The following is a 288,358-nucleotide window of genomic DNA, read 5'->3' on the forward strand; positions in this document are numbered from 1 at the left end:
AAGGGAATTTTACTCATCGTTCTAATCCTGTTTGATTATTTGTTACCCACTGAGATCCAAAAGCCTGCAAATTAGGTCGTGATTGTTTCTAATAGTGTGATTTAGAAAATGTTCCTGTGTATTAAGAATCGAGTCTATTTAATGTTCTCTTTCTCTTGTTGTCACAGCACATAAGTATTCTATGTGCAAAATGTCTTTGTTTTCAGTTTCATTTTTAATGGAAATGCCTTTAGCTGCGTAGCCTGCTAGACACGCCTTTCACATGAAGCTCAGTGGAGCTTTCGTTTGATGTATAGAGTTGTGAGAGTGCCTGTAAATACGTTGACTGATGCAGTCTCACTTTGATGCCAAGAAACTGCTTTTGTACATTTTACAAAAATACATTTTAAAAAGATTCCTGAATTGTGCTGAGTTAGTTATCTCTGGGCATTGAGGGCTCACCACAACTGGCCTCAGTAAGAAGGGAATAAATCAACTGGAGTTCCCGCTCCTAATCTCTATCCAGTGACTCCTGCTGGAAGCTGCAAATTTGTGGATGCCTGATGAGGGCAGAATTAGCCTCTGCTTTTAAGCTCTCCTCAGTTGAATAGTATTTTGACCTCCACTCTAGGCACAAACATGAAGAACGATGACTTGGATGAAGTACTGAGCATAGCCAACCATAACCCCAGTATGAATCTTGCCTTCCGTTGGAAAGAGAAGATTGAAGAAGAGCGATACATGATATATAAATTAGAGCACAGAAAGATGCCATCTGACCTAGTATGTCAGTGCCAGCTCTTTGCTAGAGCAATCCAAAACTAATCCCACTGCCCTGCTCTCTCCAGATAGCCCTGCATTATCTACTATTTCAACTGTTTAATTACTCTTCCTTTAAAAGATGCAGTCATCTCTACCTCAACTATTCTCTGCGGCAATTCTATGCTCCAACAATTTCTGCCTAAACAAGCTTCTTGCAACCTCTCAGTCCTTGCTTTGTTAATGATAGGTTTAAAGTGAAGACCCCTCTGACTCCCCAACCAAAAGAAATAGTCAACCCCTATTCACCCATCAAGATCCTTCATAATTTTCAAAATCTCTATTGAATCTCCTGTTAGCTTTCTTTGCCTCAGTGGATATAATCCCAGTATCTCAAGTCTCACCTCATAACTAAAGTTTATCATCCCTGACATCATCCTAGTGAACTAGGATGGCTCTTTATGGTTTTCTCGTCCTTTCTATAATGGAGTGCCCAAAACTGTGCACAGTACTCGAACTGAAGCCTAATGATTGCCTCATACAAATTTACCACACTATCTTTGTTCATGTACTCTTATTGGTGAGATTTTCCAATGCCTGACATTACTAGTGCGGCCTCATACTAAGCCCGCATGGATCAGAAATTCCTGGGCATGCTGTTCCCATTTACCGTCCATTGACATTAATATATGGAAAATCATGGGAAGTGAGCTCATGGTTTTCCAATCCGTGCTGGGATCGCAGGTGGCACAGGATCCCAGAAAATGTATCCCCTGCCAATATTTATTTGTATAGACCAAAGTGCGACTAGCTTGTTTTTTGTGGCTTCACTGCAATGTTGCTGAAAGGATGGTTGGAAATGAAATTGAAATAGTGATGTGCTCGAATAGCCATTATTGACAGCAAAATTATTGATATTGCTATTTTCTCATGAATAATCGCAGAATTAAAATATATAGATTTTTTTTTAAATGATGATGTAAGATGGGTAGCAGTCCTGCTACCTTGTCAGTGCCCCCATTCATTCCTAGCTATCTGCAGCCTGATGCCTTTTGCCAGGCAATACATGAGACTGGTACAAGCACTCTGCAACCTCGCTGCCCTGGCTGCTCTTCAAATGTATCTGGATGCAGGCAGGACCAGCTTGGGGTTCCATTATTGTAACTATTAAAAATCTATATATGCGTAACATTTTATCTCAAAGTACTCTATTCAAAAATAAGTAAGACTGGCTCCCGAATGACTCGGTGGTTTGATTTACCACATGGAGTGGTGGTGAGCCATTCACAACAGGAATCTGGCTCAATGCTTGGTTCATGTTCACTTAGCCAGTCCCAGCCAGGGTAACAGTAGGAGGCCACAACACTTGGCTTCAGCAGCACCAGGAAAGGAGGAGAAAGTTGGCCAGGGCTCTCCCTCCTGACCGCTTTCCAAAGATCCCCTGCTAGAAAGTGTCTGTGTCTTGATGTCAAGTGAGGGTAGGCCTGAGTTTATAGCCGTGAAGCCCAGTGAAAGTAATTGAGCAAAACTCCCACATTATTCAAACCTGACTGATACCCATTTCTCAGATGATATTCCCATGATCCCAGCAGCACAGTAACCAACACTTTACGTCCAGTATTTGCTCATTTATTCCTATAGTGATTTCTATAACCTTTTGTCTTGCTCTTAACCTGACTCTAACCTCCATGCATCTTTTTAATAGAGTCAATTAGCATAGTATTATTACCACTACTTTTGACTGGCAAGGGCTCGATGGGCGAATGGCCTCTTTTTGTGCTGTAACCATTCTATGATAGGATTGAATTCCAATACTGACTACTCTATGGGATTTTGTTCTGCTAATTCCAAGTCTTGCTTAAGGCTTAAGTAGCTTTTTTCTGTATCTATGCAACGTACAAATGTAAATTAGGACTAATTAACATGACTTGTTACATCTCATAAAGTGTATCAAAATAAATATAAATCAATGAATGAAAAATCATGGGCAACGTGCCTGCAATTTTCTAATCTACGCTTGAAGAGGGCAGGTACCACACTATGGATGAGAACTCAGAGTGTTTACCCTATGGATTCAAAAGTTACATAAGCACTAACGTGTCAGGCATTTTATGCTCCAACTTCTCTCTCTGTAACCTATTTATTGATAACACTTGGAGATTTAATTATTTCATTATGTGTTGCTGACATGTAAACCTTTCCACCATCTACAAGGCACAAGTCAGGAGTGTGATGGAATACTCTCCACTTGCCTGGATGAATGCAGCTCCAACAACACTCAAGAAGCTCGACACCTTTCAGGACAAAGCAGCCCACTTGATTGGCACCCCATCCACCACCCTAAACATTCACTCCCTTCACCATCAAATTGCCCACCTTGAGTGGGTGCGAGCAAAATAGTGTTGGCGCCTGCTACTGCGTGGCATGGCTGGCAGTGCTGAGTGAAGAAATATTTTTAAAATTCAGTACCTATTCCAAGCACGTGGCCCAAATTTCAGCCAAGATTTTATAAGATGGATTGACCAAAAAAAAACGAACGGTTATAAAATCTGTTTTGTGTGGATCCCCTGTCTTGTTCAGTTAGTTACAGCAGTGTTCAGACCTGAGGAAGGTCCATTCTTGGTTTAGATAACCTGGCTTCAGAAATTTAAGGAAGACATGCATTTATATAGCACCTTTCATGACCTCAAGTCATCCCAAAGTGCTTTACAGCCAATGAAGTACTTTTGAAATGCAGTCACTGTTGTGATTTAGGAAACGTGGCAGCCAATTTGTACAGAACAAGGTCCCACAAACGACAATGTGATAATGACCAGATAATCTGGTTTAATGATGTTGGTTGAGGGATGACTAGGATACGGGGGGAACTCCCCTGCTCTTCTTCCAAATAGTGCCATGGGATCTTTTATGTCCACCTGAGAGGGCAGGTTTAACGTCTCATCCAAAAGAAGGCACCTCCGGCAGCGCAGTGCTCTCTCGGTAATGCGCTGAAGTGTCAGCCTAGATTTAGTGCTGAAGTCTCTAGAGTGGTTCTTGACCCACAGCCTTCTGACTCAGAGGCAAGAGTGCCACCAATGAGCAACAGCTGGCAACTTAAGATAAACTTAAGATTAGGAAAAACAATACAAAATTCACAGACCTGGTGTCTCTCACATTTGCTTTTCCTCCTTTTCCGGTGTCTCATGAAATGACATGTAGAATTTAATTTAATTACATTTTCTCTTTTCTACCATGAAATTCAATCAGGCTGCAGTCACCCCTTGCCCCTGGAGGTTGTACACAAGCGCTAATGCTGTTCATAACTGCCTTTAGTGGGTACATTTATCTTACTCAAGATTGAAAATTAGTTTTCAAGTTAGTTGGAGTGAATAATTAATAAGTTCCAGTCACAGAAACAAGTAAAAAGCCCATATATTGGGGCTGAAAGAGTTCTGTTCGATCCATTTGTCTCTCACAGTATCTATTAATCGCTAATAACCTGCATATTAACTATACAATTTTTTGGAATGTGGAAATGCTGCAAGCCATACCTTATGTGTTTATTTGGATGTAGTTTGGTCACTTCTGCCACATTTAAGTTAGTATGGTTTAGTGTCTGAACTAACTAATCCTATTGTAGCAACGAGGGTAGAACAGCAGTAGCAGCAGTAATATATTTACTTCCTTTTTGGACAGTCTGCCTGAAAGCTTATTGACCACAAGGAAATATTCCTGAGATGTTGGGACAGAGCCAAGAGACAGGAAGGCGACACATTAGGATGAGTCACAGGGACAGAGCATGGAGATCTTGGATGGAGCCAGGTAAACTTTGATACAGCTGGAAAATGGTATTGAGACAGAGCCAACAGATTTTCAACAGGATCACTGAGTAGATGGAAGATTATAGTCAGGACTGAGAGACAGCGTGGGGACCAGAAAGATCATGGATAATTTATCAAGTTTGCAAAGAAAATAACATGGTGCTTATATATATTAAATAATGATGTCAGTTCATTTTGTTTAATAATATACTCACTACAGATATTATATGTAACTATAACTACATATACCAACAAATTTCCTATGGTGTTGTTTCTAGTGAGTGGATTTGCTGATTGATAAGGACATGAACATAATATCACACAACTCATTATTCGGTTGCTAATGTGGATCTATGTTTAATAGGTCTGTCCTTGTAAGGCCACAAAGCCTAATTGATGTAAATGGGTATACCTTGAGGTCAGTTGGAGGACAATAGCTTATCTGGGTTTTTTTAAGATGATGCTTGTTCACTGTTCATTGTGATTTATTGCTGTTTTGAATATGAAATTTGACCCAATAATGTGCAAGTGTGATACAGAAATTTACATGTGTGACAAAGTGTGACATCTGCAGTGTGAAAGACATGTGGTATATGCAAGACTTTCATATATAGAAATATAAATGTAGCAACCACCGAGTGGTTTATTCCTGTGAGTTCATGCAGTTCCATCTTAGAGACTCTGGGGTAATCATTGCAGTGCTGCCAGTAGCCAACTGAGGGCAGCATTACCCTCTCGGCCTCCATCAGTATTCCATCAAAAATAATCTTGTGGGAAGATTTCTTTTGTGCATTACGTGTAATGAAACCATAAACCCTTTATCGACAGGTTTACGATTTCATTACACACAGCGCACAGAGAAATTACCCTTTTATTTTTTACGTATAGCACAAAAAGAAAATATGTCTTTGAATTCCCACACAGAATACCAAAGTATCCTTAATGCATATGGGACCAGATTCTTCACTGTACAGAATGATGTGCATGAAACTGGCCTCTTTGCTATAAAGAGTCACGTAGGGATGCGTCCACCAGCTTTGCTGTATGCAAGCATGTGGCAGGGAGGTTATGCTACACCACCAGCAGGTAACCTGCGGAAAATCCAACCCACAACAACTAGCTCCCAATTCTGTAGAAGCCTGGCTAGCCCTCCACCTAGTGGATCAACCGGGATTGCAGCATTTTCACTAAACTAGCAATGCCACTTTCATTCAATAAAGGAAAGGATTTTAAGGACATATAGCGCCTTTCATAATGTCAGAACATCCCAAAGCACTTTACAGCCAATGAAGTACATTTGAAGCGTAGTCACTGTTGTAATGTAAAGAAATGCGGCAGCAGGGTCCCACAAACAGTAATGAGATAATGAATTATAGAATCACAGAAGAAGGCCATTCGGCCCATCGTGTCCATGCCGGCCGATGAAGAGCTATCCAGCTTAATTCCACTTTCCAGCACTTGGTCTTTGCTGTAGGTTACGGCACTTCAAATGCACATCCAGGTACTTTTTAAATGAGTTAAGGGTTTCTGCCTATGCTACCTTTTCAGGCAGTGAGTTCCAGACCCCACCACCCTCTGGGTGAAAAAATTTCTCCTCAGCTCCCCTCTAATCCTTTTACCAATTACTTTAAATCTACGTCCCCTGGTCACTGACCCCTCTGCTAAGGGAAATAGGTCATACGAACATACGAATTAAGAGCAGGAGTAGGCCATTCGGCTCCTAGAGCCTGCTCTACCATTTAGTCATGGCTGATCTGATTGTGACCTCAACCCTACTTTCCCGACTACTTACTATAACCTTTGACTCCCTTGTTAATCAGGAATCTATCTAACTCAGCCTTAAAAATATTCAATGACCCTGCCTCCACCCCTCTCTGGGGAAGGGAGTTCCACAGACTCACTGAGAGAAAAAAATTCTCCTCACCTCCGTCTTAAATGGGAGACCCCTTATTTTTAAACTGTGTCCCCTAGTTCTAGTCTCTCCCAAAAGGGGAAACATCCTCTCAGCATCTACCCCTTCAAGTCCCCTCAGGATCGTCTATGTTTCAATAAGATCACCTCTCATTTTTCTAAGCACCAATGTATACAGGTCCAACTTGTCCAACCTTTCCTCATAAGATAACCCCCTCATCCCAGGAATCAGTCGAGTGAACCTTCACTGAACTGCCTCTAAAGCAATTATGTCCTTTCTCAAATAAGGAGACCAAAACTGCATACAGTATTCCAGATGTGGTCTCACCAATGCCCTGTACAGCTGTAGCAAAACATCTCTACATTTATATTCCATTCCCCTTGCAATAAATGACAACATTCCATTTGCCTTCCTAATCACTTGCTGTACCTCCCTATCCGGTCTATCTAGTCTCGTCATCATTTTATATACCTCAATTATATCTCCCCTCAGCCTTCTTTGTTCCAAAGAAAACAACCCCAGCCTATCCAATCTTTTCTCATAGCTAAAATTCTCCAGTCCTGGCAACATCCTCATAAATCTCCTTTGTACCCTCGCTCGTGCAATCACATCTTTCCTTTAATGTGGTGACCAGAACTGTACGCAGTACTCAAGCTGTGGCCTAACTAGTGTTTTATACAGTTCCAGCATTAACTCCCTGCTCATACATTCTATGCCTCGGCTAATAAAGGACAGTATCCCGTATGCCTTTTTAACCACCTTATCCACCTGTCCTGCCACCTTCAGGGATCTGTGGACATGCACTCCAAGGTCCCTCACTTCCTCTACACCTCTCAGTATCCTCCCATTTATTGTGTACTCCCTTGCCTTGTTTACCCTCCCACCAAATGCATTCCCTCACACTTCTCTGGATTGAATTCCATTTGCCATTTTTCTGCCCACCTGACCAGTCCATTGATATATTCCTGCAGTCTACAGCTTTCCTCCTCACTATCAACCACACGGCCAATTTTTGTATCATCTGCAAAGTTTTTGATCAAGCCCCCCACATGCACATCCAAATCATTAATATATACCACAAAAAGCAAGGAACCTAGTACTGTGCCTTGCAGAATCCAACTGGAAACAGCCTTCCAGTCGCAAAAACACCCATCAACCATTATCCTTTGCTTCCTGCCACTGAGCCAATTTTGGATCCAACTAGCCATTTTCCCTTGGATCCCATGGGCTTTTACTTTTTTGACCAGTCTGCCATGTAGCACCTTGACAAAAGCCTTGCTAAAATCCATGTACACTAGGTCAAACATGTTACCCTCATCGACCCTCCTTGTCACCTCCTCAAAAAATTCAATCAAGTTAGTCAGACACAACCTTCCCTTAACAAATCCATGCTGACTGTCCTTGATTAACCCATTATAGAACATAAGTACAAGATGACTGTTAAAAATAAAGTGAGAGGAACAATTACTATAAACAAAATAAATTGCCAGTACAAAAATGTACATAGCATCCAAAACGAAATGGAGGAACAGGAGGCAATAATTAATTGTGAGGAGCCAGATGTGATACAGATAACTAAAACATGGTTATGTAAGGAACAGGACTGGCAATTAAATATTGCAAGATATAACGTATTTAGAAAGGATAGGGAAGGAAGAATGGGGGTGTGAGGTAGCTGTACTAATTAGAGACAACAAAATAACAATAGAAAAAAGGGACATAAGTAACATTAAGATAGAAACGGAATCCATATGGATTGAGACAAAGGATAAGAAGGGATCGATCACATTAATAAGGGTATTCTACAGGCCCCCTAATAGTGGAAGGGAAGTGGAGGATGAAATATGTAGCCAATTCTATGAAATGAGTAAAAAGCTTTGAATAATAATCATGGGAGATTTCAACTACCCCCAAATAAACGGGCAAGAAGAAGTAGGGAAAGGGGAAAAAGGGAATGGAGTTTTTGCAGTGTGTACAGGGCTCATTTCTTACCCAGTAAGAAGCCTAACAAGAGAGGACTCACTGATGTATCTAGTAATGGGAAATGAACCAGAGCAGATAAGAGAAGTAAGTGTAGGGGAACATCTAGGCAATAGCGATCATAACATAATAAGGTTTAAAACAATGATTGAGAAAGATGTAAGTAAGACAAAGACCAAAGTAATAGATTGGAAAAAAATTAATTTTGAGGCGATGAGAATGGAACTAGGGAAGGTAAACTGGAAAAAAACATTTACAGACAAAGAAATAGAATTAGAGTCGGAAATATTTAAAACAGTGATCAATAGAGTTCAGGAGAAATATATTCCTCTAAAAAGCAAGAACAAACTAACCAATAATGAAACACCATTGGTAAATAAAGAGATAAGGGTAAAATTGAAACCAAAGAAAAAGGCATATTCTAAGTACATAGACAGTAAAAGAAAGGATGACAAAAGGAAATATGAAGAGGTTAGGAAAGAAGTCAAAAAAACAATTAGGAAAGCAAAGAGGAACTATGAGATTAAATTGTCAAGGAGTATAGAAAGAAATAGTAAAGTATTCTACAGACATATAAATAACTAAAGAAAAATCAGAATAGGGATAGGGCCACTAAGGGATGCACAAGATAAACTCACAGGTAATGACAGCGAAATGGCAGAAATATTGAATAATTGCTTTGCCTCAGTATTTACCAGGGAGACTAACAAGGTGGGCATGACATTAGAAGAAGAGATCAAAAGAGCCATGAAAACATTTATGGGGAGATAGTTGATAAACTAATCAAACTTAGGGAGGATAAAACCCATGGATTGCATCCACGAATATTAAAAGAAGTTAGGGAGGAGATAGCAGAGGCAATATTACATATATATGAGAATTCATTAGAAAAGGGAATAGTGCCAGAGGACTGGCGTACAGCTAATGTTATTCCTATATTTTAAAAAAGACATAAAACAAGTCCAGGGAACCAAAAACCATTTAGCTTAACATGGTGGTAAGAAAGATAATGGAATCTTTACTCAAAGATGTAATAGAAAAATATCTAGAGAATGAAAATATAATAAAGAATAGTCAGCACCGATTTCAGAAGTTAAAGTCATGCTTGACCAACCTTATTGAATTCTTTGAAGAAGTAACAAAAAGGGTAGACAAAGGTAATGCAGTAGAAGTAATATATTTGGATTTTCAAAAGGCCTTCGATAAGGTACCATATTGTAGACTCATGACTAAGGTCAGAGCATGTGGAGTCAAGGGACCTGTAGCAGAATGGATAGCAAGTTGGCTCCAAAACAGAAAACAGAGTAGGGGTTAAGAGTGCGTACTCAGACTGGCAAAAAGTGGGAAGTGGTGTTCCACAGGGATCGGTGCTGGGAACACTGTTGTTCATAATTTACATTAATGATTTAGATTCGGGAATCGGAAGTTTAATTTCAAAATTTGCAGATGACACCAAATTGGGTGTGTAGTTAATAAAAGGGAAGAATGCGTCAAAATGCAAGAGGACATTAATAAACTTGCAGAATGGACGTGTAATTGGCAAATAAATTTCAATATAGATAAGTGTGAGGTGGTGCATTTTGGTAGAAAGAATAAGGAGGCCACATACTGCTTAGATAATGAGTCTAAATGGGGTAGAGGAACAAAGGGATCTAGGAGTACAGATACACAAATCACTAAAAGTGGCGATGCTGGTTATTAAGGCCATAAAAATGGCAAATCAGGCACAGTGGTTCATTTCTAGAGGGATAGTGTTGAAAAGTAGGGAAGTTATATTAAACTTGTATAGAATCTTGGTTAGACCACACTTGGAGTACCGTGCCCAATTCTGGGTTCCATATTATGGAAAGGATATAGAGGCATTGAAGAGGGTGCAAAAAAGATTCATAAGGATGATACCAGAACTGAGAGGCTATACTTATCAGGAAAGGCTGAACATGCTGGGCTCTTCTCTCTAGAAAAGAGAAGGCTGAGGGGTGATCAGATTGAGGTCTTTAAGATAATGAAAGGGTTTGATAGGGTAGACATAGAGAAAATATTTCCACTTGCGGGGGAGGCCAGAACTAGAGGTCAGAAATATAAAATAATCGCTAATAAATCCAATAGGGAATTCAGGAGAAACATCTTTACCCAAAGGGTGGTAAGAATGAGGAACTCGCTACCACAAGGAGTAGTTGAGGCAAATAGCATAGATGCATTTAAGGGGAAACTAGATAAGCACATGAGGGAGAAAGGAATAGAAGGGTATGCTGGTGGGGTTAGATGAAGTAGGGAGGGAGGAGGCTCATGTGGAGCTTTTCTTATCTAAACCAGTTGGGTTTTTACAAAAATCTGACAGCTTTCTGGTCACTTTTACTGATACCCTCAATATACAATAATGAAACCTTCATGTCACTCCTTATATTATGTGCTCTCAGCTCCTCATAAACCGCGGTCAGGGGAGAGTGAGAGTGACATTTCCAGCAGTGGAGGTGGGATTCTGAATATCTGGGCTGCTAATTCTAGTTAAGCTCTCAAGTCAATTTACTGGCTACATTGGGCATCATTCAGTTCAAAGATATCCTTTCATAGTCAAGCAGATGTCTTTGGCCATGAAAGGATTCCTATCTGGCAGAACAGGAAGAAAAGTCTTGAATGCCACCATGGCTGATGTGCTCTTCCAGCCAGGAGTATCTAATCCGTGAAGTAACAAATCTGGTGCCATTGTATATTGTCATACATTCATAGATTAGCAGTAAAGTAAGTGATTAACTTTTTATTGTAAAATGCAATTTATTTAATTTCTTATTTTGAAAGCTCATTCAATAAAACGCTGTTCTTCATTCCTGCATTCACTTACTTTCATTAATGCTGTTAGCCACTCACCATTACATTACAACATGCCCTGAACTCAGCTGTTTCAGATTCCGGAGTGTTCTAGCAGATTTAATGTTCTTTTATTCTTTAGATTCATAACTTCTTTTTTATACCTTTCCTTCTATCAACTAATTCAGAAGAAAGTCTGTGCATAATATGGTTCTGTTAACATCATAGTTGACACTATTTTTTTATGACAATGCTATTGTATCATTTCATCAAAATCGGCAGTTTTAAATATATCAAAGGTAGCAAAATCTTCTTGCCCTTGGTTGAAGGAATGGGTGACATCCCCTCTCCCGTCCCACCCACTTTGAGACCATTTGTTTGTTGCAAAAGGTGACAGACCTGAGTGAGATTTATTAATATATTTTGAATTGTGTACTTGCACTCATTAGGAACTCAGTTGAAACTGCACGCATTTATTTCACAAAGGGCTCTTGTAGTCAGGGGAAAGGGGAGGCTTTCATCTCATCAGTCTGGGCTAGAGTCAATCCCACATCCCAGAGGTGAAAGGAAAGTATATGAACTGACTGCTGCTCTTTAAAAGTGAAACAAATAATAATATGAACTAGATCAAAAGGGGAATACAACATCCACTTACTGCATCCACTTGGCTGTTATTAAATAAAGAGATGTGTTATTGACTGTCACAGGAAATTATGGGAACAACATCTACAAGGATGGTGAGTATGCATAAGTGCTACTTTTTTGGCTTTTAGTGGGCTCTATTTTAGCACCCGCGATCGGGTGCGTTAGTGGCGGGGGGGGGGGGCTACGAAAATCGGGGATTCCCGGGGTGGGTCGGGAGCCCGGCTCCAACCCGCCCACTTCTGGGTTTCCCCACTGACGCGCTCCCATGTGCGCGCAGCCCCCGCATGTGGAACTCCCACCGGCAATTAAAGTCGGCGGGGTGCCACTTAAAGTACTTGAGCAGGTACTTCAGGTTGTTTACATACCTGATTGACCTGTTATTTTAGCAGGGATGGGATTTTGCAATTGACTGGGACTGTTTCCCGTACTGGGGGAAACACTCCCAGTTCAAATGGACGTGTTGCAGCCATCAGCCTGTGGCAGCTGCAAAGGTCCATTTGACAGTTTGTGGGAGGTGACCCTCACTCATTGCAGGAGGCCACTCTGTCACTTTGGACAAAGTTTGGCCTCCACCACCCTCCTCCTAACAATAAAATCCACAAACTTGCACACTTACTCCGGTGTCCAGATACATTTACCCACCTTGCAGACCCCCCCAAACTTCCGGATGGGGGCCGCCGTATCTGCAGTCATGACCTCCTCGGAGGGCGAACAGCATCACCAGCCTCGCCGGCCACACCGTCCACCTCTGACACGTGGAGCTCCACAAAACAGTGCTGTGACACATCCACCTGCACAGCAGGAGGGAGGGCAACTGCAGAGAGAGATGCATCGCAGAGGGCACTACCCTCGCCACAGGGTCTACAGACCGAGGCGCAGCTTCCTGGATCTCTGAGCAGCAGTGCACATGGAGGCTCAGAGTCACTCGACGTGTAGTCATGGACATCTGCAGCCTCCTTCATGCCGAGCTGCTCCCGGCTGGCCCGAGCACCATCTTCTTACCTGTCGCTGTCAAAGTCAGCACTGCCCTCAACAACTTCTCCTCCGCATCCTTCCAGGGTGCCACCGGGGACATTGCCGACGTCTCTCAGTCGTCTGCACAAAAGAGCCCTGCAAACACACCTACACCCACTCTTCAGTGACCCAATGGGTGGCATCAAGTGTGCATGTTCATGGTGAACCCCATGAAAGGGACCTATTCCACAAGCCAGTCAAGAATGGGCAAGCCGTGCCAGTAGTGGTGATAATAATCAGATTTATTGTGCATGTGAATTAAACAAATAGAAATAAAAAACATGACAAATCGTCAGACACCCTTGTGCATTCCCTTTGTGCTCACAAAACCTTCGCCTTACGTTTACGGGAACCCCTACCTGGTGCTGCCCCTGTGGCTTCAGCTGAGGTAGTGGCAGATTGCTCTTGTCCATGCCCTGACCGATGAGATGCTTTGGGCCGACGCCCTCTGGGTTTGGATGCCCGTGAAGGTCCCTCCAAAGACTGCTCCACCTGCACCTGTGCAGGGGCAGACTCGGCCACCTGGAGAGGGGGCAGCATTGCGGGTACTGGTTGAGTGGGGGGCAACGGGTGAGACGTGGGAGTGCTTTGAGTGGCGTCCCCACTTCCATGTCCCCTTTCACCATCATCCCTCTCCTAGCCCAGGCCCACATCACTCCTTCCACTCTGCTGGATGGCAGTTTGGAGGACTTGTGTGAGGCCTTGGAAGGCCACTTGTAAAGTATCTGTCAGCCTGTTCAAGGCGGCAGGATGTTGCTCACCCTCAATCCGAATGGCCGTTGTCAGGGCCTGAATGGACTCATTGTTGAGCCGTGCGTGACGCTCGATGGAGGCTAGCCTTTCCTCCATCACAGACATTCCCGCACCTACCCACGACACTATCTCAGAGACGCCTTCACGTCCCTGCGACACTATCTCGAAGATACCCTCCTGTACCTGTGCCACCATTCCCCTCATGCAGGAGTTGGACTCCTCCATCCTCTGCGCGATTGTGGAGAGTGGGCATGGTACCTGTTCCAGTACCTCGGCAATGTGCTGCTGCCCCTCGATGACTCTCCTTTTCACGGCTGGCCCCCAGGGTTCAGCATCTGGGTCCGGCTGAGCAGAGCCTGGAGAAGAGTGCTCCCACCGACGCGGACTCTCCACGGCTCCCCCTGCCACCAGGGTCTGCTCGTGCTCACATGTGCGTGGTGACTCACCATGTGCAAGCCCAACTAAGTGAGGATGGGGACCCACCAAGGTGTGTGTAACTGCGCTGGTGGATGCATGGCTCGGATGTGACGATGGACCCTCAGAGAGCAACAGGTCCTCTGAGGATTCGCCCTCCACAGTGACGGCGCTCACGGATGGCCCTGCAAGAGAACAGAAAGCAATATTAGGCATGTGGACAGAAGTTGAGGTGCTGCAGATGCCAAGTGATGTTAAGATCATTCGCTATCGTGAGTGCTGAGTGTTAGCTTTCTGTCACCGGCCGCTTGTGCAATCCCAGCCTCGGCATCCACCACGGACAGGCACTCCAGCGTGCGGCTGATCTCCAATGCCTGCTGCTCTGTGTCCGTTAGGACCACCTGGTGTGGCGGGCCCCCTCCGGTCCGTGCCCTCTCCCGGGCCTTCTGACATCTCTTCTCCTATCAATGCAAAACACAGAGGCGTGATTGAGTGATGGTTGCATGGTGAGCCACTGCATGCATTGGTGTGGGTGGGATTGAGCGTGAGGGAGATGCATGGGAGGGTGCGTGTGCAATAAAGCCATGATATTGTATGAGGATTGGGTTGCGTGGTAGTGTTCGACTGGGGACAGGGGCGGTGAGTACGTGCAGACAAGATGAGGATGATAGTTGAGTGGATGTGAGGAGTGATGCGAGGGCGTTGTGGTGTCAGTGCAGAAGGGGTTGTGTGGTGGTGGAGGTGATGTGGAAGACGGAGTGTGGGAGAATGCGTAAGTATACTCACTTTGCCTGACCTGGTTAGGTCATTAAATCTCTTCTGGCACTGGACCCAGGTTCGTGGCACATTGCCACAGCTGGTGACCTCCTCGGCCACCTCCAGCCAGGCCTTCTTCGTGGTGGAGAGAGGGCACTTCCTCCCATCCGACGGGAAGAGGATTTCCCACCTCTCCCTCACCCCGACCAACAGCAGCTGTAGTGAGGAGTCTGAGAATCTTGGGGCAGCCTTCCCTCTGACCTGCTCCATTCTGTGGAATTGGTTGTTTGCTGCAGGAGGAGCCTTGGTGGACTGCCCCTTTAAATAGAGCTGCTCCAGCTGACAGAGATTACTGCGCAAGCGCAGTCCGCCCGCCGCGCAGCTGAGCAGCGGGAAACCCGGAAGCAAAGGTAAGTGGATCCAATTAGCCTGCGATTGCGCGCGAGGCATACTGATTTCACCGGGTGCGTTACCCACGCGCCCAATTGACCCCCCCGCCGTGAACCTGCCGTCATGGTAATATCGGGCCAAATGTTTTTGTTGTTGTTTTTCAATCAGTTATGGCTCATGTATAAGAGGCAGGAAAAGTAGCTGAAGTAACTTACATACGTTCAGTCTGTAGGATGTATAATGTGATGTAAATCACATTATACATCCTACAGACTGGACGACTTCATTGTTCGCCGTTGACCTGTTCAATGAATCAAGGTGTATAGCAATGCATCAGTAGGCACGATTCAGTGAATCGTGAAGAAAGCAGGGAAATAATGGCACAGATCTGTGAATTACAATGGTTATCAAGGCATCAGTGAGGACGGTTTTGTGAATTAGAGAGGCTAGCAGTGTACAAAAGAACTTTCTTGATCAGTGTGTTTCTAGCCCAACAAGAAAGGAAGCAGTGCTAGATCTATCCTGGGGCAGGTGAAACATGTTTCAGTGGGGGAGCATTTGGAGAACAGTGATCATAACATCATTAGGTTTAGAATAGTTGTGGTAAAGGACAAGGAACAATCAAACGTAAAAATACTTAACTGGAGGAGGGCTAATTTCAATGAGTTAAAAAGGGATCTTGCCCTGGTGGATTGGAATCAAAAATTGGTAAGCAAAACAATAATTGAACAATGGGAGGTCTTCAAGGAGGAGATGGTTTGAACACAGAGTAGACACTTTCCCATGAGGAGAAAAGGAAGGACATTCAAAGCTAGAGCTCCCTGGATGACTAAAGATATAGAGATTAAAATGAAGCATAGAAAGGAGGTTTATGATAAATATAAGGTTCATAATACAATAGAGAACCAAGCTAAATACAGAAAGGGAATAAGAGGGGCAAAGAGAGAGTGTGAGAATAGATTAGAGGCTAACATAAAAGGGAATACAAAAGTCTTTTATAAACATATAAATAGTAAAAGGGTAGTCAAAGGAAGGGTAGGGCTGATTAGGGACATAAAATTAGACATTCTTGTGGAGGCACAGGGTATGGCTGAGGTACTAAATGAATACTTTGTATCGGTCTTCACTAGAGAAGAGGATACTGCCATTGTAGCAGTAAAGGAGGTAATTAAAAATTGGCAGTACTCAAAGTAGAAAAGTCACCCAGTCCAAATGGGATGCATCCTAGGTTACTGAGGGAAGTAAGGGTGTAAATTGCAGAAGCTCTGGCCACACTCTTCCAATCGTCCTTAGATACGGGGTGGTGCCAGAGGACTGGAGGATTGCAAATGTTACACCCCTGTTCAAAAAAGGGGAGAGGTATAAACCCGGCAATTACAGGCTATTCAGACTAACATCGATGGTGGGGAAATCATTAGAGACAATGGGCCCGATTTTACCAGGGGTGCGGGTTGGCAGCGGGTGGTCGGGCGGGCTCGAGGAAAACGCGCCGGCCAAATTGAGTGCGTTGCGCACGCGATCGCGGGATGATTGATGTGATTAGCCGGCAGTTACGGGTTCCGCGCTTCTCAGCTGCGTGCCGGCGGCCTGCGCATGCGCATTGACGTCTGAGCGATGGTTGCGCTCTATTTAAAGGGGCAGTCCACCAAAGCCCCTCCAGCCACAAACTACACTCCATCAAGGATGGAGGAGCACAGGGGTAAGGCTGCTCCCCGTTTCACGGACCACGCCCTCCAGGTGCTGCTGGACGGGGTCCGCATGAGGAGGGAGACGCTGTTCCCCACGGATGGAAGGAGGTGCCCTGCCAGCGCCACCAAGAGGGCATGGGAGGAGGTGGCCGCGGAGGTCACAAGCAGGGGAAACACCACCCGCACTTGGATTCAGTGCCGCAAGAGATTCAATGACCTCACCAGGTCCGGAAAAGTGAGTACACTAACGCATTCTGCATCACTCCGTCTTCCACATCACCTCAAACACCTCACAACCCCATCTCCACTGACAGTACTGCGCTCCCGCACCAATCCTCACAGCCACCCAACTATCATCCTCACAGTGCCTGCACGTACCCACCGTCCCTGTCCCCACTCGACCACTACCACACACCCCAATGCCCATACAATGGGATGGCCATGTGGCACACGCATCCTCCCATCCATCTGGCACACGTTCAACCCACTCACACCAATGCTTGAAGCGTCTCACATTGTAATCATCACTCAATAACGTTTTTGTGTTTTGCCCTCACAGGAGAAGAGGGCCAGGAACGCACGCGATAGGGCATGCACCGGAGGGGGCCCGCCACACGAGATGGCCCTGACAGACGCCGAGGTCGAGGCACTGGAGATCAGCCGCACGCTGCATTGCCTGTCGATGGCGGATGGCGAGTCTGGTTCTGGCGAAACGGCCGGTAAGGGAAAGCTGGCACTCATCACTCATGATCGTGAATGATCGTAGCATCACATGGCATATGCCGCACCGCCACATTTGGTCACATGCCTGATATTTCCCTCTGTTCTCTTCCAGGACCGTCTGCGATCGACGTCTCGGTTGAGGGCGATTCCTCAGAGGACATGCCCGTCTCTGAGGGTGCATCGTCACACATGAGCCTTGCATCCACCAGCGCAGATACACACACCTCGGTGGGTCCCCCCCCTCAGCTAGTTGGGATTGCACATGGTGAGTCACCGCGCACACATGAGCATGAGCAGACCCTGGTGGCAGGGTCAGCCGCGGAGGGTCCGCGTCGGTGGGAGCACTCTTCTCCAGGCTTTGCTCAGCCGGACCCAGATGCTGAACCCAGGGGGCCACCTGTCAAAAGGAGAGTCGTCGAGGGGCACCAGAACATTGCTGAGGTACTGGGAGAGGTGCCACGCGCACTCTCCACAATCGCACGGAGGATGGAGGAGTCCAACTCCTGCATGAGGGGAATGGTGGCACAGGTGCAGGAGGGTATCGCCGAGATAGTGTCGCAGGGACGTGAAGGCATCTCTGAGATAGTGTCGCGGGTAGGTGTGGGAACGTCTGCGGTGGAGGACAGGCTAGCCTCCCTCGAGCGTCACGCACAGCTCACCAATGAGTCCATCCAGGCCCTCACAACGGCTGTTCGGATTCAGGGTGAACAACATTCTGCCGCCATCAACAGGTTGACAGATACATTGGAGGTGGCCTTGCAAGGTCTCACCCACGTCATCCAAACTGCCGTCCAGCAGGGTGGAAGGGGTGATGTGGGCCTTGGCCATGAGAGGGAAGATGGTGAACGGGGAAATGGAAGTGTGGACGCTACTCAAGGCGCCCCCAAGTCTCACCCGTTGCCCCCCTCTCAACCAGTGCCCGCAATAGTCCATCCTCTCCAGGTGGCCGAGTCTGCCCCTGCACAGGTGCAGGAGGAGCAGTCTGTGGAGGTGCCCTCACGGGCACCGAAACCTAGGGGGCGTCGGCCCAAAGCATCTACCCGGTCAGGGCACGAACAGGAGCAACCTGCCACCACCTCTGCTGGAGCCACAGGGGTAGCACCACGTAGGGGGTCCCGAAAACGAACGCCTAAAGTTCCGTGAGCACACAGGGATTGCAACAGGGTGTTTGTCGTTTTTTTTTAATTTTCTACTCTTTGAATGTCACCACAAAATAAACTCACTTTTTCTCACCAATGCTGCCACCTCTTGTCCATAATTCTGCGGCTTGTGCAATATGTCCCTTCCCTGCGCCTCATCATGACGACGACCACCCCGTCCCACCCATTGAGCATAATCCAGTGGGTGCAGGTGTACAGGCACCACTCTTCTGTGGAGGGAGCCTGTATGGACCCTCGTCTGTGCACGTTATGACATGTGAACGCCTCACACAGTGTGATGTTAGGAGAACCGTTGGCATATGAGTGCCTCCCTGGCCTGACGAGCACGCAGGTGAGCCGGTGTTCGGCGCATGGGTCGTTCCTCCTCCTCTCCCTCTTCCTCCTCCTCCTCTTCCTCCTCCACCTCCTCCTCATTGTCGTCCTCAATGTGGGTGGCGGGTGTGCATGGGGCCTCCTCCAGCGGCACCCCTCTCTGTAGTGCCATGTTATGCAGGGCACAGCAGACAACTATAATTCGTCCCACTCGGAGTGGCGTGTATTGGAGCGCTCCCCCGGAACGATCAAGGCACCTGAAGCGCATCTTGAGCAGCCCTATAGCCTGCTCAATTGTAGACCTGGTAGCAATGTGGCTGTCATTATACCGACGCTGTGGCTCGGTAATGGGGTTCCTCAGAGGTGTCATAAGCCACGTGTGCAGGGGATATCCCTTGTCGCCGAGGAGCCAGCCGTTGCCGGCGTTGGGTGCGTGGAAGAGGGGCGGGACGGTGGACTCCCTGAGGACGAAGGCATCGTGGCAGCTGCCAGGGTATCTGGCGCACACGTGTAGGAATCTCTGGCGGTGGTCACAAATGAGCTGGGCGTTCATGGAGTGATACCCTTTCCTGTTGATGAACAGCCCTGGCTCATGTGGAGGTGCCCGTATTGCTATGTGGGTGCAATCGATTACACCCTGCACCCGTGGGAAGCCAGCCACAGCATGGAATCCAACCGCCCTCTCCGTCTGGCTGCGCTCATCCATGGCGAAGTTGATGTAGGTCGAGGCCCTGCGGAACAACCCATCGGTGACCTGCCTTATGCACTTGTGTGCAGACGACTGACAGACCCCGGTGATGTCCCCCGTGGCACCCTGGAAGGATCCGGAGGCGAAGAAGTTGAGGGCAGTGGTGACTTTGACGGCGACGGGTAAGAAGATGCTGCTTGGTCCATCCGGGAGCAGCTCGTCATTGAGGAGGCTGCAGATGTCGGCGACTACCTGGCGAGTGACTCTGAGCCTCCGTATGCACTGCTGCTCAGAGAGGTCCATGAAGCTGAGCCTCGGTCTGTAGACCCTGTGCGGAGGGTAGTGCCTCCTGCGACGCATCTCTCTCTGCGGATGCCCTCCATCCTGCTGTGCAGGTGGATGTGCCGCAGCACCGTGTTGTGGGGATGCATGTCTCTGAGGCGGACGGCGTGGACTGCGAGGCTGCTGAGGCTGGTCATCCTGTTCGTCCTCCGAGGATGTCAACGCAGCACCCATCTGGCAGGTTTAGGTTTGCGGGGTTGTGCACGCTAGAAAAGTGTGTCCTCGCACAGGGGTTGGACTTCCACGCCGGTGAATCTTCTTGCTTGGAGGAGGGTGGTGGAGGGCAGGCGTTGACCAATGTTACGGAGTGTCCTCCTGCGTTGGTGAAGGCTCTCCCCCCCCCCACCTGTGGAATGCACCTTGGCAGCTGCCACAGGCTGCTGGCTGCAACACGTCCGTTGAGAGTGTGAGTGTTTCCCCCAGTATGGGAAACAGTCTCATTTCACTGTAAAATCCGACACCTGTTAAATAAACAGCTCAATCAGGTCATTTAATGACCTGAAATACCAAGATAAATACACTCAAGTGGAACCCCGCTGGCTTTAATTGCCTGCGGGATTCCCACCAGCGGGGCCAACGCACGCACCCCCGCACGTCAGCGCGCAACCCGGAAGTGGGCGGGATCGAGGCGCGATCCGGTCCCGCTCCTTGAAACCGGGATTTTAGAGGCCCCCCCGCCGAGAACGCACCCGGAACCGGGTGCTAAAATCGGGCCCAATAATCCAGGATAAAATTAATTTGCACTTGGAAAAGTATGGGCTAATAAATGAAAGTCAGCATTGACTAACTTGACTGAGATCTTTGATGAAGTAATGGAGAGGGTTGGTAGTGCAGTTGATGTTGTGTATATGGACTTTCAAAAGGCATTTGATAAATTACCACATAATTGACTTGGAAGCAAAATTGAAGCCCATGGGATTAAAGGGACAGTGGCAGCGTGGATACAAAATTGGCTAGGGGATAGAAAACAGACAGTAGTGGTGAACAGTTGTTTTTCAGACTGGAGGGAAGTATACAGTGGTGTTCCCCAGGGGTCGGTATTAGGACCATTACTCTTTTTGATATATATTAATGACCTGGACTTGGGTATAGAGGGCATAATTTCAAAGTTTGCAGATGACACAAAACTCGGGAATCTAGTAAACAATTTGGAGGATATTAACAGACTTCAGGAGGACAAAGATAGACTGGTGAAATGGGCAGACACATAGCAGATGAAATTTAATGCAGAGAAGTGTGAAGTAACTGTCGACTCCAAGAAGATATCAATGGGTTGGTGGAGTGGGCGGAAAAGTGGCAAATGGAGTTCAACCCGGAGAAGTGTGAGGTAATGCACTTAGGGAGGGCAAACAGTAAAAGGGAATACGCAGTAAATGGGAATATATTGAGAGGGGTAGAGGAGGTGAGAGACCTTGGAGTGCATGTGCACAGGTCCCTGAAGGTGGCAGTACAGGTAGATAAGGTTGTGAAGAAGGCATACGGAATGCTCTTCTTTATTAGTCAAGGTATAGAATACAAAAGTCGGGATGTAATGATGGAACTATATAAAACACTAGTAAGGCCACAGCTGGAGTATTGTGCGCAGTTCTGGTCACCACATTACAGGAAGGACGTAATTGCTCTGGAGAGAGTGCAGAGAAAATTTACAAGAATGTTGCCAAGGCCTGAAAATTGCAGCTACGAGGAGAGATTGGATAGGCTGGGTTTGTTTTCCTTGGAGCAGAGGAGGCTGAGAGGAGACTTGATTGAGGTGTACAAAATTATGAGCGGCCAAGATAGAGTAGACAGGAAGTACCTGTTTCCCCTAGCGGAGAGTTCAAGAACTAGAGGACATCATTTAAGCTGATTGGCGGAAGGATTAGAGGGGACATGAGGAAAACTTTTTTTACGCAGAGGGTGGTGGGTGTATGGAATTCGCTGCCCGAATTGTTGGTAGAGGCAGGGACCCTCAACTCTTTTAAAAAGTACCTGGACCTGCAGCTAAAGTGCTGTAAGCTGCAGGGCTACGGACCGGGTGCTGGAAGGTGGGATTAGAATGGGCACCTGGTTGTTCTTCGAGCCGGCGCGGACACGATGGACCGAATGGCCCCCTTCTGTGCTGTATCTTTTCTATGGTTCTATGGTTTTATGTGATACATTTTGGTGGGAAGAATGAGGAGAGGCAATATAAACTAAATGGTACAATTTTATAAGGGATATAGAAACAGAGAGACCTGGGGGTACATGTACACAAATCTCTACAAGTTGAGAAGGCTGTTAAAAAAGCATATGGGATCCTGGGCTTTATTAATAGAGGCATAGAATACAAAAGCAAGGAAATTATGCTAAATGTTTATAAAACACTGCTTATGCCTCAGCTGGAGTATTGTGTTCAATTCTGGGCACCACACTTTAGGAAAGATGTCAAAGCCTTAGAGAGGGTGCAGAAGAGATTTAATAGAAAGGTACCAGGGATGAGGGTCTTCAATTATGTGGAGAGACTGGACAAGCTGGGGTTGATCTCCTTTAGAGCAGAGAAGGTTAAGAGGAGATTTAATAGAAGTGCTCTAAATTATGGATGAGTAAACAAGGAGAAACTGTTTCCAGTGGCAGAATGCTCGGTAACCAGAGGACACAGATTTAAGGTGATCCGCAGAAAAGCCAGAGGCGGCATGAGGAAACATTTTTTACGCAGAGAGTTGTTATGATCTGGAATGCACTGCCTGAAAGGCTGGTGGAAGCAGATTCAATTATAACTTTCAAATGGGAATTCGATAAATACTTGAAGGGAAAAAATTTCCAGGGCTATGGGGAAAGAGCAGGGCAATGCGACTAATTTCAAAGAGCCGGCACAGACACGATGGACCAAATGGCCTCCTCCTGTGCTGTAACATACTATGATACTATGATACAAGCAATAATTGCTGTCTTTATAACAGGAGGAGAGAAAATTAGGAAAATGTTAGTGTTTTGCTGAAAAAAAGTCCACTCATTGATGCTAGACTGCAAGGTTCTTGAACATTCTATGGAGGACTAAATTCTGAGGTTCAAGACATAAGAGTTTTATTTTCCCATACCCGCGAGTATTAAGTCACATATAATTTATAGCCACAGATCATTACTGAAATTGCTCGGTGAAAGTTTGGGTATTTGTGCATTGATGTCTCCAGTGTAGTTCTCTGAAGTATTGGCCATATTTGCATCTTACTTCTTTTATTCAGAGAAGAGCAGCTACTTTGAAAATGAAAAAAGGAAAAGGTTGTATGCTCGGCAATAGAGGTGTCAAAGAAGTTGATTCAAGGGATCTCCAAATGGAAGTGATAACAAGAACAGCAATGAGATTAGTAAAAGACTGAAGGACAGCACATTTGGAGAGTGAGACTGGTGATAAAACCAACAAATAGAGACAACAGGAGAGCGAATGGGAGAATGAACAATGAAGCCGGTATGTTTCGTAAGGAATTACAGGAGCATGCAAAATAGAGGCATCAGTTCTGCAAAGAGCTAGTGGGAGAGTTTACGTGAATGACATCTTTTTACACAGAGCACTTCAGACCTCAGACTGTCAGACAGGAGGCTTCAATATTAACTCATCAACGTCGGGAACTAAGTGGGGGCTTGGCAGTTATTACTGATGATGGGTAGATTTCAAATAAAAAGCAAAATACTGTGGATGCTAGAAATCTGAAATAAAAAAAGAAAATGCTGGAAAAGCTCAGCAAATGAGGCAGCATCTGTGGAGAAAGAAACAGAGTTAATGGGCCTGATTTTAGCAGGCCTGCGGGTTTCCGACGGGTTGGGTTTCGGGTGCGTGGCCTCCGCGCCCGGTGAAATTAGTGGGTTGCCCGCGCGATCGTAGCAGGCAATGCACTAATTGGAATCACTTACCTGCTCCTCCGGGGTCCGCGCTGCTGGTCTGCGCGTCGGGCGGGCTGCGCATGCGCAGTACGATCTGTCAGCTGGAGGCTCTCTACTTAAAGGGGCAGTCCTTCACTGACAGATGCTGCAACCAATGGAACAAATTACAGCTTGGAGCAGCCCAGGGGGAAGGCTGCTCCCAGTTTAATGATGCCTCACCCCAGGTATCATCAGATGGGGTGAGGAGGAGGGGGAGGACAGAGATCTTCCACCCGGCGGGCGGGAGGAAGCGGCCTGCCTCTGCCACCAAGAAGGCCTGGCTCGAGGTGGCAGAGGGGGTCACATGCACCACCAACATATCGCCCACCTGCATACAGTGCAGGAGGCGCTCCAATGACCTCAGTAGGTCAGCCACAATGAGAACACGTAGTCTTTCCCCTACACTCCGTCTGCCACAACACTGCCCCCACCCCACATCTCCTTCGGCACCGCCAACACTACTCTGTCACATCACCCCTCATACCCACTCAAACCCCATCCTCATCTTACCTGCACCTACTCACCTCGCCAGTACTCACCCGCCACTAACACGCAACCCAATCCTCATACAATCTCATGGCTCTATCCCATACTCACCCTCTCGTGCATCTCTCTCACGGCCAGCCTCACTCAACCTGCCACCACCTGTGCTGCAGCCACAGGGCATGCATCGCATATGTGCAGTAGGCAGCGTACGGCAAAAGTGTCGTGAGCATGAAGGGGATCCACAAGGGTGTCTGAGGGTTTGCCATGGGTGTTACCTATATTGAATTTCAGAGCAACAAACATCACACATTATATTGGCACCACCACTGCCATGTCTCCGCGAATCCTGTCTGTTGTGTCCAATAATGCCCGCTCCTGGGTATCACTATGAGGACCCACCACTGATGCCACCCATTGTGTTACTGCAGAGTAGGTGCAGGTGTATTTGCAGGGCTCTTCCGCGCAGACGACTGAGAGACATCGGCGGTGTACCCGGCTGCACCCTGGAAGGATGCGGAGGAGAAGTTGTGGAGGGCAGTGGTGACTTTGGCAGCGACAGGTAAGCAGATGGTGCTGGGGCCAGCCAGGAGCAGCTCAGCATGAAAGAGCCTGCAGATCTCCACGACTACATGTCGAGTGAATCTGCGCCTCCGTGTGCACTGCTGCTCGGAGAGGTCCGGGGAGCTGCGCCTCGGTCTGTGGACCCTGTGGCGAGGGTAGTGCCCTCTGCGACGCGTCTCTCTCTGCGGTAGCCCTCCCTCCTGCTGTACAGGTGGATGTGTCACAGCACTCTGTTGTGGAGCTCCACGTGTCAGAGGTGGACGGCGTGGACTGCGAGGCTGCTGGGGCTGGTCATGCTGTTCGTCCTCCGAGGATGTCAACGCACCACCCATCTGGCAGGTGTTGGTCTGAGGGGTTGTGCAGGGTAGGTAGGTGGTTCCTCGCACTGGGGCTGCGGTTTCACGTCGGTCTGTCCTCTGGCTTGGCGGGGGGTGGTGGAGGGCAGGGGTTGCCCTACGTGACGCGGTGGCCTCCTGCGTGGGTGAGGGCTCTCCCACCCGCTTTGGAGTGCACCTTGGCAGCTGCCACAGGCTGCTGGCTGGAACACGACCAGTTGAAGGGAGACTGTTTCCCCCAGTGTGTGAAACACACTGCCTTGAACCTAAAATCCCACACTTCCTGTTTTGACAGCTGCTTCAGCTCATTTAATGACCTCAACAAGCAAGGTAAATACACTCAAGTGGAACCCCGCTGGCTTTAATTGCCTGCGGGATTCCCACCAGCGGGGCCTGCGCACGCAGCCCCGCACATCAGCGCGGCACCCGGAAGTGGCCAGGATCTCGGCGCGATCCGGTCACGTGACTGGATATCGGGATTTTCGGGGCCCCCCCGCTGGAAACCCACAGGAAACCTGACGGTAAAATCGAGCCCAATGTTTCAGGTCGATGACCTTTCATCAGAACTGGAAGATGTTAAAGAGTTAAAGTTTTTAAGCAAGTACAGAGTCAAGGCAAGGGAGTGGGAGGAGGGGAGGGGAGGGGAGGGGAGGAAAGAACAAAGGGAAGGTTTGTGATAGGGTAGAGGGCAAGAGTGATTAAATGACAGAAAGGATGATGGTGCAAGGCAAGGAGGTTGGTATTGGGACAGGTTAAGAAACAAAAGATCAGTCTAGAGTAGCTGTAAATGACAACAGCAGAACCATAACCTGCAGCTGCAGTCCAATAAATAAAAAAAATGGGAGCAGTGGTTATGGTCTGAAGTTATTGAAATCAATGTTGAGTCTGGAAGGTTGTAAAGTGCCTAAACGAAAGATTAGGTGCTGTTCCTCGAGCTTACATTGAGCTTCATTGGAACAGTGTAAGAAGCCGAGAACAGAGAGGTCAGAGTAGGAGTGGGAAGGGGAATTAAAATGACAAGCGACCGGCAGGTCAGGGTCACGCTTGTGGACAGAGTGGAGGTGTTCAGCAAAGCGATCACCCAAACTGCGTTTGGTCTCCCCAATGAGGAGGGGACTGCATTATGAACAGTGAATGCAGTATACTAAACTGAAAGAAGTACCACCAAACACATCTTCCCCTCCCTTCCCCTTTTCAACATTCTGAAGGGACCGTTCCCTCTGTGACTCCCTGGTCCACTCTTCTATCACCCCCAACACCCGCTTTCCTCCCCACGGCACCTTCCCGTGCGAGTGCAGGAGATGCAACACCTGCCCCTTCGCCTCCTCCCTTCCCACCGTCCAGCGCCCCAAACACTCCTTCCAGGTGAAACAGCGATTTTCTTGTATTTCTTTCAATGTAGTATACTGTATTCACTGCACACAATGCGGTCTCCTCTACATTGGAGAGACCAAACGCAGATTGGGTGATCACTTTGCTGTACATCTCCGCTCTGTCTGCAAGTGTGACCCAGACCTGCCGCTCATTTGCCATTTTAATTCCCCATCCCACTCCCACTCTGACCTCTCTGTCCTCGGCCTCTTACACTGTTGCAGTGAAGCTCAACGTAAGCTCGAGGAACAGCGCCTCATCTTTCGTTTAGGCTTTTTACAACCTTCCAGACTCAACACTGATTTCAATAACTTCAGATCATAACCACTGCTCCAATTTTTTTTCAATTTTTAAAAAATTTATTTGTCATTTTGTCATTTAATCACTCTTGCCCTCTACCCTATCACAGACCTTGCCTTTTGTTATTTCCGTCCTTCCTCTCCCCCCTCCTTTCCCTGGCTCTGTACTTGCTTAAAAACTTTAACTCTTTTAACATCTTCCAGTTCTGACAAAACGTCTTCGAGCTGAAACTTTAACTCTGTTTCTTTCTCCACAGATGCTGCCCCATTTGAAATAAAAGTTGGCACCTTGACTAAATCTATCAGGATAGATTCATTGCTCAAGTGTTTACACACAGGGTACAACAAATCTTCATTGTTCGATTGTAATAAAAGGGTAGGATACTTGAATTAATAGTGATGTATATCCAGAGTCAATTTCAGTGATCATCCATGTCAGTTTGCATGAACAAGAATGGATATGTTCTAGAACACTGGGTAATGCCGGGGTCACCAGCAAGGGGTTTCGGCCAATTGTTACCATTCCTGGAAGGCCTATATTCACCATTCCTGGAAGGCCTATATTCACCATTCCTGGAAGGCCTATATTCACCATTCCTGGAAGGCCTATATTCACCATTCCTGGAAGGCCTATATTCACCATTCCTGGAAGGCCTATATTCAGCTAGCATTGATGATGATTTTGAAATTCTCTCCATCCAATAATATAATAGTCCTTGCAAGCCATGTAATGATTTAAATAATCATTAACAGAAAGCTCTGTGCTGCATAGCAACAGTTGCCACGTAACAATAATCATCGCACTCCAAAAGTGAATCACTTTGAGGTGTTTTTGAGCAATGTGTTAAGGCCCTAAATAATTGCAGTCTCTCTCTTTCCTTCTTTCCACTGTTCATCTACCTTCTGAGTTTTCAATGGGATGTAAAATCAATATGGATAATTACTTCCTAAATTAAACTACATTGATTCATCTTTTGGAGCTGGACGAAGACAAATGATGATAGACTTATCCAGCCCTTTCAAATCTTAGTGAATTCCTATTAGTCCTTACAGGTACTTTCAGAGAGGCATTTTCACATCTTAAATGATATGTGAGGATGTATACAAACACCCAGCACACTGTAGGTTATTGCTTTTAGACGTTGTTTATCGTGTGTCATGCAGCATTATTAATTTATATCTGTGTAATTATATATCACATGGCTAATCCTGGGATGTTTTACTATGTTAAAGGTGCCATGTAAATGCAAATTGTTGTTGCTGTGGGTGATAGCTTCAGCAGCAGAGAATTGTGGGAATTTGCAGCCCAACAAACAATCAAATGTGATCATGTTCTGAGTAAAGTTCCCTCCACTCTGAGCTGGATTTGAATTAAGCTCACCCTGAAGTGGAAGTATTTAAACACACTGCATCACTCAGTCCACAGTGGTACCTGCATTGTCCTCTGCAAAACCTGCCATTCCTCTTTAACGCCCACCGCATTTAAATGGAGTCAGGTGGGTTGGGCTAACCTCTTCGCTCCATTATTCCTAACTTCCACTCCAAACCAACCCCAAGTTATTACTACCATTCTGTGTGATGGTACGAGCTGAGGACTGGTATCCCTCAGATGGATACTGTATTGAGGCAGTCATTTTATTGCTACATATGAAGGTTGGTTCTACTTTGCCTGGATATTTATTGGAGTTGTTTGGTGCTCCGAAGATTCTGTCAGGACTTTGACTGCCCTGTTTAGTCAGCTCTGCAGAAAACACAGCTTTCCCCACAGACTGGGGACATGAAATTACCCATAGGAAATCCTCTATTCCTAATTATGAAGAGGAAGGGGTGAGGAGATGGAAGAGGCTAGATTGGAGGCTCTTAGAGCGAGGCATCAAAGATGGCATAGCTTCCATACATGCAGATGCCCACTCACCAAGATTTACAGACCAAGAAGGTCACTGCCTCAGAAGGCTGTACTTTCCCCAAAGGCTATAGGGGAGCTATGTCAACTGTTGGTGAAAGACCTGCAGCCCATTTCCACCAGGAGAACAGCATTGTCTGTATAAGTCAACATCACCACGTCCTTGAATTTGTTTGCAACTGGATCCTTCAAGGCAGCATCTGGTGGTCTTTGCCACGTGACTCAGGCAGCAGTTCACCATTGCATCAAGATGGTTACTAATTCTCTATTCAGGAGGGCCACACAATTCAAATCCTTTCCAATTCCCAACTGTAGTCGAACCCTGTTCTTTCCGTAGCAGGCCACCACCCCCCACCCCCCACCAGAACCAACACCGCTCACATATTTTGCTTCCTCCGGGGCAAGGCAGGTGCCCAATAATGCATCCCTAGTGGCATGGATGCCTTCCAGGGGCTTTTAAATTAGGTGCACGCCCCTGACTCCACATACTCCGGCGGGGTCAGTGGCGGAGGTCACCAATGAACATGCTGGGATTGCTCGTCCATGGGTTTTCAGGTCTACTGTAATGATTTCTCTTCCCTTTATCTCCGTAAATGTGTTTCTTGGAGGAGATAACTAGGACATTTCCTTTGCAGAAGTGAGGTGTGGAGAACAGCTTGGCGGTCAGAAATATTTGCTTTGCATTAACTGAGGTTTCTCCCACACAATGTGGAAGAGAAAGTAAATACTCACTATCCAAAGCTTTCCTGTTCGACCCACTGGCCGAGAGATAAGGCAGCAATATAGAGCTTTGTTAGGCAGAGATGGCAACAGAACAATAAATGCTAGGTCAGATTTTAAAAGAAAACTGTCTTCATGAAACATGTTTGGCAAACTTTATTCTTTTGTTTACAAATGCACAGCACAATGGTTTAAATCAAGTTAAGACACATCGGGGGTAATTTTAACTTTTGGCAATAGTGTAAAACGAGTGATATTGGATCGGCCGCCAATTATAAACCTCACACGGATTTCCTTTCAATTGAAGTCAAAGGAGGGGAAGATCGGGCGGGATGTAAAACAAGGGGTCGATCTGATGTTGCCCGCTTTACACTATTGCCAAAAGTTAAAATAACCTCCCATCTATGCTTAATACCATCACAACAAAGATTCCTAAACAAAATACATTTCTATGAAGACGATGCTTATTTAATATTAAACCTAAGTCTAATGCCAAGCTCATCATATTCACTTTTATTACAATTGTCTATTTAGGTGGATCGCCCGGCTGGACTGATAACACATTCAAGGCTTCATACACTGCTATCTTGGTTATAGTTTAATGCTAATCAAAAGTAGTTCATGCTCTTTCATTACAGTCCAGCATCTGCAGGCTGTCCCACCATAGCCTGGCATGACTGCAGTTGGTTGTGTCCGCACATCTTCCCGATGGCTTAAGGGCATCTGTGGATCTTTTTGATAGTTGTAGACCTGTCTATACTTTGTGGCATTTTCCAGTAATATTGCGCTGTTTTCTTTTTTGAAAATTGTAATTTCAGCAAAACATATCAAGCAAAATATACTGCTCTGTTGAAAAGTGGTTAGTTTATTCACACTGTTTCTTTTAAATGCAGTGGTCAATCATTCATACTGTTGATTACCACACTCCTAATCCCCTTCCATTGTGACCAGTTTCCATACCGGGGATGAGCTAGTGTTTTCATAGGTTGGGAACTAGAGCAGTAGGAACACAGATCTTTCACTGGGCTAATCCTCCTAATCATCTTGTATGTGCTCTGAACAAACACAGCTAATATTTGTTAATGGGAGGTGGTGCAGAAATTCAGTCTTTCTGTTATGTAAAGCATTTCAGCATTGAATTAAATGTTAAGGGCTCTGATGAAAGGTCATTGACCTGAAATGTCGGGGTCAATTTTCGGATGGCCGAGCGGGTGCGTTTGTGGCGGAGGGGTTCCTAAAATTGGGGAATCCAGCAGCAGGTCCGGAGCCCGGCTCCATCCCACCCACTTCCGGGTTCCCCAATGACGCAAATCGGTGTGCGCGCAGCCCCCGCATGCGGCACTCCCGCCGGAGTTTAGATAGTTAGGGAGGTACTTGAGGTCGTTGACAGACCTCATTGGGAAGAGATTTTAGCAGGCATGTGATTTTGGACTCTCCTCAGCGTGTTTCCCATGCTGTGGGAAACACTCCCTTCTGTTGCAGACGTGTTTCAGTCAACAGCCATTGGGAGATGCAGAGGATTCCTTGACAGTTGGGGGGAATACCTCATTCATTGCAGCAGGGCACTGTCACCTCAAACAAAGTTTTGCCTGCCACACCGTTGTCTCCACACTCAAAATTATTGCATCATACCCTAAACTCTGCTGTCCAAACACGTTTACCTATTTTGCGGACCCCCTCACACTCACACCGTCACACCCAGGGGGTGGGGGGATGTTCCATAGCTGCATTCATCACTCCATTGGAGGATGAACAACATCACCAGCCTCGCCAGGCACGCCATCCACCTCCACCACATGAAGTTACACAACACAGTGCTGCGCCACAGGCACCTGCACAAAGTAGTCGTGCAACTACACATACACCCACTGTAGGGTGACCCAATGGGTGGCATTAAGGGTGTTCATGGAGAACCTCATGAAAGGGCATTATTGCACAAGCCAGTCAAGAATGGCCAAGACGTGGCAGTAGTGGTGACAATACAATTAATATGTAATGTGAGGAATCTTACAACACCAGGTTATAGTCCAACAAATTTATTTTAAAATCACAAGCTTTCGGAGATTATCTCCTTCGTCAGATGAATGAATGAAAAGGTTCTCAAATCGCATATCTTATACTATGTTGGGACAGCATCACACCAATCAAAAGGTGTCGTTGTTATTCAAACAGGCCAGTCACGGAGAACAGCACGTCCCAGTACACTAGATATACATTGTGTCTATTACACAGGCAGGCAGAAAGAAACTCAAAATGGCAGAGAGAGAGAGAGAGAGAATTTTAAAAAACATATAATTTTTTTCCCCCTTTTGCTGGTGGGGTTACGTGTAGCGTGACATGAACCCAAGATCCCGGTTGAGGCCGTCCTCATGGGTGGCTATCAACTTCTGCTCGACGATTTTGCGTTGTCGTGTGTCTCGAAGGCCGCCTTGGAGTACGCTTACCCGAAGATCGGTGGCTGAATGTCCTTGACTGCTAAAGTGTTCCTCGACTGGGAGGGAACCCTCCTGTTTGGCGATTGTTGCGCGGTGTCCGTTAATCCGTTGTCGCAGCGTCTGCATGGTCTCGCCAATGTACCAAGCTCCGGGGCATCCTTTCCTGCAACGTATGAGGTAAACAACATTGGCCGAGTCACAGGAGTATGAACCATGTACCTGGTGGGTGGTGTCCTCTCGTGTGATGGTGGTATCCGTGTCGATGATCTGGCATGTCTTGCAGAGGTTGCCGTGGCAGGGTTGTGTGGTGTCGTGGACGCTGTTCTCCTGAAAACTGGGTAACTTGCTGCGAACGATGGTCTGTTTGAGGTTGGGTGGCTGTTTAAAGGCGAGCAGTGGAGGCGTGGGGATGGCCTTAGCGAGGTGTTCGTCGTCATCGATGACATGTTGAAGGCTGCGGAGAACATGGTGTAGTTTCTCCGCTCCAGGGAAGTACTGGACGACGAAGGGTACTCTGTTGGTTGCGTCCCGTGTTTGTCTTCTGAGGAGGTCTATGCGATTCTTCGCTGTGGCCCGTCGGAACTGTCGATCGACAAGTCGAGCGTCATATCCCGTTCTTACGAGGGCGTCTTTCAGCGTCTGTAGGTGTCCATCGCGTTCCTCCTCGTCTGAGCAGATCCTGTGTATTCGTAGGGCCTGTCCATAGGGGATGGCCTCTTTGACGTGGTTGGGGTGGAAGCTGGAAAAGTGGAGCATCGTGAGGTTGTCCGTGGGCTTGCGGTAGAGTGAGGTGCTGAGGTGCCCGTCTTTGATGGAGATTTGTGTGTCCAAGAAAGAAACCGATTCTGAGGAGTAGTCCATGGTGAGTTTGATGGTGGGATGGAACTTGTTGATGTTATCGTGTAGTCTCTTCAGTGATTCTTCGCCGTGGGTCCATAGGAAGAAAATGTCGTCGATGTATCTGGTGTATAGCGTTGGTTGGAGGTCCTGTGCAGTGAAGAAGTCGTGCTCGAACTTGTGCATGAAAATGTTGGCGTATTGGGGTGCGAATTTGGTCCCCATGGCTGTTCCGTGTGTTTGGGTAAAGAACTGGTTATCGAAGGTGAAGACATTGTGATCCAGGATGAAGCGGATGAGTTGTAGGATGGCGTCTGGAGATTGGCTGTTGTTGGTGTTGAGTATTGATGCTGTCGTAGCGATGCCGTCATCGTGGGGGATACTGGTGTATAGTGCCGAGACGTCCATCGTGGTGAGAAATGTTCCTGGTTCAACTGGTCCGTGGGTACTGAGTTTTTGTAGGAAGTCTGTAGTGTGGCGACAGAAGCTGGGGGTTCCCTGTACGATGGGTTTCAGGATGCCCTCGACGTATCCAGAGAGGTTCTCACACAGGGTTCCATTGCCTGATACGATAGGACGTCTGGGTGTGTTGGCTTTGTGTATCTTTGGGAGGCAGTAGAAGTCTCCCACGCGGGGAGTACGTGGGATGAGAGTGCGTAGGATGCTTTGAAGGTCTGGATCGAAGGTCTTGATCAGTTTGTTCAGCTGGTGGGTGTGTTCTTTGGTCGGATCTGCGGGTAACCGTCTGTAGTGTTCCTGGTTGTCCAGTTGTCGGTATGCTTCTTTCCAGCATTTTCTGTTTTTATTTCAGATTTCCAGTATCCATAGTATTTTGCTTCTGATTTAAATGCATAGTTATCTAGCAATGCATTAAAAGTGTCCCCTATAAAGGAATTTCCCAATTAACCATGATCAACTGCACTGGATTGGATGGCCAGGTTGAATAGAAGGTGACAGCTAGTTCACATCACAACAGGTTCACACATAAAAACATCAAACTGTAGCAACTGCATATTGGTTTTCGAAATTTCTTCAACAAAGAGATATCTATCAGGTACTGGCATTGTGAGAGATTTATGCAAATTAGCTAACGTAATCAGCAAGATTTCTCGATCAGAAGACTGTTAAAAAAGCATAAGTGATTTATTAATAGAGTACATAAGCAAGAAAGTTATGCTAAACCTTTATAAAACACTGCTTAGGCCTCAGTTTGAGTATTGTGTTCAATTCTGGGCAGCACACTTTAGGAAGGATGTCAAGGCCTTAGAGAGGAGATTTACTAGAATGGTACCAGGGATGAGGGACTTCAGTTATGTGGAGAGATTGGAGAAGCTGGGGTTGTTTTCCTCACAGCATAGAAGGTTAAGGGGAGATCTGATAGAGGTGTTCAAAATCATGAACGGTTTCGATAGGGTAAATAAGGAGAAACTGTTTCCAGTGGCAGAAGGGTCGTTAACCAGAGGACACAGATTTAAGGTGATCGGCAGAAGAGCCAGAGATGACATGAGGAAACATTTTTTTATGCAGCGAATTGTAATGATCTTGAATGCACTGCCTGAAAGGCTGATGGAAGCAGATTCAGTAGTAATTTTCAAAAGGCAATTAGATAAATACTTGAAGGGAAAAAATTCACAGGGCTATTAGGAAAGAGTAGGGGAATGGGTACAATTGGATAGCTCTTTCAAAGAACCGGCATAGGCATGATGGACTGAATGGCCTCCTGTGCTGTACCTACTATGATGCTATGATTCTATAATATTGTATTATCAACTGGAGACATGCGTGTAATGTTGGGTGAATTTTGTATTTCGTTTTCAATGGACCAACATTTCAAGGCTGTAAAAGAATTTACATTCCAACAGGGGTATTACAATTGACAGGATTCAAATGGAGATTTGATTCATACTCAGCTCCTGATTCAAGTGTCATAATGTCAAGATGTTCATAGCTAGCGATGAATGCATAATACAGTGAGCATGCAGACTTTTAGTAGTGCTAGTGTGTTGCACTCCCATTTAAATGTCTTGCTCCATTCAGGATAACAATTTTAGTTGCATATCCTTTTGGAAGAATTATAACAAAGTTGAATTTTCAAGTGCTTTCTAACAAAGCCGTGCACAAAATTGTTTCAATACAATAATGGAATCAGTCCCAAGTGAACACAGATCTTGGAATTGTCCTTCGTTTAAGGTAGATGATGCTTCAAAAATAGCAGAGTGAAACCTTGTCTCAAATATCTGATAGTTTCTAACATCCAATGCATGTGCTACATGTTGGAGACCTCAGAGGAACGTGTTATCCTAACAAGAGAGCTTGATGATTTCCATTATTATTTGTTTATATTCCCTTCGGAAATTGTGGTTTAAAACACCATATACTATAGCATTCAGACAGCTGTTGAAATATGCCATAAAATAGCTGGCAATGAAGAGCCACTCTGGTATCATGCTAGCCAAGTGTGGAATAACTGCTACTGCCAGACCAATGAAGTTCAGTGGTGCCCAACAAACAGCGAAGAGCACAAACACTGCAAACGTGGACAGAAAGTTCCTGAAGTCATGAGGATTTATTTTGGATCCATTGTCGGGCTTAACCCGCCTCCTGACCTGGATGACAAGGATCCAGATACGTAGGTAGCAATATGAGACGATGCTGATCGGCAGAATGAAATGAACAACCACTACGATGACTGTGTAGAAAGAACTGACTGACTGAACAAAGGTGCAGGAATATATACGAGGATCGTACTGAAGGGATTCCATGAAGAGATTGGGAACGATTGCTATACAGGTCAATACCCAGACCAGTACCACATAGCATGATGTGCTCTTGTTGCTGAAGATCTTGTCATATTTGAGACCATGACAGATGTAACAATATCTGTTGATTGCAATGCTGGTGATGTTAAAAATGGAGCCAATCACACTCAGCCCCATGAGGAACCCACTAATTTGACAGTGGTTGTACCCAAGAAACCATCCATTGCGGAATATTGCTATTAGTACAAGAGGATAAGGATAGATTGCTACGACAAGGTCAGCGATGGCGAGGCTCACCACAAAGGCATTACCTATAAAAGAGCACAGCTGGTTAGTTCAGCAGTAAACATCATTGCTTTTAATTTATTAAACATACAGCAGGTGGAGGAGGGAGATGCTAAAACAATTCATCAATCATTTAGCTGATCAAATCAGAGCAAATATGTAGGCAAATTTCTGAGAAGTGCAAAAACAATAGGGCAGTAATAGTAGAGGATTTCAACTACCCTAATATTAACTGGGATAGAATCAGTGCAAAAGGTATAGAGGGTGCAGAATTCTTAAATTGCATTTAGGAGAACTTTTTTAGCCTGTATGTAGCAAGCCCAACAGTGGTGGAGGGGGGCGGGGGGGGCAGTTCTGGATTTAGTTTTAGGGAATGAAGCTGGGCAGGTAGAAGGAGTATCAGTGGGAGAGCATTTGCTGGTAGTGATCATAATTCAGTTAGTTTTAGTATAGTTATGGAAAAGGACAAAGATAGAACAGGAGTAAAAGTTCTAAATTGGGGAAAGTCCAATTTTACTAAGCTGAGAGGTGATTTAGCAAAAGTGGACTGGAAACAACTACTTGAAGGTAAATCAATGTCAGAGCAGTGGGATGCATTCCAAAGGGGAGATTCAAGGGGTTCAGAGTAAACATGTTCCCATGAAGAAAAAGGGTGGGACTGCCAAATTTAGAGCCCCTGGATGTCAAGGAGCATATGGGTAAGTTAAGGCAAAAAAGGGAAGCTTATGTCAGACACCGAGAGCTCAACACTGCAGGAAGCTAGAGGAGTATAGAAAGTGCAGGGGTGAAATTAAAAAGGAAATTAGGAAAGCAAAGAGAGGGCATGAAAAAATACTGGCAAGTAAAATTAAGGAAAACACAAAAATGTTTTATAAATACATAAAGAGCAAGAGGATAACTGAGGAAAGAGTAGGGCCTATTAGAGACCCAAAAGGTAACCTATGTGTGGAGGTGGAAGATGTGGGTATGGTTCTTAATGAATACTTTGCGTCTGTCTTCACAAAAGAGGGGGACACTGCAGAGATTGTAGTTAAGAAGGAGGAATGTGAAATATTGGATGGGATAACCGTGGTGAGAGAGGAAGTATTAAGGGGATTAGCATCTTTTAAAGTAGATAAATTGCCAGGCCCGGATGAAATGTATCCCAAGCTGTTAAGAGAAGCATGGGAGGAAATAGTGGAGGCTCTGACCATCATTTTCCAATCCTCACTGGCTACAGGTGTGGTGCCTGAAGATTAAACAATGTTGTACCATTGTTTAAAAAGGGAGAAGGAGATAGACCGAGTAATTATAGGCCAGTCAGTCTAACCTCGGTGGTGGGCAAATTATTGGGATCGATTCTGAGGGACAGCATAAATCGTCATTTAGAAAGGCTTAGGTTAATCAAGGACAGTCAGCATGGATTTGTTAAGGGAAGGTCGTGTCTGACTAACTTGATTGAATTTTTTGAGCCGGTAACAAGGTGGGCCGATGAGGATAACGCGTTTGATATAGTGTACATGGATTTTAACAAGGCTTTTGACAAGGTCCCACGTGGCAGACTGGTCAAAAAAGTAAAAGCCCATGGGATCCAAGGGAAAGTGGTGAGTTGGATCCAAAATTGGCTCAGTGACAGGAAGCAAAGGGTAATGGTTGACAGGTGTTTTTGCGACTGGAAGGCTGTTTCCAGAGGGATCCCGTTAGGCTCAGTACTAGATACCTTGTTTTTTGTGGTATATATTAATGATTTGGACTTGAATGTGGGGGGACTTGATCAAGAAGTTTGCAGATGATACAAAAATTGTCTGTGTGGTTGATAGTGAGGAGGAAAGCTGTAGACTGCAGGAAGATATCAATGGACTGATCAGATGGGCAGAAAAGTGGCAAATGGAATTCAATCCAGAGAAGTGTGAGGTAATGCATTTGGGGAGGGCAAACAAAGCAAGGGAGTACACAATAAATGGGAGGATTCTGAGAGGTGCAAAGGAACAAAGGGACCTTGGAGTGCATGTCCACAGATCCCTGAAAGTAGCAGGACAGGTAGATAAGGTGGTTAAAAAGGCATACGGAAAACTTTCCTTTATTAGCCGAGGCGTAGAATATAAAAGCAGGGAGGTTATGCTGGAACTGTATAAAACATTGGTTCGGCCACAGCTAGAGTACTGCGTACTGTTCTGGTCACCACATTACAGGAAAGATGTGACTGCACTAGAGAGGGTACAGAGGAGATTTACGAGGATGTTGCCAGGGTTGGAGAATTTTAGCTATGAAAAGATTGGATAGGGTGGGGTTGTTTTCTTTGGAACAAAGGAGGCTGAGGGGAGATTTAATTGAGGTGTATAAAATTATGACAGTACCAGATAGAGTGGATAGGGAGGACTTATTTCCCTTAGCAGAGGGGTCAGTGACCAAGGGGCATAGATTTAAAGTAATTGGTAGAGGATTAGAGGAGAGCTGAGGAGAAATTTTGTGGGGTCTGGAACTCACTGCCTGAAAGGGTGGTAGAGGCAGAAACCCTCAACTCATTTGAAAAGCACTTGGATGTGCACTTGAAGTGCCGTAACCTACAGGGCTACGAATCAAGTGCTGGAAAGTGGGATTAAGCTGGATAGCTCTTTTTCGGCCGGCACAGACACGATGGGCCGAATTGCCTCCTCCTGTGCCGTAACTTTCTATGATTGTATGATTTAGTCATTCTAAATCCCAATCCCAATTAGTCTTCATTTGGCTGCAGCATTACTTGGGAAACAGCTGGCCTTTGACCCCAATGTCACTATTTTCCTCTTGTAAATCTTGTAAATACCAGAGAGTCGTGAGTCCCTGTAGAACCACTCTGAGCATGAGGGGATGGGAGAAAAAAGTGTTAGTAAGCTATGCACAGGAAAATGTTAGTCACCGGGCAGAGGCATAGTGGGTGGTGTTATCTAGATTCATGTTCCATGGTTGGAAGCAGTAATGGTAGCTTTATAACTGGAATTGCTGTAGCCAGCCTATCCCTCCCAACCTTCTTTACTTTTTTCTCTCGGTTTATTTTTTGCCTTTTTAAGACAATTCAACATTGCTGTTTTAACCACAACTAGTTCAAAATCATGACTCTGAGCTGCATAATGGTTCCTTACACATTGGCCCAGAAATTGCTTAAAAAAAGAATGGAGAGCTCAACAGCCCTCACCGTTGTTAGTGGTGAAATTGAGGAGCAAATTCCAGCATTCGCACATGCACAGTGAAACGTGGAAATCTGGAACTTGCTACTCCTGGTTCGCTTTAAAGGGATAGCGCTGGCTGGAATCAACAGACTGGCGCCAACTTGCTCTTCTGCCCAGCTGAAAGTAACTAATATCGCCACAAAACAGGGATGCTTAAAAATACCAGGCCAAAACTAAGTTTTAACACCGTGGTAAGTTTTAATGACTGCCAAACAACTAAAAATTAACTGTTAAAAAACATGGAATCTCATTACTCCTTATTCTAATGATATTAAAAAATTAAAAACAATTTTTTTTTCTGAACCCTTCCATCTCTTTTGTTTAATTTGATTATTTCTTACCCTCTCTTTTCTCGCTGTCTATACTTATTTTTACAAATGATTTTAATGTTGTACCTTTCACTTCCTGGATTTTAGGTTCCAAGCCTGCAGAAACTCTTCGCAGTGTGTCAAAAATGCTGCAATCTGATTGGTCAAGGGGAGAGATTTATCCTATCACTTCTCCCCTGGGTCCTAGCTTTGCTGGAGCGAACACTGGACTCTTCTCCACTTCCTATTAGAGGAAGTGCACCCAGTAAAGACTGCGGTGAGTTAGTGGCTCTATGGAGTGGCAAGCACTGTTGATTCGCTGCTGGGAGCAATTTCTGGGCCAGTGAGTTAGAAGCAGGGACACTGATTTTCAAAGATTAAATAAATTACATCTTTATTACATGGGATTCAAGATCTGCGGACACTTCCTCTAATGGGAAGTGGAGAAGGGTCCAGCATTGTCTCCAGTGAAGTTATAACCCATGGGATTCAAGATCTTTTCTGGTGTTTTGGAGGTTACATTTTGTGTTCCAGATGTTTAGATTAGGTCCTTTAGTTTATTGTCTCTGAATAAATTAAATTACCTTTTTATTACATGGAACTTTTACTGGTGTTTAGGGAATCAATATTAACAATTCTATCAGTTTTTCCAGGAAAACCTTGGTTATCAATTCTCAAACATTTGAATTCCACCAGACTTCAAGGCATTTAGAAAGGGCTCTTCTTCACCTCCATTTGCTTTGTTTACAAAGCAGACCTAACTGTGCCCGTCTACCAGTGCCAATGTACATAACACCATTTTGGGCATACCTAGCTCAAATTTGAACTATTGGTCTTAAAGCCCAATCTGTACACTGTTCTGAAAAATCTGCTCAGCCAGCACAATTTGTGGCATCCAGTCCATTCTTTGTGAGGCGTTTAATGAACCGTGCTTTGCTTGTGGTGACTAGACACCCAGTCACCATACCGATCGAGTGAATAGCGATATATCTAGCTGGATGGCCAAGTGAATAGAATAGAAATGTGCCTGGAAGTCACTGCCTAATGGAGGACCAAATATTACAGATCCCAGGTTTGATTCCCTGTCTGTGTTGAGTTAACTGATCTCAACAAAGGCAGCTTAGCTTAGCTCCCATGGGCTAGATGGGGAAAACATTAGTCAGGATTCCTACTCCTGATTGTTATTGTTGTTTGTGGGACCTTGCTGTATACAAATTGGTTGCCACATTTGCCTACATTACAACAGTGACTACACTTCAAAAGTATTTAATTGGCTGTAAAATGCTTTGGGACATTCTGAAGATGTGAAAGACACTATATAAATGTAAGTTCCTTCTTCTTTCTTTCTTAGAAATGCTGGCTGCAAAGATGCCACAGGGGACAGAGCTAATGTTTAGAGGGCCACTTTGACAAAGACAAGAGTGATCAATTGGATTGGACAAAACTGATAATTTAAAAAAAATTGTTTCATATTTTTCATCTTCAGCTGGCATCTATGGCCATGCTACGTGTGGCTGAGTAGTGCAGCAATTTTCCTTTTCCCCACTTGCAGCCTGAATCTTATCAGAATTTGTATAATCCTGATTAATCTAACATAGCCCCTAAGAACTTTACAATGGCCTTCAAGAATTTACACTAGTTGTTCAGTGTAACTCATTGGAGCTTCCCACAGACCGCCTTGAATCAGTGATCATGTTCTGCTTGAGTCTCACTAAGCGCCAGAATATCATCCATTTAGCATACAATGCCTTCCAACCCTTTGACGATTATGATAGACTTCTCAATAGATATTCCAACGCTGGGAAAATCCCAACTTGTACTCTTCTGAAGTAGAATCATCCATATGTTGCTATTAATTTTATCGGTATGGCTCACTCTTTCAAATGTGGTCTTTTTGATTTTGGCATCCAGTTTATGGAACACTTCTGTTTTTCTCAGTACATGTTTTCTATGGCATACACTTGCATTTCGGTAAGTCAAATCCACATAAACTCATATAATTTCCTCTTTGGTTTCAGAGCTAGCGAGATATCAACATGTCAGTCTGTGTGTGTTTCCATCTAATAAATCATTTACAATTGTTCTATCCTACCAATTTCTTTTCACCTTCTGTAATAGTGGAATGGATATATTGTTCGGGAAATAGGTGGAGAAAGGCTTCAAGTCTGGTTTTAGATTGATCTGCTGCTCTCCTGAGAGCTTGCTCAGTCTTTTGATGATTTTTTACATTGAAGACTGTACAATATGCTTTGTCATTTCTGAACATCAACTCTGAACATTTGTACAGAGGCTTGATTCTCTGAGTGGCATAATAGCAACTGGTAGAGATCTCCCAACAAAGCTTTCTTGTTCTACAACTTGCATTTCTTTAGACAGGTATATCATGAACGTACCATGAACATCCAAGGAATTCAGTGCTGCTCTGTATAGGATTTTAGTCGGTTTCTGTAGTAAGGGTTAAGAACATAAGAAATAGGAGTAGGAGTAGGCCATTTGGCCCCTTGAACCTGCTCTGCCATTCGTTAAGATCATGGCTGATCTTCTACCTCGACTCCACTTTCCCGCCCTATCCCCATACACCTTGATTCCCTTAGTGTCCAAATATTCATCGATCTCAGTCTTGAATATACTCAGTGACTGAGCATCCACAGCCCTTTGGAGTACAGAATTCCAAAGATTCACAACCCTCTGAGTGAAGGAATTTTTCCTCATCTCGGTCCTAAATGGCTGACCCCTTATCAAGAGACAATAACCCCTAGATCTAGACTTACAACCAGGGAAACAGCCTCAGAGCATCTACCCTATCAAGCCCTCTAAGAATTCTTCTAAACTCCAGAGAATATAGGCCCATTCTATTCAATCTCTCCTCATAGGATAACCCTCTCATCCCAGGAATCAACCTAGTGAACCTTTGTTGCACCCCCACGAAGGCAAATATATCCTTCCTTAGATAAGGAGACCAAAACTGTACACAGTACACCAGGTGTGGTTTCACCAGAGCCCTATATAATTGCAGCAAGATCTCCTTACTCTTATCCTCCAACACCCTTGCAATAAAGGCTAACATGCCATTTGCCTTCCTAATTGCTTGCAGTACTTGCATGTTAACTCTCTGTGATTCGTGTACAAGGCCACCCAAATCCCTCTGACTACCAATATTTCTTAGTCTTTCACCTTTAAAAATATGGATAATTTTACATTTCCCCACATTATATTCCATCTGCCACCTTCTTGCCCACCCACCTAGCCTGTCTATACCCCTTTGCAACCTCTTTGCAACCTCCTCACAGCTTACTTTCCCACCTAGCTTTGTATCATCAGCAAACTTGGATACATTAAACTTGGTCCCCTCATCTAAATCATTGATATATATTGTAAACAGCTGAGGCCCAAGCACTGATCCTTGCGGCACCCCACTAGTTACAACCTGCCAACTCTAAAATGACCCTTTTATTCCTACTCTCTGTTTTCTGTCCATTAATCAATCCTCAATCCATGCTAATAGATTACCTCCATTCCCATGAGCCCTAATCGCAACAACCTCTTGTGTGGTACCTTATAGAATGACTTTTAAAAATCCAAATATACTACATCCACTGGGTCCCTCTTATCTACCCTTCTGGTTACAACCTCAAAAAACTCTAATAGATTTGTCAAACACGATTTCCCTTTCATAAAACCGTGCTGAATCTGCCTAATCATATTCTGATTTTCTAAGTGCCCTGTTACTAAGTCCTTAATAATAGATTCTAGTATTTTTCCTGCTACTGATGTCAAGCAAACTGGCCTACAGTTCCCAGTTTTCTCTCTCCCTCCTTTCTCAAATAGCTGGGTTACATTTGCTATCTTCCAATCCACGGGGACCGTTCTAGAATCTAGGGAATTCTGGAAGATCAAAACCAATTCATCCACTTTCTCTGCATCTACCTCTTTTAAAACCCTAGGATGTAGGCCGTCAAATCCAAGGGATTTGTTGGCTTTTAGTCCCATTAATTTCTCCAGTCCTTTCTCTTTGCTAATATTAATTACTTTAAATTCCTCAATCTCATTAGACCCTTGGTTCCCCACTATTTCTGGTATACTTTTTGTGTCTTCTACTGAGAAACAGATACAAAATATTTGTTTAACTTCTCTGCCATTTCCTTATTCACCATTATAATTTCTCCTCCCTCTGCCTCTAAGGGACCAACATTTACTTTTGCTAATCTCTTCTTTTTTATATACTTGTAGAAGCTCTTACAATCTTTTTTTAATATTTCTTGCTAGTTTACTCTCATATTCAATTTTCTCCCTCTTTATTAATTTCTTGGTCTTCCTTTGCTGATTTCTAACCCCCCTCCCCCGCACACCCAATCCTCAGGCTTACTACTCTTTTTGATATCAAAATACAAACCTTAACTTCTCTAATTAGCCACAGTTGGATCACTTTATCTGTGGAATTTTTATTCCTCAAGGGAATGTATATTCATTGAGAATTATGAATTATTTCTTTGAATGTTCACCATTGCTTATCTACTATCACGTCTTTTAAACTAAATTCGCAATCCACCTTAGCCAACTAACTACTCATACCTATAAATTGGCTTTGTTTAAAGTTTTGGACTTAACTACATCACTCTCAAACTCAATATATAATTCTATCATATTATGATCACTCTTCCCCAGAGGATCCTTAACTATGAGATTACTAATTAATCCTGTCTCATTACACAACACTAGATGTAAAATAACCTGTTCCCTAGTTGGTTCCTTGATATATTGTTCTAGAAAACTGTCTCAAATGCATTTCATGAACTTGTCTTCTAAACTAGTTTTGCCAATTTGGTTTGCGCAGTCTATATGAAGATTAAAGTTATCCATGATTATTACATTAACCTTGTTACATGCTCCTCTAATTTTCTGATTTATACTCTATCCAACACTATAACTACTGATAGGTGGCCTATAAACTACTCCCAACAGCGTTTTCTACCTCTTGTTATTTCTTAGCTCCACCCATACTGATTCTAGGTCCTGATTTTCTGAGCTAAGATCCTTTCTCGTTACTGTCTTTATCTCATTCTTTATTATCAGGGTGACCCCTCCCCCTCTCCTTTTCCATTTTGCCTATCTTTCTTAAATGTCAAGTACCCTGGAATATTTAGTTCCCATCCTTGGCCACCCTGCAACCACGTCGCAGTAATGGCTACTAGATTAAACCCATTTATCTCTATTTGAGCCACTAAGTCATTTTTTAAAATTCGTTCATGGGATGTGGGTGTCGCTGGCGAGGCCAGCATTTATTTCCCATCCCTAATTGCCCCTGAGAAGGTAGTGGTGAGCTGCCTTCTAGAACCGTTGCAGTCCGTGTGGTGAAGGTTCTCCCACAGTGCCGTTAGGTAGGGAGTTCCAGGATTTTGACCCAGCAAAGATAAAGGATTGGCGATATATTTCCAAGTCGGGATGGTGTGTGACTTGGAGGGGAATGTGCAGGTGGTGTTGTTCCCATGTACCTGCTGCTCTTGTCCTTCTAGGTGGTAGAGGTCGCGGGTTTGGGAGGTGCTGTCGAAGAAGCCTTGGTGAGTTGCTGCAGTGCATCCTGTGGATGGTACACACTGCAGCCACTGTGCACCGGTGGTGGAGGGAATGAATGTTTAGGGTGGTGGATGGGGTGCTAATCAAGTGGGCTGCTTTGTTCTGGACAGTGTCGAGCTTCTTGAGTGTTGTTGGAGCTGCAGTCATCCAGGCAAGTGGAGAGTATTCCATCACACTCCTGACTTGTGCCTTGTAGATGGTGGAAAGGCTTTGGGTAGTCAGGAGGTGAGTCACTCGCCGCAGAATACCCAGCCTCTGACCTGCTCTTGTGGCTGGTCCAGTTAAGTTTCTGATCAATGGTGACCCCCAGGTTGTTGATGGTGGGGGATTCGGCAATGGTAATGCCGTTGAATGTCAAGGGGAGGTGGTTAGATTCTCTCTTGTTGGAGGTGGTCATTGCCTGGCAGTTGTCCAGGTCTTGCTGCATGCGGGCACGGACTGCTTCTTTATCTGAGAGGTTGCGAATGGAACTGAACACTGTCCAATCATCAGCGAACATCCTCATTTCTGACCTTATGATGGAAGGAAGGTCATTGATGAAGCAGCTGAAGATGGTTGGGCCTAGGACACTGCCCTGAGCAACTCCTGTAGCAATGTCCTGGGGCTGAGATGATTGGCCTCCAACAACCACTACCATCTTCCTTTGTGCTAGGTATGACTCCAGCCACTGGAGAGTTTTCCCCCTGATTGCCACTGACTTCAGTTTTACTGGGGCTCCTTGGTTTCACACTCGGTCAAATGCTGCCTTGAAGTCAAGGGCAGTTATTCTCACCTCGCCTCTGGAATTCAGCTCTTTTGTCCATGTTTGGACCAAGGCTGTAATGAGGTCTGGAGCTGAGTGGTCCTGACGGAACCCAAACTGAGCATCGGTGAGCAGGTTATTGGTGAGTAAGTGCTGCTTGATAGCACTGTCGACGACACCTTCCATCACTTTGCTGATGATTGAGAGTAGACTGATGGGGCAGTAATTGGCCAGATTGGATTTGTCCTGCTTTTTGTGGACAGGACATACCTGGACAATTTTTCACATCTATCATGTTACGAATGCTACGTGCATTCTGATATAGCACCTTTAATTTTAACTTTTTTATGTGACCTTAGTCACTAATGCTCTATCACCTTTGTTAAACTCTGTCCCTTCTTGACACACTCTGCTTGTTTTTACCCAAAAGGTAACTTTTGTCTTTAGACTTATAAATTTACCTTTACCTGAACCTTTCCCCCTCTTATTAGATTAAAGCTTTATCTACCACTCTAGTTATTCGATTCGCCAGGACGCTGGTCCCAGCTCGGTTTAAGTGGAGCCCATCCAAACGTAACAGCTCCCTCTTTCCCCAGTACTGATGCTGGTGCCCCCTGAATTGAATTCCCTGTTTCCCATGCCACTCTTTCAGCCACGTATTTAACTCCCTGATCTGTTTGTCCCTTTGCCAATTTGCATGTGGCTTAGGTAGTAATCCAGAGATTATTACCTTTGAGGCTCTGCTTTTTAATTTAGACCCTAGCTCCTCAAGCTCCCTCAGCAGAACCACTTTCCTAGTTCTACCTATGTCATTGGTTCCTACATGGACCATGACAACTGGATCCTCTCCCTCTTGCTTCAAGTTCTTCTCCAGCCACGAGGAGATGTCCTTAACCCTGGCACTGGACAGGCAACACAGCCTTCATGATTCCCGGTTGCGGCTGCAGAGGACAGTATCTATCCACCTGACTATACTATCCCCTAACACTACCACATTCCTTTTCACTCCCCCCACTTGAATGGCCTCCTGTACCTCCAGGTAACTCTCCCCCTCCCTTATGCATTGCAATGTCTGCACCTCGGACTCCAGTTCAACAACTCTGAGCCGAAGTTCCTCGAGTTGCAGACACTTACTGCAGATGTGGTTGCCTGGGATCACACTGCTCTTCACACACTCCCACATGCTGCAGTTACGGCACACCACCTGCACTGCCATCTCTATTTAACCTTGTTTTATTTATTTTATTAAAGTTTTTATGTAATTAATTCACTTGGTTTATTTTTAGTTACTTTTTAAACTAATTAATTTATCTAGTTTGTTATTAATTTAATAAAGTATTATTAAGTTATAGGTTCCTAGTTCAAACCACTCCCCTCGCTTTGAATGCAAAAAAATGTATTACTCACCAACCAGTCACCAACCTGCTGTCCTTTGAAGTCACTCTTTTAAATTTCTGCCTGTGTTCTCGATCGTTGATTCCTCCTGCAGCCCGTTTTTTGCTCCACTCAGTCTAAGCCTATAGATCTTTGGTTTTTAAATCACTTAGCACCTCCTTCCTCCTCTGCACCTAATCCCCACACTCACCAAATTCCCAGTTGAATGTCTTCACTCTGTTAGCGTTTCACTCCATTAGAGGTTCAATCTCTGTCTTTCTGTGCTCTGTAGTGCAGTCACTAGCTTTTTCAGGTACTGAGATTCTTGAAATTTATCAGGACATTATTAAGTCTCACTCTTCAGGAATTTCTATCTTCTTGTTGTATTTCACCCAGGATTACACATTCTTGCTCATTCTCTTAATGGCACCAGCAGCTTTCTAATGTCAACATGATGCCTGGAAATATATCATGGCTGATTTTCCATTGCTTTGCACCCTGGATATGCCTACTTCTCATGTACAAAGTAAAGGACAAAGGGGTGGAGACCTGTTACAGCAACGAAATGCAAATGGATGCCATAGGAAACATGAGAAAAGCAGAAGTGTTCCACGAACTGGATGCCAAAATCAAAAAAACACATTTGAAAGAGTCAGCCATACCAATAAAATTAATAGCAACATTTGGACACTTCTACTTCAGGAGAGTATAAATTGGGATTTTCCAAGCATTGGAATATCTTTAGAGCAGCCTATCAAAACCGTCCCCTTTGCATTTCATGTGCAGTTCCCATGTATCCTGCAGGTGTGGGTGGAAAATTCTGGCCTGAAATTGGTGGGAGCATTTAAATCAAATATATCAGAATGACTCTCGGCATTTTGCCTGGTGGAGGCCCAAACACTAGGGAACCCACTAAAAATTGGGCCTTAGAGGTTGTACCCAGTCCTCTCAAGTTGGAGGATCTGAGAAAGAGCTGCCAGCGACTTCTTCCCAGCTCCAAATGGGTAACTTCCTGCTATTCAAGGCTAGTGAGGAGATCTACAGGCCTGCAGGTCATCTGGCTACATTTTTGAAAACCCTGATGCCAGCGGTCATTAGGTTCCTCTGTCAACCTGGGGTGCGTCCCTATATACAGGGGTTTTCCAATGCCCAGGAGAAGGCCAGGCCAGGCCATGCTAATTAGTTCATCCCAGAAATTCGTCCGTCTTCAGCTTCACTCTGATCGGGGACAGTTAAGTGGCACACCACCCAACCAATGCAGTGGGGAGAGGGGAATAGAAAAATTGCCTGGTCATCTTCTAACATGTGTTGCACTCTATGGCTTAGGTTTTCTGATTGTAATGTCGACGATCACATAAGAACATAAGAAATAGAAGCAGGAATAGGCCATACGGCCCCTCGAGCCTGCTCTGCCATTCAATCAGATCATGGCTGATCTTCAACCTCAACTCCACTTTCCTGCCCGATCCCCATGTCCCTTGAATCCCCTAGAGTCCAAAATCTATCTATCTCAGCCTTGAATATACTCAACGACCCAGCATCCAGCCCTCTGGGGTAGAGAATTCCAAAGATTCACAACCCTCTGCGTGAAGAAATTCCTCCTTATCTCAGTCTTAAATGTCTGACCCCTTATCCTGTGACTATGCCCTCTAGTTCTAGACTCTCTAGCCAGGGGAAACAACCTCTTAGCATCTACCCTGCCAAGGCCCCTCAGAATCTTATATGTTTCAATGAGATCACCTCTCATTCTTCTAAACTCCAGAGAGTGTAGGCCCATTCTACTCAACCTCGCCTCATAGGACAAACCTCTCATCCCAGGAATTAATCTAGCAGGGACACTGCTTGGCTTGTTCATTTCCCTCTCAAATTACTTCACTGGAATTTTCTTCAATGTTTTTATTTACTTGGACACAATTATGAATAATCAAGTGCCATCTGGGCCCAGAGACAGCAGGGCATGGCACCAAGCCAGAGGAGAAGCATGCATGACTTCATTCATTCTGACCTCCAAACCTTCCTGCATGGCATTGAAGGCAGGACAAACAGAGTCCTGTGTGTGGGTGCTACCAAGTCACCCAGAATCATCACTCGTCCCATCTGGGGGTGTAACACAATTCGACGAGACAACAAATACTGTGGCAGTCGGTAACTTTAATGATTAAATATAATCAGCTACAAACAGTAACAAGGCATTTAAGTATACAAAAGAACAATATTACCCCAATTCTTTTTAGAGAGCAGATGACCATCTATACGAAGCAATCTAGGCATCGGGCTGCTCTGGCTCCCTCCCCTCAGAGGATCCCTGTTATACCCCCATCACCATGTGGCACCCGTGCGACCATCATCCAGCTATTGGTCAACTCGTTTGTCCACCCAGGCTCTGCAACTCCTAGTTTGACCCCACCCCGGTTTCCTTCTGTCAGGTCAGGGCAGGTCTGCACTTAGTTTGACCCCTCCCTGGTTTCCTTCTGCCAGGCAGTTCAGGTCAGGGCATGTCTTGATCCCAGACTACAGAGGGAGGTGGCACTAGGACTAACTGCCAACTCCCTCACCCCTAGGACTGCAGAACAGTACAACAAGAAGAGGATGATGATAACCAAGACGCCCATGAATCACAGCTGCATGATGCTGTCCCTCAGCACAACAGTACATGCCCAGACCTCCAGCCGAACCCCTCAGAGCACCATGCCAGTGGAATGTGAGAGGTGAGACCAGGCTGCCCAGAAGCACCCTCCAGAGATGAAGCCAGCTGCTGTGGGACGTGAGCCATCTTAGTCCCAGGACCCTCCTGTGCAGCATGAGGAACCAGCCACTTCCCGGTATCCTGGCCCTCTGGTGGCACCTGGAAGAAGCATGGGGATAGGTGCCCATAGGGGATGCCCTACCTGCTCCTGAGTACCCCTGATGTTGGGATGGGGAGGGAAGGGGAGGTGTGCTGATGCTCTGACCCTCTCAGAAGCAGTCAAAAGCAAGTAAGTGTATGTGTAGGCAGAACACAAAAAAATTCAATATATCTGTACAGACCCCACGTCCCAGTTACATGGAGAGATTAGAGAAGCTGGGGTTGTTCTCCTTACAGCAGAGAAGGTTAAGGGGCGATTTAATAGAGGTGTTCAAAATCATGAAGGGTTTTGATAGAGTAAATAAGCAGCAACTGTTTCCAGTGGCAGAAGGGTCGGTAACCAGAGGACACAGATTTAAGGTGCTTGGCAAAAGAGCCAGAGGCGAGATGAGGAGAATTTTTTTATGCAGTGATTTGTAATGATCTGGAATGCACTGCCTGAAAGGGTGGTCAAATGTAAGGAGTCGCACAACACCAGGTTATAGTCCAACAGCTTTATTTGAAATCACAAGCTTTCGGAGCTTTGCTCCTTCGTTAGGTGACTCACCTGACGAAGGAGGAAAGCTCCGAAAGCTTGTGATTTCAAATAAAGCTGTTGGACTATAACCTGGTGTTGTGCGACTCCTTGCATTTGTCCACCCCAGTCCATCACCGGCATCTCCACATCATGAAAGGGTGGTGGAAGCAGATTCAATAATAACTTTCAAAAGCGAATTGAATAAATACTTGAATGGGAAAAATGTTCAGGTCTATGGGGAAAGGGCAAGGGAATGGGACTAATTGGATAGCTGTTTTACAGAGCCGGTACAGGCACGGTGGGTCGTATGGCCTTCTTCTGTGCTGTATCGTTGTGTGATTCTATGATTTCCTACTTCAGAAATCTTCAATAAAAGATCTGTAGACTCTTCGCTGTCAGGAACCCCTCACTTCCGCCTTTAATGGCTGATCCTGACAGCTGCTGTACCTAATAAAAGCAGCATGACTTACCACGAGTGCACTAGCTGGGTAAATCTAAGCAGATGAATTTCCTCTGTGCTTCTCCTGCTCCACCGCTGTAACTGCGGCAGAAGGGGGATTCAGCCAAATTTATGGCGGCGGAGCGGGGGAAGACCCGAGGAAATTCGCCCCGCCCCCCCCTCCAGGAAACTCTCCTCCACAGCACTACTGGCTGATAGGTGGCTGCATGTAAATGAGGCCAGTGGTGACTGGCGGGAGCATCGCTGCGCGGCTCTACCAGCACGAGGAAACTTGGGAAGCCGTTTAAAGGCTGGAAACATTTTCTATGCTGTTCCAGCGCCTCTAATGTGCAGGAAAAGGCAAGGAAATTCACCCACCATCCCCCACCTTGTGTTGTGAAATAGAAAAGTATGTGGACGTGTGAACTTTTCCTGAACAATTTTCAGCTTTGCTGTTCAAAAAGGTTTCCAAACCAAATCAGCGTAAGGTAATACCATCTGATGGTGTTATTGTATTGCGGTCCACACATATTATTGGTCTCTCTTGTGAAAGAAAAGCTGGAACACATGTGTATTAGTACAACATGCACTATCATAAAAGGTGGTGGAAGCAGATTCAATAGTAATTTTCAAAAGAGAATTAGATATATACACTTACTGTTAGGGAGGAAAAAGCAGAGGCAATATTACATATATATAAAAATTCACTAGAAAAGGGAGTAGTGCCAGAGGACTGGCGGACAACTAATATTATTCCTATATTTAAAAAGGGAGATAGAACAAGTCCAGGGAACTATAGACCAGTTAGCTTAATGTTGGTTGGTAGGAAAAATAATGAAATCTTCACTCAAAGATGTAGTAGAAAGACATCTAGAGACCAAAAATATAATAAATAATAGTCAGCACGGATTTCAGAAGGGAAAGTCATGCTTGACCAACCTTACTGAATTCTTTGAAGAAGTAACAGAAAGAGTAGACAAGGATAATGTAGTAGATATAATATATTTGGATTTTCAAAAGGCCTTCAATAAGGTATTACATTGTAGACTAATGGCTAAGATCAGAGCATGTGGAGTCAGGAGACAGGTAGCAGAATGGATAGAAAGTTGGCTACAAAACAGAAAACAGAGAGTAGGGGTTAAGGGTAGCTACTCAGACTGGGAAAAGGTAGGAGTTGGTGTTCCACAGGGATCGGTTCTGGGATCATTGTTGTTCACAATTTACATTAACGATTTGGATTCAGGAATCGGAAGTACAATTCCAAAATTTGCGGAAGACACCAAATTGGGTGGTGTAGTTAACACAAAGGAAGAATGCGTCAAAATGCAAGAGTCCAGTAATAAACATGCAGAATGGGCATGCAATTGGCAAATGAATTTCAATATAGATAAGTGTGAGGTGGTGCATTTTGATAGGAAGAATAAGGAGGCAACACACTGCTTTGATAATAAGAGTCTAAATGGGATAGAGGAGCAAAGGAATCTAGGGGTACAGACACACAAATCACTAAAAATAGCGACATAGTTTAATAAGGTCATAAAAAAGCAAGCACTAGCGTTCATTTCTAGAGGGATAGATTTGAAAAGCAAAGAAGTTATGTTAAACCTGCATAGGACCTTGGTTAGACCACACTTGGAGTATTATAGAAAGGATATGGAGGCATCGGAGAGGGTGCAAAAAGATCCACAAGGATGATACCAGAACTGAGAGGATATCCTTATCAGGAAAGGCTGAACAGGCTGGGGCTCTTTTCTTTAGTGACCTGATAGAGGTCTTTAAGATAATGATAGGGTTTGATAGGGCAGACGTAGAGAAAATGTTTTCACTTGACCCAAAGAGTAGTAAGAATGTGGAACACACGAGTAGTTGAGGCAAATAGCATAGCTGCATTTCAGGGGAAGTTAGATAAGCACAAGAGGGAGAAAGGAATAGAAGGGTATCCTGATAGGGTTAGATGAAGTAGAGAGGGAGGAAGCTCATGTGGAGCATAAATACTGGCATAGACAAGTTGGGCCGAGTGGCCTGCTTCTGTGCTGTAGTTTCAAAGTAACTCAATGTATACTTGAAACGGAGAAATTTGCAGGGCTATGGGCAAAGAGCAGGGGAGTGGGCCTATTTGGATAGCTGTTTCAAGAGCCGACACAGACATGATGGGCCAAGTGGCCTCCTTCTGTGCTGTATGATTCGTTAATTCTATGAAGTAAACCAGGAGGAAAGATTGGGGTTTGCTTCTGCTCTACAGTGTTCAAGTGGTTTGCAGTGGGACAGGAATCTTAAAATAAATCTTAAAGTGCACGTATATGGACAGTGTTTGAGAGCAGCATCAAGCACAATTGTAAATTCCCCCATGATGGAATAGCCTACTGATCTGCACTACCTCAGCTCACATATGAAGAATTAGCAAAGTAGTGGAGCCCCTGGAAAGGAAGCTCAGCAAGTCACTGTCTTCAGAGGTGGAGGGGAGAGAAATTGTAAGAAAAAAGAAATTCTATTAAAAAGGGATGGATTTGTTGGGCTTAACGGCCTTGTCTTTTTGCTAAAAAAACCCGCCTCGAATTTCCATAGGTTCTTGCCATAACCTCGACGGAAGATAAATAACCATTTCTCCAGGGATTTCCACCAATCATCCGCTGAAGTTACGTCAGGAGATCGAGGATCCTCTGCGAAGATTCTACCTGTGGCTTACATAAAGAAACACGCAACATACTTGTTTGATTCACAGCTGAACATGGTGACTTCAATGATGCAAACCACTCTTACATTCATTTGCTGGTTAGCACTCATTTTGCCACTTTGCTAGCACACTTAGTAACAAAGGCAAATAGCATAGTTGCATTTCAGGGGAAGCTAGATAAGCACAAGAGGGAGAAGGAATAGCACGTTCCCCTCCAAGTCACACACCATCCCGACTTGGAAATATATCGCCGTTCCTTCATCATTGCTGGGTCAAAATCCTGGAACTCCCTACCTAACAGCACTGTTGTGGAGATGCCGGTGATGGACTGGGGTTGACAATTGTAAACAATTTTACAACACCAAGTTATAGTCCAACAATTTTATTTTTAATCCCACAAGCTTTCGGAGGCTTCCCCCTTCCTCAGGTGGTGTGGACACCACCTGAGGAAGGGGGAAGCCTCTGAAAGCTTGTGGGATTAAAAATAAAATTGTTGGACTATAACTTGGTGTTGTAAAATTGTTTACAACTAACAGCACTGTGGGAGAACCTTCACCACACGGACTGCAGCGGTTCAAGAAGGCGGCTCACCACCATCTCCTTCTCAAGGGCAATTAGGGATGGACAATAAATGCTGGCCTTGCCAGTGACGCCCACATCCCATGAACAAATAAAAAAACACTTCGGAGATATGCAGTAGGCACTTATCTGATATAAAGTAGCTGGTATCCAAGAGGAATTCCCATCGGACAGCCTGTATGTACACAACATTATGACACAGATATTATTGAGCTGAATGGACATGGGTTCGTTCCCAAGTTACAGTTTAGATTTGGGAGGAAAACCATCATTTTTTCCTTCAAACAGGTAACAGCTTTTATCTAAACAAATCAAATATTGTCTCTGTGAAAGGCACAGATCAATGAGATTAGAAATAGGTTTCTGGAGTCAGGTGTCAGACAAACTGCGATCAGAAATCTTTCCACAAAGCTCTAAACATCAGAAATATAAATGATGTTCTCTCAGCTTCTCTGAACAATAGTAACAAATCAAATTACTCGACCAGTGTCAGCAGAGTGTTGTACTTTATTGATAGATCCTGTGAGCAAACAAAAAAAAAGCATCAGGCTTCAATCCTGTATTCTGGAAGATTTTGTAGAGCTGCAATTTCAATCTGTGTGGTGTTGTAATTATCACAAATATGATATTTGTAGCAATATCTGAGAAATTTGCCATAATTTTTTTTTATGACTTGAATCACACTGTGCTGTAGAACACCAGGGTTCGGAGATTTCTGGGCTTGGAGAGGGCGGAAGCAATATTGCTGCCAGGGAAGGGTTAGGAATTTGAGGTAGAGCCCAGTTACCCTTGGATTCTGCCTTGTTTGCATCCGGCTCTTTAAATAAGAATGGGGGCGGGGGGGGTGGCCCAAATCACCAACCACACCTTCCCTACCACACCGTCCAAACCTCACCATTCCAACATCCCACGCCCATTGTCCCAACACTATAGTCCCAACACCCCACCCCATCGTCCCAACACCTCACCCCATCGTCCCAACATCCCACCCCATCGTCCCAACACCCCACACCCATTGTCCCAATCCCATCGTCCCAACACCCCAACCCATCGTCCCAACACCCCACCCCCATTGTCCCAACACCCCATCCCCATCGTTCCAACACCTCACCCCCATCGTTCCACTCCCATCATCCCAACACCCCATCGCCATCGTTTCAACACCCCACGCCATCGCCCCAACATCCCACCCTGATCGTCCCACTCCCATCATCCCAACACCCCAATCCATTCATCCCAACACCCCACCTCCATCGTCCCACTTCCGTCGTCCAAACATCCCACCCCCATCGTCCCACCCCTATCGTTCCAACACCCCAGCCTCATCATCCAAAACCCATCGTCCCAACTCCCCACCTACATCAACCCAACACCCCACCCCATCATCCAAAACCCATCGTCCCAACACCACACCCCCATTGTCCCAACCCCATCGCCCCATCACCCCAACAACCCAACCCCATCATCCTAACACCCTACGCCATCGCCCCAACATCCCACCCCGTTGCCCCAACAATCCACCCTATCACTCCAACAACTCAACCCCATCGCCCCAGCATCCCACCCCATTGTCTCAACACCCCACCCCATTGCCTCAACATCCCACCCCATCGCCCCAACACGCCCCACCCCATCTCCCAACAGCCCACTCCATCATCCCAATGCCACACCCTCATCGTCCCAATACACCACCCCCATTGCCCCAACACCTCACCCCCATCATCCCAACATCCCACCCCCATCATCCCAACATCCCACCCCTAATATCCCAACATGCACCCCATCGTCCCAACGCCCCACCCCACCGACCCAATACCCACCCTATCATCCCAATGCCCCACCCCATCATCCCAACGCCCCACCCTATCTCAGGCTTCACTGACTTTAAAATGCCTCAGCAAAACTTACACCTACTGCTGGAATTCCAGGAAAGGCCGCAGAGGCTTGAGGGAGTTGGTTGGTCGATCACAGAGGGAATCGATTACATGTTTTAAAAATTGTGCATGCCTCCCTTTTGAGTTGAAGACCATTCCTCCCTTTCATCTGGCCCCTTGATAAGTCTCGGTGGTCCCTCGACCCGACCGGCATTGGGAAACTGCCTTCTGCCAGAGAGATCGGAGAAGGTGTTGCTGAAGCACCCCAGTCATGTAAATGACCCGAGCCTGGGTTTTGGGGTGGCCGCTCCGCCTTGGGGCTGGGGCTAGGGTAGAGAAGGGTTCCACTCCACTCTGCACACACAAGTTCGGCAGAGTGGGTTCCCAGGAACTTTGGAGACTAGGAATGAAACATCCCCTCATGTATCATTCAAACTCTCATATGAGGTAAGCCTGAAAGTTGAATAGTTAGCCTGTAAGAGTGGGACACCCAAAAAGCAGCTGTAAGTGACTTTACTTGATTACCAAAATCCATTAAAAACCTACCATTATACAAGAGGGTTCAAGTGGTATCATTGAGATTTTTCCATATTCTGAGCTTTAAAATGAGATCCACTCTGAATAATACTAGTGCCAGTTAAAAAGCTACTTAAGAGCCCCACAATCTGGAGTGGCTGTATAATAAAATCAGAAAATGTTGGAAATACACAGCAGGTTTATTAGCATGTGAAAAGGGAAAAGATAGGTTAAGGTTTCAGGTCTGATGCATTAATACCAGACCCACTTGCGAGTTTATAGCCAGTTCCACAAATCAAAACTACTATATAACACAAGCTAGTTTTCTGCATTTTCTTCTCCAAATGACTGAGGATTACTCAATAATGTTATTATAATGTTACTGTGATGAAATAAACTCTGGTCTGGTTTGATTGAGATGTTTGTTTTGTGTTTAGTAACCTTGCATTGAAAAATTGTATATCAAAGCAATAATTACAAACTTTGTTAATTTTGTTACAGGGGACTTGTACTCTAGCCATGACCTGCGCTGCCACCTATTGTTTACGCTGAGCATTTCCTGGCAATTCATTCACAACTAGTAAAGCGTGGCTAGTTTGTAAATCATATATATGTGCAATGCTGTAGACTAGTTAATCTCTATGCAAAACTTTATAAGTTTTGCCGTTCCTTCATTGTCGCTGCGTCAAAATCCTGGAACTCCCTACCTAACAGTGCTGTGTGAGTCCCTTCACCACATGGACTGCACCGGTTCAAGAAGTCCCACCACCTTCTCAAGGGCAACTAGAGATGGGCAATAATTACTGGCCTTGTTAGTGATGCCCACGTCCCAAGAATGAATGAGAAGAAAGTGGTAGAGCAGCCATTGACTTGTGTAGTATTTCAGATGAAGGCAGCAATGGCCAGATAAATGGTGCCTCACCTTTTGCAAAGAATGTCTCTCCCATATCAAGCCCACCTTGCATGTGCGCCAGCATCCATTTTCATGAATTTGTGTACTCCACTCATCTCCAGCCATTACCTGAACTTGTGTGTTCAGTGGATTTAACAAAAGATGGCACATATTCATTCAGAGAGAGATGCCTTTTTAGTAAATGACTCTCCCACAGACAAAAGCATCTGACTGGACACTCATTTCATCAAGTGCTGCTTAGGTCATATCTGATCTCACAAATGTAGAAAGCTTTAATAAACATGGCCTTATTGAACAAATAAATCCACTTGGTGCTATTTGATGCTGAATGTTATTAAAGTAAATCCAATGAATCGTCCTTGATTCTGAATAAACAAATAGTTAATTGGGTACTGCAAGTGTAGGTAATAAGCCTGAGAAGGAAAACTAACGATACTCCCAAGGGGGAATAATTTATTCATGACTAATAGATAACAGGTTAACCATTTCCTCCTCCGTGTTCCTGTGACAGAATGGTCAAGCAGCAGTTGTGCTGCATTGTGAGCCTAAATGTTAACTAATGAGATTCCCAACAAAATTGAAACTCTTGACTCTTGCAGCTATGTAGTGAGAAAAGAAGAGATTAATAAATGTCTCCTGCTCAGCCTACTGTAAGTAGGAAAAATGGCAAAGTATCAAACTACACTGAGACAGAATAAATTGAGGAGTAGACTGGGAAAACATCGCTTGTAAAAGCCTGCCCCACTCTCGTGATGCCTGGAGCACCATGACTAGACACTTCCTACCCACCAGCAGCCATGTAATCTACTGGGAGAGGCAAAACAACAAAAAATCCCAGGGCCAATAGTGGGAGGGGGATCTGGAAAATTCCACCTCAGAGGAGATATTTAAATTTTGTGTAGTTTTCCTTCCCTCATGGAGGCCCACCATTTCAGGACTACGGGTTGAACAGGCAGCTACTTAGCTGACAAGGTGGTGGTGCTCCCCAGGGGTCAGTACTAGGACCATGCATTTTTGATATATATTAATGACTTGGACTTGGGTGTACAGGGCACAATTTCAAAATTTGCAGATGATACAAAACTTGGAAGTGTAGTAAAGAGTGAGGAGGATAGTCATAGACGTCAAGAGGACATAGACAGGCTGCTGGAATGGGCGGACACATGGCAGATGAAATTTAACACAGAGAAGTGCGAGGTGATACATTTTGGCAGGAAGAACGAGGAGAGGCAATATAAATTAAATGGTATAATTCTAAAGGGGGTGCAAGAACAGAGAGACCTGGGGGTACATGTGTACAAATCTTTGAAGGTGACAGGGCAAGTTGAAGAAGTAGTTTAAAAAGCGTACGGGATCCTGGGCTTTATAAATAGAGGCTTAGAGTACAAAAGCAAGGAAGTTATGTTGAACCTTTATAAAACACTGGTTCGGTCACAGCTGGAGTATTGTGTTCAATTCTGGGCACCGCACTTTAGGAAGGATGTCAAGGCCTTAGAGAGGGTGCAGAAAAGAATTACTAGAATGGTTCCAGGGATGAGGGACTTCAGTTACGAGGATAGACTGGAGAAGCTGGGGTTGTTCTCCTTAGGGCAGAGAAGGTTGTGAGGAGATTTGATAGAAATGTTCAAAATCATGAAGGGTTTAGTTAAAGTAAATAGAGAGAAACTGTTCCTATTGGCAGAAGGGTCAAGAACCAGAGGACACAGATTTATGGTGATTGGCAAAAGAACCAAAGGCGATATGAGGAAAAATTTTTAACACAGCAAGTGGTTATGATCTGGAATGCGCTGTCTGAAAGGGTGGTGAAAGCAGATTCAATCATGGCTTTCAAAAAGGAATTGGATAAATACGTAGGGCTACGGATAAAGAGCGGGGCAATGGGACTTTTTTTTATTCGTTCATGGGATGTGGGCGCCGCTGGCGAGGCCGGCATTTATTGCCCATCCCTAATTGCCCTTGAGAAGGTGGTGGTGAGCCACCTTCTTGAACCGCTGCAGTCCGTTTGGTGACGGTTCTCCCACTGTGCTGTTAGGAAGGGAGTTCCAGGATTTTGACCCAGTAAAGAGCAGGTACGGGCTCACTGGGCCAAATGGCTGTGCTGATTAAGCGGAGGCTTTAAAAATCATTTTCCAAACTTCACTGGATACAGGTGTAGTGCCGGAGGATTGGAGGACTGCTAATATTGTACCGTTGTTTAAAAAGGGAGCGAAGGATAGACCGAGTAATTACAGGCCAGTCAGCCTAACCTCGATGGTGGGCAAATTATTGGAATCAATTCTGAGGGACAGGATAAACTCACTTAGAAAGGCATGGACTAATCAAAGACAGTCAGCACGGATTTGTTAAGGGGAGGTCGTGTCTGACTAACTTGGTTGAATTTTTCGAGGAGGTGACAAGGAGGATCGATGAGAGTGCAATTGATGTAGTCTACATGGATTTTAGTAAGGCGTTTGACAAGGTCACACATGGCAGATTGGTCAAAAAAGTAAAGGCCCATGGGATCCAAGGGAATGTGGCAAATTGGATTCAAAATTGGCTCAGTGGCAGGAAGCAAAGGGTAATGGTCGATGGGTATTTTTGCGACTGGAAGGCTGTTTCCAGTGGGGTGCTGCAGGGCTCGGTCCTTTGCTTTTTATGGTATACATTAACGATTTGGACTTAAACGTAGGGGGCATGATTAAGAAATTTGCGGATGACACAAAGATAGACCGTGTAGTTGATAGTGAGGAGGAAAGCTGTAGACTGCAGGAAGATATCAATGGACTGGTCAGATGGGCAGAAAAGTGGCAAATAGAGTTCAATCTGGAGAAGTGTGAGGTAATGCATTTGGGGACAGCAAACAAGGCAAGGGAATACACAATTAATGGGAGGATACTGAGAGGTGTAGAGGTAGTGAGGGACCTTGGAGTCCATGTCCACAGATCCCTGAAGGTAGCAGGACAGGTAGATAAGGTGGTTAAGAAGCCATATGGAATGCTTTCCTTTATTAGCCGAGGCATAGAATATAAAAACAAGGATGTTATGCTGGAACTGTATAAAACACTAGTTAGGCCACAGCTTGAGTACTGCACACAGTTCTGGTCACCACATTACAGGAAGGATGTAATTGCACCAGAGGGAGTGCAGAGATTTACGAGGATGTTGCCAGGACTGGAGAATTTTAGCTATGATGACAGATTGGATAGGTTGGGGTTGTTTTCCTTGGAACAGAGGAGGCTGAGAGGTGATTTGATTGAGTTGTACAAAATTATGAGGAGCCTAGTTAGAGTGGATAGGAAGGACCTATTTCCCTTAATGGAGGGGTTAATAAGCAGGGGACATAGATTTAAAGTGATTGGTAGAAGGATCAGAGTGGAAATGAGGAAATATTTTTTCACCCGGAGGGTGGTGGGGGTCTGGAACTCACTGCCTGTGAAGGTGGTAGAGGTAGAAACCCTCAACTCATTTAAAAAATACCTGGATGTGCACCTGAAGACCCGTGACCTGCAGGGCTGCAGACCAAATCTGGGCAAGTGTGATTAGGCTGGGTGGCTCGTTTCTGAGCCGGCGCGGTCATGATGGGCCAAATGGCCTCCTTCTGTGCCGTAAATTTTCTATGATTCTAACATAAGAACATAAGAACATAAGGAATAGGAGCAGGAGTAGGCCATACGCCCCCTTGAGCCTGCTCTGCCATTCAATCAGATCATGGCTGATCTTCGGCCTCAACTCCACTTTTCCGCCTGATCCCCATATCCCTTCATTCCCCTAGAGTCCAAAAATCTAACCATCTCAGACTTGAATATATTCAGTGACTCAGCTTCCACAACCCTCTAGGGTAGAGAATTCCAAAGATTTACAACTCTCTGCGTGAAGAAATTCCTCCTCATCTCAGTCTTGAATGGCCGACCCCTTATCCTGCAACTATGCCCCCTAGTTCTAGACTTTCTAGCCAGGGGAAACAATCTCTCAGCATCTACCCTGTCAAGCCTCCTAATAATCTTATATGTTTCAATGAGATCACCTCTCATTCTTCCAAACTTCAGAGAGAATAGGCCCATTCTATTCATCCTGTAGAGACCAAATCTATATGCAGTACTCCAGGTAAGGTCTCACTAAAGCCCTATACAACTGTAGCAAGACTTCTTTACTCTTGTACTCCAACCCCCTTGCAATAAAGGCCAACAAGCCATTTGCTTTCCTAATTGCCTGCTGTACCTGCATACTAACTTTTTATGTTTCTTGTACGAGGACACCCAAGTCTCTCTGAACAACAACATTTAATAGTTTCTCACCATTTAAAAAATATTCTGTTTTTCTATTCTTTCTACCAAAGTCAATAACCTCACATTTCCCCACATTATACTCCATCTGCCATTAAATTTAAAACAGAGCTGAAATTTGAGGCACGTGGCCTCATTAAAATATTTAAATTATGGACCTGCCTCTGGAGAACTGGTTAGTCACCCGTCCCCCCTCCGTTAAAACGGGCATGTTGGAAGCAGGTTGGGGTCAGGATTCCTGCTTTTTAATTTTTAACCCCCCGCGGGTCTCTCCCCCACCCCATCCTGGGGGTTAAAATTCCCCACATCATTCTCTGTAACATCATGACGATGACAACAACAACAACAACTACTTGCATCTATATAGCGCCTTTAATGTAGTAAACCATCCCAAGGCGCTTCATAGGAGTGTTATCAAACAAAATTTGACACCGAGCCACAAAAAGAAATATTGGGACAGGTGACCAAAAGCTTGGTCAAAGAGGTAGGTTTTAAGGAGTGTCTTAAAGGAGGAGAGAGAGGTAGAGAGGCGGAGAGGTTTAGGGAGAGAATTCCAGAGCTTGGGGCCTAGGCAGCTGAAGGCACGATGCCAAAGGTGGAGCGATGAGATTCGGGGATACGCAAGAGGCCAGAATTGGAGGAGCGCAAAGATCATGAAGGGCTGTAGGGCTGGAGGAGGTTACAGAAACAGGGAAGCGTGAGGCCATGGAGGGATTTGAAATTAAGGATGAGAATTTTTAAATTTTTAAATTTTGCAACTCGTAATAGAGCAAGATTCATGCCAGGTATACTACACACTCAATAGTTACTGTCCAAAATTGGCAGTGCAGTATAACTGCAGCCTATGTGATAACTCAGACAGCCTGAGGCACAAAACTCACAGACTTTCTGACTGAAACTCAATGAACCTGTAGCTAAAGTGTATTTTCTGTCTCAAGGTCTGAGAGAGGAAGTATAATTAGTTATAAGAAAGTATCTTCACCTGGAGCAGGAACATAATTAAACTAAACAATCCAAAGGACATATTAGGCATTCATCACTAGCATTATCACTCTTTAAGAATTGGTCTAGGCGTTGCAGATCATTCCTGGGTATCAACCTTATCTTTAAATGTAATCAGTGGAAGTAATCACAACAAACCTTGGCAGGCTATTAGTATCATTTGGCTATTAGCTCCTTTTATTATGAAACCACATCTAAACAGTGGAAAAAGCTCACATGGTTCAGATGAAATGACTATAAAAACATTCATATTTTCCCATTTATTTTCCTTTCTCATAATCTTTGATTTGCTAACTGTATGACTCAAGCCCTTAAAAGGAAAGATGATACATCAAAATCTTTAGCATAAATTATGTTTCTGTTTTCATACAGATCAATATAATGCATTCTATTACTAGTTTGAAATAACATTGGACTCAAAAATTGTTAAATAATACTTACACATCTCACATTAAAAATGGAACAAGCCCATTGTTAACAGCAGTCCAACACCCCAATACACCAAAAAGCTCCTTGTCTATTTTCCCTTCTCCATTTTGTACGTTATTTCACCTGACTCTCCCTCCCTCTCAAGAATCTCTGTCAAGGAATTAAGGACAAACATGGACTACCTCATACCTAAGGAAGGCTATAGGGAGCCAGGTAGGTTACAATCCAAGATCTAACAATAACCATTATTAAATTTGAAGCTTTAGAGAACAGCATAACAGAATATAAAATAGATTTTTGTTTTAAAGGCATCTATTTCCCTGTCATAACATCATGCTTTGCATATAATAGGGCCCTGGTTTGTTCACCACTTAAATATCATGTACATCAATGACTTTTAAAAGTTAAAAATAAAAAAAACAAAAATGTTTAAAAATCAAATATTCGAAATAAAATGAAGACTATTAATCCTGAATTCTGATATGGATAATCATTCAAGTTAGTGCATTCCTTGCTGACTTGAGTCGATTCAAATTATTTGCTAAAGCTTTCATTCGCCAGAAGGAACGGATTTTACTGCTGGTGATGAGGAGAGCGGTGAATAAACTAATACAAATTTTACCTTCACATTTAAGTGTTACTAGAGCACAAAGACTTTATAATAAATATGGAAACTTTTAGGGAGGGTGAAGTGTTTAAGAGAAGTCCTATCTGTGCTATTAGTGGAGGAATGCTTCCTCTCTGTTCAGTTATTAGTTTTTATTTTAAAGTTGTATGATGCTAAATTTGGCCGTGTAGCGCCCACTGTTTCGGCGCTACGCAACCTCACGAATAACCAAGATGGCGTCTTGGAAGCGGACCCGTGCTTCTAGCGTGAAGTGCGCTGGATGCCAGCTTGGTAAAGGGTTTAGTGCATGTGCAGATAACGAACGCCGGTATCACGTAAAGTAAAGAGAATATGCGTTTGATCTGTGTGCAACGCTGATTTAAAGTGCTGGACACCATTTTGACACATAATGTTCCACTCAATGCACTGTCTTAACCACAACCATCCCAACATGTCTTAAAGTGCATGAAGGGCCCCCGACAACGCTATTTAAAGGGACCATTTAGGATTTACAGGTTAGTTGCTGGATTATTCCTCCTGGCTGCTGATGCATTTGGACCTGTTTTTGGAGGTCTCCTATACTTGAATACGAGGACGAGGGGACATAGCATAACATTTAGAGCCAGGATGTTCAAGAGTGAAGTTAGGAAACAAAGGGTGGGAGAAGTTTGGAACTCTCTTCTGCAAATGGCAGGTGATGCTAGCTCAATTGTGAATTTTAAGTCTGAGGTTGACAGATTTCTGTGAACTAAGGGCATTAAGGGATATGGGGCTAAGGCAGGTGTATGGAGTTAGGTCACAGATCAACCATGATCTCACTGAATGGCAGAACAGGCTCAAGGGGCTAAATGCCACTGCCACTTGCTGCCTTCTGTTATGAACCACTGTCTCCTGCAAGAAAGCGAGAAGTGTATCTGGGTGATGTGCCTGTCATGGCAATAACTGCCAGTGTGTGTGACCTGTGTGTTGCTGGCTTGCAACAGTGGTAATGTGTGAGGGTGAGAGGAAGCATCTGATTGGAAGAGTTGAGTATTGGTTGAAAGAGTTTGTTGGTAGGTGGGTGATGGGGGATGTAGTGTGTGGAGCAGTGGATGCAGCTAGTGGTGCAGTTGGTAGGAGACGCCACTTGACAGTTGGCCTCACTCACCTTGACCGCTCATGTCAATGTATTGAACTTCTTCCTGCACTGCATCTATGTTCGTGGTGCTCCTGGCATTAACTGCGTCCCCTATTGCCTCCCACTTCCTTTTGAGCATATGTCAGGAGGGCCTCTTGCCCCCCTGCGGATACAGGCTGCCCATCCTTCTGTCCACCTCTTGCACCAAGGCCTATAGTGCATCAGCAGAGAACCTTAGTGCACGCTCTCTTGCAGGCCTGGTACCAAATCGGACTGGCAGATTGGTGAGATCTGGCATGCAGATTGGAGGATGTGGGATTTAGTGGTGTGCAACCTTTATTCAATGTTTTAACATAAGTCAACAGTTTGTAAATGTATTTTACGTGTGTGATGTCTGATCTCCGTTCAGACTCCGTGCAGACCCGTATCTTATTTTTAGCAAATAAAAGGTACCGGCTACCTTTTTTTTAATTCGTTCATGGGATGTGGGAGTTGCTGGTAAGGCCAGAATTTATTGCCCATCCCTAATTGCCCATGAGAGATGCAGGCTGCCTATAAGATCTTCGGGCTCCCTCTGCTGGTGGAAAGTGTGAACGTCATGGAATCCTCTGGTCAAGGCCTAGTTTTTTCGCATGCACGAGGTACGTTCTCTGGTAGCACGAATGTCCCGTGCTACCTGCGACAGGTCGACCGGGCGTGGATTAATCGCGCAATGAAATGCCTGCGCCCATTTTCGAAGGTTAACCAATTTATCCCCCACTGTGAGCTCATATCGCGGACACTCATTTCAGACTATCGTTTTTAAAGCTAACCTCTAATGTGACATTCCCTTGGCTATTACAAGATTGTCAAATCATTTGTGCCGATCCTTCCTTAACACAAGCAACTAGTAAGCACTGCCACCCCAACTTCGGGTGTAAAAACTGCCAAGAGCTGTAGCCAATGTGACATCCTATATGTAAAAGATCGTAATCCTTCTCACAAATGAACAATGTGCCCAGTCTCTTGGCTACATTGACAAAATCTACTGAAATTGACCAGAAATTGCAATTACATCATCTCCGTACCCAATTCAGTAAAATTTGATATCATTAAGAAAGACTTGCATTGATATAGTGCCTTTCACAACTTCAGGACATGCCAAAGCGCTTTACAACCAATGAAATACTTTTGAAGTGTAGTCACTGTTGTTATGTAGGGGAAGGCTGCAGCCAATTTGCACTTATCACTAATTATAATATTGTGAGATAACCACTTTAACTGTTTTTTTAACTTGTGCTTGGTTTCATCAAAGGAAAGTGGATCATCGAATATTTACAATGTGTCAGCACTCGAGTCTAACACTAGGCTGAGTTAAAGGTGGGAGGGGATTAGACGGAGGGGAGTAGGTGGGATTGAAGGGAGGGAGGGGTCAGCTTGGTGATCCAGGATCTAACTACATCTCAAACTCTTGTCTTTCAACTCGGAGCTGTGTTAACGGACACAAGTCTAGTCTGGGCGGTGCCGATAGACTCCTACAGTCAGGTCTTTAGGCTGGTCAGTCTGTGACCTGATTTGGTTAAAGTCCACTCCCTCCCTCTCCTCATAAAGTTAACGCGAAAGAACTTGCCTGCTTTCCGCAGTTTCTTATTTCTGAACACTGACACGACGACCAGTAAGTTGCCGAGTATATCGACCACGATGGTGAAGATGAGGACACTAGCCAGAGTGCTGATCACCCAAGGGCGCCTGTCAAGGAGCCTCTCTCCGTCTCCAATGGAGAGATTCTTCGGCAAGATCCTGTTCCCATTCATCGCACGTCACATCATATTAGGGAATCACTGACAGAAATATCGATCTGTAAGATGAATGGCGAGGGTTGGAGATTGATCCCAGACACTCCGGCAACACACGGAACTTGTGCTGTGTAGAGGCTTTGAGCAGGAAAGGCAGTTTAGAAGGTATTCTTTCATGCAGCTTCAGTCCGTTGAAAGTCCTTCCACCTGCGCCTCTACACTTCACTCAGGTCCTCTCCGGTTAGTTGACCATGTCTCTCTTCCGCTGTCCCCTTTCTGGTCAGGCGGTGCATTTGCCTCGCTCCTCTCCTCTCCTCCCTCGCTACTCTTTGCCATGTTTGGGCAGAATCGCATGATTCAGATTCAACTCTTGAACTGCGATTATGATCAAAAAAAGCTAATAATCAGACTGAGCTGGGAACATGAGCAGGCGTTTAACCATCTCTGTGCTACTAGGCAGAGAAACAGCATCCAGGAATGGTGTGGAGAATACAGGGTGGGCTGCTCTACAGGGTCCAACAGCTACACTCGTATATATCTACACACTCACATATATGCACACATATAAATGCACACATAGATTTACACACATTTATGCACACATATATATGTATACACATGTATACACATACACATTTATATATACACATATATATATTTATACACATATATATATCATAGTATCATAATAACATATTATGGTACAGCATAGAAGGAGGACATTCAACCCATCGTGCCTGTGCCGGCTCTTTGAAAGAGCAATCCAATTAGTCCCACTCCCCTGTTCTTTCCCCATAGCCCTGTACATTTTTATTCTTCAAGTATTTATCCAATTCCCTTTTGAAAGTTATTATTGAATCCGTTTCCATCACACTTTATAGCAGTGCATTCCAGACCAATATAACTCACTGCATAAAAACATGTTTCCTCATGTTGCCTTTGGTTCTTTTACCAATCACCTTAAATCTGTGTCCTCTGGTTACCGACCCTTCTGCCACTGGAAACAGTTTCTCCTTATTCACTCTATCAAAACCGTTCATGATTTTGAACACCTCTATCAAACCTCCTCTTAACCTTCTCTGTTCCAAGGAGAACAACCCCAGCTTTTCCAATCTCTCCATATAACTGAAGTCTCTCATCCACGGTACCATTCTAGTAAATCTCTTCTGCACCCTCTGAAAAGCCCTAACATCCTTCCTAAAGTGTGGTGCCCAGAATTGAACACAATACTCCAGGTGAAGCCTAACCAGTATTTTATAAAGGTTTAGCATAAATTCTTTGCTTTTGTACTCTATGCCTCTATTAATAAAGCCAATGATCCCACATGCTTTTTAAATAGCCTTCTCAACTTGTCCTGCCACTTTCAATCAAGTTAATCAAACACAATTTTCCTTTAACACACACATATATACACACATATACACACATGTATACAACACATACATATATACACGTATGTACAGGTATATATACACGTATATAGATAACCTACTACATTTGCAACCGCGAGATGTTAAATTTAACCTATATGTAGATATATTATGCATATTATATATTTACACATAATATATCTATATAGTTTAAATGTAACATCTAGCTATTGAGAATGTAATGAGCTTTATATTGGTAAATCAAAAATTAAATTAAATTTAATTCAAATTCTTAAACTCAAATTCAGCGTGAATGACAAATATCTGCGAATTGAACCACAGAGTATAACACTTTATTAGATAACATTTTGTTATTTACCTGCAGGCGTGTTTGCTGATTTTTTTTATTAAAAAGTTATTGGGCCTAATTCCCAGGTCCTGAAATTTCACAGAAACGGAATAACAGCTCCTTTAAAATAACAGCGAGAGAAATTTCATACCAACACGTTAAGCATCGGTCCTGGTGTCCTATGCTGTAGTTTCAGGACCCCTGACTGGAAGTTTCACAGCGTCCTGTGTGTTTCATTTTAGTACGTGCATTCAGATGAATGCTGATTCAACCGTGAGACTGAGCGTCCATCACCTGCAGCTGAGAAACTAATGGTATCTGGGCTGTTTAGTAATCTCTCCATGACTTTAATTAACTTTTAAACCATAGAATTCCCACTTAAAGTTATGAAAATTCCTTGTATCCAATCTTTTAATATGCGTCCTATGTGTGAGAAGAAACGGGCTAATTTACAGTATGAAAGTCACTGAGAAATTGCTAACTATACAAAGTTCCTTTGTAGCAGGGAGTTAACGTTTCTTTACTCTAACTAGAAATGTTTGTTTATAATCGTTGATTTGACTGCATTTCTGCTCACGGATGTGCCAGATTGGTCAAGACGTTTTATAAAATAATGCCTCAGAGGAACAGTCATCAGATCAGTTGAAAGGGTTCACATTGGGCTGCACTTTTTTTTTTATTCGTTCACGGGATGTGGGCGTCGCTGGCAAGGCCGGCATTTATTGCCCATCCCTAATTGCCCTCGAGAAGGTGGTGGTGAGCCGCCTTCTTGAACCGCTGCAGTCCGTGTGGTGACGGTTCTCCCACAGTGCTGTTAGGTAGGGAGTTCCAGGATTTTGACCCAGCGACAATGAAGGAACGGCGATATATTTCCAAGTCGGGATGGTGTGTGACTTGGAGGGGAACGTGCAGGTGGTGTTGTTCCCATGCGCCTGCTGCCCTTGTCCTTCTAGGTGGTAGAGGTCGCGGGTTTGGGAGGTGCTGTCGAAGAAGCCTTGGCGAGTTGCTGCAGTGCATCCTGTGGACACGTGTGTCTGGACCTGCGAACAGCAAAGTTGGTTCAATGGAATTGTACTGCAGGCTGGCCGTGAACGTGAACCGGTATTCTCACCACCACTGGAGACCCATGCACATCTGTACTTACACACCACCTGCATATCACTCCGCTCTGAGAGTACGGCGGGAATGTCCAGACACACAAAACATTTTGGAAAAAAAAAATCTCTGCTTCAGTTTATACAGGGTCCAATAGTTCGAACAGGTCCACCCACCTCCGCCAGCGGTTAATTGAAGCGTATTCCAAGTGTTAAGTCAAAGTGATGTGAGAACCTCGCTGAGAGATTTCACATCGCTGCACTCGAGTTATATCAGGAAAGGACTCCCGACTTCTACTATTAATTCTGCAGTGTTGAAAAGCAAATTGGATCCAATCGAAATTCCATTATAATCATAGTGGCAGGCTAATAGAGATGTGAATTTTAATGATTATATCCCCCAACACGACTTTTTTTTAGCCATTAAGTCCTGCCTAATCCTTTATATTCTTGGCACACCACACCATTCCTGAGTGTGGCCCCTTTCCATGGGCACAGAACTGCTTAAATGTCTACTACTGGACTCAAAAAGGTTAAATACTTTTGGAATTATTATTTGTATTGCCTTCATGTTTTATAGCTGACATAACTGTCCCTAATAGGATAACAAATAAGTAATGGCCCAGAATTTTTGATATATACCAACGACCTGGACATGGGCATAGTTCAAAGTTTGCAGATGACATGAAACTTGGAAATGTAGTAAACAATGTGGAGGATGGTAACAGACTTCAGGAGGACATGGACAGACTGGCGAAATGGGCAGATACATGGCAGATGAAATTTAATGCAGATTAGTGTGAAGAGATACATTTTGGCAGGAAGAATGAGGAGAGGCAATATAGAATCATAGAATGGTTACAACATGGAAGGAGGCCTTTTGGCCCATCGAGTCCGTGCCGGCTCTCTGCAAGAGCAATCCAGCTAGTCCCACTCCCCCGCCCTTTCCCCGTAGCCCTGCAAAATTTTTCTCTTCAAGTACTTATCCAATTCCCTTGTGAAAGCCATAATTGAATCTGCCTCCACCACCCCCTCAGGCAGTGCATTCCAGATCATAACCACTCGCGTGTAAAAAAGTGTTTCCTCATGTCGCCTTTGGTTCTTTTGCCAATTACCTTAAATCCATGTCATTTGGTTCTTGACCCTTCCGCCAATGGGAACAGTTTCTCTCTATCTACTCTGTCGAGACCTTTCATGATTTTGAATACCTCTATCAAATCTCCTCTCAACCGTCTCTGTTCCAAGGAGAAGAACCCCAGCTTCTCCAGTCTATCCACGTAACTGAAGTCCCTCATCCCTGGAATCATTCTAGTTAATCTTTTCTGCACCCTATTTAAGGCCTTCACATCCTTCCCATAGTGTGGTGCCCAGATTTGGACACAATACTCCAACTGTGGCCGAACCAGTGTTTTATCAAGGTTCATCATTACCTCCTTGCTTTTGTACTCTATGCCTCTATTTATAAAGCCCAGGATCCCGTATGCTTTCTTAACCACTTTCTCAACTTGAACTGCCACCTTCAATGATTTATGCATATATAACCCCAGATCTCTGTTTCTGCACCCCTATTTTATTCATTCATGGGATGTGGGCGTTGCTTGCAAGGCCAGCATTTATTGCTCATCCTTAATTGCCCTTGAGAAGTGGTGGTGAGCCGCCTTCTTGAACCGCTGCAGTCCGTGTGGTAAAGGTACTCCCAGAGTGCTGTTAGGTAGGGAGTTCCAGGATTTTGACAGTGACGATGAAGGAACGGCGATATATAGACAAGTCAGGATAGTGTGTGACTTGGAAAGTAATGTGCAGGTGGTGGTGTTCCCATGTGCCTGCTGCTCTTGTCCTTCTAGGTGGTAGAAGTCGCGGGTTTGGGAGGTGCTGTCGAAGAAGTCTTGGCGAGTTGCTGCAGCGCATCTTGTAGATGGTACATACTGCAGGAATGGTGCGCCGGTGGTGGAGGGAGTGAATGTTTAGGGCGGTGGATGGGGTACCAATCAAGCGGGCTGCTTTGTCCTGGATGGTGTCGAGCTTCTTGAGTGTTGTTGGAGCTGCATTCATCCAGGCAAGTGGAGAGTATTCCATTGCACTCCTGACTTGTGCCTTGTAGATGGTGGAAAGGCTTTGGGGAGTCAGGAGGTGAGTCACTCGCCGCAGAATATCCAGCCTCTGACCTGCTCTTGTAGCCACAGTATTTATGTGGCTGGTCCAGTTAAGTTTCTGGTCAATGGTGACCCCCAGGATGTTGATGGTGGGGGATTTGGTGATGGAAATGCCATGGAATGTCAAGGGGAGGTGGTTAGACTCTCTCTTGTTGGAGATCGTCATTGCCTGGAACTTCTCTGGCGCGAATGTTTTAGAATTGTACCCTTTAGTTTATATTGCCTCTCCTCATTCTTCCTACCAAAATGTATCACTTCACTCTTTTCTGCATTAAATTTCATCTGCCACGTGTTCGCCCATTCCACCAGTCTGTTTATGTCCTCTTGAAGTCTATCACTATCCTCCTCACTGTTCCAAGTTTTGTGTCATCTGCAAATTTTGAAATTGTGCTCTGTAAACCCAAGTCCAAGTTGTTAATATATATCAAGAAAAGCAATGGTCCTAGTACTGACCCCTGGGGAACACCACTGTATACCTCCCTCCAGTCCGAAAAATAACCACTACTCTCTGTTTCCTGTCACTTAGCCAATTTTGTATCCATGCTGCCACTGTCCCGTTTATTCCATGGGCTTCAACTTTGATGACTAGCCTATTATGCGCCTTTTGGAAGTCCATATACACCACGTCAACTGCATTGCCCTCATTGACCCTCTCTGTTACCTCATCAAAAAACTCAATTAAGTTAGTTAAACACAATTTGCCTTCAACAAATCTGTGCTGCCTTTTCTTAATTATGATGTGGAGATGCCGGTGATGGACTGGGGTTGACAATTGTAAACAATTTTACAACACCAAGTTATAGTCCAGCAATTTTATTTTAAATTCACAAGCTTTCGGAGGCTTCCCCCTTCGTCAGGTGAACGATGTGAAATGAAGTTTCACATCGTTCACCTGACGAAGGGGGAAGCCTCCGAAAGCTTGTGAATTTAAAATAAAATTGCTGGACTATAACTTGGTGTTGTAAAATTGTTTACAATTTTCTTAATTAATCCACACTTGTCCAAGTGACTGTTAATTTTGTCCTGGATTATCATTTCTCAAAGTTTCCCCACTACCGAGGTTAAACTGAATGGCCTGTAGTTACTGGGTTTATCCTTACACACTTTTTTAAACAAAGGTGTAACATTTGCAATTTTCCAGTCCTCTGGCACCACCCCCGTATCTAAGGATGATTTGAAGATTATGGCCAGTACCTCCTCAATTTCCACCCTTACTTCCCTCAGCAACCTAGGATGCATCCCATCCGGACCAGGTGGCTTATGTACTTTAAGAACAGCTACCCTTTCTAGTTCCTCCTCTTTGTCAATTTTTAGCCTATCCAGTATCTCAACTACCTCCTCTTTTACTGTGACTTTGGCAGTATCTTCTACCTTGGTAAAGACAGATGTAAAGTACTCATTTAATACTTCAGCCATGCCCTCTGCCTCCAAGCGTAGATCTCCTTTTTTGGGCCCTAATCGGGCCCACCCCTCCTCTTACTACCCGTTTACTGTTTACATTCCTTTGGAAAACTTTTGGATTCTCTTTTATATTAGCTGCCAATCTATTCTCATACTCTCTCTTTGCCCCTCTTATTTCCTTTCTCACTTGCCCTCTGAACTTTCTATATTCAGTCTGGTTCTCACTTGTATGATCAACCTGACATCTGTCATATGCCCCTTTTTTCTGCTTCATCGTACTCTCTATATCTTTTGTCATCCATGGAGCTCTGACTTTAGTTGCCCTATCTTTCTCCCCCATGGGAATGTACCTAGACTGTACTCCAACCATCTCCTCTTTAAAGGCCGCCCATTGTTCAATTACAGATTTGCCTGCTAATCTTTGATTCCAATTTACCCCGGCCAGCTCTGTTCTCATCCCACTGAAATTGGCCCTCCTCCAATTGAGTATTTTTACTTTAGAGTGGTCCTTGTCACTTTTCCATAGCTAATCTAAACCTTATGATACTATGATCGCTGTTCCTTAAATGTTCCCCCACTGACACTTGCTCCACTTGGCCCACCTCATTCCCCAGAATCAGATCCAGCAATGCCTCTTTCCTTGTTGGGCCGGAAACTTACTGGTCAAGAAAGTTCTACTGAACACACTTCAAAAATTCCTCCCCCTCTTTGCCCCTTACACTATTACTATCCCAGTGTATTAGGATAGTTGAAATCCCCCATTATCACTACTCTATGGCTCTTGCACATCTCTGTAATTTCCCTGCAAATTTGCTCCTCTATCTCTTTCCCACTAGTTGGTGGCTTATAGAATACCCCCAGTAGTGTAATGCCACCTCTATTGTTTCTTAACTCTAACCAAATAGATTCTGTCCTTGACCCCTCCAGGACATCCTCTCTCTCCGGCACTGCAATATTCTCCTTAATCAATACTGCCACCCCTCCCTCCTTTCTTTCCTTCACTATCTTTCCGAACACCTTGTATCCAGGAATATTTAATACCCGATCCTGCCCTTTTTTGAGCCAGGTTTCTGTTATTGCCACAACATCATATTCCCATGTGGCTATTTGCGCCTGCAGCTCACCAACCTTATTTACCATGTTTCGTGCGTTTACACACATGCACTCTAAACCTATCTTAGACCTTCTTGTATTCTCTCTCAATCTGATCCCACCTAATACCATCTATTTCTTACTCTAGTGCTATCTGTCTCTCCCAATCCTTTGTGCACCTTGTTTCTCCTTTCCAATGCTACATCCTGTGCCCATCCCCCTGCCAAATTAGTTTAAACTCCACCCCTCCCCCACAGCACTAGCGAACCTCCCAGCAAGGACACTGGTCCCAGCTCTGTTGAGGTGCAGTCCGTTCGGCCTGTACAGGTCCCACCTCCGCCAGAACTGGTCCCAACGCTCCAGCAATCTAAAGCCCTCCCTCCTGCACCATCTCTCCAGCCACGCGTTCATCAGCGTTATCCTCCTATTTCTATACTCACTAGTGCGTGGCACCAGGAGTAATCCAGAGATTACTACCTTTGAGGTCCTGCTTATTAATCTCTTTCCTAGCTCCCTAAAATCTTCCTGCAGAACCTCATCCCTCTTTCTACCTATATTATTGGTACCGATATGGACCACGACATCTGGCTGTTCACCCTCCCCCTTCAGAATATTCTGCAACCGCTCAGTGACATCCTTGACCCCGGCACCAGGGAGGCAACATACCATTCTGGACGCATGTCTGCAGTCGCAGAAACACCTGTCTGTTCCCTAACTATTGAATCCCCTATCACTATTGCTCTCCTGACCTTTCTCCTCCCCTCCTGTACAGCTGAACCACCCATGGTGCTGTGGACTTGGCTCTGGCTGCACTCCCCAGAGGAACCCTCTCCCTCACCAGTTAGAGAGTGAGATGCACTCAGGGGTCTCCTGCACTACCTGCCTGGTCCTCCTTGTCTGTCTGGCGGTCACTGCCTCTCTGCCTGCACTCTCTTATGCTGCAGGGTGACCACCTCCAGAAACGTGCTTTCCACGTAGCTCTCAGCCTTGCGGATGCACTGCAACGACGCCAGCCACTGCTCAAGCTCCGAAACCCGGAGTTCTGATCTGGAATGCACTGCCTGAAAGGGTGGGGGAAGCAGATTCATTAGTAACTTTCAAAAGGGAATTGGATAAATACTTGAAGGGAAAAAATTTTACAGGGCTATGGGGAAAGAGCAGGGGAATGGGACTAAATGGATAGCTCTTTCAAAGAGCTGACACAGACACACTGGGCTGAATGGCCTCCTCCTGTGCTGTACTTACTATGATATTATGAATTTACTGTCAAAATAACGGTGAGACCAATGGCGCTCACCGTTATTTATGCGCAAATCATGCAACAACTTCAGACGATGCGCAGAAATCCAAAAGTTGTTATGCGCGGACTGCCATTAGCTTTGCGAAAATGGCATCTTGCTATCTGCCTCATCATTGAAATGCATTGAATGGCATGAAGTTGCTGTATTTGCATGGAAGATACAAACTAAACTTGCTACAGAAAGTTAAGTCCAGTCATTTTAAGTCTAAGTACCTTTTTAAATAGAATTACATAGAATGTGCATCACAGAAACAGGCCATCCGGCCCAACAGGTCTATGCCAGAGTTTGTGCATCACATGAATCTCCTCACTCTCTACTTTATCAAACCCTATCAGCATGTCCTTCTGTCCCATTCTCCCTCATGCGTTTATCAAGCTTCCTTAAATGCATCTATGCAAGTTTCCTCAACTACTCCTTGTGGTAGCGAGTTCCACATTCTAACCTTCTCTGGGTAAAGAAATTTCTCCTAAATTCCCTATTGGATTTATTAGACACTATCTTTTATTTATGGCCCCTAGTTCTGGTCTCTCCCGCAAGTGGAAACATCTTGTTTATGTCTACCCCATCAAACTCTTGCATAATCTTAAAGACCTGTATCAAGTCACCCCTTAGTGTTCTCTTTTCTAGAGAAAAGAGCTCCAGCCTTTTCAATCTCTCAGTTCTAGTATCATCCTAGTAAATCATTTGCACCTTCTCCGGTGCCTCTATATCCTTTTTATTATATGGAAACTCGAACAATTCACAATACTCCAAGTGTGGTCTAACCAAGGTTCTACACAAGTTTAACATATTGTCTCTCCTTTTCAATTCTATCCCTCTGGAAATGAACCCCGGTGACTGATTTGCCTTTTTTATGGCCTTATTAACCTGTGTCGCTACTTTAGTGATTTTGTATCTGTAGCCCCAGATTCCTCTGCTCCTCTACCCCATTTAGACTCTTATTTTCCAAGGTTTCCATGGCCTCCTTATTCTTCCCACCAAAATGTTACACCTTACTCTTATCTATATTGAAATTCATTTGCCAATTATATGCCCATTCTGCAAGTTTATCAATGTCTTCCTGTATTTTGTAGCCGTCCTCTTCAGTATTAACTATACCCCCCAATTTGGTGTCCTCTGCAAATTTTGAAATTGTACTTCCGATTCCGGCATCCGAATCGTTTATGTAAATGGCGAACAGTGTTCCCAGCACCGATCCTTGTGAAGTATTTTGGGACATTTTACTACATTATGGGTGCTATATAATTTGAAATTGGTGTTGCTATTGCACCTTTAGGGCATTCAAAGGTGAGGCATCAAAGTAGCAGAGGGCAGCTGCGTGTTATTTTTAGCTCGAAGCTCTTCCCCCTTTAAATCCTATGAACTGTAATAACATTTTCACAAAATTATTCAAAAGATCCGTAAATATATATATCTCCATTTGCTGAGTATCTCTTTAAGTCACTATTGGTTTAATCTTTTAATATATTGCAACATTGAATGAACATTATGACATGTAATTGAGATTTTCTATTACACGAAAGAAAATACATAGCAAATTGTTAAGATCTGGAATTCACTGCTTGAAAGCAGATTCAATAGTAACTTTCAAAAGGGAATTGGATACATACTTGAAAACTAAAGATTTGCAGGGCTATGGGGAACGGGCAGGGGGGTGGGACTAATTGGATAGCTCTTTCAAAGAGCCAGCACAGGCATGATTGACCGAATGGCCTGCTGGCCTGCTGTGCTGTAAGATTCTATGAAAATAATGCTTGCGTTGAATTTCCTTATTGTTGAGTTCTCCGGTTTGTAATTATTTATTAAAATACCAGTTATTCTTAGCACCTACCACATAACAACGACATCAGGAAAACAGAGTGTCGTGAAATTAAATAATTCTCGTCACTCAAGTTGACAGCTTTGAGGTTGAAGACTAAGTGTTTTCTGATGGATTTGAAGAAATGTTGAAATGCAGTGGCTGAAATCCAGCCTGGAGCTGGCTCCATTGAATAAATGTACTGTAAATCTGTTCAAAAGGAGCTGGCAAGATAGTAGGCAGTAAATTCAGAATTGTAAACACACTTTTCAAATGCTGCTATTGCCTGTTCCTCCTTTCCCCCTCCCCATGACTGCTGGAGGTCAATTATAAACACTTTTTATTACTTCAGAATTGATAGATTTTTAATCCAGATTCAACAGAGCAAACAGAACATCGCTTCCCCAAGAGTTATCTCAAGTCATCCTCTCCCCTTCACAGAGACAACCTGCCCTTCCTATCACAGACGCACTCTCTATCCCCTTCTTCAGATCACAAAGACACTCTTCCCTTCCAACTCGCTAGTTTACAGAAACAGGCTCCCCCTCCAACTTCCTAGTTCACAGCAGATTTCCACTCCCACTCACAATCACAGTTCAAAGATGTGGAGATGCCGGTGATGGACTGGGGTTGACAATTGTAAACAATTTTACAACACCAAGTTATAGTCCAGCAATTTTATTTTAAATTCACAAGCTTTCGGAGGCTTCCTCCTTCGTCCCATCCAAAATAGGAAGAAGCTTCATAAGAATAGAAAGATGAGGAGAAAATTATATCATCTGGATACCAATATAATTTTGCCCGGTTTGCAATGTGATTGCACTTGTTCCTCATCGTACTCATATAATCCAAAGATACAAGGATGACCGATTGAATGCCAAAGCATTTCAAGGAAGTAGCTATTATTATCAGGTGTGTTTTCAACTGTTCCTTGGTTCTTCTGAATATATTTTTGGTATTGTTCTCCATTTTATGTGTGAATGCCGATAACCTTGATTCCCAACTCTCCAGCCTCCTCCCGACAGCACTGCATGCGGTTGCGACTCTGTGGGTGTGTTGGGAAATTTGAATCGCTGATCTTCTGGTCTGCTGGAGGCAGCGCTCGGGGGAGGAAACCCCCCATTCCAGGAATCTCCCGTTCATACTGGGAGGGTTGGAAATCCTGCTGAGTTATCCTACCCAAAATAGCCACCTGATAGCACGTCAACACTTCACAATCACTTCCCAACCCAGGATCCTGTTTCCCTGCGCTTGGAGCTTGCGGAATTTATTGGTGGAGTGCTCGCAGTGACAAGATTCAGAAATGGAATCGCTAATCCTAAAACAAATCATTGAAAGGGCTCTTACAGCCTCACAGTCCTGAAGTCACACTATGAACTTCTAGAGACTGCATGAGTGCACAATTCACGACTTGAGATAACAGGCTAGAAATTACAATTGCCAATATTTGCGGTCAAACGTCTAACACACCTGATAGTCCTTTGTCCGTTATTGGAACTTTAAAATAAATAGACCAACGTTTGCATTAAAAAAGGTGACTGAAGAATATTATACAAATATATTAAGTATTGATTTGCTAATATTGGCAACAGTAATTTAATAAAATCATAGAATTTTACAGCCCATCACACCTGTGTCGGCTCTCTGAAAGATCTATTCACTCAGTCCCATTCTACTGCTGGTTCCCTATAATTTTTCTTTTTCAAATATTTCTCCCCTTCCCTTTTAAAAACTATTATGGGTCTACTGTTAGACTTGGCTCATTGGCAACCCTCTTACCCCTGACTCAGAACCTTGTGGTTAAAGTCCCACTCCAGAAACTTGAGCCCATAATCTAGGCTGACACGTCAGTGCAGTATTGAGGGAGTGTTACACTATCGAAGGTGCCGTCTCCCAGATGAGATGTTGAAGTAAAGCTGTGACACTTTACAAAGAAGAACAGGAGAGTTTTCCTGGTGTCCTGGCCAATATTTGTCCTTCAAAAAATACCACCAAAACAGATTATCTGGTCATTTATCTCATTGCTGTTTATAAGACCTTGCTGTACCCAATTGTCTACTGTGTTTCCTTATATTACAACAGTGACTACACTTCAAAAGTATTTTATAGGCTGGGAAGCGCATAGGATGTCCTGAAGTCATGAAAGGCGCTATAGAAAGGCAAGTTCTTTTTTTCTTTCTTTGCTTGCTTCCACCACCGTTTCTGGTAGGGCAGAGCAATACCAATTACATAGGTATGAGGGATGAGTTGTCAAAGGTAGATTGGGAAATTAAATTAAAGGGTTTGACAGTTGAAAAGCAATGGCAAACATTTGAAGAAATATTTCAATATTCTCAACAAATATACATTCCATTGAGAAATAAAACTTCTATAGGAAAAGTGATCCACCGTGGCTATCTAAAGAAGTTAAAGATAGTATTAGATTAAAAGAAGAGGTCTATAATGTTGCCAAGAAGATAATAAGCCTGGGGTTTGGGAGAGTTTTAGAAACCAACAAAGGACAACAAAAAATTGATAAAAAGGGAGAAAATAGAATATGAAAGTAAACTAGCAAGAAATATAAAAATAGATTGTAATGTAAGAATTAACCCAATAACAGATATAATTTAGTATAATTATAATCAATAGTAGAAGTAGAATGAAATGTACTATGAATCTATGTATCTATAAATATAAACTGTACTGTGTATTAATATAGTATGAACCATGTAACGTGTATTTAATAAGAAAGTGCTGGTGGGCCGAGAAGGGTGCATGATGGTTATTATAGTCAAGTTTGCAATTAAAACTAACAGACCTTGGGGCAAATCACAGGTGCTGAGGGAGGATGTGCTGTAATGGTATAAAGTCCAAAAGGCCTGTAGATAAAGGAACTGAAGGTAAAATAAATCAGGGAATCACCCAGACTCAGGCCTCTCCATCTCGAGCCCCCGCAAGCTAGTGAATAGAAGTTTGTTTATACAAACGGTGTCCTGTGAAGGCTGGCAATGCAAACTCTAAGATAAGGTACCGTTAAGTCTGTAACAACAAGGCACGGATGGTACCAGCAGTTGCTTGGAATGTAACTTCTAAAGGGTGAAAGACATGATTAATGGTAAGGCTGAGAGATGTGGATGTGATCGTAAACTGCCACATAGACTGAAAAAGGGTATAAGAAGAAACCTCAAAAGCTGAGGAAGGCGCACAAGATTCTGGCAAGGAAGAAGAGAACTCTTCAGTCAACAGAACACAGCAAGAGAGAGAGAGACCGTGCCGCAGTCACTTGGAGGGATACTTCCAAGGTTTCAAGGAGCAGACTGTGACTATTTCTCTTTGTTAAGTATCACTTTCTTTGTACTAATTGTGATGTGCTTAATAAATCTGTTTTGCCTTTAACCATAATACCAGTACTGCGGTGGTCTTGTTGTTGTCACAAACCAGTCCTTGGATTGGATTAAATTATTATCCTGAAAGTAGGGCTTTAAATCCTACAATTGGCGACCATGAAGGGACTATTTCTGACAACAGCCAAAACCTGGTATTACTGGATATAAGGTAACGGACACGAGGGTTATCGCTTGATCACCAGTCAATCCTTGTGGAGGGTTAGTAATAATTAACTGATAGTGGCTCTCTAAAGTACACCAAGATACCAAGCGGTGATCTTTGGAAGGAGTATAGTACTCGGATAGAGAAGAAGTGTAGCGGGACCGATGTACAGGTCTTATTGTTAGAATGCCGAGGGAAAGGCCCGGAAGTTATGTTGAGGGACGCCGTGGCGTTCATTAAACAGAGAGTTACTGATAAAAAATGGAGGCGGGATAGGGCGATCCGCTTGATCACCTATGCAGCCTCATATTGTGCAGAACGAGATCGAGACATTAAAACGGCAGCAGAAAGAACTTGCCGAGAAAGATAGTCAGATTGATGATCAGTCAGAGCGGCATAAAATGGTACAGGATGATCAATTAGAATGGCATAAAAAAGAACTTGCTGAGAAAGATAGCCAGATTGACAGTTTAAAATACGAAGTTGCATCGGCAGCTGCAATCATGCAACATCAAAGTGTTAATGCTGTACACGCTGGATCAGCATTACATCATTTAGAGGAAACACAATGCCAGCTAGAAACTGTAATGAAAGATAATACTCGCTTCACTAAAAACTTAGAGGATGCAAGAGGTGTTTGCGAGAAGCCCTTCACTACCCCTATAAAGAGGCAGACCACCGAGCATGCCAGGACAGAATCCAACAGCTAGAAAGCAAAATAGGAGTAGAACAAGCTGTGGTAGCGGCTGTTATAGCGGGAGACCACGGGCAGAATTACCAATGGGATAGTAGGCACGGTCAGTCCCTGTATTCCCCGCTCCCATTAATGGAACCTCCTCCACCGTACGTAAAACCAGTGTCGGTCACTTAGACCGAGGGGAAAATGGGAAGTAAAGCTGTGGAAGTCGGAGTGAACAGCCCACCTCCTGATATGCACGGGAATCCAGTTAATATAGTGACTCGGTCTCGGGTGTATCTGGACCCTGACTGTGCTCCCCCCGCAGGGAATCAGGGACAGGGTCACTGTTATTACCATCAGGGGTACCTCTCTGGACGGGTACAATCGAACAATCTCAGCCCTTGGACTTTACAGGGTTAAAAGCCCGTGTTCAACAGTTGGGACCAGTGACCATGCAGACTTGCCCAATCGAATAAAACAAAGAGTGATTGGTTTACGGACCAACCACCCTACGCTGGAAAATGCAGATATGAAACAAATCCCGATAACCGCTCTTTCCAGCGAGGTTCGGGCATCCTTACCGTTTATCGTCTTCAGGGAAGACCACACCCTAGAAGATACTATAGGCAGTATACAAGCTGCTTTAGGGGTGAACTCTATGGATTTGCCAGTTAAAATGTCCCAGACTAAGCAGAATCTCAGCGGGGTGCCCTGTGCTTTTGCGGACCAACTATATGCCATATATACCATGGTACAGGGAACCCCAAATGCGAATGACCAAGATGGGAAAAATGAGGTTGTGTTTAAAAAGATATTCCTGAGTAACATTCGTCCATCGCTTTGATCAGCTCTGGGACATACTATTACCCACCGGTCGCCATGGGACACCATATTCCAACAAACCACTTCGGCTTGGGAGTATGCATAAACCCAGGGTCAGATCATTTGAGTATGAGATTGGAAATAAAGTTATGTTACAGAAATTCTCCCTGAAACAGAACTCTTTTGATCTTAAATGGACAGGGCCTCACCGTATTGTGGATAAGCTGAACCCAGCCATCTATCTTTTGAATGTTCCGTAAGGGGTAAAGGGGGAACCAAAACTGAAGTGGTTTCACATGAACCAGATAAAAATGTCAAGAATTAAAAGATATTATGCTTGGTCTGCTTACAGGTGGGAAATGTGGACTCTGACGCTGATACTGATACTCCAAGGCGTACATCAAGTAGAGAATCAAGAATCGGATTGTGCAGCTGTTTTAGGCGATAAATGTATCCAACTTTTGTATTTTGGAACAGAACCACAGGTCGTTGGTGGGCATCGACACACTAAGACATATAAGAAGACAAATATTTGGAATTTTACATTGGGAATTAAGGACAATAGGGACGAAGATGCGGTAACAGATTTCCAGGTGGGATGCGGTGCTACATTAGAACAGGTGGAAGAGTGGGAACTACAGGAGGGGTATGGGCTATGCATAAGGTGCCCATTACGAGAACGACAAGGTCCCAATCTATGGAAATTCCTGAAAAAGAATGGCAAATTATGGGAACAGGTGCAAGAAGCTCTAAAGGGCCCCATAATCGTAGACAGTGAGGAATCTATTCAAATATGTTGGCCCAGATGGTGGAAAAAGCACAGGGGACAATATTCATGTGTAGGGACCCACATCAGCCCCAACCTAAGGGAAGACAGACCAGTGGCACATATGTTTAAAGCTTGGGGCAAATATGAGTACTCTAAACCAGATGGAAGTGGGGTCCAGCAGATAGATTTTGAAGATGAGGTCCAGGGATGTTTTCACGACAATGGTCAGTTTCAGAGCATCAAGTTTGTCCTCTATAAGAAAGACAATGACTCAGACCAGGGACAGGGCTCAGCAGAACATTGTCCCCACTTATAACCGAGACCTAGAAATGGCCTTGTGGTAATCCCCACGCCGAAAGTCGTGTATCATCAAATCATACCAGAGATAGTCCCTGTTACATTAAACTTGACAGACTTGGTCCTGCCTAGTTGGTGCCCTCACAAAACGGCTCAGCTGGCACAGAGAATGATATAACAAGTCTTTAGTGAATATTGGGAAAAGACCATCCTCTCCGTTAGCATTGAAAAAGCCCAAGATGCATTTCACCGGAAAGCTGACAATGACTCTGTCAACCCGGAGTTAAGCCAGAGCCAGAGCCGGCATAAAAGTGGTTTGGTGAATGATGGCCTCACAGGCTTTAATACGACCACCTCAGTAATTAATTCTGTGGACTCAGCGGCTTTACAAATCCAGCTGAGAGATGCGAGGGAAAGACTAAAAGACACCTTGAGCAGGGAAATTTCATTCTACTTCTACTATTGATTATAATTATTTGAAATTACATCTGTTATTTGGTTAATTCTTACAGTAAGAGCTTCTACAAGTATGTAAAAAGGAAGAGAGTAGCAAAAGTAAACATTAAGAGTAGCAAACGTAAAAGTAAAGGTTGGTCCCTTAGAGGCTGAGACAGGAGAAATTATAATGGGGAATCAGGAAATGGCAGATGCATTAAACAAATATTTTGTATCTGTCTTCACAGTGGAAGACACAAAAAGCATACCAGAAATAGTGGGGAACCAAGGGGTAAATGAGAGTAAGGAAGTTAAAACAATTAATATTACTACAGAAAAAGTACTGGACAAATTAATGGGACGAAAAGCCGACAAATCCCCTGGACCTGATGGCCTACATTCTTGGGTTCTAATAGAGTTGGCTGCAGAGATAGTGGATGCATTAGTTATAACCTTCCAAATTCTTTAGATTCTGGAATGGTCCCAGTGGACTGGAAGGTAGCAAATGTTACCCCGCTATTCAAGAAGGGAGGGAAAGAGAAAACAGGGAACTAAAGGCTAGTTAGCCTGATATCAGTCGTCGGGAAAATGCTGGAATCCATTATTAAGGAAGTGGTAACAGGGTAACTTAGAAAATCATAATATGATTAGGCAGAGTCAACATGGTTTTATGAAAGGGAAATCGTGTTTGACAAACTTATTAGAATTTTTTGAGGATGCAACCAGCAGTGTAGATAAAGGGGAACTAGTGGATGTAGTATATTGGATTTTCAAAAGACATTTGATAAGGTGCCACATAAAAGGTTGTTACACAAGGTAAGGGCTCATGGGGTTGGGGGTAATATATTAGCATGGATAGAGGATTGGTCAACGGACAGAAAACAGAGAGTAGGGATAAACGGTTCATTCTCAGGTTGGCAGGCTGTAACCAGTGGAGTGCCGCAAGGATCGGTGTTTGGGCCTCAGCTATTTACAATCTATATTAATGAGTTAGATGAAGGGACCGAGTGTAATGTATCCAAGTTTGCTGACGATACAACGCTAGGTGGGAAAGCAAGCTGTGAGGAGGACACGAAAAGTCTGCAAAGGGATTTAGCCAGATTAAGTGAGTGGGCAAGAAGATGGCAGATGGAGTATAATTTGGGAAATGTGAGGTTATTCACTTTCGTAGGAAGAATAAAAAAACAGAATATTTTTTAAATGGTGAGAAACTATAAAATATTTGTGTTCAGAGAGACTTGGGTGTCCTTCTACAAGAAACACAAAAAGTTAATATGCAGGAAGAGCAGGCAATTAGGAAATCAAATGGCATGTTGGCCTTTATTGCAAGGGGGTTAGAGTACAAGAGTAAGGAGCTTTTACTACATTTGTACAGGGCTTTAGTGAGACCTCACCTGGAGTACTGTATACAGTTTTAGTCTCCTTATCTAAGGAAGAATATACTTGCCTTGGAGGTGATGCAATGAAGGTTCACTGGATTAATTCCTGGGATGAGAGGGTTGTCCTATGAAGAGAGGTCGAGTAGAATGGACCTATACTCTCTGGAGTTTAGAAGAATGAGAGGTGGTCTCATTGAAACATATAAGATTCTGAGGGGGCTTTACAGGGTAGATACTGAGAGATTGTTTCCCCTGTCTAGAGAGTCTACAACACCAAGTTATAGTCCAGCAATTTTATTTTAAATTCACAAGCTTTCGGAGGCTTCCTCCTTCGTCAGGTGAACGATGTGAAAATGAAAACCTCGAAATGAAATCGCATTTATAATTCACAGAACAATGCTTGGTGAGTACAGACAGTTTTTTCAACTGCCCGTTGCCAAGGCAATCAGTGTGCAGACAGACAGGTGTTACCTGCCAGGTCTCACAGAATATACAAATCACCAAAAAAAAAACAACAAACAAAAAAAACAGAGATAGAGAGGTAGAAACATAGAAAAGACAGCAACTGACCCGTTATATTAAAAACAGATAACATTTGTTCGCTGGTGGGGTAACGTGTAGCGTGACATGAACCCAAGATCCCGGTTGAGGCCGTCCTCATGGGTGCGGAACTTGGCTATCAACTTCTGCTCGACGATTTTGCGTTGTCGTGTGTCTCGAAGGCCGCCTTGGAGTACGCTTACCCGAAGGTCGGTGGATGAATGTCCATGACTGCTGAAGTGTTCCCCGACTGGGAGGGAACCCTCCTGTTTGGCGATTGTTGCGCGGTGTCCGTTCATCCGTTGTCGCAGCGTCTGCATGGTCTCGCCAATGTACCATGCTCTGGGGCATCCTTTCCTGCAACGTATGAGGTAGACAATGTTGGCCGAGTCACAGGAGTATGAACCATGCACCTGGTGGGTGGTGTCCTCTCGTGTGATGGTGGTATCTGTGTCGATGATCTGGCATGTCTTGCAGAGGTTACCGTGGCAGGGTTGTGTGGTGTCGTGGACGCTGTTCTCTTGAAAGCTAGGTAATTTGCTGCGAACGATGGTCTGTTTGAGGTTGGGTGGCTGTTTAAAGGCGAGTAGTGGAGGTGTGGGGATGGCCATAGCGAGGTGTTTGTCCTCATTGATGACATGTTGAAGGCTGCGGAGAACATGGCGTAGTTTCTCCGCTCCGGGGAAGTACTGGACGACGAAGGGTACTCTGTTGGTTGCGTCCCGTGTTTGTCTCCTGAGGAGGTCTATGCGATTTTTTGCTGTGGCCCGTCGGAACTGTCGATCGATGAGTCGAGCGTCATATCCCGTTCTTACTAGGGCGTCTTTCAGCGTCTGTAGGTGTCCATCGCGTTCCTCCTCGTCTGAGCAGACCCTGTGTATTCGCAGGGCCTGTCCATAGGGGATGGCCTCTTTGACGTGGTTAGGGTGGAAGCTGGAAAAGTGGAGCATCGTGAGGTTGTCCGTGGGCTTGCGGTAGAGTGAGGTGCTGAGGTGCCCGTCTTTGATGGAGATTCGTGTGTCCAAGAAAGAAACTGATTCTGAGGAGTAGTCCATGGTGAGCTTGATGGTGGGATGGAACTTGTTGATGTTATCGTGTAGTCTCTTTAGTGATTCCTTGCCGTGGGTCCATAGAAAGAAAATGTCGTCGATGTATCTGGTGTATAGTGTTGGTTGGAGGTCTTGTGCAGTGAAGAAGTCCTGCTCGAACTTGTGCATGAAAATGTTGGCGTATTGGGGTGCGAATTTGGTCCCCATGGCTATTCCGTGTGTTTGGGTAAAGAACTGGTTATCGAAGGTGAAGACATTGTGATCCAGGATGAAGCGGATGAGATGTAGGATGGCGTCCGGAGATTGGCTGTTGTTGGTGTTGAGTATTGATGCTGTCGCAGCGATGCCGTCATCGTGGGGGATACTGGTGTATAGTGCCGAGACGTCCATCGTGGTGAGAAGTGTTCCTGGTTCAACTGGTCCGTGGGTACTGAGTTTTTGTAGAAAGTCTGTAGTGTCGCGACAGAAGCTGGGGGTTCCCTGCACGATGGGTTTCAGGATGCCCTCGATGTATCCAGAGAGGTTCTCACACAGGGTTCCGTTGCCTGATACAATAGGACGTCCGGGTGTGTTGGCTTTGTGTATCTTTGGGAGGCAGTAGAAGTCTCCCACGCGGGGAGTACGTGGGATGAGAGTCTAGAACTAGGGAGCATAGTCGTTGGATAAGGGATCGGCCATTCAAGAGAGATGAGGAGGAATTTCTTTATGGAGAGGGTTGTGAATCTTTGGAATTCTTTACCCCAGAGGGCTGTGGATGCTGAGTCATTGAATATAGTCAAGGCTGAGATAGATAAATTTTTGGACTCTAAGGGAATCAAAGGATATGGGGATCAGGCGGGAAAGTGGAGTTGAGGTTGAAGATCAGCCATGATCTGATTGAATGGTGGAGCAGGCTCGAGGGGCCGTATAGTCTACTCCTGCTTCTATTTCTTATGTTCTTATGTTCTTATTCATGTCTTAACAACTCTCCATGGAAAAAGTCTCTGTTCCTTCATTCTAGCCCAATAATGATAATCATATACCGACTAGGTTTGAGACAAAACCAGAAAAACACTGGAAACACTCAGCAGGAGCGGCAGCCTCTCTGGATAAAGGAAAAAAGTTACCGTTTCAGGTATATAACCCTTCGTCATAGAAAATCTGTATTTCCCCAGGAAAATCTGGGACCTTGGAGAAAACAGTAGTTGCAAATCTTGTTAAAAGCAAATGTTTTCAGACATTTGGAGTGATACTAATTTCAAGACAAGGAAGGGAAGGGGGAGAGAGATGAAGCGTTGAAATAGATCATAGATTCCTAAGCAAAGGACAATTGTGACTAAGTAAATATAATGCCGGAGTGCCCTCGGCTGGATCAGTATTGGTACTGCAGCTATATACCATATTTTGATACTTCAGATACATAGGGCTCTATTTTCGCACCCGCAATCGGATGCGTTCGTGGCGGGGGGGAGCTGCGAAAATCCGGGATTCCCGGGGCGGGTCCGGAGCCCGGCTCCAACCCCCCGCATGTGGGACTCCCGCCGGCAATTAAAGCCAGCGGGGTGCCACTTAAACTACTTGAACAGGTACTTCAGGTTGTTTACAGACCTGATTGACCTGATATTTTAGGAGGGATCGGATTTTGCAATTAACTGAGACTGTTTCCCGTACTGGGGGAAACACTCCCAGTTGAAATGGACGTGTTGCAGCCATCAGCCTGTGGCAGCTGCAAAGGTCCATTTGACAGGTATGGGGGGGGGGGGGGGGGAGACCCTCACTCATTGCAGGAGGCCACTCTGTCACTTTGGTCAAAGTTTGGCCTCCACCACCCTCCTCCTAACAATCAAATGCATAAACTTGCACACTCACCCCGGTGTCCAGACACATTGACCAATCTTGCGGACCCCCTCAAATGTACGTCTTCCGGACGGGGGCCGCCGTAGCTGCAGTCATGACCTCCCCGGAGGGCGAACAGCATCACCAGCCTCGCCGGCCACGCCGTCCACCTCTGACACGTGGAGCTCCACAACACAGTGCTGTGACACATCCACCTGTACAGTAGGAGGGAGGGCAACCGCAGAGAGAGGTGCTTCGCAGAGGGCACTACCCTCGCCACAGGCTCCACAGACCGAGGCTTAGCTTCCTCGACCTCTCTGAGCAGCAGTGCACACGGAGGCTCAGAGTCACTCGACATGTAGCCGTGGACATCTGCAGCCTCCTTCATGCAGAGCTGCTCCCGGCTGGCCCGAGTACCATCTTCTTACCTGTCGCTGTCAAAGTCACCACTGCCCTCAACAACTTCTCCTCCGCATCCTTCCAGGGTGCCACCGGGGACATCGCCGACGTCTCTCAGTCGTCTGCACAAAAGAGCCCTGCAAATACACCTACACCCACTCTGCAGTGACACATTTGGGTGGCATCAGTTGTGGGTCCTCATAGTGATCCTCAGGAAAGGGCATTATTGCACAAACCAGACAAGATTCGCAAAGACGTGGCAGTTGTGGTGACAATATAATATGTGATGTGAGTTGATCAGAAATCAAATATAGGTAAAAACCATGACAAACCCTCAAACACCCTTCATGCTCACAACACGTTTGCCTTACGCTTCCGACTGCACATATGTGATGCATGCCCTGTGGCTGCAGCACAGGTAGTGGCAGGTTGGGTGAGGCTGACCGTGAAAGAGATGCATGAGAGGGTGAGTATGAGATAGAGCCATGAGATTGTATGAGGATTGGGTTGAGTGGTAGTGGTGGGATGAGTACTAGCGAGGTGAGTAAGTGCAGGTAAGATGAGGATGAGCTTTGATTGGGTGTGAGGGGTGATGTGACAGAGTAGTGTTGGCAGTGCAGAAGGAGATGTGGGGTGGGGTGGTGATGTGGCAGACGGAGTGTAGGGGAATGAGTAAGTGTACTCACTTCGGCTGACCTACTTAGGTGATTGAAGCACCTCCTGCACTGTATGCAGGTGCGCGATATGTTGGTGGTGCAGGTGACCTCCTCTGCCACCGCGAGCCAGGCCTTCTTGGTGGCAGAGGCGGGCCGCTTCCTCCCGCCCACCAGGGGGAAGATCTCTGTCCTCCCCCTCCTCCTCACCCCATTCAATGATACTTGGAGTGAGGCATCATTAAACCTGGGAGCAGCCTTCCCCCTGGGCTGCTCCATGCTGTAATTTTTCCTATTTTCTGCAACATCAGTCAGTGGAGGGCTGCCCCTTTAAATAGGGCTCCTCCAGCTGACAGACCATGCTGCACATGCACAGTCCGCCCGCCGCGCAGCTTTCCAGCGGGAAACCCGGAAGCAAAGGTAAGTGGCTTCAATTATCCTGTGATTGCGTGTGGAGCACCCCAATTTCACCGGGCGAGTTACCCACGCACCCAGTCGACCCCCCGCTGAGAACCCGCCGCCCTGCTAATATCGAGCCCATAGCATCAGAGAATAAAACCAAGATACAATTAGTTGGAGACAAACACCAAGTCACACACGCACACATAGGGGGTGATTTTAACCCCCAAGAACGGGTGGGTTGGGGGTGGGTGGGAGTTAAAAATAGTTATTTTTTGGGTCGTGACCGCAACCCGGCTTTATTTCCAGGTTTAACGTGGGCGTGTAAAAGTACAGGCTTCCCACTGGGAATGCAAAGTCCGAACATTTTGTGGTTCTGACCAAAAAAAAACTATTTTCAACTCCCACCTGCCCCCGACCCACTTGTTCTTTGGGGTTAAAATCACCCCCATAGAACCATAGAAAAGATACAGCACAAAATGGGGCCATTCTGCCCATCGTGTCCGTGCCGGCTCGAAAAACAACCGGGTGCCCATTCTAATCCCACCTTCCAGCACCCGGTCCATAGCCCTGCAGCTTACAGCACTTTAGCTTCAGGTCCAGGTACTTTTTAAAAGAGTTGAGGGTCCCTGCCTCTACCACCAATTCGGGCAGAGAATTCCATACACCCACCACCCTCTGGGTAAAAAAGTTTTTCCTCATGTCCCCTCTAATCCTTCCGCCAATCAGCTTAAATCTATGTCCTCTAGTTCTTGAACTCTTCGCTAGGGGAAGCAGGTACTTCCTGTCTACTCTATCTAGGCCCCACATAATTTTGTACACCTCAATCAAATCTCCCCTCAGCCTCCTCTGCTCCAAGGAAAACAACCCCAGCCTATTCAACGTCTCCTCGTAGCTGCAATTTTCCATCCCTGGCAACATTCTTGTAAATCTTCTCTGCACTCTCTCCAGAGCAATTACATCCTTCCTGTAATGTGGTGACCAGAACTGCACACAATACTCTAGCTGTTGCCTTACCAGCGTTTTATACAATTCCATCATTACATCCCTGTTTTTGCATTCTATACCTCAGCTAATAACGGAGAGCATTCCGTATGCCTTCTTCACAACCTTATCTACCTGTACTGCCACCTTCAGGGACCTGTGCACATGCACTCCAAGGTCTCTCACTTCCTCTACCCCTCTCAATATATTCCCATTTACTGCGTATTCCCTTTTACTGTTTGCCCTCCCTAAGTGCGTTACCTCACACTTCTCCAGATTGAACTCCATTTGCCGCTTTTCCGCTCACTCCACCAACCCATTGATATATTCTTGGAGGCAACTTCTATCCTCTTCACTATCGACTACACGGCCAATTTTTGTGTTGTCTGCAAATTTGCTAATCATACCCCCTACATTCAAGTCCAAATCATTAATATATACCACAAACAGCAAGGGACCCAACACTGAGTCCTGTGGCACACCACTGAAAACGGATTTCCATTTGCAAAGACATCCATCGACTTTTACTCTTTGTTTCCTGTTACTGAGCCAATTTTGGATCCAATTCTCCACATTTCCCTGTATCCCATGGGCTTTTACCTTTCTTACTAAAATCCATGTAGACAACATCCACTGCACTACCCTCATCAATCCTCCTTGTCACTTCCTCAAAGAATTCAATCAGATTTGTAAGGCATGACCTTCCCTGAACAAATCCATGCTGACTATCCCTGATTAAACCATGCCTTTCCAGGTGACAGTTTATCCTGTCTCTCAGTATTGATTCTAATAGTTTGCCCACCACCGAGTTAAGACTGACCGGCCTATATTTGTTCGGCCTTTCCCTCATACTCTTTTTAAATAATGGTACTACGTTTGCAGTCTTCCAGTCCTCCGGTACCTCCCCTGTATCTAGTGAGGATTGGAAAATGATCCTCAGAGCATCCAGTATTTCGTCCCTGGCTTCCTTCAATAGGTGACTTATCAACTTTCAAGGATTCCGGTCCCTCTAGTACTTCCTCTCTCGTTATATTTACCCTATCCAATATTTCACACCTCTCCTCTTTAACTATTACGTCCGGATCATCCCTTTCCTTCGTGAATACGGAGACAAAATATTCATTTAAAACCCTACCCACATCCTCTGCTTCTATACACAAGTTACCCTTATCATCCCTGATAGGTCCCACCTTTTCCTTAGCTACCCTCTTGTTCTTAATATACCGATAAAACATCTTTGGGTTTTCTTTAATCTTACTAGCTAATATTTTTTATGCCCTCTCTTTGCTTTCCTTATTTCCTTTTTTACATCATCCCTGTACTTTCTATACTCCTCTAGGCTTTCTGCTGTATTTAGTTTTCTGTGACAGTCATAAGCTTTCTTTTTCTGCTTTATCTTGCCCCTTATACTTCTAGGCAACCAGGGGGCTCCAAATTTGGCAGTGCCACCCTTTTTCTTTGAGGGGACGTGTCTGCATTGTACCCGTAGAATTTCACTTTTTAGTGCCTCTCACTGGCTTGCCACTGCTTTCTCCTCAAGTAGTTGTGTCCAGTCCACTTCTGCCAAATCACCTCTTAGTTCTGTATAATTTTCCTTCCCCCAATTTACAATGTTTACTCCTGATTTAACTGTCCTTTTCCATAATAATGCTAAAACTAACTAATTTGTGGTCACTATCCCCAATATGGTCACCCACTGTCACTTCACCCACTTGCCCATCTTCATTTCCCAGTTCTAAATCTAGAATTGCATCCCCTCTTGTTGGGCTTGTCACGTACTGGCTAAAAAAGTTCTCCTGGACACCGATCAAGAATTTTGCGCCCTCTGTTTGAATTCCAGTTGATGTTAGGGTAGTTGAAGTCCCCTACTATTATTGCCCTCTTATTTTTGCACTCAGAAATTTGCCTACATATTTGCTCTCCGATCTCCCTTTTGCTATTCGGGGGTCTATAGCACACTCCTAGTGTGACTGCCCCTTTTTTATTTCTTAGCTCAACCCATATGGACTCGATTGATGATCCATTTAGCATATCATCCCTTCTCACAACTGTAATTGATTCTTTAACCAATAATGCTACCCCCCCTCCTTTTTTATCACCCACTCTATCCTGCCTGAAAACTCTATATCCAGGGATATTGAGCTGCCAATTATCCTCCTCTTCAAGCCAGGTTTCGGTTATAGCAATGATATCATGCTGCCATATGTCTATCTCTGCCCTTAGCTCATCTGCTTTGTTTGTAATACTCGTTGCATTGAAATATTAAACCTTTAATCCCGTCAAATTCCTGTGCTGAACACTATTTAACCTTTGCTTCTTTTACCTTTCTGAGTCACTAACTACGTCACTAACTGCTTTTCTACTTCTCGTTTCCTGGTCTCAATTTGCCTTCAATTTCAAGAGCTTTAATTTTAGCTAACGTTCTCTTATGTGGAACCTTATCAAATACCTTCTGGAAGTCCATATAGACTATATCCATAGACTTTCCCCTGTCTGCTACTTTAGTTACTCCCTCAAAAAATGTAATTAGGTTTGTTAGACATGACGTACTCTTTACAAATCCATCTTGGCTCTCTCTAATCATCTCAAATTTCTCTAAGTGCTCAGTCACCCTTTCCTTAATTATAGATTCCAATGACTTCCCCACAACAGTTGTTAGACTAACAGATCTATAAGTTCCTGGTTTCTTTCTCTCACCTTTCTTAAATAATGGAGTTACACTTGCAATTTTCCAATCTAAAGGGACAATTCCTGAATTGAGAGAGCTTTGGAAGATTATGGCTAAAGCATCTTCAATTTCCTCACCTACTTTCTTTAAAACCCTGGGGTGGAAACATCAGGTCCTGGGGATTTGTCAGTCTTTAGCGCCATTATTTTTTCTAATACTGTTTTCTTGCTTACGTCAACTTTTGTGAGCTCCAGTCCTTAATTCATCATTAGTTTCCCTCGAATGTCAACTGTGAAGACTGACACAAAGTAATTATTCAGCAAGTCTGTCATTTCCTTATTTTCATCTGCAATATTACGCACATCTGTTTTTAAAGAACGTGAGAACATAAGAAATGTTCAAACATAAGAAAGGCCCCACATTACCCTTGACTACCCTTTTTCCTCTGATATATTTGTAAAAAGCATGCTTCAGAGCCACACTTTAAGAACATGTAGCCTATCTCTTTCTAAATTTACAATAACGTGATAAATTGTGATGGAAATGGTATCTATAGTTTGCAGTTAGGATTTTTAGCTGTTCTTGTTAGGAGGGCTTATTTAGCTGAAACAACTGAGGGTAACATTGAGAACTGTGGTAAGATCCAAGTCAAGTGCCCTTTGTGTAATTCATTTGAATGGGTAGGGTACAGTACTAATGAGGTGTTCTGTGAGAGGGATTTTGTTCCCAGCATACTTCAATGCTATCTACCTCTTCTGCTGTTACATTACATCAGAGGAGCAGTGTTTTTATTGTACACCAGTGTCCTCTGTCAGCGGTTAGGGTTTCTATTTGTTGATCTGACAGTTTTCATTTGAAGCCTGGTATAGATTTGAAGAAGTAACTAACAGCGCACTCTCTGTGCCTGAATGATTGAACATCTGAAATGCTGTGGAGTGCTCATCTGGTTTGTGATCTGTGACAATTATCTGGCTGTTCTCGATTAGCTTCTAATAATAATGTTCTAAATGGGACTAGAAATGTATAGACTATGCAGACAGACTTTTTAACCTGCTCTGGTAAAGAAAAGATTTATTTAGTTGACGGATTGCTATGCGAACATGGAAATGGAGTGAGAGCAAAGCTAAATGCTTGTGTACTTAATTTGAACAGGTACAGCACTAGCGAATGTGTGGGATTCAGGTCCTGGCACATTTCAGTGCAAAAAGGGTACAACTGTGTCCAGAAATTCCTTGTAATAAGTTCCAACACAGTAGCCACAGATATAAACAGCCACATGTGCAGTGTAACCAGCTGCAGACACACTGGTATTAACTGTACATGCATTGTCAAAGGCATATCACCACATATATATGTGCTTAAGATATACTGACAGACATGCTAGCAAAGCTGTAATTATCTGATCATGGCTGAGCCCCAGGTCATTAGTTCTCAGAACCAGCAAGCTGAATGCTGGCAGATACAAGACTGCTCTTTTTGTACTTTTAATAGTTGCATGTTTATTTACGTTTAGCTACCCACAATCCTCCTAAGTTAGGAAACTGATTCCTGCCTCAGACAAAACTAGAACCAGTTATACAAGCAAATGGAACGATGGACCATATAATGAAAACAAGTCAGAGGAAGTCATGCTTAAAACTGTACAATATTCTGATCAGATCACATTTTGGTTGCTCTGTCCTGTTCTGGTCACCAAGGGAAACATTGAAGCCCCGGAGGTGACGCAGATGACAGAGGACTGAGTCGTGAGGCAAAACTGGAAAACTTGGCGTTTTTCCCCTTATGCATCTCTGAAGTGTCTTGGCGGATGATAGTGATCATCATCTCAACAGGTATACAAGATAGTAAAGATTAGAGAAAGCTTGACCTGGAATATTACTTCAAATTAAATCATGACAGGACAATGGGCCAATGGTTGAAACTAGTGAAAGGCAAATTTAGGGCTAATGTCAAGAAATTCTTCAAAGAGTGATCAATGTGGAATGTATTTCCAAGTAAGAAGATAATGGAGGAAAAACCCTGTGATCATTTAAGAAACATTAAATGCTGTGATGGGGGACTGTAGGTTCTTTCTGAGTGACCGAAGGCCTTCCTCAACTGAATCTATCTTGTGATCTTTTGACATGGAACAGCTTCCAATACCATTTGCAAGCATATTAAGCTATTGTATAGGATATGGAGTACCTTTCAGTACCTTCCACGGTCTGTCTGAGCTCTAATAGAAGGATGTGCAAATAGCCCACAGCTTATCTGAGCAATTGCAGAGACAGAACACTGCCACCAGTACCACCTGAAGCCTGCTTCAGTTATTGGACAGATACATGCACTGTCCCAGTACCACCTGCAGTTTGCCTGAGTTATTGGACAGATACATGCACTGTCCCAGTACCACCTGCAGCCTACCTGAGTTATTGGACAGATACATGCACTGTCCCAGTACCACCTGCAGCCTACCTGAGTTATTAGACAGATACATGCACTGTCCCAGTACCACCTGCAGCCTACCTGAGTTATTGGACAGATACATGCACTGTCCCAGTACCACCTGCAGCCTACCTGAGTTATTGGACCAGTACATGAACTACCCACAATGGCACCTGAAGCCAGTCTGAGCTAAAAACAAGGGTTGTGAACTGATTCCACTACCACTTGCAAGCTGACTGAATCATTGTACGTAGATGTGACGTTGACCAAAGCCACCTGGCACTAACCTGAGCTATTTCACAGAATATGAGTGATCTTACAGGAAAGAGGGCACTGCCCATTGCTTTTCAACCTATTTCGTTCAAAGGTAAATTAGAACACTATAAATCATTCCCTATTTCACTTTTGTTATGTAGTGAATGAAATTACATCTCCGCTGGAAATATAACAGCTATCTCCAGCCATGCAAATCATAGTCAAATCAGTTGGGTTCTGTTAAAGCTGATCCTCCTGTGAATTTAAACTGACTTCAAGACAGATGAATACCACCAAACACACAATATTACTGAACATCAAGACATCTCAGCAAGGCCAGGATGCTGATCACAAGTGACACTGGGGCAGGAACTCATCAGGATTTGAAGGGACACAAGCTAACTCGAGGGGCCCCTTCCAAATGACTATAGAAGATAAATGTAGACTTTGAGACCTAAAGAAGATCCTGGGGCTACACTGAAACTTAAACATGACCCAGAAGATTGACTTTAGTGTAAGGACCCGTGATTTGTAATATATGTCATGGAATAACATGAAAACAATAATCAATCAACTTTTCAATACTTGCTGATGTTGGGTTTAAGAATGAGACTGCTTGTAATTATTTGCTGCAACTCCTCATCTACAGATACTTGGTAGAGTTCTCATGATATGCAGTTAACTTGGATTTTTATTATGTTTAATTCATTTCTTTGTCAAATCATGAGTCATTTTCACGTTAAAAGTTGTTTATTAAATGGTATTTTTGAGAGCACGTGCCTCCTGTTAGGCCCCATTATTGTCTCTCTATTCATTTTTTCTCTTTATGCTGGTTCTCATGCATCATGTAGCTTTTGTGTCATTGAAGCCAGGGTAGGATCCTTGCTCCGAGACCATAACCAATGCTGTCCTAGGTTGATTACCAGGAGGAGCAGCGTACTCCCAGGCCACAGCCATTGCTGCTCTTGACCAGCTGCCAGGATGCAAACAAAAGTGTTCTAATGTGGGCTGCCCCCTCTTCAAATGGAAGATGACTGATGTCCACTTGCTGCTTGAGCTGTCCTACTGATATGTCACTGGCCCATTACTAGCCTGACCTCTCCTCAGTATCCACCTTCAGCACAGTGGGAACACAAGAGTTTAAGATCAAACCTGTGTTGCCCCATTTCATGGTGCCTTGTGTTGTTGCTCTAAAGCACAGCCCCACAGCGCTGCCAACATACACAGATATGTTCCTATTTCCTGATTATGTCGTTGTTACAGAATTATAGTCATTACAGAATAGAAATCTTTATTTGGCTGGATTTTAAATATACTGCAGTACAAGCATACTTTCAAACTAATCTCATTCTTAATCTTCGAGCTAAATTTTGAGATAAGGCTGTCTTTATTTTGCATTGAAATTCCTCGTGCCAGTTATCATTTTGTCTGAGAGCTGTTTCTGAAAATTAAACAGGAAGTGCTCTTGATAACAAGAATATCGCAAGACTCTTCGTTGTGCCTTCTTCTCAGCAACTGCTTTACATTACTTCTGACCATCACCCTCTCCTATCTCTTGCAATCCCATTATCCCTTCTTATGCTTCCCCCTTTCTCTCTTATCCTCCCAGTGCCATCACATTACTGCCTTGCCCTTTCTCTTCCCGTTTAGCTGCGGCTTCACTTCCCACCCCTCCTCTCCCTTGAACCTGACCTTTCTCCCCTCCCAACTTGCCAATGACCTGTTTCGTAGGTCTCATATTCACTTCCCTCCCCTCTTCCTTCATCTTCTCTCCCCACCCCCTCTACGCTTTCCATCATCCCCCCCATCCCCACCATCTTATTTATCCAAGGACTAGCTCTCTTGTCTCCTCACTGTCCTCCTGTGAAGGATAATAATTTACTGGGTTGGAGTTAACTCAACCTATTAAAAATAAATTGAATAAATGCAAGATATTGAAGATCTGTAATCAAAATAAAACCACATTTTATTGAATTTAATACAAAATTAAAAGAGAAACACTTTCTGTACAAACTCATACAGAGGAACAATATATTAAACACTGGCTGCACAAATAAAATACACTGTCATCACATTTTACTCAAATGGGGAAGAAAGCACAACAATAAGTCTACAATTCTAACAGGAATATGATTATGCTACAACTTCGATCTCCAATGGCAAAATCACTTTACAGTGTCATTCTATCATTACAGTGTTCACTCAGGAGATTAGCAACTTGCCACATTCTGGAAAGTTTGATCATTCTACAGCACGACCCTAGATAAGGCTCTCTGATGTAGCACAATTTGTGTATGAATCTTCACTAACACAGAATCCATTTGAAGTCTCCCCTCCATAAAACATATGACCCTAAAAGACACAGCCACCAAGTTGTTTAACTGTGGCCTTCAAGCCCATTAGCCAAGCTTATATGTCACTCTTAGGGCAGCAAGTCATAGCAATCTCAAATGGAGGCTGCTTTATATTCAATGCCATTCAACCCCAAGTTAGCCCAATGGTTTGACAGTAATTGGTTCCAAACCAGCGTGGTGCACAGATATGAGTGCTTGAGAAAGAGTGTACCACTATTACTGACTGTTTGATTGTGGAGGTGTATAATATAAACAAGTCCTGGCTCAATGTGTAATAAAACTGAAAATGTTAGTAATAGAACAGGAAACTCCAGACAATATTAAATGAGTATTTCTGTTCAATCTGGATTCTAGTCAGAGTTTTATTTTGAAAGGTAAAAATGAAATTCTCACCAATAATTCTTCCAGTATTTAGATAATGAGACCTTACTCTTTTCTCACTGTTCAAGACAGGCCAAGAAGCTCATCAAAGAGGTTAGTCCTTGGTCCATACTCCTCCAAGGTAGCATAAAGGTATTGATCCAGTAGTAAGGCTCTTAGTATGACTCATCCCTATGCAATGCTTTGTTAGAGAGGAGGGCTCAGTCACCAAGAATCTAGGAATGTGTAGGCGCAGCTCCCTCTCCTAGCACAGTTCCAAGATGGTCATCAGGCAAAGTGAAAGTATTGCTTTTGTTTTGGTTGTGTATTGGAAAGTATGGTCTGTTTAAAAAAATTGATTAGATTTTTGATGATGAATGACTATTTGCCTTTCATTTTAGTGCAATATGACCTGTGACAGGTGTGTTTGCTGTGGCAGTCCTGTTCTTGACATTTCCCTGAACGGATGTCAGATTCAGAGCCTCAAACTGGCACCAATTCACACCAGCTCCTGCATTACCCCAAACTACTGCTCTGTTCATTTGAATATAATTCTTTGCTTTAATAAGGACATCTGCCAGATGTTAGAAAATGTCCTTCGTGATGTTAACATTTGCATAATAGATACCCAGAAGCCATTTCTGGATGTTTATAGAAACGGATTTCGGATACAAATGGGTTTGCGTCATCAAATCTCTATTGTTTATAATTGGAAAGCTTATTATTAAAGGAATATTTAGGACTTGCCTGTATTTATCAAGCATTGATTAATTAGTATATCCTTTTGTGAATCTTGTGCTTATCAAAGTAAAGAATGTTGGGGAATGGAATATTTTCTCTTTCAGGCAACAAGTATGAGTAAGATTCATTCCCTGGTCAGGAATAGGACAGGTAGATGCAGAGCAAAACTTACTTGACTCTGACGATGAAGGTGGCGTGAGTTCCCATGTAAAATATCAAATGAGTCTATAAACAGCTGCAATGTTATAAACCCCCTCCCGCCCCCCACAACATGCTGAATTCAAACTGTGTCAGTGAAACATAACAAATATTAAATGGTTTTCATGGTATTTTCAGACGTGCATAACCATTAACACCATACCTGGTGCAAATATCCATTAGCAAAGAGACAAAGTACGAAATATTGTCCACAGTCTCTCATTAATTCAATACTTTTATGGTTGGGGAGAGATTATATTTGTATTACTAAAAAGACTAGATTTCCACAATTTCAATAACATTACAATCATAAAAGTTACAATATTTTGTTTGTTTTCCCAGTGTCTTGCCAGTCCAATGCATTTTTTCTGCATGTATCAACAGCCACATAATGTCACCTCTACTGCAGCCTTACTAATATCATTCTGTTGCTGCAATATTCGTGTAGTGGCAGGGCTGTCAATCTGGGGCACTGTCAATCAGCCCTGTTATCCAGAGGGTGCCAAATCGATAATTCCACTTGTATCCGCAATGAAATTGTTACAGTGGTCTTAGAATGGGCACCAAGTGGGTGTCAGTGGCTTTGAACTGTCATAGTGCATGATAGAGACATGAAAAAGTCTTCCCATTAAAACATTACCTCTTCACAGCTGCCATAGTCACTCTCCATCAGATCAGAATCCTCGTAGCATGTAGGCATGACTTGATGGGGCACCACAGCTTGCGAGTGTACAGGCCCGCACTCTGCATAGGACGGCTGGGCGACACTTAAACGAACGTGAACCTTCTTGTAGCCGGGCTGCATGGGAATGCCTGGAACCTGGGCTTTGAGCAGCTCGGCCGGGTAGTAGCTGATGGCAGTGTATTCATTCTGGCAACGAGCTGGCAGTAATGCCATCGGATCGCTGTCGGGAAAGTCTTCCAGGACCTGATCGTTATACTGCGGAGGCAGGGGTGCCCGCTTGCTTCGTGTGGGATAATAATCCAGTGGGAACGGGAAGCCATCGTATATATCAAAGTGCTCGTTGCCCATCGGACGTGGGAGATTCTCTTCCATTCCTTCATAGCGTGGATATTCCTGTATTGTTGATGACTGGGACTGGGGAGGCCAGGTTGGAGGATCACCATGATACACTGAAATTTAAAAAAAAAGTTTAAAGAATTTTGTTGTACTATATTCAAACTACATTCAAGAGGCATCTTCGAAAAGAATTAAGACAGTTCTAAGTTTTTTATTTTGCTATATATTTTCTCCCTTCTGTTCAATTTAGACCCAGCAACCACCACCACCCCCCCGCCTTCGAACTGGGGGTTGGTGCTTGGGATGAGAATCCTTCCACCAGACTCCTGGGCCACTCCAGGTCGGTCCGCTTTGCCAGGTTTTCATGCTCCCTCTCCAACATGGCTAACCTGCTTTAACTATTCACACATTCTCTGGATCTGGTACATATCTTTTATTTCTCTAATTTTGCTCATCATGCCTACTTTTGTCTTTCGCTATTATCACTTCTGCGAGTTAACCATCTCCTGTTCTCTGCCTAATCACTTTACAGCTCATTCTTTCTCTTTCCTTGTGTGTGAATTCCTCCCCCTTTCCCTCACTCCTATTTTTTCTTATAAGCTGTTCATCTGAATATCTTCTGGTTCTGCTGAAGAGTTATGTCTGAATTGTTAACTTGTCACTTCTCTCCACAGATGCTGTGTCGGACTTGTCGAGTGTTTCCAGCATTTTCTGCTTTTATTATCTAAAACATGCACATTGTTGTTAACTGATAGGACCATACTGCCCTCTGCAGGTTGATAACTGACAGACCTATCCATACTGCCTTCTACAGGGTGCCACCTGACAAGCTCAAACTATCCACCTTGATGCTACCAGCTAACAGCCCCATACTGCCCGACACAAGTCATGAACTTCAGATCCACTGTCCTATACATACTGCCAGTTGACTGGCTCATCCTGTCCTCTGAAGAATCTCAGCAAGATTTTCTTTCTCTCTATTTTCCTGTTTTCCTTCTTCAATTTTGAGGATTTCTTTTCATTTTCATATTTGCTTTTGATTTATATCTATCTGATTTATTTTCTGCTTTATGTCTTTTGTTTAATATTTTCTATTTGCTTCTTTGCTTCCTTTATTTTCTCCCTTTTTTATACCAATGCTTCTACATTCAAAACAATCTATAAAGGAGGCTCCAATTCACCAACAGGACCCGACCTGCAAGAAAGCTAACACCAAGCCCTGAGGAGCTATAGGGAGTGTAATAATGGTGGAGCAACAACTGTCAAAAAAATACAGGCTGTTGTAAGTGCCCAATGGCTCAATAAATTTATCAAGTAGCTGTGTCATACAAATCAACAAGGCCCCAGGGTTAGATTCCTGGTCTGTCCAAACTTAAGATGATATCAGCTTGGATGGAACATAGGAACAGGAGTAGGCCTTTGAGCCTGTTCCATCATTCAATTAGATCATGGCTGATCTGTATCTTAACTCCATCTACCTGCCTGGGTTTCGTAACCCTTAATACCCTTGCCTAACAAAATTTTCAATTGACCTAGCCTCAAAAGTTTTTTGGGGAAGAGAGTTCCAGATTTCCACTTGCCTTTGTTTGAGGAAGTGCTTTCTGACATCACCCGTGAACAGCCTAGCTCTAATTTTAAGGTTATCCCCCTTGTTCTGGACTCCCCCACCAGAGGATATATTTTCTCTATATGCCCTATCAACTCCAATGGCAATGGGGTTGCTAGGATTGGCCTTATTATCACTGGTTTACAGTGAGGAAAAATTGGTCAGGGCTCCTGTTCCCGATTGCTTTCTCATGACCCCTGGCAATTGCTGGGTCAGGACAAGATCAGGCTTGATGTAATTCCTTGTTTTTGTTCCAGTCAAACAGCCTACTAACATTTACTGCCAAGGCTCATACATGAATAATGGTTTTTGCTTATGGTACCAGAGGCTCACTGGCACCTGTAAAATAGTGAAAAATAAAAGGAGGATTCCAGCAGTGCTATATCACAGAGGGGTGTGTAGGGAGATGAGGGAATTGAGGGATGTACACATACACGTTTTGTGCATGCACATAAGCTTTGTTTGTTGAATCCCAACATTTGGAAAAACAAACAACTTCTGGAACTCTCCCCCAAAAAACTGTTGCGGATATGGTCAATTGAAAATGTACAATCTTCACAATTACTAGATGGCCATCTATTAAATGTTTAAAGGCATAACGACAAAGATTAAAAGGGAAGAAACACAACACACCTTCAGTAAAGGCCTCCTGAACCAGATTCATTTTTTTCCAAACAAAATTCCCCCAATTTGCCTCACCCAATAGAACAGGTGCACACAACCAGAGTTCTAGGGGGTCATTTTCAACTTTGCTCCCTAGGCGGTAACCTGGCAGAGTGGATTGTCCACCCGTTTCAGAACGAAAATTGGGCGGGTTCCACAACGGGTTTACCTCCCAGGTGGCAGGGTTGAAAATTATCCCCATAATCTTTTAGTTCATTATTGGTCTCAAAAGGTATTAGATACTATTTGTGAATAGATACTCTTCGACTGGTGTTTAAATGCAGGGAGCAGTGGCATGGGACCTGACTGTGATTGAATCCAGTTTTAGGAATCCCTGCTGCAGGTCAGGACAGGTTCGATCTTCAAGGCTCTCAGGTAGAGCAAGCATTAGAGGCCTCCCAGGAATGTCATTCTAAGAACACAATACAGAAATCAGAATTTAAAGGGGAACTGTCTTCCTGAAAAAGGTATTTGGCAAATGTATTTTATTTGAGCAGAACCAAAAGAGTTGTGCACCATTTTGATCCTGACGGTATATAGATTGATGCATTTTATCCGGCCTTGTCTTTGCAAATAAACAAAGAAAAATGGTGTCCCTTTAATGTTTCTTTTTTAAAATGTTTGTTTTTGGCATGTAGGCGATGCTGGCAAGGCCACATTTATTGCCCACCCCTAGCTATCCTGAGAAAGTGGTGCTGTGTCACCTTCTTGAAGTGCTGCAGTCCTTGGAGTAATGGTGCTCCGACAATGGTGTTAGGTAGGGAATTCCAGGATATTGACCTGATGACGATGAAGGAATGGTCGTATATGCCCATTCTATGCCCATTGGGACACTGAGACCAATTTCAGAGCCCTACTGCAGCCCAAGCAGTTAACTCAGCATATGCTTGGCACCAAATCTGGGAAATTTCCTGATCTGCACGGCTCAGCTCCTCGCTGGATAAACTCACTGACCTATCAGGTGACCCTGGGAAGACCATCTCTAAAATACATTTGAGATAATTATGCTAATATCATGTTTACGCTTTGATTAAATAGAAAGATCCCAAAGGTAGTAAACATTGACTGTTCTCACCCTCGTACTCACACTCCCAGGTTGTTTTTGGTATAGATTCGTTATCTGAGTTAGAGGAGGGAGGAGGTGGAAGGTTAGGTGCCACACTGCACACGACTGTTGCCCTGCATTTGCTGTTCACCGGGTTGAACGTGTTGAGGTCTGGATATCCCTGTGATCCGAATCCTTGGTAAGAATCTCGGTCTAAGTCGTACGTGGACCCCTTGAGAATGTTGAGTGGGATGAGCGCAGATGAATGTGAATCACAGCAACTATTCTTTATGGTTTCACCCTTTGACAGCTCGTTACTGCCCAGAACGGTTAGGGAGGATTGCTTCTTGTTTTTGCACTTAAACTTACGGAAGATGACGAACAGTGCAACTAAAATGCAGACCACCAGCACCGCTACTGCTATTTCGATAATTTCATAGTGGCTGATGACTATCGGAGAGCTCTGCAAGAGTCCCTTCGACCATGTCTCACATAATATACCAGTGTATCCAGGCACACAGCTGCAGTTAAAGGAACCATGGAAGTTCTCACAGCTACCATTGTTCCGGCAAGGCTGCTTCAGACATTCATTGAAATCCTCTTCGCACCTGGGAAATCAAAAACAAACTGCCGTTAGAAGCAGTAATGGGGGGGCCCTCCCCTCCCAATGGTTCAGAGTCAGAATCACCCATGTCCGTGCTGTTGAAAGTATGCCTGTATGGGTGTCATGTGAGGACAGGATGATCACGGCTATGATGTCTTCCTCAGTTCAATAGAAACATTAACAGCAAAACCCATTAGAGAACAGCACCAAAGCCACTTCTGAATGGGGTCATTTCCAAATAATCCTGATTTATAAGACATGTGAATAGGCGACAAAGGCAATCATATTTCACAGTGACAAAGGGCAACGCAAAGACCTTCAATTGATTTTCTTGAGTTATGAAGGTACTTATTAAAGGAAAGGAACATCTAGGAGCAGTGTTTTCTGTTTAGAGAATTCCTCCATCTTTACAAAGAGGGAACTGTGTGACCATGCATTTCAATGGTGGCTGCATTTTAATGGTGGTTGACATTTCAGGCTGGCATGAGAGCTGATCTGGAGCCACTCAAACCTGAAAGTAAACACTACTGGATGGGTAATGCTACACACTCAGCTCTTTACAATGTGGAGATCTTTACAATGTTGGGCAGCTTCTGATTGGCACCCAGACCAGTTGCTCCAAGGATACACAGGTCCCTTCCCATAACTGGTGTCATTGGAGTACCTCTGGAGGGAAGGAGATTGAAAATAACGGATCTCCATGAGGCAAATATTACAACATTATATACGAGTGTGTTTTATTATATAACATTTTTAATATATTATAGATATTTTCATATGGATATGGGGAACAAGTTTGAACAGAAGGTGCCAAACCTAGTCTTTTTATTTTTAAATTTGTATCTTCAATTGAAAAATTACTTCAAGTTTCACCATAATTGAAAGGATGAAACTATCAGGAAAAATTGAGCAGGCTGGGACTCTTTTCTCTGGAAAAGAGAAGACTAAGAAGAGACCTGATAGAGGTCTATAAAATTATGAAGTTGTTCGATAGGACGGACATGTAGAAACTGCTTCCACTTGTGGGTGAGTCCAGAACAAGGGGACATAATTGTAAGGTAGTCACCAACAGATCAAATAAAGAATCTAGGAGGAATTTCTTTACACAGAGAGTGCTGAGGATGTGGAGCTCACTGCCACATTGAATGGTTGAAGCAGATAGCAATGATACAGTTAAGTGGAAGCTTAATGCATACATGAGGGAGAAGGGAATAGAGGGATACAGGGGCATGGTGGAAAGAGGTAATTAGAGTGGGAGGAAACCTGTGTGGAGTATGAACATAGTGTGGCATAGACCAGTTGGACCAAATGGCCTGTTTCTGTGCTGTAGGTTCTATGGGCTCGATTTTGAAATGGTGGCGGGTTGGCGGGGGGGGGGGGGGGGGGGAGGAGAGGGGGGAGTGGCTGTGAAGGTGCGCGTGGCAAACCCACCATGAACAAAACTTACCGTTTCTGATGCAATCAGACGATGATTGATAATGATTAACGTCCTCTCCGGGTTTCGCGCCAGGAGCTGCAACGCGAGGTGGGGGGTGGGCGCGAGAGAGAGCGAGATGCATCCGGCTCTGGAATGGAAGATCGCGGGGGGGGGGGGGGGGGAATGGAAGATCTGGCACTGGACTGGAAGACCGGGGTGGGGGGTGGAGGGGGGAAGATCGGGGGGAGAGGGATAGATTGGGGGGGAAGGGGAAGATCAGGGGGGAGAGGGATAGATCGGGGGCAGAAAGGGGAAGATCGGGGTGAGAAGGGAAGATTGGGAGAAGATCGGTGGCACAGCGGTGGGGGGCGTGAAGAGGGGGACATCGGAGCAGAAGACATCGGACATCGGAGCAGGTTTCAATGGTAGATTCATTTAGTGTTTTCACTTCCTTTCATGGTTTTTTATTTAATTTATTTAGTTTCATTTTGCCTGATCTGGCAAATCAGAAGCAGTGGGTAAGCCGCCCAGGTGAGTTAAAAATCTTTCTAAGTATTTAATCTGTCACAGGTTAAGTGCCTTAAGTACCTCAATGAGGTACATTTGGCTCTTTAACTGTCATCCTGCCGACTTCTGTTTTCGGGTTGCCCGTGCGCACACAGTTTCCCTGGGAAACTTGGAGGTTGGTGGGTTGGAGCCGGCTTCCGAACCTGGACGGGATTTCTGCGATTTTCGGAGCCCCCCTGCCCGCATTGTACCCGCAATTGCCTCCTAAAATCATCCCCTATGTAATTCTAGCAGGCTGTTCAGGTGCACAGGGATCTAGATAGCTTTGGAAGTTGGGTTGAAAAATTCAATGTAAAACAGTTCAAAGTGATGAGACTACCAAAGCAGATTAAACATTGAACTACAAAACTAAATTATGTTAGTCTACAGGATATAGCACATGAAAAGAATTTGGGGGTATGGACTGATCAGATATAACTATTTCACACAGAGGATGATGAATGTTTGGAATGATTGAGGCTGATAGCACCAGTAATTTTAAGTGGGAGTTAGACAGGCATTTGGTATGTTAATCAGTTGAGGGATATACAAAGAGAACTCTGTATTCTGAAATTTGGTGTTATGTTTCAAGCAATAAAGCAACATGTCACCACAGATAGAAATGCAACCTGAACCTAGCCGATGTGTGACTTGTACTTGGGTCCACTACAGTTTATGATCCTTCTCATTGTTAATAAGGAATTGGAAGGAGCAGGTTTAGGGAATTGTGCCCAGGTACTGTTCTTTACCTTGGTCCTGAATATTCCTTTGTGCAGTTGCAGGTGTAGCCACTCCTTTGTGGGATGCAGGACCCACTATATAAACAGGGCTGTGAGAGGCAGGGATGATCGATTAGTTCACAATGCACACCAAGGATGTTCTTTGGACACTTGCAAAAATATCCTGGATTAAAGACATGAAAAGAATAATATTTATCTATTCATACAATAACCTGCCATAGTAGCTGTTTCCCCTTCTTTTTCTGTGCCAATTTTCTCCCATCCTTCCCCTCAAAGGTTTTGACTTCCACTAGGATATGGATCCAAAGGCATCACCCAAGCAACCATTCTCCATAGGTGAGTCTAGAAAATGAATGTCAGCAGTTGATTCAACTGGGACAGGGGTTTATTACTCACTGGATAAACTCGCTTAACTATCAGGTGAGCTTAAGAGTTGACCTTTAACTCTACTGCAGCCAGGGTAAAATGCTCGCCCAAAGGTTTTGCTTGTGTCTTTTTCTGATGTGCTCATTACTCACCTCCAGATGGAATTTCAGTGCACGTGCCCCCATTTTGACATGGTGCATTCGAACATACTTCAATCGGGGGACAACAGGCTTCGATTCCTACAGACGTTTCAACTACAACATACGGCTCACTTGTTTCATCATTTTTTGTGATGTCATCACTCTGGAATCTAATGGAGCCAAGGCAGCCTTTGAACCCCCTGATTACTTGTCTGTGATTATTGAGTCCCAAGTTGTCCTCTTGAACTTTACCACCGAAGAACACAAAACCATTTCTCCGACATGTCTCCGACAGTGCGACAGAGGCTATGTGCATTGTGTCCAGGACCAGCTTTGCAGATATCTCGGTTACCTCAACTACAACTGAATGCCACACCCCATTGTTGACTGGTATGTTGTTCACTGACAAGACCCTACTCTTTCCATCACAGACATAAGTGAACATCAGATCTCCATTGGTAATCTGTAAAACATAATCAGAAGAGAGATTTAAAAAGGTGTTCCTGCCACAGTACACTCTACAAGATTTCTGGAAATAATGGTTCCGTGCATTCCTTTTTTTGTTAAAGTAGTACCTTCTATGCAGCCTCATCACCCTCTTCCCATTCTATCGCCTGATTTCCAGTCTCATCAGTTCCTCTCTGGTTTCAGCAGAGTTGCTCCTTCTACCATCTCCTTTCTCACCATTTTTGCTCTACCCTCTTTCACTCTCTTCAGTATATTGGCATCTTCCTGCCCATCAGTCCTCCCCTCAGGTATCTACAACAGTCGTCCTCCCACTGGTCTTGCATCCTTCATTACCTTCTTCCTCCTTGGTCTTGTTCGTTTCCCTGATCCCAGTGGCCCTTCCTGTTCAATCTTCTCAGTTTCCCTCCAATCTCATTTGATCCGCCTCCCCAGTCACACGCTTAAGCTTCTTGACAGTGTTCATTTTGTCGACAATAACTACACTGATAGGGCCAGGGTTCTCAGGCACCCAATAACACAATTATTGATTATTATGTTTTATGCGGCCAAATGTAACAAGGCTTAATTTTAGAATAAGAAAAGCAGACAGCCTGCCATTTGATGATTTATAACCAACAATGAGTTGGTTAACAATGAGTAACCATCCAATATCCAAGGGTGCCACTCGGCCTGTGAAAGATGCTGTACCACTAAACTAACACAAACTTTACTAGGCCTTGTATCTGGGAAAGACTTCAGTTGCTGCTTTGTGTATATGTGCAGGGATTGTTGCAACAATCGTAAGCATTAAGGCCCAGAGCTTTGCCCTATAGTAATCTAAAAAATATAACAAAAATATTATAAATAATCTGATTGCTATTCTCTATATACTGAACAGGATTCAGTATTTATGGTTACAGAGAGTCAATGGGCTGCTGCTGAAGACCCGTACCTTCAACTGATGGAACCATTGTTCTATGAAATAATGTGTTTGTCTATGCTGTGGTCAGGGTGGTGGCAATACACTCACATAGGTTGCGGTTAGTTGTGCTGTTCACGATGCTGCTTGTGAGGATTTGCTCTTACCTATTGTCCACTTAGCAAAGCCTCAAACCTAAACTTATCAGTTGCTCAATGACCACCTAATGACTATCCTCTTCAGGAGGGTGTGCTAAGTGTGAAAAGCAGAGCCTTGGCCGATTGTAAACTCTCAGGAGTCCAGATGGCTCTAAGATCACACATCCGTTGATGAATGTTGGAATTGAGTTAGACCAGTGTGATAGACTCGGTAATCTGACATGTGAGCCAGGCAGGTCTGCAGTATTCCAGGGCACTGTTGATAAATGACCAGTCAGCCTAGCTCATCAATGGGACCTGGAGGGGTAGACGTCACCAGGGGTTAAGATTCTTCTAATGTGGCTCTAGATAACCATGCAAGCCACTATCGCAACAGGGTAGGGTAGGGTAGGCCTGGCTGAACAAGTAGCAACAAGCCCAACATTGCTCCATGTGTGTAAGCTGCATGGCCTTTAGCTGGTTAAATTTAAGCAGTTTCCCTGCACATACACACATGTGGGGGGTGGGGGGGTCTCTATGCTTTCACTCTTGCCAACTTGCACCTAAGTTCTATAGGATTAGGTAAGATGAGCATCTATTAGACACCGAACTAGCCAAAAGCAAAACTCCTTATTTTGTCACAAAAAAATCTACAATTCAACTTTATTGTTTGTCTGGCCTAATGTTTAAATGGTCATTGAATCCTAAGGAGATTGATTTGGTTGTGCTTTTACCTCTAGACGACTGGAGTCAGTTCCATTGGTGTATATCACTACTGCCTCTGACTGGAGAGTCAGCATTCGGAAATAGATCGCTGTCTTCACTGGATGTTCTTCATCCACATAACGATACTTCATGTAGCTGTCACCAGTGAATCTCAGAGAAGAATCTGAAATATTAAAAACCTCTTGATGCATTTTCAGCTGACACTGTTTTTGGTAGGTAAAATAACGTCATATCCGATAGCCACAACTATAGAATGCTTATGTCACTGGAATAGTAATCCAGAGACCTGGACCAACAATCCAGAGAATGTGACTTCAAATCACACCATGGCAGTTTAAGAATTTGAATTCAGTTAAAAAAAAATCTGGAAATTAACTCTGGTAATAGTAAAAATGACCATGAAGCTGTCAGATTGTCTTAAAAATCCCAACTGGTTCACTGATGCCCTTTAGGGAAGGAAACCTGCCGTCTTTACATGGTCTGGCCTATATGTGACTCCAGGCCCACAGCAACATGGTTGACTCTTAACTGCCCTCTGAAGTTTCCTAACAATCCTTTCAGTTGTATCAATATGGATGGGCAATAAATGCCAGCTTTGCCAGCGACACCCACATCCTGAGAATGAATTGAAAAAAATACCTTGACAACTGCATTTCTTACTAATCTAATATCTTCTCCAATAAACTCCCAGTCAAAAAACTGAAATAAACTGACTCAATTAAATTCAGTACATGTGTTATCAGAAGGGCTTCAGCTTTCCTATTGACTCCAACAATTCAACTTAACTTGGGATTTTGAATCCTTTCACCAAAAGAAGTAAAGTGAGCTGCTGGTTATAGTTATGCCACAAAACAAATTCAGTAATGATAAAAGGAACTCCGTTACTTAGAATGGAGTCTGAGTATTCTGCGGAGAGTATGCCTCTATTTCGAGTCCTTTCCTTTCTTATTTTTAATTTCCAGTTCCCTGTATGGAGCATCAAAGTCTGTTTTGTCAGTAATTCCTGTGCCTGGACCCTTGTACAGGACAATAGAATTGGTGTATTCCAACCTGGAATTACGACGTCTTTTGAAGGGGGTTGTTTTCATGTTGGGGAATTTCGCAGTTCACAGTTTCTGGGCCAGCCTGTACTGTATAACAGTGACACGATGGTGACCTAGATGGAATCCATACTACAATCTTGTTCAGAATAAAAGTTCCCACTGGTTTTATAACCAATATTTACTTTATTATCTACATATGCATAATATGATAATGTTATAATGTACTCGATGATGGTGCTACATATTGCACTGTCTGGGCAGGAGTCTGGGCGCAGGTAGTAATAGATGCTTTCTTGCACCCAAGAAATCTAAAAGCCAATTTATACTGATATACTCTACTGAAGGCAAGCTTGATAATAATTGGATTTCTACATCTTACTATTTGACAACATTTAGTTATCATAGATTAAACCATCAAAATCTGTTTATTTTATGGGTTCATTTATTCTGAAAAAATTATTTGGAATTTCTCAGCTTGTAATTCATCACTAAGTGATGGAGAGCGGCATTGACTGACTAAAGGGAGGTTTCTATTCACTCAGCACTGATCTGTGAATAACTTTCAGGGACTCTGGTACTCAAACTATTGGAATAATGCAAATTGCTTAAGGTTTTGGGACTGAATTTAATTTGGAACTCACTCCCCAAACAACACTCCTTAAAGCTTATTTTTTTAGCCAACAGAAAATTCTATTAAAACTTGCTAACAGACGAGTAAGTTATTCCAAAAATTACAGGCCATTAATATACAGTTTAATTAATAAGAGGTAAAACTCTAATATTCTATGATTCTATGATTCTTTCTGCAGCATAGGACAAATAGAAGCACTAATAAATACTTCTTAATATTTATGTTATTTTACTCTTATTTCTTGCAGCACTGAATGAATATGTTCTTGAAAACTTTTTTACCCAGAGAGTGGTTAGAATGTGGAACTCGCTACCACAAGGAGTAATTGAGGCGAATAGCATAGATGCATTTAAGGGGAAGCTAGATAAGCACGTGAGGGAGAAAGGAATAGAACGTTTTGCTGATAGGGGTAGATGAAGTACGGAGGGAGAAGGCTCGTATGGAGCATAAACACCTAAATGGGCCAATTGGGCCGAATGACGTGTTTCTGTGCTGCACATTCTATGTAATTCTATGTTCAAAAATGTTAGGGTTTATTGACTGCTTTCCATGTCTGGGCAGCTGCTGAAATTAAGGTATTTGCAATGTGACTGCACCACTTTGAACATTACATTGTTGGTTTGTGAATTGCCTGGACAAAATTGGATCCATTAATGTGATAATGACTTTGACTGGCTGATTGAACATCAGTAAATTCATTTATTGGCCCAACAATGTTCCATGGGTGCCTTGACTGAATAGTTATTGGATAGCACAGCCTGATGACTCCAGATAGGTGCAGCTTCTGACCAATGATCACGTCAGCTCATTGAAGCTAACAAAACTATTTAGAGCATCAGCAAAACTCTAACCTGGATTGTTTATTTAGCTTAGGTGAAGTTTCAGGCATTCTAAATCATAAGCAGGTAAACATGGAATGAGAACTCTGTTCTTAACTGTTCGTCAACCGAAAGAGATGAGGAGAATTTTTTTTACACAGCGAGTTGCTAATATCTGGAATGCACTGCCTGAAAGCAGATTCAATAGTAACTTTCGAAAAGGGAATTGGATATAAACTTGAAAAGGAAAAAATTGCATGGCTATGGGGAAAGAGCAGGGGAGTGAGACTAATTGGATAGCCCTTTCAAAGAGCTGCCACGGGAACAGATGGGCTGAATGGCCTCCTTCTGCGCTGTATAATTCGATGATTCTATATTGAAACAATACAACTCTGAACTGGAAAGCAGTTACATACTTTGACTGAAGCTCGAGTTGATCCTGTAAATCTTTTGCTTTAAGCCTGTCTGTCAGTATCTGGATTCCTAGCATGATAACACAAGGGGTGCTGGGTGGGCACATTTTCTGTTGGTTAAAGTGAGCAGGTTGTTTCTTTGTTTTCAAGTGTTTTGATGATTGGCTACCACAAGACTGCCCCAGGATGAACATGAGAAAAAGAGAACCCACAAGACTGTAATTATATATTGGATATCGCTCATTAGACCAATGCAGGGTGAGCATGAGATACAGATAGAGAGCCTGCGAAAATGCCTTGAGCCATCAAGATTTCTCCAGGGTAAGCATGAAACAGTTGGAGCATTCGGGTTGATTATGTGTTGGATAACACCAATTAGATTTGTTACATTGTATTGGAGTGAGTGTAAAATGGGCAAATCTTATTAAACTCCTCCATAGTGAGCATATGGGGAGACCAAAACTAGGGGCCATAAATATAAGATAGTCGCCAATAAATCCAATAGGAAATTCAGGAGAAACTTTTTTACCCAAAGAGTGGTAAGAATGTGGAATCGCTACCACATGGAGTAGCTGAGGTGAATAGCATAGATGCATTTAAGGGGAAGTTAGATAAGCACACGAGGGAAAAAGGAAGAGAAGGTCATATTTATAGGATTAAATGAAGTAGGGAGGGATGAAGCTTGTGGAGCATAAACGCCGGCATAGACCAGTTGGGCCGAATGGCCTGTTTCTATGCTGTAAATTCTATGCAATGTATTGGGAGAAACTTTTGCAGGACGAGCAAGCAGTTTATGCAACAACATGTTACATTTCTATAGCGTTCATTATGTATAAAAAGATATCTCTTACAGGGTGGCGGATAGTGACTAGTGTACGAACTGATAAAGGTGGCAGGATGGAGAGGGTGGGGGAAGAGGGTTGGTGGGGGTAAAACCACAGTTGGAAAGGAGGGTCTTAAGGAGGTTTCCGAAGTCAGGGAGTAAGGTGGCAAGGTAGATGGAGGGATGTCCAGAGATAGGTGCAATGTGGCTGAAGCAGCAGCAACTGATGACGGAGTGGAGGGAGCAAGAAACAAGAAATAAGCCAGTGTTGAAGGACCGGAGGGTGTGTGCAGGAACAGAGAGCTGGAGGAGGTCACGGAGGTAGGGAGAGACAAGACCATGGAGGAATTTGAAGATGAGGACAAGAATCTTAGTTGATTCTACAGATCGCGGGAAAGAGGTGAGATGCAGGTGTTATTATGGAGATGTGCACATCGCTTGTTTAGATATGCTACATAGCACAGATGGGACTGCGATAGATTGAATTGCACTGCACAGTATGTAAAGGCATTACATTAACCTGCCGATAAGATTAAGTATAAATCGCTGATGAAAACTATTTTCAAAGAACAATTGTGTATGCACCTCTTTACTTGTTGAGTGACAATTAAATTCATTTTAATGCCTGTATAAATCATGTTAGCTATATTTTAAGCTGTTTCTTTTTCCTTTTGGGGCTCACATGATGTTCAGTGGGTAAATACACTGCCTGGTATTGAACGGAGTGATTCAGAAGTCCCAGATTCAGTTCTTGGGGCAGGCTGAGTCAGCTCTGGTATGAGTATAAGTCCTGTAATTGGCCTCAGAATCTGGGATATGGATGGGAAAAATCAATAGAATTTCTTGCTACTAATCACCATATTGCTACTAATCACCCTAGCTACAAGGTACGTGTGTACATGGCTATCAGGTGAGGAGAGGATCAGGCTCAACCATGATGCCTCCCCTGGTGGAATATCCTCCTGCCATTCACCGTCTGGGCTCATGCATGAAGAATCGCACTTGAGCGCGGTAACGGAGGGCTACCTGTACCTTAGCACAAGTCACCATCCAAAGCAAGAACGAATGAACAAACTTGCATTTATACAACACCTTTCACAACCTCAAGACATCCCAAGGTGCTTAACAGCCAATTAAGTACTTTTTGAATTGTAATGTTGGCAAGCATGGCAGCCAATTTGCACAAGGTTCCACAAACAGCAAAGATAAATGGCTCGGTAATCTGTTTCCGTGACGTTGGTCAAGGGATTAATATCAGTCTGAACATTGGGAGAAGTCTCTCAGTATTGCACTGAAGTGTCAGCTTAGATTTTATGCTCAAGCCTATGGAGTGGGGCCTGAACCCACAACCTTCTGACTCAGAGGCGAGAGTGCTACCACTGAGCCAAGGCTGGCACGTCCAGAAGAAGATAACACTTTGATTTAATGATCGTACAATGAAATCTTACCATTACATGAGCAGGCCTGATAGTGACGGTACCGGGGAACAATGAAGCTGAGAATAGCGGTGGTGTATGTTAATACAGTTCCCATGTCCAATTGAAATTTTCCTTGGCAGTGCTGTTGGGGACAGTTGTGATCGGAACAGCGGTGAACCACCCTCTCTATCCGAATTTCATCCCACTTCTCCAAGCCCACAGCAGAGGAGGTGAGCTCCTGCTGCAGAACGTCGGGTTTGTAAAAGGAGTCTTCTGATTGCTTTACGACCAGGAGCACATCTAAGTTTGGAGAGCCTTGCGCTGGCTGCATGCTGATGATCTCAATGCATGTCTTGTTAACCTGGAGGAGATTTGCTAGGGATCTCTGAAAGTTCCGCCAATGGTCGCTGATGAACTTCTCTGGCGTAACCTGCACCAACTCCACCAGGACAGCGTGGTCGAGTGTGCTCGGCGTCACACGCGTGACGTGCACTTCTGCATCCACCGTGGTGATGAATTTTCGGTCGGTGACGCTGACGTTGAACAGGTAGTGTCCTGCTTCTAAGGCGCGTTGTGCCAACACTTTGCCATCTGCGCCGCCAACGGAAAACACACCGTCCGTGGTAAACCCCGGGACTGTGCTGTACGTAAGAGTGTCGTGAAGGTCAAGGTCCGTTGCGTGGATTTTTCCAACGAATCCTCCAGGGAACTTGCTATTGGACGTAACAATGAAGACTTGCAGTGGAAGCACAGATGGCGGGTACCGACTTTCCTTGATCACTCGAATGTTTATAAAAGATGAAGATGACAAAGATGGCCAACCGCTGTCTGTGACCTGAAGAAAGCAAAATAAAAATCTCACTGTGTCACTTCTCGCTACCTTTTCTTTGTTGAAGTTATTTCAGACAGGATTTAGTGAGAAAACATACTGGATAACAGTTCTGGATGTGTGCCAATACGAGACAGTGCCCGAGTCTTTGAGATGTTCATGTGCTAAACGAGCAGAAGTATCTAATATCACACCTTTTATCCTCTCCCATTCACAGTGCCTCAGCCTGTAGAAGTTTAGTTATATGGATTATTAGAAGTATCAACCAAAGTCTTCTTATACTTGCTACTGAAACAAGATGTCTGGAGAAGTTCATATCTTCAGTGTATGGGAAATTGTGCGCTCTAATGAGATCATTCTATATGCAAAGAATTAGGGTAGTTGTTAAGTAGGAAGGCACATCAATAGTGACATTGTTTGCTAGTGTTGTAACAGTGCCAGTTTAGGATTTGCCTGAACAGGTAGGAGGTATGCTGCTCACTGCAGCAGGGATAATCTTCAAATGTACCTTGGAGGATCTGATGGTGTAGGTGATTAGTACTGCCAGAAATAGAGATGTATTGATGTTGACCTATGTTTATTCATCACCAGCAGCGTCAGACCATGAGGGTAAATCATACAAACCCACCATTCTTAAATGCTGATATGATGAATTGGCACCAAACCTCATGCACCTATAGTTCCTTTTTACTAAACAGTCAGTGCTGTGGGAGTGGATTATGAGGAGCGCAAGATGTTTTAGAAAATGTACCTGAACCTGCAGAATGTATTGATCCCTCACTTTCTGATGAAGGCGAGTCTGTGTTTTCAGCAGTCCCTGTTGGTCGATTTGAAAGTTGTTCCCCTCGTTGCCGGCTGCAATCGTGAAAAGGAATGGTGGCCCATTGGAGGCAGAGTCCCGGTCTATTACCAACAGTTGCAAGACACTCGAGCCGATTGGCTCATTCTCCTGAGAAGGGAAAAGCTGCTTTTAGTCCCTAAAACTTTGCACAGCGAGGTACTGACTGTGTGGATTATTAATCCACTGTTGTTTTACTAGTGATCACATTATCACTCATTTAAAGGGAACAGATGGAGTGTTTGTAACAAATGTGGCCCAATTTGGCCCACTCTCAATTCACCAGAAAATTAGGAACGCAATCAATTGGGTGTGCTGGCCTCTGCATCTGATTCTCTGACCTGTGCTCCCATTGAGAAAGTCTGATCGTAGTACCTGGTTCATTGTGAGCTCTCCTCAGCTTACAATTGTGTTTCTGAGTTCTCTTCCTGGTTGAGTGCAAATAATTCGCCACATCCATCTTACCAATTCCCTTCCCTTTTGATCTTGCTTCCCTATTTAACTTCCATTAAAAGAATGATACTTCAATTCTATTTTCTTTCCTGTACACATCAGCTGTGAATCTACAGCTGTTAAATTTGGTGCCCAGATCCCTATCGGCAGACCCTCTGTGTGAGAAGTTCAAACTGAAAATCAGTGTTGAAAAATCCAAAATGTCTGTGACAGCTTGGAGCAAAATTTACCTCTGACCTTTTGCTGCTGTCCATGAGAAGAGATGTTAGGCTCTGCCCAAGAGGACTTGAATTCAACCTGGTTGACATCCTTTAGGTGAAGATCAATAATGGTAAAATATGTCTTTATCACTACCTGAACTGATCACCTTAGCTCCATGACAATCTGTGTGACAGCAAGAAAACTCAACTTCCTATGCTAGCCCATCTTTAAAATGTCTGTGGAAAGCTAAATTGTACCTAACATTTGCTGGGTCACATAACACAATTCTTCATGGTTGTATTCTACAATATTACCCCTGTGCTCACTGACCTATATTGGCTCCCGGTCCTGCAATGCCAATTTTAAAATTCACATCGTTTCCAAATCCTTCCATGGCCTCGCCCCTCCCCATCTTTGTAACCTCTTCCAGCCCTATAATCCTCCAAGAACTCTGCATTCCTCCAATTCCGGCCTCTTGCGCATCCCCGATTTTCAACGCTTCACCATTGGCAGTCGTACCTTCAGCTGCCCAGGCCCTAAGCTCTGGAATTCTCTCCCTAAATCTTTCAACCTCTCTAATTCTCTCTCCTTCTTTAAGACACTCCTTAAAACCTACCTCTTTGATCAAACTTTTGGTCACCTGCCCTAATATCTCCTTCTGCGGCTCGGTGTCAAATTTAGTCCGATTACGCTCCTGTGAAGCACCTTGGAATGTTTTACTATGTTAAAGGTGCTATATAAATGCAAGTTGTTATTGTTATTAGTATTCTGTTTGCAATAAAACACTTATGTACAACCTTCTGCAAGATTACTGCTCTGATCCATTCACACCTACCTGAATAACCACGCTGTAGTTGAACTGAAAGAACATAGGCGGATTGTCGTTCACATCTAAAACCTGGAGGCTTACAGCAGTGTCACTGAATAGTGGAGGCACACCATTGTCCATAGCCCGGACTACTAAGGAGTAACTGGGTACCTGGAGAAGAGACACAGTGTGTGTCACGGGACTTACTACAAATATAAAAAGGTAACTTTAAAATACTTATATTGCTTTACTACCATTCTGCACATGTTACAGCAAATATATAGAATTACATAGAATGTACAGCACTGAAACAGGCCATTGGGCCCAACAGGTCCATGCAGGTGTATATGCTCCACATGAGCCTCCTCCCACCCCTCTTCATCTAACCCTATTAGCGTAACCTTCTAGATACTGTTATACAAAAAGAATCCTTTGAGTTTCACTGGGTGAATGCACTCTGCGGTGTGGTAATGTATCATCTAGATATAGAAAGGTCCTAAGTTTTATTTTAGTCTGTTCTGAGTGAGCTGAGATGACAGTTGGGGAGGGGGCAGGCGCTAGAATTGGCCTCAGTGACCCTGGGCTAGGGAGGGGGGAGAAAAATTACCCAGGGTTCCCACTCCTGATCCCTATCTGTTGACTACTGTTGGAAAGTGCTCATGAACAGACAGTGGGCCAGAAGCAAACTGAGCTAGTCCTTGATATTCCCAGCAGTCAAATAGCCTGTCAGCCCTCACTTCCTAGGCTCACATATGAAGCATGTGGCAGAGGCCTGCCAGTAATAAAACCCCAGCATAAGAGTCCTTTGAATTAAACATTAGTAAACTCTCCTTATGAAGAACCTATATATATATTTCTTCCGAAAGTGTGCAAACATCTGCTGCTATAATGACTGCAGAAGCTACAACCTTAAGACCACAATCGTTTCCCATGAAATTAACAAATTCAGGGTGCCTTCAACAAGGACTTGAGCAAAATGTCCTGGTGCATGGGGCTGTCTGCCAAATCAGCCTATTCTGAAGATACTTTTGATCCACATCATATTCTCAGGCAGCTTATAACAGACCCCAATTTTTGGCAACAGTAATTTGTAGCAATTTTCACGATGAAGGTTGCTCATGAACTGCGGAATTCTGGAAATGGCACTCAGCTGTGATTTTGTTGAATCACTGTGAACCTTTCAAATGAAGAAATAGTTACCACACCACAAATGATTGATTATGCAGGCTGCTCATTAAACATGATCTTAGAGACCTGAAATCCAGGAACTTCATTCCACTGTTACTGACGCAGTTGCCCAAAAAGGGGCCTCAATCATTTCTGTCTGGTTATTATTTGAATCCAGGTTCCAGAGGTAGAAGATGAGTTTTCTTATCCACTCTGCTACCCAGTGCCCCACAAGGACAATGATCTCACTCAGTATGTCACTCAATCATCCCTGACAGGACAGTGCCATCTGACCTCCTGGAAAGGACAACAGTTTATCGACTGTACCTTCCAGTCCTTCTGTCACAGACTTTCTATTTACCTCTTCCCTGTCAAGGTGTTGCGATACCAAAATTTCCCCATTCTTTGAGTTTATAGTAAAATGCTGGTTAGGATCTCCGTTCATTATTGAATAATGGATCAGGTTGTTCTGGGGCCCATCTCTGTCGGCAGCTGTCACCTAAAGGAAACACGAGAGAGAGAACACGATCAGGGAGACATCCTGCCTCGTATTATTGAACTAATAAATGATAATGCAGAGCATTCAAATCTATAGTCTTAACAGCAGATTCTGTTTGAGATTCTAATTCTAACTCAGGCCAACTCAACATTCAATTGTAATGTTATTATTTCCGACGAGGGCCAGAGAGATTATTTTCATTCCAGAGTAGAGAGGTAACTTTAACAGATTTTGCAAGTGTCACCACCAGTACAATAGATTGACACTTAACCTCTGTGCAGTGAATAGACACAGAACATAGTTTTATGGGTTCCTAGTCAGATCTTACATTTCCACACTGTTTTAAGCTTGAGGCAGCTGGCGAGGAGGTGGTGTCTAGCTGATTTATCACCAGGATGAATTGTATAGCTATAGCTTATCACTGATATTTCCAACAGCAGTTCCTTTTTCACTTCCCATTCTGATTTCTATTTGGATCATAATGTAAAATTAAAATGTTTTTTTTTACTTACTTTAAGAACCAATTCCCCTAGTGGAGCATCCTCGCTGATTTCAGCACTGTGCACATTGTGGCTGAACTTGGGTGGGTTATCGTTAATGTCTGTGACATTGATGATCACCGTCGTACTGTCACTGAATAATGGTGTCCCTTTCCTGTTGCCTTCAACTGACAGATAATACTCCTGGCAGGATTCATAGTCTAGGCTCCCATTCACATACATGGCTCCTACATACAGGATTGAACATGGCTTTTACAAATGGATTAACTTCAATGGATTTCTTTATTGAAAAACTAAAATCTGTTTCAAGCCTATTCTCCTCTGTCCATCCATGATAAACAAAGAAAGAATTTGCACATAGAGAACCATTTCACATCTGTGGAATTTGCTGCCCCAGGAAGCTGTGGAAGCTACATCATTAGATAAATTTAAAACAGAAATAGACAGTTTCCTAGAAGTAAAGGGAATTAGGGGTTATGGGGAGCGGGCAGGAAATTGGACATGAAGCTGAGTTCGGATCGGTCAATGCCCTGTGGGTGGCGGAGAGGGCCCAGGGGCTATGTGGCCGGGTCCTGCTCCGACTTCTTGTGTTCTTTAGATTTGTGGTTGGGATCAGATCAGCCATGATCTTATTGAATGGCGGAGCAGGCTCGAGGGGCCGATTGGCCTACTCCTGCTCCAATTTCTTATGTTCTTATGTTCTTATCTCTCAGGCCTTCCGAAAACACTTCAGATACAATGAATTATATTGAAGTGCAGACATTAAACTATGTAAGTGAACATGGCAACCATTTTACACATGGTAAAATCTCACAAATAGCAATGAAATAAATGACCAGCTAATCTACTTTTGGAGACCGTGTGAAGGAAGAATATCTCCAGGACAACACAATGCTTTTCTTCAAATAGTGCTACTGGATTAACTTTAATACCTGAACAGGCAGACAGGGTATCAGTTTAACACCTCATCTGAAAGAAAGCACCTCTGACGATGCAGCAATCTCTCTTTACTTCACTGAAGTGTTAGCATAGAATACGTGCACAAGCCCTTCTTAAGTTTTGGATGACGGTATTCTACCCCAGCCAGCCCATGACAGTTTTATCATCCAATTTTACTATCTATAAGGGTTACCCATTGGCCATTTTTAAAATCAGCCATCACTGATGCAACAAGGACTTGCGTGTATTTTTTAATTGTGTGTTGGACACGCTGCATCTCAATAAGGCAAGAAGACCACTTATGGTTGATACAAGTGCTATTAGGGCTAGTTTGAATGCCACTCCAGCTCCTGGCTTCAAAGTATGTTCTGGCTCAAATGGAAATGGTGATAAGTGCTAGGAAAACAAGTTTCTGTCTAGTGTTGGCACTGGGTTCTGATACTGAATGTGAACTAAACTGAGATATTCCTCATGAAGCAGTGAACTGCTTCAGTATGTTTAAGTATCCCTGTGGTACAGTGATAACCACTTTATGCCCATATACCAGCCCATTCACTTGTGTGACACAATGCTCTCCTGTGTACCTGCCTACATTATAACAGTGCAAACTCTTTCTATATACCCAATTCCCCATGAGATAGGCAATCTCTCTCGTCTAGTGCATAACCACATATCCGTGAGCCCTTCATTTTTTGGTGTACCTTGGACATTAACAGGGACAAATAGCAAACCAACAGCAACCACCTGATATATTCCCAGCAAACCCTGTATCATTTAAACAGTTGCTTTCATAACAGAATAATAGGTTCAATTGTGAAGTAATAATATAATTCACAACACTGTTGGCTACATTATGACGATCATCAAATAGATTTTGAAACATGTCATTTTTACCTGTTTTGGAATCGATGCGAAACTTGCCATGCTCATTGCCATTCATGATGGTGTAAAGGATCTGTGCATTATTAGCGGCATCCCGTGTCAGTGCTGACACACTCAGTATCTGCAGCCCATTGCTCACATCCTCTGGGATGGTGGCGACATACTCCCTTTGTATGAAGACGGGGATGAACTCTTCAATGCCTATGACTGAGACTACCACGGTGACAAATGAAGAGAGTCTCTGTGGAAGACCGTGGTCCGTGGCCTGAACCATTAGGTTAAAAGCTTTCTGCTGCTCCTTGTGTAAAGACTTTGCCAGATATATGACGCCAGAGAGCTCGTCGATAGAGAAATGCTCATTTGCCGAGTCCACTAAGGAATATGTGACCTCCGAATTGAGACCTGTTGATGGAGAAAACAAAGTTAGAAAAGAACAAGCACGGCTATCCAGTCACAAAGTTTAAGCCAGGCAGGATATTGGAGAGCTAGGGAATCCCTCCTGTGTTGTGCACTCCATTCTAAACTGTAAAACCCCAGAAAGCAAACTACTTCTATGCAACTTCATACTGCAGGGGCAGGGAGCTCATCGAAAGACTTGAATCACTCTCACACCTTCATCCCATTCAGCAAATCCATCACATGTCTCCATTTAGGTATTGAACCTCACATATATCAACATACTCCAGAGGAGAGCAAACCCCTCCCCATATATACACACCCATCTCAGGGGAAAAGCCACCCATACATCTGCATACCGCGATGAAAGAACATTAAATCCTTTTTATCCTTTTCCTTTGGGGAAAGGGATAATGAACCCTTACCCTGCACAATCAATCATTCACTCACACCTTTCTATCCCATGGAATCTTCCCTGCAAATCCTGCAAAATATCAGATCTGGTAGAACATCCATTCTAAATATTGCAGTAAGATCTTTCTGGGAAATAACATCTTAACACACTCCAGTAACCCCAGAGGCCAAGTAGACATTGAAGAGCACTAGTGGTGGCAAATTGAGCTTGGTATCCAGTGCAATGGAACATATGCTTGGAATGAACCTCGGCTAAACACAAGTTTAGATTCTGCACAATCAACCTGGAATCCAGCATGGCTGAATGTGAAATCAGGGGTTTGGCATAGCTGAATACAAGCTTGGGATTCAGTGCAGCCTAAATGCGATTATGGTAACTCAGCTGAATGTAAAACAATAACAAAAAAAAATGATGGAAACACACAGCAGGTCAGTCAGTGGAGAGAAGATTAACGTTTCAGGTGCATTCCCTTCTTGAAAACAGAAAAATAAGAGGTGGACAGGCATATTAATGCAATCAGCAAAATGGGAGGGGGAAATTACATCTAAAGTATAACTGAGGAATCGTGAGTGGAACGATATAACAGATCATCTCAGATTCCTCTCTCTGTCTATATTGTGTGTGTATGTTATTAATATGCCTACCCATCTCTTATTTTTCTGTTTTCAAGAATGGAGCACACCTGAAACATCGGCTTGTCTGTTCTTTCCGCAGGTGCTGACCGATCTGCTGAGTGTTTCCAGCACTTTCTGTGCCGTTTCAGACTTCCAGCATCTACGGTACTTTGCTTTCTCCAGCTGAATACAATCTCTGTGCCCAGCGTAGCTAAACACTACCTTCAAATACTCTACAGCTGAATATCGTGCTGACTTACAAAACCAAAACCCACCAAGATCAGTCACTTTCTTTCACAATTCAGTCACTTTCTTCAAAGAGTGACTTGTAGTGAGGGGAGATCTGGGGCCCTTTAATTCAACACCAATACAACAGAAGCATCAGATGTACTGCCCAGATCTACAAGAAAAAAACCCACAACATACTATGACTGTTAGCAAAAATACCTACCAGCATCAGGATCCCTGGCATGGACAACCGCCACAGGGGTCTTAATAGTGGTGTTATCAAAGACAGATACTGCATACTGAGATGCGGAGAATTTGGGAGGGTTATCATTCACGTCCTGTAATACAATGCTGACATCTGCCTCACAAAATAGGCCGCTCCCATCAGATGCTTTTGCAACCATATTATACACAGCATGACTCTCACGATCCAAAGTGGCGAATGTCATCAGTTCCCCTGAGGCAGGGAATAGAAAAAGGAGTTAGGACAGTATAATCTGCCATTCAATTCTTTAGCAGCTCCCCTGATGAGTCAAGTGAGTTTATCTACTGAGTAGCTGAGCCATGCAGATCAGGAAGGTCCAAGGGTCAATCCCCTCCCAGTCTGTGTTGAGTTTAACTAACCTCAGCTCAGGCAGTGTTAGGAGTGCTACAATCAGCCTCAGGGCTCATGGGTTAGTTACGGGAAACCCAGGCCGGATTCTCACTCTTAATTGCTATGCAGCTATCCCTGCTGGCAGTGTGCACCTGTGGTTGACAGATAAGAATTGGATTGGGCTCAGTTATGATGCCTCTGTGGTTAAAAAGCCCACTCAAGCTCACTGGCTAGGTTCACACGTGAGTAAGGGCCACTTTGATGAGATGGCAATCAGTGCCTGTGGAGCCATACCCTCAGTCACATTGAAAAGAGGAGTGGAGGGGAGGAAACATGGTGGAGAAAACTGGTAATAAACCAGAAGACAAAAACTCTTTCATTAGTCTAATTACCACACCTCGGTGTCCATCTTTCTTATTAACTAGTTTCTTGCCTGAGGCTTAACTGCAGGAATATGCTTCACTTTACCCTGATTGTGTTCAGAATCTTTTTCTGTTTCAGTTTAACCATTTGACTGAAAGTTTTACTTGCCTTTATCCAAATTTCAGAGACACAGGTGACACAATTGGACAGACACATCTGGACAGAGCCATGCAGCTCCAGTTCAATGCATTCAGACAGATGTTTGTACATTTGGAAAGAGAATTATTAGCCCTTTCATACACAGCCGGGATTATCTACCACATAATGACCACTTTTGGTAGATTTTTCACCAGTTTTGAGAAAAGCGTTCCAGTGGTGTATCCTCGCCGACACCGTGGAACAAATATTTTTGCTGATGGAAAAGTGTTCTTCCATTGGAAATGAAGATGTCCAATCAAAATTCAGCCACAATTTTTGAAAAGTACCACCTTCATGACCAGAACACAGGCAGCAGACAAAAATCATGACAACACACATAGGAAATTGTAATTCTCCAAAGTGATGTTATGTTTCCTTGTAAAACTATTTGCCAAGTTACAAAGTATCTTCCTAGGCACACAAACCCAGAATATCCCATTAGTCAGGATCATTGGTGCATTTGGAACATTGGGAATGATTTTCCACATGTTGGAATTTTTTCCTGAGGTAGAACCACACCTGGAAAGTTCCATGCTCCGCACGGTCATGCACTGGGAACAAATATTACAAATTTGCAATCCAGTGTTGGACATGGGTTGGCAAGGTATTAGAAAAACATCAATTAAAGTTATCACCGGAGGTATTAATCCAACTAAGAGGGCCACGTAGCAATTTCAGCATACTTAAGGAGCCTGCAAACCATCTGCCTGTAACTCCAGCTCAGTGTGTACTGAGGGGATGAAATCTTCAGCAGGTCCAGGAACAGCACAGCTGCACTGAAGTTTGTCCTGTGGCAGTTGCTATTATCCTGTCAGACTGGAAGTGAAATGAACTCCCTTTGTGGAAAGTCTGATTGCCGCCCATTTCAGTTGAGCAACAGACCCAATTAGAATAGTATAGAATCATAGAAAGGTTACAGCACGGAAGGAGGCCATTTGGCCCATCGCGTCCGCACCGGCTCTATGCACGAGCAATCCAGCTAGACCGACTCCCCCATCCCACCACCCCCCCCATCCCCGTAGCCCTGCAAATGTTTTCCTTTCAAGTACTTATCCAGTTCCCTTTTGAAGGCCATGATTGAATCTGCCTCCACCACTCCCTCGGGCAGTGCATTCCAGATCCTAACCATTCACTGTGTAAAAATGTGTTTCCTCATGTCACCTTTGGTTCTTTTGCCAATCACCTTAAATCTATGCCCTCTGGTTCTTGACCCTTCCGCCAATGGGAACAGTTTCTCTCTATCGACTCTGTCCAGACCCTTCATGATTTTGAATACCTCTATCAAATCTCCTCTCAACCGTCTCTGTTCTTAGAAGAACAACCCCAGCTTCTCCAGTCTATCCACGTAACTAAAGTCCCTTAACCCTGGAATCATTCTAGTAAATCTCTTCTGCACCCTCTCTATGGCCTTCACATCTTTCCTAAAGTGCGGTGCCCAGAACTAGACACAATACTCCAGTTGTGGCCGAACCAGTGTTTTATAAAGGTTCATCATGACTTCCATACTTCTGTACTCTATGTCTCTATTTATAAAGCCCAGGATCCCGTATGCTTTTTTAACCGCTTTCTCAATCTGCCCTGCCACCTTCAACGATTTGTGCACATATATCCCCAGATCTCTCTGTTCCTGTACTCCTTTTAGAGTTGTGCCCTCTAGTTTATATTGCCTCTCCTCGTTCTTCCTACCGAAATGTATCACATAGAGTTGAGTAGAACATTATAAAGCGGAATAGAAACAATCAACAATTCAATTATCATTTTATCATGCCAATACCAGAATGGTAGAAAGAGAATTAGATAGTGAATTGCGTCCAGCAATTCCAATGTTCTATCCCTGACTTCACTGTTATGTTGTCCTCTGGAAAATGCTGTTGAAAACTCTGTTAGCAACTTGAGAACCCGTACAAGCTCCAGGCTGTAGAGTTACATATCACTTTTTTGTTTGTTATGGTTAAATACCACTGTGCTATTTAAATATAAACTTCAAACCCAACTGTTTATTTCTTACCTGTCTGGGGGTCAAGCCGAAACTTGTCTGCGCCAGGCCCGAGCAGAGTGTAAGTAATCTGAGCATTGATGCCAACGTCTGAGTCCTTCGCAGAAACCTTCAAAATGAACTGACCCCACGGTGCACCTTCTGAAATGATCTCAGTGTACAGCAGCTGGGAAGAGAAAGACCAACTTTAAAATAAAACAGACAGGTCGAAGGGTTATACTGTCTTTACTCAGTAATCATAATCAGTATGCCAAATACATGCTTCCTCCATTGTTTCCCTTTTCCAGGACACGGTGCGTGTGAAGGCTGAAGGAGGGACATACAACACATTCTGCGCTGGGGAAGAGTGACACCCACCCACCAAGAGCACCGTGTTCTTGCAAGTGTAACTCTCAATGTATTGTCTGGAGATCCAGTGAGACACTGAGGTTGAATGCCCACTTGTTAATACACTTGCTGAAAATTTCCTTGTGCACTTTAAATGGGTTAATGACTGCCTGAAAGTAGCACACAAAGGAATTTTATGTAAAAAAATTAATCAGTGTACTACCAGAGGGAACTAAACCCTTTGGTGTGTTTTCTAGGGTACAAGACAGATATACGCCAGGAGTTTCCTTAACGTTTTCCACAACCATAACTTTGATGGGGATTCAGTTAGACGAGTAAACGGGGTTTCAGCCAAATCTCTGTCAAAGATATATCGGCAGACACGAGAAGCCCCAGGAAATTCCCGTTGAGTGACATTTCTAGGTTCTATAGAGTTAGAGGCCCCGCCCAATAAAAAATGCGATCGCGAGTCAATTGGAGCCACTTAACGTGGCTTCGGGGTTTGCGTCTGAAAGCTGCGCAGCGGGCGGACTGCGCACCCACATCACAGGCTGTCAGCTGGAGGAGCTCTATTTAAAGCGGCAGTCCTCCAATGGCTGCTCCTGGAGCAAACACCCAAACAGCACAATGGAACAGCACAGGGGAAAGGCTGCTCCAAGATTCAATGATGCCTCACACCAGGTGCTACTGGATGGGGTGAGGAGGAGGAGGGATCTCTTTTACCCGGCGGACGGGAGGAAGTGGCCTGCCTCTGCCACCAAGAAAACCTGGCTCGAGATGGCAGAGGAGGCCACCAGCAGCAGCAACACATCCCGCAACTGGATCCAGTGCAGGAAGCGCTTCAATTACCTAACTAGGTCAGCCAAAGTGAGTACACTTACTCATTCTCCACATTCCATCTTCCACATCACCGGCCCCGCCCCCCAATTCATTCTGCACTGCCAACACTACTCTATCACATCACTCCCCACACCCACTTAAGGCTCATCCTCAACTTACCTGCACATCCTCAGCGCTCCCTCACCTCCCCATTAGTCTCTCCACCACTACCACTCAACCCAATCCTCATACAATATCATGGCTCTGTCTCATACTCATCCTTTGATGCATCTCTTTCACGATCAGCCGCACCCAAACCAATGCATTCATCGGTTGGCCACGTCACCATCACTCATTCACCACCTGTGCTTTCTCCCCCCTTATAGGAGAAGAGAGCACAGAATGCATGGGAGAGGACGAGGACCAGAGGGGGGCCGCAACAAATCGTTGTCCTCACAGACGCGGAGCAGGAGGCGCTGGAATTCAGCCAAAGCCTCGAGTGTCTGTCCGTTGGGGACTGGCACCCGACAAACGTCTGGTGACATAACTTTAACATTCAGCACACACAATATGAATTGATGTTAACATGCCTTGCCATCTTCTGTACCTCAGTATGCTCATTGCTACATGACACACCTGAGATGATGCATAATATTGCCTTCTGTTCTCTTACAGTGCTTTCAGCAACCGCTGTAATGGCAGAGGGCGATTCCTCAGAGGACCTGCCGGTCTCTGATGGTGTACTGTCACATTTTAGTGAGCCATCCGCCAGCGCAGATGCTCACAACTCAGTGGGTCCGAGTCCTCAGTTAGTTGGGTTGGCTCCTGGTGAGTTACCACACATATGTGAGCACGAGCAGACACTGGTGGCTGGGGCAACTGCGGAGAGTCCGCGTCGGTGGGAACACTCCTCTCCAGGCTCTGCTCAGCTGGACACAGATGCTGAACCCTGGGGGCCATCCTTTAAAAGGAGAATGATCGAAGGTGCCACGAGCACTCTCCACAATCGCACAGAGGATGGAGGAGTCCAACTCCCACATCAGTGGAATAGTGGCACAGGTATGGGAGGGAATAAGAACATAAGAACATAAGAAATTGGAGCAGGAGTAGGCCAATCGGCCCCTCGAGCCTGCTCCGCCATTCAATAAGATCATGGCTGATCTGATCCCAACCACAAATCTAAAGAACACAAGAAGTCGGAGCAGGACCCGGCCACATAGCCCCTGGGCCCTCTCCGCCACCCACAGGGCATTGACCGATCCGAACTCAGCTTCATGTCCAATTTCCTGCCCGCTCCCCATAACCCCTAATTCCCTTTACTTCTAGGAAACTGTCTATTTCTGTTTTAAATTTATCTAATGATGTAGCTTCCACAGCTTCCTGATAGTGTTACAGGGACGTGAGCAACTCACTGAGATAGTGTCACAGGGACGTGAGGGAATCTGAGATAGTGTCACAGTGACGTGAGCAACTCTCTCAGATACTGTCATGGGTAAGTGCGGGAATGTCTGCGATGGAGAGAAAGCTAACCTCCATTGAGCTTCAAGCACAGCTCACAAATGAGTCCATTCAGGCCCTGACAACAGTCCTTTGGACTCACAGTGAACCACATTCTGCCGCATTAAACAGGCGGGCAGATGCACTAACACTGGCCTTACAAAGCTTCACACATGTCTTCCAAACTGTTGTCCAGCAGAGTGGTAGGAGTGATGTGAGCCTGGCCCAGGGAAGGGATGATGCCGAAAGGGGCCATGGAAGTGGGAAAGCCACTTAAAGTGCTCCCACCTCTCACCCGTTGCCCCCTCTCAACCAGTACCCGCAATGCTGCCTCCTCTACAGGTGGTCGAGTTTGCCCCTGCACAGGTGCAGGTGGAGCAGTCTTTGGAGGGGCCCTCACGGACACCAAAACCCAGAGGGCGTAGGCCCAAAGCATCTGATCGGTCAGGGCATGAACAAGAGCAACCTGGCACTACCTCTGCTGCAGCCACAGGGGAAGCACCACATAGAAGTAGTCGTAAGAGAAAGGCGAAGGTTTTGTAAGCACAAAGGGTATGCACAAGGGTGTTTGACGGTTCGTCATGTTTTTTATTTATATTAGCTTTTGGTTAAACTCGCATTAAATAGTCACCACTACTGTCTTGGCCATTCTTGACTGGCGTCTGAGATAGGACCCTTTCATGAGTTTCACCATGAATGGCGACACTTGATGCTACCCATTGGGTCACTCCAGAGTGGGCGTATGTGTGGTTGCAGGCCTGTTGTGAACAAGGAGGGGTGGGGGGGGGGGGGGCTGCTGGTGTGGGTGCTGCTCTATCCAGGTGGTGTAAGGACTGGACTCTTCACACTGTCTGATGTTAGGAGAACCGTTCACATATCAGTGACTCCCTGGCTTCACGAGCAGCCAGGGGAGCCGCTGCTCTGCCCATGGGTTGCTCCTGCTCCCTCTCCTCCTCTGCCTCCTCCTCCTCCGCCTCTTCCTCCTCAATGTGGGTGGCAGATGTGGATGGTGCCTCCTCAAGCAGCACCCCCATGTCACACTACTATAATGTGTCCCACTCTGTCAGGTGCGTATTTTTTTAAAATTCATTCACGGGATGTGGGCGTCGCTGGCAAGGCCGGCATTTATTGCCCATCCCTAATTGCCCTCGAGAAGGTGGTGGTGAGCCGCCTTCTTGAACCGCTGCAGTCCGTGTGGTGACGGTTCTCCCACAGTGCTGTTAGGAAGGGAGTTCCAGGATTTTGACCCAGCAACAATGAAGGAACGGCGATATATTTCCAAGTCGGGATGGTGTGTGACTTGGAGGGGAACGTGCAGGTGGTGTTGTTCCCATGTGCCTGCTGCTCTTGTCCTTCTAGGTGGTAGAGGTCGCGGGTTTGGGAGGTGCTGTCGAAGAAGCCTTGGCGAGTTGCTGCAGTGCATCCTGTGGATGGTACACACTGCAGCCACGGTGTGCCGGTGGTGAAGGGAGTGAATGTTTAGTGTGGTGGATGGGGTGCCAATCAAGCGGGCTGCTTTATCTTGGATGGTGTCGAGCTTCTTGAGTGTTGTTGGAGCTGCACTCATCCAGGCAAGTGGAGAGTATTCCATCACACTCCTGACTTGTGCCTTGTAGATGGTGGAAAGGCTTTGGGGAGTCAGGAGGTGAGACACTCGCCGCAAAATACCCAGCCTCTGACCTGCTCTCGTAGCCACAGTATTTATATGGCTGGTCCAGTTAAGTTTCTGGTCAATGGTGACCCCCAGGATGTTGATGGTGGGGGATTCGGTGATGGTAATGCCGTTGAATGTCAGGGGGAGGTGGTTAGACTCTCTCTTCTTGGAGATGGTCATTGCCTGGCACTTATCTGGCACGAATGTTACTTGCCACTTATGAGCCCAAGCCTGGATGTTGTCCAGGTCTTGCTGCATGCGGGCACGGGCTGCTTCATTATTTGAGGGGTTGCGAATGGAACTGAACACTGTGCAGTCATCAGCGAACATCCCCATTTCTGACCTTATGATGGAGGGAAGGTCATTGATGAAACAGCTGAAGATGGTTGGGCCAAGGACACTGCCCTGAGGAACTCCTGCAGCAATGTCCTGGGGCTGAGATGATTGGCCTCCAACAACCACTACCATCTTCCTTTCTGCTAGGTGAGCCACTGGAGAGTTTTCCCCCTGATTCCCATTGACTTCAATTTTACTAGGGCTCCTTGGTGCCACACTCGGTCAAATGCTGCCTTGATGTCAAGGGCAGTCATTCTCACCTCACCTCTGGAATTCAGCTCTTTTGTCCATGTTTGGACCAAGGCTGTAATGAGGTCTGGAGCCGAGTGGTCCTGGCGGAACCCAAACTGAGCATCGGTGAGCAGGTTATTGGTGAGTAAGTGCTGCTTGATAGCACTGTCGACGACACCTTCCATCACTTTGCTGATGATTGAGAGTAGACTGATGGGGCGGTAATTGGCCGGATTGGATTTGTCCAGCTTTTTGTGGACAGGACATACCTGGGCAATTTTCCACATTGTCGGGTAGATGCCAGTGTTGTAGCTGTACTGGAACAGCTTGGCTAGAGGCGTAGCTAGTTCTGGAGCACAAGTCTTCAGCACTACAGCTGGGATGTTGTCGGAGCCCATAGCCTTTGCTGTATCCAGTGCACTCAGCCGTTTCTTGATATCACGTGGAGTGAATCGAATTGGCCGAAGACTGGCTTCTGTGATGGTGGGGATATCGGGAGGAGGCTGAGATGGATCATCCACTCGGCACTTCCGGCTGAAGATTGTTGCAAACGCTTCAGCCTTGTCTTTTGCACTCACGTGCTGGACTCCGCCATCATTGAGAATGGGGATGTTTGCAGAGCCTCCTCCTCCCGTTAGTTGTTTAATTGTCCACCACCATTCATGACTGGATGTGGCAGGACTGCAGAGCTTTGATCTGATTCGTTGGTTGTGGAGTCGCTTAGCTCTGTCTATAGCATGTTGGTTCCGCTGTTTAGCATGCATGTAATCCTCAGTTGTAGCTTCACCAGGTTGGCATCTCATTTTTAGGTACGCCTGGTGCTGCTCCTGGCATGCTCTTCTACACTCCTCATTGAACCAGGGTTGATCCCCTGGCTTGTTGGTAATGGTAGAGTGAGGAATATGCCAGGCCATGAGGTTACAGATTGTGTTGGAATACAATTCTGCTGCTGCTGATGGCCCACAGCGCCTCATGGATGCCCAGTTTTGAGCTGCTAGATCTGTTCTGAATCTATCCCATTTAGCACGGTGGTAGTGCCACACAACACGTTGGATGGTGTCCTCAGTGCGAAGACGGGACTTCATCTCCACGAGGACTGTGCGGTGGTCACTCCTACCAATACTATCATGGACAGATGCATTTGCGACAGGTAGATTGGTGAGGACGAGGTCAAGTAAGTTTTTCCCTCATGTTGGTTGGCTCACCACCTGCCGCAGGCCCAGTCTAGCAGCTATGTCCTTCAGGACTCGGCCAGCTCGGTCAGTAGTGGTGCTACTGAGCCACTCCTGGTGATGGACATTGAAGTCCCCCACCCAGAGTACATTCTGTGCCCTTGCTACCCTCAGTGCTTCCTCCAAGTGGTGCTCAACATGGAGGAGGACTCATTCATCAGCTGAGGGAGGACGGTAGGTGGTAATCAGCAGGAGGTTTCCTTGCCCATGTTTGACCTGATGCCATGAGATTTCATGGGGTCCAGAGTCAATGTTGAGGACTCCCAGGGCCACTCCCTCCTGACTGTATATCACTGTACTGCCACCTCTGGTGGGTCTGTCCTGCCGGTGGGACAGGACATACCCAGGGATGGTGATGGAAGAGTCTGGGACGTTGGCTGAAAGATATGATTCTGTAAGTATGGCTATGTCAGGCTGTTGCTTGACTCGTCTGTGGGACAGCTCTCCCAATTTTGGCACAAGTCCCCAGATGTTAGTAAGGAGGACCTTGCAGGGTCGACTGGGCTTGGTGTTTTGCCGTTGTCGTGTCCGGTGCCTCGTGGTCCGATGCCGGGTGGTCCGTCCGGTTTTATTCTTATTATGACTTTTCGTAGCGAGATTTTACAACTGAGTGGCTTGCTAGGCCATTTCAGAGGGCAATTAAGAATCAACCACATTGCTGTGGGTCTGGAGTCACATATAGGCCAGACCGGGTAAGGACGGCAGGTTTCCTTCCCTAAAGGACATTAGTGAACCAGATGGGTTTTTACGACAATCCGGTAGTTTCATGGCCATCATTACTGATACTAGTATTTTAATTCCAGATTTTATTTAATTAATTGATTGAATTTAAATTCGCCAGCTGCCGTCGCGGGATTTGAACTCATGACTCTGGATTTTAGTCCAGGCCTTTGGATTACTAGTCCAGTAACATAACCACTATGCTACCGTATTGAAGCACTCCTATATAGCATGCTCAATTGTAGACCTGGTGGCAATGTGGCTGCCGTTATATCGACGTTGTTGCTCAGTGATGGGGTTCCTTCGAGGTGTCATGAGCCACGTGTGCAGGGGGTATCCCTTGTCCCCGAGGATTCAGCCATTAAGGACGCTCAGTGCATGGAAGAGGGGTGGGATGTTGGATTCCCGGAGGATGAAGGAATCATGGCAGCTGCCAAAGAATCTGGAGCACGCATGAAGGAATCTTTTGCGGTGGTCACAAACGAGCTGAGTGTTGATGGAGCAATACCCCTTTCTGTTGATGAACAGTCCTGGCTTGTGTGGAGGTGCGCCTATTGTTATAGGGGGGCAATCGATTGCATCCTGCACCTGTGAGAAGCCAGCCACAGAGTGGAATCCTACTGCCCTCTTTGTCTGGCTGAGGTCGTCCAAGGGGAAGTTGACGTACTGAAAGGCCCTGCGAAACAAGCCGTTGGTGACTTGCCTTATGCACTTGTGCACAGACGACCGTCAGACCCCGGCAATGTCCCTGGTGACACCCTGGAATGATCCGGAGGCGAAGAAGTTGAGGGCAGTGGTGACTTTGACAGCGACAGGTAAGGAGATGCTGCTCAGCCCAGCTGGGAGCAGCTCGGCATGAAGGAGCCTGCAGATGTCTGCGACTACGTGGCGACTGACTCTGAGCCTCCATATGGACTGATCCTCAGAGAGGTCCAGGAAGCTGAGCCTCGATCTGTAGACCCTGTGGCGCAGGTAGTGCCTCCTGCGACGTCGCTCTCTCTGTTGTCGCCCTCTGTGCTCTTGAGCAGGTGCCTGTGTTGCAGCACTTTATTGTGGAGCTCCACGTGGCGGAGGTGGACGCCGTGCCTGGCAAGACTGGTGATGTTGCTCGTCCTCGGATGTAGTGGTGAATGCAGCCATGGCGCCCCCACCCCAACCTGACGATATGAGTTTGAGGGGGTCCGCAAAGTAGTTAAATATGTTTGAACAGCAGGATTTTGAGTGGAAAGTAAGAATTTTCAGTGAAAACATAAAGATCTTGCAGCCAAAACTTTGTCTGAATTGTCAGAGTGCCCTGCTGCAAGAAGTGGCCTTTTCTCCCCATCTGTCAAATAAGCATTTGAATGTCTCACTGGCTGCTGGCTGAAAGACGTCTGTTGCAACGTGGACTGTTTCCCACAGCACGGGAAACACGCTGAGGATGCTTCAAAATCGCAACTCTGCCAAAATGTGGAGAAAATTAAGTGCTTCAAGTACTTAAATTACCTCAACAACTATGTAACTTATCATCCCGCCGGCTTTAATTGTCGGTGGGACTTCCGCATTCGGGAGGCGCGCGCAGACCCAGATGCGTCAATGGGGAATCTGGAAGTCTGCGGGTTGGAGCCAGGCTCCGAACCCAAATGGGATTTCCCCGATTTTCGGAGCTCCCCCGCCCCCAACGCACCCGCAATTTCCCGGGAAAATTGAGCCCAGAGGGACTGATATCAAGAGGGGAGTGAAAGCTGAGACATTGAACACACAACTTATGACAGCATTAAATAGTTTCTTATCGGGAGTAAAAGGGACTCATGAAAGAACCGGAGCCACACATACATTATAAAAACAAAAATCACTGGAAACGCATAACAAGCCAGGCAGAATCTGAAAGATAGGATGATGTTTCAATTTGATCTTTGAAGGAACCCTCCAAGAGTTCTGCCCAAACTGGTACCATCTTCCATTTGCTGACTAATCTGCAGTGCATTTCTAGGAATGTGTTTTCATTTCAGCATTTGCAGTACTTGTTTCGATGACTGCTGAGGGCTGAAATCATGCTGTGTCATTTTAGTAACAAATGTTTGAACAGATTCATGTGAAACTCATTTTAACAAGACTTTAAACCTATTCTATTTAGCAACCGGAGGAATTCCATACGAATATATTTCCATGCAAATATATTTCCACTAATATTGCTCAGCATGATTTCAACCCTCTTATATTTTCCCTTGATGACGAGACTAAAGCACAACTTCAAAAACCCACTCCCTTGCTTTATCACCAACAGTTCCATTTTCTCACTCTGTCCTTGAAACCACTCCAAGGAAAATTCACAAATAAAAGAGATCATTTCAGCTGTGGCTCTGTGGTAGCACTCTCACCTCTCTATATCAGGAAGTTGTAGGTTCAAGTCTTGCTCTAAAGGCTTGAGCACAAATTATATGCTGACATTCCAATACTGTACTGAAGGAGTGCTGCACTGCCTGGAGGTGCCTTCTTTCAGATGAAATGTTAAACTGAGGCCCTGTCTGCCCTCTCAGGTGGATGTAAAAGATCCCATGGCGCTATTTCAAAGAAGAGCAGGGGGGTTCTCCCAGGTCTCCTGGAGAATATTTATCCCTCAACCAACATCACTATGATTCTGTGAATTAGATAATCTGATCATTATCACATTGGTGTTTGTGGGTCCTTGCTGTGTGTAAATTGGCTGCCACATTTCCTACAGTAACTACATTTAGAAATTGCTTCATTGGCTGTAAAAACGCTTTGTAACGTCCTGAAGTTGTGAAAGGCGCTATATAAATGCAAGTTTTTCTTTTAGTGCTGTATCAGGCAGTTTGGTGCCATGGAGCATGTGTCCATTTGGACAAATCTGTTTATTCGAGCCAATAATCAGAGAGAAAGCATTACCCAATAAATCTTCGTTGGCGAGTGCCTTCCAGTCAGCGTTCTTTTTGTTGTAGGATAATTACCTGTTGGCAGTGTGGACTGTTGTCATTAATATCGTGGACGAGGATCTCGACTGCAGATTCAGCCAGAAACTTGCCATCAGTGGCCGTGATATTTAGAATGTATTTCTCTGTCTCCTCTCGGTCCAGAGCTTCCTTTACGTAAACTTGCCACTGGTTTTGGAAGTTTTCAATAGCAAACTGGCCCAGAAGATCGCCATCTAAGAAAACAAATTGGTAAGTCACAGCTTTTTGTGCCAGACCTCATTGCTTAAACTATGACCCATGACAACATATTTATACAATCTGATTAGTAAATTAACTTGTAACTTTATCTGACAACAAATTCCATTTACGTAGATTATTTAATGTAAAAATGCATCCCAAGGCACTTTGTAGAGTAAACGCATGGAAAACAGCCGTGGAAAGTCAAGAGAAGACATCCTGGTTACAACAAAACAACAACTTGCATTTATATAGCATCTTTAACGTAGTAAAATGTCCCAAGGCGCTTCACAGGGGTGAAATCAGACAAAATTTGACACCAAGCCACAGGAGGTGATATTAGGACAGGTGACCAAAAGCTTGATCAAAGAGGTAGGTTTTAAGGAGTGTCTTAAAGGAGGAGAGAGTGGTAGAGAGGCGGAGAGGTTTAGGAAGGGAATTCCAGAGCTTAGGGCCGAAGCACTGAAGGCACAGCTGCCAATGGTGGAGTGATTAAAATCGGGAATATGCAAGAGGCAAGAATTGGGGGAATGCAGAGATCTCAGAGGGTTGTAGGGCTGGAGGAGGTAACAGAGGCCATGGAGGGATTTGAAAACAAGGATGAGAATTTTAAAATTGAGGCATTCCCTGACTGGGAGCCAATGTAGGTCAGCGAGCACAGGAGTGTTGGGGGAATGGGACTTGGTGCGAGTTAGGATATGGGCAGCAGAGTTTTGGATGAGCTCAAGTTTATGGAGGATGCTTTAGAGAGGGTGCAACAAAGGTTCACTGGATTGATTCCTGGGATGAGGAAAGATTGAATAGAATAGGCATATACTCTCTGGAGCTTAGAAGAATGAGAGGTGATCTTATTAAAACATACAAGATTCTAAGAAGGCTTGACAGGGTAGATGCTGAGAGGCTGTTTTCCCTGGCTGGAGAGTCTAGAACTAGGGAACATAGTCTCAGAATAAGGGGTCGAACATTTATGACTGAGATGAGAAGGAATTTCTTCACTCAGAGGGTTGTGAATCTTTGGAATTCTCTACCCCAGAAGGCTGTAGATGCTCAGTGGTTGAGTATATTCAAGACTGAGATCGATAGATTTTTGACCTCTAAGGGAATCAAGGGATATGGGGATTGGGCGGGAAAGTGGAGTTGAGGTCGAAGATCAGCCATGATCTTATAGGCTCAAGGGGCTATGTGGCCTACTCCTGCCCCTATTTCTTATGTTCTTATGGGAGGCCGGCCAGGAGTGCATTGGAATAGTCAACTCTAGAGGTAACAAAGACATGGATGAGGGATTCAGCAGCAGAGACGGGTGATGTTACGGAGGTGGCAGTAGTTACATTGGTAGATTAGCGCAGTGACAGACATATTGAGCTGAATTTTCTTCCAATTGGGTGGAATAGTACAGGAAAATTGGGTGGGGGGGTGGGGGCCTTCTGCCTCATTGCCGCCCGACATACATTTTCCTCCCCCCGCCAAAGCAGGAAAAGCCACAAGCCACCTCTTCACTGCCGCGGCACATGCAAATGACGGGTAGGGGTTGGTCTGGCAACCTACTTGATTTCCCTGCACCACTGTGGCTATTACTGCCAACCTAACAGGCAGCCAGGAGAGAGGGTAGCGTATCTGTTTTGGGACTCAGCCCACCAGGGTAATCCTGCCTTTAAGTTCTAAAGAGTAACTTTCCAACTTTGAGATTCCAGCAGGGAGATTCGTCTGTCGGTAGCACATATCAGAGGTTAGGATGAACGCTGCACTATGACCATTTAAAAGCGTGTGCAGCACACGCGTGTATTTCAGGTATGCGCTGCCGTGGGGTGAGACTTCCTGCTGGCAGCACAAGATCAGAATGATCCCATACAGATCTAATAGAGAGCGGACGCAAAATGAGGCTCCACAGGTTGAATGTCAAAAATAAGAGAATCAATTAACCCAGAGTGGAGAATATAACCGACGACCAGGTCACCTAGCTAGGAAGTATAATATTTCTGCTCTGTTTCCTTATATCATAATATCATAGCATGTTACAGCACAGAAGGAGGTCATTCAGCCCATCGTGCCCATGCCGGCTCTTTGAAAGAGCTACTCCTCTGCTCTTTCCCCATACCCCGTAAATTTTTTCCCTTCAAGTATTTATCTAATTCCCTTTTGAAAGTTATTATTGAATCCATTTCCACCACCCTCTCAGGCAGTGCATTCCAGATCATAACAACTCTCTGCATAAAAAAATGTTTCCTCATGTCACCTCTGGTTCTTTTGCCAATCAATGTCCTCTGATAACTGACCCTTCTGCCAGTTTCTCCTTATTTACTCTGTCAACACCGTTTATGATTTTGAACACCGCAATCAAATCTCCCCTTAACATTCTCTGTTCTAAGGAGAACAACCCCAGCTTCTCCAGCCTCTCCACATAACTGAAGTCCCTCATCCCTGATACCATTCTAGTAAATCTCTTTTGCACTCTCTCTAAGGACTTGACATCCTTCCTAAAGTGCGGTGCCCAGAATTAAACACAATATCCAGCCTTCACAACTTGTCCTGCCACTATCCAAGATTAGTATACGTACACCCTCAGGTCTCTCTGTTCCTGTACCCCCTTTAAAATTGTACCATTTTGTTTATATTGCCTCTCCTCATTCTTCCTACAAAATGTATCACTTCACACTTTTCTGCGTTAAATTTCATCTGCCATGTGTCTGCCCATTTCACTAATTTGTCTATATCCTCCTGAAGTCTGTCACTATTCTTCACATTGTTTACTATATTTCCAAGTTTCATGTCATCTGCAAATTATACCCTGTATACCCAAGTCCAGGTCATTAATATATATCAAAAAGAGCAGTGGTCCTAATACTGACCCCTGGGGAACACCGCTGTTTACTGCCCTAACAATGTTTCTAACATTGATCGTCTGGTATCTGGTTCAATAACATTAATGGTCTGGGAACAGTTTATCGTCCTGCTCTTTTAGTCAGGGAGTGTTGTCAGTAAGATGTTATATAAAAGGAATTACAACTTGGAAAAAGTTAGGATAAATTTAGTTAATAAATAATAAAATTGACCAATAGTCTCGTCAGGGGTGACTTTCAATGCCTGGACAGTAATTGGCATTGTTGATCACCCACCCATTGTAGAATCTGTCCAATCAATGGGATGGAAATCGGGTAGGTTCTACAATGGGTGGGATTTCTACTCTAACCAGGAAGTGAAGGTGGAAATCACACTTATTTTGATGTCTGGTAAGTATATAATTATACTTCTAATTGTCAGCGCAATGTCTAAATGAATGTTTTTATACCAAAGACCTACCTGTAATGTAGCAGGTGGCATGTCTATTGGATTCGGTAATATCAGCATCCATCATAGTGAGAACAGCAACCACTTCTCCAGGTTTGCTGCCTTCACTGACAGTACCCTTGTAGATGTCCCTTGTGAATTGTGGGGGATTGTCATTTTCATCAGTGACCTCAACTCCTACGATGGCAGTTGAGGACAGTTGCACTCTTCCTCCATGATCAAATGCCACCACGGCAAACTTGTACGTATCTTTTGTCTCGCAATCGAGTTCCTTCAGTGTAATGAGCCACCCACTTTCTCCATCGATGGCGAAAACATCTGCAACATCATCAAATTCACTGGACAGACTATAGGTCACATGTCCGTTGGTTCCTGTATCCTGATCATTGGCAGTCACCTGTATGACTGTGGTTCCTGCTGGCATGTTCTCTGGGATGAAGGCTTTGTAAGGATTTGCCTCAAATATGGGTTGATTATCATTGACGTCCTTTACCTGGATGCTGATGGACACTGAAGAAACAACCTCAAGATCCCCATGGAAACACTGGGCAATTACATCAATTTGGTACCATTTTGTTCTTTCGTGGTCTATGTTCTTCCCAATTTTTAATGCTCCAGTGTTTTTATCAAGGGTAAATACTTCACCCTTGTTACTTTCATCTGTGTTCCCCTTCACCAGACTGTAAATAACTGGTTGGTCAGATTCTGCCTTGATTACACCAATTTCTGACCCAGCTGGGAGATCCTCTGAGGCTGAGAAGGAATATAATGGTTCAGAGAATCGTGGAATTGATAGTTCTGGTGGGATAACTTTGACTAGAACAGGAACACAGGAATCCTGTTGAGGAGAGCCCCCATCTTGTGCTTTCACATAGTAAGTAAACGAATTGTTCTCCAGTCCAATCAGACTCTCCTTGATTGTGATAAATCCAGTAACAGGATTTATCTCTAATATTTCCTCAACCTTGTCTTCACTGGAGGCAACAGAGTAAGTGACATCTGCATTCATCCCTTCATCTGCATCAACTGCCACGATTTGGATTACGGGAGCACCCTTAAGGGTGCTGGCAGGGATATGAATTTTATATTCAGCAGCTTGGAATTGAGGTGCATTGTCATTCTCATCAGTCAATATAATATTCACAGTACAAAAATCCACCTTACCGCCCCCATCTTTTGCCATTACTTTAATGGCAATGACCTTTTCTGTTGAATTCTCACGATCCAATTTCTGTGATGTTAAAATACGACCACGACCGTCTATGCTGAATTTCTCTCTCGCTAACTTATTTATGATTGTATAGTCAACTTTGCCATATGGACCTGAGTCTGGATCTATAGCTAAGAGTTCAATCACATGTGTCCCTACCTCAGCATTTTCAGCAAGTTCAACCTCGTACATGCTTTGATCAAATATGGGCTTGTATTTATTTGTTTTGGAAGTTCTAACTTGGACTGGTATTGATCGCCTGAAAACCCGGTCAGAAACGGACACATTCAAGTGATAATTTGATTCTAATATTTCCTTGCAAGAATTAGACACGGAAATGATTCCAGATTTTGTTCCAATGGTAAAGTGTCTCTGTTCGTTTCCTTCTAAAATGATGTACTCCAGGTTATTAATGTCCATGCTGTCTGGATCTCTTGCCTGCACCCGTATAACAAAATGGCCACAAGTAGCCACTTCACTTATAGTAGTCTCATATTGGTTCTGGCGAAATGTAGGTGGGTTATCATTGAAATCTGAAATGTTCACATTCAGAAGGACATCACTACTTAATGGAGGAATACCGTTATCTACAGCCCTAACTGTAAGGCTGTAATGTTGGGTCTGTTCATGGTCTAGTATGCGTGCTGTTGTGACAAGGCCATTAGTAGTGTCAATATGGAAGTGTTCTGAACTATTAGTAACAGCTGCAAACTGATAGCTGATAACTTTATTCCTTCCAGAATCGGCATCAGTGGCACTGACCTGCACCACAGAGGTACCGATAGCTGAGGCCTCGGATAATGCTGCACCATAGACCTTTTCTGTAAACGCAGGGGGGTTGTCATTGATATCTTCAACTTCAATCTCAACAATAGCTTCTGCATAAGATCCAGTCACTGAATCTGTAGCCCTCACAGTCAGCACATGCTTTGTCTGGCTTTCAAAATCCAAGGAATCAATCACGCTCAGAACCCCAGCCTTGAATTCAATAGAGAATAAGTGCAATGCTCTTGCTGTGGCAATGTTGTAGATCACACGGAATCCTGAAGGGTTGTCGGCATGCACATGAAGAATTGGGGTATAAGGAGAAATGTTTTCGGGTACACTGACCCTGTAGTATGCTTTCTCAAACCTAGGGGTGGCTTTATCTCTTACAGTGATAACTACTTCAGTCTGTGCATAAAGCGGAGGATCCCCGCTATCCTGAGCTATAACAGTTAATATATACTTATCTGATGCATCAGAATCAAAGTGCTCACTGAGTGAAATGTCTCCAAGGTAGGGATCAATCCAGAAGTATCTATAGTGATCTACAAGGCTGTAATGGATGACTGCATTGTCTCCAGTGTCCTTATCATCAGCAGTAACTTGATATATGACATCACCTGGTTCTGCATCATCTTGGACCGTAGTTAGATATGGTAAATGGACAAACACTGGTGCATTGTCATTAATGTCCTCCACAAAGACTTTAACTAATGTATGGGCAACTCTGGGAGGGCTACGCACATCACGAGCCTCAACAACAAATTCATATTCTTCCTGTTCTTCACGGTCACATGCTACTCCAGTTGTTTGAAAAGCACCTGATGTGTAGATTATTCTAAACTTTTCATCTGGATTTAATATATAGTAAAAGATGGGTTCGTTCAGCTGATTTCCAGATGCTTTCACAACACCTAATGTTTCAACCAGTGTAGTGTTTTCTAAAATTGTAAATGGATGTAAGCTCTGGGCAAATGTTAGGCCACTTTCCTTTATACTGGAAACATTTATTTTTACCACTGCAGTGCTTTTGTACGTCCCATCAGATGCTCTAACTGTCAGTTCAAAATGGCCCTTGAGATTGGCGGTGTCCTTGACAGAAATTAAACCAGTAAAAGAGTCAATAGTGAATGTGTCCTTGTTATTCCCTTCCACTATACTGTACCTAATTTTTGAGAAACTATCAGAGTCTGCATCTGCTGCCTTAACCGTGAGAACTTCAGTCCCTTTGTGAGCAGGTATCAGCAAAGTCGTTTCATACAAGTCTTTCTCAAACTTTGGAGGACAGTCATTAATGTCCGTAACCATTATAGTGACACTTGCTACTTCTGCTGCAAATAGACTTGGATGGCCACGATCATGCACCTGCACCGTGAGATGGAAGATAGAGATGATTTCATGGTCAATAACAGCAGCTGTGCTGAGGGTTCCCATATTGGAATCAATGGCGAAGTATTTCAATATATCAGGTTCCATGATTTGATATACCAACATAGCATTGGCATCTTTGTCTCGATCGGTGGCTTGAATTACGAGAGGTGCATTTCTGTCATCCAGCACAATGCTGTTGATAGGAGAATTCTCATTGATTCTCCCAACATATTGAGATTGAACAAAGACAGGTGGGTTGTCATTTTCATCTATAATGTCAATTAACACTATTAGGTTGCTGGATAGACCTACCATGTTGGTAGCTTTAATCTTTAGTTTGTAAGCTGAGATTTTCTCAAAATCCAGCACTTTATGAACAGATATCACACCTGAATACGAGTTGATATGAAATGTGTCATCTATGTTTCCATCTTTAATTTCATAAGTCACTGCTGATTGGCTGGTTGCAGTTACCATGACAACTGAAGATCCCATGTCAGTTGCTTCACTGATTTCTGCGTAATACTCCTTCATCAGAAACTTGGGAGGCGAATTATCAGAAACCGTAACAATAATATCGACACTGACAAGTGTACTGAGCTGAGGGTAACCTTGGTCCTTGGCTTTCACTGTCAAGTCGTAGGTTCCTTTAACTGCTTGGTCTAGCTTCTTAGCCACGGTTATCTTGCCTGAAACGGGGTCAATAGTGAACATATTGCCACTGTTGCCTGAAAAACACATGGGAGGAAAGTTATTTCTTTTCACGTACTGTAAATGTGACTATGGCTGGTGGCTGAGGGTGTGCGATCTTTTCGGGCCACTTACATATAATTATCTGTGAAATGACGATCCATAGCTATGGCATTATTGGGCTGCCTATTTCTGAATTTGCACAATGATTCAATGCCACAGTCATAGTAAGCTTTATATTAAGTGTGTCACTTGCAGCTTCTATATATGTTGATTGGTATGACAGGCAATGAACTGTCAAAGAAAGGAGAGCAGTGGCCCAAAGCTGTATTGTAATGCACAGAAACAGTAACCCACTATTGGCAGTTGACTTGACACCTCTTCAACAACTGTTTTAGTTTTAGTAAAAATGAATATGCTATAAGATACTATATATTGTTAAAAGGAACTATAGAGTGTAATATACCACTTGGTCTTATATAATCCTATTTGTCACTATGATCAGACCCTTGTTGAGCACTGTGTCCAATTCTAGTTACATAGACAAATAAGGAACCAGTTGAGCTTTAAAAGTCATGAGAGTGATCCCTAGTGTCAGAGAACTGAGGAAAGACTGTAGAAACTTGGGCTTTTCAACCTTGAAAGGAGACGATCGAGAGGTGATCTGAAAGAGGTACATAAAGACAGCAAATGGTGTAGAAAAAGTAAACTTGGAACATTACTCCAAATCAAACCATGAAGTAAGACAAGGCAGCACAAATTTAAGCTAGTGGATGGCAAATTTAGGATTGATGTCAGGAGCTTCTTCTTTACACAGAAGACTGATCAACCCATGTAATGGACTTCCTAGGAGGGCATTGAAGGCAAGCACCAATGAAATCAGTTAACAGTTTTAATAATGTAATAAGGGGACTGTAGGATGAATGAGTTAAGATAGGCCAAATTAATTTCCTCATGCCTATTCATCTATGTTTAACAACTGCACGGAATCAGCCTCTTTATTATCCATAAAATATTTCACATTTGATGTTCTTCTTACCTGATTGAATGGAGTACATGATTTCTGCATTAATTCCTGTGTCTTTGTCTAAAGCAGTTACTTGCAGAACTTCAGATCCAAAAGGTGCACTTTCTGGCACACTTCCTTTGTAAGTGGGACTGGTAAACCTGGGTGGATGGTCGTTTGAATCCTCCACGTTAATAATGACTCGGACAAAGTTACGCTTAATGGGAACTTCCTGATCCCGCACCTGTCGAAAAAAATCAGATCATAACGCCATCAGAATTCTACATGTAGAAAGATTTTCATTTCATTTTCATATTGTCAGTTTTTTCAAAAAACAAATTTTCACAGAGAAACTGTGGGCAAAAAGAAACCAGTTAGTCTGTTCTCCAGACGAATGAATCTTGTATCACACCACCTACATAGGTACCCAAGTATTTTGGAAACCTCAATGTATGTACTAACAGACACCAAAACCCATCAGAAATCATCGTACCCTCCTTTCTGCTTGGATTCAACCCAGTTCCACATATAAAACAACAATGTGCCATAACATCCAATTAATCTCTAAATTCTTTTGTAGCTGGCACATTGGAAAATACCATCTAACTATTAAATATTCTGAGTGCAATAAATCACTCAAAGTAATTATTTAAGTCTGATTTACAAATCACATTCTTCTAAAAATGAAACACAGCCAATTTTTATGATGTTGGCAAAATATCTAATAGCTCTGTTGGAAACCTGCCATTGTGACTATCAGAGTCATTATTTACAACCAGAATTATTTTAACTGGTAGGGATGAACAAATAGCAAAACATATGAAACCAGTGATATTAACCCTTAAAGTATAAGTCAGACTCTTTATAGTGTAACCATGTTATTGACACTGATTCAGCAGAGTAGGGTTTATTCACTGGTACTGGCCAGGACACCAGTGTCCTGGCCAATATTCATCCCTCAAGCAACGCCTAAAACAGATTGTGGGATCTTGCTGTGTGCAAATTGGCTACCGCATCTGTAACTGTACAGATCTAATGCCATTCTAGTTACTCCAATTTGAATTGTTCAATTACTCTAATATCATAAGGACAGTGAACAAAATTGGACCAGTATTTTATGAGTGATTTGACTTTTTTTTAAGGACTATGCTGGTGTCAATACCTTGAACTACTACTCAATGGATCTAATTACTTTTACCTTTATACTAGTACTTGGTGCAGATGTAGTGACTGTTAATTTTCTTCTTTCTAATTGGTTATTTTCTGCTTTCTGATTGTGTAATATGATTGGTGAGAAAACCAAAAACAACCAATTACATTCTGTCCCCCAAAATGTTTCCCCTAATTCACCAATCATTTCTATCAAAAAAAACAGACAACCGAACGACGAAACATTTTCTATGAGAAAGCCCCAAATGAGTGACCGACCAATCACATTCTATAAAAAAAGAGAAACAGCTGCCATGACAGTGCCCTGCCTGATTAAACCTCAGCCTTGGCCACTGACTTACATAGAATGCTTAGAAGTTACTTGAGAAAGAAAAGAAGCCACCATGACATTGCGTCGGCCTCATCACAGTGCTCTCTCAGAGTTGGGCACTAACCACCAGCCACCAGCGAAGCAGAGTTAAGAGACCAACCTATACTAATCCGTGAACAACGCCATGGACGTCTTTTGGATGAGATATTAAACCGAGGCTCTGTGTCAGGTGGATGTAAAAGATCCCATGCCACTATTCGAAGAAGAGCAGGGGAGTTCTCCCTGGTGTCCTGGCCAATATTTAGCCCTCAACCAACGCCTAAAACAGATTGTAGGATCTTACTGTGCGCAAATTGGCTACCGCATTTACAACAGTGACTACATTTCAAAAGTACTTCATTGACTGTAAAGCGTTTTGAGACATCCTGAGGCCGCGAGAGGTGCTATATAAATGCAAGTTCTTTCTTTGTTATTAAACCTTAAAATGATACGTGGGTTGAAAACTGCTGACAAGATGTTTTCAAAGTTTGGTCAACTAGCCAAATCTTCCCTGTGACATCTTATTTATCTATATATCTGTAATTATATTTGTAGCCCATTTCTGTACTGATATGAATTAATTTACCATTTTAAAACTTATCTTTTGCCATTTCTCTGCCCAATTGCTGAGTGACTGTGGGTCTCTGAGTGCCACTGATCTCTTGCTTTGCTTTGCTTCATCTCCAAACTTTGCCATTCCAGCAATAAATTATATGAACTGTATGTGGGATTCACTTGGTTATTGTAAATTAATTAGTATTGTTGTGATTGACATTTACTCTCTGCTTACTATTATCTAACTAATTAACATCTACTTACTATTACCTAACCAACTAACATCTGCTTACTATTATCTAACCAACTAACAATCCAATTTGCAATTTCATATTGGATGCTTTCAGCTTCTACTTTGGCCCCAGGTCTCCTGTAAGGGTTCTTATCAAATGCTTTATTGAAGTCAAAATATGTATCTCTCACTTATCTCCTGTGTTACATTTAACAAAAGGGAGATATTTACTGTAAAAACAAAACTCCAGGGTGAGATGTTCTTTTGAAAACAAATGGTGGTGACAAATGTCAAGATGCTTGAGTCAGGAATGGAAATATTAGCCCCAATTTTAACAGATTTCTAACTCGTGTGCCTTAACAGCTGCCATAGGGGTAGAATGACCCCATCGCTCCATTGCATTCAAGCCTACATCTTAGTTTAAAAGGATAGTCAGATATATCAGCACATTGTATCACAGTACCCACTGTGCTCAGTGTAATAATCTGTCATTTTGAAGGCTAGGCATGGTGCAGCCAGAAGGCTATACAACCAGGAAGCTTGGCAAAACAAAATATAGAAATATTACTGTCATGACCTTGATTATCAAGGTAAGGTCATCAGTGCTGTGGAAATGAATGTAATTTATCATTTTGCACATTGACAGCAACCATATGGTGGGTGGCACAGATTTGGAACGGTTCTGGGTTTTCCCATATGCTGCCAGGAAAAATGAAAATTATTTCCAGCTCAATAATGATCTCATCCCCAGCCTCCAAAGAATCAGAGCAAGACTGTGATTCTTTCATTGCCACTTTTATGGAATCAAGTTAAGAGAACTAGTCAAATTAATTACACTTGAAGCACTTAAAAGATCAAAAGACATGATAGGGAAATGCCCCTACAGTTCCTCAACGGTAGTCTAAGAAATAGAAAAGCAATGGCTCCAATACAATGAAAAACACTGGCTGGTGCAGTCTTAGGCTTCCTAGTACATTGTCCAAACAACAACGAAACAACTTGTATTTATATTGCATAGAATGTACACCACAGAAACAGGCCACTCGGCCTAACAGGTCTATGACGGTCTTTATGCTCCACACGAGCCTCCTCCCTCCCTACTTCATCTAAACCTATCAGCATGTCCTTCTATTCCTTTCTCCTTCATGCGTTTATCTAGCTTCCCCTTAAATGCATCTATTCTTGTCGCCTCAACTACTCCTTATGGTAGCGAGTTCCACATTCTAACCACTCTCTGGATAAAGAACTTTCACCTGAATTCCCTATTGGATTTATTACTGGCTATCTTATAATTATGGCCCCTAGTTCTTGTCTCCCCCGCAAGTGGAAACATCTTCTCTATGTCTACCCTGTTAAACCTTTTCATAATCTTAAAGACCTCGATCAGGTCACCCCTCAGTCTTCTCTTTTCTAGAGCCCCAGCCTGCTCAATCTTTCCTGATAGGTACAACCTCTCATTTCTGGTATCATCCTAATAAATCTTTTTTGCACCTTCTCCTTTATCCTTTTTATAATATTGAGACCAGAATGTTCACAGTACTCCAAGTGTGGTCTAACCAAGGTTCTATACAAGTTTAACATAACTTCTCTGCTTTTCAAATAGTGCCTTTAACATAATAAAACGACCCAAGGCCCTTCACAGGAGCGTTATCAAACAAAATTTGACAGTGCCACTGTCTGAATCCTAGACCAATTCTGTGCCCAATGTGCTATAACACTGTCCGATCCAGCCTCAGATGCTCAATTTGGTCCTAAATATAATGAGTTTGGGCAGTTTCATTCCATTTCCCAGTGGGCATGGGCATATAGCAGATACCTGTACAAATTGGAATTAAATTGGCAATCTCACTTAGATACACCACAGGTGGGCTGGCTGTGGAGACCAGAAAAATGTCCTACTGATGCAGAAGGGGTTTGTTTTTCCGAAGTCAGGACTGAGACATATTGTTGGGAGAGAGTAGATAGAGGGAGCTTCATTCTACGTCTAACCATGCTAGACTTGACACGGGAGTGCTTGACGCTGACAATAGAGCCAGGAATTTCCTTGGGGCTACTCCCGCTCCGCCTCCATAACTTTGGCGGAAGTTTGGTAGAAACCCCATTTCCGTGTGTAAATGGAGGTTTTCGCCAAACTTCCACCAGTGAAGCAGGAAAAGCCCCGAGGAAATTGTCAGCATAGGTGATGACAGCACAAAGTCCACACAAAAAAAACTCATTGGATAAGAAGACTGCCTCATCTTTGATGGTATGTGTTTAACCTACCATAATGGTGAGTGTGTGCAGGTGCATCGATTCATAATCTAGCTGGTCCGTAGTCAGTAGCACTCCACTGGTAGGATCCAGATGAAACAGTTTTAGGCTTTCAACATCAACGCTGCTCTGGATGGTATAAATCAGTTTGTTTTTCCTGTCCGTGTCTCGTGCACTGATCTGCAGGATCTCTGTGGAGCGAGGCGTGTCTTCAGGAATCCATACGTCATATTTATTCTCTAAAAATTGTGGTCGATATTCATTGATGTCAATCACTCTGATGTATGCCTAATATATAAAAACAAATGAGATTAGATGGTGCTGCGCTGAGAGTTATTAAGAATTATTATTGGATATTACAGAGACAATGGGCAGGATTTTCCTCTGGAGTTACGCTAGCTCCTGGGCATAAGTCCAGTGGATGAGGACGGGAAATCAGTCAGGGAGCAGCTCTGTCGACTTCATGTGCCCCTCCTCTCTCTCCCCACCCCACGCCCTCCCCACAACTTCCAAGATTTTCGACTGCAAGTGATGGGGGAAACGTAGAATACTACACCCTAATACAGGGGGGGCACACTCAAATTAAGAAACATAACAGGAAAAAATCATAACTGTTACTATTTAGAAGTGCACCAAGGGAATACTGTGGCTAGGTGGACTAGATGGACTGACAGTCTTCTCCTGCCTGGAACTGTTACTATGGGGGGGGGGGGGGGTGGGGCGGTAATTCTAACCTAACTCACTGGGCGGGAAACTCATGGGATCGGGTTGAACGCTGGTTTTATACCCCGCCCAATATTACTTTAAACTGACTTCAATGGAGAGTAAAATCAGGCGAGGCATAAAACCAGCATTGCACTTGATCCTGTCAATTTCCGGATGGACAGGTTAGTTAAAGTTGCCCTCATATGTTACTATTAAACTGTTACTATGTTACACTTCCCATCACATGTGCCCCAGTAATGCTGGGTACTAGGAACACCCACGCATTCCTGTCTTACAGGGCTGCAATGGTGGTGGTGGGAGGTATTTATAATTCAAAGAGCCGCCTTAGCCATAGTGTGTTCCAGTGCCTGGGTTCAGGCATTTGGAAAAAATATATGAAAATAAAAAAATTGTGGAACAGCCATGTTACGCCGCGCCAGCTGTCCAAAACGTGGCATTGGCGTTTTCCGATCCCCGCCAGTAGTCTGCCAACAGTATGTTAAATAGCCTGACCCCAGCCCATCGGACGGGGTCAGGAGCAGAGCAACGGGGCAGGTGGAAGTTCCACCCCACTGAGGATTCCACTGGAGAGAAAAATCCCAGCCAGTGAGCGTACCTGAGTAATGGAATGTCAATAGCAGACCAACTTATTGGACTGAACAAATAAAAAACATACATCTAATTGAAAATGTATGAAGATGTAGTAAGACTAGCTCAATAGGACAGAGGAACCATGAAGCCATCTGTTCAAACCAAAGGGATGTGATGTAATCATCTAGCTCAGTGGAGCAAGTTTCAGCTGTGTATTTTTAAAGCCCATGAAGTGGTCCTGCGTAAACAAAAATCTGTCGAAGAAAATATAATCTGACCAGTGATTCCATCTTGTCAGGGATGAGGTTGTATAACAAATACCAGTAGTACTTTTGCTTCTACATTTTCTCCCTTCCAATTCTGAACCAGGGATTCATGCTGAAGTACAGTCCCTCAAGTGTCATCAGCATTGTGATACATCGCTCAAGTTTCATTCTCTGTGTTTGAACCTAGACAGGGAGCATCAGCAGGTGGGGGAGGGGCATCACTGTCTATCCTATCCTCTCCTCTACTGATAGTCACAAAGGTGCACTTACCAGCAGTGATCACTGAATTATAACCAGGAGGAGGAATCCCTGCCTGATCTTTTCCCCCTCACTAACCTGGGAATAATTGTAGGCAGCCCAACACTTCTCAGGCCAAATGAGCACAGACCAAGGATCAACTATGGAATCCTTTTGGTCTGTGAAGGCCAGGATCACAGTAAATGGACACATTTACCCACTAAACTTTCAGGGGGGTTGGGTGGGAGGGGGGGGGGAAGTTGCCATTACACCGTTTTTAAGTGACACGATGATCTTTGCAGAATTGATTTAAAAAGATTAGGACTAAGACCCTCAGTGACTCAATAGATGAATGTAATGCCTGGTGTAGTGCTGAGTCATACTGACCTGCAAATTGCAAAATCAATCTCAAGCCAGGTGCAAAAGAAACATTTTAGAATGGTCTACAACACAGGTTTGTACAGGGATTACATAAGGTCAAGAAAATTATCTTGTACACTCTCATAATGTAGCTTCCCCCTGACTAAGACTAGAGTAATGTAATCTATATCTGATATTGATCATATCATCACAAATGACAATTAACATGGAAATGTTAATGGGATAAAAGAGAGAGCAAATAGTAAATACGTTGTTCACTTGTATAATGTTTTACAGTATCATCTTTGCGACACATTTTTCATTTATGATTACCAAATTTATTTTAACTTACCTATATGAAAAGTGTAATGTATAGTGCCTTCCTCACACTTCCAAATGATAGATAACACGCTTAGAATCATAGAATCATAGAAAGTTTACAGCACAGAAAGGGCCCATCGAGCCCATGCTGGCCCTATGCAAGAGCAATCCAACTAGTCCCACTCCTCCGCCCTATCCCCATAGCCCTGCAATTTTTTTCCTTTCAAGTACTTATCCAGTTCACTTTTGAAGGCCACGATTGAATCCGCCTCCACCACCCCCTCAGGCAGTGCATTCCAGATCCTAACCACTCACTGTGTAAACAAGTTTCTCCTCATGTCATCTTTGGTTCTTTTGCCAATCACCTTAAATCTATGTTCTCTGGTTCTTGACCCTTCCACCAATGGGAACAATTTCTCTCTATCTACTCTGTCTAGACCCTTCATGATTTTAAATACCTCTATCAAATCTCCTCTCAATCTTCTCTATTCCAAGGAGAACAACCACAGCCTCTCCATTCTACCTCTGTAACTAAAGTCTCTCATCCCTGGAATCATAATAGTAAATCTTTTCTGCACCCTCTCTAAGGTCTTCACATCTTTCCTAAAGTGCGGTGCCCAGAACTGGACACAACACTCCGGTTGTGGCTGAACCAGTGTATTATAAAGGTTCATCATGACTTCCTTGCTTTTGTACTCTATGCCTCTATTTATAAAGCCCAGGATTTTGTATGCTTTCTTAACTGCTTTCTCAACTTGCTCTGCCACCTTCAACGAATTGTGCACATATACCCCCAGATCTCTCTGTTCCTGTACCCCTTTTAGAATTGTGCCCTCTAGTCCTCGTTCTTCCTACCAAAATGTATCACTTCGCATTTTTCTGTGTTAAATTTCATCTGCCACCTGTCTGCCCATTTCACCATCCTGTCTACATCCTCTTGAAGTCTATCACTATCCTCCTTATTGTTCACTACACTTTCAGGTTTTATGTCATCTGAAAATTTGGAAATTGTGCCCTGTACACCCAAGTCCAAGTCATTAGTATACAGCAAGAAAATTGTAAACAATTTTACAACACCAAGTTATAGTCCAACAATTTTATTTTTAATCCCACAAGCTTTCGGGGGCTTTCCCCTTCCTCAGGCAGTGTGGAAAGCCCCCGAAAGCTTGTGGGATTAAAAATAAAATTGTTGGACTATAACTTGGTGTTGTAAAATTGTTTACAATTGTCAACCCCAGTCCATCACCGGCATCTCCACATTACAGCAAGAAAAGCAGTGGTCCTAGTACCGACCCCTGGGAACACCACTGTACACCTCCCTCCAGTCCGAAAAACAACCGTTCACCACTACTCTCTGTTTCCTGTTACTTCGCCAATTTTGTATCCATCCTGCCACTGCCCCTTTTATTTCATGGGCTTCAATTTTACACTCAAGCCTATTATGAGGCAATTTATCAAACGCCTTTTGAAAATCCATATACACATCAACCACATTGCCCTCATCAACCCTCTCTGTTACCTCATCAAAAAACTCTATCAAGTTAGTTAAACACGATTTGCCTTTAACAAATCCATGCTGGCTTTCTCTAATCAATCCACACTTGTCCAAGTGACTGCTAATTCTGTCTCTGATTATCGTTTCTAAAAGTTTCCCCACCACCAAAGTTAAATTGACTGGTCTATAGTTGCTGGGTTTTTCCTTATACCCTTTTTTGAATAAGGGTGTAACATTTGCAATTCTCCAGTCCTCTGGCACCACCCCCATATCTAAGGATGTTTGGAAGATTATGGCCAGTACCTCCGCAATTTCTACCCTTACTTCCCTCAGCAACCTAGGATGCATCCCATCCAGACCAGGTGACTTATCTATTTTAAGTACAGCTAGCATTTCTAGTACCTCCTCTTTATCAATTTTTAGCCCATCCAGTATCTCAACTACATCTTCCTTTACTGAGATTCTGGCAGCATCTTCTTCTTTGGTAAAGACAGATGCAGAGTAGTCATTTAGTCCTCAGCCTCGACTTTAAAGTCTAACACCAATATATTTAAAAAAGGAGAAATAAAGCTTGCTGCTGGTTTTTTAAAACTTGCCCAACCTGACCTCCCCCTAAAAGCAAAAGCCATTTACAAGCAGCTCCCAATCTACAGAAACTTCCCTCAGCATTGAGCTATGAGTTCAACTCAGGATGGGCTTACTTAAGCAGCTCTCCACAGTGGGTACCTGAGCTGGAACAGGCCAAGTTAAACATGGTTGCATCTTAGCAGCGAAACATCGTAGCTGTGTTCCAAGTCCCAATAAATTAGCACTTCAACTATCTCCTATAAGGAGCGAGCACCTACTGCTGGCTGAGACATGGAATGAGTCTGGCAGGTGATGCAATGGCCTCATGCATTACCAGGACACAGAGCCCGCCAGGGATGAACTATGAAATGAATAGTGCACACTGCATGCTGCTGACATTGATATTTATGATGTGGAGGTGCCGGTGATGGACTGGGGTGGACAAATGTAAGGAGTCGTACAACACCAGGTTATAGTCCAACAGCTTTATTTGAAATCACAAGCTTTCGGAGCTTTCCTCCTTCGTCAGGTGAGTGCAGAGTTCCATAAAGGCACAGCATATATAGTCAGAGAACAATGCCTGGTGATTACAGATAATCTTTCCAACTGCCCGTTATCACGCCTCGGCAGAGAGATATTCACAGCAATCAAAGGAGTGGATGGTGTTCAGACAGGGGAACATTACATCCAAGACTACTGAATACACAAACGGTCAGATCACAAAGGCAGAGAGAGGCAGAGAGAGAGACACCCGAAAGGCAGAGAGAGAGAAAGAATGACCAGTTGCATTAAAAACAGATAACTTTTTTTCGCTGGTGGGGTTACATGTAGCGTGACATGAACCCAAGATCCCGGTTGAGGCCGCCCTCATGGGTGCGGAACTTGGCTATCAATTTCTGCTCGACGATTTTGCGTTGTCGTGTGTCTCGAAGGCAACCTTGGAGAATGTTTACCCGAAGATCGGAGGCTGAATGTCCTTGACTGCTGCAGTGTTCCCCGACTGGGAGGGAACCCTCCTGTCTGGCGATTGTTGTGCGGGTAAGCGTTCTCCAAGGCGGCCTTCGAGACACACAACAACGCAAAATCGTCAAGCAGAAATTGATAGCCAAGTTCCGCACCCATGAGGACGGCCTCAACCGGGATCTTGGGTTCATGTCACCCTACATGTAACCCCACCAGTGAAAAAAAGTTATCTGTTTTTAATACAACTGGTCATTCTCTCTCTCTCTCTGCCTTTCGGGTGTCTCTCTCTCTCTCTCTATCTGTCTTTGTGATCTGACCGTTTGTGTATTCAGTAGTCTTGGATGTAATGTTCCCCTGTCGGAACACCATCCACTCCTTTGATTGCTGTGATTATCTCTCTGCTGAGGTGTGATAATGGGCAGTTGGAAAGATTATCTGTAATCACCAGGCATTGTTCTCTGACTTTATATGCTGTGCCTTTATGGAACCCTGCACTCACCTGACGAAGGAGGAAAGTTCCAAAAGCTTGTGATTTCAAATAAAGCTGTTGGACTATAACCTGGTGTTGTACGACTCCTTACATTGATATTTATGTTATTATTATACCTGAGTTGTGACAGCATTTGTTCCATTCGTCATTTGTACTGTCAAGTTGTAATTCGATGTCCGACTGGCATCTAATGGTTTGGCAATGGTGATGGTGCCACTGTTCTTCTCGATCTCAAAATCCTCGTTGTCATTCCCACCTGATAAGAGAGTAAGAAGAGATAAGAGAGTATGCCATTTGCCCGAAAGACATTTGCTCGAAAGACATTTGCCCCGGATTCAATGCCAGACATACAATATATTTATTTGTGTTTTACTTCGAAATCAGCTTTTTTTTTAAAAATGAGAACATAAGAAAGTGTAGAACAAGAAACGGCATTTTGCTTATTGAGTGTGTTCTTTCCAATGGACCAAGGACAATTTGTACTGTAGTGGACACTCTCTAAACAGGTAAATCCACTGTATTTCTGCCTGCTCTGGTGGACGTTAATGGTCTCGTGAATCTATTTGAAGAAAAACATGGCGTTCTCTCAGTGGCTTAACCACTGTTTGCCCCTAAGCCAATGCCACCAAAAAAAATAGATTGACTGGTCATTTATTTCGCTGCAGCTTGTGGGACCTCGTTGATGCAGAATGGCTGCCTCATAGTTTAGTGTTTTGACTTCTACAAGTGTTCTTGTCAGTTTAAATATAATAAAGCATATTCTTATATCTGAGTCCATCTTATACTATATCCCTGTTAGATTATCTAAGGAAAGTGTCTCACAAACTCACGCTAGTTGCATTATCAATTGATTGAATCTAGTCAGTTACTCTGAAATGTAAATGGAATTGTCAGTTGAAAAGCCCATTCTTCCTGAAATGACAGGAATTTACTCTTCTGCTGTTATTCATCCACAAATCAGTGTTGTTCAAGCCCTTGTTTGATCTTAACAGCAGTGCCATAGAAATGACTGCATACTGTGTACACTCCCTCTAAAACAGCACAGCCAGTAACATTGTGTTCAACACTTTTACAAAAATATCATTCTCATTTAGGACATCTTAGACCTGTGAAAAATGGCAAGATAAATTCCTTCCCGCAGACAGCAAACAAACAGGTCACATAATTAGTTAACAACACAATAAAATGACATCCAAATGGAAACTCTAAGCAACAGGGGACTTACTACATCTACAGCCAAGTGAAGGAACGCTCAGTGTGACGAGCAGACGGATTACCCAGTGTGAATGGTGGCCCTGACAGATCCCAGATGGTAACACCATGAATTGAATGACATTGAGAGGGAATAATGATGTACTTTAGGCTCACAGCAAATGCTCTTCTATCTACTGTACTTACATTTGCATTTCTGTACACTGAACAGATATATCATTGCTTAGTTTACAACTTGTACACAATTTATACTTCTGTCTCCTCAGTATGTGAAGCGTTTCCACCAATACAGAGATGCAGTCACTAAACACCGAGCAGACAGAGAGAGGGTGTTGTGCCTCCATTGGCTAATTTGGTAAATGTGCCGCTCAGTTGGAACTGGATCGTAAAGACCAGGAAAGCCCCAGGTTCACTCTCCAGTTCATGCTGAGATGCCTCAACTGGCCTCACGATGCCGGATTAGTAAATAGCAAAATTCATCCAGGGCTCCCGCTCCTGATTGATATTCAGTAACCTCTGTTGAAAAGTTTGCATGAGCGGTTGTTCAGTGAGGACAAGATCAGGCTCGGCTCTGACGCTCTCTTGCAATGTTGGCATTCTTAGCCAATGCCCAGTGTCGTAGACTCACATGCGAAGAATGACAGCTGCATGCCAGCGTGAGTCAGTGCTTAGAATTATACAGTCATACAGCAAAGAAGGAGGCCATTCGGATCATCGTGTCTGTGCAGGCTCTTTGAAAGAGCTATCCAATTAGTCCCTTTTGAAAGGTACTATTGAACCTGCTTCCACCACCCTTTCAGGCATTGTATTCTGGAAAATAACAATTCGCCGCTTAAAAAAACATCTCCTCATTTCCACCCTGGGTTCTTTTTTCAATAATCTTCAATTGCTTCCAAGAGATGATAGGAGAAAATTGCATACAGAAAAGTGAGGAAATCACTTTGCTCACCAAGGCCCTGAAATCCCTGGGGCCGGGGCCAGGGCCAGGGCTGCAGTTTTTGGGCACACAGGCAGCAGGAAAAGGCTGGAATTTGGAATGGATTCTGGATGGTCCGGGGGCTGCCCATTTTCAAACCTATCAGAAATCCCAGGAACTTTCGGTGGTGGGTCCATAATACGCCTGCCCACAAATTTTAAAAGCGGGACTTTTATAACAACATATAAATGAGTGAAATACATCATACAACATATTTTACTAATTTAGCTCAAGCTGAGGGTTTCTGAGCTTGAGGGGCGGATGGAGTCACTGCAGAGCATAAGGGAGGCTGAAGTTTTCCTGGATCGTACGTTCCAGGAGGTGGTCACCCCACAGCCATGGAGGGTTCAGGATAGTAAGTGGGTGGCCATCCAAAAGGGTAAGAAGAGGCAGGCAGTACAGGAATCTTCTGGGTGTGTGACACTCTCAAACAGGTATTCAACACTGAATACCAGTGAGGGTGATGACACCTTGAAGGAATGCAGTCCTGAGCATAACATCATAGGTCAAAGGACTGCATAGGGGGGCACAGTGAAGTGTAGAAATGCAGTAGTCATAGGGGATTCGATAGTCAGGGGGACAGACGGGCGTTTCTGTGATGCCGACATGAGTCCTGCATGGGGTGTTGCTTCCCTGGTACCAGGGTAAAGGACATCATGGAGAGGGTGCAGAACATTCTGTGGGGGAAGGGGAACAGCTAGAAGTCGTGGTCCATGTGGGTACCAATGACATAGGAAAGAAAAAAGATGAAGTCCTGTGGTCAGAGTTTCAGGAGCTAGGGAGGAAGTTAAAAAGCAGGACCTCAAAGGTAGTGATCATTGGATTACTCCCAGTGCCACGCGCTAGTGAGTACAGAAATAGGAAGATAAGGCAGGTTAATGCATGGCCAGAGACATGGTGCAAGAGGGAGGGCTTCCGATTCTTGGGGCATTGGGACCAGTTCTGGAGCAGGAGGGCCCCGTTCAAGATGGACGGGCTGCACCTTAAAAGAGCTGGGACCAATGTCCTCATGAGGAGGTTCACTAGTACTATGGGGGAGATTTTAAACTAATTTGGCAGGGGGAGGGGCACCAGGATGTAGCATTAGAAAGGAGAAACACGGTGCACAAAGGATTGGGAGAGGCAGATAGAACCGCAGTAAGAAATAGTACAGTATTAGGTGGGATCAGACGAAGAGAGAATACGAGAAGGTCTAAGATAGGTTTAGAGTGCATGTGTGTAAGTGCACAAAACATGGTAGATAAGGTTGGTGAGCTGCAGGTGCAAATTGCCACATGGGAATATGATGTAGTGGCAATAACAGAGACCTGGATTAAAAAAGGGCAGGATTGGGTACTAAATATTCCTGGATACAAGGTGTTCAGGAAAGATAGCAAAGAAAAAAAAGGATTGGGGGAAGCGGTGGCAGTATTGATTAAGGAGAATATCGCAGTGCTGGAGAGAGAGGATGTCCTTGAGTGGTCGAGGATAGAATCTATTTGGTTAGGGTTAAGAAACAATAGAGGTGTCATTGTACTACTGGGTGTATTCTATAGGTCACCAACTAGTGGGAAGGATATAGAGGAGCAAATTTGCAGGAAAATTACAGGGAAGTACAAGAACTATAGAGTAGTGATAATGGGGGACTTCAACTATCCTAGTATAGACTGGGACAGTAATAGTGTAAAGGGCAAAGAGTGGGGGGGGGGGGGAATTTCTGAAGCGTGTTTAGAAGAACTTTCTTGATCAGTATGTTTCCAGCCCAACAAGGAAGGAGGCATTGCTGGATCTGTTTCTGGGGAATGAGGTGGTCAAGTGGAGCAAGTGTCAATGGGGGAACATTTAGGGAACAGTGATCATAGTATCATAATGTTAGATTAGTTATGGAAAAGAACAAGGGGTAATCTAGAAAAAAAAACTTAATTGGAGGAGGGCCAATTTCAGTGGATTGAGAATGGATTTGGCCCGGGTAAATTGGAATCAAAGATTGGCAGGCAAAAGTGTAATCGAACAATGGACGGCCTTTAAAGAGGAAATGTTTCAGGTGTATTCCCACGAGGGGGAAAGGTAGGGCAACCAAAGCCAGAGCTCCATGGATGATGAAAGAGATAGAGAATAAGATGAAGCAGAAAAAGACGGCATATGACAGATGTCAGGTTGATAACACAAGTGAGAACCAGGCTGAATATAGAAAGTACAGAGAAGTGAAAAAGGAAATAAGAGGGGCAAAGAAAGAGTATGAGAATAGACTGGCGGCCAACATAAAAAGGAATTCATAAGTCTTCTGTTAGGCATATAAATAGTAAGAGGAGGGGTGGGGCTGATTAGTGACCAAAAAGGAGATCTACACAACGAGGCAGAGGACATGGCTGAGGTACTAAATGAGTACTTTGCACCTATCCTTATCAAGGAAGAAGATGCTGCCAAAGTCACAGAAAAAGAGGAGGTAATTGAGATACTGGATGGACTAAAAATTGTTAAAGAGGAGGTACAAGAAAGGCTAGCTGTACTTAAAGTAGATAAATCACCCGGTCCAGATAGAATGCATCCTAGGTTGCTGAGGGAAGTAAGCGTGGAAATTGCAGAGGTGCTGGCCATAATCTGCCAATCATCCTTAGATACGGGGGTGGTACCAGAGGACTGGAGAATTGCGAATGTTACACCCCTTGTTCAAAAAAGGGTGTAAGGATAAATCCGGCAACTACAGGCCAATCAGTTTAATCTCGGTGGGTGGGAAAGCTTTTAGAAACCCTGACCATTCTACCTTCCCCCCCCACCGCCAACTGTTCTTAAACAGATATTTATCCAGCTCCTTTTTAAAGGAGTTTGTGACTTATCATTAACTGCTTTTGCTAGGGGTTCACTCTATATACCTATTACATTGTGTGTGTGTGTGTGTGTGTGTGTGTGTGTGTGTGTATGTGTGTACTTGCATGTGTGCATGCAGGAGGGAGACAGTTCTGATCGCTCTAATCTCATTCAAAGCTTGTGAATTTTGTACTTGAGCCCTTTAGTTCTGCAATTGTAGTCGTATGGCTCGATGGGCCGAATGGCCTCCTTCAGTGCTGTAACCATTCTATGATTCTATGCCCTTGGCGATGCTGGGTACGAGGGACAGCTGCGTGTCCCGAACGCACAGCATTTCTAGGGCATGGGGGGGAGGGGGCAGAATTTGAAAAAGAAGAGAGCTACAAGAATGGTCATCAAGAGGACCATCAGGGTCTTCAAGGCACACTTTTGCTTCCTGGACAGATTGGGAGTGCCTCTGCAGTAGGCACCAGATCATGCCATGCATATTTGTAGCGTACTGTGCCCTTTACAACTTCACCATATAAAAAGGGCTGGAGTTTGACATTACTAGCAAGGAGCCCTGGATCAGTTGCAGTCAATGTTACACAGAGGAGAGCAGAACGATCATCTGAACTCAGGAGGACTCCTCAGTGACTGCTGCACATTTCATCGCTCAAGTCTTCACTTTTGACACCAGAGCCTTACCACCTTCTCCCCCACTTTTAAATAAAGTGACATTCCCTCAATCCACCACCCATCCTACAACATGACAACACATCAGCCCTCCCTGCTCTTAAAAGAGTATGCCAATAATCATCATAGTGAATAAGGCAGCACCAAAGAAGCATGCTCCTTCTTGTATGACTCTAACCTCCATGGATAACAAAGTGTCATGTCAACTGCGCATTTTGCTATTTAGAATCATAGAATCATAGAATGGTTACAGCACAGAAGGAGGCTGTTCAGCCCATCGAGCCCATGCCAGCTCTTTGCCAGCAAGGCAGTTAGTCCCATTCTCCTGCTCTTGCCCTGTAGCCCTGCAAATTTTTTCCCTTCAAGTATTTATCCAATTCCTTTTTGAAAGCCACGGTTGAATCTGCTTCCACCATCCTTTCAGGCAGCACATTCTAGATCATAACTACTTGCTGTGTAAAAAGGGTTTTCCTCATGTCGCCTTTGGTTCTTTTGCTAATCACCTTAAATCTGTGTCCTCTGATTTCTCGACCCTTCTGCCATTTTATTAATATTATTTTATCAATAAAGTCCAAAGTGAACACATGCCTAACACCATGCTTCGCCTGGGTGACTACATGCACCTTTCTTTCACTTATTCTTGTGCTTCTCCCAGGTGCAATCTAGACCAGTATCGTTAAAGGTGGTTGGCTACTTATGCTCTACAAAAGGGTCATGGGTTTGAGCTGGCCTTTCTCTCATGGCAGCTTCAGGCATGGAGCCCCTACTGGCTGCATCTCTGGAGTTTGTTCCTGGGCAGCATAGGAAGCTCTTAAGCTTCCATGGAGATGGAAACACCAACTGGTCCCTGGTTGTTTCTTAGGTGGGGGGTCTTCCGCAGATTCTAATGAAGACAGCACATGTAACATTGCCTCCCATGTTCCACTGGCGTGGTGCTCGAAGTGGGAAGGCCGAAGGTCTGACATGTGATGCTGTCTTGAGAGATGGCAGTATCAGGTAGGTCAAGTTGAGCCATTGTTATTCCACTGGGCCCTGGATCTGTGACCCCATCGATCAGTGGGATTGAACATAAGAAACAGAAGCAGGAGTAGGTCATGCGGCCCCTTGAGCCTGCTCCGCCATTCAATCAGATCATGTCTGATCTTCGACCTCAACTCCACTGTCCCGCCCAATCTCCATATCCCTTGATTCCCCCAGAGTCCAAAAATCTATCCATCTCAGCCTTGAATATATTCAATGACTCAGCATCCACAGCCCTCTGGGGTAGAGAATTCCAAAGATTCACAACCCTCTGTGTGAAGAAATTCCTCCTCATCTCAGTCTTGAATGGCCGACCCCTTATCCTGCAACTATGCCCCCTAGTTCTAGACTCTCCAGCCAGGGGAAACAATCTCTCAGCCTCTACCCTGTCAAGCCCCCTAATAATCTTATATGTTTCAATGAGATCACCTCTCATTCTTCTAAACTCCAGAGAGAATAGGCCCATTCTACTCAACCTCTCCTCATAGGACAACCCTCTCATCCCCAGGAATTAATCTAGTGAACCTTTGTTGTACCGCCTCCACGTCAAGTACATCTTTCCTTAAATAAGGAGATCAAAACTGTACGCAGTTCTCCAGGTGAGGTCTCACTAAATCCCTGTACAACTGTAGTAAGACTTCCTTACTCTTGTACTCCAACCCCTTTGCAATAAAGGCCAACATGCCATTTGCTTTCCTAATTGCCTGCTGTGCTTCATACCAACGTTTTGTGTTTCTTGTACGAGGAAACCCAAGTCTCTCTGGACACCAACATTTAATAGTTTCTCACCAATTAAAAAATATTCTGTTTTTCTGTTCTGCCTACGAAAGTGAATAACCTCACATTTGCCCACATTATACTCCATCTGCAACCTTCTTGCCCACTCACTTAATCTGTCTATATCCCTTTGCAGGCTCTAATTGCTGGTCTAATGGCAGTTATCAGGTCTTGAAAGCCCTTAGAGGCAGCAACCTGCATTGCAGCCACTATGGTCTGAAAGCAAGTATGCAGGGTGCTGTCTATTCTCACCCTTGTTGCCACTAGTGCTACAGTGCATTTTTCCATGGAGATGGAGACACCAACTGGTCCCTGGCTGTTTCTTAGTGGGGGGTCTTACACAGATTCTAATGAAGATGCCACACAGTCCATTGCCTGCAACAGACAAAGCTTCGTTAATGTTGCCACATGAGACCCGTAGACTCAAGAGTCATAGCTGTCAGTTGCCGCGCATTCTTGGAGACTGTCTCAGAGCCTACACATATGCGGAATGTTCCTCGAACATTCTTCTTTTCGGGAAAGTATCCATCAGTTCTGGGTCCCATGACTCTGAAGCCATAGGCAGCCTTCATCTCAGCCTTCACTGGAAAGGTGGCACATCCTTACCCACCATCAGGAGCTACACCCTTACTAATACTATCTAATTACCCCCCACCCCCCCCCCCCCGCCACCAGGTGAAAATATCTGAGCTGGTGCATGGGAGTGAAGATGCAAATGACTCAGAGCGTGAGCTGAAGGGTGTTGGGGCAGAGGAGCAGGGGGCAGGAGGTCTCTGCAGGAGCTCATGGGTGGGGTTGAGTCATCATGTTCTTCATCATCATCTTCCTCACCATCATCATAGTTCACAAGGGTAAGGGAGGTGGCACTCCGTGCCAGTGCAACCTCCTTCCAGGTAGCATGACTGATGTTTCTGCCAGGTTTGTTGCCATCAACACCCAGCAGTCTGTGTCTCATGATATCAGTTTCCTTGAGGAGGGCTTGCAGGTCAGAGTCTGTGAGATTGTGCCTGTGTGCCATGCCTTGTTCCCCACTCTCCATAAACTTCAGCTCATCCAAAACTCTGCCATCTGTTTTCTAACTTGCACCAAGTCCTGTTCACTCTTCATCACCTGTGCTCGCTGACCTGCATTGGCTCCCAGTCTGGCAATGCCTCGATTTTCAAAAATTCTCATCCTCGTGTTCAAATCCCTCCATGGCCTCACCCCTCCTAACCCTGTAGCCTCCTCCAGCCCTACAACCCTCCTTGATCTCAGCACTCCTCCAATTCTGGCCTCTTGCTCATCCCCGATTTTCTTCGCCCCACCGTTGGCGGCCGTGCCTTCAGCTACCTGGGCCCTAAGCTCTGGAATTCCCTTCCTAAACCTTTCTGCCTCTCGATCTCTCTCTCCTCCTTCAAGACGTTCCTTAAATCCTACCTCTTTGACCAAGCTTTTGGTCACCTGTCCTGATGTCTCCTTATGTAGCTTGGTGTCAAATTTTGTCTGATAACGCTCCTGTGAAGCACCTTGGGACATTTTACTATGTTAATGGCGCTATATAAATGCAAGTTGTTGTTGTTGTATGGCTCCATGTGCCAGGTGCTCCTCTTGTGGGCGAGTATCGGAAAATGATTATTGAGACACGCATTGTAGTTAGCTGAGAATCAAGTAAGTGAGCCAAGCACTGCTCCTTCCTTTTCTGCTGCTCCCCCAGTCTGCTGCTGCAGTGTTCAGTCAGAACTGTCCTTTTAACTTGAATTTTCAAGCAGCCATTTTACATGAGATTTACACCAAACCTCCTCCAATATACATGCAAATAAGCTGACCCAGGAACATAGTAACAGGAGTAGACCATTGAGCTCCTCAAGCCTGTTCTGCCATTCAATTAGGTCATGGCTGATCTGTATCTTAACTCCATTACCCGTCTTGGTTCCGTAACCCTTAATACCCTTGTCTAACAAAAATCTATCAATGTCAGTTTTTAAATTTTCAATTGACCTAGCCTCAACAGCTTTTTGGGGAAGAGAGTTCCAGATTTCCACTACCCTTTGTATGAAGAAGTGCTTCCTGACATCAGCCCTGAACAGCCTAGCTCTAATTTTAAGGTTATGCCCCTTGTTTTGGACTCCCCCACCAGAGGAAATAGTTTCTCTCTCTCTACCATATCAAATCCTTTAATCATCTTAAACACCTCAATTAGATCACCCCTTAATCTTCTATACTCAAGGGAATACAAGCCTCGTCTATGCAACCTGTCTTCACAATTTAATCCTTTTAGCCCCAGTATTCTGGTGAATCTGCACTGCACCCCCTACAAACCCAATACATCCTTCCTGAGGAGTAGTGCACAGAACTGAACATGTTACTATAAATGGGGTCTAACCAGAGCTTTATATAACTGCAACATAACTTCCACCCCTTTGCATTCCAACCCCCTTGAGATAACCCCAGGAAACCCTTGCATAAATAGCTCCTCGGACCACCGGCGGATCCAAATGCTATTCCATTGGTACAAAAGCAGCACAATTTACGGTGTGGGTATGTGCAGCATGCTCGTGTGACCATGAAAATCAGAGAGCGCACTGCACCGTGGGTACTCCCTGACCTTCTACCACTACATTCAGAATGGACTGCTGAGGTGTCAATACTCTCTGAGACAGCACCCACGTCAATCTTATCTACCTTCAGTGTTCATAATCTGTCATCACCTGGACTGGATGTACACAGCTGACACAATGTAAATAAATGAGTTGCATGAGAAACACTCAAATCTCGGCACAACTGTAGCCAAATTTTATTCAGTTCTGAAAGGAAACAAAGGTGATGAAGAACTTCACTACAACTGCAAACAAACAGCACGCAAGGTTGCCTAAACACAACAAAATCTGGGGAGTGGTTCAACCAATCGTAAAATGGAAAATGTTTATCTGCAGGTACAAGGGATCTGAAGGAAGGAACCTTCATGTTCCTACTTGTGGGGTACAGATAACAATGATGGAGCTTGTTTCCTTTGGAGAAACAGATGCTTTTTTTGACAATGTAAGCACAGTGTTAAAGGACATTGCTACACCAAGCCCAAGGCCATTCCTCTGCTCTCGGTTTATCCCTTCCTCGCCTGAAGTTGCTGTGGTTATGGTTCTATCGATGCCGGCTGCCCTGTAGTACCTGTGTGAGCTTAGACAATGAATGGCGTCTGCAGGTTATTCGACCATGGGGCTATCAATGCCAAGTATGATACTGTCCTCACCCAACATCAATGCATACCCTTCTAGCAGGAGTCACTAGAAAATGATCAAAAGCATTCTTACCCCTCCCTAACCAGGGGCACTTAGGCCAGTTTCAGCATCCTTATCACTGCCCTGGCTGATATCACCTAATCCCTCTTTTAAGTACACTCTATTATTTTTTATCATCTGTAGAAACTTCTTTGTCACTCATTAGGGTGATGCTAACATACTCATGCAGTGGATCTAGGGATAATTGATAAGTGTTGACAGAAACTTCCTGCTCAGAATAAGGCACTTGAAAGCTCTGTGTGAGTATTTGGTCTCAGAAGGTTTTTGTGACTACAAGAATTGTCCACCTCAAGATGGGCGGGCAAAGGTTGCACTGCTCCCTGGCCCCACCATAGTCCCAACTGAGCCCCTGTGTGCCAGAGTGAACTATAAGAAAGAAAGAAAGAGTTGCACGAGAAACATTCAAATGTCGGCACAACCGTAACCAAATTTTATTCAGTTCAGAAAGGAAACAAACATGACTGAAGAACTAGGAAAAAGAAAGAACGAAAGAAAGAACCAAAGAAACACCTGACCTCAGGATGTCCCAAAACACTTTACAGTCAATGAAGTACTTTTGAAGTGTCGTCATTGTTGTAATGTAGGGAAGGTGAGAATAGACAACAAAGCCTCCATCCATCAGGCAGTTTAATTTTATGAACCACCCTCCCCCAACCCGAATGATGGGAACTCCTGGGGAGGCAAAAAGAACAATTTCAGGAAAAACTCTGGGAAATTCTTCCCTGACTTCCTGAGGCAATCAAGAATGCTTCAGGAGACCAGATTACCCATTATGTATCACTAGACATATTTAACTAACCCCCATCCTCCAGATGTCCCAGTTTCCTTACGAGCATACTTCAGTGATAAAACACAGGTACATTTACCAAAAGATCCCACTCAAAGAAATATTGAAAACTAGAACAATAGAAAAAGGTCAATGAAAATGCCTTGGAATGCTGCATATACTCACAGTGCTACCTCTGATGGTAATAGCTACTTTAGCAGCAATGCTGTAAGATAAATAAGGCTGTTCAGCTACCTCTGGCAGCTCAAAGAACGTAAATGGTCACTGATGTTGTAAGGCACCACCAGCCACGACTGTTTTCTACCCGTGAACAGGCTGACCGCTCAGCCTGCCCGTACAGGCCCATGAGTGGGGTTTTCATGTTAGTGGCTTTCTACAGACCAACCTCAGCTTTCTGAGGAGATCTCCAGCTAGAAATTGAAAGTTGCAATTGCAACTTTTAAACAGCCACGCACGTACTTCTGTTCCAAGGTGTCAGCCTTGGCTCAGTGGCAGCACTGAGTGTTCAAAATTACGAAGGGTTTTGATAGAGTAAATAGGGAGAAACTGTTTCCACTGGCAGGAGGGTCAGTAACAAGAGCTCACAGATTTAAGGTAACTGGCAAAAGAACCATAGGGGAGAAAAGGAGACATTTTTTTTTACGCAGCAAGTTGTTATGATCCGGAATGCACTGCCTGAAATGGTGGTGGAAGCAGATTCAATAGTAACTTTCAAAAGGGAATTGGATAAATACTTGAAAAGGAAAAATTTGCAGGGCTATGGGGAAAGATCAGGGGAGTGGGACTAAATGGATAGCTCTTTCAAAGATTTGCACGATTTGCAGAAAGGCCTCCCTCTGTACTGTATGATTCCATAATTTCACTCTAGTCTCTGAATCAGAAGGTCAAGGGTTCAAGTCCCACTCCAGAGAGCTGACATTTCAGTGCAGTACTGAGGGTGTGCTGCATTGTTAGAGGTGCTGTCTTTTGGATAAGATGTTAAACCGAGGCCCTGAATGCTGTCTCAGGCAGACATAATAGATTCCATGCCACTATTTTGAAGAAGAGCAGGGGAGTTCTCAGTGTCCTGGCCAACATTTATCCCTCAGCCAACATCACTGGTCATTATCTCATTGCTGAGCGCAAATTGGCTGCCGCATTCCCTACATTACAACAGTGGCTACGCTTCAAAAGTGCTTCATTGGCTGTAAAGCGCTTTGGGATGTCCTGAGGTCATGAAAAGCACTATATAAATACAAGTTTTCTTTTGTTCTATTTGAAGCAGCTCTGTGTGATATAAATTCACTTTAATTGTGGCCTCTGAGTGAAATTACATGATTAGTGCCAATTACTGTCAAATTACAGGCAGATTTAACCTTACAGCTAAAAGAGTGAGGACACTTTCATCACATTGGTCTGGCCTGGGCTTAAACGTAGTTTTCAGAAGGGTGCAAGGAAGAGGAAAATGGGGCCGAGTTCTGGTAGTTCAGCTCTCTCGCTTGCGATGCCCCGGGATTTCCTGGAGCGTCCTCAACCAGCGTAAGTGAGCCTGCTCCTAAGGTCAGCACAGGCTCAGTGTTGCTATGATGAGATGGGATGGGCTATCCTGGTCTTCTGCCTCATTCTTCTGCTCTCTACACTTGGACATCACTCCATTGAAGGGCAGTGCCTGAAGATTGCTGAAGTGAGGGTTTGCCCCCTGGATCCCCACAGAATAGAGGATCTGTGGGAATGCCAGAAGAAGACGAAGAATATGAAGGCATGATTGGTTTTACATCGTCCCCCATCTACCCCCCCCCCCACCCCCACCACTCCCCACCCCACCAAGTTCAATTAGAAGCACTTGGGTCTTTCTGGATGCTGCTCTCCTAAGAGGCCTGCAGCTGCACTCACCTTTGGATACATGGCCTAGCCAGGACACAGGCCAGCACTTGGAGTTCCGGCGGGCTATGCAAATGGCCTAGGGGATGAAAATGTGGCAGCTTCTTCCACACAGGCACTGCATCTGCCGGGTGCCCATAGAGGAAAATAGATGAAAGAACATCTAGACGATAACCCATCTCAGACCCCCATGAAGTGGACAAGATCTTTGTCCCCCACTCTATCAAATTCAAATGCAACCTTGAGATAACAGAACAGATTTCTAACTCACTGCAATATCCCTCTTCCCAGACATTTTGGGAAAATATTCTAATTTCAGCTTGGCTCTGAGACAGAAGGCTGTGAATTCAAATCCACTCCAGCATGTAATCTAGGCTGACATTTCAGAGGAGCACTGAGGGAATGCTGCATTTTCGCAGGTGCCATGTAGTCTATATGGTACTTAATAGATGAGGCATAATACTGAGGCCCTGTCTGCTCTTTCAGGCGGATGGAAGAGAACCAATGGCAGTATTCGAAAAAGACCAGTGTCCTGGTCAACATTCATCTCTCAACCAATACCATCAATCAGATTCTCATTCATTCCTTCACTATCACTGAGGTTTTGCAATGGATTAATTGGTTGCCATGTTTGCCTGCATAACACCAGTGACTACACTTCAGAAGTAAATTCATTGGCTGTCCTGAGAAAACAAACGGGATATAAAGTTCTTTGTTTTCTTTTTAATCTTCTGGGGAGAATAAATTATTTCAATGTTGCATTTTTTAGGATTAAATTTTCTAAATTACAATACTTCAAAACGTGATTTATTGGCTGTGAAGTGCATTGGGATGTCCTGAGGTCATGAAATGTGCCATATATGTTGCAAGGCCACCAAATAATGGCAGAAAGTTATTTTTTTAGCGTTTCCACCAGCTTAATACATGTAAGCAACCTTAGCATGGGAGAAATACAAGACCCAAAGCGTTAACCTATCTTTTTTCTTTTCTGATGCTAACATGTTGTGCGTTTCATTTTCTGCGTTTGACAGGAAGATAAGTAGGTTTAATTATCAACAGTTTTAGAAACAAACCATATGAGGCAGCAAAGAATCCTAAATAACCTAAAGAATGTTTATATTTCTGTTCATATATTATTGCCTTACCGATAATATCAAACCACAACTGGCTCTTAGTGAGTTCTGTACTGGTCACCCCAACCATGTGATTCACAGGGTCCGTCTCCATGACAGCAAAGTTAAAGTGAGCCTCATCAAAAGCCAGAGGTTCCGTGGATGGTGAAGGTTTCTGAATCCATTCAATGTGCAGACGAACTGTCGCTGTTTTCTGGGGACTTCCATTGTCAGAGGCACGGATCTGAAAGTACAGATTACAGAGTTTAATGGCTTGGATTACAAAAGTAATTCCAGTCACGATAGTGTCAGACCATACAATGAATTCCAGCCGAGTATGGAATTTATTGTATGGTCTGACACCATCATGACTGGGAGTAGTTGTCCCTGTCTTACTCCTGCTATAAATCTGCTGTGCGGATACATTTTATGGCAGCAGTATAGCATCTTACGGCACCAGCACCACACTTGCTGGTAGCTGTTTGGAGCTGTACATTCTCTCCAGACACAACCCCAGATGAGAAGGATGTCATTTTACCATTGGCTGTCTTTGCAGTACAAGTAAGCATGATGTGAAAATTTCACAAACCTTTACTGAAATCCTATAACACTGTAACCACACCACCTCCCTGAGCCACCTGTGAAAGATGTAGCAGTTGGATCAAAATGGACCAGTGATTATTTATTTTTACTATTACTAGTAAATTGCCCACGGCATTACCCATGGTTAGTTAATGAATATCACTTTTTCAAGACACAATATGGTGATGGAGTTGGGAGAGGGATTCCATGCTTATTGGTAAAAAGAATCTTAAATGGGCAACAGTGCAACTCATACATGAGACATTGGATCTTCTTCGCTTGTAGAATAAACTGGGGCTGTCTCCAATCTGTATATGACATTTAACCCAACTTCACTTTCACTGAGTTTTTTTTCCCCATTGGTTGTTACTATTCATCAGCTGTACTAAACCCAATTGATTCCTACATAACTTTGATGTTATCACTGATATCTGTATCTGATAAGTATAAGCTGAGCCTGAAGGTATGCATGAGGGAGCTAGACTCTGCAAGCTCTTACATAGCGAGGAAGCACTCTCCAATAATTGCTAGCAAATTTGATAAAATTCATTCCTTTACCTGACACCTGAGGACTTCAACTAAATATGTGTGAAGAGCCTTCTCTATCCAGTAATCACTTACTAGTTGTTTATAGGTCAATTAGAGAAAGGCAGAAAATCCAATACATTATAGTGCAAAGAAAAAAGTTGTAGGTTCTGAAATTATCACTTGAGGTTAAAGGGCTCCAGCATCTCCAGCAGATATGGCATACAGGTAAGCCTTTTGGAGTGCAGCTGGATGGATTGATATACTTCAGAACGAAGGAACTCAAACTGACCCACCCCAGCACAAAGAAGCCCTACTTTGGCCTACCTTGGCATCAACAAGCACACATTGATATGAAGAAAGCCACAATAACACATCAGTACAAATAGGCCTATATTGGGAGCCCTCGCTTAAGGGAATCCATACTTTAGTGATTCCACTTTCCAATTAACCCTGCTCTTCATGGGGAAACATCAAGTTGATAATCCGGTTGAGATCAGAACCTTGCTATGTGGTGAGTACCACTATGAATTGGTAATGTACCATTTCATAGCACAATGCCTTGTTACTTCAATACCTGTGCCACCCCACCAAGTCTGTGACATTTTAATAAATAACACAGCTCAGAGTTATTTTAAAAATCTTTCTTGAAGCAATCATTGTACTTAATCTGAAAATGCAATTGCCTATTATCTGCCAGACTTTAATTATAATTGCAAATACAACTACACAACAACCATATTGGCTCAGAGCCAGTACATCTGTTCTCAACCTCCAGTATAATTAAAATAGACACAATAAGTATAGAGCTATTGGCTGTTCATGCACCTGGAACTCTCCTACAGGAACAGACTCACTATACACCTAGTCTTGTACACTGCCAACTTACTCTCTAGCTTTCAATTCTCTACTCAGCTGCTTCCAACGCAATCCTCTTGTCCTTTTCTAACTTAAGATACTACTGTGATTATTGCTCCTCTGACCTTTCCTCTCTTGTTCCTCCTAGCCTTTAAACACACCACTCTACACATTCTTCCTTCTCCCTGTATCCTCGCTTTTTCCTACACTATGGGTCTTGGCCTTAACCTGGGTTTCTTAAAGATAGAGAAAAATGATAACACACCAAATATTAATCTGTATGCACTACATATTGTGAATCACTGACAACACACTAACAGTACTTTGCTGGGGCTCAAAATGGCACGTTACGAAAATAGACTGGAAAAATCAAACTTGCCATCATCAGAGAAAAGAAGGTTTAGAGTGTTCATGGTGCAGGTTTTTCAAATGATCAAAGGCATAGGGAACATGATTGTAACGTAGAGTGCAGGACTAGAAGATATGAGCACAAAATTGGCAACTTCAAGCAAGATTAGGGATCAGAAGACTATTTCCACACATAGCAGTATCTACTGTGAATAGACTCCCATTCAAAGTAGTGACTGTTGTTTTAATTGCTTTGAAATCATGCTGGACTAATGGTTGGTCCAGATTAGAAATATATGTTCTAGGGTTAAGTACAGGTATAGATGATTAAATACACTGAAACACCGTGGATACAGTAATATTAGAGTGAAAATGTCAAATAGGAAATAAATCAATCAGTGCTGAATAATGTAAATTGTAATATTAGGTTGATATCCCAGCAATTCTTTCAATTGTCTTGGGAGTCAGGTAAGTTTCGTAGAGATTTCTTTTGTGGTTATCTGTTTCCCTCAAAAGATTAAATTGGACAGAATCCTTTACAATACAGCTTATATATATATATTGTTCAGTGTTGATGCTTTTTTAACACCTGAGGTTGCATCTGGGTAGGTGTGTGAGATGCACATGAGTTTATGCACTTAGTTCCAGCTGCAGTCACATCCTGGACTGATGCTGTTGAGTACTGTGTACAGTTCCGGTCTCCATATTACAAAAAGGACATGGAGGCATTGGAGAAGGTGCAAAAAAGATTTACAGGGATGATACCAGAACTATTAGGTTATAATTATCAGGAAAGACTGTACAGGCTGAAGCTCTTTTCTCTAGAAAAGAGATGGCTGAGGAGTGACCTAATACAGGTCTTTAAAATTATGAAGGGGTTCGATAGGGTAGACATAGAGAAAATGTTTCCACTGTAGGGAAATCCAAAACTAAAGACCATAAATATAAGATAGTCACTAATAAATCCTATAGAGAATTTAGGAGAAACATCTTTACCAAGAGAGTAGTTAGAATGTGGAACTCACTAGCACATGGAGTGGTTGAGGCGAATAGCATAGATGCATTTAAGGGGAAGCTAGATAAGTACATGAGGGAGAAAGGAATAGAAGGTTATGCTGATAGGGTTAGATGAAGTAGGGAAGGAAGAGGTTTGTGTGGAGCGTAAACATAGACCAGTTTGGCTGAATGGCCTGTTTCTGCACTGTAAATTCTATGTAACTGCTTCAGTTAATAGGCTCTCAGGTGAGGCAGAGCTGTCAGCTGTCCTCGAGCAAAGCCATAGTTGACAAAGATTCTTTCAGTTGCCTGAGGGCTCAGCAATGTCATTAAAGAATTCTAAAATTCTTAATTAAAAGCCGAGAGTACATTTGCCTTCTACACGTCAATGTGTTTAAACAATTCCAGCACTCCTTTCTTGTTTCTCTGTAATCAGATTTTATTTCTATTTAATGGACTCTGTGTTCTCAAAAGCTGCAAATAAACAGAGTTCTGTTTGTGCCTTTTTTTTAAAAAATGTTAAAGTGGCTACCAGCTTCACAAAAAACATTTGGTACACTTTTTCTGTTTGTTTACAACACAGTGCATCATGGCACCAACTGCACATATTATTGTGACTAAAATATTCTTCTGGTTCTTCTCCTTGCTCAAATTAAGACAGGTTTGCCAAATCGTTTCACGAAGACAATGCCCCTTTAATGCCACATTTTCTTAAATTAAGACAATGCCCCTTTAATGCTAGGTTAAACTTATGTTCAAAGTATGGTATCCTTGAAAAATATTCAGTACTCTTAACTTTACGACAGCTTATCCGGCACTAATTTCAAAGTTTTCTTCTAAGAACTCTCTTCTCTAGAAAAGAGAAGGCTGGGTGGTGACCTAATAGAATAAGGAGAAGGTAACTAAGTCCATGAGGGAGAAAAGAATGGATGGATATGCTGATAAGGTTAGATGAAGCAGGATGGGAGGAGGCTCCTGTGGAGCATAAGCACCGACAATGTATCCCAGGACGTTATGGGAGGTTAGGGAGGAAATTGCAGGTCCCCTAGAAGAGATATTTGAATCATCCACCGCTACAGGTGAGGTGCCTGAAGATTGGAGGGTAGCAAATGTTGTGCCTTTGTTCAAGAAGGGCGGCAGGGAAAAGCCTGGGAACTACAGACCGGTGAGCCTGACATCTGTAGTGGGTAAGTTGTTAGAGGGTATTCTGAGAGACAGGATCTACGGGCATTTGGAGAGGCAGGGACTGATTAGGAACAGTCAGCATGGTTTTGTGAGAGGAAAATCATGTCTCACGAATTTGATTGAGTTTTTTGAAGGGGTAACCAAGAAGATAGATGAGGGCTGTGCAGTAGACGTGGTCTACATGGACTTTAGCAAATCCTTTGACAAGGTACCGCATGGTAGGTTGTTACATAAGGTTAAATCTCACGGGATCCAAGGTGAGGTAGCCAATTGGATACAACATTGGCTTGACGACAGAAGACAGAGGGTGGGTGTAGAGGGTTGTTTTTCAAATTGGAGGCCTGTGACCAGCGGTGTGCCTCAGGGATCGGTGCTGGGTCCGCAGTTATTTGTTATTTATATTAATGATTTGGATGAGAATTTAGGAGGCATGGTTAGTAAGTTTGCAGATGACACCAAGATTGGTGGCATCGTGGACAGTGAAGAAGGTTATCGAGGATTGCAACGGGATCTTGATAAATTGGGCCAGTGGGCCGATGAATGGCAGATGGAGTTTAATTTAGATAAATGTGAGGTGATGCATTTTGGGAGATCGAATCGGGCCAGGACCTACTCCGTTAATGGTAGGGCGTTGGGGAGAGTTATAGAACAAAGAGATCTAGGAGTACAGGTTCATAGCTCCTTGAAAGTGGAGTCACAGGTGGATAGGGTGGTGAAGAAGGCATTCAGCTTGCTTGGTTTCATTGGTCAGAACATTGAATACAGGAGTTGGGATGTCTTGTTGAAGTTGTACAAGACATTAGTAAGGCCACACTTGGAATACTGTGTACAGTTCTGGTCACCCTATTATAGAAAGGATATTATTAAACTAGAAAGAGTGCAGAAAAGATTTACTAGGATGCTGCCGGGACTTGATGGTTTGACATATAGGGAGAGGTTAGATAGACTGGGACTTTTTTCCCTGGAGAGTAGGAGGTTGAGGGGTGATCTTATAGAAGTCTATAAAATAATGAGGGGCATAGATAAGGTAGATAGTCAAAATCTTTTCCCAAAGGTAGGGGAGTCTATAACGAGGGGACATAGATTTAAGGTGAGAGGGGAGAGATACAAAAGGGTCCAGAGGGGCAATTTTTTCACTCAAAGGGTGGTGAGTGTCTGGAACGAGCTGCCAGAGGCGGGTACAATTTTGTCTTTTAAAAAGCATTTGGACAGTTACATGGGTAAGATGGGTATAGAGGGATATGGGCCAAGTGCAGGCAATTGGGACTAGCTTAGTGGTATAAACTGGGCGACATGGACATGTTGGGCCGAAGGGCCTGTTTCCATGTTGTAAACTTCTATGATTCTATGATTCTAGTTAGGCCAAATGGCCTGTTTATGTGCTGTAAATTCTATGTAACTCAGAGGAAACTAATTTGTCTGGTCCAATATCTTTTTCCAGTCTGCTGTGACAGTAAATAGTGCACGCTATCGGTGGTGCATCAATCAGTATTGTGTTGTAAAGCACAGAATATAAGGGAGATATCACTACATAACTGCAGTCATGAAAATAGCACATGTCAGACTGTTTGATCATATTTTATCAAGCCAAGCCAATTTTTTTTAATTAGTTATAATTTGTAATTCAATTTGTCAAATCTTTCTCCAATTGTTCAATCCCTATCATGTTTACCAACAACAAAGTGGCCGAGGATCACACACACCTGCATTGTAAGAGGATAACAAATCAGGCATACCTACAAGCCAAGAGAATGGAGAATCATGTCTATCTCTAGGGTAACCAAACATAGAATCAGTCCATTTGCCAGTTACATAATGTTTAACAAAGCCTAGCTGTCAGAGAATAGAGAATAGAGAATCAGGCTTGTCGCCAGGGCAAGAGAATAAAGCCTAACAGTATTAGGAAAGAAAATCAGACCTGCCTCATTGTAAGAGAATGGATTATCAAGCCTTAGTATTAACAACAACTTGCATTTATATAGCACCTTTAACATAACAAAACATCCTAAGAGCGTTATCAGACAAAATCAGACACCGAGCCATATAAGGAGATATTAGGACAGGTGACGAGAAGCTTGGTCCAAGAGGTAGGATTTAAGGAGGATCTTAATGGAGGAGAGAGAGGTAGAGAGGTTTAGGGATGGAATAACAGAGCTTAGGGCCTAGGCAGCTGAAGGCACGGCTGCCAATGGAGGTTCGAAGGAAATCGGGGATGCTCAAGAAGCCAGAGTTGAAAGAATGCAGAGAATGAGGAGGGTTGTAGGGCTTGAGAAGATTACAGAGATAGGGAGGGGTGAGACCACGGAAGGATTTGAATACAAGGATGAGAATTTTAAAATCGAGGTGTTGCTGGACCTCGAGCCAATGCAGATTGAAGCCCATGGAATAAAGGGGCAGTGGCAGCATGGGTACAAAATTGGCTAAGTAACAGGAAGCAGAGAGTAGTGGTGAACGGTTGTTTTTTGGACTGGAGGGAGGTGTACAGTGGTGTTCCCCAGGGGTCGTTACTAGGACCTCTGCTTTTCTTGCTATATGTTAATGATTTGGACTTCGGTGTACAGGGCACAATTTCCAAATTTGCAGATGACACAAAACTTCGAAGTGTTGTGAACAGTGAGGAGGATAGTGATGTAGTGATGGACTTCAAGAGGATATAGACAGGCTGGTGGAATGAGCGGACACCTGGCAGATGAAATTTAACGCAGAGAAATGCAAAGTGATAACATTTCGGTAGGAAGAATGAGGAGAGGCAATATAAACTAGAGGGCACAATTCTAAAAGGGGTACAGGAACAGGGAGACCTGGGGGTATATGTGCACAAATCGTTGAAAGTGGTTGGGAAAGTGGTTAAAAAAGCATAAGGGATATTGGACTTCATAAATAGAGGCATAGGGTACAAAAGCAAGGAAGTCATGATGAATCTTTATAAAAACACTGGTTCAACCACAGCTGGAGTATTGTGTCCAGTTCTGGGCACCACACTTTAGGAAAGATGTGAAGGCCTTAGAAAGGGTACAGAAAAGATTTATGAGAATAATTCCAGAGATGAGGGACTTCAGTTATGTGGATAGACTGGAGAAGCTGGGGTTGTTCTCCTTGGAACAGAGAAAGTCGAGAGGAGATTTGACAGAGGTATTTAAAATCATGAAGGGTCTTGACAGAATAGACAGCAAGAAACTGTTCCCATTGGTGGAAAGGTCAAGAACCAAAGGACATAGATTTAAGGTGATTGATAAAAGAACCAAAGGTGACATGAGGAAAAACATTTTTATGTAGCGAGTGGTTAGGATCTGGCGGTGGAGGCAGATTCAATCATGGCTTTCAAAAGGGAACTGAATAAGTATTTGAAAGGAAACAATTTGCAGGGCTACAGTGATAGGGCGGGGGAGCGGGACTAGTTGGATTGCTCTTGCATAGAGCCGGCACAGACTCGATGGGCCAAATGGCCTCCTTCCATGCTGTAATCTTTCTATGATTCTATGATTTAGAGTTTTTATCTGACAAGACTGTTTTTTCTTTTCATTTGCTTTATTTAAATTGTTAAACTAATAGAAGCAATAATGTTTCATAGGAACATTAGGAACAAGAGTAGATCATTCAGCTCCTTGATCATGGCTGATCTCTACCTCAACTCCATTTACCTGTCGTAGTTCCATATCCCTTGATACCATTACTCAACAAAAATCTTTAAATCTCAGTCTTGAAATCTACAATTGTCTGAGCATCCACAACCTTTGGGGGAAGAGAGTTCCAGATTTCCACTACCTTTTGTGTGAAAAAGTACTTCCTGATTTCGCTCCTAAATGGCCTAGCTCTATGCCCCCTCATTTCTATTTGAACCTTATCATAAAATTCCGAGCAAACTCATGTGGAAACAACACCCCCACCAAAAATAAATCCTGCCTACTCCACTGCTATCCCACTCCCCAACATTTCATTGTTTCTCAGAAGTTTTGATTCCATCCGTACAGAAGACATAATCCATTCTTTTTAATTAAGAATTTTAATTTTAAACAAGATATATTCCTACTTACTGTTAGAATGTCATAGTCTCCTGCTGTGAATGTCCACATAGATGACACCATGCCAGATTTTGGATTAATATCGAATTTCTCTTCTTCGGAGTTGTCCTCAATGCTGTAGGTGACATCTGCATTAGGACCTACATCTCGGTCAGAAGCAATCACTCTGTAGATGGGTTCAGGCTCTGTGGAGCTGTTGCGTTCAGGCAGCCTGACGTTATACAGGACTTCTGGGAATTTTGGAGCATTGTCATTTTCATCAATAATTTCCACCACCACCTTTGCAGTGGACTGTCTTGGGGGAACGCCATTGTCATTGACAGTCACCTGCAAGGAATCAAGAGGAGCAAATTTTTTTTTCCCCAATACTTTCCCTGCCATTGTTAGACACCATAACCCATCTGCATGTGCTGTCCAGAACTGGTGCTACTTTATGAACTAATCAGCTAGGGAACGTACAGGGAAAATTAATGGTAACATACATTTCAAGTTCAGTTCATCTCTCGTTCATACGCATTAACTCCTGCTTTAAAAAGGCGCACGGGTGGATTTGGTACGAGAGGGTTGGTATGGGAACAGCGTTGGTAGTGAAATAAATCAGATTTTTTTTTGAGTTTGCAATGGGTACTGTATCAGGATGATTCCATGATGAGGAAACTCACAGGTGGGAATGTTGGAAAATCATATGCCGAATGTGCGTAATTTCCTGGCAAGGGACAGTCACATCAAGGAATCATCCCTCATAGGCCTGACCTAAGAGTACAGGCAGTGGTACAATAATATTTCTGAGTGGGAAAGTTTCAAATTGTGAGACTTGCATACTGTCACAGGCTGTGATTCCAATTAGAAGAAAGTAAGCACGCTTAACAAAGAATTCAGCTGAAATCTTTCAAAGGAGGCTCAAATTAACCCTCCTCATGAGCGGAACTTTCTTTTTGTGATAAGCTTTCATGCATTTTAAGCCCAATTTAGAAAAGAAGACCTAGGTTTTTTGACTGCCCCCCCCCCCCCACCCTCCGTTGATTGGGGAAGGCAGAAAGCACTCTGGATGCGGTCTGAGTTCCCATCTCCCCACCGTTACCTGTGGGCTGGTTTTGTCAGGGCAAACTGTGCCTGTCCATATGTGGGCAGGTGCGTGGTAAAGAGAGGTGAATGAAGAAAACATGGCGGAGGCCATTTGCACTCTTTGAATGCTGGATGGAGGGGCTATCTGTTAGTCTTCATGCTCAGTGTTCAGAGATGGGCAGACTGGGCCCTAGAGCAAAAATTGAAGAGGGGTCTCTGCAGGTGCTTGCAGAGTGCTGCCAAACACAAGCTCCATTAATGTTACAAATGTTTACAGAGAAAGAAAAATTGGAACACGCACCTCACTGACCAGCTCTTTTTCCTGCTACAGCAACCCTCTGATGCCTGTCACGGCTAGCCTCCACCCCTCTCCCGCGCCACACTCCAGACTGCGCAACTCACTGGTAGAGGCTGGGGAGCCTAACTCCCACGTGTAAAAGAGCCTAGGGAGTCATCATGGGGGCTGGTAAAAGTTCTTCCCCAGCAGAGATGCACCCCAAATGGTGGGGTAGGTGGGGACATGTGGAAACCTAATCACGATTGTGAAGATTCTGAATCCAGTCTTTGCATCGATGATTACTGGCAGGGTTTGCTATATTTTCCTCATGAAAAAGATAACTTTTTTTTAGAAATTAATATCAAATCCAAAAATGTAACAATGCTCCCTTGTGTGTTAAAAATTGAGGACTGCATTATGGAGATTCATGAGACAGAGGAGACTGACCATTGCCTTGCCTCTGACTGACACGATGCCTCAGCATATTGACAGCCAACCTGATGGCCTGTTCGACTCACCTCTAGGTTGTGTTCATCTTTCTTTTCACGGTCCAGCTTACGCGCTGTCGTGGTGATGAGGCCTAGAATCAAAAAGAAAACAACTCTTCTGTAAGTTACATTCCAAAGACAAATGCAGAAACCATTTTGGTCATGGTGTATAATTACAGGAAACACCATAGAGATGAAACACGTTTAGCCGAGTTAAATTGACTCCACCCTCTCGCATTCGCAAAGTCTGCTTCCCTATCTAATCTATAGGTCCAATGGATGATTGATATTAAACCACTTGTCTGACAACATGTCCTGTGTGCTTTTCAGTGAGACTGAAGGTGCCAAGAAATTTCCATGATACATTTTGGCTCCCATTAGCATCTCTAGCTGAGCGCAAGGAATTTTCCTACCCAACTAAAATGGAGAATAGCTCCGATCCTATCAAATATGTAGCTCCAGTGACAGTCACTGCTTTTTTGTGACAGTATGGATTTTTGTGTCTGTCTAACTATCAAAATATAAAGAATTCATCTCTACTGCAATGGGATTATTCCATGTCATTGCCTTTCTCAAAAGGTTTTACTGTTCCCAATGTTCTGATCTTGGCTACCATGTACCTTGTGCAGAAGCCCTTGTACCTAGAATCGGGCTTCTCCCATAATTTGAATGAAGCCATGCATTAGAAGCACCCATCTCTCTCCTTCCTGGACTGCAATTTCCTGGTAAGCACCCAAAATTAGCACACCCCCCCCCCACCCCCGCCATAATCACATCTCAGTTGCGTTGACCCTCGATCATGCAATTTCTGGGCTAAGAAGTAGAGGTGATATGATTAGTATTGCAACCTTTATTTGAAATAATTTATATCAAATCGCTCTATAAAACAAGAGGGTCAAAGATTAATTGACAGCATAGGTGAACAATATTCTGTCAGTCACTATCTTGATAAAAAAATGGGAGAAAACAAAATGAAACACTCAATGTCTAACGCAACCAGAACACTCTATCTGTACTTCTGGCAACTGGACAGACATCTTTCAATTTGGGAAATCTAATAAAAAGAACTTGCATTTACATAGCGCTTTATCACATTCTCAAGATATCCTAAAGCACTGCAAATACAATGAAGTGCAATGACTGTGGCTATGTAAGCGAATGCTGTAGCCATTTTGCACAGAGCAAGGTTCCACAAACAGCAATGAGATAAATGAACAATTTATCTATAATTTTTGTGGGTGCTGTTTGTTGAGGAAAGATTGTTGAACAGGACATTTTGGGAACTCCCTCCTCTTCTTCAAATACTGCCATGAAATCTTCAACATTCACCTGAACAGTCAGGAGGGGCCTCAGTTTAATATCTAATTTGAAAGACAGCATCTCCAGCAATGCAGCATTACTTCAGTAATGCACTGAAATATCAACCCAGATTACATACTTAGTTCATGGAATGGGGCTTGAACTCACAACCATCTGACTCAGGTGAGACTGCTCCTAACTGAGCCAAACTTACAAACACTACTGCGTGAAGCCTGAAAGAAAGAAAGATTTGCATTTATATAGCACCTTTCATAACCTGTGAATGTCCCAAAGCGCATTACAGCCAATTAAGTCCTTTTGAAGTATAATCACTGTTGTGATATAGGAAATGTGGCAGCCAATTTGCACAGAGCAAGGTCCCACAAACAGCAATGTGATAATGACTAGATAATCTGATTTAGTGGTGTTGATTGAGGGCTAAATATTGGCCAAGTCACAGGGGATAACTCCCCTGCTCTTCTTCAAAATAGTGCTTTGGGATCTTTTATATCCACCTGGGAGGGCAGACAAGGTCTTGGTTTAAATCTCATCTGAGAGATGGCACCTATGACAGTGCAGCACTCCCTCAGCACTGCAGTGGAGTGTCAGTCTGGATTTTGTGCTTAAGTCTCTGGAGTGGGAATTGAACCCACTAACCTTCTGACTCAGAGGCAAGAGTGCTACTCACAGAGTCACGGCTGACACTATGTAGCCTATACATGCTACACATCACAGCTGAACACCCAGTGAAAAACAGGTTACACACAAAAAAGTGTGCAGATGTGTTTGTTGCTACTGTTACTTGATGCCATTCTCAGTCGTGTCTAAACAGGGAGATGGAAATCAAATTGCTGGTTTAATTTACACATGGATTAGTCAGTCCTTGTTTACTACCTCCAGGCAATGTTAACAACACTTATGCAAAAAAAAAGAGAAATGGGTAACCACTGTATCAAATTGGCATGGAATTTGTTTAAAGGGCAATAATATACTGTGGCAGTTTGAGTTGCTTCTGTTTCGAACTTGAAAACTGCTTAGCTTACCACCTCTGTGAGTATATCCTAAAGTTGATCAGATGATCTATTAAAGACCAACAAAATACTGAAAAGGGAAATATTTTATACTGGTCCACTTAGCTGTGTTAATGCAAGGTATAGCGTTAACTGGTAAATGTGCTTTGTCTCTGAAGGAATTGTAGTCAGAATCCTGAAATGCCATTATGGCTAAAGACACTTCCTAGTATGTCACTAACTATACAAATCAGAACGTCCCCAGGCTCGATCCTCAATCTATCCCGATTTAGCTGATTTTAATGGGGTCAACAGTTGGTGATGGTTAAAAAAATAAATCAAATATGGCTCCCACTTCGAATTGTTAGCTAGTGAATCCTGCCGGAAAGTAAAAGGGCTTGATTTGCCTAATCCTACCTGAAGAGGATCGGAGCAGGATCTGCGTTCGCCGCCCCGATCCCATCGTGAAACCTGTTCCATTTCCTCCTCGGGCCTAGTTCTGTATGCAGAGTGGGCATCTGGCGGGATTTCCACCGTCAAAAGGGAGCCCATTGCTGCAGAGGAGGGAAGTGCGATGGTGCTGTGGTGGGACACCCATTGTAGCACTTGAAGAGGCAGAGAAGACCTTCAAGGACCTTGAAGATTTTATAACCTTTTTTTTTAAAACTGAAGGCCTCAGACTGATCGAGACTTTTAACAGATTCAATATCTAGGGCCATTGTGGAGGAAGAGCAGATCACTACTAGGCCCTTCCTCTGCCCAACAGCCTGGGGACTTGCAATCACTATCTCATTTACGTGTGGCAGGTGATGAACAGGCAGCCAGCAGCCTTCTTGGTGGGGTTGGAAGGAGGAAAATTGAAGTCAGGCGTGGCTGAGGCGGTAGGGCTTCCTGCCTAATTTTTCCACTGTTTCCGCTCAAGTTGGAGCAGAATGGTGGAGGAAAATCCAGACCCATGTTTGTGTGTGGATATCAGAGTGAAAACAAGATCAGAGTCTGCACTGATACCTTCCATGGCTGAATAACTTGCCAAGACTCACTGGCTAGTCTCACACATGAAGAATGTCGACTTGATTGAATAAGTCGAGGGTTGTTGGTGCCAATGGAATGATGTGCCACCAAGAGTTGATATGGTTAGGGAAAAGGGGGAAGGGCAAAATGAGGGAAAATTGGCAAGAAGAAAGAATTGTGATCTGTGAATTTGTGCACCCCTATCAAGATCACAAATTCATGTTCAGCTGGGGAGTAAAAGAAATGGTTACAAACTCCATCATTTTCATTTGATATGACCATCAGTCTTGACTGCCAATGCAGCATGACTCACTTGAACACATCTGGCAAAAGGAGCATTGCTACAGAATGAGGCAAAGGACCGCCCTTTCATTCCCTGCTACGTTATGCTCCCTCCCTCATCAAGGAAAGCCAGAGGATTCTCAAACTACACTGCTTAGTAAGGGAAAAAGGACAAAAGGGGAAAGTAGTTTTGGAGTGAGCACACTGAAATTGTCAGTCATCAATGACATTATTGTTCCCAAACATTGTCGTAATCTAATTGACTTCTAAGTTGGATTTATCTTAATAAAATACCTCAAAAATGACCGAATTTCTTTATTTCAAACAATATTACTGACTAACATAATTTCTAAACTTGAAAAAAAGCCGAATTGAAGCTACAATGTCATCGCCTAAATTTACTTTCTTTACTTTGCTACGGTACAGCTTTAAGCCCAAGGGGGTCTGACAACTTACTAGAGATGCGCTATGAAGTATCACAAGATGCATCCAAGCACCACTTGGAAAAAACAATTTTCTTAGTCAAACATTTCATCTAAAAATGGAAATTCTGACAATAAACAGGAAAATGTTTGATTGTGGCCTCTAATAAGGATTATCTGACCTGATGTAAAGGTTAAAAAAAACCATGGACCTCAAGAAATCATAAACCCCAACTAATGGAAAAGGAGAGATAACTGAAGAGGAGGAAGCAATGACTTAGGGGTGACAAAGGGAAAGGGAAGAATTGGAGAAAGAGAGAAGATAGAAATAAAGGGAGAGGAAAGATGTGGAGCCTGATAACATATTCAGATTTGAGCAATTTACTGGAGTTGTGAGTTTCACAAGTTTGGTGCTGACAAGTTTCTCAACATTTTTGATGTTAACAGTGAATAATATGGTGTACAGTGACATAGGACAATTCATTCACTGGGTAATCATTTAGAATGGGAATTTATCAATAGTTTTTAGCAAATTCTCCAAAATGGTAAACAAATGAAACCTTAAAACTTGCTGTCTGGAGAAAAAAATCTGCTTCTGTTTTCATGGTTTCACTAATTAACCAATGTTCCTGCGGCAGACAATTGCCTTGTTGATAGTTGTACTGACTGAGGCACAGAGGCGTTTGGTAATTTTGAAAATTATTGTTATTCAAAAATCTGGTAACAAGTGTCATTAAGCTGACATTAAAATTTGGCAAGAAATGTTTTTATATAAACAGGTTAGATTCACAATTAGCTTTATTGACTGATGCAAATTGTTCCAATGTCAAATTCCAAATTAGACTATTAAAATGATAATTATAGCCCATCTCAAAACAGTAAACCATCCCAATGTCTAAAGACACGATAATATAATTTTAACATTTATGTAGCACTTTAGGATGCCATAAGGTCTCCAAGCGTTTTGCACAATTAACTACGTTTGAAATGCAGTGACTGTTGCTTTATAGGCAAGCAGTGCGAATAATTTGTTGGCTGAATGAAAGCAGTAACTAGAAGTTGCTTGACTTGATTTAGCTGGGGGAGGAGAGTAATGTTGCTCTGGGTAGAGAGATACAAACATAAAAAATGATGGAAAGGAAAAGACCAGCTGGTCCATCAAGTCTGTCCCACACTCATGATGGCTGGAGTATCATGACTGGACACTTCCTCTCCCTATTCCCCCGCCCCCCCCACCCAATGCAGCCATGTAATCTCCGAGATTTATTGTAGATTTATGATAAAAGGTGTATAAGGATAGCTACTGGGGCATGCAGATCAGAAGATCCAGGTTCGATTAACTATCTCTGCTGAATTAGCTGGTCTCAGCCAGGACAGCAGTTGGAACCCTATAATTTGCCTCAGGGGAAAGCAATTTTTCTATTTCTAGTTCTGTTTAAGACTTGTTAATTTTGTGTTTATGTCCCTCTACACCCACAAGCGCAAATAACGTGTTCATAATCATATTATTCATTCTTTTCACCATTTTAAAGTCCTTCAGCATTACAAGATCACAAGATAATTATGGATGAGAAAGGCTATTCAGCCCATCTTGATTAATCCATCCAGAGAGATCCTAACCCATTCCCTCCCTGCCCCCATTACAGCATCCAATTATTCCTTAAATAATTCCAGTATGTTTGCCTCCACTACTCTATCTGGAATTTTGTTCCACAGGGTAATTGCTCATTTTGTGAAGAAAGATTTCGTGACATTTATTCTTAAAGTATCCTTCTCTAGTTTGAATCTGTGTCCTCTTGTTTTACTCCTGCGGTTTGATTTAAAATAATTTTCAGAGTTAACTTTTTCTATGCCTTAAACAATTTTATATACAATCCCCACCACTTAAAACGTTTAGAACGGTCACTTATATCAGCCGAAAAGCGATAACCATTATCCATTTGCACTAATGTCAATTTCAAAGTTGCTGATTATTGCATCTTAAGGGGTCTGTTTATCACGGGCAGAAACTGACTGCAGTTTAAATAAAGCTGAAAGCAGCTGATACCTTTAGGAGTTTAGAAATCGCCCTGACCCAAGGTCACAGCAGAGTCTGCGTAACGGAAGGAATCCGGGAATCGGAGGGAACCTACTAACGGGCACTTAGTGGACCCGGAGAAGGGGAAACATACAACCGATAGGGAGCTAAAAATATGCCTACAGTATTGGCACAGCAGAAACTGAGAAATACTGCACGGCAAACTGCTCAATTAACTAAGCTTGGCGCCTCTCTGCAGACAATAATCAGCCCTTTCACTGATACAGTGGGTGGCTCTGAAAAGAGCCTTTGGTTACTGGATTCTTCTAGGCTGCTTTACTTGCTCCTTGTGCTCTCAGCACATGTTTTATACAGTTCTAGCATAACCTCCCTGCTTTTATATCCTACGCCTCGGCTAATAAAGGAAAGTATCCCGTATGCCTTTTTAACCACCTTTTCTACCTGTCCTGCTACCTTCATGCAACTCCAAGGTCCTTTTGTTCCTTTACACCTCTCAGTATCCTCCCATTTATTGTGTACTCCCTTGCCTTGTTTGCCCTCCCCAAATGCATTACCTCACACTTTTCTGGATTGAAGTCCATTTGTCACTTTTCTGCCCACCTGACCAGTCCATTGATATCTTGCTGTAGTCTACAGCTTTCCTTCTCACTATCAACCACACGGCCAATTTTTGTATCATCTGCAAACTTCTTGATCAAGCCCCCCACATTCAAGTCCAAACCATTGATATATATACCACAAAAAGCAAGGGACCTAGTACTGAGCCTTGCGCGACCCCACTGGAAATAGCCTTCCAATCACAAAATCACCCGTCATTCATTACCCTTTGCTTCCTGCCACTGAGCCAATTTTGGATCCAATTAGCCACTTTCCCTTGGATCTCATGGGCTTTTACTTTTTTGACCCATCTGCCTTGTGGGACCTCGTCAAAAGCCTCCAAATGGCCAGGAAGACCGAAGCCATTGTCTTCAGTCCCCTCTACAAACTCCATTCCTTAGCCACCGACTCCATCCCTCTCCCTGGCCACTGTCTGAGGCTGAACAAGACCGTTCGCAACCTTGGCTTCCTATTTGACCCCAAGATGAGCTTCTGACCTCATGACCTATATTGGCTCCCGGTCCGGGAATACCTCGATTTTAAAATTCTCTTCCTTGTTTTCAAATCCCTCCATGGCCCCTCCCTTTCTCTGTAACGTCCTCCAGCCCTACAACCATCCTAGATCTCTGTGCTCCTCCAAATCTTGCCTCTTGCGTATCCCCGATTTTAATTGCTCCACCATTGGGGGCCATGCCTTCAGCTGCCTATGCCTAAGCTGTGGAATTCCCTCCCTAAACCTCCCCACCACCCTATCTTTCTCTCCTCATTTAAGATGCTCCCTAAAATCTACCTCTTTGAACAAGTTTTTGGTCACCTGTCCTAATGTCTCCTTATGTGTCTTGGTGTCAAATTTTGTTTGATACGCTCTTGTGAAGCACCTTTGGACGTTCTTACTACATTAAAGACGCTATATAAATGCAAGTTGCTGTTGTTTCTCTTGCTTCTTAGCGATTAGAACCGGAGGCAGTATATATGGTGCGGTCTGACAAGAGCACAATAAAGTTTGATCATTACCTCCCTTGACTTACATTCTATTGTTTTGGCTATGTAGTTCAACTTTCTTGATTGCTGCTCTGCACTGGTTGGGCATGTTTAGCTTCAAGACTACTAAGATTCCTAGGTTTCTTTAATTTCATCCATAGCTTTTTCAACACCATTCATAGAGTACGCATGCTGTCTATTTTTCTTCCTACGTGTAACACTTCACATTTGTCGGCATTAAATTTCACCTGCTTTTGTTCTACCCACTTACATATTAAATGGAAATAAAAATCAGGAGAGATGTAAAACAGGCTGCCAACTAGTTATCACCCATTTTATACTATCACACAAAGTCAAAATTATAATCCCCCAAAGCTTAGCTGCTAAGACAGAGTTTTGTTAAACCTATCTCTTTAATATCACTGCACAAGTACTCGCCATGGGGAAGTAGTCTAAATCAATGCGTTAAGGTCAATTGTTGAAGGATGATTTCGAAGATTGAGAACTGCTTGTAAATGATTGGTTCATGGGCTCAGGGAGAGACTGGGTTACACAAAATCAGAAAAAAACAGCAACAAATGACTGACATTCCTTCTCTCTTTTTTATATTCTTGAAGTCTGATGCAAGAATTCTTCCAAGGTGTTGCACACGGGGAATCAAAGACCAAGCGTAATCTTCAGGTGAAGCAAGGCTAGAGGGCCAGGGATAATTGGGCCAAGACACACACACACATAATTCAGTCCCCATTTTAAAGTCACACATTCTATCCTTATTTTTAGATTTCTATTATAAATTCTTATGTCCACATAACTGTCCATGTTACCAGCACTTTCACTGATGGGAGGGTGTAGTTACAATGTGGCAAGTTTACATAGGCAATTTCCATTACGAATAGGGACAATGGGATTTAGAATGGAACAAACTGACAGGCAGTGCACACAGATGTAAATATATGTATTATATATAGCTCAGAGATCATTCTACTTAATAGTAATTTCTTCTGAATAATCAAAAAGTCTATACTGTATTAATAGCGTCCTGACAGACACAACCAAAGAATGCCATAATGTCAAAGAACAGATTGTATGCACCTATTATAAATGACAAAGGATTCTAGGATTTGGTGCATTTTTCAAGTATCAATTGAAGCTGGCTGTTACAACCTGAAGGTACAGAAACTACATGTCATAACTAATAAAAGCATACACCTAAACAAACAAAGAACAACATCAAACAGCCATCCTCTGCTCTACTAATCTTTAAGGATTTGAACTTTTTTTTAGTCTTGGCCAAATCTAATCAGCAATTGGCCAAAGTTCAATTGAAAGGTGTTTTTAAATCACAACTCTGCCTGTCATTCATTTAAAGGCAGTGATGTCGGAAAATTACACATTTATGCTTAATAATAATGTAATGACAAGTTCAAAATTGTTTGTAATTTCTCCGTCTTAACCAACATAAATTTATATTGCAAGTTATGTAAAGTACCTCCTGTATGCTTTTAACCACTATTTTGAACCTGCATTTAAGTGTCAGTTTTCTTGCTTTTGCTTAAGCAGCAATATTCTGCAGTATTCTATTAATGAAACTGTGGACAAGATGACTACAATTCAGTAAAAAATGACCAGGAACCAGAAAAACCCCCACAATGTCAGCACTATCCAATAACAAAAAAATATTTTGTCCTGCTACAGACAGAGTCAGTACTAGAATGACCAGAACTGTTGTAGATAGGCAATAACATCTGCAGAAACCTATCCATTCAGAATCCACCTATAAAGATATTTCTCACCAGTCCATTTGCACAGATAGAGGCTTAATCAGAGCCCATCTATGTACAAATTAATGAATCATACTACATTGGGTCAGAGTAACCCATTAATAATCCTTCAGTGTATTCATATTTTGTCTACAAATCTGTTGTTGATGAAAACTTTAACAAGTTCCCTGTGCGTAAAGATAATGAGGAATTAATGAAGAAGACATATGTTTGGAATAACACTATAGAGAGCACATAATAGCTACATAAGGAAACAAAACATGAAGAAATATTGAACATTTAAAAAGAAATGATTTCAGACAATATTGACATACCAGTCTTTGGGTCAATAGCAAAGAATCCTCGTGGGTTTTCACTAGTGATCCTGTAGGTCAGCTGGTCCTGTGAACTGGAATCAGGGTCATAAGCCTCAATGCGAAGGACAGACATATCCTTTGGGCAGTTTTCAATGATTGAACTATAGTAAACTGGCGCTGTTGTCTGAGGAGTATTATCATTAACATCTGTAATTTTGATGAAGACTTCGGTTGAAGTGACCAGAGGGATGGCACCTAAGTCCGTAGCAAGAACTGTTAGCCAGTAGTGGGGACATCTTTCACGATCAAGGAGCTCTGCAGTTTGTATTATTCCTGTAATCAAAAGGAATCACATTATCTTTACTGACTGATTTTTACTTCCCCTTTTTAACATGTGACTTACCACCCATACAAGTTTCCTTTATCCTGGAGAACAGGCAAGCAACCCAGGTTATATGCAATGTTGAACACAGTTAATATTGCTCCATGGACCATATTGTCAATATCTCACCATAAGGCAAAGAACAAACCATCAGTGTTCCCATGAAATGCAGTAGACTAGTCATATATACAATGAGGAGGTGGATATATAAATCTTACAGAGTTAGTAAATATGCAGGAGCACTGGCAACAGCTCCTCCAGTGACCAAGTGGGTTAAGTGGTGTGGTTCTACCCTGACAAGTCCCACAATTAACTGCTTTCAGTTCTCATGGTGGAGGTGGAGGAGGAGGAGATATAGATATGTCCACACAAGTTAGGTGGGGATAGAATCGGTTTCAGCAATAATACTCCCAGAATTGAATAGCTTTGTGACATCCTTTCAAAGAAATGTCCATTTGGGTGAGGTATTGGAGGGCTACAGTTACGAGCATGATTCATCATCTTCTGGAAACAAGGGAGGACAGCTGAAAAGAATCCTACAAACAGAGGCCTTTAGATTTACTATTTACATGTTAACTAAAACTCAAAATGAATGGCCAAATGTAGTTTGAGGGTATCTCTTTCACTGGGGGTAATTTTGACTTTGGGTGAAATGGGCGATATCGATTCAGCCGCCCGTTATACATCTCTCCCCATTTTAATTTTAATTTCTGCCTTTTGACCCAAAGTCAAAATTCCCCCCACTGTTTCTTAGGACTTAAAACAGTTTTTCTTTCATACAAATTGACATTATTTTTGGTGATATTTTTTATACTCATCGTATCGAGGGATGTCAATCCTGAGGATGGAACGCTTGCACCCATTGTTAGCATAAACCACATGTCAGATCACAGATCAGGTATAGCACGTGGACTAAATGCAGAGTAAAGATTTATCTACTGAGCATTACCAGGACGAAACCTTGATCAAGCACTATCTACCTTACTAGTATGATGTTTCCATTTCCCATACCAGTCATTCTTTTGGTTTCTTAGTGAAATTGTACAAAATTGTACATCATTGTGTGCTGCAGTGAGGATTGGGACTCATACAAAGGTAATGATGGATAACTATAATGGGTGTTTAAAAAAAGTAAGAGGGAGATTGAAAGATAGATAAAATAAATATCTTAGACGTTTACAAAATAGATGTACAAATATTAGAATTAGTTAGAAAATTGGAAGTATTAAATAAGTTCTTGACATCAAATCTTACAGATGAAGCCTGGACAAATCCCTGATCTAACCCAACTTGGAAATCTGTAGCGTGCATATGTGTACATAAACATTGGGTAATGGAGAGACTCAAAGCATTAAAATGGCCATAGAGCAGCTGAACCAGATGAGATGTACTATTCAACCCTGAAGGTACAGTAATGGCAAATATCTGGTTGAAGACAAGATTAGAGGTTGTAAGAATCAGTATAGATAGATGATCAAGAACCCTGTTGAACAATGGTCTGGGCCATGAGTCTCATCAGTTGAAAGGTATTGGTCAGGATTGAATAATGTAAATTGTAATGCTAGATTGGTAATCCAGGGAGTTTAATTATCTTTGGGGGTCAATGGAAATTTCACATGAGATTTATCTTTTTGCCAGTTTTATGTGAGGCTATTTACTTTCCTCAGGAGGTGAAATAAGTTGGGAAAATCCGTGGCAAATGTTACATCATATTTGGAAAAAGCTGGCTGAATGGGTCAAGTTGCTTTTCTGTCTCCTCTATTTTACTAATAATGTGCAACAAGGAAGCCCAAGCTATTGACTTCAATCTGCTGATATTTCCCTTGAAGATTCAATAAGATTAACACATACTCCAACTCAGTAATAATTCTGTAATGCCAATCAGGAATACTGTTCTATGTGGCACTGTACTGTATATTTGTTTCTGAATCACTCAGGATTAATATCGAGACCTCATTATCATAAATTTATCTTCTAACCTTACCTGAAGCGCCATTGCAGTTGGTAGAGGAATCTGAACTGGTTGAGATTAATTCCTGATAAGAACTGCTTTTTTAATCCTCCAATTTGTAATTAGGTTTGACTTTATTTTGTAAAATGACAATAGATTTTAGATGACTCTTAAGTCTTAAAAAAGGCTCAATCCTCAAACATTCAGTAATATTTATTCTCCAAATTATTTTTCAGAGACTATTGTGAAATCAGATCAATATAACACTCATCCAAATTAATGGAAAGTACCACCAGGTAGCCTAAGTGGTTGTCTATTCTTGTTTAGCATTTCTGCTCATGCCCTTACCTGTTTCTTCATTAATGGTGAAGACTCCAAGACCTGTTCCACTCTTGATCAAATATCGAACCTCACCATCCTTCCCTTTGTCATCATCCTGAGCAGTGAGTGTCATCACTGAGGTTCCCACACGCACCCCTTCACTGACAGAGTCTTTGAACACAAAGGAGGAGAAGTGTGGTCGATGCAGGTTTTCATTGACGTCAATCACTTCGATTTCCACATAACAGTTAGAGTTCAGAGAGTAGGGTTTTCCGCTGTCAACAGCATGAGCTGTTAGATTATAAAAATTCTTACTTTCAAAGTCTAATTGCTTATTGATACGGACGGATCCTACGAGTTTGTCAATTCTGAATGTATTTTCACTAGTTGTTATCAGGCTGTAGCTCACTTCACCTCCCCCTCCTAGATCAGGGTCATAGGCCTCAAGCCACACTACAACAGTCCCTACTGGAATATCTTCAGGAACTCTCACCCTGTAGTAGGATGGGACAAACTGAGGTGGATTATCATTGACATCTTCTAAGACTACTGTTAGATCAATGGTTGAGAATAGCTGGGGGTCCAGTTGAGGCTGATCCCTGGCTTCGATTTTCAAAACATACACTGGATGAAGTTCTCGATCTAATTTGCCAGTGACACGCACTACACCTGAAGTTTTGTCAATTGCAAAGGTTTTGGTATCAGTCAAAAGTGAGTATTTTATTTCTCCATTTTCTCCCAGATCGTTATCTTTAGCCTTTACCTGGACTATAGTCCTTCCAAGCTCTGCATTCTCACGCACTATTACTGAATAACTATCTTGCAAGAATACTGGTTTGTTATCGTTTGCATCCAGCACATGCACTGTTAACAGCCTCCATGAGGATTTCTGAGGTTTTCCAAGATCATAAATTGTAATGTTTAAAGTATAAAGATTTGTTGTTTCATGATCTAAGGGTAACACAACTTTCAGCTCTCCAGTCTCCATCTCTGCAACGAAGCAGCTGTCTTCATTCCCATCCGAGATCACATAGACTAGCTTGCCATTGAAACCAGAGTCAGGATCAGTAGCATTAATATACAAGATGGTTGAATAGACTGGGATGTTCTCTCTTATGTCAATGGAGCTTGGGAAATGAATATCAAACTGTGGAGTGTGAGCATTGACAATGTGGATATAAGAGAATGAATCTTCTTCTTGAGATTGATAATGTGGTTTAACAGAATGCAGCAGGGTCTCTGCTAACATTTTAATTGCACCAGTGTCTTCACAATGCATACTGACCATTTTCAGGCTATCTGTAACAGTGAGGTTAACATCTATAGTGGAAGCATAGTTCTCCCCATCTGTGGCTGTGATTTTAAGACAAAAAAATGACATTTCATTGGCAGGACTGTAAGAGAAGGGGTGTTTTAATGTGAGTACACCAGAAATTGGATTGAGATCAAAGAAATCCAGTTCATTACCAGATAAAATATAGTATTTTATCCCTTGCAGTTCATCTGCATCTACTGCTGAGACAGTGGTGATGAGGTGTCCAACAGTGAGATTTCTTGAAACATTACCACGGCAATTGTTCTTCTCAAAAAGTGGCTCGTTGTCATTCAGATTCTTCAAGTAAATTATGACAGGGACTTCCATTTCATAGTCATATGGTGATCCCCAGTCAGAGGCCCAAACTTGTAGATGGTACACTCGCTGCATAAGTTCATAGTCCAGGTCCTCAGATGTCACAATAGTTCCTGTAAAAGGGTCAATGTTGAAAGGAACAGGAGCGACATTGGCAATGCTGTACGTCACATAGCCATTTTCACCTTTGTCTTTGTCAATTGCATTGACTGTTAAGATGCTTGTTCCAATTTGGACATTTTCATCAATGCTCCCCTGGTACGAAGATGCTCTGAACTCTGGAGCATTATTATTGGTGTCTATGAGATCAATACCAACACTGGTTGAGATCTGACCAACACTGGTCTTTACTTTCAATTCAAAATGGGATTGTTCCAAGAAATTCATTGTAGCAGTAGTGGTAATGAGACCAGTTTGAGGATTTATCCTAAATTTTGTACTGGCATGATTATGCTCCAGATAATATGCCTGATTTGGAAGCTTAGGTTTAGCCTTAACCATTACAACAGGACTATTTGGTGGTGCAAACTCACACAATCTAACCTCATAAAGGTCTTCCTCAAACTTTAAGGCTTCAGGCTGCTTTGCTGGTACGTGAATGACTTTTATTGGTGAATAGTTCGTCGGGTTGCTTTTATCTCTGGCTTGTACAGACAAGTTATAGCCAAGGGAATTGCTCTCCCAGATCGCCTCTCTGAAATATATTAGCTTGAACTCCCTACTGCCTTGGTAGAATGGTACCACTCTGAAATGGTGCGAAGGGTCCCCGTCCACAATGTCCACTGCATCTACTCCTTCCTCTGCTGTAATAATAGCATGTATAGCATTGTGATCAGTTCCAGGAGGGATGAAACGTACAGAGAGAATTCCTGGCACTCTCGTACCAGCCTGCTCTACACTGACAGTCAGCTTCGCCACACTGCCAATCCCACTGCCTCCATACAACTTCATCATGCGGTCTACTGCCCAGATTTCTAGGTTATACTGCTTTAGAGTTGTGTAATTCAGGCTCCCTGCCAGTGTGACAACGCCACTACTGGGATGAATGGCAAACACATCGATCCTGTCTTTGAAAGCATAATAAAACTCGGCATTGCTTCCAATGTCGGCATCTGTTGCAGTGACTCTCGCAACACTGGTTCTCAAAGGGGTATCCTCCATTATGGAGACAGTGTACGATAGCGGTGAAAAAAGAGGGCGCAAGTCATTTTTATCGAGGATTTGGATCATCACCTTGGTCCACACTTCGTGTTGGAATGTTTTGTCAGATGCCTGGACTGTCAGCAGATAACGATCCTTTACTTCTCTGTTTAAAACAGCCATGTTGGAACTTCTGGTCTTTATGCGTAGAAAGCAGAAATCGCCTACCAAGTATTCATCAGCTTTGAATACATTCGTATTGTCTCCAGAAACAATTTTGTATTTAATGTTCCCAACCGCCTCTGTGATCTGAATGCCCATTTTTACACTGCTTTCTATGTAGGTCTTGGGGGAGGAATTTTCATAGATAGTAGCATTATAAACATGGTGGGTGAATTGGAAAGGTGAGGTGTGTGGTTTCTCCAGATTCACTTCAGAAATGCCAACCATCACCAAAAGTGCTACAAGTCGTAAGCTTTTTGCTGCCATGGTTCATCGCACTGGTGCCCTTCTTAAAATCTGCAGGAAGACAATTGAAAGTGATTAGCTCTAGAGGACCACAAGCTCCTAACATTACAAAACCAGAAAATCTAGAGATAATGCTCTTGACTCCCATTTAAAGTTCAAGGCTCATCTTTGAACCTAGTTTGAACCTTGATATCTTGGTGTGACTGTCATTGTGGCTACCCGCTGTCTGGCCTTAGCAAATCTGACAAGTTTATATTGGTGTGCTATTAGCTATCGCTGCAGGGAACCATGATGGTAACACTGCTCTAAGCTCAGTGTAACGGTTTCTTACCAGCACACATTAAAAATTGTCCATTCATCGCCCCCAACATTTAACAACCGAATCCTCCTGCCACAGTGTGTTATCATGACATAGGTATCCAGGAGAAGCACAGTAACAAGAGACAAAGCTTGAATCCTATTCTGCAGCGAGTGACTCACCCCCTGACTCCCCAAAGCCTTTCCACCATCTACAAGGCACAAGCCAGGAGTGTGATGGAATACTCTCCACTTGCCTGGATGAGTACAGCTCCAACAACACTCAAGAAGCTCGACACCATCCAGGACAAAGCAGCCCACTTGATTGGCACCCCATCCACCACCCTAAACATTCACTCCCTTCACCACCAGCGCACAGTAGCTGCAGTGTGTACCATCCACAGGATGCACTGCAGCAATTCGCCAAGGTTTCTTGAACAGTACCTCCCAAACCCGCAACCTCTACCACCTAGAAGGACAAGGGCAGCAGGCACATGGAAACAACACCACCTGCACGTTCCCCTCCAAGTCACACACCATCCCGACTTGGAAATATATTGCTGTTCCTTCATCGTTGCTGGGTCAAAATCCTGGAACTCCCTACCAAACAGCACTGTGGGAGAACCTTCACCACACAAACTGCAGCGGTTCAAGAAGGCGGCTCACCACCACCTTCTCAAGGAGAATTAGAGCAGGACAATAAATGCTGGCCTTGCCAGCGATGCCCACATCCCATGAATGAATTTTTAAAAATTGATAAAGTGGGAGAAAATTGAATATGAAAGTAAAGTAGCAAGAAATATAAAAATAGATTGTAAGAGCTTCTACAAGTATGTAAAAAGGAAGAGATTAGCAAAAGTAAACGTGGTTCCCTTAGAGGCAGAGACAGCAGAAAGCATAATGAGGAATTAAGGAAATGGCAGAGACATTAAACAAATATTTTATATCTATGTTCACAGTAGAAGACACAAAAAAACCTGGAAATAGTGGGGAACCAAGGGTCTAATGAGAGTGAGGAACTTAAAGTAATTAAGGTTACTAAATGCTGGCCTTTATATCTAGAGGACTAGAGGACAAGGGGGGAGAAGTTATGCTGCAGCTATACAAAACCCTGGTTAGACCACACCTGGATACTGTGAGCAGTTCTGGGCACTGCACCTTCGGAAGGACATATTGGCTTTGGAGGGAGTGCAGCGTAGGTTTACTAGAATGATACCCGGACTTCAAGGGTTAAGTTACGAGGAGAGATTACACAAATTGGGGTTGTATTCTCTAGAGTTTAGAAGGTTATGGGGTGATCTGGTCAAAGTTTGTAAGATAGTAAGGGGAACAGATGGGATGGATAGAGAGAAACTATTTCCACTGGTTGGGGATTCTAGGCGTAGGGGGCACAGTCTAAAAATTAGAGCCAGACCTTTCAGGAGTGAGATTAGAAAACATTTCTACACACAAAAGGTGGTAGAAGTTTGGAACTCTCTTCCGCAAATGGCAATTGATGCTGGCTCAATTGCTAAATTTAAATCTGAGCTAGATAGCTTTTTGGCAACCAAAGGTATTAAGGGTTATGGGTCAAAGGCAGGTATATGGAGTTAGATCACAGATCAGCCATGATCTTGTCAAATGACGGAGCAGGCAGGAGGGGCTGAATGGCCTACTCTTGTTCCTATGTTCCAATGTTCCTATAAAGAAAAAGTATTGGAGAAATTAATGGGACTAAAAGCTAACAAAGCCTCTGGACCTGTTAGCCTACATCCTCGGGTTTAAAAAGAGGTGGCTACAGAAATAGTGGGTGCATAGGTTTAAATCTTCAAGAATTCCCTACATTCTAAAACAGCCCCCGAAGATTGGAAGGTAGCAAATGTAACCCCGCTATTCAAGAAAGGAGGGAGAGATAAAATAGGGAACTATAGGCCAGTTAGCCTGTCATCAATAATAGGGAAAATGCTAGAATCTATTATTAAGGATGTAGTAAAAGGGCACTTAGAAAATCAGAGTATGATTAGGTAGAGTCACCACGGTTTTATGAAAGGGAAATCATATTTGACAAATCTATTAGAATTTTTTGACGGTGGAACTAGCAGGGTAGATAAGGGCGAACCAGTCGATGTAGTATATTTGGATTTTCAAAAGGCATTTGATAAAGTACCACATAAGAGGTTGTTACACGAGATTAGGGCTCATGGGATTAGGGGTAATATATACACATAGATTGAGGATTGGGTAACGGATAGAAAACAGAGAGTCGGAATAAAAGTCATTTTCGGGTTGGCAGGTTGTAACTAGTGGGGTGCCGCAAGGATCAGTGCTTGGGCCGCAACTGTTTACAATACATATCAATGACTTTGATGAAGGGACGGAGTGTGATGTATCCAAGTTTGTTGACGATACACAGCTAGGTGGGAAAGTAAGGTGTGAGGAGGACGCAAAGAAGCTGCAAAGGGATATAGACAGGTTAAGTGAATGGGCGAGAAGGTGGCAGATGGAGTATAATGTGGGGAAATGTGAAATTATCCACTTTGGTAGGAAGAATAGAAAAGCAGAATATTTTTTAAAAGGTGAGCGACTAAGAAATGTTGGTAATCAGAGGGATTAGGATGTCCTTGTACATGAATCACAAAAAGTTATCATGCAGGTATAGTAAGCAATTAGGAAGGCAAATGGTAAGTTAGCCTTTATTGCAAGGGGGTTGGAGTATAAGAGTAACGAGGTCTTGCTACAATTATATAGGGTTCTGGTGAGACCACGCCTGGAATACTGTGTACAGTTTTGGTCTCCTTACCTAAGGAAGGATATACTTGCCTTAGAGGGGATGCAATGAAGGTTCATTAGATTGATTCCTGGGATGAGAGGGATGTCCTCTGAGGAGAGATTGAGTAGAATGGGCCTATATTCTGCAGAGTTTAGAAGAATGAGAGGTAATCTCATTGAATTATATAAAATTCTCAGAGGGCTTGACAGGGTATAGGCTGAGAGGCTGTTTCCACTGGTTGGACTGTCTAGGACTCGGGGTATAGTTTCAATATAGGGGTTCAGCCATTTAGGCCGGAGATGAGGAAAAATTTCTTTACTTAGATGGTTGTGAATTTTTGGAATTCTCTACCACAAAGGGCTGTGGATGCTCAGTCATTGAGTGTATTCAAGACTGAGATCGATAGATTTTTGGACAATAAGGGAAACAAGGGACAGAGATAGGCGGGAAAGTCGAATTGAGGTAGAAGATCAGCCATGATCTTATTGAATGGTAGAGCAGGCTCGAGGCCCCGTATGGCCTACTCCTGCTTCTATTTCTTAGGTTTTATTCTTACTTTTCCCTCTGGTCCACTCCACACCTTCTGATCCTCTCCTCCCCTATACTTCTTCCTCTAGTTCCCTCTCCTACGCTCTACATGTACTAAGTCTTTCATTCCATCCCCCATGCCTGCTTCTGCTCTCCTTGCACTTTTGAATTTCCTCCCTGCGTAAGCTGTAATCTCCCTATTGGTATATGTCTGTATGGCATCTTCCTCCTGGTCACATTCCAAACAGCAAGAAATTTAGGCAATGCCACTGGGAACTGGGGATGTCCAAGCTTTCACTGTGGTCTGAAACTAGTCGGTTCCCTACAATGGCAATATACTGCTTTTAGAGCATAGGGGGAGTCTGCGATGCCCCTGGCTTCTCACAAGCATTTAGAACACTCTTTTGTTACAATTGCCAAAGCAGGAGTATGCAATCGCATGTACATGGAGACCAACTAGAAAGAGATGAGATTCTGATCAGACAAAAGGGCATAAAGACAATTTTATAAAAAATAAGATTACACGAGGAGAAACAGGAAGGTTAAATCTCAAGATAGTGAAACCTATAGAATCTGCATGTTAATTGAATGGGGCGGTGGGCCTGATGTGCGCAGGGGCTGTCTGGAGGAGTCAGCATAGGATCCCATTGAGTTCAGTCCTGGACCCTCATTATAATGTGGTCGGCTAGCAGCCAGCACGAAACATGCTCCCAAATAGGCAGCTCACCAATCTGGAGGTGAGAAAGCAAGCAGGGTGATCATTTGTGAAGGGGCCTGCAGCAGCACCTTATATGGGAGGTGTACTTAGCGTCAGGAGTACAAAGAAGCAGGACTTCGAAGCAGCAAGTAACATGTGTGAGGAACCTACAGCGCAAGTACATAACATTTCAAAGCCTTCAAGGTGCAAAACCCACAGGCCACTTCAATAAAATGGCCTCCAAAACCTCCATCCAACCTTCCCTGACAGCAGCTGAGGATCCCTTTAAACATTGCTGGAAATGGCTGCCTCCCAACTTGTACCGCGCATGGTTGGTGGAGCGGGAGCAGGAACTGGCGGTAGTCGAAAATGGCGTCAAGGTCTTAACTGCATTGTTTGACCCCGATTCGCATACCTCTATGAGGCTTCCGCCTGTTTCTGATGGGAGTTCTGGCCATGGTGCAGGTCCATTCAGGAAAATCGGGATGGACATCAATGCAGTAGTAAGTTGGCGCAAGTACCCACCACTTAATGGTGGTCTTGTTACCGCTCCCCATTTTTAAGTGTAAATGGGGGCGGTATTGATGGAAAAATTACCCCACCATGTATCAGGACAAAATTACAATATCAACACTGAAGCTTGTAAGGGTTGCAGGATGCCAGTGAAACAATTTTTTTTATTCGTTCATGGGATGTGGGCGTCGCTGGCGAGGCCAGCATTTATTGCCCATCACTAATTGCCCTTGAGAAGGTGGTGGTGAGCCGCCTTCTTGAACCGCTGCAGTCCATGTGGTGTAGGTTCTCCCACAGTGCTGTTCGGAAGGGAGTTCCAGTATTTTGATCCAGAAACAATGAAGGAATGGTGATATATTTCCAAGTTGGGATGTTGTGTGACTTGGAGGGGAACGTGCAGGTGGTGTTGTTCCCATGTGCCTGCTGCCCTTGTCCTTCTAGGTGGTAGAGGTTGCGGGTTTGGGAGGTGCTGTCGAAGAAGCCTTGGCGAGTTGCTGCAGTGCATCCTGTGGATGGTACACACTGCAGCCACAGTCTGCCGGTGGTGAAGGGAGTGAATGTTTAGGGTGGTGGATGGGGTGCCAATCAAGCGGGCTTTGTCCTGGATGGTGTCGAGCTTCTTGAGTGTTGTTGCAGCTGCACTCATCCAGGCAAGTGGAGAGTATTCCATCACACTCCTGACTTGTGCCTTGAAGATGGTGGAAAGGCTTTGGGGAGTCATGAGGTGAGTCACTCGCTGCAGAATACCCAGCCTCTGACCTGCTCTTGTAGCCACAGTATTTAAGTGGCTGGTCCAGTTAAGTTTCTGTTCAATGGTGACTCCCAGGATGTTGATGGTGGGGGATTCGGTGATGGTAATGCCGTTGAATGTCAAGGGGAGGTGGTTAGACTCTCTCTTGTTGGAGATGGTCATTGCCTGGCACTTGTCTGGCGCGAATGTTACTTGCCACTTATCAGACCAAGCCTGGATGTTGTCCAGGTCTTGCTGCATGCGGGCAGGACTGCTTCATTATCTGAGGGGTTGCGAATGGAACTGAACACTGTGCAATCATCAGCAAACATCCCCATTTCTGACCTTATAATGGAGGGAAGGTCATTGATGAAGCAGCTGAAGACGGTTGGGCCGAGGACACTGCCCTGAGCAACTCCTGCAGCAATGTCCTGGGGCTGAGATGATTGGCCTCCAACAACCTCTACCATCTTCCTTTGTGCTAGGTATGACTCCAGCCACTGGAGAGTTTTCCCATTGATTCCCATTGACTTCAATTTTACTAGGGCTCCTTGCTGCCACACTCGGTCAAATGCTGCCTTGATGTCAAGGGCAGTCACTCTCACCTCACCTCTGGAATTCAGCTCTCTTGTCCATGTTTGGACCAAGGCTGTAATGAGGTCTGGAGCCGAGTGGTCCTGGTGGAACCCAAACTGAGCATCGGTAAGCAGGTTATTGGTGAGTAAGTGCCGCTTGATAGCACTGTCGACGACACCTTTCATCACTTTGCTGATCATTGAGAGTAGACTGATGGGGCGGTAATTGGCTGGATTAGATTTGTCCTGCTTTTTGTGGACAGGGCATACCTGGGCAATTTTCCACATTGTCGGGTAGATGCCTGTGTTGGAACTGTACTGGAACAGCTTGGCTAGAGGCGCGGCTAGTTCTGGTGCACAAGTCTTCAGCACTACAGCCGGGATGCTGTCAGGGCCTATAGCCTTTGCTGTATCCAGTGCACTCAGCCGTTTCTTGATACCACGTGGAGTGAATCGAATTGGCTGAAGACTGGCTTCTGTGATGGTGGGGATATCGGGAGGAGGCCGAGATGGATCATCCACTTCGAACAGTGGGGTAAAAATTCGATGTTTGGGCGGTAGTGCAAAAACGGGCAGTATCTTGTACACTCCGTCAGATATTCAGCTCCATTGACGTCAGTGGAATTGAATATCAGGCAGGGCGGATAACTGGCAGCTGGTGAGATATTACCCCCATTTTGCACGACCGCCCTCGGCGAATTTCTACCCATTGGATCTAAGCCATGCTATATATTCCCTTCTTTTAAAAAATTTGGACGCAGATATAAAAACAAGGACAATTCTGGCATTCAAGAGAGCGTTACTTTGAGAATCCTGCAGGTAACAATGATGAGGGCCACAGGTATTCTAACTACAACACACATTCATCTTTAGAAGCAAATACTTTAGCAGGTTCCTGTGATTCAGCTTTGTTGCTACATGTCATAAATTTTATAGCAGGCTGATTTTTACTCTACAGTTCAACTTCAGAGGTCAAGTGTGCAGATAGCAGTTGTTTATAGAAGCTTTACCCTCATGCCCAAGCTAACCTGAACATGTACCAAAAGGAATGGGATACAATAAATAATATTCTATGCACTCTTTAACATAGCTCAGGACACCTGAAACAAAGTTAACCTATCACACGGGATGCAATAGGACGTTCATTATTACCTGACAATTATACAGCAATGATGTGGAGATGCCGGTGATGGACTGGGGTGGACAAATGTAAGGAATCTTACAACACCAGGTTATAGTCCAACAATTTTATTTTAAAATCACAAGCTTTCGGAGATTATCTCCTTCGTCAGGTGACGAAGGAGATGATCTCCGAAAGCTTGTGATTTTAAAATAAAATTGTTGGACTATAACCTGGTGTTGTAAGATTCCTTACAATTATACAGCAATGCAGTGAATCTTGTTTCCAAAACTTCCTTTGACTCGTGCAGATTGCAGATCAATCATCTGATTCAGTGGTGCTCGTCATGCGGCCTAGGTGCTGTTTGAGGCCCACCTCCCCTCATTTATGGCCCTTGCCAGGCAGACCTATGTTTCTCTGGGCCTCCAGGCATGGCTTGCTTAGCTATGCAATGTTACCAGAGCTGGAAATCAGCTTTGTTCCCTCTCCTTTTCTTACCAGCAACAAAAAAAACACTATCAGGAGGCAACCCTACCCCAGTATATGAAAACTCCTATTAAATTAGAACTAATCAACAGAGCTATTTAATAGGATCATTGGTCCAAAAGTTCTCTTGATAGCTCAGCATGTTTATCCAGTGGATGGAAGATTCCAGATTTGACCCTTCATCTGTGTTTGAGTTAGGTGCACTGCAATTGGCCTTAATGCTCCTGTGTTAGGGAGGGGACATTGGCCAGCGTTCCCTCCCCTGATCGTTCTCCAGCGACTCCTGCTGGAAGTGCATGTAGGTGAATACAGGATTGAGTTTGGATGTGATGCCCCCTTCAATGAAGTAACCTGTCAATGCTCATACATGGGTAAGGTACTGGAGCACCACCACCCACTGTGGAACCATACCCCAGCAAGGAGTCAATGGTTCATGGAAAGGGAAGAAGAACTATTGGTCCCGCAGCTGTTGTTTCTTCTTCCCGTAAAAGAATGCCTAGTCTTCACTTGTTAGCAGTCCACTGACCAAAATCAGGAGCTCACCATGTGGGCAATGCCAAGCAATCCTCCATGTCCTATCAATCTGTGGTGCAGATTGCTGCAGCTTTCCAAAGACATTGGCTGGGATTGTGGCCCTCAATAACAGGTTGGTGAACATGGCACTAACTGTTTGTTTGCACATTCCTGTGTCTGCAGACTGATGTTCAGGGGATTGAGGAGGTGAGGAAAGCATAGCACCAATGGCCACTGAAACATGTAGTTATGAATGTTAGAGAATCAGTTCTGTTCCTGGTTTTTTGTTACCCACTGGATGGAACATTGATCCAATAGGCAGACCAAACTAAACAGCATTAAATGCATTCTGATATCAGATATATTCTGATTCCCTGTTCATCCAGTTGATATAACTTCTACACTGACTTCTACTCTAAACAGTCAAAAATTATTAATTTTGTAATTATTATGGTTCCTCTTCTCGCAATTTTCTTCCCTTTTCTCTCTGCTGTGCTGTTAGCTGATCTGACCATGCACTACAAAAGACCCACTACATTTTTTGTTAATCAAATACGTAATCGCAAAGCTTCCCCCAACAGCTTTGGCCAAATGTGCAGCTTGGTGTATCACTGAGCTGCACAGGCCAAAAACATCCCACGTTCCATTCCTGGTCTGCCTTGAGTTTAGCTGATCTCATCCCAAAGCAGCAGCTGAGGGCATTACTACTGGCCTCAGCACCTCTGAGAAAAAGAATCATTAGTGTTCCTGCTCCTGAGGACTACACGTTTCCCCTGGCTGGAGAGTCTAGAACTCGGGGACATAGTCTCAGGATAACGGGTCAGGCATTTTGGACTGAGATGAGGAAGAATTTCTTCACTCAGAGGGTCGTGAATCTCTGGAATTCTCTGCCCCAGAGGGCTGTAGATGCTCAGTCGTTAAGTATATTCAAGACAGAGATCGATAGATTTTTGGACTCTAAGGGAATCAAGGGATATGGGGATCGGGTGGGAAAGTGGAGTTGAGGTCGAAGATCAGTCATGATCTTATCGAATGGCGGAGCAGACTCGAGGGGCCATATGGCCCGTCCTGCTCCTATTTCTTATGTTCTTATGCACACGGCGACTTCTGCTGCGCATGACTGTCAAGCGAGAACAGGACCCTGATTAACTACGATTCCATTGCGGTTGTATAGCCTGTAGAAGCTCACTGCCTGTGCTCAAAGAATGGTCACTTGAGCATAATATTAGAGAGCTGCAATCACACTTAACCAATGTGAAATCACACTTAACCATGACTCCAAAACAGCAATTAGAGTAAAAAAAATCAGGAGTCAATATTCCAACAGGCACTTATATTAAATTCCTCTATGTAATTGTTTATATCAGTCAGTAAGTGACATAGAATTACATAAAATGTACAGCACAGAAATGGGCCATTCAGCCCAACTGGTCCATGCTCCACGTGGACCTTTTATGCTCCACACGAGCCTTCTCCCTCCCTACCCTTCATCGAAACCTATCTGCATATCCTTCTATTCCTTTCTCCCTCATGTGTTTATCTCGCTTCCCCTTAAATGCATCGATGCTATTCACCTCAACTACTCCTTGTGGTGGCGAGTTCCACATTTTAACCAATCCCTGGGTAAAGAAGTTTCTCCTGAATTCCCTATTGGATTTATTAGTGACTGTCCTATGTTGTTAAAATATATTCCAATGTAACCACAACAGTGGCAACATTGCTTGTTTTACTCCATGATGGAATATATTTTGGTAGTTTATCCAAGTACAAAACCAAACACGAACAGTCCTATTTGGCAAAACTACTTGAAAAACCCACCTCCCCTCTGCGTGGTTGTCTGCTGCAGTAGCTCTTCCACCTCTTGGCTTCTTAGCTCATCTTTTATGTCTGCAGGTAGTTGTTAACCTCACGTCTCTCTAGACTCAACTGTCTCTGTAAGGAATGTCTCACTGTTTTTAAAAAAAATCTGCAGTTAAATAGTAGCTTCCTGTTAGCGATCCTTCCCAGTCTGATGAACAAAGGCTTCAGCTCATCATACTGACTGGTCAAATAGCTCCCTTGATGGTTCTGAGAATTTATCCTATGACGGTGTTTTAATGCTAATCTTTTCTTTTGTTCTACTCTTTTTGAGAATGAGCTGCAAGCTCTTCTCTGGCCTGTTTATATTACCTCCACTGTGTAAACCGGTCAGAGACAGGTTCAGTGGATGGGCCTGAGAACATTATGTCATGATGCAATTGAACAGCTAGGGAAATTGAAACTGTGACAGCGTCATGTAACAGCATGCTTAAGCGATCATGATGCTAATATGTGTCATTATGCAAGTATATGGAGTACTGCATTCAGTTCTGGGCACCGCACCTCAGGAAGGATATATTGGCCTTCGAGGGGGTGCAGCGCAGATTTACCAGAATGATACCGAGGATTAAAGGGTTAAATTATGAGGACAGGTTGCATAAACTTAGCTTGTATTCCCTTGAGTTTAGAAGATTGAAGGCTGATCTAATCAAGGTATTTAAAATGTTAAAAGGATTCAATAGGGTAGATAAAGAGAACCTATTTTCTCCGGAACAAGGGGGCATAATCTTAAAATTAGAGCCAGGCCATTCAGGAGTGAAATCAGGAAGCACTTCTTCACACAAAGGGTATCAGAAATCTGGAATTTTCTTCCCCAAAATGCTATGGATGCTGGGTCAACTGAAGCTTTCAAGACTGAGATCAATAGATTTTTTGTAAATAAATACTTCCTAATAAAGAAACTTTAACATTGTCCCAAAGCACCACCTCCAGGACCCTGCTCCATCACAGTCAACACGTTGGAAACCAGCATCTTGGAGGTAGCTTTAATCCCCAAGAATGGGTTGGTTGGGGGCGGATGGGAGGTTAAAATAACAGGTTTTTTGGAGCTTGGATACTTGAGGTACTTAAGTTTTTGTGTATTACAAAAGTTTAGTCTTACCTGTTCTGGTTTCCCATCGCTTCTGATTCACGTTAGGTGGGAAAGACCGGATTCATGAGGTCAGTGCTTTTATTGCACTGCTTGTGGGCCCAAGGAGCAGGAGTGCTTCATCCAGGCCCAATAAGCTCATCTGGCTGACAGGACCCCCGCGATCGGCTGACCTCCCTACCATCCACCCCATGCTGGACTCCCCCATCTTCCAATGCTGGACCCGCCTCCCCCTATGCTGGACCCCCCCCCCCCCACCACCATGCTAAACGCCCCCGATCTTCCGATGCTGGACCCACCCGCTCCGATGGTGGACCCCACCCGGTCTTCAAGGCCCACCTGATGTCATCCATGTTCCCCCAATTCCCTCCGATTTGTTCCAGGGCCCATGATCTCTCTCCCTCCCTCTTCCCTCTCTGATTCGCAGCTCCTTTCCCTTCCGACAGGAACCAGCCTATCAATCGATCAGCCTGGCGCATGGGAAACCAGGAAGCTCAAATACTTACCTTCAGTTGAGATGCGATCACAGATTGCGACGCACTCATTTCGTTTCCAGGTTCCCCACGCAAATATCTAGGGACAGGCTGGTTCCCGGCTCCAAACTAAAATCATGTCACTTGTGTCTCCGTTAGAATTGCCACGTCAGTTTCACTCTATACCAAGGTTTAGCCTTGGATTAGTTGGTAACATTTCTGCCTCTAAGTCAGCAGGTTGTAGGTTCAAGTCCCACTCCAGAGACTTCAGTGCAGTACTGATGGTGTGCTGCACTGTCAGAGGTGCCGTCTTTCAGATGAGATGTTAAATAGAGGCTCCACCTGCCCTCTCAGGTGGACATAAATTATCCCAAGGCACTATTTTGAAGAAGAGCAGGGGAGTTCTCCTGGTATTCTGGCCAATATTTATCCCTCAACCAAGACCTAAAACAGATGATCTGGTCATCATCACATTGTTGTTTGTGGGAGCTTGCTGTGCACAAATTGGCTGCTGTAATTCCTACATTACCACAGTGACTACACTTCAAAAGTACTTAATTGGCTGTAAAGTTCTTTGGGATGTCCAGAGGTCATGAAAGGCGCTAAATATAAAGAATTAGATGCCCTGAATGGTTCAGTAGCTAAATGCACTACCCAGTGTGGTGCTGATCCAGACAGACCTCAAAGTCCTGAAGTTTGATGCTTCGTTTTTGGAGAGTTGTTATTCTCAGCTGGAACAATAGAATCATAGAAGTTTACAACATGGAAACAGGCCCTTCGGCCCAACATGTCCATGTTGCCCAGTTTATACCACTAAGCTAGTCCCAATTGCCTGCACTTGGCCCATATCCCTCTATACCCATCTTACCCATGTAACTGTCCAAATGCTTTTTAAAAGACAAAATTGTACCCGCCTCTACTACTACCTCTGGCAGCTCGTTCCAGACACTCACCACCCTTTGAGTGAAAAAATTGCCCCTCTGGACCCTTTTGTATCTCTCCCCTCTCACCTTAAATCTATGTCCCCTCGTTATAGACTCCCCTACCTTTGGGAAAAGATTTTGACTATCTACCTTATCTATGCCCCTCATTATTTTATAGACTTCTATAAGATCACCCCTCAACCTCCTACTCTCCAGGGAAAAAAGTCTCAGTCTATCCAACCTCTCCCTATATGTCAAACCATCAAGTCCCGGTAGCATCCTAGTAAATCTTTTCTGCACTCTTTCTAGTTTAATAATATCCTTTCTATAATAGGGTGACCAGAACTGTACACAGTATTCCAAGTGTGGCCTTACTAATGTCTTGTACAACTTCAACAAGACATCCCAACTCCTGTATTCAATGTTCTGACCAATGAAACTAAGCATGCTGAATGCCTTCTTCACCACCCTATCCACCTGTGACTCCACTTTCAAGGAGCTATGAACCTGTACTCCTAGATCTCTTTGTTCTATAACTCTCCCCAACGCCCTACCATTAACGGAGTAGGTCCTGGCCCGATTCGATCTCCCAAAATGCATCACCTCACATTTATCTAAATTAAACTCCATCTGCCATTCATCGGCCCACTGGCCCAATTTATCAAGATCCCGTTGCAATCCTAGATAACCTTCTTCACTGTCCACAATGCCACCAATCATGGTGTCATCTGCAAACTTACTAACCATGCCTCCTAAATTCTCATCCAAATCATTAATATAAATAACAAGTAACAGCGGACCCAGCACCGATCCCTGAGGCACACCGCTGGTCACAGGCCTCCAGTTTGAAAAACAACCCTCGACAACCACCCTCTGTCTTCTGTCGTCAATCCAATTTTGTATCCAATTGGCTACCTCACCTTGGATCCCGTGAGATTTAACCTTATGTAACAACCTACCATGCGGAACCTTGTCAAAGGCTTTGCTGAAGTCCATGTAGACCACGTCTACTGCACAGCCCTCATCTATCTTCTTGGTTACCCCTTCAAAAAACTCAATCAAATTCGTGAGACATGATTTTCCTCTCACAAAACCATGCTGACTGTTCCTAATCAGTCCCTGCCTCTCCAAATGCCTGTAGATCCGGTCTCTCGGAATACCCTCTAACAACTTACCCACTATGGATGTCAGGCTTTTCCCTGCCGCCCTTCTTAAACAAAGGTGCAACATTTGCTACCCTCCAATCTTCAGGCACCTCACCTGTAGTAGGAAGCTACAACAGTCTCAAGAGCTCCTGGACTATGGGGAAGTGGGGGGGAGAAATAAGTCAGGAGTCCTGCTCCAGATTGCTATCCAGTGACCCACAATGGAAAGTGTGCACGTGTGAACAATGAGTCTGTGCAAGATCTGCTGTGATGCCTCCCAGGGGACAATAGCCTGTTAACACCACTGGAAGATGGGTGGTGCCTGTGAAACTGTGATCCAGTATGAATCAATGCCTTCAGGAAGGGAAGGAATAAAATATAATAGAAAGAACTTGCATTTTGCCTCATCAGGCCATCTCAAAGCGCTTCATAGCCAATGAAATACATTTGAAGTGTAGTCATTGGTGTAATGTAGGCAAACATGGCAGCCAATTTGTGCACAACAATATCCCATAAACAGCAATAAGATAAATGACCAGTACATTGAAGGTGGAGGATATCACTTTTCCTAGAGCAGATAAGGCATTCCCCATTTTACAACTGCAGAAGTAGCCTGCTTGGACCTACCACTTCTGACAGAACCAGCTGCCGTCAAGGCGAGTATAGGTTGTCACTTTTCTGGACGAATTTAACCTTACCCGCCCAACGGAAACTGAGCGGGTGGGCAGTTAAACTCACCCAGGTTACCTACCCACCCTGGAGATGCCAGGAGTTAATGGTTTCCAATTTCAACCAGCTCAACTGAGCCCAAAGCTGCTGGGGTCATTTTTTACATATGCATGTCGGGTCCTGATGGTGTCATCGGGACCCGACTGCAATTTTTACTCGGCCCATTGAGCAGGAAGTTGTAGCGAGTTTCCCGCCAGGTTAAGACTATGGGGAAGAGGATCGGGGGGCAGATGAGGCCCAAAAAGGTACTTTTTTTTTTAACTTTCCTTGTGGGGCCAGGTTTGTGGCGCTAGGAAGAACAGGATTGCTCCTCCGGGCCCCACAAGGAAAACTTAGGCCTTCTCTGTCACAGATATGTCCCCCCCACACCCCCATCCCGATCGTTAGACTCTTGTGGAATAGGATCTGCAAGCCGATCCTGCCACCTATCTCGTCTCAGCGGGTTGCGCGATTTTCCGCCGCTTCCGGCCAGAATGTGAGGGAAGTCGGCCGGTGAGATTTGAATGTGTCCCAGGAGTTAAAATACCCCAGGGCCTCGTTTCTGGATCAGCGGGTGAGTTTCTAACTCACACTGCTACTCACCCGCCAAAAACTGGCCCGGAGTTAAAATCGGGCCTTTGGATGACAGTTTTAAGCACACAGGACGCAATAAAAAAGTTTACCACTTGAACAAGAAGGATATCAATCCTAGATCAGTTTATAATAGCAGCCAGTGTAAACTCAAGCAACTGTAAAGATCTGATTGGCTGATAGTCATCAAGTGAATCTTTCCCAACCAGGAAACTCAACATGGCTGTTCTACACCAATCTGCTTTTCCTGTTACAAAATGCTGTTACAATATTTAATGCTGGAGATATTTGAAACTAATTTTCCCTTTTTGCTTTTTTGTGGGGAGTGTTTTAAAGTGAAGGTACCTTTCCCCATAGTACGGTTCCCTTTTAATTCAACACTTTCTTTTTGTCTTGTGGCATTTTTATACTGTCAGGGTGTTGGTGGGAGAGTGGTGCACAAATGGAGGCCCATCATCTCTGAGCACCATTCACCACATTTTTCCGAATGCTTGTGGTCTCTAACCGACTCATGGGACAGAAGCCTGGGTTTTCTGTAGCCTCCAATGGCCCTTCTTGAACCCATGAAATGTGGGGTCCTGGATGCTGTCAAAGTTGGCCTCCTCTATATTAACAATATGCCATCATAGGCTGTGGGATATCTGGAGTCCTGGCCACCCTCCCACCTACCACCCTCCATAAACTTGAGCTCATCCAAAACCCTGCTACCCATATCCTAACTCGCACCAAGTCCTATTCACCCATTACCCCTGTGTTCATTGACCTACATTGGCTCCCGGTCTGGCAATGCCTCGATTTTAAAACTCTTCATTCCTGTTGTTGCTGTTGCTATTGGAGTCAAAGGGGTAGATTTTGACTTTGTGTAATAGCATAGAATGGGTGATAGCAAGTCGGCAACCTGTTTTATAGTCAAAATCTACCCCAAAAGGTCTAAATAACATTTTTTTTGCTAGAAAGACAACTTCTGCTGCATCAGCTCAGAACTACACCTGCAGCAAAATGGCTATTGGTTAATTGATGGATTTACTGAACAGGGAATTGAAGAGTAGAAAAAGAGGTGTGATATGAGATTTTAAAAATTAGCCAGGATGTGCAGAGTGTTAACTAATGAGCTACTTGTCACATCTGTTAGCATATGAAAAGGTAGGAAATGATGGTGTGAGTGAATGAGACCAAGCCGTTCACTGAAAGGTGTCTGCCACAGCACGTTGTTTTATGAAATGAAGCTGAACTTCACTGTCCAGAGAAACAACACCTTTGCTTACTCTGGAAGCCGTACTATAATATGAACAAAGATGTGCTTGTGGCCCAACAGTATGGTGACAAACCACCTCAACAGCTCATCTGCTGCTAAAACCCTCATTCATACCTTTGTCACCTCCAGATTCAATTACTCCAGTTCTCTCCTGGTCAGTCTCCATCTGCTATAACCTTCAGCTCATCCAAAGCTCTGCGGCTTGTATCGTTTCCGGACGTCCATCACGCCTGCCCTTGCACCGAACCCCCCAACACCTCAAATTTAAAATTCTCATCTTTAAATCAATCCATGGCCTTGCCCCTCCCTGACCTTCTTCAGCCCTACAACACCACCTCCAGCACCTCCCCCTCCCTGAAACATCCAATCCTCTGACTCCAGCCTCTTAGCATCACCTCACCCCACCATTGGCGCTCATGCTTTCAGCTACCTCAGCCCCACCCTAATTTCCTTTACTCATCAAAGGCCCTCTGTAAGACCCACATCTTTGACCAAATGTTTGACCACCTGTAGTAATCTTTCCTTCTTTGGCTTTGCATTTATTTTCCTTTATGCCTCTGCAGAGCACTTTGAGGTGCAGTTAAAAGCACTATACTTTTAACTTTTAAAAATGTGGTGAATGGTGCTCAGAGATTACAGGCCTCCGTTTGCACACCACTCTCCCACTGGCACCCTGGCAGTTTAAAAGCATTATATAAATGAAAGCTGCTGCTGTTTCTCCCTGTACTGGCAATGTCAAATTTATATAAATGCTGACGGTAGCATTGGATGCCGTGGGCCATCATTTATTCAGCACATAAAGCAGCCCACCCACAATAGCTTGCAAAATGGTTTATTGCTTTGCTGGCTTGTATAGACCTTACATTAACATCGGGGGAGGACAGGATCCAAAAACGTGAAGTGACTACTTCAAAGCAATCAAGATTGCAAAATTGCAACTTCTTAGCAGCTGCACAAACGTGTTCTTATGTATGTGTAGTTATTTCAGTGTTGCTCCTGGTGTCTGAAAACCTTTATGCAATGTAAATGATATGAATTCAAGGACCCTGCAGAATAGCAACAACAACAACTACTTGCATTTATATAACACCTTTAACATAGGAAAACATCCCAAGGTGTTTCACAGGAGTGTAATAAGACAAAATTTATCATCAAGCCAAAGAAGGAGATATTAGGACAGGTGACTAAAAGCTTGGTCAATAAGGTAGATTTTAATGAGGGCCTTAAAGGAGGAAAGGTGGAGAGACGGACAGGTTTAGGGAGGGAACCCCAGAGTTTAGGGTCGAGGCAGCTGAAGGCACGGCCGTCAATGCTGGGGCAAAGGGAATAAGAGATGCAAAAGAGTCCAGAATTGGAGGATTGCAGAGTTCTTGGAGGGTTGTCGGAGGTTGCAGAAGGCCATGGAGGGATTTGAGCATGAGGGTGTGTTGAAGCATTGGTAGATTGGGAACCAGTGAGCATAGGGGTGATGGGTGAGCGGGGCTTGGTACAGGTTAGAATACGGGCAGCAGTGTTTTGAATGAGTCCAAGTTTATGAAAGATGGAAAAAGGGATGCTGGCTAGGAGACCATTGGATTAGTATAATAAATTTATTATGTAACAATAGTATCTGTATCTTAATTGAAAGACAGGTTAAATTTTCAGGTAGAACCCTTCATCAGAACATTGGAATTTTTTTTTGCTCTTATTGTAGATTTCCAGTAAATAGGGATTCTCTTTTGTCGTCTCAGTGGAGGACAAATTGCACTGACGATATAAGCATTCTGTGAATGGTGTCAAAATGGCTGAGGATGAAGCTGAAAGAGGTCCAGGGGTTCTGAACATGACAAATCACTAAGCAGCAGCAATCAACAAAGCAAAGTCAGGAGTGTGATGGAACACTCTCCACTTGCCTGGATGAGTGCAGTTGCAACAACACTCAAGAAGCCCAACATCATCCAGAACAAAGCGGTCCATTTGATCGGCAGCCCATCCACCACCTTAAACATCCACTCCCTCCATCATGGTTGCAGTGTGTCCCATCTATAGGATGCACTGCAGCAACTGGCCAACGCTTCTTCGGCAGCACCTCCCAAACCCACAATCTCCACCACCTAGAAAGACAAGGGCAGCAGGTGCATTGGAACACTATCACCTCCAAATTCCCCTCCAGGTCACATGCACTATCCTGACTTGGAGATACATCGCCATTCCTTCATTGGAGTTGGGTCAAATTCCTGGAACTCCCAATCTAACAACACTGGGAGTACCTTCCCCACATGGACTGCGGCAGTTCAAGAAGAAGGCTCACCACCACCTTCTCAAGGGCAACTAGGGATGGGCAATAAATGCTGGCCTTGTCAGCAACACTCACATCCCGAGAATAAATATATGTAAAAAAAAAACAGAATGCTAAACTATATAACCAGAAAGGTAGAGAAAAATTGAGTACCGTGTCCAGTTCTGATCACTAAGACCTGGAGGAGGTTCAGAGAAGAGCCACAAGGCTGATCCCTGGAGCCAGATCACTGAGTTATGCAGAAAGACTGAAGAAACTTGGGCTTCACGGCAAAAGAGTGGAGCAACTTGGGCTTCATGGCAAAAGGTTTTTAAAAATTATTATAACTAGCAAGTGTGAGGGGAAAATGTTACAGGAAGTAAGTGTTCCACTTATAGGAAGTGCTATCTATTTGCAAAACTCTTAATATCTTCTGGATTTTTAGTTTATTATTAAAGTGAGTTTTTTTTAAATTACGTTATCAAAATGTGATATGAGGTATTTTGACTATACTGGTGAATGACAGATATTAGTTAAAAATGTAAACAATTAGATGTTGAGTTTAGAAATGGCAAATCTGATAACACAGTGGTGACAACGGAGGTAATTTTCACCTCCACTGATTGGGCAGAGTGGATCGGGGTGGAGGGGTGGGGAATGGGATCCATTCCACTGATTTACTGCCAAACAGTGGAGGTGACGATTACCCTCAATATTATTAAATAAAGCGCACCAGGAGAAAGACTGAAGTTGACAAAATGTTGATTGAACCCAACTCAGGACAATCAGGAGTAAAAAAATATATAAAACTAACCTCACTGGAAAAACTCCTTTAACCCTGCAAGTGATTCACATTATTGTATTTTTTTGCCAAAGCAAAACCACATATGAAAAAATTAACAGGGTGGGGTCATATTAGAGAGTTTTAATTCAGGTTTCTCTTGTGCAGTGGCAGGAACACTCATCTCTGAAAACTCCAGCGTGACTCACCGCGTATTGGCCAAGGGACACACATGCTGCCACAGAGATGCTGTGCCTGCTGATGATTTGCTGATCACATCACTGTGCCCTCCTTTGTGTTCAAATCCCCCCATGGCTTCGCTCCTCCCTAGCTCTGTAAGCTCCACCAGCCCTACAGCCCTTCGAGAACTCTGCGTTCCTCCAACTCGGTCCTCTGGTGCACCGCGACCTCCTTCGCCCCACCGTTGGCAGCCGTGCCTTCATCCGTCTAGGCCCCAAGCTCTGGAATTCCTTCCCCAAACTTCTCCGCCTCTCTTTCCTCCTTTAAGACACACCTTAAAACCTACCTCTTTGACCGAGCTTTTGGTCACCAGTCCTAATATCTCCTTACGTGGCTTGGTGCCAATTTTTGTACGATAAGGCTTCTGTGAAGTGTCTTGGGGCATTTTACAATGTTAAAGGCACTAAAGAAATGCAAGTTATTGTTGTTTAGGAACATGAAGAAGTGGCTCACAAGACAAGTTACCATGTCGATATTTCTTCTTTTTGGATGTGCGGAAATCGTTGCTCATGTAACTGATATTGCTTTATTTTTGAAGTAAGTTAACGTAACCATAATCTCCCCCTAATTCTTTCTTGAAATGAGCTTTTGAAATCCATGTGAGCACTTGCACACAAATTTGTTTCAGCTTGCCTGATTAAGATGGATTCATTTTATTTGATGGATTTTGTCTTCATGGGAGTCTCAGAGGTGGACCCACCTCATTGTTTGGCAGTAAAATCTACAAGCTCTGGGGAAAAATATTTTATTTTCATATTTTGATTGGCTCAGTGGTGGGACTCTCACTTCTCAGTCAGAAGGTAGTGGGTTCAAGCCCCATTGCAGGAATTGAGCACATAATCTAGGCTGACACGCCAGTGCAGTGCTGAGGGAGCACTGCACTGTCGGAGGTGCCATCTTTCAGGGGCGACATTAAGCCCCAGGCCCTGTCTGCCTACTCAAATGTATGTAAAAGATCCCATGGCACTATTTGAAGAAAAGTATGGTAATTTTCATGAAATCCTGGCCAGTATTTATCCCTCAACCAACAAGATTTACTAGAATGCTTCCAGGGATGAGGGACTTTAGTTAAGTGGATAGACTGGAGAAGCTGGGGTTGTTCTCCTTGGAACAGAAAAGATTGAGAGGAGATTTGATAGAGGTATTCAAAATCATGAAGGGTCCAGACAGAATAGATAGAGAGAAACTGTTCTCATTGTGGCGAGTGACTCACCTCCTGACTCCCCAAAGCCTTTCCACCATCTACAAGGCACAAGTCAGGAGTGTAATGGAATACTCTCCACTTGCCTGGATGAGTGTAACTCCAACAACACTCAAGAAGCTCGACACCATCCAGGACAAAGCAGCTCGCTTGATTGGTACCCCATCCACCTCCCTAAACATTCACTCCCTTCACCAACGGCGCACTGTGGCTGCAGATTGTACCATCCACAGGATGCACTGCAGCAACTCGCCAAGGCTTCTTCCATAGCACCTCCCAAACTCGTGACCTCTACCACCTAGAAGGACAAAGGCAGCAGGCACATGGGAACAACACCACCTGCACGTTCCCCTCCAAATCACACACCATCCGGCCTTGAAAATATATTGCCGTTCCTTCATCGTCGCCAGGTCAAAATCCTGGAACTCCCTTCCTAACAGCACTGTGGGAGAACCTTCACCACATGGACTGCAGTGGTTCAAGAAGGCGGCTCACCACCACCTTCTCAAGGGCAATTAGGAATGGGCAATAAATGCTGGCCTCGCCAGCAACGCGAACATCCCATGAACGAATAAAAAAAGTCAAAAACCAGAGGACATAGATTTAAGGTGATTGGCATAAGAACCAAAGATGACATGAGGAAAAACTTTTGCGCAGAGTGGTTATGATCTGGAATGCATTGCCCAAGGGGGTGGTGGAGGCAGATTCAATCATGGTTTTCAAAAGGGAACTGGATAAGTACTTGAAAAGAAAAAAATTTGCACGGCTACGGGGATAAAGCAAGGGAGTGGGACTAGCTGGATTGCTCCTGCATAAAGTCGGTCCGGACTCGATGGGCCGAATGGCCTCCTTCCGTGCTTTAACCTTTCTGTGGTTCTATGATGTGTCCATCCTTTGACATTAATGCATCAATCCACAAGCTACTGTGTCTCCTGCTATTGCCTACATCTCCTGTGTTAAAACTTAATAAGGCCTATCACACATATAATTGTATATTTTGCAAAGTTAAACTCCATAGACAGAAAATCCTGGGGTGGGGGGGCGGTTTGTTCTTCATGTCCGAACTCCCTATATGCGTTCCCAGTTTGTAAAGCTCTGCACCAGGACCCCAAATTCATAGCCCTAGTTTAAAATTATTTAATAACTGGCCTTTCCCCATTACAATTATACCAGTGTTTCTGAATCTGAAAGCTCTCATCTGATAACAATTCCCTTTGTTCACTGCTCATTAAACTGAATAATTGCCACATAACACTTAGCTGCCTCACCTGACTTTTCACCAAGCTAGGTGAGACAGCTAAGTGTTAAGCACTAGTTAGTTGTTAAATCATCAGGAGCTGGGCTACTGACTTTAACATCAAATTAAGGACTCAGAGGCTCACCTCAGTAAACTTTTTAAAAGCTGTCACCAAGTTTGAAATAAAAATAACACGTACGTTTATCATTCCACTGAAAAATATATAGTTGCAAAGTATATGGAAAGCACTGAGTGTGCTGGTCATGGTTTAATAATGTACAGTAACCAGCTGATGTTTAAATAAATGAGTGAACGACTTTGTTAAAATAGTGCACACACGAATATTATAGGAGCATATTAACCAGTGCGCTAAAACTAGATTGGTTAAATTTAAGAATACTTAAAGAAATGAGGACAGAATTCATGGAGTGTAGTGGCGAAATGTTATGAAGCTCAGCAAATACAGGAATAGTACCAGAGAACCGGAAGATAGCAAACATGAAAGGAAAGAAAGAATTGCATTTACATAATGCCCTTCGCAATCTCAGAACATTCCAAAGTACTTTACAGTCAATGGAATACTTTTGAAGTGTAGTCACCGTTGTAATGTAGGAATCGCAGCAGCCAATTTGCACACAGCAAGGCTCCACAATCAGCAATGAGATAATGACCAGATAATCTGGTTTTAGTGATGTTGGTTGAGGGATAAATATTGGCCAGGACACCGGGGAGAACTCCCCTGCTCTTCTTTGAATAGTACCATGGGATCCTTTACAGCCACCGGACAGACAGGACCTCAGTTTAACATCTCATCTGAAAGATGGCATCTCCAACAGTGTAGCGCTCCCTCAGTTCTGCACTGAAGTGTCAGCCTAGATTATGTGCTCATGTCTCTGGAGTGGGGCTTCCACCCACGACTTTCTGACTCAGAGGTCATAATACTTCCACTAAGCCACAGCTGACACATATGCTCCCTTCGAGCACGGCTTCCCTGCTGAGACTGTGGGGTTGCGGAATCACCCTTGTAGGGCAGTTTATGGATTCGAAGATGAGGCTTTCAAACAGGATTTTTATTTGGCTAAGTAATAGGAAACAATTTTACAACACCAAGTTATAGTCCAGCAATTTTATTTTAAATTCACAAGCTTTCGGAGGCTTCCTCCTTCGTCAGGTGAACGATGTGAAAAATCGTTCACCTGACAAAGCTACACTGTTGGAGATGCCATTTTTCACATCGTTCACCTGACGAAGGGGGAAGCCTCCGAAAGCTTGTGAATTTAAAATAAAATTGCTGGACTATAACTTGGTGTTGTAAAATTGTTTACAATTGTCAACCCCAGTCCATCACCGGCATCTCCACATCATAAGTAATAGGAAACAGAGAGTAGTTATACGAGGTCATAGTTCAAACTGAACATTTATGGCCTATGGAGGGTAAAATTCAATTTCGACAGGGATGCAAAACGAGCAGTAGTGGATCGGTAGCCCATTATCAGAATCGTTTGAATTTCCTTTCGAATGGAAATCGGGCAGGGTGTATAACGGCCCATCCACTATCACCCCTTTTGTACCCCCATCGAAGTTAAATTTAACCCCCATGGATTCTGGCAAGAACGAATACAAGGATTGTTCAACCTTCACAAGGTATTGTAAGCAAAATATCTAAGTTTGTGGATAATACAAAATGGATTTAAATCACGCTGCTTACTAATGGATTCATGAAATTCCTCTGTCCACTATTTTAACAAAGACCTATTTAAAATAACATGTTGTTACTAGTATAACACCATTTCAACCCCAGAGTTATGCGGGAAAGCTGGATATCCATAGGCGACGGGTATTCTTGACAGGGACATAAAGGTATTTATCAACTGACAGATCAAAGGAAAATGTCACTTAATAATCAGAAACATAAAATAGGGATCTGTGCTAAAAGTAGCAACACAGATAGTAGTGGGTATTAAGAGAATGAGCTGTGCTGAGAGGCTAAAAGAGGCAAATCTATTCTGATTGGAAAGAGAAGACTAAAGTGGTTGATGGTATGAATTATTTTTAATCATGGCAAGATTCCACAGGTTGGACGTTAAAAAGTTGTTTCTACTGAACCATAAGAACAAGAGGGCGTGAAGCTAAGGAGACCTCAAGTTAAATGTAATTTATGGAGTAACTGCTGCATTCTTAAAGCCAATCTACTGGCTTTAAGTGTTGTGGCTAATATTTGACCCTCAACCAACATCACTAAAAAAGAATACCTGGTCATTATCTCATTGCTGTTTGTGGGATCTTGCTGTGCGCAATAAAGCTGCCGGGTTTCCTACAATATAACAGTGTCTACACTTCAAAGGTATTTCATTGGCTGTAAAGCGCTTTGGGGCATCCTGAGGTCATGAAAGGCTCTATATAAATGTAGTTCTTTCTTTTTTTCTTTCTAATGAATACAGGCTTGGTTGAAGCATTGAAAAAAAGCAATATGTAGATTCCTGATTTAACAGGGAGCGGAGGATATGAACTTGGCCCAGAAGCAGAAAAGAGAGGGGTTGGTCTGGGCGGGTGTTGCATGGGGCACTAGATGGCAGGGTAGGGCGAGTGGCTTTTTCTCTTTCCTTATTTGGACTTGGTTCTTATGACAGCCAAGTACATGACCTTCTCACAAAGATCAGGTTACATTGTGGATGAGTCCTTTCAATGAAATGTCACCAGAATTGCTATTCCATTCTGTCTGATTATGGTTACTAATACTGTGAGCTTCTATACAGAGTGTGATGCACTACTATTCTTTTGAAGTTTGGCAGAGAGGCAAAGGGGGTGAAATTAAATTTCGGTGGAGGTGCATAATGGGCGGTAGCAGATCGGCCGCCCATTGTACACGTCACCCAATTTTCTTTTCTATTGATTTGTTTATTATTTACCTGCTCTTTCTCCTTCTTCTCCTAAAGACTGCGCCATGGTTCCAAATGCACACATATGGTTCCAGTTCCTCAACCAAATAGCCATTCTTCAGCCTAGATAGTCAATGTTATTCCACCATAGCAGCTTATTTGACCTGGCAGCAGAACCAAGACAGATGCTGTTCTCACCTGACCTCCACATATATGCACTTTCCAGCAGGGGCAGTACTGGATAGCAATCAACAAAACAACTTGCATTTATATAGTGCCTCTAATAATAATAGTAATAAAACATCCCAAAATCAGTCAAAAGACAGCAATCAGGAGCAGGAACCCCAGCTCAATTCTCATCTCTAGGCAAATGCTGCCTCATCAAAATCATCTCACTGGGCACAGACGAGGGATTGAATCTGGGATCTACATGGCTTAACAGTACCCTGTTGACCTTATGTATGTGACATTGTGCTGGCAGTGACTACACTGCTGCATTTTATTGTCTGAAATAAAATACTGTATATGATTGTTTCTTTTTGCTTGTATATCTGCTTATATATTCCACTGGTCATTTCCCCCCTTCCTTCACTGATAAAAAGTTAAAGAAAGAAAAAGAACTTGCATTTACATAGGGTCTTTCATGACCTCAGAACATCCCAAAGCGCTTTACAGCCAGTGAAGTACTTTTTGAAGTGTAGTCACTGTTATAATATAGGAAACACAGCAGCCAATTTGTGCACAGGAAGGACCCACAATAGCAATTAGATAGTGACCAGGTAATCTGTTTTAGTGACGTTGGTTGAGGAATAAATATTGGCCAGAACACCAGGGAGAACTCCTATGCTTTTCTTCGAAATAATGCCATGGGATCTTTTACGTCCACCTGAGAGGGCAGGCGAGGCCTCGGTTTAACGTCTCATCCAAAAAACGGCATCTCCAACAGTGCAGCACTTCTTCAGCACTGCACTGGAGTGTCAGCCTGGATTTTGTGCTCAAGTCTCTGGAATGGGACTTGAACCCACAACCTTTTGACTCAGAGGCTACCACTGAGCCACGGCTGACGCTTAAGTTAATGAAGTAACAACTGTTAAAAAATATCACTTACGCTTATATCAATGCTGGATAACAGATGCTGTCTACAGGACTCTCTTCACTAACTGCACTGGAATATTTGTACTCAGTTTCTTTGAAAAGTAGTTTCATTTTGCAATTCCAATTTCGGGAGAGCTATGCTATGCCGGCCCGCCAGCTCCGCACTCTCCCATTGATGACCCCATCCCAGCACTGTTCTCCATCAGATACCAGCCAGAGAGTCTTGCAGCAATTCACAAGTCCCACAGAGCTGAGTCTCTGTAGCCATCAGAACATAGTATCCAGTGTTTTTATATTTCTTTTTGCAGCCAATGTTAGAACTTTGTGTGTGCCATTATCAACAATTTTATACCACGAAAATGCCTCTAGTCCAAATACTTAAGCCACAGTAAAAGTAACCATGAAGCTGCCAGATTGTCAGAAAAACTCAACTGGTTCACTAACGTCCTTTAGGGAAGGCCTATATGTGACTCCAGTCCCACACCAATGTGATAGATTCTTAACTGCCCCCTGAAGTGGCCTCGCAAGCCACTCAGTTGTGTTAAACCATTATAGTGGTTCAAGAAGGAGGCCTTGCCAGCGATGCCAACATCTCGAGAATGAAATAATTTTAAAAAAATCAGCATAGGGCGAGCCTATACCTGCCCACTAATCCCTCAATCTCTTCTCACTTATTTGCAACATTTACACCAGCCAAAACTTCTCATCACTTCTTTACTACACATCATCTCCTTTCAATTTCTAGGATTTTTTCCCCCGTTTTCTGCTTTGCTTTTTCCTGGTTGCCGAATCCCATTTAGTGTCTGAAATTACACTTCAAATTGTATCAATGACAAGCACCTTCCATAATTAGTCTATTTTAAGTAAATGTCGATCACCAAACATTAGGTACAGAGACACACGTTAATGCAAAGGCTGCGCAAGAAAGTTAGAAGAATAGTCAGGATCCATAGTGGATGATACACATCGACTTCATATTTCAGAACATTTGCTTCAGCCATCATCTTGAAGAGGTTATTCCCCTCCACTATTTACACAAAAGGCCAGTGCTATACCAATGGAGTATGCCTCAAATCAGAAAAATAAGAGTGTGAATGCAACATAAATCCAATGTGCAAATTTGACTAAAGATAAAAGAAAGAAAAGAAAGACTTGAATTGATATAGTGTCTTTCACAACTTCAGGACATCCCAAAGTGCTTTACAGTCAATGAAGTACTTTTGAAGTGTGGTCACCGTTGTAATGTAGGAAAAGTGGCAGCCAATTTGCACACTGCAAGCTCCCACAAACAGTAATGAAATATATGACCAGAAATGAAATCTGTTTTTGGTTGAGGGATAAATGTTGGCCAGGATAGCAGGAGAACTCCACTGCTCTTCTTCGAATAGTGCCATGGGATCTTTTACGTCCACCTGAGAGGGCAGACGGGGCCTCAGATTAATCTGAAAGATGGCACCTCCGAAAGTGCAGCACTCCCTCAGTACTGAACTGAAATGTCAGCTTAGCATTATGTGCTTAAGTCCCTGGAGTGGAACTTAAACCCACAACCTTCTCACTCAGAGGCAAGAATGGTACCAATGAGCCACACAAAAGCATTGCTGTTTTAAGATGGTCGTGGGAAACCTTACCCATCATTGCATATCAGAAAATCAGGGGCATGGTTCTCCGCCATTTGTGTGTAATTGGAAAATGGCACCCCCCCCTCCACAATCAACAAATTTAAATAATATATAGACCCAGGCAATGAGTGCCATCAGGCTATTCGACTGTAGAGTGGGAAATTACAGTCAAACCCTATCTTCTCCTCACCTGAGGTCCATACATGGGCTTTTCAGCAATGGTCACTGGATAGTGAACAGGAGCAGGAACCTTGGCTGATTGTCCCCTCCCTGGTCCAAGGACTCTAAGGTCAATTGTAGCATCCCAATTGATCCACGCCAGCTGAGATCTGTAAGCACAGCACACCGGGAATCAAACCTGTGACCATCTGGTCCGTCTGGCTTAGTTACATGCTGTCGTTACTTAATAAGTTATCACGTTAATGCGCACTGCCCACGAGGGATCCAGAGTCTCCTATTTTTTGTTACGGACGACCTTTGGATTAATATATGTCTACGTGCTTAATGTGGGGTGATCAACATTAACTTTAAATGGATGCTTCCAGGGGTTACCCAAAGCGTGTGCACTATATGCCTGAAGTACATCCAGACCATTTAACCACATTTCTGCAGTGTACATCCAGAGAATGACATGGTAAATTCCATGATAACTTATTATGTAACGACAGCATGTAACTAAGCCAGACAGGCCAGATGGTCACAGGTTTGATTCCCGGTGTGCTGTGCTTACAGATCTCAGCTGGCGTGGAGCAATTGGGATGCTACAATTGACCTTGGTGTCCCTGGACCAGGGAGGGAACAATCACTCCTGTTCACTATCCAGTGACCATTGCTGAAAAGCCCATGTATGGACATCAGGTGAGGATAGGATAGGGTTTGACTGGAACTTCCCACTCTCCGAATAGCCTGATGGCAACTCATTGCCTGGACCTATATATTATTTAAATTTGTTGACAGAGTGTGGCCAATGCTTGCAAGGCCATATTTATTTCCCATCATTACTTGCCCTGTGAAGGTTATGGATCTTTTCCTTGAACTGCAGCAGTCTTTGCGATGTTCCTATGATGGCATTAGATAGATAATACCAGTAATAATGAAGGAACAGTGATATTTGTTTAAGTCAAGATAGTGCGTGAATTGGAGGCGATGAAGTATTTTTTTTATTCGTTCATGGGATGTGGGCGTTGCTGGCGAGGCCAACATTTATTGCCCATCCCTAATTGCCTTTGAGAAGGTAGTGGTGAGCTGCCTTCTTCAACCGCTGCAGTCCGTGTGGTGAAGATTCTCCCACAGTGCTGTTAGGAAGGGAGTTTCAGGATTTTGACCCAGCGACGATGAAGGAACAGCGATATATTTCCAAGTCGGGATGATGTGTGACTTGGAGGGGAACGTGCAGGTGGTGTTGTTCCCATGTGCCTGCTGCACTTATCCTTCTAGGTGGTGGAAGACACGGGTTTGGGAGGTGCTGTCGAAGAAGCCTTGGCGAGTTGCTGCAGTGCATCCTGAAGATGGTACACACTGCAGCCACGGTACACCGATGATGAAGGGAGTGAATGTTTAGGGAGGTGGATGGAGTGCCAATAAAGCAGGCTGCTTTGTCCTGGATGGTGTCGAGCTTCTTGAATGTTGTTGGAGCTGCACTCATCCAGGCAAGTGGAGAGTATTCTATCACACTCCTGACTTGTCCCTTGTAGATGGTGGAAAGACTTTGGGGAGTCAGGAGGTGAGTCACTCGCCACAGATTACCAAGCCTCTGAAGTGCTCTTGTAGCCAAGTATTTATGTGGCTGGTCCAGTTAAGTTTCTGGTCAATGGTGACCCCCAGGATGTTGATGGTGGGGGATTCAGTGATGGTAATGCCTTTGAATGTCAAGGGGAGGTGGTTAGACTCTCTCTTGTTGGAGATGGTCATTGCCTGGCACTTGACTGGCATGAATGTGACGTGCCACTTATCAGCCCAAGCTTGGATGTTGTCCAGGTTGTGCTGCATGCAGGCACGGACTGCTTCATTATCTGAGGGGTTGCGAATGGAACTGAACACTGTGCAATCATCAGCAAACATCCCCATTTCTGTCCTTATGATGGAGGGAAGGTCATTGATGAAGCAGCTGAAGATGGTTGGGCCTAGGACACTGCCCTGAGCAACTCCTGCAGCAATGTCCTGGGGCTGAGATGATTGGCCTCCAACAACCACTACCATGTTCCTTTGTGCTAGGTATGACTCCAGCCACTAGAAAGTTTTCCCCCTGATTCCCATTGACTTCAATTTTACTAGGGCTCCTTGGTGCCACACTCACTCAAATGCTGCCTTGATGTCAAGGGCAATCATTCTCACCTCACCTCTGGAATTCAGCTCTTTTGTCCATGTTTGGACCAAGGCTCTAATGAGGACAGAAGTCGAGTGGTCCTGGCAGAACCCAAACTGAGCATCGGTGAGCAGGTTATCGGTGAGTAAGTGCCACTTGATAGCACTGTCAACGACACCTTTGCTGATGGGGCGGTAATTGGCCGGATTGGATTTGTCCTGCTTTTTGTGGACAAAATTGTGCAATTTTCCACATTGTTGGTTGTTTTTTTTTTATTTGTTTATGGGCGTCGCTGGCAAGGCCACCATTTATTGCCCATCCCTAATTGCCCTTGAGAAGGTGGTGATGAGCCGCCTTTTTGAATTGCTGCAATCTGTGGGTGAAGAATCTCCCACAGTGCTGTTGGTTGAGAGTTCCAGGATTTTGACCCAGCAGCGATGCAGGAACAATGATATATTTCCAAGTCCGGATGGTGTGTGACTTGGAGGGGAACGTGCAGGTGGTGTTGTTCCCATGTGCCTTATCCTTCTAGGTGGTAGAGGTCGCGGGTTTTGGAGGTGCTTGTTGTAGCTGTACTGGAACAGCTTGGCTAGAGGTGCGACTAGTTCTGGAGCACAAGTCTTCAGCACTACAGCCGGGATGTTGTCGGGTCTCATAGCCTTTGCTGTATCCAGTGCACTCAGCCGTTTCTTGATATCACGTGGAGTGAATCGAATTGGCTGAAGACTGACTTCTGTGATGGTGGGGATATTGGGAGGAGGCCGAGATGGATCATCCACTCGGCACTTCTGGCTGAAGATGGTTGCAAACGCTTCAGCCTTGTCTTTTACACTCACGTGCTGGACTCTGTCATCATTGAGGATGGGGATATTCACGAAGCCTCTTCCTCCCATTAGTTGTTTAATTGTCCAGCACCATTCATGACTGGATGTGGCAGGACTGCAGAGCTTTGATCTGATCCGTTAGTTGTGGAATCGCTTAGCTCTGTCTATAGCATGTTGCTTCCGCTGTTTAGCACGCATCTAGTCCTGAGTTGTAGCTTCACCAGGTTGGCACCTCATTTTCAGGTACACCTGGTGCTGCTCCTGGCATGCTCTTCTACACTCCTCATTGAACCAGGGTTGATCCCCTGGCTTGTTGGTAATGGTAGAGTGAGGAATATGCCGGGCCATGAGGTTACAGATTGTGCGGGAATACAATTCTGCTGCTGCTGATGGCCCACAGCATCTCATGCATGCCCAGTTTTGAGCTGCTAGATCTATTCTGAATCTATCCCATTTAGCACGGTGGTAGTGCCACACAACACATTGGATGGTGTCCTCAGTGTGAAGACGGGACTTTGTCTCCACGGTGCGGTGGTCACTCCTACCAATACTGTCATGGACAGATGCATCTGTGACAGGTAGATTGGTGAGGACGAGGTCAAGTAGGTTTTTCCCTCGTGTTGGTTCGCTCATCACCTGCCGCAGGCCCGGTCTGGCAGCTATGTCCTGCAGGACTCGGCCAGCTCGGTCAGTAGTGGTGCTATCGAGCCACTCTTGGTGATGGACATTGAAGTCCCCCACCCACAACGCATTCAGTGCCCTTGCTACCCTCAGTGCTTCCTCCATGTGCTGCTCAACATGGAGGAGGACTGATTCATCAGCTGAGGGAGGGTGATAGGTGGTAATCAGCAGGAGGTTTCCTTGCCCACGTTTGACCTGATGCCATGAGATTTCATGGGGTCCGGAGTCAATGTTGAGGATTCCCAGGGCCACTCCCTCCTGACTGTATACCACTGTACCGCCAGCTCTGGTGGGTCTGTCCTGCCGGTGAGACAGGACATAACCAGGGATGGTAATGGAAAAGTCTGGGACGTTGGATGAAAGGTATGATTCTGTGAGTATGGCTATCTCAGGCTGTTGCTTGACTAGTCTGTGGGACAGCTCTCCCAATTTTGGCACAAGTTCCCAGATGTTGGTGAGGAGGACTTTGTAGGATCAACTGGGCTTACATACGAACATACGAACATACGAATTAAGAGCAGGAGTAGGCTATTCGGCCCCTCGAGCCTGCTCGGCCATTTGATAAGATCGTGGCTGATCTGATTGCGAACTCAACCCTACTTTCCCGTCTACCTACTGTAACCTTTGACTCCCTTGTTAATCAGGAATCTATCTAACGCAGCCTTAAAAATATTCAATGACCGTGCCTCCACCGCTCTCTGGGGAAGGGAATTCCATGGACTCACGACCCTCTGAGAGAAAAGATTTCTCCTCATCTTCGTCTTAAATGGGAGACCCCTTATTTTTAAACTGTGGCCCCTAGTTCTAGTCTCCCCCACAAGGGGAAACATCCCCTCAGCATCTACCCCTTCTAGTCCCCTCAGGATCTTGGTTTGCCTTTGTTGTGTCCAGTGCCGAGTGGTCCGATACCGGGTGGTCCATCCGGTTTTATTCTTATTGTGACTTTCTGTAGTGAGATTGTACAACTGAGTGGCTTGCTAGGCGACCCTGTGCCTGGTTCATGCCAGCAGGCCAGTGCTATCCAATTTCCCCCCCTATTTTTTTATACAATGAATGTCTATGGACTATTTTTCCATGGGAGGGATCATAAACAAGCCTCATCCTGTCCTCACCTGGTATCCACACATAGGTACTTTGTAGCCAGTCAATGGTAATCAAGACCAAGAACCCGTGCCAATTTTTTTTTCTTTCCTGTCACGTCAATTGTAGAAGCCAAGCAGATGGAGCAACAACTGCCATCCTGGCTGAGATCAGGGAAACATTCATTGTGAAACAAACCTTCTTAATTGGGCAGGTCAGGCACAATAAGGTACAGAATTGGTGCAATAAGATAAAAAGAATGAGTTCCACTGAATGATTCCTAGATGGCTGCTGCAGAAAAGAATCATTAATCATGTGCATTGATATCAAACAGTTAAGTGTTGTGAGCACTGCCCTGAGCTGGAAGACTCATTATCCAACCACATCTACCAAAACCTAACTTTTCAGCACCAGTGATGTCCTGCACATAACAGCTCATGTTTACAAGAACATGATTCAGATCACATTGCTCTGTACGGTTTCTGGAAACATACATTGTACAATACTTTTGACGTACCACTTAAATTGAGTCTCCTGTACATTAGTTAATAGTCAGGGGTAAGCAAAATGTTTGGAATTTTTCTCTCTCCCCTTTAGCTGAGCTCCAAACAAGCAGAATTACTTTTTGCCCCTCTAAAGTTTCCTCCCCTGATTTGACGAAGGTGACCCCCCAAGCTGGGGTACATTTCCATGGACGCGGCTACTCTGGTATCTCCCTCAAGTGGCCGTCCTTAATATATTAGTCCACGCGGTGAGTGTTAGCAAGCTGTTCCACCATGGAGGACATCACAGCTTGATTCTGTCCTCAACCAGTGTCCATGGATGTACATTTTCCAGTAGGAGTCACTTGATAACAATCAGGAAAGGGAACCATGGCCAATTCCCCCCCACCCCACCCCGTTCCTAACCCAGCGACTATGAGAGCAATTGCAGCACCTATTACTGTCACCTCTATTGAGAGCATCTAACTCAGCACAGAGCAGGGCTTGAACCTCAAACCGTTCTGGTCTCTAAGGCTCAGTTCTACATGGAAAAATGCATTTTCCCATTGGCTATTTGGGGAATCAAGCAAGCATTTTCAGCAACGAGATGGATCAATGAACTTGCCATAAAGATAAAGCAGTAAACTTGGCAATGAACTGGAAAAAGAAAATAAGGAAGACTTGTATTTATGTAGCACCTTTCATGACCGCAGCTCGTCCCAAATTGCTTTACAACCAATGAAATACTTTAGAAGTGTAGTCACTGTTGTAATGTAGGAAACACAACAGCCAATTTGCACACAGCAAGTCCCACAAATTAACGTGTGTGAAAACAATGCTATAGCTGTCAAATCAGTCACAGCAGTATTACCCCATTAATGCCCCCTTAAGAATGAGTGCAGTTCCCTATTTTTCTCAATCCTAAACCTTACAGCCCATTTGTTTCCATGTGATATTACCCCCATATTTTAGGTTCACTGGCATGTTAGGAGTATACTCTTCGCCGAGGCAGAGCTGATGCGTACCACCATTCCATCTTCTGGCGAGTATCCTCACTTGTCAGTCATGATTGTCAGTTCAAGTGCCACTCCAGAGGCTTGAGCACAAAATCTAGGCTGACACTTCAGTGCAGTACTGAGGGAGCACTGCACTGTCGGAGGTGCCGCCTTACGGATGAGACATTAAACCAAGGCCCTGTCTACCCTCTCGGATGGACGTAGAAGATCCCATGACACTATTTGAGGAGGAACGGCGGGGGGGGTTCTCCCTGGTGTCCTGACCAATATTTTTATCCCCCAACCCACACCACTAAAACAGATTATCTGATCATTGTCTGATTGCTGTTTGTGGGACTTGCTGTGTGCAAATTGTCTGCTGTAGTTCCTACATTACAACAGTGACTACGCTTCAAAAGTATTTCATTGGTTGTAAAGCGCTTTGGGACGTCCTGAGGTTGTGAAAGGTGCTATATAAATGCAAGTCTTTCTTTTTTTCTTTTTCCAGTTCATTGCCAAGTTTACTGCTCTAGCTTTATGGCAAGTTCATCAATATATCTCGTTGCTGAAAATGCTTGCTTGATTCCCCAAATAGCCAATGGGAAAATGCATTTTTCCATGTAGAACTGAGCCTTAGAGGCCAGAAAGGTTTGAGGTTTCAAGCCCTGCTCTGTGCTGAGTTAGATGCTCTCAATAGAGGTGACTGTAATAGGTGCTGCAATTGCTCTCATAGTCGCTGGGCTAGGAATGGGGTGGGGGGGAATTGCCATGGTTCCCTCTCCTGATTGTTATCAAGTGACTCCTACTGGAAAATGTACATCCATGGACACTGGTTGAGGACAGAATCAAGCTGTGATGTCCTCCATGGTGGAACAGCTTGCTAACACTCACCGCGTGGACTAATATATCTCCTCTCATTTCCTTGCTGTATCACTGATGACTAGCCTTGCTCTCGTTGTGGATAGTGACCAAGCTTTTTGAGAAGGCTAACATTTTTTTTAAATTGAGAGGTGCTTGTGTAGGTTTGATTAGTTGCAGCAATACAGCTCCACCCTCTGTACTTCTTGGTTGCTGGAGACATGTACACACATGCTCGTGCAACCTGCCAGCTAACCCACAGAAAACACACATATCAGGTTTAAAACATAGGGAGAGGCTCATCCAACTGGAGCTGCTGGTCAATTTAAGGAAATTCAGCAACTAACCGGTCTGAGAACAGTATTCTTAAGAAGGGAGTGATTCATTAAATGACACTTTGAATTTGGATTTTGATTTTCTGAACATGCTTTGTTCAGCAAGCATTCATCTGATATGTCTTTTACCGATACCAAAGAAAACCTTAAACAAATGCAGAACATCAGAACAGCAATTCAAGGGAACATTTACAACTGGTTAATTTACAAAATCAGCATTGCTGCATTATGTCATCAACAATTTTGCTGCAATCTATAAAACATGGCAAGAAAGCAACACTTTTAGGAAGAAATATATAAATTTCCCTCAGTACTTTCACAATCTCGCAATTCCCTTCCTCGTTATTCTACCCTTTGCCTTCTCTTTGATGGGGTTCAGTTCCACAGCCACTGGACACCCTGCGGTACCTTGCCAAAGTGACCATTCTTCATGTGTGCACCTAGACAGTCAAAGGGCTGCTCCACCATGAGAGGCGGTACATCACTACTGAGTCTGATTCTGTCCTTATCAGATGTACACACTCGCACATTTCCAGCACAAGTCACTGGATAGAAATCCAGGGCAGAAACCCTGACCATTCCACCTTCCCCACCCCCACCCCAATCTTGTTCTTAAACAGGTATTTATCCAGCTCCTTTTTAAAGGAGTTAATGTGACTTATCATTAACTGCTTTTGCTAGGGGTCCACGCTACATACCTATTACACTGTTTGTGTGTGTGCATGCGTGCAGGATAGGGACAGTTCTGATCCCTCTAATCTCATTCAAAGCTTGTGAGTTTTGAACTTGAGTCCTTTAGTTCTGCAATTGTAGTCTAAGACAAAAAACCTGCTTACATCTGGAAGAGCTAACCATGTCCTGCAGCAATGTTATAGCATGAATCATCTCACCTTTGAGTCCCCTTATCTTCAATGAAAACAAATACAGATCGGTTTAACATCGGTGGTGGGGAAGCTTTTAAAAATGATAATCTGAGACAAAATTAATACTCACTTGGATAAACGTGGATTATTAAAGGGAAGCCAGCACGGATTTTTTTAAAGGCAAATCGTGTTTAACTAACTTGATTGAGTTTTTTGATGAGGTGACAGAGAGGGTTGATGAGGGCAATGCGGTTGATGTGGTGTATATGGACTTTCAAAAGGTGTTTGATAAAGTGCCACATAATAGGTTTGTCATCAAGATTGAAGCCCATGGAATAAAAGGGGCAGTAGCAGCATGGATATGAAATTGGCTAAATGACAGGAAACAGAGAGTAGTGGTGAACAGTTGTTTTTCGGACTGGAGGTAGGTATACAGTGGTGTTGCCCAGGGGTCGGTACTAGGACCAATGCTTTTTTTGATATATATTAATGACTTGGAATTGGGTGTACAGGACACAATTTCCAAATTTACAGATGACACAAAACTTGGAAGTGTAGTAAACAGTGAGGAGGGTAGTCATAGACTTCAAGAGGACATAGACAGGCTGGTGGAATGGGCGGACACATGGCAGGTGAAATTTAATGCAGAGAAGTGCAAAGTGATACATTTTGCAGGAAGAATGAAAAGAGGCAATATAAACTAAATAGTACAATTCTAAAGGGGGTGCAGGAACAGAGAGACCTGGGGGTATATGTGCACAAATCTTTGAAGGTGGCAAGACAGGCTGAGAAAGCATTTAAAAAAGCATACGGGATCCAGGGCTTTAAAAATTGAGGCATAGAGTACAAAAGCAAGGAAGTTATGATGAACCTTTATAAAACATTGGTTCGGCCACAGCTGGAGCATTGTGTCCAATTCTCGGCACCGCACTTTGGAAGGATGTGAAGGCCTCAAGAGGGTGCAGAAAAGATTTACTGGAATGGTTCCAGGGAAGAGGGACTTTAATTACGTGGATAGACTGGAGAAGCTGGGGTTGCTCTCCTTCGAGCAGAGAAAGCTAAGAGAAGATTTGATAATAATGTTCAAAATCATGAAGGGTTTAGGCAAAGTAAATATGGAGAAACTGTTCCCATTGGCCGTGTTATAAATTGGATAGCCAGGTGGTGAAGGATAGAATACTAGAGCCTAGTCTTCACTTGCTTCCAATCCTTTATTCACAGAGATCCACATTACACCCACCGTGCAACCCCTAGATAAGCTCTCATATAAATGGATACAAGAGAGTCCCCAATTGATACCCAATTGAATACAATTAACACTAATTGATATAAATCTTATGGATACAATTAACAGGCAGAAGGGTCGAGAACCAGAGGACACAGATTTAAGGTGATTAGCAAAAGAACCAAAAGCGACATGAGGAATAATTTTTTTACGCAGCAAGTAGATATGATCTGGAATGCGCTGCCTGAAAGGGTGGAGGAAGCAGATTCAATCGTGGCTTTCAAAAAAGAATTGGATAAATTGGATAAATACTTAAAAGGAAAAAAATTGCAGGGCTATGGGGAAAGAGCAGGGGAATGGGACTAACTGCACTGTTCTTACAAAGAGCCAGTATGGGCTCGATGGGCTGAATGGCCTCCTTCTCTGCTGTAACTATTCTATGATTCTATAATTCTATGATGAGCCTTTCTCTCTTTTTTCCCATAAGCCCTCCTTGCCACACTTTTCTGAACTCTTCCCAATGCAGAAATGTCCTTTTAAAAACTACTCACCATTGCCACCATCTCAATGAATGCATTCGCATTGCGCCTTTAATATAGAAAAACATCCCAAAACACTTGACAGAAGAGTAGGGATGAATGGACGCCGGGCCAGAGAAGGAGAGATCGGGAGGGGTCAAAGCGGTGGGTTTTAAGGGTCATAGAAGGAGATTTTAAGAGGAGAGGGAGATAGAGAGGTAGACGGGATTAGGAAGGGGATTCCTGAGCATGGTGTCTAGGGGGGGTTAAATTGGATAACCCCTGAAAACGGGCATGGAGAGCGCGGTACATGATTACCCTGCACCTGTTCGTAGCAATGCATGTTACATTCGTGCTGCCTGCTGATTTAAATGATTGCTGTGTGCAGCCAGCACTACCTGCACTGTTGATTGGCTGCACGCATCAGCAGGGGGCCCCAACGTTGCGAGTGACAGGCGTTTCTTAAAGACAGCCTGCACCTCTTAAAGGGGAGGTGCACTGTGGTTGCAAGAAGTAGTGGGAGTCATTTCAAAACTGAACCTGTCTTGTGATACTTTGAGGCTTGGTTGGCTGTGTAGCGCCTAAAAGACAGGCAGTCAACAACCCAATTTCACCCTCTATGTGTCTGAAGGCATGGCTGCCAATGTTGGGATGAACAGAAGGAGAGATGCACAAGAGGCTGGAGTCAAAAGAATGGACAATAAATTACTGATACAGGATGAATATCATTTGCTTCAACTTATAATCAACTGCTGTGAGGTAAATTTCAGTACTTGATTAGCTTTGTGAATAACAGCTTTATACTGACTGTACACTTTGATGATTGATACCCATTTTTTCCATACACAAATTTCATGATTCCTTTTCCAATATGTATGACTTTATGGTTACCCACATTTAAATTCATTGCCCATCCTTAAACCCAATCTACTTAACTTGTCCAGATCCCTTTGAATACTGTCAGTTTCCTAGTGACTTTTCCCCTTAACTTGTTTTACAACCTGAGACCATTATGTGGCAGCATCCAGAACCTCCAGAAATTGTGGGGCTCTCATGCAGAATGGCGCAAAGCTGCAATCAGGGGACATTATCCTGATCTCTACTTTCAATTTTAGATCAAGAAAGGAGCAAGAACGAATAATATACATGTTACATTATGCAGAATCTAGCAGGCACTCCAGGGCTATGTTTAATCCAACTTATAGGGCAGATAATCTACTGATCATAATTTTACTTCCTGACTTTTTTTCTGAGGTTCAGAGTCAGGACTTGGCAGCAACTATACCTGATTCAGAATGCTATGCTATAATTATAAGTGTCATAGTGGGGGTCTAATCTGTGAGCTTTATATTAAAATATCCCAGAAAGAGCTAAATCTTTTTGAAGCACAAACATGTAATATAGAACAGCAACATATTACTGATATATAGTTTGCGTATGTCACTGTCTTATGTCAATCTCCACTTGTTATCAGTAACAATCTTGAACCCGAGGTATTTTGCAGGTACATAATTTGTGTCATTCCTATTTTCTTGCCATTAACCTGTATCAAGCCATTGCTTTAAAACTAATGCAAAGCTTAATAAATGTTATTCTATTTGAGCATTCAATTTAGATTTCAGGATCTCAGATTCTGGTGGAGATCAGAATTAATGTATATCAATCAAATTTGTGACCTTCTTGAAAGATATTAGTTACAATTTTTGAAATTAACAGAAAAGATTATTTTTTTCTTGCGCTATACCAGTCTGCCCACATCACATTAAGCATTGCTCTAATGGCCACCAGCCTAAAACCCCAACATAAGGCTCCAAAACTTCAACAGTTAGTTCACACCGTCATCTGATTTGGAACTCAGTGTACTTGGATAGAAATTAAGGAGCTTTCAACAGGACTTAGCAGAGTTCATTCACAAGTGTGAAACACACACAATAGGACGAAAGGTTTGAAATCTTGGGCAACACTGGGATATTCTGTTTGTTATGTTTATCCTAGGCACTTGGAGCAAACATTCAAATGATTGCTGGAACACTGTGTAACTAAAAAGTATTATTTGACACCGTGAGATCCTCGACTTGTGAAGTTTCACATTTTTGTTGCTGTTCAGCCTGAGAAGCCCTAATTTTGATGTACCCCACCCCCCCATCACTCCCTCCGCCACTTGCCTATTCTTGGATTTTCCCACACTAGATACCTTTAACTCGTCAACAAAATGGACAACCTGCCTGCAGGTTTCCATATCAAAAAATGGCCACCAGGAAATATCAAGGGCAGCCCATGGGACGCTTCCAATTTCTCCGCCTTCCCCATGATGAAGCGCTTGGCTGTCGCTCGCCATCTCGGCACGATTGTACAGCTGAGATCAGTATTCACCATGTGGAAGATCACCAGCACAAACACAGATCCCGGAGTTTCAATATGTTGCATCACCAACTGCCCCTTCTGTCAGGTCTTACTTTCTTTTATTTGTTCATGGGATGTGGGCGTTGCTGGCAAGGCCAGCATTTATTGCCCATCCCCAATTGCCCTTGAGAAGATAGTGGTGAGCCGCCTTCTTGAACCGCTGCAGTCCGCGTGGACTTATTTCTACCGACAGCTACTTTTTGTGGAAAAAAAACTCTCAGAAAACTGCAGCTTTTTTCAATGGATTTGCAATCTAAGTCATTGTTTTTCTCAAAAAGGAAACTCACTGCAATGGTCTGGTCTTGTTAGTACAGTATTAAGATCACTTTCCCACAGGCTTGACAAAGCTCATTAATTCCCTGGTTGGCTTCATAATATTACCGGAAATTATTCTTGTTTTTATTTTAATGGAACACAATTTTCCCCAAAATATGTTTGCCAAACATTTTGCCACTTGTTTGCCAAATGCTCAATATTATTATGCAAAACGTCATTGCGTCCAAGAAATGTCCTCGCATCATTTGTATATGACATTGTGACAGAAATGTCATATAGCTATTAGAATTCTTCTGACTCCCTGGTAACCTAGGCAACAATCCTTTATATTTGTAAACTTTATTCACTATTTTTGTTCAAACATGCAATCTTAATTTTGGTTTGAGTTTTTTTTTCAATTCAGAAACCTAGGTGAAGGACTAAGGGCTTCTAGTGAAGAACACCAAGGGTCTAAACGGTAGGAAAGAGGAGGGGGTAAATCAACTCCTAGTCATTAGTCCAGGTTAAGCTTTGGCTTTAACAGCCTGTAGATTGTAGAAAGGGAGACTGAGTCAGGTGAAGAGTTTCACTGTTTTGTGCAACTGTATTCTTACAGTCACTCACCAAACATCCGAAGAGCCAAGTTAGTTTCTAACTACTCAGGAGAGACTTGTGAGTCAGTGTGAGGTTTCGGTGCCTTATAATCTCATTGAAATTCATATTTTATACCTGTTAAGCCGGGGCTGCTGCAGTATAGAAACTGACAGGTCACAGATACAGGCTAAATAACGCACTAGCCAGTTTAGTGACTGGCAAGTATTTTAAAGTACATGAGACGAAATCTCTAATTGAAAATAAAACTCGCCCAGTGACTCTTTCCATCTGTCTCCCTCTCTTTCTCTCCCTCTCTCCAAGTGTGGAGAGGGAGGCGTTTCTGAATCGTCCTATCTGACTCGGAACACATGGACTGACTGAGGGACACTCCCCACTTCCCTTGAACTTTAAGGAAATCCATTCCCCTTCACCATATATATTTTCAATTTATTTTTTAAACTCTTTCCTTGCTTTGAGACAGATTGCATTGAACGATCCCTACAAGAAAAGATAGTTTCTTTTGTTTTCATCCAGCTCAATGAACCGAGCTGACTTTTTTTAAAAAGATGAATCCCAAGTTATACAGAACACACTCTCCAATGAATTGCACTTTAATTCTGTCTTGCTCTCCAACTCGCCCTAATGTCCATCACGCGATATCTGTTTCCAAAGCTCACCTACTTACCCATCTCAGCTCAAGACACCACACGACTTTAGATCGCTGCATTTCACAATTCAGTTCAGATCTAAAAATTGAGCAGGAATAAGGTCTGCAACTTTCAGCAACTTTAAAGGTGAAAAGTCACCACCTCTTACCTGGTTCAGAGTTTCTTCTGGGATATTCCTGGGCAGCAGCGCAGAAGTCCGAGAGCCTGGATTCTGTTCTTTCCCCCTATATCCTGGTTCTCGATCTCAGCCCCTCAGCTCCCACCTTTCCAGCAGTCTTCAAACTCATCCTTCTTCACTAGCCGGAAAACCTCGGTCCGTCCGCCCCAGCGATTTTACTTTCCCTCTACCAGTATTCAGTATTCTTGAGGTTTGCCTGAGCGCCGATCCCACTGACTGTCATGGGAAGAGGTGGCTTCAAGATGCAAAACCTGGAGCCTCCAGGAACTTCGCAAATCTGGAGGGGAGCCAGCTCATGTAGACAATCCTTCAAGTATTCGGCCGGTTAAACACTGCAGGCATATTATTTACCAAATTTTAAAAAAACACTTCACCACGAACTTCACCACACCAAGTGTCAAGTTTGTTTTTTAAAGCTATAAATCTCGCTCTGTAAACGACGTATGATGTTTATTACAGACCTGGTTTATACAACCAATTGCTTCCTATTACACTTTTATAGCAAGTGGTCACATGCACTTTTACATTTTTTTATTTTGAATAAGCTATGAATTAAAATTTCACACCTAATGGTTTAGTGGGTAAACCGTCTGCCTACTATGGAACCAAGGTGGGGATACGGAGTTGAGGTACAGATCAGCCATGATCTGATTGAATGGTGGAGCAGTCTTGAGGGGCTGAATGGCCTGCTCCTGTTCCAATGTTCCTAGTATGGTACTGAAACCATAGAGGTCCAGGAAAGTCTCAGGTTCCATTCCCATCTGTACTGGAATGGCTAATGTCATCAGTCCATAGAGTGTCTGTGGGCTGGCAAGGGGGAAGAATCAGCCAAGATTCCCACTCCTGATTGTTATCCAATGATCATGTCAAAACCTGTGCATATATGAAGGCTGTGTGAGGATAGGACTGGATTTGACTGTGATGCCCCTTGCCACTGGCCAAGCTCGTACCCGATAGATGGCCACTTGGGTCAGGTGCCAGAGGAATGCCAGTCTTAGTGGAACCGCAACACAGCGCGTGCCTGCATTGTCAGGAGAAGATAGGAGAAAGTGGAGGGAGGGGGAATTGGAAAACAACATCACGCAAATGAAACATTTCTCTGTCCCCACCCTTCTCTTTCCTTAGTCCCTTTGAAAGTAGCCCATTCCCAGGTCTCATGCAGCAAACCTCCTTGAGGTCCAATGCCTCTAGTCTAAGTCCCTAAACGCTGTCCTCCACTCAATTCTCTCACAGCATGTAGAAACTTGCAAATATGTCCAATGTTTTTACATCATTAATGATCACTATCCAATGAGCTGGGTTACAGAGTGCACAGTGTGTGATGCTAATTAATTATATGAAGAGTTTATATGTGGATCGTGTAATACTAATTAATTACATGGACATGTTTATATAGCGTGGGCCTAAAATACTGACTAATTGTTAGAGTGCAGAATCTGTAATATTGATTAACTACACAGTGATAGTTAGAGGATGTGGATCCTGTAATACTAATTTATTACATATGCTAATGGTAAGAATATGCAAATCATGACACACTGATTAATTCATTTCATGGAGATGGTTAGAGTGTGGGCTCTAGGGTTGCCAGAGGAGATTTACCAGAATGATACCAGGGATGTGGGACTTTAGTTTTATGGAAAGACTAGAGAAGCTGGGAGTGTTCTCCTTAGAGCAGAGAATGTTAAGGGGAGATTTAATAGAGGTGTTCAAAATTACAAGGGATTTTGATAGAGTAAATAAGGAGAAACTGTTTCCACTAACAAGATAGTCAGTAACCAAAGGACACAGATTTAAAATAATTGGCAAAAGAGCCAGAGGGGAGATGAGAAATTTTGTTACGCAGCGAGATTTTATGATCTGGAATGTACTCCCTGAGAGGGTGATGGAAGTAGATTGAATAGTAACTTTCAAAAGGGAATTGAATGTATACTTGAAAAGGAAACATTTTCAGGGCTACGGGGAAAGAGCTGGGGAGTGGAACTTATAGGTTAGCTCTTTCAAACAGCCGGCATATGCATGATGGGCTAAATGGCCGCCTTCTGTGCTGTAAGATTTACTGATACTATGAATGAGGTTTCTGCTGCACCCCAGCAGGAGTCTCATCAGTCACCAAAACCAGCGGCAGACTTTAAAAAAAATTCGTTCATGAGATGTGGGCGTCGCTGACGAGGCTGGCATTTATTGCCCATCCCTAATTGCCCTTGAGAAGGTGGTGGTGAGCCGCCTTCTTGAACCGCTGCAGTCCGTGTGGTGACGGTTCTCCCACAGTGCTGTTAGGAAGGGAGTTCCAGGATTTTGACCCAGCGACAATGAAGGAACGGCGATATATTTCCAAGTCAGGATGGTGTGTGACTTGGAGGGGAACATGCAGGTGGTGTTGTTCCCATGTACCTGCTGCTCTTGTCCTTCTAGGTGGTAGAGGTCGCGGGTTTGGGAGGTGCTGTCGAAGAAGCCTTGGCGAGTTGCTGCAGTGCATCCTGTGGATGGTACACACTGCAGCCACAGTCCGCCGGTGGTGAAGGGAGTGAATGTTTAGGGTGGTGGATGGGGTGCCAATCAAGTGGGCTGCTTTGTCCTGGATGGTGTCGAGCTTCTTGAGTGTTGTTGGAGCTGCACTCATCCAGGCAAGTGGAGAGTATTCCATCATACTCCTGACTTGTTCCTTGTAGGTGGTGGAAAGGCTTTGGGGAGTCAGGAGGTGAGTCTCTCGCCGCAGAATACCCAGCCTCTGACCTGCTCTTGTAGCCACATTATTTATATGGCTGGTCCAGTTAAGTTTCTGGTCAATGGTGACCCCCAGAATGTTGATGGTGGGGGATTCGGCGATGGTAATGCCGTTGAATGTCAAGGGGAGGTGGTTAGATTCTCTCTTGTTGGAGATGGTCATTGCCTGGTACATATCTGGCGCGAATGTTACTTGCCACTTATCAGCCCAAGCCTGGATGTTGTCCAGGTCTTGCTGCATGCGGGCTCGGACTGCTTCATTATCTGAGGGGTTGCGAATGGAACTGAACACTGTGCAATCATCAGTGAACATCCCCATTTCTGACCTTATGACGGATGGAAGGTCATTGATGAAGCAGCTGAAGATGGTTGGGCATAGGACACTGCCCTGAGGAACTCCTGCAGCAATGCCCTGGGGCTGAGATGATTGGCCTCCAACAACCACTACCATCTTCCTTTTGTGCTAGGTATGACTCCAGCCACTGGACAGTTTTCCCCCTGATTCCCATTGACTTCAATTTTACTAGGGCTCCTTGGTGCCACACTCGGTCAAATGCTGCCTTGATGTCAAGGGCAGTCACTCTCACCTCACCTCTGGAATTCAGCTCTTTTGTCCATGTTTGGACCAAGGCTGTAATGAGGTCTGGAGCCGAGTGGTCCTGGTGGAACCCAAACTGAGCATCAGTGAGCAGGTTATTGGTGAGTAAGTGCCGCTTGATAGCACTGTCGACGACACCTTCCATCAATTTGCTGATGATTGAGAGTAGACTGATGGGGCGGTAATGGGCCGGATTGGATTTGTCCTGCTTTTTGTGAACAGGACATACCTGGGCAATTTTCCACATTGTTGGGTAGATGCCAGTGTTGTAGCTGTACTGGAACAGCTTGGCTAGAGGCGCAGCTAGTTCTGGAGCACAAGTCTTCAGCACTACAGCTGGGAGGTTGTCGGGGCCCATAGCCTTTGCTGTATCCAGTGCACTCAGCCGTTTCTTGATATCACGTGGAGTGAATCGAATTGGCTGAAGACTGACTTCTGTGATGGTGGGGATATCGGGAGGAGGCCGAGATGTATCATCCACTCGGCACTTCTGGCTGAAGATGGTTGCAAACGCTTCAGCCTTGTCTTTTGCACTCACGTGCTGGACTCCGCCATCATTGAGGATGGGGATGTTTGCAGAGCCTCCTCCTCCCGTTAGTTGTTTAATTGTCCACCACCATTCACGACTGGATGTGGCAGGACTGCAGAGCTTTGATCTGATCCATTGGTTGTGGAATCGCTTAGCTCTGTCCATAGCATGTTGCTTCCTCTGTTTAGCATGCATATAGTCCTGTGTTGGAGCTTCACCAGGTTGGCACCTCATTTTTAGGTACACCTGGTGCTGCTCCTGGCATGCTCTTCTACACTCCTCATTGAACCAGGGTTGATCCCCTGGCTTGTTGGTAATGGTAGAGTGAGGAATATGCCGGGCCATGAGGTTACAGATAGTGGTGGAATACAATTCTCCTGCTGCTGGCAGGAATGGAGCAGGAAATGGAGTCGTTGCATTTTAATTGCTCCTCCATTCCTTCCCCGCAGATTGGGGAGAGTTAAAATAGCCCTGACAGAGATTGTTAGGGAGTGTGCACCCTGTAATACCAATTAATTACATATGTTGATGGTAAAAGAGCACAGATCGTGCAATACTGATTAATTACATGGAGACAGAAGGCCCAATATTTACGCAGAGGCGGGGAGGGTGCAGGGGAGTGCAGGGGAGCATGGGCGAAAACCAGCGAGGCCGGGGACGTGTCGATCCTGCCCAATTTAACACCAGGACCTCATTATAATATTTTTCTTCCTTTTCCTCATGGCAGCCGGCCAAATTGACAGGCTGGCCGGCTGCCGGGTGGGAAAACCAGCGGCAGGAGGCCACAGCCGGAGATCCTTGGGGATGGTCCCCGGCAGTCGGGAGGGAGGAAGCGAGATGATTGGGGCTTGAGCACTCCTGCTCTCCTGGCCCACAAGGAGTGCTGTAAAAAGCTCTTACCATCTTGAGTCAGCAGCTTCCGCCTCCATGTAGCTGCCGGGTTTCCCAACCGGAACGGCAATTGTTAAATTTAAATCTGGCTCCCAATTCCACTGTGGGAGCCTGATTTAAATGTTAATGAAGTGTCTCCACAGTGGGACACTTGTACCTCATGAAATCTGCTGCCACGTAAACGGCAACGGGCGCGTACACAGCGGGTTGGGGACATGTTCCCCATTTATAAATTTTTACCCCCCGCCCAACCACCCCACCCCAATCCCCCCCCCCCCCCCGATCCTCTCCCGTCCTTCTTGTGGGGGTTAATATCAAGGCCAGAGAGTCTGGGCCCTACAGATTAATTATGTGGAGATGGTTAGAAAGTGTGGACTCTGCAATACTGATTAATGACATGGAGATGGTTGGAGAATGTAGCCCTGTAATACAGATTACATGGCCATGGTTAGACACATCCTAGAATGCCGATTAAGCACATGTAGATGGGCTGTGTAATAGCAGCTGCTTGTCAGACCCAGTTCTTTATTAATCTCCAGAGTATTGTAACTAATTACAAATAACCAAACCTGCTTTGATGTCCTTTTCAACTGACATTATAAACTTCTAATTGGCATAAATGGAACATAGTATAGTAGCACCACCCGAATAGATTACAAGGACTATGTACAGCAGTTAATTATTGCATTATTGTTTTTCTGGTCAACTTTTAAAAGTTAAAAGTGAAAAAAATGGAAAAATGGAAAAAAGTGAAAAATGGACATATAACCTGGACTGGTGTAATCTGCTGTTCAGAAGCTGTTATATTTTTTTGATTAGTAACATTTCAATATCTTCATTCATTTTTTTCTGTGGGTTGTCATTATGAATGCTGTTGGTGACTCAGTAGATAACCACCCTGCGTTGTGTCCACTGAATCATAATGACCAGGAAAATCCCTGGCCTATGTTGAATTAGCCAGGCAAGAGGTGGCAATGCCAGAATTGGTCTCAGCATCCCCAGACTCAGGAGAGGAAAACTTGATCAGGATTCCTGCTCCTTATCACTGTCCACCAACCCCTGTTGGAAACTGTATGATAGGTAATGACAGGATTGAGCTCAGCTGTCACAGCCGATGGTTGGGTAGGTCACTGACACTCACTGTCCAGGTTCATGCATGAAGAAAGATCCCTTGGGTAAGGTAGTAAAGGGCCTATGCCACATGTGGGACCATATTGCAGCTTGCATCATCACTATTAGATGAGATGGGGTAACAAGAGAGAATCAAAGGACAAGTAGAGGAGGGAATAACAGATTTCCCACCATGATGATTCAGATTTTATTCTCACTTCCATTTACTCCTTGTGGAGTACAGGCAGTTGCACAGAGGATACATATCAATCATGATGTGACTTGAACCCTTACAACTTTGACAATTGTAAACAATTTTACAACACCAAGTTATAGTCCAACAAATTTATTTTAAATTTCACAAGCTTTCGGAGGCTTCCTCCTTCCTCAGGTGAATGGTGTGGAACTTTGAGAACTCCATTTACGCGGCAAGATCTATTTCACTTACTTAGCAAGAGCTATTGCCGTTACATGTCAAGAAATGTCTCCATTACATAGCAATGTTTATACAGTGAGAGAAATCTCCTATATGTGGCTATCTTCTCTTGAACTGTCATTATAAGGTTCTAATTGACACAAATGGATCACAGCACAGTGGCAAGACTTGTGAGAGCTGTCACTGTTATACAATAAGAGCAGTTTCCATCACATGGCAAAGCTGAGCTCTAAGTACAAAGTGAGTGATCCTATTTACATATAAAGAATGGAACTTGTTTGTATGTCAAGAGAAGTCCCTATTTATACAATTGATCCAAACTGAGGCTTTGTCTATGCAATATTATCACATGAATGCTTAAAGCTGTCCACTATTTTGATAGGCTAACACCTCCATTAAAATGTTTGTACAATAATATTACACAATGTAATTTCCAGGATTACATATTCAAGTTATCCTGTTCTCCCATGGCGTTGAGAGGTCTTCCCACTTGTAATAATATTTTGGAATGATTTTGTGGACCGGGTTCGTTGATCCATTCTCAATCAATGTTGACAAGCTAATCAACCAACAATGCATCTTCCAGCAAAGGGCCATTAGATAGAAACGAGGAGATGTTAACACTGGATGATTTTTTTTCCTCTTTCTGTATTTAGTTAACAGCTTAACTGCGTGAACATCTATCCAATAGCGATCATAACATGATTGAGTTCAAGGTAGTGTTTGAAAGGGAAAAAAGTGAATCAGCTGCTAAGATTCTAGACTTGGGTAAGGCCGACTTCAATGGGATGAGACAGAGACTGTCCACAGTAAACTGGGCAAATCTGTTAATGGGTAAAATGACTGATGATCGGTGGGAAATGTTTAAAAAAACATTTAACGTGATAAAGAACCGGTTTATACCCCTGAGGGGCAAGAACTCTACTTGCCAAAAAAAAAGCCATGGACAACTAAAGCGGTAAGGGACAGTATAAGACATAAGGAAAGGGCATACAAAAAGGCAAAAAATGGCACAGATCCTGGCGAATGGGAAAGATATAAAGATCAACAAAGGGTCACAAAACAGATGGTAAGAGCTACAAAAAGAGAGTATGAAAAGAAGCTTGCAAGGGATATCAAAACTAATACGAAGAACTTTTATAGTTATATTAGGAAAAAGAGGGTGGTCAGGAGCAGTGTTGGCCCCTTAAAAACTGAAAGTGGGGATATTGTCATTGACAATGGGGAAATGGCGGACATGTTGAATAATTACTTTGCGTCAGTATTTACAGTCGAAAAAGAGGATAGCATGCCGGAAATCCCAAGAAAACTAATATTGAATCGGGGACAGGGACTCGATAAAATTAACATAAATAAAACAACAGTAATGAAGAAAATAATAGCACTAAAGAGTGACAAATCCCCAGGACCAGATGGTTTCCATCCCAGGGTTTTAAAGGAAGTAGGTGAGCACATTGCAGATGCCCTAACTGTAATCTTTCAAAGTTCTCTAGATTCAGGAACCATCCCTCTAGATTGGCAAATTGCACATGTCACTCCGCTTTTTAAGAAAGGAGAGAGAGGGAAACCAGGGAATTATAGACCAGTTAGCCTAACATCTGTTGTGGGGAAAATGCTGGAGTCTATAATTAAGGATAGGGTGACTGAACACCTCGAGAATTTTCAGTTAATCAAAGAGAGCCAGCATGGATTTGTGAAAGGTAGGTCGTGCCTGACAAACCTGATTGAATTTTTTGAAGAGGTGACTAAAGTAGTGGACAGGGGAATTTCAATGGATGTTATTTATATGGACTTCCAGAAGGCATTTGATAAAGTCCCACATAAGAGACTGTTAGCTAAGATAGAAGCCCATGGAATCGAGGGAAAAGTACGGACTTGGTTAGGAAGTTGGCTGAGCGAAAGGCGACAGAGAGTAGGGATAATGGGTAGGTACTCACGTTGGCAGGATGTGGCTAGTGGACTCCCGCAGAGATCTGTCTTGGAGCCTCAATTATTCACAATATTTATTAACGACTTAGATGAAGGCATAGAAAGTCTCATATCTAAGTTTGCCGATGACACAAAGATTGGTGGCATTGTAAGCAGTGTGGATGAAAACATAAAATTACAAAGCGATATTGATAGATTAGGTGAATGGGCAAAACTGTGGCAAATGTAATTCAATGTAGGCAAATGTGAGGTCATCCACTTTGGACCAAAAAAGGGTAGTTTCTAAATGGTACTTTCTAAATGGTAAAAAGTTAAAAACAGTGGATGTCCAAAGGGACTTAGGGGTTCAGGTACATAGATCATTGAAGTGTCATGAACAGGTGCAGAAAATAATCAAGAAGGCTAATGGAATGGGGGTCTTTATATCTAGAGGACTAGAGTACAAGGGGGCAGAAGTTATGCTGCAGCTATACAAAACCCTGGTTAGACCGCATCTGGAGTACTGTGAGCAGTTCTGGGCACCGCACCTTCGGAAGGACATATTGGCCTTGGAGGGAGTGCAGCGTAGGTTTACTAGAATGATACCCGGACTTCAAGAGTTAAGTTACGAGGAGAGATTACACAAATTGGGGTTGTACTCTCTGGAGTTTCGAAGGTTAAGGGGTGATCTGATCGAAGTTTATAAGATATTAAGGGGAACAGATAGGGTGGATAGAGAGAAACTATTTCCGCTGGTTGGGGATTCCAGGAGTAGGGGGCACAGTCTAAAAATTAGAGCCAGATCTTTCAGGAGTGAGATTAGAAAACATTTCTACACACAAAGGGTGGTAGAAGTTTGGAACTCCCTTCCGCAAATGGCAATTGATACTAGCTCAATTGCTAATTTTAAATCTGAGATAGATAGCTTTTTGACAACCAAAGGTATTAAGGGATACGGGCCAAAGGCAGGTATATGGAGTTAGATCACAGATCAGCCATGATCTTATCAAATGGCGGAGCGGGCTCGAGGGGCTGAACGGCCTACTCCTGTTCCTATGTTCCTATGTACCGTAGTCCAGAAGCCAATTGCAGCACCTCTACCACCACAAAGTGGTGTTAATTATTCAGTACAAGGAAACACTACATTGACATAAGTAGTCATGATGTGGAGATGCCGGTGATGGACTGGGGTTGACAATTGTAAACAATTTTACAACACCAAGTTATAGTCCAGCAATTTTATTTTAAATTCACAAGCTTTCGGAGATTTTCTCCTTCCTCAGGCAAATGTTTCAAGAACCCACTCAAGTCCACATACAACTCGGATTACGCTGAGAGACTCTGCCGCCGTACCTCTCGCACACTCCGCAACCATCTCATACACCAACTCTACAGCAGACGCCACAACCTCGAAACCAAGATAGAGTCCATACTCTCAACCTGTACTCAGGACACAGCAGACCAGCTACGTTATACCGCCAAACAGACGAGGCAACGGAACTACGCTGCCTACATGAAAACCAAGAGCAGGAAGCTTGAGAAACTCGGCATCACCACCAGCAACGACCAAGCTTCCCCTGGTACCACGGTTGCAACCACAGGGAAGTCTATTGTCAATTTATCCGACCACACCCTTCAACCAGACGAAATCGAAGTTCTCAGCCGAGGGCTCAATTTCTGCCCCACTACCAAAATGGACCCCACTAGTCTCGCGGCGGACACAGAGGAATTCATCAGGAGAATGAGGCTCCGGGAATTCTACCACAAACCCCAAGATTTCAGCAGCGAACCCAATGAGACAATCGACGATCCGGAACAGCAGACAGAGGGATCCGCGGTACAGCAACCGAAGAGGAAAGAGTCAAACTGGACTCCTCCGGAGGGTCGCTGCCCTCAGCTGGACATGTATGCTCAAGCTGTCAGGAAATGCGTCAATGCCAGATTCATCAGCCGCACTCAGAAGACAGTCCAGAATGTCACCCGAGCACAACGCAACGCCATCAACGCTCTCAAGACCAACCGCAACATCGTCATCAAACCAGCGGACAAAGGAGGAGCCATAGTCATACAGAACAGAACAGACTATTGCAAAGAAGCATACCGACAACTGGACAACCAGGAACACTACAGACGGTTACCCGCAGATCCGACCAAAGAACACACCCACCAGCTCAACAAACTGATCAAGACCTTCGATCCAGACCTTCAAAGCATCCTACGCATTCTCATCCCACGTAATCCCCACGTGGGAGACTTCTACTGCCTCCCAAAGATACACAAAGCCAACACACCCGGACGTCCCATCGTATCAGGCAACGGAACCCTGTGTGAGAACCTCTCTGGATACATCGAGGGCATCCTGAAACCCATCGTACAGGGAACCCCCAGCTTCTGTCGTGACACTACAGACTTCCTACAAAAACTCAGTACCCACGGACCAGTTGAACCAGGAACACTTCTCACCACGATGGACGTCTCGGCACTATACACCAGTATCCCCCACGATGACGGCATCGCTGCGACAGCATCAATACTCAACACCAACAACAGCCAATCTCCGGAAGCCATCCTACAACTCATCCGCTTCATCCTGGATCACAATGTCTTCACCTTCAATAACCAGTTCTTTACCCAAACACACGGAACAGCCATGGGGACCAAATTCGCACCCCAATACGCCAACATTTTCATGCACAAGTTCGAGCAGGACTTCTTCACTGCACAAGACCTCCAACCAACACTATACACCAGATACATCGACGACATTTTCTTTCTATGGACCCACGGCAAGGAATCACTAAAGAGACTACACGATAACATCAACAAGTTCCATCCCACCATCAAGCTCACCATGGACTACTCCTCAGAATCAGTTTCTTTCTTGGACACACGAATCTCCATCAAAGACGGGCACCTCAGCACCTCACTCTACCGCAAGCCCACGGACAACCTCACGATGCTCCACTTTTCCAGCTTCCACCCTAACCACGTCAAAGAGGCCATCCCCTATGGACAGGCCCTGCGAATACACAGGGTCTGCTCAGACGAGGAGGAACGCGATGGACACCTACAGACGCTGAAAGACGCCCTAGTAAGAACGGGATATGACGCTCGACTCATCGATCGACAGTTCCGACGGGCCACAGCAAAAAATCGCATAGACCTCCTCAGGAGACTAACACGGGACGCAACCAACAGAGTACCCTTTGTCGTCCAGTACTTCCCCGGAGCGGAGAAACTACGCCATGTTCTCCGCAGCCTTCAACATGTCATCAATGAGGACAAACACCTCGCTATGGCCATCCCCACACCTCCACTACTCGCCTTTAAACAGCCACCCAACCTCAAACAGACCATCGTTCGCAGCAAACTACCTAGCTTTCAAGAGAACAGCGTCCACGACGCCACACAACCCTGCCACGGTAACCTCTGCAAGACATGCCAGATCATCGACACAGATACCACCATCACACGAGATGACACCACCCACCAGGTGCATGGTTCATATTCCTGTGACTCAGCCAACGTTGTCTACCTCATACGTTGCAGGAAAGGATGCCCCAGAGCATGGTACATTGGCGAGACCATGCAGACGCTGCGACAACGGATGAACGGACACCGCGCAACAATCGCCAAACAGGAGGGTTCCCTCCCAGTCGGGGAACACTTCAGCAGTCATGGACATTCATCCACCGACCTTCGGGTAAGCGTACTCCAAGGCGGCCTTCGAGACACACGACAACGCAAAATCGTCGAGCAGAAATTGATAGCCAAGTTCCGCACCCATGAGGACGGCCTCAACCGGGATCTTGGGTTCATGTCACGCTACACGTTACCCCACCAGCGAACAAATGTTATCTGTTTTTAATATAATGGGTCATTTGCTGGCTCTCTCTGCCTTCCGGATGTTTCTGCCTCTCTCTGTGTTTTTTTTTCTCTGTTTTTTTTCCCTGTTTGTTTTTTTGTTGAATGTGTATTCGGAGGTTCTGCAGGTAACACCTCTCTGTCTGAACACGGTGATTGCCTTGGCAACGGGCAGTTGCAGGGGCAGTCTGTAAACACCATGTATTATTGTTCAATATGTATAAATGCGTAGGCTTCAAGGAGATCTTGAAACATTTGCCTGAGGAAGGAGAAAATCTCCGAAAGCTTGTGAATTTAAAATAAAATTGCTGGACTATAACTTGGTGTTGTAAAATTGTTTACAATTGACATAAGTAGTATGGATCTTGCTGCCAGCAACAGCTGTGGTAATGCTGTACAGTGTTGAGTTCTGATTACTGTGTAGCCATCTTTGATTATGACCGTTGCTGTTCACTGCCTGTAAATAAGCTAGGGTTCCCACTCCTGGCTATCTTGTGATAACTGCTGGAAGGTGCGCATGTGTCAGGAAGAAGAAGAACAACAGCAATATATATTGCTCCTTTAATGTAGAAAATCGTCCCAAGGCACTTCATAGAGGTGTAACTTTTAAAAATGGACACCAAGCCAAAGGAAGAAATGTCAGGAGGGGTGACTTGGTCAAAGAGATGAGTTTTAAGGATGGCCTTAAAGGAGGAGAGGGAGGTGCAGAGGCAAATAGGCTTGAGAAAGAATTCCAGAGTGCGAGGCGGAAGGTATGATATCAATGGTGGAGCAAAGGGAGGGGGGGAGTCACAAAAGGCAAGAGGCAAAGGGACGGAGTGTTTGTGGGGGGCGGGGGGCGGTTTGTCGGGCTGAAGAAGGTTAGATAGAGATGAAGTCATGAATGGATTTAAACACAAGGATGAGAATTTTAAATTTGAGGTGTTGGGGGACCGGGAGCCAATGTAGGTCGTTGAGAATAAAGGTGATAGGCGAGTGGGACATGGTGCGGTACAGGATACAGACAGCAGAGTTTGAACAAGCAGAAGATTATGGAGGGTAGAGGATGGGAGGCTGGCCAGGTGAGCATTAAAATAGTCGAGTATGGAGGTGAAAAGTGCATGGATGATGGTTTCAGTGGCAGATGGGCTAACGTAGGGGAAGAGGAGTTTGGTTTTATGAAGGTGGAAGTAAGCAGTCTTTGTGATCAAGAGAAAGAGAAGGCAGTTAAGAGTGAAACCAAGTGAGTGCAATCTCACCGAGCTCAATAACGGAAGAGAGGCTTTGGAGAAGGATGGTTTAGTCAACCATGTCAAATACTGCAGAGAGGTCAGGGAGGACAAGGAGGGGATAATGTACCATGGTCACAGTCTCAGAGAATGTTGAGTGTGACTTTGACTAGTGCTGGTTCAGTGCTGAAGGAGAGGCATGAACCTGATTGGAGAGATTCAAACAGGGAGTTGCAGGATAGATGGACATGGATTTGGGAGGAGGCAGCACAATCCTCAGCTGTGATCCTCTCCCTGATGGAATAGCCTTCTGGCACTCACTGCCTAGGTTTATATAGGAATAATGGCCACATGGATGAGGTAACAGAGGCCACTGGCACCAGTAGAACTGGGATCTTCAGGAGAACAGGGGGGAAAGTTAGAGAGAAAGAAAATAAAACTGATTTGGCAAAGACATTTTGACAAGCCTATGGGACAATGTGTCACAAAGCTCCTGTGGTAAACAGGGGCTTATACCTTTTCAGACTTAAGCCCCAAGAAAGACAATCTGTCACTTGTTTTAATTTGTGCTGAAGTCAGGTGTTTTTGTTTGGTTACAGGTGAACAGTTCCGTGCTCATGGGTAGTCACACTGAATGCCATCTGTTGGACCATACCACTGCTGCTCCAAATAACAAATTAACAGGGCATTTGCTTTCATGCCATATGTCTTTGAGTTTGCAGGAGGTGTTCTCAGTGTGGGCATTGTTATTTAAAGGAATGTCTTCTAGGCAGATAATGATGTCACCACACATGACTATTGGATCGATCAACCCATTCCGCTAAAAACCCAGCTGTTAACCTCATTTATTTACAATGCTAAGCTGTTCCTTGTATTTCAAACTGTTGCATTTACACAGTAACTCTCTCAGAGCAGTGTCACCAACTCAATCTTTCTCATCAGCCCTGGTTTCTTGCGTCTCTGTTCCTTTTTTCCCTAAGTTTTATATCTTTTTCTCCCTGCTGAAGGCTGGTGACTCAAGCTGGGGTACAATTCCTTGGATGCTGGCAGCTAGTTTGTACCTCAGCCATGTTTTGTGGGACCTTGCTTTGCACAAATTGGCTGCCGTGTTTCCCTACATTACAACAGTGACTATGCTTTTAAAGTACTTCACTGGCTGTGAAGCATTTGGGATGTCATGGAAAGTGCCATATAAAAACAAGTATTTCTTTCTTTCTTTCTTTTCCTCCATGTATGAGGCTAGATTGTGACTTTCAGCAAACTGTAGAGAGTATCATAGCTGAATCCAATTCTGTCTTTACCCAACATCCATACATGTGCATTCTCCAGAATGGATTACTGAATAGTAATCAGGAATGGGAGTTCCATTTATTAGTTTAAATATCTCCTTTTTCAGTGATTTGCAGAAACTGAGGTACAAACTAAACTCTACTGATGGTGGAAGTTGAGATTTTTTTTTGTTTTCTAATTTTTTCCTTCTCTCCTTTTCCTTTCATGCCTGGAGTCAGTGACATGAGCTGAAAACCTGTTTCAAGTATGTTGGCAGTCTTCTGATACCTCACCCAAATGCCCATTCTTCGTGATTGAGCCTAGACAGGAAACGTCAGCAGATTATTCAAGAGACTTATCATGGAATCAAAGGCGAGTCCAATCCTGTTCTCACCCCATGTCTTTATAAAAGCACATTGCAGAAGGTCACTAGATAATGCTCAGGAGCAGAAACCAAGGCCTAATCCCGAGGCACTAAAGCTAATTATAGTGCACCTATGACACCTTGACTGAGATCAGCTAGCCTAGGACATTCTTATTCTGTATTGCTCAGTTCCAAGCTGGGAGGTTTAATTTGTGTTGCGTTAGAACATTGGTTAACACAGTTGTTGACCCATGTTAAAAGTGCATTAACCAGTACACTAAAAATAGCATGCAGAGGAAATTAGGGGTACATTTAAGTCACACTCCCATGAGGAGCTTTGCACACCATTAGCATATATTGGGAGTTGGGTGCAAATGGCAATGGACTTCACAGGATTTTCCGTCCATTAAAATTAGGTAAGTGACATTTTGCATGGATAGGATTTGAAGCTGAGTTCAGGATTAAACAAAATATTAAGGTTGTGCACCTGTGAGTTCAGTCTGAATGAGTAGCCAGGGAAGAAGATGGAATTGCTACCTGATTTTGGTGGAGCTGAACAGGGTAGCCTTGGTTTTGCTGATGTTGAGCTGGAGAAAGTTCTGTAATAGGGGACTTAATGCACACCATGATGGTGGTCAAGTAATTAAAAGTGGAGGTGGAGAGTTGGAGTAGGGTTCTATCAGATACATATGGAAGGACAGTGGGTGAGGAAAAGATTGGGCTCAGAAGTTATGCCCCCATTTTCAGATAATGTATCACACTCACTATTAAGCTCACTCATGAAAAATAGCCTCTTGGTTAAGTACCAAAGGGTTACAGGTATCCTCGGATGCCTTACCTAGGACGGAACAGTGCCTTCAGAAGGGGAAGCGAGGAAACCGGAAGGAAAAAAAAGACAATGCAAGTTTGTGGTCTCACATTTATTCAACAGCTTTGACATTTATCATTTATTTCACTCAGGGACTAAATCGTTAAGTGTTGTAATTCTATGTTCCTCCCTCATCAGGAATTAAGAAATATAAGTAGGCATTTGAAAGAATTTGTTTTTCAAATTTTGTATATGACAAAAACTATTAATATTATATAAAAAGCAACTAATCCTGAATAGGATCAGGAGGATTTAGCCTTTGGGAATATAGTTTGTCATCATCGGCAAAGGAGAGGAAGAAATGTGGATAATTCTGACAGTTCCTTTTAATTTCTTTATGTCTGTATTGTAACTCTATTTTCCCCTCCAGTATGTTCTCCGCTTTACTGAAGCCTAGATGTCATCTCTTAGTGGGGCATTGTTCCACAAGTGCCAGCAATCCGACAGTGCCTTGACCAAGTGTCCATTCTTCATTTGTATAGCCAAGTAATGAGTGGCAATAGGCAATTCAACAGTGGAGGGCATCACAGCTAAGCTATATCCAATGAGGGTCGCTGAATTGCAATTATGAGCCAGAGCCTTGCTGATTTTCCCTTCCTAGCCCAGGGACACTAAGGCCAAGTGTAGTACTCAAACTAAGACACCCCATTTGATCTATTATCAAGACTGGTTACTTTTTCCCTTAGAGAGTAGGAGGTTTAGGGGTGATCTTATAGAAGTCTATAAAATAATGAGGGGCATAGATAAGGTAGATAGTCAAAATCTTTTCCCAAAGGTAGGGGAGTCTATAACGAGGGGCCATAGATTTAAGGTGAGAGGGGAGAGATACAAAAGGGTCCAGAGGGGCAATTTTTTCACTCAAAGGGTGGTGAGTGTCTGGAACGAGCTGCCAGAGGCAGTAGTAGAGGCGGGTACAATTTTGTCTTTTAAAAAGCATTTGGACAGTTACATGGGTAAGATGGGTATAGAGGGATATGGGCCAAGTGCAGGCAATTGGGACTAGCTTAGTGGTATAAACTGTGTGACATGGACATGTTGGGCCGAAGGGCCTGTTTCCATGTTGTAAACTTCTATGATTCTATGATTCTATCTCCGAAACATCACTTGCCCACCCTTATTTCTCCTACACTGTTGACAAAAGCAAAATTCATGCCTTTATCATTTGAAACCCCATTTCTCCAATGCTCTCCTTGCTCTTCTCCCTTCAAAAACTACAACTCATTCAGAATGCCAGAGCCTTCATGCTCACCTATGCTAAGTCTTGACCTCCGGTGGCTCCTCATTCTTCAGGAAATTGATTTCTGGATCTCAGCTTCAAATCCTTCCATCCCTACCTCAGTGATCTTCAGCTATTCGTCCCTGCATGCAGCCGCCACTCTTCAGACCCTACCTCACTCCTTACTCGCTCCACTGCACTATCAGCGACTGTTGCTTTATTTTCTAAGTCCCACACTCTGGAACTCACTCCTTAAACACCTCAGCTTTGCGATCTCCTTCGCTGCTTTAAAGACCATCTAAAAACCCTCTTCTTTGACCATGCTCCATCCCAACCCTTTTTCCCCTCTCCTTTCGGGTCGGTGTTCATTTTGTCCACCACCTTGCAAAGCACTCTGGGGGAGAAATTGAATAGGGCCTGTTCTTGGGCGGGGGTAGCGCAATCCACTATTACCCCTGCCCAATGGTCCCTGTGCAGGCAGGACGAGACTTTCGTCAGGCCTGAGGCCTTACCTGCAATCTGCGTTGGCAATTTGCACTTTCCACCAGCAGGGGGGCTCCGCTCTCTTAAAGGCAGGCTGTCTGTTAGAAATCTCTTAAAGGTAGCTGGTACATGTTATTTGCTGAAAATAACAGTCTGCTGTCTGCATGAAGTCTGAACAGAGATCAGACATCGCACACGTAAAACACAGATGCAAGTCCCGTCCCTATGTTTACACACTGATAAGTTATGTTAAAACATTGAATAAAGGTTGTGCACTACTAAATCCCACATCCTCCAATCTGCACACCAGACCTCACCAATCTGCCGATTTGAGTTGGTACCAGGCCTGCGAGAGTGCGTGCACCAAGGATCCCTGCTGATGCACTAGAGGCCTTGGTGCAAGAGGTGGACAGAAGGAGAGACATCCTATATCCGGAGGGTCGGGGTGGGGGCAAGAGGCCCTCCAGACATATACTCAAAAGGCAGTGGGAGGCAGCGGGGATGAAGTCAATGCCAGGTGCAAAGCATCATGAACATGGAGGCAGTGCAGGAAGAAAATCAATGCTTTGACATGAGCAGTCAAGGTGAGTGAGGTGAACTGTCAAATGGCATCTCCTACCAACTGAACCACTAGCCTCATCCACTACATCCCCCATCACCCACATACCAACAAACTCTTTCCATCAGTACTCAACTCTTCCAATCAGATGCTTCCTGTCCCCCTTACACATTACCACTGTTGTAAGCCGCCCACCCCCAACTCACAAGCCACACACAATGGCAGCTACTCAACCATGACAGGCACATCATCCAGACACACGTCCCGCTTTCTTGCAGGAGAAGGTGGCGCATATCAGGAGACAGCAAATGGCAGTGGCATTTAGCCCCTTGAGCCTATTCTGCCATTCAAGTAGATCATGGTTGATCTGTGACCTCATTCTATATACCTGCCTTTGCCCCATATCCCTTAATACCCTTGGTTCACAGAAATCTATCAATCTCAGATTTAGAATTCCCAATTGAGCTAGCATCAACTGCCATTTGCAGAAGAATGTTCCAAACTTCTCCCACCCTTTACGTGTAGAAGCATTTCTTAACTTCACTCCTGCACGTCCTAGCTCTAAATGTTAGGCTATGTCCCCGCGTCCTAGTATTCAAGTATAGGAGACCTCCAAAAACAGTTACAAATGTCTCGGCAGCCAGAAGCAATAATCCAACCACTAACCTGTAAATCCTGCATGGTCCCTTTAAATAGCGCTGGTGAGGGTTCTCCAGGCACTCTAAGACACGTTCAGATGGTCGGGGCTAAGAGTGTGCATTGAATTGAGCGTTAAGTCCCAAAATGGTGTCTATCACTTTAAATCAGCATTGCACACTGATTGTATCTATTTTCTCCTTACTTTACATGCGTCCGGTGTTATCTGCGCCTGCGCTAACTCCTATACCAAGATGGCATCCAGCGTACGTCACGCTGGAAACGTGCATGCGCAGCCAAGGCGCCATCTTAGCACTTTGGGATGCCGCGTAGTGCCAAAACAACGGGCGCTACACAACCCAATTTAGCGCCCTCTGTGTCATCTTTCTGATTATGAGAAATACCATAGATATTTAAGTTGTTATTGAGACTAGCCAACATAACACAGATCAGAAGCCAAGCCTGGGAACTTCTGGCCTGCATGGCTCAATACATAGAAACAGAAAATGTCAATGCCAAAAAGACCTTGGTGTTAAAAATTTTCAGCCCTTCTGGTGCACTCTCCTGGCTGGTGTACCAGCCTCCACTGTCCAGACTTCAGTTCATCCAAAGCTCTGCCTATCCTGCACCAATAACCTCTGTCCTCGCTGACCGACACTGGAGCCCAGTCTCCCAATACCTCAAATTAAAAATTCATATCCTTGTATTTAAATCCCTTCCTATCTCTGTAATCTCCTCCAACCATATAACACCCCCCTTCCCAGAAACTCCCCATTCCTCTAACTCTGAACTATTTTGCATCCACCTCCCTTTGTCCCACCATTGGCGGCTATGGCCTCAGCCATCGAGGCCCCACGCACTGGAATTCTCTCCCTAATTCCATCCGCCTCTCCACCTCCCTCACCTCTTTAAGACCCTTAAAACCTAGCTGTTTGGCCAAGCTTTCAGTCATCCATTCTAATATCTCCTTCTATGGCGTGTCATCCATTTTGATGCACCTCTGTGAAGTAGTTTGTGACTTTTCCCTACGTTAAAGGTGCTATATAAATGCTAGTTGTAGATGTGACATAACTCATTGACTGGTTCCTTGGTAAAGTGAAGCCTCCACTAGCACTACTCCACTGATATCTGCAGGTATGTGTGCCACTGCCTGTATATTCTGATGTGAGGGTACTGGTGGATGGGTACCAGTGCACCTCTGGTGCCACTTAATCAGCCTGGTACTCCTCTGTTGCTCTTCCTCTTCCAAAAATCAAAGATAAAGGTGAATTCCCGAGAAAAAACAATTGGGGCAATTTCTGTAATGGGTACACATCGGGTGGGTATTGCGTGGAGAAATCACATTGCCTATCTGATGGTACCAGCAAAAGGCCTGAAGCATTTCATGGTCTGGCCTCATTAGAATATTTTTGGTGAGCTGCTAGTGCTGGTCAATAAGCTTTTTAACTCTGCTCTGGTGGTCTCTAATTCTCTATTCACAGCCCAAGTTAAATAAATTGCTGGTATCTACATTACTTTAAAACTTGGATTATGTACCTTTTTATCTTTGTAACTTAAAGCACTGAGTTCCTGAAAGTTTGTTACTATTCTTTTCTAAACTGTCTCCATTGCATCACTATCCTGTTGAAAGTAGGATGTCCAAAACTCTGCACAATATTCCTTGCTGATGATCTACATGAGGTTAGAATCATTTGGTCTGACTTATAGTCAAACATCTTTGAGATCCATCTAAGTGCACAATTCTGCCTATTGTTAACAGCTTTACATTAACTCGGCGAATAGTCATTGATTACCCTCAAATTCTTTTCCTTTTCCACCTTTGTTCATAGAATCATAGAATGATACCGCACAGAAGGAGGCCATTTGGCCCATCATGCCTGTGCTGGCTCTTTGAAAGAGCTATCCAATTAGTCCCATTCCCCTGTCCTTTCCACATAGTCCAGTAAATTTTTCCCCTTCAAATATTTATCCAATTCCCTTTTGAAAATTGTTATTGAATCTACTTCCACCACCCTTTCATATAGTACATTCCAGATCATAACAACTTGCTGTGTAAAAAAAATTCTCCTCATCTCACCTCTGCTTCTTTTGCCATTTACCTAAAATCTGTGTCCTTTGGTTACCGACCCTTCTGCCACTGGAAACAGTTTCTCCTTATTTAATCTATCAAAACCCTTCATGATTTTGAACACATCCATTAATTATCTCCTTAACCTTTTCTGCTCGAAGGAAAACAACCCCAGCTTCTCCAGACTCTCCACGTAACTGAAGTCCCTTATCCCTGATACCATTCCAGTAAACCTCTTCTGCACCCTCTCTAAGAACATCCTTTCTGAAGTGTGGTGCCCAGAATTGGACACAATACTCCAGTTGGGGCCTAACCAGTGATTTATAAAGGTTTAGCATAACTTCCTTGCTTTTGTACTCTATGCCTCTGTTTATAAATCCAAGCATCCTGTATGCTTTTTTAAACAGCCTTTTCAACTTGTCATGACATCATGTTAACGGAAATCCCTTCATCCTGACTCATGTTCAAAATGCATAAGTACGGGAGAAGTAACATTATTTTCTCTTGTGATAGTTCATCATGTACAAAAGTTCCTGAGTTCAAATATCAGACTATCCCTCTTTACAGGTCACATGTATCTGATTTGAATTTTACTGTGTAAATATAGGCAATGTTAATGGCACTTAGAAAGTATAAATAGTGCATCCCTTCATCCTGTACACATTTCATGTTTCGCAATCAAAATCATATATCACGCCACATCAACAATGCTTTGAAGTGTCCCACTAACAGATTATTGAACTTCAAGTAGAATAGTCACTGTCCCACATAATAATAAGTTACCTATAGGATCCCAGAGGGGAGGGAAACTAGTTCAATATCTATAATTTAACCTAAGTTAAAAATAATGAATTGTTTTGTGTTTGTTTTTTTTGTTATTTTGTGACTATGTCATAAATAGTAAACCAAAATGCTAACAGAACATGATGAACATGCTGTCCTGTTCACATCCAAAGCTAAAATTAACAGTCCACAAGCCCAGAAGAAAGAAGGCGTGTGGTGCATACCTTCATTTGAAGATTGATTATTAGTCCTAAGGATGATTAATCTGCTTTTCACCCTAATTAGTTTTCCTCTGCAAGTTACATAACACAGCTAGCCAATACCACATTAATCATTTTTGGAGGTGGGAGGGTCCTGTTGATAAGTGGTGACTTCTGAGGTGATCACAGCACTGCCCCAATTGCATGTCTTGTGGCTGCATAATCAAGGCCACAACAGCAAATAAGATGTCTAAATTACTTAGTGTAGATGTTTTGCAGAACTTCTACAAGCCATATGCAATGCAAATTAGTGCAGGAAATCACTACTACTCTGGTGGAATGTCTTTAAATGCCACAAGTGACTTTGCCCACTCGTGAGTTAGTAATAGATGGCACAACCTGGATGAACCAGAGTATCCACCAATCGTGTGGCAAATCAATTACACATGACAAATCAACATAAACGTGTGTTAGTTATATAAATGCTGGTATGAAGTGCTACAAGGTGCTTTTATATTTGGCATAGTGGGTACTAGTGCTACAGGCTCCCAATGCGTGGGGTTTCGTTCCACCATTGGCGGCTGTGCCTTCAGCCGTCCAAGCCCCACACTCTGGAATTCCCTCTTAAATCCCATTGCCTTTTCACATCTTTCTTCTCCTTCAAGACCCTTCCTTAAACCCAGTTCCTTTGACCAAACTTTTGTTCAATCCTCCTAATACTGTCCTCACCACTTACACAGACCTTGCTTACGGAGGGCAACCATCTATACCGGGCAATTAACGATAACCATGTTCCATCATCATAGAAGTCAATTACCAAGGCGCTCTTACCATAGAACCATAGAAAAGATACAGAACAGAAAGGGGCCATTCAGCCCATTGTGTCCACGTCGGTTCGAAGGACAACCAGGTGCCCATTCTAATCCGACCTTCCAGCACCCGGTCCGTAGCCCTGCAGCTTACAGCACTTTAGGTGCAGGTCCAGGTATTTTTTTAAAAGAGTTAAGGGTCCCTGCCTCTACACCAATTCATGCAGCAAATTCCATACACCCACCACCATCTGAGTAAAAAAGTTCTTCCTCATGTCCCCTCTAATCCTTCCGCCAATCAGCTTAAATCTACGTCCTCTAGTTCTTGAACTCTCCGCTGGGGTTAACAGGTACTTACTGTCTACTCTATCTGGGCCCCTCATAATTTTGTACACCTCAATCAAGTCACCCCTCAGCCTCCCCTGCTCCAAGGAAAACAAACTCAGCCTATCCAATCTCTCCTTATAGCTGCAAATTTCAAGCCCTGGCAACATTCTTGTAAATCTTCTCTGCACTCTCTCCAGAGCAATTACGTCCTTCCTGTAATGTGGTGACCAGAACTGCACACAATACTCCAACTGTGGCCTTACCAGCGTTTTATACAGTTCCATCATTACATCCCTGCTTTTGTATTCTATATCTCAGCTAATAACGGAGACCATTCCGTATGCTTTTTTCACAACCTTATCTACCTGTACTGCCGCCTTCAGGGACCTGTGCACATGCACTCCAAGGTCTCTCACTTCCTCTATCCCTCTCAATATATTCCCGTTTACTGCGTATTCCCTTTTACTGTTTGCCCTCCTTAAGTGCATTACCTCACACTTCTCTGGGTTGAACTCCATTTGCCACTTTTCCGCCCACTCCACCAACCCATTGATATCTTCTTGGAGTCTACAGCTATGTATGAAGTGCGCCGATTACTTCGGGCAATTCATTAAACTCTTCGCACCTTCATTGCTAATGGAGAGCATTTGAATTCCTTTAAAATATCCTGACATTTCAATGGCCAAATGAATTAAACAAAATAAATTATTTACTCATTTCGCACATATCACAACAAAAGAGGTAGAAGCCAGTTGCTACCTACGGACTGTCCTATTGAGTGAATAATGGATGTCAGCAATGGATATTGTTATAATAAGTCTTAACTTCAACTATTTTCCATTGGAAAACCACATTGGAAGCCAACACCTTCCATCTAGGATGATCAATTTCAAAATTCCTGAACTGCTGCTTTGTAAGGGTCTTTCAAAAATTAACACAGAGGTTTCAAGCACCATTTAATAAGGCGGTGATTCGAATACATTAAAATCAACTTAAGTGTCAGCACTGTTTTGTGTACTTTATTTGATTCAGCCTCCAGCATCTGTCACATGCTGTTACCTTTAACACACTTGGAGTTACTTTAACATTGTGACTTTTAATGACACACTCCGAATCCTCTGGAGGGCTCACATAACCTATGAAGGTTTTACCGTCCAATGCTTATGGCAGGCGAATCGCGTTAATACCAATGTGCCTGCTAAAAGCAGTGAGGACTGCATCTCCTTCTTTTGCTTGGCGCCCATTTTTTTTGATTACGCCTCTGTGAAGTCCTTTAGGATGTTTTGCTAGGTTAAAGGTGCTATATGAATGGAGTTTGTTGTTGATTTACACAGCTGGCAACAACCCCGGAATGGATAACCTCGGGGGAAACCCAGTAAAAACTAACAGCCAGTGTTAGGAAATTTGGTCTTAATAAATCACTGTCTCGCAGTTTAACATCTCATCCAAAAGTCAACACCTCTGACAATACAGCATTCCCTCACTACTACCCTAAAATGTCAGCCTAGATTATATGCGCAAATCTTGAAAGGGGTGCTTGAATCCACACTTTCTAATTAAGAGGACAGAGCGCTAACAGTGAGCCAAGCTGACACCTAAAATTTAGAGATCCCCAGGAAAATAACAAAAAGCAGAATAAAACATTAGAAAAAGACAGAACCCAAGAAAAATGGAGGAGAACCCTGCTCTCTTTGGAACATGATGTGGAGATGCCGGTGATGGACTGGGGTTGACAATTGTAAACAATTTTACAACACCAAGTTATAGTCCAACAATTTTTATTTGAAATCTACAAGCTTTCGGAGGCTTCCTCCTTCGTCAGGTAAATGACGAAGGAGGAAGCCTCCGAAGGAGGAAAAATTTACCTGACGAAGGAGGAAGCCTCCGAAAGCTTGTAGATTTCAAATAAAAATTGTTGGACTATAACTTGGTGTTGTAAAATTCTTTGGAACAGTCCTGGAATAGCAGGGATTGCTAGCATACCCACATTCAAACCTGGATCCCTTTAATCTCCTTACTGGACGGTACTTTGGGACTGTACAAAAAAAAGGAGAGAAAGGAACAGCATCAGCCCAGTACACGAGGTCATCGAAAAACAGAAAGAAAACTTAAAGAAAGAGAGCACAGCTGAGCTATTCACAGCAGAGAGAAAATCATAGGAACATAGAAATTGCTAGACGCAAAAAGACCAAGATCCATCTTGGTCTCCACATCAAGATCCATCTAGTTCGCCTTCTACCATCCTGGTAGTTGCATGATACAATGATAATGGAGTTGTTGACTAATCATAGCAATCAATTTCTATCAATTAGTCTACAACAGACTCAGAAATGACACAGGGAAAACGCCAGTGGTGGAGAGCTTTGGGAACCATAGGTCCAATGTCATTTTTTTCCTCCCGAGCACGCTACAATTACTGCATGTCATGTCTCAAATTACTCATATACTGTATCTGAAAGAAATCAGATACCAATATGATACCAAAAAAGGGAGAAAAGAAAATAAACAGGGTATTTGTAGTAGCCAGAATTGATTGAAGGAGCTGGCCCAAGAATGGGCCACTTATAACACTCTTCACTCCTGACCAGGCTTACAGGGGAGCAGGGCCAGATATCATAAGGTGAACGGAACCAGGGGAAAAGAGGAAAGCAAGCAACCAGAACTTGGGCATCGGGCTGGTTTTTGGGCCAAGGAGAAAAGGCCCCATGAGTGGAGCCAGCAGTGGAGCCGAAAGTTTTTAAGTGCTTGGCTGCTGGTCATGTGGTGTGGCCGGAGAATGCTGCGAACTGCCCCTGATTCCCAGAGTTTTTCCACGCTCGGTTCTCATTGCTGAAGCTATGAGTAACAATGGCAGTGGCTGCTTGGATGCTTGTTGCTGTTTATAATCATGGGCAATGTTAAAATGAAGAGGCGGTAGTGTAGTGCAAAAGTCAAGGAGAGGCAGAGTTGGGTGCAGTAGGTGGGACACCAATGGCTTACATTGGCTTCAGGGAAGATCTGTGAGTGAGTAAAGAAAGAAGAGGTCAAGGAGGGAGGCGGTAGGACTTCCTGAGATTAAATATAGAGTTTAATGCCTACTTTCTGGAAGCTTACTAAACAAACAAAATGGCAACCAAGTTCAGAGAAACAGGGTAAAGATTTGATTTCCCAGAACCACCCAGTGGTCAAAGTGTGAAATTACAACGGTTGATATCACTTTTAAATACAAAATGTGGCCGTAGGAATTTATAATGGCAAAAGCTGACACAAAAGTATAATCCAAAAACTTGACAACTGGACTGACTAGATGGACCACTATGCTTTTTTCTAGTCCTGTACATCTCTATCTTCTTAGGCTTTAGGAAAAAAGCTCTGTTACATTCTCATTCGATACTGAAAGGTCCCTGGAAAGTGATTTAATAGTCTTTCTAGTCAATATAGCAGTGCCTGTGGTAGTAGGTGAGTTTACTGATGATAAGGAAAATAGCACTGGCATCAGCTACTCTAGCTCTGATAGAATGTAATTCAGTGTTTCATGACACACCAAATTTGCCTTTTAATTCTGAAGAATTGAACCTAAACCTATAACAGCAATGAGAGTTAGATAATTTGCTGCTGTGTTTTCTACAATTTTCTCCGCCTCCTCATGAAGGTATTCTCTCTTGTTGGGGCTGGCTCTGTATGGTCTTGTACTAATATGTCCTACCCACTAGGCCAATGGGGCAACCAGCTGCTAACTGTAAATTTTCTTAAATGGGGCTTTTTTTTTCTGTACAAAGGTATTTCAAATGCATTTGAATTTTGAATGGATTCAGTGATTGCTGGATTTTGAACCTTGCATCACTGATAAATGGCTTAGAAAATGAGCCATTAATAACTATACAGAGCACTGCCTTTTAATGTTTCTCAGCTAATGGTCAACAGCTGTTTGCTCATTGCACAAAATGCAGCTCCAACCCTCACTTTATTTCTGTAAGCATTAACAATGTTCCAGAATAGCAGCTTTGATCTCCTAAAGTCCTAATGGATAAAAGCACCATTCAGAGTATCACTAAGCCATACAGTCCAGGAAATGTTGATTCCTGATCTTTACTGAGTTAGCTGATCTAACCTGAGCAACATTAGAGAAGATAAAAATGGCCTTCCACTTCTGACTGCTATCTGGTGGCTCCTGCTGGAAAGTGTGTGACCACTGGGTGAGGATAATTTATGCCAGAGTTTGTGGGGGTCATTGGGAGAGCACCTAATTTGCATGGAGCCAGTAGGCCCATGCCCCTATGGACACATCTATGCCACCTGCCTACCTCATGTAGCTGTAGAATCCGTTGCTTCCCACCATCGGGGAAGAGGTGCCTAGGCACCTCCCCCCACTGCCCCTACCAGATCCCATCCACCTCCCCTTCAGCACTTTGTGTAAAGAGGCCGACACAGATGTTTTGACCTTTCTTTGGAGTCATTGAGCTTAAAAGAGGTGGGCAGAGGTTCACGCCCCTTACGAGGCCAAACAGAAACTCCTGGAGTGGGCAGAGATCTGGAACACTCAGGTCCCTGCCTTTCTCTGGCGAGTTCCACTAGATTTCTGCCGCAGTTATGGCAGGAATCCAATGGAACCCTTGAGGAAATTTGGGGCCGATCAGTTCATGAAACTATGACAAAGCAAATTACAAATTTTACAAAACATTGCACAGCAAACAACAATTAAATGATTTTTCTACCAGACAATCTCACAATAATATACTCAGCACAAACAAGACTGGGTCTCAGATTTGCCAAATACTTTCCATTTATCTTCTGTCAAGACAATCATTGTAATGTCTTAAAGAAGTCTAACATGAATATCCAGTCTTGTATGTCAGACAAAACTGCCTTTATGACAAAGCATATCCAGTTCTGCACCAGGTTGTATAACTTTCTCCTATTCCCTAGCCATGATTAAACTCTGCTTGAGGGACAAAACACAGGGGGGCCGATCTTCGGGTGACGGAGCAGGTGCATTGGGGGGGGGGGCGGAGGGGCTCCGAAAATCGCTAAAATGCCGAGCGGGTTCGGAGCCCGGCTCCAACCCGCTGACTTCCAGGTTCCCCAGTGACGCGTCCGGTTGCGCTACGCCTTCCGAATGTGGGAGTCCCACCGGCAATTAAAGCCAACGGGATGATGATTTGCGTAGTTTCTCCGATAGTTGAGGTACTTGAACTAATTGATTGACTAGACATTTTGGCAGGGGTACGATTTTGAAGGATCCTCAGCGTGTTTCCCGTGTTGTGGGAAACACTCCCTGTTGCAACAGACGTCTTTCAGCGGGCATGCCAGTGGGAGATGCAAATACTTATTTGATAGGTGGGGAGAAAACGTCATTTATTGCAGATTGTCACTTCAGACAAAGTTTTGGCTGCAAGACCTTTGTGTTTTCACTCAAAATTCTTACTTTCCACCCAAAACTCTGCTGTGCAAACATATTTAACTACTTTACAGACCCCCTCAAACTCACACCGTCAGGATGAGGGGGCGCCATGGCTGCATTCACCATTTCATCCGAGGATGAGCAACATCACCAGTCTCGCCAGGCACGTCGTCCACCTCCACCACAAGGAGCTCCACAACACAGTGCTGCGCCACAGGCACCTGCACAAGAGCACGGAGGGCAACAACAGAGAGAGCGGTGTCGCAGGTAGCATTACCCTCGCAACAGGGTCTGCAGACCGAGGCTCAGCTTCCTGGACCTCTCTGAGGAGCAGTGCATACGGAGGCTCAGAGTCAGTCACCATGTAGTCGTAGACATCTGCAGCCTCCTTCATGCCGTGCTGCTCCCGGCTGGGCCGAACAGCATCTCCTTACCTGTCTCTGTCAAAGTCACCACTGCCCTCAACTTCTTCGCCTCCGGATCATTCCTGGGTGCCACCGGGGACATCGCCGGGGTCTCTCAGTCGTCTGCACACAGATGCATAAGGCAGGTCACCAACGGCTTGTCTCGCAGGGCCTCGCACAACGTCAACTTCCACATGGATGACATCAGCCAGACCGAGAGGGCAGTGGGATTCCATGCTGTGGCTGGCTTCCCATGGGTGCAGGGTGTAATCGATTGCACCCATATAGCAATACGAGCACCTGCACATGAGCCAGGACTGTTCATCAACAGGAAGGGCTATCACTCCATTAACACTCAGCTCGTTTGTGACCACCGCAAAAGATTCCTTCACGTGTGCGCCAGATACTCTGGCAGCTGCCACGATTCCTTCATCCTCCGGGAATCCAACATCCCGCCCCTCTTCCACGCACCGAACACCCGCAAGGGCTGGCTCCTCGGGGACAAGGGATACATGTGGCTCATGACACCTCTGAGGAACCCCACCACCGAGCAACATCTTCGATATAACGACAGCCATAGGTCTACAATTGAGCATGCTATAGTGCTGCTCAAGATGCGCTTCAGGTGCCTTGATCGTTCTGGGGGAGTGCTTCAATACGCACCAGACAGAGTGGGATGCATCATAGTTGTGTGTTGTGCCCTGCACAACAAGGCACAACTGAGAGGAGTGCCGCTTGAGGAGGCCCCATCCACATCTGCCACCCACATTGAGGAGGAGGAGGAGGAGGAGGAGGAGCAACCCATGGACAGAACAGCGGCTCACCCGGCTGCTCGTGAGGCCAGGGAGTCACTGATATGTGAACGGTTCTCCTAACATCAGACAGTGTGAAGAATCCAGTCCTCACCACCTGGATAGAGCAGCGGCCACACCAGCACCCCCCCCCACTCCCTGCACAAAACAGTCCTGCAACTACACATATGTCCACTGTAGAGTGACCCAATGGGTGGCATCAAATGTGGGCATCCATGGGCCCTCATGTGCCCCAATGTGGGCCTTCGTGAAAGGACCTTATTACAGAAGCCAGTCAAGCATGGCTAAGACATGGCAGTAGTGGTGACAATAATAATATTTAATGTGAGTTTAACAAAAAGGAAACATAAATAAAAAACATGACCAACCTTCAAACACCCTTGTGCATACCCTTCATGCTTACAAAACCTTCGCCTTTCGCTTCCGACTACTTCTACGTGGTGCATCCCCTGTGGCTGCAGCAGAGGTAGCGGCAGGTTGCTCTTGTTCATGCCCTGACCGATTAGATGCTTTGGGCCCATGCCCTCTGGGTTTTGGTGCCCGTGAGGGCCCCTCTAAAGACTGTTCCACCTGCAACAGTGCAGGGGCAGACTCGGCCACCTGGAGAGGAGGCAGCATTGCGGGTACTGGTTGAGAGGGTGAGACGTGGATAGGCTTTGAGTGGCTTCCTCACTTCTATGTCCCCTATCGCCATCATCCCTCCCCTGGACTAGGCCCACACCACTCCTACCACTCTGCTGGACGACAGTTTGGAGGACATATGTAAGGCCAGTGCTAGTGTATCTGCCTGCCTGTTTAAGGCGGCAGTATGTTGTTCACCCCGAGTCTGAAGGGCCGTTGTCAGGGCCTGAATGGACTCATTTATGAGCCGTGCTTGAAGCTCTATGGAGGCTAGCCTTCCCTCCATCGCAATTATCGCGACATTATCTCAGAGATGCCCTCATGTCCCTGTGACAGTATCTCAGAGATTCCCTCCAGTACCCATTCCACTCATGCAGGAGTTGAACCCCTCCATCCTCTGTGCGATTGTGGAGAGTGCGTGTCGTACCTGTTCCAGCATCTCGCAAAATGTGCTGATGCCCCTCGATCATTTTCCTTTTAAAGGATGGCCCCCAGAGTTCATCATCTGTGTCCAACTGAGGAGAGCTTGGAGAAGAGTGCTCCCACCAAGGCGGACTCTCCACAGCTGCCCCTACCACCAGTGTCTGCTTGTGCTCACATGTGTGTGGTAACTCACCATGTGCGACCCCAACTAATTGCGGACTGGGACCTACCGAGGTGTGTGTATCTGCGCTGGTGGATGGCTCACTCAGATGTGACGGTGCGCCCTCAGAGGCTGGCAGTTCCTCTGAGGAATTGCCCTCCGCCATCACAGCGGTCGCTGATGGCGCTGTAAGAGAACAGAAGGCAATATTAAGCATGATCACAGATATGTCATGTTGTGATGAGCATACTGAGGTGCTGAAGGTGGCAATGCATGTTAACATCAATTCATATTGTGTGTGCTGAATATTAAAGTTCTGTCACCAGACGTTTGCTGGGTACCAGTCTTGGCATCCCCGATGGACAGGCACTCGAGGGTGCGGCTCAGCTCCAGTGCCTCCTGCTCCGCGTCTGTGAGGACGACCATGTGTTGTGGCCCCCCTCCAGTCCTCACCCACTCCTGTGGGCTCTCTTCTCTTATAAAGGGAGAAAGTACAGACGCGTGAGTGAGTGATGGTGATGTGGCCAACCGATGAAAGAGATGCATCAGAGGGTGAGTATGAGACAGAGCCATGATATTGTGTGAGGATTGGGTTGAGTGGTAGTGGTGGGGTGACTAATGGGGAGGTGAGGAAGTGCTGAGGAAGTGCAGGTAAGTTGAGGATGAGCTTTGAGTGGGTGCGGGGAGTGATGTGATAGGTTAGTGTTGGCAGTGCAGAATAAGTTGTGGGGTGGGGGCGGTAATATGGAAGATGGAATGTAGGAGAATGAGTAAGTGTACTCACTTTGGCTGACCTAGTTAGGTCATTGAAATGCTTCCTGGATCCAAGTGCGGATGATGTTGCTGCTGCTGGTGACCTCCTCTGCCATCTCGAGCCAGGCCTTCTTGGTAGCAGAAGCAGGCCACTTCCTCCCATCCGCAGTGTAAAATATATCCCTCCTCCTCCTCAGCCCATCCAGCAGCACCTGGAGTGAGGCATCACTAAATCTAGGAGCAGCCTTTCCCCTGTGCTACTCCATTTGCTGTGTGTACGTTTGCTCCAGAAGCAGCCATTGGAGGACTGCCCCTTTAAATAGAGCTCCTCCAGCTGCCAGCTTGTGATGCGGGTGCGCAGTCCACCCGCTGTGCAGCTTTCGGACGGTAAACCTGGAAGCCACGCTAAGTGGCTCCAATTGACCCGCGATCAAGTGGGGAACGGATAGATTTTATTGGGCGGGTTACCCACGCGCCCAATCGCTCCCCCCACCGCTGCCATCCCACCTCCCCGCTAATATCGGGGCCATGCAGTCTGAAAGTTCATTGGGACAAAACCTCACCTGCAACCAGTCTGGCAATCTGGCAAGTTCCGATCATCAAACTGCTGATTGGCCCAGATTAGTTTATTATTTTGGGCAGTTTTCCAGCACATTACCCAATGTTGTGTATGTATTTTCTTTCAAATTAAAAACAAACGAGGCTCTCCTGATGGCTTAGTGGGTAAATGCATTGCCCTATATGTTACTGAGGCATCCTTGTAATGGCCATCCTTGCTCTGTAGTGAGTTAATTCATCTCAGGTGGGACAGCTGTTAGGCATGTTATGATTGACCTCAGCACCCCGGGGATGAGAAAAATCTGCCAGGGTTGCTTCTCCTGCTCATCTGACCATTGCTGGAAAGAGACTGTGTGTAGATGTCAAGTGAAGACTGGATCCTATTGTGATGCTTTCCAAGGGCAATCATTCTCTGGGCTCACAAATGAAGAATATTCACTTAGGCAAAGTACTGGTTTACTGTTGGCACTTGTGGAACCAAACTACATGGCATCAGAACCTTAGCTTAAGTGGAGAAGGGGATCAAATTGGAGGGGGGATAGAACATAGATATTAAGACATTAAAAGAAACTTCCAAATTCATCCTCACTTCTTTCCCTATTTTGCTGCTGATGCTAAACTATATTTGCAAAGGATGAATCCACCCAATCCTATTCTGCATCAGGCACCCTTTGTGTCAATACTAATGTTTTCTGTCATGTATTATATTGACAAAAATAAAGGTAGAATTTCCTGATCCTGCACCAACAACTACTTTTATTTATATAGCGCCTTTAACATAAGAAATAGGAGCAGGAGTCCCCTTGAGCCTGCTCCGCCATTCAACAAGATCATGGCTGATCTTCTGCCTCAACGTCATCCCCCATATCCCTTGATGCCTTTAATATCTAGAAATCTATCGATCACTGTTTTGAAAGTACTCAATGACCGAGCCTCTATAGCCCTCTGGGGTAGAGAATTCCAAAGATTCACCACCCTCTGAATGAAGAAATTTCTCCTCATCTCAGTCCTAAATGGCCTACCCCTTATTCTGAGACTGTGACTCCTGGTTCCAGACTCCCCAACCAGGGGCAACATCCTTCTTGCATCTACCCTGTCGAGCCCTGTAAGAATTTTGTATGTTTCAATGAGATCACCTTTCATTCTTCCAAACTCTAGAGAATACCGGCCTAGTCCACTCAATCTCTCCTCATACGACAATCCCGCCATCCCAGGAATCAGTCTGGTGAACCTTCGTTGCACTCCCTCTATAGCAAGTATATCTTTTCTTAGGTAAGGTAGCCAAAATTGTACACAATACGCCAGGTGCAGGCTCACCAAGGCCCTATATAATTACAGTAATACATCTTTACTCCTGTACTCAAATCCTCATGTAATAAAGGCCAACATACCATTTGCCTTTCTAATTGCTTGCTGCACCTGCATGTTAGCTTTCAGTGACTCATATACAAGGACACCCAAATCCCTTTGAACTTCAACATTTCCCAATCTCTCACCATTTAAAAAATACTCTGCATTTCTGTTTTTCCTACCGAAGTGGATAACTTCACATTTTTCCACATTATATTCCATCTGCCATTTTCTTGCCCAATAAGATCATGACTGATCTTCGACCTCAACTCCACTTTCCCACCCAATCCCCATATCCCTTGATTCCCTAGAGTCCAAAAATCTATTGATCTCAGCCTTGAATACACTCAAGTACTAAGCATCCACAGGCCTCTGGGGTAGAGAATTCCAAAGATTCACAACCCACTGAGTGAAGAAATTCCTCCTCATCTCAGTCCTAAGTGGCCGACCCCTTATCCTGAGACTATGCCCCCCTAGTTCTAGAATCTCCAGCCAAGGGAAACAGTGTCTCAGCATCTACCCCGTCACGCCCTCTCAGAATCTTATATGTTGCAATGGGATCACTTCTCATTCTTCTAAACTCCAAAGACTATAGGCCCATTCTATTCAATCTCTCCACATAAGTCAACCCTCTCATCCTAGGAATCAATCCAGCGAACCTTTGTTGCACCGTTTCTAAGGCAAGTATATCCTTCCTTAGATAAGGGGACCAAAACTGTACTCAGTACTCCAGGTGTGGTCTCACCAAAGCCCTCTACAATTGTAGCAAGACTTCCTTCCACTTGTACTCTAACCGCCTTGCAATAAAGGCCTAATTGCTTGCTGTACCTGCATATTAACTTCCTGCATTGTGTACAAAGACACCCAAATCTCTCTGAACACCAACATTTAATAGTTTTTTTAAAAAATTATTTTTTTCTATTCTTCCTACCAAAGTGAATAACCTCATATTTCCGCACATTATGCTCCATCTGCCACCTTCTTGCCCATTCACTTAATCTGTCTATATCCCTTTACAGACTCTTTGTGTCCTCCTCACAGCTTACTTTTCCACCTAGCTTTGTATCGTCAGCAAACTTGGATACATTACACTCGGTCCCTTCATCTAAATCATTAATATAGACTGTAATTGGCTGAGGCCCAAGCACTGATCCTTGCAGCACCCCACTGGTTACAGCCTGCCATCCTGAAAATGACCCATTTATTCTTACTCTCAATTTTCTGTCTGTTAACCAATCTTAGAATCATAGAATCATAGAAAGGTTACAGCAAGGAAGGAGGGAATTTGGCCCATCGAGTCCACGCAGGCTCTATTCAAGAGTAATCCAGCTAGTCCCACTCCCCCGCCCTATCCCCGCAGCCCTGCAAATATTTTCCTTTTAAGTACTTATCCAGTTCCCTTTTGAAGGCCATGATTGATTCTGTCTCCACCACCCCCCTGGCAGTGCATTCCAGATCCTAATCACTCGCTGTGTAAAAAAGTTTTTCCTCATGTCACTTTTGCCAATCACCTTAAATCTACGTCCTCTGGTTCTTGACCCTTCCACCAATGGGAACAGTTTCTCTCTATCTACTCTGTCTAGACCCTTCATGATTTGGAATACCTCTAGCAAATCTCCTCTCAACCTTCTCTGTTCCAAAGAAAACAACCCCAGCTTCTCCAGTCTATCCACGTAACTAGAGCCCATAATTCCTGGAATCATTCTAGTAAATCTCTTCTGCATCCTCTCTAAGGCCTTCACATCTTTCCTAATGTGTAGTGCCCAGAACTGGACACAATACTCCAGTTGTGGCCGAGCCAGTGTTTCATAGAGGTTCATCATGACTTCTATACTTTTGTACTCTATGCCCAGGGTCCCGTATGTTTTTTTAGCCACTTTCTCAACCTGTCTTGCCACCTTCAATGATTTGTGCACATATACCCCCAGATCTCTGTGTCCCTGCACCCCTTTTAGAGTTGTACCCTCTAATTTATATTGCATTTCCTCGTTCTTCCTACCGAAATGTATCACTTCGCATTTTTCTGCGATAAATTTAATTTGCCACGTGCCCACCTATTCCACCAGCCTGTCTATATCCTTTTGAAGTCTATCACTATCCTCCTCACTGTTCCCTACCCTTGCAAGTGGGACTTAAACCCACAACCTTCTGACTCAGAGGTGAGCATGCTACCAACTAAGCCACGGCTGACACCTAGGTCAGCCTTCTGCTTGTAAGTTTGTGGCAGATAAATAATTTAGCTCCTGAAAAATGGGGAGAACATGAAGCAAGTCTGAAATCTATAGATAAATTCTGGTAGAACGCACAAATGAAAAGCTGCAACTATTCTGATGCTTCACTTTGACGCTAACCAGAAAAAAAGGACAGGCTCAAGTCTTATGCAAACGCAAACAGAAGCTGCAAACTGCTGCATCAGCATTTAGAATTTGAACAACAAAGGGAGAATTATTCTCCAGTGCCCAGGAGGCAAATTTGATTTGTTCACCTTCACCTAGATTTTGTAGTGTGTTCTTGAACCAAACGTGAACACTGGACTCTCAGTCTTTTTTGTTGCCCACTGGCAAACCCATGTTGTACATGACTGGAGTTAATCACCTCAAGGTTTACAATAATAATTGGGTGTGCACAGCTATTTGCCCACAAAGGAGCTCTATTCACCTTTGAACAAGAGCAAATTGTGTGTGTGTATATGCGGGGAGGGGGGGTTAGACCTGTTCAGACTCATTTTGCACCCATGAGCAGATGGTGTATGAATTTTGACTGCAGAATCTGCAGAATCTAACCTTCACTGGCAGAAGATGGCATTCCATCATTACAGTGCAGAGAGGAAAGAGGAGTGGACAGAGAAAATAGGATACAGCCAGGAAAAAAAGAAAGTGAAAAGAAATTATGCCTTTTTTATACTCCTGGCATGCCTTTTGGTGTTGAATCTGTCTTAATTCTGTGTCATTTTCCCTCATGGGCTTAAATGCCTTTATTCCTTCTTAATGAGTTGCTTGGTAGTCCCGTTCAACCAGGCAGGAGTGCCTTTAAGCTTGGTACTTCTGCTTTGCATGGATACACATTGGTCAATTACATTCAGAATCACCTCCTTGAGTGAACTCCATAGTGCCTTCACTTCCCTAGCCATATTCAAACCTGCCAGTACCCACTCTGACAGGACTTCGCAAGCACATAAAGTTGGTCCTCTTAAAATTTGACAATTTTGTTTGGGTTTTTATAACCTTTCCAATCCTTGTAATGTTAAATGTGATCACATTATGATCACTGGTGCTTAAAGTCTCACCCACCTCTGCGTTGGAGATTTGATCGCCCCTATTACTCATAATGCATGTCTTTGTCACCTCCAGATGCAACTATTCCATTGCTCTCCTGGTCGGCCTTCCAATGTCCACCCTCTATACACTTCAACTCATCTAAAACTCTGCTGCCTGTAACCCAACCTGCACCAAGTCCTGCTCACCCTTCACTCCTATGTTCGCTGACCTACATTGGCTCCCGGTCCCCCAACAACTCAAAATTAAAATTCTCATTCTCATGTTCAAATCCTTTCATGACCTCGCCCCTCCCTATCTCAGCCCTACAACCCTTCAAGAACTCTGTGTTCCTCCAACACTGGCCTGTTGTGCATCCCCCATTCCCTTTGCTCCACTACTGGAAGTCCTGCAATTAGCCGTCTAGACCCTAACATCTGGAATTCACTCCCTAAACCGCTCTACCTCTCCATTTCTCTCTTCTCCTTTAAGACGCTCTTTAAAATCGATATCTCTGGCCATGGTTTTAGGCACCCCTCCTAAAATCTCCTTTTTTGGCTCGGTGTTAATTTTGGTCAGAATATGCTTCTGTGAAGTGCCTTGGTACATCTTTTTACATTAATATAATACATAAATGCAAGTTGTAGTTGAATGTCACATAAGCAGTCTGACAACACAGAGCCAGTGAAGAGCTCGAGAGAGAGAGAGAGAGAGAGAGAGTTGGTGCAGGGGTAGAGCTGGATATCACCAGTGTACATGTGGAAGCTGACCCATGTCAGCAGATGATGTTGCCAAGGGGAGCATGTAAATCAGGAAGAGGAAGGACCAGGAGTAGATCCTTGGGAGACTCCGGAGCTAATAGTGGTTGGAAGTGGGAAGGGAAGCCATTGCGTGAGATGCTCTAGCTCGGATAGGTAAGAGTGGAACCAAGCCCACTGTTGGGGCAGTCTCACTGAGCTGGATAATGGAGGAGAGGCGTTGGCAGATGATGGCGTGGTTGACCATGTCAAAGGTGATCAAGGAGGATGAGGAGGGATAATGCACCATAGTCACTGTCACAAAAGATGTCATTTGTGACTTTGGTTAGGGCAATTTCAGTTACCGTGGCAGTGACGGAAACCTGATTGGAATTGTGGTAAAGATGGGCTTGGACTTGGGAGGTGGCAATACATTTAAGGATTTTGTAAAGGACAGTGAAATTGGCGATAGGGCAGTAGTTTTTGAGGACAAAGTGGTCAAGGGTAGGCAAGCATCCAAGGTGGAGATGAGCAGGTGGTTGAGCAAATCGACAGCTACATAAGTATCGGGGCAACTGGAAATTTAAGGCTAGGCAGTTGGCAGCTTGATTTTCTTTCCAGGGACAGATGCAGAAGTAAGTGGGGTTGAAAGGAGGTAGGGAGTTGTGAGTGATGTGTGATATAAGGAAGTGGTCAGAGATGGCCTTGTCTGCGATTGAGACCATGGGAGTAGAGAAACCAGGAGGGAGATGGCATGGTCGAGTGGGGTGGCCTTAAAGAGAGCTTAAATGGAGGGAGAGGTTCAGGGAGGACAGGAGGGCATGAGTTCAGAGGAGAGGGGGTAAGGGGTAAGCTGAGATGGGGATTGAAATCACCAAGGATGAAAAGTTGCTCAGGACAGAGGCTGAAGGAGGAAGGGAGGGAGGTTGCCTTGATGAGAAATGTGGCTGGAGCTTGGGGGGGGGGTGGATGGGGACACTGAGAAACAAGGATTATAAAGGAGAGGTGAAAGGGATGGAACATGGTGAAGTGCTCAAAAGAGGAGAAAGCTGCTGTTGGATCAAGGCAAATTGGGTAGGTTGCATTTCTAATAGCATGAGAACTGTGTTTTTGCTGCTACAATTCTTAAGCACAAAAGTACTTTAATCCAACGTCTGAATTGAATCCCAGCCAATTTTAGTGTATAGGCTGCTTTGCTGAGCTTAGTAGCCTAAAAGGACATGAGATTCAGCAAAAGTAGTATGAAAATCTGACATTCTCTTGGCATAAAAAACTGTGTTAGATTTCAATCACTAAATTGTCCCACCACCTTTTCTCAGGCCTGCTGAAGTCTGAAGTATCATTAGTACATTAATTGTTATGATGTGGAGATGCCGGTGATGGACTGGGGTTGACAATTGTAAACAATTTTACAACACCAAGTTATAGTCCAGCAATTTTATTTTAAATTCACAAGCTTTCGGAGATTTTCTCCTTCCTCAGGTAAATGTTTCAAGATCTCCTTGAAGCCTACGCATTTATACATATTGAATAATACATGGTGTTTACAGACTGCCTCTGCAACTGCCCGTTGCCAAGGCAATCACCGTGTTCAGACAGAGAGGTGTCATCTGCAGAACCCCCGAATACACATTCAACAAAAAAACAAACAGGGAAAAAAAACAGAGAAAAAAAAGAGAAAAAAAAAAACAGAGAGAGAGGCAGAAACATCCGGAAGGCAGAGAGAGCCAGCAAATGACCCATTATATTAAAAACAGATAACATTTGTTCGCTGGTGGGGTAACGTGTAGCGTGACATGAACCCAAGGTCCCGGTTGAGGCCGTCCTCATGGGTGCGGAACTTGGCTATCAATTTCTGCTCGACGATTTTGCGTTGTCGTGTGTCTCGAAGGCCGCCTTGGAGTACGCTTACCCGAAGGTCGGTGGATGAATGTCCATGACTGCTGAAGTGTTCCCCGACTGGGAGGGAACCCTCCTGTTTGGCGATTGTTGCGCGGTGTCCGTTCATCCGTTGTCGCAGCGTCTGCATGGTCTCGCCAATGTACCATGCTCTGGGGCATCCCTTCCTGCAACGTATGAGGTAGACAACGTTGGCCGAGTCACAGGAGTATGAACCATGCACCTGGTGGGTGGTGTCATCTCGTGTGATGGTGGTATCTGTGTCGATGATCTGGCATGTCTTGCAGAGGTTACCGTGGCAGGGTTGTGTGGCGTCGTGGACGCTGTTCTCTTGAAAGCTGGGTAGTTTGCTGCGAACGATGGTCTGTTTGAGGTTGGGTGGCTGTTTAAAGGCGAGTAGTGGAGGTGTGGGGATGGCCATAGCGAGGTGTTTGTCCTCATTGATGACATGTTGAAGGCTGCGGAGAACATGGCGTAGTTTCTCCGCTCCGGGGAAGTACTGGACGACAAAGGGTACTCTGTTGGTTGCGTCCCGTGTTAGTCTCCTGAGGAGGTCTATGCGATTTTTTGCTGTGGCCCGTCGGAACTGTCGATCGATGAGTCGAGCGTCATATCCCGTTCTTACTAGGGCGTCTTTCAGCGTCTGTAGGTGTCCATCGCGTTCCTCCTCGTCTGAGCAGACCCTGTGTATTCGCAGGGCCTGTCCATAGGGGATGGCCTCTTTGACGTGGTTAGGGTGGAAGCTGGAAAAGTGGAGCATCGTGAGGTTGTCCGTGGGCTTGCGGTAGAGTGAGGTGCTGAGGTGCCCGTCTTTGATGGAGATTCGTGTGTCCAAGAAAGAAACTGATTCTGAGGAGTAGTCCATGGTGAGCTTGATGGTGGGATGGAACTTGTTGATGTTATCGTGTAGTCTCTTTAGTGATTCCTTGCCGTGGGTCCATAGAAAGAAAATGTCGTCGATGTATCTGGTGTATAGTGTTGGTTGGAGGTCTTGTGCAGTGAAGAAGTCCTGCTCGAACTTGTGCATGAAAATGTTGGCGTATTGGGGTGCGAATTTGGTCCCCATGGCTGTTCCGTGTGTTTGGGTAAAGAACTGGTTATCGAAGGTGAAGACATTGTGATCCAGGATGAAGCGGATGAGTTGTAGGATGGCTTCCGGAGATTGGCTGTTGTTGGTGTTGAGTATTGATGCTGTCGCAGCGATGCCGTCATCGTGGGGGATACTGGTGTATCCTTCGATCCAGACCTTCAAAGCATCCTACGCATTCTCATCCCACGTAATCCCCGCGTGGGAGACTTCTACTGCCTCCCAAAGATACACAAAGCCAACACACCCGGACGTCCCATCGTATCAGGCAACGGAACCCTGTGTGAGAACCTCTCTGGATACATCGAGGGCATCCTGAAACCCATCGTACAGGGAACCCCCAGCTTCTGTCGCGACACTACAGACTTCCTACAAAAACTCAGTACCCACGGACCAGTTGAACCAGGAACACTTCTCACCACGATGGACGTCTCGGCACTATACACCAGTATCCCCCACGATGACGGCATCGCTGCGACAGCATCAATACTCAACACCAACAACAGCCAATCTCCGGAAGCCATCCTACAACTCATCCGCTTCATCCTGGATCACAATGTCTTCACCTTCGATAACCAGTTCTTTACCCAAACACACGGAACAGCCATGGGGACCAAATTCGCACCCCAATACGCCAACATTTTCATGCACAAGTTCGAGCAGGACTTCTTCACTGCACAAGACCTCCAACCAACACTATACACCAGATACATCGACGACATTTTCTTTCTATGGACCCACGGCAAGGAATCACTAAAGAGACTACACGATAACATCAACAAGTTCCATCCCACCATCAAGCTCACCATGGACTACTCCTCAGAATCAGTTTCTTTCTTGGACACACGAATCTCCATCAAAGACGGGCACCTCAGCACCTCACTCTACCGCAAGCCCACGGACAACCTCACGATGCTCCACTTTTCCAGCTTCCACCCTAACCACGTCAAAGAGGCCATCCCCTATGGACAGGCCCTGCGAATACACAGGGTCTGCTCAGACGAGGAGGAACGCGATGGACACCTACAGACGCTGAAAGACGCCCTAGTAAGAACGGGATATGACGCTCGACTCATCGATCGACAGTTCCGACGGGCCACAGCAAAAAATCGCATAGACCTCCTCAGGAGACTAACACGGGACGCAACCAACAGAGTACCCTTTGTCGTCCAGTACTTCCCCGGAGCGGAGAAACTACGCCATGTTCTCCGCAGCCTTCAACATGTCATCAATGAGGACAAACACCTCGCTATGGCCATCCCCACACCTCCACTACTCGCCTTTAAACAGCCACCCAACCTCAAACAGACCATCGTTCGCAGCAAACTACCCAGCTTTCAAGAGAACAGCGTCCACGACGCCACACAACCCTGCCACGGTAACCTCTGCAAGACATGCCAGATCATCGACACAGATACCACCATCACACGAGATGACACCACCCACCAGGTGCATGGTTCATACTCCTGTGACTCGGCCAACGTTGTCTACCTCATACGTTGCAGGAAGGGATGCCCCAGAGCATGGTACATTGGCGAGACCATGCAGACGCTGCGACAACGGATGAACGGACACCGCGCAACAATCGCCAAACAGGAGGGTTCCCTCCCAGTCGGGGAACACTTCAGCAGTCATGGACATTCATCCACCGACCTTCGGGTAAGCGTACTCCAAGGCGGCCTTCGAGACACACGACAACGCAAAATCGTCGAGCAGAAATTGATAGCCAAGTTCCGCACCCATGAGGACGGCCTCAACCGGGACCTTGGGTTCATGTCACGCTACACGTTACCCCACCAGCGAACAAATGTTATCTGTTTTTAATATAATGGGTCATTTGCTGGCTCTCTCTGCCTTCCGGATGTTTCTGCCTCTCTCTCTGTTTTTTTTTTTCTCTTTTTTTTCTCTGTTTTTTTTCCCTGTTTGTTTTTTTGTTGAATGTGTATTCGGGGGTTCTGCAGATGACACCTCTCTGTCTGAACACGGTGATTGCCTTGGCAACGGGCAGTTGCAGAGGCAGTCTGTAAACACCATGTATTATTCAATATGTATAAATGCGTAGGCTTCAAGGAGATCTTGAAACATTTACCTGAGGAAGGAGAAAATCTCCGAAAGCTTGTGAATTTAAAATAAAATTGCTGGACTATAACTTGGTGTTGTAAAATTGTTTACAAACATTAATTGTTGGCAGGAACTCTTGCCTTTGTCTGTAAGCAGTCCATTGAATGTTATTGAGTACAATGGAAAACTCACTGAGGCCATCTCAGAGAACAGTACTGCAATTATCAGTCCATTATCAAAGATTTCTTTCTCAGCTCAGTCCATTGAATGTCAATGTTTTGGGAGTTATTAAGGTGTGATTTCATGCTGGGACAGCGGAGGCTCACTCCGTGTCCTAAAAAGGCAGGCAAAGGATCAGCTATTTTTTTCTTTTTTTCATCTCCTCTCCAGAAGATTTGGACTCTGGGTGAGGTATGGTTTCACAGGTGCTGGCAATTCTTTAATGGGCCAATTGCCATGTCTAAGTATCAGTAAAGTATTCAACCCTGGAAGGCATCACAACAAAGCTTGATCCTGTCCTCACCTTGTGTGCAATAATTTGCATTTTCCACCTGAAGTCATTGAAAAGCAAACAAGACCAGAAAATGCTGGAAACACCGAGCGTCTCTGACAATCCCATTACTGCTATCATCCCTTTTTTTCTCTTAGTCCCATCTCGGGCCCTTCTCTCCTGCCTCTTCCATTTCCTGTCACCCACTGATGCCACCTTTCATTTTTCCCCTTTTGTACTTTGCCCCTCCAATCCACCACTCTGCTGCCTCCCAGGCTTGAATCCCCATTGAATCAACCCACAGCAACACTACGTATCTCTCTTGGCATTCTCCATAGGCCTCTTCGAGTCACCTTTCGGGGTCTAACTTCGCTAATCTTCTTCTCATCCAGCTCACCCAATCTACTACTGCCCCCTTGGACTCTGCCATTGGATCAATAGTTAACGTGTCTCCATATTTCACTCCAGAATGTCCATTCACTCATGAACTCACTTTTTTGTGAGTGTTATGCCCTCACACTGGATTTACCAGCTCCACTTACATCCATGTGGGCCTTTTATACTGGTCTTTTAATTTGAAGTCTGGGAGCACAGTATCCGTGAGCTGTCTCTCCGCATTAAAAGCTGTTAAATTTATTCTTCATAGATCAGCAGCAAACATGGACACCCAGGCAAAACTGTACATTTCCCGAGGCACAGCATCTGTGGTTTTGGCAGAAAAAAATATAATTTTATTAAGAAGATCATGGCCCAGAAATTCGAGCACGCCCATTCACGGGAGGTGCAGGAAACAATCCCTGCGCCTGAATGGATAGGCCCAAGGCGCACCCGATATTGGGCGTCGGCCTCATTATCATCTAGCTGGTGAGGTGCAGACACCTAATCTGCATCCCCAGGCAGCTCAAAAGGAATGGAAGAGCGTCCCTCAGATAAGTGGTTAAAGGAGGGTAATCTGGTTAGGAGGGTAGTAATGGTCAGGAGGGAGTATAGAAGTTGGTGGCGATCAGGGAGGGCAGAGGCTGAGATTGGTGGTCGGGGGGTTGTGGTTGTGGTGGCAATTGGAGGGGGGTGGGTAGCGGTGGTGATGGGGAATGGGTAGCAGCGGCAATTAGGGAGGGATGCGCGGTAGCTGGCAGCAACACGATGCTTTTAATGTAGGGTCAGAAGGAGCACTCCTACTCCTCCTAGCCCCATAAATAGAATAAAAACTCTTAACTTTTCAGCCTCTTCCGGGGATGATCTTCTCGGGTTAGCTTCGGGCCTGAGTTAAAATTGCAGGCGGGTCCCAATGAGGTCATCAGGACTCGATGTGCGTATGTAAAGAAAGACCCCGCCAGCTTTGGGCGGGTGTCCTTGCCGCCTGCTCAGGAGAGCAGGTGAAAATCATGGACGACGGGATCCTGGCAGCTTCAAGGCGGGTAAGTAGCTGAGGGCATTTTAACTGCCCACCTGCCCGGTTTCCGCCAGGCAGGTAGGGTGTGAAATTGTGCTCACCTTTTCTGTCGAATGTGTAAGAACTCCTACATTTACAGTATATTTGTAACAAATAATCTGTGAACCAGGACTTTTTAATTAATATTTTTAAATTTTCTCTTTCAACTACACAACCCCAAAATGAACTAATATTTAATAATTTATCACTACAAACATTGCGTTTAGTTGCTATTGATTGCATTATAAATGATAGTTACCTTGAAATTGTGCCACATTGGGACAGGCACCCTCCTTAAAACGCAAAGAAGATTTACAACATCTTTCATATACAAGACACATGATTAAAGTGAATTTGTTGCTCTTTAATCAATTTATTTTCCAGCACGGAATTGAGTAAATAAACTGGGGATAAAAATTGCTTCTCTCAGTGTGGGGAGGGGGGGGGGGGGGGAGGTGGGGAACAATGTTGTAAGCCTTTAAAGAGCTTCAGTCATAAAAGAGTACCGTTTTCTTTATATGCAAAATGTGTTAATGATATGATCTGAATCTTGAGGTATTAAGGCATTTATAAACATCTGCAGGGTTCATGAGCAAAATGTACTTGGTATGAATGGTATAGCCTAATGGCTTCCTGCAGTAAAAGAAAGAACTCGCATTCATATAGCACCTTTCATGACCTGAGGATGTCCCAAAACAGTTCACAGCCAACTAAGTCGTTTTGAATGTAGTTGCTGTTGTAATTTAAATAAACACGACAGACAATTTGCACAGAGCAAGGTTGCACAAACAGCAATGAGACAAACAACCTTGATAATCAGTTTTTTTAGTGACATTGGTTGAGGAGATAAATGTTGGTCAGGAAAACTCCCCTGCTTTTCTTCAAATCTTTTACGCCCATCCAAGGGGGCAGACAGAGGCCTCAGTTTAACAATTCATTTGAAAGACGGTACCTCTGACAGTGCAGCACTCCCCTCAGTACTGCACTGAAATATTTATGTACTCATTTCTGAAGTGGTCCTTCTGTCTTGGAGTGATGCCACTGAGACTGAACCAAGACTATGTGCTGTAGATTGCTGTGCTTCTATGGTCTTGAACAGATTGTGGGAACTTCTTTTCCCTCCACCTTCTCCTTTCTAGAAGGTTGCTAGGATATAGTTCTAAGGATAACAGAAGCTATTTTGCCCAAATGCCCCATTTTTCATGTGTGACCTTAGGCAGTGAGTACCGACTGGTGACTCCACCACGGGAGGGCATCATAGCCAAGTCTAACCCTGTATCCGCCAAGGCTAAAACATTTCTTCAGTGCGCTATGTGTTGTGGCGTTGTAAATGCATTGACCTAGAAATTGGCCGGCGCCAACAAGGAACGATCCCGGTGCTGGAACGGGTAGGCCCATGACACACCTGATATTGGGCCTCATTTACATGAGTCTGGCGAGCTGCAGACGCCTGCAGACGTGTCCTCAAGCAGCTCGCCGGCGAAGAACATTTCAATTTCAGGCTGCTGCGTCGCAGGCAGCCGGTCCTCAGCCAGGCTCCACATTCAGGTAAATATTTTTTTTAAACGTACCTTTTTGGTGGCAGCCTCTAGTTGTCCTTTTAAGGACCCCTGGTTAGGCCGCATGTAGACCACATTTTCCTGAACGGAGCCAGCACGACACCAGTTGCGTTCAGGGCAGCTCAGTTTTGCAAAGGGGGCCTCAAAGAGGTATGAGGCCTCCCCCCTCCGACCCCAACACCTATTTGCATATGCAAAGGGCCTAACGCCTGTTCCAGGCGTGGACCCTGGAAACTTCTTTTTCAGCTTTTGCCAAGAAAGCGGATGGCGCACTTTCGGCGCATAACGAGCGTGCGTGCGCCGCCTGCCATTTTGGATGCTTAGGTGCCCGTTTTGTGCCTGGAAAAATGGGCGTGGCACCATCGAATTTCTAGGCCATTCTTTATAAATGGGTTTAGAATTTTATTACATGGGACACCCAGAGGGAAACTCTCTCCCCGCCCCCGCCCCATGTGTATACACATGTTCTTTCCTGCAGGGGTCACTTGACTGGGATCACTTTGATCACTAGGTTGCGGACATCGTAAATTGACCAAAGTACCTTCACCACACGGACTGCAGCGGTCCAAGAAGGCGGCTCACCACCATCTACTAAAGGGGAATTAGGGATGGGCAATAAATGCTGGCCTTGCCAGCGACGGCCACATCCCGTGAATGAATTTTTTTAAAATGCCGTCCCAGACATTCCAATCAAAGGAAGATTTATGAAGGTAAAGACTCTGCCAAGTGCTGAAGGCATAAGCTGCAGCAACATTTTCTTGGGATTCACAAACTATTTTAGGCCCCTAGAACTCATCATTAATAAGTGGCCATTTTCCTCCTTCCCCCTCCCATTAGTCGGGTGGATCATAATCTGAGGTGTGCTCTGCCTGTTGTGACCTGAACCCACTTGTCTATCTGGGTTCAAATTGCTTTAATAGGCTAGACATTCCCCCCTTGCACACACCTGCCTCTCCGGCATGGCTATATGTGCCTGGAAGCTGCTTACTGCAATACTGAGACGCATGCTCCGGAGATAATGCCTGTCAGCTTCAAGTTTTCCTTAGTCCCGTCCAAAAACAGGAGCCAGAGGGCCTGCAACATCAAAGCTCCAGGGCAGAACCTGAAATAAAAAAAACTTGCCTTTTTTAAACCCTCCCTGTCCTCACTACCTGCCTTCCCTCACCCATTAGAAGCTGTGGCTCAGTGATAACACTCTCACCTCTAACTCAGAAGGTTGTAGGTTCAAATCCCACTCTAGAGGTAAATTTTAACGTCAAGCTAGGAAGAGAGTGGTGGGGGCGGATTTCCAGATGGGGGACCCGGAAGTATAGTTTTTTGGCGTAAGAACGTCTTTCAATTTTTTTCAGTAGGTTTCCTGCCCGACAGCAAGCTAGATTGACAGGCTGGCTGTCAGTCGGATGAGAGGGCTGCCAGGGAACGGATGCCAGCAGGTAAGTCTTAGATTGAAGGGTGGTGGTTCGGTCATCGGGGGGGATGGACATGGGGTCGGCGGTCATCAGGGGCAAGTCGGTCATCAGAGGCTCAGTCATGTGGGGGTCAGATATCGGGGCGGGGGGGTTTTGAGCTCCAGGGTGGGTGGGGGCTCTGAGCTCGTGGTGGAGGGTCGGAGATCGTGGGGGTTCAGAGATCATGGGAGGGTCAGAGATCGTGGAGAGTGGTCGGCTGATCATGGGGAACGGGGGGGGGTCAGAGAATCACGGGGGCGGGGGGTCGGACATGGTGGGGGGTTGGGGGGGGGGGGTTGGCCGATCACTTGTGTGGGATCACAGCAAGTAGGCTTGTTGGGCCTGGAGGAAACACTCCTGCTCCTCCTCGCCCACAAGCAGTGCAATAAAGGCACTTACCTGTTGATCTGGGCCTCCTCGCCTCCTCTTATGTGGCGTGAAGCAGAAGGCCTGGGAATCCCAGTCCCCAGGAGTTAAAAATAAAAATGCTGTTAAAATGGAGGCCTGCAGCCTTCTTAAAAGATTTCAGTGACTGACACGCCTCCTGAGAGCAGATTGGTCGCCCGCCCCTCGACCCGCCTCCGTTAAAACCAGACTTGGCTGGGTTGAAGGTGAGTTTGGGTCGGGTTTTACTTTTTTACAATTTTTTAACCTTCCGACCCGCCCCCAACCCACCTGTTCTTGGGGTTAAAATTTACCCCCGGGTAATTGAGCACATAATCTAGGCTGACACTTTAGTGCAGTATTGAGGGAGCACTGCACTGTCGGTGGTGCCGTCTTTGAGATGAGACGTTAAACCAAGGCCCCGCCTGCCCTTTGTGGTGGGTGTAAACAATCCCATGGCAGTATTTCGGAGAAGAGCGGGGAAATTCTCCCCGGTCTCCTGGTCTATATTTATCCCTCAACCAACATCACTAAAAAACAGATTATCTGGTCATTATCACATCGCTGTTTGTGGGACCTTGCTGTGTGCAAATTGGCTGCTGCGTTTCCTACATTACAGTAGTGACTACACTTCAAAAAAGTACTCAAATGGCTGTAAAGCACTTTGGGACGTCCTGAGGTACTCTTTCTTTGTTGTACCAGGCAGGGAGCACAGCCTCGGCCACCTTCTTCTGGGAACACTTCCTCATGGGCACCAATATAGTGTTGAGATCGGAAAATGAGGCGGGCGGTACCGTCACATTCCTCCCACCACATCTGCATAGGAATTCCATGCTTGTGCCTGCTGTAGGGGCAAGCCCTTCATCCCTCTCCCTGGAGCGCCAGGAAATGCCTAGACAATGCAAAGGGGCAGGGGAACTGATGTCATGGGTCTCTGCACCTTTCTCCTTTGCTTCGCCCATAAAATAAGCGTTTCCCCTGGCGCAAAGTAGAGAAAAACTGGGCTTATTATGTTTGATGCAAAATATAACCAGGAAGCTCAGCACTAAGATAAGTATTTAGGGGTTGAATGTTCCCGTTGGTTATATCAGCGTAATCTGGGCTGAATCGGACAAACCAGCGCAAAAGATCGGGGAATTTTAAACATTGTTGTTATGCTTGTTATGCCCAAAGCCACTTACCTTTTGTGTTTTCCACAATATTTTCCGCTGGTTCAAGATTCAATTCGCCCGGATCAGACCCCGCCCACAAAACTGGCCACGCCCCCAGGTCGAAATTGCGAGATTCCGCTGGCTCGGGATGGCTCTTCAAATTGCGCTCATTATCTTAGGTGCACAGACACTAGTAGGCATGTTTTAAAAGATTTTCATATCAAAAACGATTTTAATTTACTAAGAAACGGACTAGTGTACATCAATGAAACTATTAAATGGTTCAGTATAGTTTATTGTCATTTTCAGTGATTTTAAATCAGGTTACTCACAAGCGGAGGATTGGACACTCTTATTAAAAATGCTTATTTTTGGTAATTAAACCCTTTTCAAGCTCTATTAATAAAACTGCACCAGGTTACCACTCTTAAATACATCAAGGAATATTTTTTAATAGAAAGAAAAGAAAATAAACAATTACGTTCTATTACGCTGCCTGACTGCTTTGGTTAATGGAAGATTTTAAGTTTGTGATTATGCAAATGAATTTTAGCAGAAACTTGAACTGTATCCTAACCTAATGCAATTTCAGGTGCATTTTGGGCGCAATTTCCCGATTGCGCCCAAAGCGGAAACTCTACCCCTATAAATACATTTGTGTATATATTAAAAATGTTAGTGTTGTTTTAAAATAAAGGTCTACAATCCATTCGGTCAGCTCATCCGTCCACCCATTGCCATCTCAGGCAAATTATTGGAATCAATTCTGAGGGACAGGATAAACTGTCACTTAGAAAGGCACGGACTAATCAAGGACAGTCAGCATGGATTTGTTAAGGGGAGGTCATGTCTGACTAACTTGATTGAATTTTTCGAGGAGGTGACAAGAAGGATCGATGAGAGTGCAATTGATGTAGTCTACATGGATTTTAGCAAGGCTTTTGAAAAGGTCCCACACGGCAGATTGG

General features: G+C 44.2%; 2 protein-coding genes across 2 annotated transcripts; both read right to left on the reverse strand.

Moving 5' to 3' along the window:
• Positions 1–35,243: 35,243 nt before the first annotated feature.
• Positions 35,244–66,737, reverse strand: mtnr1al (melatonin receptor type 1A like). The gene is made up of 2 exons (XM_067995797.1): positions 66,554–66,737; positions 35,244–36,013 (listed from the first exon to the last, which is right to left on the reverse strand). The coding sequence occupies exons 1-2, from the start codon at positions 66,735–66,737 to the stop codon at positions 35,244–35,246; spliced, it is 954 nt and encodes a 317-aa protein (XP_067851898.1).
• A 31,600-nt stretch (positions 66,738–98,337) lies between these two features.
• LOC137332335 (protocadherin Fat 1-like) lies at positions 98,338–238,637 on the reverse strand. The gene is made up of 24 exons (XM_067996083.1): positions 238,545–238,637; positions 193,541–196,802; positions 190,878–191,192; positions 181,173–181,234; positions 179,325–179,639; positions 170,830–171,040; positions 156,432–156,571; positions 150,333–150,608; positions 145,798–146,008; positions 140,735–144,796; positions 137,237–137,433; positions 127,482–127,635; positions 124,541–124,774; positions 122,677–123,066; positions 120,856–121,070; positions 120,206–120,343; positions 118,705–118,848; positions 117,129–117,326; positions 115,579–116,383; positions 110,411–110,565; positions 108,186–108,636; positions 107,677–107,830; positions 104,391–104,968; positions 98,338–101,159 (listed from the first exon to the last, which is right to left on the reverse strand). The coding sequence occupies exons 2-24, from the start codon at positions 196,770–196,772 to the stop codon at positions 100,654–100,656; spliced, it is 13,143 nt and encodes a 4,380-aa protein (XP_067852184.1). The 5' UTR covers positions 196,773–196,802; positions 238,545–238,637; the 3' UTR covers positions 98,338–100,653.
• Positions 238,638–288,358: the final 49,721 nt, after the last annotated feature.

The sequence above is a fragment of the Heptranchias perlo genome, chromosome 14 (assembly GCF_035084215.1).
Source record: "Heptranchias perlo isolate sHepPer1 chromosome 14, sHepPer1.hap1, whole genome shotgun sequence".
Classification (NCBI taxonomy): Eukaryota; Metazoa; Chordata; class Chondrichthyes; order Hexanchiformes; family Hexanchidae; genus Heptranchias; species Heptranchias perlo.

Bases quoted from the DNA above. Each gene is read 5' to 3' on its own strand.
- mtnr1al (XM_067995797.1), bottom strand. From the start codon at position 66,737: ATGAATGGGAACAGGATCTTGCCGAAGAATCTCTCCATTGGAGACGGA. The intron at 36,014-66,553 runs GCAAGTTCTTTC...GCTCTTTTATAG, and splicing joins TAAGAAACTGCGGAAAGCAG to GTAATGCCTTTGTGGTGAGC.
- LOC137332335 (XM_067996083.1), bottom strand. From the start codon at position 196,772: ATGGCAGCAAAAAGCTTACGACTTGTAGCACTTTTGGTGATGGTTGGC. The intron at 150,609-156,431 runs GTATAATAATAA...TTTATATATTAG, and splicing joins CAAATGCTGTCACAACTCAG to GCATACATCAGAGTGATTGA. The intron at 101,160-104,390 runs GTGAGAACAGTC...TTTAAATTTCAG, and splicing joins CTGGGAGTGTGAGTACGAGG to TGTATCATGGTGATCCTCCA.